Raw genomic sequence first — 285,196 nt, forward strand, 5'->3', positions numbered from 1 at the left:
ACTTCTAGTCCACCCAAAGCTTCAAACCAACTGGCAGCAGCATTTCCAATCAGGCAGTGGTGAGGGAGTCACTTGGCTTCATGGCTCATGAGCCTCTACCTGATTCATAGATTTCATAGACTTTCAGACTGGAAGGGACCCCAAAGGATCATTGAGTCCAGCCCCCAGATCCCTTCCAGATCTTCCTTCCACAACCCTTTCTTTTTTTTTTTGATGTCTTGATGTTCCACCCATCAAGTGAACCTTTGTTTTGCTGCCTGTTTACTGCTTCTGCTCATGAATTTCCTATCTTACAGCACTGCAGATTATTTTTAACTCCTTGCAATGAAGTTATATTTGTTTTTTGCTTCAATCTTAACCTGAACAACACACTCCTAGGCCCCTGGCAGATTTGTAAAGCTTCAAATTTATTTTTAATTGGAGAAAAAATGTGTGTTGTTTTATACATGATGATGCACCTCATCATCTGCCTTTCAAAATTCTAGATCCGCCCATGAGTATAAAATAGTATTTGCTGAAGACATAACACGGTTTGAGTGGGCTGTTGCATCTGTGGCTTGCCACTTGACCTCAAGATGGCGGCAAAAGGCAATTTTTTTCCTGGAGAAAAACTAGGTTACATCATAGCACCTGAGAAAGTGAATTTGGGCTCACAAAAGCTTATAATATACATGTCTGATTTAGTTAGGCCATAAGGTACAAATGTACCCTGCCTTATTTCCTTAAACTCATTGCACATGGGTACTTTTCTCCTCTTTAAAACTTTCAATCGCAGAGCAGCTCAGGTTTCTTCCCTTGTCCTCATTCCTTTGCTGTATCATTCTGCTAGAAATATTTTGATCCCAGTAGTGTAAGACAGCAGTGCTCAACCTTTTGTCTCCATGGGCCAGATGAATGGTACAGGGCCGGTATGCAAGCCAGATCAGGCCCTGTGTGCCACCACCATCCCACAGTTCTTGTAATTTGCCAAGAGGTGAGTGACAACTGCTCCCTCACCACCACATTTTCACAGCTGTGGGGAGCCCGACAGGCCGGGTGACTTGGCTTCAGGGACCAGATCTGGCTCATGGGCTGGGGGTTGAACGCCACAGGTTTAGGGGAGCGCTGTGTGGGACATCCTAAATATCACACATTAATAGTCCAAGAAGAGGGGGCACTGTTTGACCTTGTTTTTTGGATTGAAGCTGTTGAAGATATTAAGTGGTGCAGAACTGTTTGTATAACTAAGAAGTGTTGTACTTGGGTATTGGTTCTAGTGCAATGGCCAGTGAATTCAACACCCAGATTCCCACATATTAAATCAGGGGTTTTCAAAGACAGGATCTCAGCTTAAACATAGATATAGTCCTTTTCAAAGTGACAAACACAAGGAAGACAGACAAAAAAGTAGCTTGTGTTAGAAATGGAATATGTCTAACTAACCCCAATCCCTTTAGGTGGCTTAAAAAAAAGTACAAGCATTGTTTCAGCATTGGTTAGAGGGCGAACTCCAGTCAGACTCTCTGGCCCTAGCATTACCCTGACAGTTAACCAGGTTTGATATCAGTCATGGACCTGGCTGGGTGTTGACATGGTATGTGCCCATTCACGACAAGGTTTATACTGTTAGCCAGTTGTTCGCACTGTTTCTTCCTACCTTGTGCTTGTCAGAACCATGGAGTTAGATGGGGCCTCCAGGATCATCAATTTGAACCCCCTGCATATCCCCCGCAGTTCAGTGCCTACCCAGCTCCTGCCTGAAGACTTCCAAAGAAAGAGACTCTAGCACTTCCTTAGGCAGCTTGTTCTAGTGGTCTACTGCTCTTACAGAAAGGAATCTGCACTTATGAAGTGCTTCATTAACATTTGTTATTCTTCATCTTTATAGTGGCCTCTCAAATAACAAAAACTAAAATAAGCATCTTCACAGCATCTGATGAAGTATACCTTCTGCTTATGAAAGCTTAAGCTCTATATCTCTGATTTTAGGTAGTCTAGACAGTTCAAATCTACCCTGTCTTCCGCATGACTACAGACTTATACAGCTACCTATCTTTCTCTCCAGTATTTGCAGACTGCCCACATGCTCCTTTCCCCACCTTTTCTCCAAACCACTGTTCTATAACTGATTTAGACTCCACCTTTTTTTTTTTTGCAAAGTAGGCACAACACTGTACCTAAAGACTATGGCGAAAAGCCAACTGTAGATGATACAAGTTTCTCCATTTCTTCAATCTGTACAGACAGTTTGTCCAGAATCCAATCCCAGAATGTCCTATTCCAGATGCTGCTTGTATTGAGGCTGCAGTACGTGTCTCTCTTCCAGGCACTATGGAAGAGAATCACCAGGATCCACTCCTTCCTTCTAGAACTGTATGCCAGGTCTGCAGTCAAACGCACAGATCTCAGATTGGCCTCTCCAGTCATCTCTAGACTCACCAATTACTTCCCTGTCTACTGGAAGACTGTCATCTGTGTGTTGAGGGATCGCTGATAAACTGGATCACTGCTCATGTTTTCCTAAAATGTGGTGAGGTAGGTGCAGATGCAACCAGTAGATGCAGGGTCAGAAACTGAACCATGTTAACTGTAGCCAGTTAGGGGACAGGGTCTCTGACTGCATGCAAAATCAAAGTAAAAAATTGCAGTGTGACTAGAACCAGAGGGTGTCTGACCTCAACAAGGACCTGATTCTGTGGACACGTATACTGGATGTAATACAGTCAGTGGAACTGTCTGAAAGACTGGGTTGTAAGGAAGCAAGCAGTGTTAATGAGGGCCCCAAATTAGCAAAATGTAGAAGGAAGTAATACCATCCTCTGTACCTGGCAGGGAGCAGGGGATAAGGAAAGAACCAGGCTGGACACTTGTATAAGAATTTTCCACTTTGTCCCATGCAGTCTAACATAGATGTTCCAGCAGCTTTGTTGCAATTGAGGGACATTTATGGAGCTATTAGAAATCAAAGCTAACTGGGGATCTTAAACGGCTATTTTTAAAAACAGGAGAGTATACATTGGACAGCTGCAGTCTTCCCTACACACTCAGCAAGTTTCCCTCTCCCGTCATCATCACAAACAATATTCATCCTGATACCTGCTTCCATATTTCCACAATGCTTTTTCTTGTTAAGTAGCTGGCACTTAAAACAAGACATATCAAAATAACTTCTGAGAGGCTTTTAAATGAAAACCCATCCTCTGCATGAGGATGACAAGTCATGCAATTAGTCATTTGTGCTGTAGCAATAATGACATCTAGCGGCTAGAAAAGTTTATTTTGATTTCTAAAAGCAGGACTCAGGGTAGAGGTGATACCTTTTATTAGACCAACTAGGCTTCTGTTTGGATCTTGCATAGGCTGCATCTCTCTGCTTCGGTGGGTGACTGGCTGGAAGCAGCACAGGTGTGCACTGCACTGCACTGCATGTGATTGCAAAGATAGGGAGGAATCACCAGTGCAGCCTGCACACACTGAGACCGTGGTAGGATTTTCCTGGCCATGGAGGAGGGAGAGGCTTAGCTCCTGGGGGAGCTGCCAGGGACTGGCCTACAACTCATCTGGGGACAAGCCCCTCTAGACAGTCTGGGGAAGCGCCACAGGTGCTATAAGCGACACCTGGCTGCAGCAGCCCCCAGAAGATCAGCCACCAAATTGGGTTATTGCTGGAGCAGACTGGTTTCTGGTAATGTGCCTTTCTCAGCCCTCCACCTGGAGCTGCAGGGTAGGGAGATCCAGGCCTAACTAAGCACCTCTTGCATTACCCCTACAGCCCAGCTGGCTGCTAAATCCTCTCCACACCTTTGTGCAGCCAGTAGAGTGACAAAGGGCAGTAGCAGGGCTCAGAAGGAAGCTCAGGATCATGTGTGTACCCTCAAGCAGCACATTAGTCACTACAGACACAGCAAGAGCATGTGTGTGTGTGTATATATACATGCACATATATATGCACACACTCACATATATAAAATGATAGCATGGGTGGCACAGGCTGCTTCTGTGCCTGGCATGCAGCGGACCGCGAAGGGGGCAGGTAGCACAGCTGCAGATGCGGCAAAAAGCAGGGCCGGCAGGGGAAGGGGATTGGAGGGGCACACAGGTACGGGGCTGATTTATGGGATGTCTGCCAAAGAAGCTGGCCCCCACTTCACCCCGGCAACACACACAAGCGCTGACGCACTGGCACGGTTCGAGGCTGCTCTCCATTACGTTCACACGGCGGTCCTCACCTCGATTCAGCCACCTCTCTGCCCCCTCCCCAAGCTCCCGCGCCCCGTTACGTTTCGGATGCACCATCCAAGTTGGAGAAAAGTTGCTCTTTTGTCCTCAGTAAACCGCCCACGAAGATTTTACACCTGCCCTGCCTGCGTTGTGGGAGGCCTCATCCGCAGAGGCGGCTACCCCCCCATGGAGCGGCACTTGTTATAAAGCAGGTTTTCACAGTCGTCACTTCATAATCTGAATTAATAAGCTACAGACAGGCCTCCCAATCGTCCCATCAGCTCGGTCTGGGTCAGACCGAGCCCCACGGACCCAGCTTCCGAGCAGCTGCGGTAACAGGACAGTGGCCATCCGGTCCCGGAGGCGATCACGTGGCCCTGGGAAGAGCCGGGAGCTGACCGACAGCAGTAAACCGGAGAGCGAGGCTAACAGCCGAAACCCAGCAGGGCACGAAAGCTCGAGGACGGAGCAGGGAGGTGCAAATAAAGTAATAAAAAAAGAAAGAAAGAAAAGTCCCGCTACCGCTGGTCAAGCGCACGGCGCCTTTAAGGGCGGCAGCCCTGGGCGCGCCACGCTCGCGCGTGCGCGCTTGCTGGGCCGCGCCAAGCGCACGCGCGTCCGCGCACCAATCACGAACGCCCGGCGGGCTCGGTGGCGTGTCAGCTCCGCCCCGCTCCCGCCGGCTCGCGCGGCCCCGCCCCGCACGCTGTCGTGACAGGTGGGCGGGGCCGCTGACGCAGCTGGGCCTCGCGGCCGGGGTGCCGCCGCGGGGTCCCCCTGGCGGCGGAGCGGAGCGGGGCAGGTAGGCGGGGCGCGGGGCGCCGGAGCCCCCCCGGGTCGGCGGGCCGAGGCGGGCGGCAGTCCCCAGCTGCCGGCTGTGGCAAGAGCTGGGCAGCTGCAAGCGTGAGAGCCCCCGGGGGCGCCCCGGGAGTCGGGGGGGCCTCCGTGCTGGAGCCAGCCATAAGGGGACAGCCCTGCTCCCACTCCTGCTCTCTGGCCCCCGGGCCGCGGGCCGGCTGCTCACCCTCCCGGGTGTGGGAGTGACCCGCCTGCTCCCTGGGGCGGGGAGGCTGCAGCGAAGGTGACAGCTGGGGGCAGATCACACGCCGCGGGGCCGGGGGCGGAGGCACAGGTTGGTAACAAGGGTGCCAAGCATCGGCGGTGCGTAGGGGGTGCACGTGCACCCCCGTGAGCTGGCGGCGCACCCCTGAGCTTGACAGTGCCCCCCCCGCCCGTGAGATCAGTGGTGCACCCATGAGATTGCATCTCCAGCAGGTCCAGGGAGGAGATCCTCCCCCTCTGCGCGGCACCGGTCAGGCCGCAGCGGGAGTCCTGCGTCCAGGTCTGGGCGCCGCACTTCAAGAGGGATGTGGGCAGCGTGGAGAGGGGCCAGAGGAGGCCACTCGCATGGTCGCGGGGCAGCAGGGCAGGCCCCACGAGGAGAGGCGACGGGACCTGAACCTGTTCAGCCTCCACAAGAGAAGGCCGAGGGGGATCTTGTGGCCTGTTACAGACTAGTCAGGGGGGACCGGCAGGCACTGGGGGAGTCCCTGTTCCCCCGAGCACCGCCGGGAGTGACCAGGAATAACGGTCACAAGCTGGCAGAGGGTAGGTGTAGGTTAGACATCAGGAGGCGCGACTTCACGGTCAGGGCGGCTAGGGTCTGGGACCAGCTTCCAAGAGAAGTGGTGCAGGCTCCTACCCTGGGGGTGTTTAAGAGGAGGTTAGATGAACATCTTGCTTGGGGTCCTTTGACCCCAGTACTCTTTCCTGCCATGGCAGGGGGTCGGACTAGATGATCTGCTCAGGTCCCTTCCGACCCTGGAAACTATGAAACTATGAGGTTGGCAGTGTCCTCCCGTAAGCTTGACAGCGCCCCGCCCGTGAGATCAGTGGTGCACCCCGTGAGATTGGCAGTGCACCCCTGCAAAAAGCGTCGGCGGTGCCTGCGGGCAGTCCCTGAGCGGTGCTGGCCGCTGCTGATGCTGCCAATGCTGGCAGTGGTGTCTGCCGGTGGTCGCTGACCACTGCTTGGCGCTCACCGCCCCGCTCCACCGCCGACAGCATTGCGGCTGCCTGTGGGAGCTCACTGTTTCCCCCCAGCCTCTGGGGACACGCGGCATTCACGGTGCTACAGGCGATCAGAGCACACCGGACGGCACCCGCTGGCCCTCAAATGGGTCTGAGGAGCCAGTGGATGCTGCCAGGGATACTCTGCTTGGAGACGGGAACAAAGTAGGGCAAGGAAAAGTGGCCTCGGGGACCCTCCCGGCCACAGCCTCCTCGCTGGCCAGGTTTATAGCCCCCGCCGTAGCACGTGGGGTGCTGGCAAGGTGACATGGTGTCTGACCCCACAGACAGCAGTTTGTAGGAATTTTTCACAGACTTCTAGAGAAGTGGGGCTGGCAGGGACCCTCGGAGGTCGCATCTAGTCCGGCCCCAGCCCAAGGCAGGATCAGACCTGTGCAAACCATCCTGTACCATTCACCATCTGAAGTTGATGTGAGGCTGCCGTCAGCCCTGACGCCATGCAGCTCTCGCCCCCTGCCCTGCCCTGCCCTGCTGCAGGGAAAGCACTCCCCGAGTTTGCCTTTTAAAGGTGTTAAGGAAATGTCCCTTGAGCAGGACCGTAGTGAAGTCGGAGAGCGGGTGGTTCTGTGAGCAACCTGCTCCTAATGGGGAGCGTGTGTCTATATATATATATAGTTCATTCTTGTGCGCTGTTGCTGTTTGGTTTTGCCCCTGGCATTACCGTGAGGCCGTTTGGTGCATTGGATCAGGTCTACCGCGTTTTGGGAAAGGCTTGTGTCAGAGCCGTGGATACTGGTGGTTTCTTTGTGGGCGACGTTGGTAGTAGTGGCACCGGGGATGTGCTGACAGGTTCAGCGTTGTTGCCACAGCAAGGCTCTTTTCCTACTCCGTGTCTGTTGGGCAGTGCACAGTTTGCTTCTGATGATGAATTGGGCAGGGTTGGGGGGCTGTTTGAAAGCCAGAAGTGGGGGGGCTGGGAATATTTCTTAAATCCTGGGAGTACCTGGACATCCTCTTAAAGAGGCACCTGGGGGCTCCCAAAGCTGAGTCTAGCTGTTCAGCCCAGAGTTGATTGTTGCAGCCACCAGTTTAAAACATCATTTTTGTGCTTCTCTCCCTTGCAGGATGAAGACATTGTTTGAGGAGATCAAGGCATCCATTAAGAATAATAATGACCAGGACCGCTCATTCTGGAGGCCCGTGCTCCCCTGGGGAGGGGTCTTTACTATCAAAGCTGGCCGCAAAGCAGTATCTTGCACGCCACTTTATGTCGAGATACATCTGAAAAACACGTGCACTATTGATGGATTCTTGATGCTGTTGTATGTCATCCTGCGCGAAAACGAGCACTTCCCCAGGGAGCTCTCCCTTCATTTGGGCAGAGAGTTTGTAGACTGTTTTCTTTACTTAATGGACTCCTACAGTTTTACAACTGTAAAGCTGCTTTGGATTTGGGACAAGATGGAGAAACAACAGTACAAATCTGAAGTTCACAAGGCCTCGCTGGAGATCGACTTGTTTGGCAACGAGCACGACAACTTCACGAAAAACCTGGAAACGCTCATGTCCACCATTCAGGAGAGCTACTGTTCCAACTGGAGGTGTCCTACACGCGTGCAGGAAGATCAGCAGAAAACAATTAACGTCAAGTAAGTTGCTGCAGGAGCTGAGCTGTAACTCTAGGCCCTGCTGCACATTCAAATAAAGGTGGATAGAAACCAGCTGCAGAGTTGTTGCACATTTTCAGGCACTAACTTGATAGCTGATGGGCTCTTTTTATAAGCTGGAGTGGCATTCAGATCATGTGATAATTACTTGCACATGTCGCTGCTCTAAATTAGTGGCGCAGTTAGTCAGATGCACAATACCTCTGATGTGTAGCAGGGCCCTGAGATCAATACACATTTCTCTTTTCAAGGGAGCTGTGATTCACCGTGAAACAATCTGTATTATCTGCCAAAGTGCCTGTAAGGGTAGAGGTTGTGTGATACATCTGTGACTACGTTACTGCAAGTGGCGTGTGCTCTGTGCTGAGTCACGTCTCCAGAGAAGTTGCTGGAGGTGGCTTAGAGAAGAGGACCTGCGTTAAGTTTGGCTTGGCAGTCCGATCCGAGAGAAGGAAGAGGGCATCTCTAATCCCGGTCCGTACCAGGGTGGCAGAGATCAAGCTGCTTTTGATGCTGAGCCGATTCTTTGAGAGTGCTTGGCTTTGACTGGGCTCTGTTTTGCCTTAGCTTGTGGCATGAGAGATGAAAACTATTTTTTGTGATTTATTAAAAGGGTTTAGAAGTGCCTGTTCCACAAAAAAGGTGTAATAACACCTCTACTCATGTGCCCTGCTTTGTTGTCAAATCTAATGCCTGTTTTTCCCGGTAGGCTGGCTGGAATTCACCTTTTTGCAGACCTCCACCCTGCAAAAGGTTGGTTTTCTGGACAAAAAGGGTGGCAGTGTCGAAGCCAGAGGGTAATTACAGAAAGTCCCTTGGTGGCCACCTCGTCCTGAAATGAAGGGACTGTGGCACTTTGGATTATAACATTATATAATATGGATTATAACATGTCATATAACATATAACTGGCAATAAGATGTGGGGGGAGAGGGCCAGTTACAAGTTGCCCATCATTTAGGTGCCAAAACTAACACTTCCACGTGCTGGAGGTACTGTGCGGCCAAGGAACGCCCATAGCAGCGAGCTGGTTATTGAAGCCTCCACCACCTGAAGTTTCTGACCGGTTGCACTTTGTTAATTGAGAACACACGATAGCAAAGCATAAAGTTTGTCCTCATATGGTACGACTGTGTATTTAGATGGGATACGGGATACACGTGAACTTTTGGCGAAGTCACCAGAAGGCATTCCTACCACAGGAACGATTTGTTAATCAAATATATTAAGCAAAATGGCATCTCTGGGTGGTTAATGCAATAGATCGGTGAAAGAGGGTAGCAGGGTGGTTTCACCACCCGACCCCCAACGGTGTCCAGCAGGACCTGTGGGAGCGTGCTTGCCCTGTTAGGGATAGCGGCACCGTCAGCGATTCTTCCCCCACCCCTGTCTGTTGCAGCCAGGAGGTCTTTAACTTGTTTGGCTCTTCCGTGTGTTAGATACTAGCATAATGTCACAGCTGTGGCGTATTGTCCACACCGCGCAGTACGCAAGCTTCTACGACAAGTACCGGACTGCTGCTGGTTTTGGCATTGGCTTTGTGGACTCGCTCCAGATTTGTGGAGCACCGGAAGTGCCTGTGCCCAGATCTGGAGTGTTTCCAGTCCCTCTTGACCAGTCCATCATTTAAAAAAAAAAAATCTTTAAAATAGCATGCAGCTAAACTTGGCCAAGTTGCACCTTCTTTCCGTCTGGCCCTTCCCACTCCTTTCTCTGCCTCATCGGCCCTCTCCAATTGTCCTGTGCCTAAACTGCAGGGTTGCTTTCTACCTACGCTGGATTCTCTTTAGTCTCCTTCCTGGACCACTTTCCCTTGGGCAGGTTGCTCATCATTGCCAGGTAAATCTCTGGCTCTGTTACATGGTGACAGCTGTTGCAGACAGCACTAAGAATAGCAGCTAAAGCTGTGTTTTCATCTTCTTGCTTTCCCTCCACTCTTATTTTTAGGGTAAATAAAAAACACTTGGAAATAACAACAGGTTCTAGAGGTTGTTTTAGATGCAGGAGACAAACTTGTCTGTCCATGTTGTACCAGTCCGGAGTATTTAAAGCCCATGTCCAGATTAAGGAACATCTGTACTGTAAGGGTATTACCTCTGACTTAAAAAGTTTAGCTGCATGCTATTTTAAAGCTTTTTTTTTTTTTTTTAAACAATGGACTCTTCAAATGGAAATGCTGCAGCCTACAAGCTTATTACCGTTCAGGTAGACATTGCTTCCGTGGCAAAGCATGCATGCTACTCAAGAAGGCCTTTCTGATGGGATTTATGGTAGTTGTCTCACCCTTTTTTTTTTTTCAGATTCAGTGCACAAATATAATCTGATAATAGTGTGTAAAAATGCTCAAGCAGTAACAAGCCCTTGTTGATCTATATGCAAAAAAATATAATAAATAATCTGCCAGACACCAGGCCCTGCATCTATATTTGGCTCTGTAGCTTACATTATTCCTCCAGGTAAAAAAATTATTTGTGTCCTAGGATCCACTCAAAAACCAGGGAGGGAAGGGTGTGATATGAAGATGTCGTGGGTGCCTGTGGCATGGTACACAATGGAGTACAGCCTGTTGCTTTTATAATTGCACAATGAACTTCCTGAACAAATATATTTTAAAAGGGAAAAGGTGGTAACCATTAAGACGGGTGGGCAAAATATGGCCTGCGGCCTGGATCTGGACCGCCAATTGACTGGATCCGGCCCATGGCAGCACGCCCAGCGCACACGCACTCCTCCCACACCCCCCATGCACTTCCATGCACCCTGCCCCGCTTGGCTCTGGCCCCGTGATCCTAGCCTTGCTCGCCCATCCCACTTCCAAACGCAGCTCCCTGCCTGCCCAACGGCTCGGAGGGAGTTTTGGTGAGTTGTTGCAGGAAGGGGGAGGCTGGTGCTGACCCGACCCATGACAGCTCATCAAAACTCCCTACATGGCCCTTGGCCCCGAATAACTGCCCACCCCTGCATGAATAGCTGGCTGTGGTTATGTAAATGAAAGACTTGAATTTCACTAACAGAGTCCTTAGTACGGTGACCTTGTAGAGATGAGCTGTTTTGCGGGGGTGAGAAGAAAAGTTGTTCTGGAATCGAGGAAGGTGTTTTTCCACAGCTGTGAAATTCAAAGCCACTAGGTCCCTGGGCAGGAATCTGTGATCTCTCCCCTGAATCTTTCTCTTTGTGGCCTGCGCAGTTTAGTGTGCTGAGTTTGGGAATGGCTCAGGTATATGCACGTGTTGTTAAATGATTTGATATTTTGCAGTTATGGAATCAATCTGATCGAATGCTCCTGCTTATTTCAGCCCTCCGCAAGAGATCCCACATGGAGACTTGATTCAGCTGGCAGTAGATGAATTATTCTGTTCCAAGATAGAGCTGTGTGAGCAGTATGGGTAAGTAATGTGTACTGAAGTGTGTTTTGCTACCAGGCTGCTAATATGTTGGGTTGTCTGTTTTTCTTTTTGTATTTGCTCCCTGGTTAAGCAAACCCTGTCCGAGCTGAAGCTTTCTATGCTGGGGCTTAGCCCAAAGATGCTAGTGGGTCTTGTGCGCTGCAAGGGTCTTTCCCTGAAATCGCATGGGTGCCGGACGAGGAGCTGCCTTCTGTGGACATGCAGCCAGGAGAGAAACTTGCACCTATCGCTCTGTTGCTTCTGCCTACCAAGCACATTGCTGCATGCCGCTTCCGCTCATCCCCAGACATGGATGGAGATGACTGCCGAGGGAAAAGCATGGTCAGATGACTGCCGAGGGAAAAGCATGGTCAGTTGGTGAGGGCGAGTCCAGGGAAAATATTTGAGGGAAGTCTTGGATGATTGAATCTGTGGAGGAAAATCAGTTTGGGTTGGGAACAGACTAGGGTAGGGGTTTGCGACTCAAGCCGCATCCCGCCTTCCCTCCAGAAAATGCCAGCTTTTCACGTTCACTTGTTTCTTGACTACAGAAAAATACTGGAGCAATTCTTTTGAGGCAGAGAACTTGGAAAGCCCGCAGCAGATCAGGAGGTTTCTGCCCTTATGGATTCCTGTTTGAAATCTTTGGGTTTATCCTGTGAATCATGTGTAACGGTGCTAATATTGCACAGCACCGTGGCGAGAATCACTGGTCTAGAGCACTGAGAAGGGCAGTGTGGATAGTTGGGGGATGACTGAGAAGCGGTAGAAAGTGAGGGCTGCGTGTGGGATGGGCGTGGGTAGGGAGGAGCCCAGCCTGTGCTCTCAGTCATGCACCTGGGAGCAACAAGGTAGAGAGCGGGGTTCTGTGGACCTGCCTTTATGGGGGTGACTTTGATTCAAGTGATAAACTGGAGGCTTGTTATGGAGGACTAAATTCATCATAATGGTGTATCAAATGGCCTCCTACCCTGGGAAATCTTAGACATATGTTGAAGAGGTGCATCTTACACGCATCGCTGGTCACCAAGTGTCCCTTAATTCTGGCTGCTGGTGAGTGTGATTTTTGGATGACTGAAAAGACAAGTGGGACTGTTGGAGCAGGGTTTCAGACGAACATGGGGGAATGCTGGGTTAGACTCCCATTGCTATTGCAGCGACAGGTGGAGTCTAGTTGCCCTAGATGCTTTGGTAAACCCCACAACCAAAGGCTTGCTTGGTCGGAGCAGAAAGGTGCTAAGCAGACCTTGGTAATGTGCTTTAAGCAGGAGGGATGAGCACAGAGTCAGTATTTGGGGCCCTACCAGGCTGTTTCTATCAGGAGAAGCTGAAGCTATGAGGAAGGTGTTTCGATTGCACTCCTCCATTTACCAGGCATGCTTGCCAAGTCTTGTTTTCCTGAACACAGCAGGCACAACCATCAGGACAGTTTCTTCCTCCCAGTTTCCAAACCTGCCTTTCCAGCCCATTTTATGCCCCCGGGAGCTCACTCCTCTCTCTAGTCCTGCTTCTCCAGCCTTGGCTGTCTCTGACCCTGTTTTCCTCCATAAGGGCACTGAATAGGTGCTTCTAGTCGGCCAGTACGAAACATGGCTTGGCTTTACCAGATTTTTACTGGTAAATGATGAACATTGATTTCACCTCACACTTGCAGACTGACAAAAAAATATTTCCATTGTCAACGATCAAAGTTTAGAGAAAGGAGATGTGAGAAAAATGATGGCTGATGGAAAGTGTGACGACAGGGGAAGTAGCGCTATCAAACCGTGCTGACTGTAGTTTGGACTACGAGTCCCAGAAACCCCAGGGGTCTGGGAACAAAGGAAGAGGAAGTGACAAAGTGGATGAAGTAGCTACCAGTTGAGTGGAGCTGGGACTGATGGTGACTCTGCTGCTTAGCTGGCTTCAGCCCTATGGTAGTTACGTTTGTCAGGGCAGGCAGTTAAATGGCACAATCCTGAAAACTTAAATTGATAAAAATCAAAGCAAATGCTTAAAAATAAACATCAAAATTTAAAAAAAAATAAAAACTGAATTCTGCCAAGCCTAAGCATGGCTAGATGCCTGCCTGTGATTACCTGTAGGTGGAAGGCAAGTGTGACAGTGTTTAAACCTTCCAGCACAACATTATATACAAATGAGACTCAACTGCAAGACAAAACATGTCTTAAGAAGGTGTAACACTACAGTCAGACCTGCATCTGGTGTCTCACTGTCTGCCATCCTATCATAGTTTCATAGTTTCCAGGGTCGGAAGGGACCTGAGCAGATCATCAAGTCCGACCCCCTGCCATGGCAGGAAAGAGCACTGGGGTCAAACGACCCCAGCAAGGTGTACATCTAGCCTCCTCTTAAAGCCCCCAGGGTAGGAGCCAGCACCACCTCTCTTGGAAGCTGGTTCCAGACCCTAGCCGCCCTGACCGTGAAGTCGCGCCTCCTGATGTCTAGTCTGGATCTCCCCTCTGCCAGCTCGTGACCGTTATTCCTGGTCACTCCTGGCGGTGCTCGGGGGAACAGGGACTCCCCCAGTGCCTGCTGGTACCCCCTGACTAGTTTGTAACAGGCCACGAGATCCCCCTCGGCCTTCTCTTGTGGAGGCTGAACAGGTTCAGGTCCCGTCGCCTCTCCTCGTAGGGCCTGTCCTGCTGCCCCCGATCATGCGAGTGGCCTCCTCTGGACCCTCTCCATGTTGTCCACATCCCTCCTGCGGCACCCAGAACTGGACGCAGTCCTCCAGCTGCGGCCTGACCAGTGCCGCATAGAGGGGGAGGGTCACCTCCCTGGACCTGCTCGAGATGCATCTGTGGATGCACGACAAGGTGCGGTTGGCCTTCCTGACCGCGTCCCCACACTGCCGGCCCATGCTCATCTTGGAGTCCATGATGACTCCAAGATCCTTTTCTGCCTCTGCCCTGATGAGAAGGGAGTTCCCCAGCCTGTAGGTATGGTGCTGGCTCTTCTTCCCCAGGTGCAGCACCTTGCACTTGTCAATGTTGAATCCCATACTGTTCTCATCCGCCTACCCCTGTAATCTGTCTAGGTCCAATTGCAGCCTATTCCTCCCTTCTAGTGTGCCCACATCCCCCCACATCTTAGTGTCATCAGCATATATTGACTGGATTTTTCTTGCTGTGCTTGCAGGTGCAGCGGGTTGAGAGAGTTCACCCAGAGAATCTTCTGCCATGGGGCACCTCCCTTTGTTGTCTTAAATATGCAGCAGTGGAAGTCTGAAGACTTGGCGTATGTCCCGTACCACCTGGCCTTATCCGACCACAAGTAAGTGTTTCTCTCAGTTGCCTAATGAAGAAAATCACTCTTCTTAGCAGATGTGAAACTAACAGTGATCCTAAGTAATCCATAAAAGAAAGTGGGCCCATGGATTCCATATGCAGAAGGAGATTGTGGACATGGTCTTTGTTAGCTGTCAGCTACTGGTAGCTTCCAGTTTCCAAAGTCCCCTTAAACCAGGGGTGGAAAAAAACAGTCTGCAGCCCAGATCAGTCCCACTAACTGATTGGATCTGGCTCGTGGGCAGGTGCTTGTCAAGTAAATGGTAGGTCTGCGCTAAATTTCGCCAGCTGTTTTGTTTTGACACTGTTTCGACTCGTTTCAAACTAAAAACAGTGAAATTGAAATGAAATGAAGGGCTTCACAGCAGCCTTGAAACAAAATGAGGGCAGTCAAAACATTTTGAGTTTCAAAGCTGAAGCTGGGCTTGCCTGAAGGGAAACAAAAAGTAAGGAGAGAGAAGGGGGAAGGACTCCTCTGATAGTGACTGTGTCTGTTTGGCCGCTTGAGATGCTGCTGCTGCTACTGCGCTGCTTACCAGGTTATTACCTGTTGTCAGTTAAAGTGGTGGACTGGACTGAGGCTGTAGGGGGGGAGGAGGCCTCTTGGGGCACACTACTGTGTCCTGTAGAGGCCCCAGCGCCAGTGAGGGTGCATTTTAACACATGCACACAGTCACACGTCACAAGTTTTGCTTGTCAGCAGCTTGAGGTGCAGTTTCCCAGAAACCCCAGTACCTATCTCCTTGAAACCTGGCAGGCTTCATGCCCTCGGAAGGGGCTACCATCCTTGCTGTTTTCATCCAGGTCTGCCAAAAAATGACAAAGTTATAGGCAGTTTTGTGCTTCCCCATTATAGCCTATGGGCAAAATGTCAAAACAGAGGAACAGTTTTGATGAAACAAAATGGAACGGTGCTTTGGAAACTAAACGAAACAGAACTCAAAACGAAACACTGTCCTGTCAAAATGGCAAAACGGAAGTCGAAACAAAATGGTGCTGTTTCACATGGATCTGACCCATGGGCAGGCAGCGGCTTCAGCTCCAGCGGTCTCTGGGGGGCAGGCAGCCAGAGCTAATTCCAGTGTGTCAGGCGCTCATGCATGCTCGCACTCGCTCGCTTGCTCTCGCTCTCTCTCTCTCTCCCCCCCAGTAGCCACCAGTGAGGAAGCCTGAACCCGTCTGCAGCTGTAGCACTGCTAGAGCAGGTGGCTTCAGCCTTCCACACTGACCACAGCCCAGAGCTGTAGCACGCCCCTTCCTTCCCCTCCACCATGCCTGGATCCCCGACCCAGAAGCTGGGCGCCTTTGGGCAGCTGTGGATGTGGCCAGCAGCTGCTGGGTCCAGACATGGGGGGCTAAAACTGTGGGCAGGTGGACTCTGGTTGCCAGGGTGTGGGATGGGGTGTGCTAAAGCCAGGTAGGTAGAGGGTCCTACACTGAAAGGGAGGGATGGGGTGGGAGGTGAGGGGGCAGAAGACAAAGTATGTGGCCCTCAACAAGTCACCAAAACTCATTATGTGGCCCGTCAACCCAAATAATTGCCCGTCCCTGCCTTAATCTGTTTCATATCCGAAGTGGCCTTCTCTTTCAGTTGATAAATTTGCCTGAAACAGAGGCTATTTTATTACTGCAGATCTTAGCATGTTAACACAGCATTTCTTTTACTACCAGGCTAGTGGCCTGCTATGCATATTAAAATGTCTATTTGACATGAGACAAGGATTTTTATGGCGGTATCTGTTATTGGACCCCCACGCGGCAGGGATGAATAAAGGTAGACAGGGTCTTGAATGCAAGGCATTCTTCATCAGGTGAATATACATGTCTGCTTCTCTTATTCGCAGGTATTTATTGGAAGGTGCCACACTGTTTAATAAAGAGGAGCACCATTATTCTGCGGCCTTCCAGATCGACGGGTATTGGATGCACTATGATGGTCTCAGAAGTGTCAACTTAATTTTTTTAAATAAGCCCCCAGAATTTCTTCTTTTGTCATCTCTAGTTTATATTAGAGCAGCAGAGAAATAAAGGACACTTAGCCGAGTTTCACACAGTTAAATCACTGCCACCCACCAAATGGAGGTATATATTTTTATAAGTACTTGGTATCCAAGAAAAGAGTAGGACTATAGTAGTTTTGGTATTGTATTACCCAGTACTTTTGCAACAGAAAAGAATTTAAATTGGAAACACTATGCAAAATACCTGTATTTTTCTAATGTTGCTTGATTTATTTTTATACAGGTAGATTTTATGTTAAAATAAAAAAAAAGAAATCCTTCTGTGCCTTTGTCTTATTCTCAGTATTACCATAAGGGGCAGGGGAGAACTATGTGATGCAGGCCTTAATATGCATCGCTTACACGCAAGGGTAGAGAGTTGAGATTCCCCAGACAACCTTAGTTCAGGCATTTCCTAACTTCTGCATGCTGGCCTTTGCATCCTAAAACATTCCAACGTTTGAAACTGCCTCGGTTCTTAAAACAGAAAAAAATATCATGTCTATCCTCACTCATTCTTCCCATCATCAGCAGGATTGGCTTATGCTCTGAATGTAGATGACATAGCCCTGTGAGCTACGGGTGCCTTAGTGGAGTACTTAAATTTGAAAGGTTGTCTCTGAGAGAGTGTGGGGTGAGATGGGGATTTTTCTCTCAGCTTGTATAATTTGTGATGGGGCCAGAGCAGGTTTTGTTTAATGAAGGTTGATGGAGCTCCTGGGTCACACCAGGGAATGTCATTGTTTATGCTACATTTGTCCCCAGTCCTACTTGTCTGTCTCATGCTTAGGCCCTGGTTGTAGAACAGACCGTGCATGGACAGCTAGCCTGTGCCACTGCCTTTGCACTACCCCTTCAGAACTGGAGCCTTGGACTACAACACTTCCCAGGGCAAAGACTGCCTTATTCTGCACAAGTAGGTTTGGATCTGTTTTGGGGCCTCAAGCTGCTGCTTTATTGTATGCAATTGAAACTCCAGGAGTAGCCTCCTGCAGAGAAGAAGCTATGTGAGAACTTAGAGTTGGCTAACGCTTAAAGTGAAGTGGCTTACGGAGAGAGAGTATATGGCTGAGAGTTTGGAGCGCAAAGTGCCCCGATGTGTACGGGTGGAAGCATGATTGAGAATGTTTTGCCCACAGTATCTGTCAATACATTAACTAAGATGCAGAACTCTCTCTCAAACCAGGCTTTGATTTCTACTGTTTTACTGATTCTGCCCAGTTTTAACTCCTAGAGTCAGGAGGATAGAGGGGAGATGACACCTATCCTGTTCCACCAGAGAGGACTTCCTCCTGTACATCTTGTAAAGCAGGGGTGACAAAAGAATGGCCTGCAGGCTGGATTCAGCCCATAGAACTGGTTTGTGCGGGCTGCTGAGAATTTGGGAGCCTTAAGGGACATAACCATTGGGCCGGCGCTCAAATGTAGACCGACTGTGGCCCAGCTGCAGCCCTGTACCGTGTGTTGTTCCAGATGCTTTATTACAGCGTGTTAAAATGCAGGAAGGGATTTCTCTCTCTAGAGGAAATGCTAATTTTAAAGCATTTCAACTAAGATAAATACAAGCTTTAACAAGAAACGGGCAGCTTTTCAGCCCTGTGGTCTCATCTGTACGCTTGCATCGTCATGTGTTGCATGACACTAGGATACAAAAATCTTGTTTTGCGGCTGAACAAATGCATGGGGTAGTGAAAGTTATGATTAAGCGTGGTCTGAAAGCCTTAGCTGAAACACATTTTCAAAGGAGACTGAAACAACAACAGTGCACACAAAGATCAGGAGAGATTTTTCCTTTCAGGGCTGATCCAAGATGCAATTATAAATTCTTAGATGAAAGCAGGAATCACATTTCTTAGAGTAACAGATGACATGCGTGCCAGCCAATCGAGAAAATTAAAACCAGACTGCGTTTGCATTCACCATCCAGCCAAAATGTAAAAATAATTTTTTTCCTCCAGATTTATTTAGTAAAACATTTCACATTAAATGAATTACTGTTACAATAATAATAGTTACAGAGCATTATCACAATAGCCAACATGTATCGAGAGCACTAGTAAAGAACAAGAATGCACGTTCTTCAGAAGATTTTTTTCCGGTAACTCAAATGCCACTTCCGTAAACAACAAAAACAAAAACACTGTTGCTAAAAAGGTGTACACAGAAAACACTGTACATACACAAGTTACATTTATCTGATGCTCTCAGACCAAAGCACTCTGCACATGTCTGAGTACTGCACAGTACTCTGAACAATGGGTCAAAATCCCACTAAAAACTAAAATTCTCCTTGGGTTAAAGTTCAGCACAGCGCATAAGGCAAAAATACAGGAATTATCATCCAGTTCTTTGCGTTTCAATTAAGCAGAAGGAATTTAAGGCAAACTTGGAAATTTTTGCATTGTTTCATATAATGAATCGGGACTTACAGATGGCAAATTCACAAAAGCAACACTTAACTACCTCCAATAAAACAGTTAGCTATTTGTAACATCAGAAATGTATACTGGACGTCTGTCCCTTCAGAGATTCCAACTGGATTTTCTAAAGGCAAAACATTTCTTGTAGAAATGACTCAGGAAAGTTGCATATGATAATCTTATTAAATATCTTCTACAAAATTTGAGTGAAAATCCAGTAGTTTTATGCACATACAAACTTACACCTATTTTAAAGTGCTTTAAAAATTGAGTGATTAAGAAATAGAACTGGATGATAATTTAAAATTGTATGACATCTCATTTGAAGGCCTAACCTTTTAGACTGCAAGACAGACATTACAGGCTGCAATAAGTTTATTCTACTGTAAGTACTAAACTGATTGTTGTGTTCAATTTTCCTAAAACTGAGCACTTCAGTGAACAGGGAAACAAGCACCCCAAACAGAGAATGCATGTGGCATGATTTGTTAGATTACACCGTCTCTAAAGGTACACATACACCTTTCTGATTGTTCTGCATCTTACATAGATCCATTTCTCCCTAAAAAGTTCTTCATCTAGAAACAGCAAGTGTTTTTTATTAAGCATTCCTTTTTGCGTTCTTAACAGCAAGCTTGCATACTAAAAGATTGCTTATGTTAGTACCCTAAATTTAGCACAAGGCTGCATTACACTCTATGACACTGGGCCCAAGTCTATAAAACCTAATTTAATATTGCTGTTGCCTACAAGGCCGTGTCCAGATGGGCATGGATGTTTGTTTCCCTGGGGACAGGTAGCAGGTGACACACAAGCAGGTTTTGTGCCGCTGCTACCTGTCACTAAGAAATGCCTGTGTCACGCACGCTTTAGTGCATGGCCTATTACCTCAGGTAGGGTGGGGTAGGGAAGGGCTGGTGTTAGCAACTGTGCTGGCTCCAGCCATCTTACCTGGGGTCCTGGGGGAGCTGCAGCCATGGCAGGAAGTCTGGCTGGCAGCTGGAGTGTGGCTGTGGCTGGCCAGGCTCTGGTTTTGGGCGGCACACACTACTGCCACATGTACCACCCTGCTTTTTTCAGCAGGATTTCCCAGGGTCAAAAAACAACCCCATGCTGCAAGGTAGCATCATGGGGAATGCCTGCATGTGTGGTGTGTGGCATGTGTGCCACACACTACACATCTGCGCGTGTCTGGATGCAGCCACAAAGGGAATAACGTATTTCACATCTTTAATGTACTTTCAGATCGACAAATGAAAGGTGCAATATAAAGATTGAATAACCATTCACATGTCTCTGTGGAGTATGAATTGTTTTAAATTTACTGATGGCAAACCCACCTCTCTGTGCCTTGGTTTCACTTTTACTGGTACAAGCTTTGTTTGCTAATGATTCAAAGCAGACTTTTACCTCCTCATTCAGGAAGCTCTGCTGTGATCAAAAGTCTTCAAAAAAATATTCCATACTGAATTATACAGAAACAAGTCTAACACCTTTAATTCATAAGTTCATCTATTAAATAAAAAATAATTTCGGACTACTCTGAACATCCTTATCTCCTCGTGTAGGCTGGGGTAGGATATTCCTTAATTCATAAATCAATGGCATTTCTGCAAAATTGTAAATAGCAAACAAAATAGTATGTGTAAACATTCAACTTGGGTATTCACCTGAATAGGAATGAAAAGGCAATCTATTCAACAGACTAAAAAAATATTTCTGTTGTGGCCAGTTCCTAAAAACTACTTTTCCCCACACAAACATGCAACATATAGCAATGCAGCTACTTGTATCTAATAACAGATTCATAGAAATCAATGATGCTATTATTGCTATGCAACTAGAATAAATCAATGGGTCACTTAAATAAGCAGCGTAGAAAATTCTTAATTTGTCAATTTTATTTGCTTACAAGTCCTGCTGAATTCTACCGAGTCTGAAGAATATTGGCAGGATTTCATAAATTTGTGCAAACATTTGTAAAGTAGGATTAATGTTCTTATGGTTAAAGACACAGTTCTCTTGTTATTTAAATCTGAATGTTAGCTTATGGAAGAACAAGGATAACTGCAGTTTGCCTGGCTGCAATTAGTTTTACAGGAACTCAGAATAAATTAAGTATGCCCAGAAACCTCACATTATGTATTTATAAATAAATGGCTTCTTTAAAACAACTTTTTCAAGCATTATTGCACTTTCAAAAGTAATAGCCTATGGGTTTTCAGAGAGTGAGGGGAAAACAGACAGTGGATTATTATGCTGAAATGGGTGAGTGATAATCCCAGGAGCAAAAAAACTTGCCAAGTACCAGAACTGGCAAATACAAGTGTTGACACTGGCATTTCGCAATAACATGATTCCTTGCTTAAATCAGAAAAACCTTTAGTAAAACATGCTACAAGAACCTAAAATCATATTTATTCAGTCCCCTGTTTTAAACAGCACAAACCATACTTGAACCATCAGTCCAAAAATGTAACTAAATTTAGGGCTGTCACTGAAGCAGACCTCTTTAATTCTGGTTCATCACAGGAACAGATCTTCTATACGTTACACAGGATATGTGCACAGTATCAAAAACTATGCCCAGTGCTTTTCATTCAAACACCATTTATTTTAAAGGCAAGACTTGTGAGGCAGAAGTGCCCTCTTAATATTCAATCCATATTCAGAAATGTTATGAAAATAGGAACATTAAACTAGCTCTTCTGAAAAAAAGTAGCAAATGTAGAGTACATTAAGAGAGTTATTGTTGACATTTCTCATAGGCACGAATGAATCAAGCAGATAAGAAACAAAAACATTGGGGCAATCAAAATGTAATCATGCTTTATGCATACAGCACTAAATTGGTAACAGCCTTATTGTAAAATCCTACGTTAGCACCATTTTTATATCTGAACACTCTGAATAAGCAATCATATATTCTTAAAAAAATAAAAGTGATAAGGAATATGGACATAAATATAATCAGGACAAAGGAAGGAATGGATAAGTCTCTCAAATATTTACACCCATGCTGTGAACTCTGTTGTGCTATTCAAGAAAACCAAGAGACACTGTTAATGAATTAACTATTTAAAATTTTCTTTGCATTACACAATTACAAAAAAAACACAGCAGACCAGGTGAGTAATTTAGCCTAGCATTCATCTGTCCACAGCAAAAAGATGGAGGAAGGGGGTTAAAAAGTTAGTTGGTTTCTTTTTAAACAGATTCAAAAATATAATAAAAGGCATTAAATTTGCCTTGTAAATGTATTAAGTAGTCACCAATTACTATTCCCAGCCCCAAACCCATTAAGCAGGTAACAAAGGTGAGTGTACAGGCAACATTTTATGGCATTTATTATTTACAAACCTTGAGATACAGAAACAAGGCAGCCCTTTAGTTACTGTTCATAAAAAAATGTGAAGCACTGGCATTTCTCAATATGAAGACACGGCCAGACAAGTATCAAATAGTCCAGTCATACAACACACTCAAATTGCTCTCATTCCTAGCACAGTAAACTGCATGTTTCATAGTAGGAAGGAGGAAGAGGTAAAAGCTCCAAGAACAGGGAAAGGATTAGATACACAACAGATTCCCTAACCTAGCCTAGACATGTACAGTCCTCCTTTTATCAAGACTAGCTGTTTCAGGCCAGTCCCAGGATGCAGTCCATGCCCCAGTCAGCAGCAAGTCTTCCATTCATGTTGCTTTATAAAAATAACAACAACCAAGGCCAACTTTTGGAAGAATACATCCAGCGCCATTCCAATCAAGTTTCACCTTGTCCCTCCGACTCCAGAAAATGCAGCTTATGGTCTCCCCATTGATTAGCCATCTTTTCAGGCAGGTTAAGTTCCATCTTCACATTAGGTTTGCAAGAGTGTTAAGTTTTCAAAGTGCAGTCAAACCAAAATTACATCGACAATACATCATACCAGCAGAGTCCAGCCACGAATCTGAGATAGGGTCATATTTCTGTACGGTGTTCAGATAGGACGACCCTGAGTGACCTCCGACTACATACAGGTAGTTATCAATGACAGCTGCACCAACTCCTATTAAAGAGGGGGAAAAATGCAAAATTGTTAAGTACCACACTGAATGATGTTTTTGTTATTAATCAATGTGAAATGAAGTTAAAAGGACTGGACGTGAATGAAAATCTGCGTGTTGTGGCTCCTATGCTCCTTTCTCGAGTCATTCTCCCATGCAGCAAAACAACCATCTTTTCCAGCTCACCCTGTCAGGCAGGCAGGCAAACCATCTACACTAGTGCAAGCAATGTGGGCTTTAGCCCCCTTACCAACCTAGGGCCACTCTTTCCATATTTAGCTCCAGATATCAGAGGTAACAAACCATTTTTAAGATGTTGCCTTTACTCATGTTATGCAAGTTGATCACCTGCGGAATGACATTTGTTTTTACTCCCCAGCTGCTCCCCACCAATTTAAGCTGGGCCACCTGTGAATGAGGTATTATTCAAAATTCAATTGAAGTGGGAGAACTGGGTTGTTCAGGAGGCTGAGAGAGAGAGATGAGAAATACTGCACCACTGAATTCACAAAGACATTAATTAGTTCTTTCATACAGTACATTTCAGCAACATCTGACCTAATTTAAGGAAGAAGGACAATGCCCTGAAGGTCACGTCTTTTAGCTTTAAATTTTTCAAACCTGTATTAGGACAAATGAAAGTTTAGTGTCTATAAGACATGGGGATTAACCCTTGTATACTCAGTGTTTCGTACGTCCCTACCTGTTCTGGGTTCCTTCATGGATCTACACACCGTCCACTGATTTTGATGAGGGTCATATCTTTCAATGCTTGACACGTGGGACACACCATTGTGTCCACCTACTACAAAAATGAAGCCCAGCATGACGCCAACGCCAAAGTTTATTCTTTTATCAGCCATTGAAGCTACCGTGTCCCAGGAGTCTTTACTCGGATCATAACGTTCCATGCTGCAGATACAAACAAACAACTTGTAAGTCTTGGGTTTTAATGACATTTGTTTGTACCGAGGTTTTATACCACAAGAGACTTGGCTGCATTCGTCTGGGATTTCTAGCCTACTTCTGCGATGAGATAAATTTCATCTGCAACAGAGTATGAGGTTTGGGGCTCTCTCAAGGATAAGCGCTAGTATAAGTAAAATTCCCCCCCGAATTTGCCTGCCAGCAAAATATCACACAACTCTGCAGCACAATTTATCCAAGAAGCCTGTCGGGTGGAATATTCCCCCTGGCCAGTCCCAGTTTGAAAAAAGTCTAATAGAAAAAACTGTGGAGACACTGTTCTTCGGAATATTAACACAGTGGCTGAAGCCTCTGTTCACTGAACTGTAACTGGAGATAGAAACCAATCACTTCAGAATAACTTTGAAATTATTAAGCCCCAGAAGCCATGAGTCTCCCCAACAAGAGCAGCACAGATGGTCAGTGTCATTAACACACAGCCATTAATTGCTAGATGTGCAGCTCCCATAGCACTGGGGAAGGGAAAGGGGAACAGGATATTCAGATGCACGAGTGGAGGAGAGGCAAGGAATTTACTGACACATTATTCAGCTTATTCTGCCTTCCGGGGCTTATGAGCCCAGTAACCATGTCATATTCCTTATGAATAGGCAGTGAGAACAAAGGTACTCAATACAAAAAGGAATTAAAAAAAAAGAAAATAAAAAGAATGGTTTCCGTATGAGTGTGGACAAAAGGAAGGTCTGTTTAAGATATGAATGCAGGAGAAGAACAAGACTGTAAAGGCTGTTAAACATTAAACTTCTGTTATGATTTTTTTTTCCCTTAAATTTACCATCGATTTAATAGCACCCTTTCACAATACTTCAATGCTAAACGTGAGACTTACCACACTAAATGGGGAACAGAACTCACGTTTAAAGAGACTCATGCATTCACCTACTGAAAAGCATCTCCTTCCTCACACCTATGGGCCTGTTCCTTTCCTTGTGCAAAGTGCTTGTCTATGCCAGGAAATTACTACAAAGCTTAGAGTGGAATTTACAGCATAGTTGCTAGTTCATACTAATGCCCTAGGTGTATACTCTTATTCTACACCAAGAGTGACTTTGTGCTACTTAGCTTAGACCTCTTTAGAAGTCGATTAAATTAAGCCAGACAAAGACATGATTAGTGCAAAATAAAGATTTCCACAAGGAAACAGTGTAGAAGAGCTGCTGTGCAATAATCATACCAGGGTATTACTCCATGGAGAAATGCCTTGAATGAGTGGCAAACACTTTGACGACTTATTTTTCATAGCATATTAAGTCATTTTAACCAGTATCACAGTTCACATGTTTAAAAGGGAAGAGATTTGAATAACACTGCAGTAAAGTCCTTGGTCAAAACGATTTCCTTCTCAATTAGCAATCAGTCTCTCATGATTTAGCATTCTCCTCCTAAGTGACAATTTTGCTGAGGTTTGCTACTTGTGATACAAAACAAGGAAATCATCCCCAGCTACAGTATGTAGCATTTTTTAAAAATATATTGTGGAGCATTTTATTTTATACTTCATGTACAGTACAGGTACAGCAAAGAAGGAATTCTGTATTTTTAAATACCCAATGTTTTATCTAGGTGTCAAACAAAAACATTCCTCTCTCAAATGTTCTCCATCCTTACACTAATTATTCACTTATTTATACTAAGGCCCCTTCACACAGTTTGCCTTTTGAAGAGATGCATCCATTTGTTCTACCTCAGCGGTGTCAAACTCACCTGTGTTCCCAGGCCATATCTGGGCCCCAAGGACCCTTGCAGGACAGATCCGGTAGTGGTGGGGCAAGCTGTCATTCACCCTCATACACTGCCAACAAGTGTGTCCCACGGGAATCTGTAGCTGGGAATCTGGTGTCAGGCCCTGTCCCTGCTTGCCCCACCCACAAATTCCTGGCTCCTCTGGGAGCTTGGTGGGCCAGATGAAATGGCTCCACAGGCCGCATCTGGCTTGCAGGTTGTAAGTCTGACACCCCTATTCTACTGTCATTAATGAGGGAAGGCTGCTGCAAACAGACAAGTTCTACGCTGTACCCTGCAGTCCTGATCCTGTAACCAGATCCACATGGACTAAGTCTGGAAACTGAATGGCGCTCCACTGACTTCAAAGACTTGTCTTCTTTCTTATCTCTGCCTGCCTGGGACCATTGCTGAAGAAATACCACTCTCTACCTGTATCATGACTACCCTTAAACAAGAGCTTAGAGTTTACTATGAACTTATGGTTTCAGACGTGGCCAATCCACCCATGTCAAAACAATAAGATGACTGACATGCATAAAAAGTAGGTATATGCCAGAGTATGATTTTTTTTTAAACACGCACCTTCAAATTTAGTAGCAGGTGAGGCAAACTACATCATTTATTTTCTTTGAAGGGGCGCATGAGTGTGCATACAAGTCCATTTTCTTAGCTAAAATAATTCAGGAAACTGTTGCATAGAGATTCCCCAACTAAATTCTCAGGTGGATATTACAGAACAAAATTTAATGAGGCCCACTGTGGATTACCAATGATTTTGCTGAGACTGTGCACATGTGTGTGCACTATGGCTGCTGATCACAGGAATAATAATGATCACGGCTGATTTTACAAGTTGAATTCTGGTGTTCTACACACTTCTTACACACCTCAAAAGGTACTTACCTGTTCATGTGGGCAGGACCATAGCCACCAATGGCATATATCATTCCATCCAAGACAGCTGCAGCAAAACAACTTCTTGTTTTAGTCATTGGTGCAACTGGCTGCCATTCCTTAACCTTTGGAATGTATTTCTCTACTGACTGTAAATATGTCTGCCCATCATAGCCACCCAAGGCATACAGTTCTCCTGCTAGAACAACTACTCCAAGAGTACTGCGGCTCTCATTCATTCTTTCGAGAGACGTCCAGGTGTTTGTATCAGGATCCCAGCATTCCACTGAATTTTCATGTTTTCGGTAATTGATGCCTTGACACACATGGGTTGCAATCCCTCCTACCACATATACTTTCTGGTCCAAGACACATATTCCAAATTCATAGCGGGGAATGCTAAGAGGTGCTAAACCAATCCAGGAGTCATTCTGGGGAAAATACATTTCAACACTGGAGAGGAAATAAAAAACAGCAGATTAAATGAGTGCATAGCACTCTGAAACTTTACTAAATATCATCTGTCATTAAAAATAAGTATTATTTTGGTCAAGATTAACTGTTGTGTTTCTCACACAAGCCTAATGCTCTTTCCGTTTGACTGGGTCACAAGTGCTACTAATCATGTTCACCTAACTGCCAATTAGGAACACAGCCTCACTGTGTTTGACAGTAGTACACAGTCCCTGCTGCAAAATGCTTACTGTCCAAACAGAGAAGCCAGATACAGAGCAGAAAATGAATACAAAGGCAGAATGAACAGTGCAATGGTAGCATGTCATGCAAATACTACAATTTGTTGTGGAGGTTGGTTTAGTTAAGGGATATGCCAAAAGGAAAGCTCAATGGCAATGAAGGCAGGATAAAGGAGAAGAGAGTAAGAGGGGCAGATGTATATAAAACATACATGAAAGATTTGACGAGCGTGATTGTGAAACTTCCTTTTAAAAATAAACCTATTTAGAATGAAAATAGTAAAGGATGACAAACATGTTCAGGATTAATGTATTTAGGTAGTTTAAGTGTAATATTAAGCAGTCATGCTTGCTGCTAGCACTATGAAGAAATCCAGCCATCGATGTGATGGAAGTTATTGATCAAGGATCTGGAACCACAGCTCACTAAAGAGCTAAAACCACATTTTGAAAGCAGTAGGCTCTTCTGAAAATTTAGTGAGACTGTTTTCTTGTTTCAGTTGTTTCAAGTAGCTTATAGGAACATAAGAAGCGTCACACTGGGTCAGACCAATGGTTCTTCTAGCCCAGTGTCCTGCCTGAGACAGTGGCAGAAGTGGATGCTATACAGGAGGGGTGTCATCTGGCCCGATGAGTGGCATGGAGCTGATCCACAGGCCAGCTCAGGCCTACGAACCCTCCTTCTACTGCCTGATCCGGCACAGGTGGCACCCATTCAGGCCAGTCCAGGATGCTGACTCCCTGAGGCAGTGCAGCCTGGGACCCAGCTCTAGCAGGCAGCATGGGCAGCACCCCATGGAGCAGCATAGCATGGAACTAAGCCCCAGCAGGTTGCCCCGCTCACTGCCAGTCCTGGCTGCACTGCTCATGCTGCTTACTGGGGTGCATGGAGCACAGTCTGGGACCGGTCCCAGCAAGTGGTGCAGCTCAGGACCTAGCCCAAACAAGTGCTGCAAGTTCTAGGCACCCAGGGGTTGGATAATAGGGCTCTACAGGCCAAATCTGGCCCACAGACTTTATGTTTGACACGCCTGCTATACAGGGAGAATACCAAAATGGACATCTCTAGAGTGATCTATCCCCTATTCAGTATTTCAAAGCTAGTCTGGGAAACTTGGGGCCAGTTCTTGACCCGAAATAGACTTCAGTGTACTCAGGTAGGTTTCCCCAGACCTTCGTTTCCAGGACAGCTACAGAGAACAAGCATCTAGCATCCTACATCTCAGAAAGAACACAAACAAAAAGGTTCAAATCAAGAGGCTGACAAAAGATACAACAGCAAACATTCAGCTTTGCTATTCTCTGCAGGAGAAAGCATTCAGTGCTGTAGAGTGGCACAGTGGCAATTTCAATTACCTACTCCTGGATGACATTTGTCCTTACTCATCCCCTCATCATGAATAGATGTGGGAGCAGGGTAAGCTTTGTATAACATGACACAATGTTTAAAATCCTTGATTTTAAACTGCAGCAGAAGAGAGGCAAATACAAATAAAAACTCAATGAAGCATACTCCGTTACAGAACATTTACTAAATGTTCAAGTGTAACAGAAACCCATTGATTTCTACACGTATTAGAAAAGGCTTTTTTTCTTTTTCTTTTAAAGAAGTGGACATCACTGGGACTTTGCAAAACAGCCCCAGATTATTAAGAAGAGACATATGTTTGACACTGCTGCTGTAAAAGGAGAACCGGATAGCTCTAGGGCAGAGGCGAGCAATTATTTTGGGCAGAGGGCCACTTACTGAGTTTCGGCAAGCCATTGACGGCTGCATGCCAGGCAGCCCAGGGCTGATTAATATTAATTTTCTAAAATTTTCAGGGGCCCTGTGGGCCGGATAGAATGGCCTGGTGGGTCGCATCTGGCCCCCGGGCCACATTTTGCCCACCCCTGCTCTAGAGTGACCGCTTCACCATTCAACACCCTCCTTGGACTGAACAGAAAATTACTATGAAACATTTAATGTCTTAATTTTTTTAAACCAAAAACCTTACTATTCCTAGCTTTACAACTCTGTACTCTGCTGTTTTGAATTTATCATTTTGATAAAGGAAAACTAAGTTTTACCCAATCAAATCTGGCAAAATTGAGATAATCCAAATGTGAACACATGCAGGGCGTGTCTACATGTGAAAAACTCTGGTGCATACTGTGCCTACTGCTCCCAGGTGCCAGGTTTACCCATGTGCCCAGGACTCCAACGCACTGAGTTGGGTTGGAGCAGTAAAAGGCCCAATCCTTGTGGCAGCGCAGCCCTGGTCCCTCCCCTGCTGTCTGCAATGAGCCAGGCTAAGGCTTTGCAGACCTCAGTGAAGTGGCTTACAGCCTCCCCACTGCCTGCTGCAAACAGCCTTGGCTCTGGGCATGCCCCTGCCACCTGCCACAGAGCCTGAGCTACTTATAGGAGGCAGTGGGAATGCTGCAAGCTGCTGCACTGAGGTCTGCAGAGCTCTGGCCCAGCTCACTTCTGATACTGGGCGCACATGCATCTCTGGGTGGATGACAGGGAAAGGGCTGGGGTCTACGCTGCCACAACAAGGATTGGGCCCCTTATGGCTCCCGCACCACCCACCCCTGGCATGCCAACATCTTATAAGTTGAGTTTGGGGTGTTATTGGCACTCTGCCCAAAAATGTTGCTGACCCCTGATCTAAACACTTCTGCTTCAACAAAACAGCACGAGTAGTTCAGCCTAGCATAGTGTAAGACTCTTTTACGCTATTAAAAAGGGCGTGCTGTCAACCTCAAAAAAAACTATTTATCTGACTATTTTAATTCAGTGCCACAAATAATACCAAACAATAAGAGGACCAGGGAAAAGAAAAGGATTTTTCTCTACTTATACAGATTTTGTGCATCAGACAGACACACCCCTGAAAAGTGCAATAGAGATTCTGATTATTAGAGTCTATTCTCAGAGTGACGTGGAACAACCTCTCTGCTACCTAACGTGTAGCATGAAAGAGAATAAAAGGGGGAGGGAAAAGGAATTATTTGTTTGCTTCCTCAGCTTAGGACAGAAAGCCTTGCTTAATGGCTATAAGGGCTGTAGTGTTGATACAGTTGTAAGCAATCACTAAAAGATGATACTGGTATTCATGTTCCCTACCTGGCACATAGCCGAGCACACCCATCTTCCCTTAAGCTAAAAAACTATAGAGCTGGTGGCCCTGCATTATCTTCCGCACTCCTTGCCACCAGCATCCTTAGGCTCAATCTAGCTTTATGACTTGAAGCCTATTTGGTGCATACAGAATTTTTAGATTTCAGTGTCATGCCTCTAATAAGCTGTACTGACATGAGCATGACAGGATCCAGCACATCACAAGCTTTACAATACTCTCAACTCTTCTTGAATTTTCAGAGGCAACAAATGCCACTGCTCTGATCTCTGAACTATCCCACTATCAAATTAAAGTTCCTTCTCTGTAATTTGGAGGCAAAGAAGTCCTAGTGTGAAGGATTCTACTAAAGCAAGTTTTATTCTCCCCACTTAATCAAGGCTGATGCTCGAGGAGGGCAGAGAAAGCACTTCAAAGACATCCCCAAGGCCAACTTGAAAAAAAGGCAAAATTAACATCAACTTGTGGGAGACCGTTGCCCAGGGCTGCCCCAAATGGAAGAAGTCTTCTGTAAGGATCTCAGTACTTTGAAACCATACACTGACAACAGGAGTTGGAAAAGCAGAAGTGGCAGAAACAGTACGTCACTGACTGAATCAAGAACCTAAAGCCACCCACCCCACATGAAAACAGGGGCCTGAGTTGCAACAGAGTCTCTTGATCCCAGATCAACCTCGTTAGTCATCTCTGGACCCACAGATAAGACAACTATGGAAGACAATCATCTTCAGTGGCAAAGGATTCCCCAGTGATGATGATTAAGAGTCCTAAATTTAAAATTCTCCACTTAATTCTCTGAACTTGACTCCCTATTACAATATTCTCTAACCTCATTCTCAGAGGCACCAAAACTTTTTTGCCAGCAGAGCACAAGCACGAAGACTTTCAGCCTCAATGGTTTTAAGATAATAAAACCTGGAGTCTGTAGCAGAGAATACAAACCTATGTTATAATCAAGGACTTGAGTCAGTCTTATTCATACATTTCTTGTATAGAATTGTAAGTCAAAATTTTCTTCATGAGATAAAGTAGTGGGGTACAAAAGCCTGCCTCTAGGTGACAATTCTATAGTTCTGGCAACCTAGGGAGGTAACTGAAAGGAAAATAAAAGCAATATTTGTTGTGAAAACCCAGAAAAGAAATCCAGGTAAAAACAGAGTGAGAATAGTCATGTTACTAACAAATTTCATGTTTGTCTTTAGTGTGCATGTTAAAGCAGGTGCATACTAACATGGTGCTCCACCGCCGTTAATGAAGCTACACTGCTTCAGATACTAGTTTCATAGAAGTAGGGTTGTAGGGGATCTGAGCAAATCATCTAGTCTGACTCCCTGCCCTGGACAGGAATGAATACAGGGCTCTTATGACCCCTATTAAGTTTAAGCTCAGATGACCCCAGCTAAGAACTAGCTAACTAGAATTAGCTCGGGTGGGTGTCTGTTTGGTACATTGTGTAATAAAGACATAGCCTCAGTTGCACAAACACAGCAGTTCCCAACACAAAGTCTATTTTAACCCTGATCAGGAAGGTTACATTCAGGCATGCCTGCTAGCATCACTCAAACAGTTTAAATTTTTCTGCTCCTTACCTCTCCAAGCACGCAAACAGTCCAGCTTTTCCTCCTACAGCACAAAGAACTTTAGGAGCACAACGAGGCCTTGTCATCAGCACAGTCTGATGGGAAAGTCTGTGTTCAGGCATGAAATGGTATTTCAGGGCTTCATTTAGTAGATGTTTACAAGTATGGTCATCTCGAATAAGATGGTTTGCTTCATACAATCTAGTAAGAAACTTAACGCTCAGCAGTGGTAATCGGACGGAGTGTAGGAGCTGCGCTAAGTATTTCTGCCGCTCCTGCACATCATACTTGATCCAAGACTCTAGTGCATAAAAGACCGTCTCTTCTGTGACAACGTTCAAACAGTCATTGGAAACAATTTCATCCAATTCAGAATGTGTCAGCTCAAAAAACTCTTCAGTCTGACAAACATCTTCAAAGTTTTGACAAATGTATTTGTTAGCAGCCAAGTAGAGGTCATGGCAGCCATATGTCTCTGCAAAACGAGAAATCCCAATGCAATTGCCAGGATCAAGCTGGCTTTCAAGAAACGTGCAGCATTCCTTCAGTACAAGTTTGATCTGGAGAAGATTTGCAGCTGGAAGAAGCGACTCAACAGTGTCCTGCGAGATGAATACAGTTCCCGTGTACGCATACTCAACTATGGCCTGCAGTGCTGCCTCATCGATGTACTGGAACTCGACTTCAGAGTTCTCCTTCTCTGAAAGATTTCCAGTGAACATGGCTTTGAAATATGGGCTGATGCTGGCAAGCACCACTTTGTGGGCATGGATCTTGACATCGCCAACTCTCAGGATAATGTCACAGAGCTCGTGATGTTGGCGAAGAAGATTCAAGCCCTGCAAAAGCTGTTCAGAATGCAAGTGGGTTAAGTTGGCAAGCATGTAGGCTGGAGACGACTGGTCCATCTGTGACAAACAAAATTTTAAATGCATTATTAAAGCTTTTATTTTAAGGGTCTCAACTACTTACTCAATTATTTAGAACATACCAACAATTAAAAAAGTACTTTTCATAATTTATGCTGTTACTTTAATGGGTGTATTGTATTCAACTAAAGAAAATCAACCAAGACTATTTTGCTTTTGACTTCTCTTGATCTGCAAATACTTTTCTTAGGCAAGTTAAAATCAGAGACATTCTTACTAAATACTTGTTCCTTAAAAAGTATCTCTTTATAAAATCTGAAATTTGTGCCCAAAACACCTGATAATATCTTTAAAACAAAATCCTGTCTCAAAAATATTCTTGGGAATTGCAACAGTTGGAATTAAATAATGTAAAGACTGTGCTGATTTCAGAAAGTATGAACACAAGGTAACAACACACGGTACAATGTCAGCTTGATGCACAACTGCCCTAGTTTAAAGAAACCTGCTTACAACTTCCATCTGAATGCTTCAAGCTGTGGGTCAAGGAGCCATGCTGATAATGCTCTTTAATGAATTGGGAGCAGACCTTGTGGAAAAAACAATTACTACATACACTTGTCCTTGGAGGGCCATGAACTCTTCAAAACTGAAGATTCACTGTGAGGTTCAAATTTTCCTCCTTTCTTTTCAGGATTACTTTGCAGGGGAGATTAATCAATTATTTAGGTTTAGGGATGGCAATGAAGAATAAAAGTACTTGGGTATTACAAAAACAAATTGTAATAGTTTTAAAAAAGTTAAGTTGCTTGCTTTGTTCTGGAAACTTATTTCAAATTATTGTTATAGATGTATAAAAGCTCAGAAGAATAATATTATTTATGCTACAACTATGTTCTTTATAGCTACTTAAAACACAGGCACTCCAATCTCTTTTTTGAGTGGAATTCTTTTTTGTAATTATTCGTAGTATGTAGACCAGAGTCAGCTCTTTTGCATACTATTTAATTGCAGCCGAATTATTAAATTTGTGGGGGAGGGAAGTGTCAAGATCCTGGAAACTGAGACGACAGAGTTCTTTCAACAAAGGACACTGCGCCCATATGATTTATGAAATAAAAATGTATTGGCTTCTCATTTGTTTAACTGACTATAATGAACTGCACAAATTCACTTCCTGCAACCTATTATTAAAAAAAAAGTTAGATTTTGTATTCAGTTGTATTCTCTTCACCCTTTTTATATGTCCTTAACTGACACCTAATTTGCAGAGCAGTGTATCTGCAAAGTACTGGATCTGGAAGGAGACAATCACCTGCCAGAACCTAAATATAGATTATCATCATAACTGACAAAGAGGTGAAGAGTTACAAGTGCAGTAAAAATACTCTTCTATTGGAAAATACACAAGTTCATGCCTTTCCTTTTACAGCCTTGTCAGCTCTCTCTTGTCCAGAAAAAAGGAAAAATACCTTTCCCCAGACTTCTGTATACAAGATGTTAGGGATGGAAATGAGCAGCTAAACTGCTTTTCTCAGATTATTGCTTTTGAATTTGTCTTTGATTTGATTTAGTGTTTTGTTTTAATAATACAGAAGAGTGAGTGGATTCATGAAGAGCATATTGAAAGAAGAGACAGTTGTCAGAGCACAGAAACAGATCCAGCAAACACCTGTGCATGAGTATGAAACCTTCAAAATTAAATGCGTGTTTACCAGTTATAACCAAAATGGTCTCTACCACATGAACAACAGTGCACAGAAATGTGAAGTCACAGCCCATGCATAGTTTTGTCATACCATCAGTCATGAAATCTGGAAATAGGCACATTCAGCAACTTCAGAGATATGCCTCATACCTTGGATTTACCTAAGCATTACTGTTCCTATAATTTACAATATAAAGATTAACTACACGTTCCTATAAACCACATACATGAATCATTGAGTCCTAGCTCTTGTGATAACTTGGTATGATAAAAAAACTAGTGTTAGAACTAAAGCACAACAGTAGCAATAAAATTATTGTTAAAAAACTCAGGGGTTATTCTGATAAGCTAGTTCTAAACTCATTTAATATAGAAAATCACCTTTTCATGAGTGACATTATGTAATACGTCAGTAATCAAAGAAGGAGGTTTAAAACATAAGAAAAGGAAGTTCCTTTCCACACCATGTGTAATCAACTTGTGGGACCTGGTGCCACTAGATGTTGTAGAGGCTAGCGGTGCACCAATAAATTTTTTTTGGCAAATTATCAACCAGCCCTATCAGCTGATACTGATCCCAACAGTTGACATGCATCTTGGAGAGCAGCGTCTTACTGGTAAGTCTGCAGGGGGTAAAAAGCATGGGACAGATTGAGGCCCCCACAGTAAGGGAGGGAATGGGGCTGGGGCAGGTGCTGCCCAGCTGGCGTCAGGGCAGGATGTGGAACAGAGCTGCAGGCAGCTTGTCCGGGGGCGTGTGGGCAGCTCCTTGCTGCTGTTCACACCCCTGGGGGAGGCATGGGAGGCATACACCCCCCAGATTTGTGCACTGGGTGAGGGCAGGCTGCCTGCTCTGGGGTCAGGGCCTGTGCTACCCTCTTCCGGGCAGGGAGGGCTGGGCCAGGGCAGGCAGGATGGGCAGCAGCAGTACTGGGGGGGCTACAGGGTGGGTTACCGCAACCCCCAAATTCACCATAGTCCCCTCTCCCAGTGCCACTACTGCCTACCCCGAGTGTAGCCCCTACCCAGTCCCTCTGCCGGGAAGAGGCCAATGCAACCCCTGGCCCTGAGCCTGCAACAGGCATCTCCCGTCCCTCCCCTCCTCCTCAAGCCCTGCCTCACCATGGCTGGGCAGGTCCAGCTCCAGCTCCAGCTCCAGCCCCAGTCCCAGCCCCAGTCCACTCCACTCGCACCCCCGACACCTCTTCCCCCACACAGACTTACTGGCGAGATGCTGTTCTCCAAGCTGCCAGGCTGCATTCCTGGCTGTGTTCATGCTGCTGTGCACAAGCACAAAGCATTTAATTGGTGACATTAATCGGCTACATTGGCCAAAGAAAGCCAATTGCCGATAACATTGATTTTTCCTTTTATTGGTGCCAATACGATATGGACCAATACAATGGTACAGCTATAGTAGGGGCCAATGATTTAATCAGGTTCAAAAGATAATTAGATACATTCATGCAGGAATGAGGAGGGTAGGGCTGCAACCTCTAGGAAAAGGAGAAGGGTAAAAGACAGACCATCGAATCCTTCAGCCATCCAACTGAGATCAACCTTCAGCTGGATGTACTTAAGTGCTTCACTGCATTTAGCTTTACATTTCTGGAGCAACAACAATGGTAACACCCGAAACATTACTTTGCTGTCTGCTACTAATCACCATGCCAAATTACCTACACCAAAAACTGTCATCCCTCATATTACTGTTTCACTGCATACACTACTTAATTTTCTTCCAGCTCTTATACAGATCACAACACACAAAGGGGAATATGCAACAAATGAGCCACCATCTCAGGCAAGCTTCAGCTTACCTGTCACTCCCTAGAGATGCACAGCTCTGGGAAATATGCTAGAGTGATACCTACGGGGCATTCAGAAACTACAGCTGTACAAATAATAAATGTATCACCACCCTTGTGCATCTTTAGATTTGTTGGAAGCAGACTAATGACCCATTCCATGACTAGCACAGGATGTTAAAGATGTGATCGTCTTGGTCACCTCCAGGCACAGGCAACTGGTAGAGGAGGCATGCATCTCCCCCGAGATGGGCCCCCAACTCGGTACCACTCAGGACAAGGCAGTTTTTTTGCTGTGCAAGCCAGTGGTGTGTTGGAGGAGGGCACTAAGCTGCACAGAAATATAGGAAAGGATATGGGACTTTTGGGCTGCCCCTGGGTCCACCCACAAATTGTGGCCCCCCCAGACTCAGGAGGCACTAGTTACCCCTGCCTCCAGGGCTTGACTTTAAGATCATTCTTAAAAACAATGTTGAAGACCTGGCTCCAGAAAAAGGTGCTGCTCTCTGCAAGGCAGCTGTTACTAGCACAGTGATTCTCCAGCAGGCTCCTACAGCACCCTGAGGCGCCTGGAGATGCCTTCAAGGATGCGGCAGGGTGTCACATAAGTGTTAGCCTTATGTGGCGTGCAAAGATTCACAAGAGAAACCCAGAAACATCAAGTCAGAATCCAGAGTGTCCAAACCTATGTGTTCAAGCTTATACAGGCAGTCCTCAACTTACAATGTTTATAAATTGACACCCTGTTTCAACTTTATGATGTCAGGTTCAACTTTACAATGCTTGATCCGATGCCATGCTGACGAACAAGTTCGCTGTGTCGCTCATTTTCCTGGAGAATATCTGTCCAAATTTCCTTGGACACTTTCTTTAAGAAGCAGACAAGACTCCAGAAAAACCTGTGGCCAGGACTCCTGAGAAGACTCCAGCCAAGAGCCCTTCAAAAAGTTCAGCAAAGTCACCTCAAAGAAGTCCTTCCAAATCAATATGATTGTTATTTAGAATATAAATATATTAGTGTAGCTATGTTACTCATCTATAATTGATCGAACACAAAATTCTGGGTTATTTTTGGTGAAAATAGGGTATTGGGCCTTGGTTCAGGAACCAAACCTCCCATTTGTAACACTGTCTCCTATGGGAAAAATTGGTTCCAAGTTACGTTTCGACTTAAGATGCAGTTTTTGAGTCATAAGTCCGAGGACTGCCTCGGGGGTGGATCAGGAACCGGGTGCCCCATGGAGGTCAAACGGTCACAGCCCTCTGGAAAACCGTTTTAGACTAGACATAAGGAAATGCTTCTTTACCATCCAAATCTCCAGAGTCTGGACTAGACTCCCCGCTGGGAAGTGGTGCAAGCACTGACTCTGGACACCTTTCAGAAATGCTCGGATGCTCACCTGGCCGGAGTCCTCTGACCCTGCTGACGTCCTGCCACTCGGGCAGGGGGGCTGGCCCTGACACTCTTGCAAGGGCCCTCATAGCCCCAACGTCTATGAAATCGATGAAGATGGATGCAGAGAAGTGGGGAGGGAAGGTCATTTACTCCAGTGTTTCTCAACCCAAAAGTGAGACTATGCAAAGGGCTGGTGAACAAGCATTTTAAAAACAGGATCTCCTTTCAAGGAGAAAAACGTGGGGCAGCTTTCCTTTTGCAGGGGGAAGCTCTGCCAGACCCCCTCCCCACTCCTCCTCCCCTCACACTGAGGGGTCGGGAGTGAGAGGCCTGGTCCAAAACCGGATGAGAGCCGCTGCTCCAGCCCAGCCCCTGCCCGAGGGAACCCCCCTCATACAGCCCATCCCCACACGAGTCCTGACACGACCAGCCCCGCGCAGGAGGCAGAGGAAGTTCCCTTCAACCCCCCTGGGCCGGGCCGGGCCCGACCTGACTGAACCGGGCCTTGTGCAGGGATGGGGGGGCAGAGCCGTGCCCCCCGCGGGTGCCGGGTCCGGCCTCACCTGAGTCATGGGGGAGACACCAAAGCCCGCGGCGGCGGCGGCGGCAGCAGCCTCAGGCGCCTCCTGTCAGCCAGGCAGCAACAAAACAACGGCCCTGCGTCACTTCCGGCCCTGCCATCTCTTTCCCCTCCTTCCCAGCTCCCAGACGCCCCCACGTCGCACGGGAAACTACTCCTCCCAGCAGGCCTCGCGCCGAACCCGCGCCGCCATTCGGAACGGGCAAATGGTTCCGCCCTCCTCCCCCCCTGCTTTCTGATTGGCGGGGCACTGTTGGTCGCGGCCGCGCAGGCGCTAAGGCGAGGGGGGAGGGGTGGTCCCTGGAGACGGCGATGCGTTGCCCTCAGTGTCGGTGTTCCCGCCGTCGCCGCCACCTGACGGGCTCGGTGTCGGGCTCCCATGGCCGCCGCGCTCGCCCTCCGCCTCCCCTTTCCCCCGCGGGCGGGCAGCATGGAGGGCAGTGAGCGCGGCGCTGCGGGGGACGCGCTGCTGCAGCGGCTGCTGGACGGCGCCGAGGCCGGGGAGAGGCGGCGCCTGGCCGCGGGCGGGGAGGGCGACGGCGCCCGCCTCAAGTTCGGCCTGGTGCCCGCCGAGCTGCACGGCCGCCTGCTGGACCACGACGACTACCGGCAGCGCGCGCAGGCCGTGGAGGAGCTGCGGCAGGTGCTGGCCGATGCGCCGGCCTCGGCGCTGGCCGCTGTGCCCGCCACCGCCTTGCTGGGCCTCGTCAGCTTCCTCTACACGCTACTGGACGACGCCAACTTCAAGGTGGTGCTGGGTGCCCTGCAGGTCTCCCACCTGCTGGCCCAGCGCCTGGGCGCCCGGGTCGAGGCACTGCTGGGCCCGCTGGTGGCGGCGGCCGCCAAGGTACTGGGCGACAACAAGCTGGCCATCCGGCAGGAGTACCGGCGCCTGCTGCTGCGCCTCATGAAGGCAGCAGGGCCACAGCGGGTGCTGACCCTGCTGCTGCGGCCCGAGCACCTGTGCCACAAGAACTCCAAGGTGCGCGAGGAGGTGCTGAATGTCTGCATCGGGGCGCTGCTGGCCCATCCCGCCCGTGACTTCGACTTGCCGCAGCTGGCGGCCGGCTTGGCGCCCGCCCTGGTGGACGGTAAGCGCCGGGTGCGCCATGCCGCCTTGGAGGCCTTTGCCGTGCTGGCCTCAGCCATGGGGCCAGGCAATGCTGAGCTCCTCTTCAAGGTGGTGGACTCCGTGGAGCTGCAGGAGGATGGGGACGGCGTGATGCATGCTGTGCAGGCCCGGCTGGCCAGGAAGACCTTGCCCAAGCTGACGGAGCAGGGGTTCGTGGAGTATGCGGTGCCCCTGCCGTCCTCAGCCCATGGGCGGGCATCCCACTTGCCCCCCGGCGCTGACACGGATTGGTTGTTGGCAGGCAACAGGACTCAGAGTGCACACAGTTACTGTGGGGATTGTGTGAGGAGGGAGGCGGTGCCAAACTCGGGCGCGCACAGCGTGTATGCTGATCAGGGGACATGTCCCCGAAGAGTCTTAAGTGCAGGGAAAGGGAAAAACAAGCTGCCTTGGGAAAACGAGCATGCCAGCTCAGGAAACAAGGCACCTCTTGTAAAGGGTGTTGAGCAGGTAGGTGCCCTCTTTGCTCACTTAATGAGGGGGGTGGCTGTTTGTTTCTGTGAAGGGCCTGCCACATCAGGGCACAAGAAATTTAAATGGATGACATTAGCAGTAAGATGCTTTTATTTCACAGATGAGAAAACTGACCTGAGGAAGTCAAGTGTGTTGCAGAAGGTCAAGTACAGTCGATGGCAGACAGAGTGGGCAAAACTTCTGTGTCATGCCAAAAAAAAGTCAAACTTTGAATGTCTTTCTTCCAAGGGCAAAGAGTTAATATTAGGAGGAAACTTCCATTTTCCTTCTATGTGAAAAGCCTTTCTAGTGATTTATGTGTTAAACAGTATAGTTGGGAGAGAGGTTAGACAGGCTTTTATGTCTGAAAGCTAGTCTTGCCCCTCTCCCAACTGTACTGTTGATCCATTAAAAGCTGTTGCCAAAAACCCGTCTGCTTCTCACGTCCTGGACTGTGATGGTTACAGTTTCCTTCAAAGCACAGAAGCCTGTACATGTATAAGCTGTAAAAGGAATGTCTGAGATCCTCTGGTGGAAGGGAAATGGCTTTGATTCTGGCTGTGTACAGAGCTTGGGAGTACTTGCGAAGCTTTTGCTTTTGACAGAGTGATGAACTGCAGTATCATGCTAAATACTTGGGCTGGATTACTTGAATGGCATTTGGCTTGGAGTCTCCCTTAGTGGGAAAAGTTTAAGTCAAGGTTACATGTTCTTGGTAACCCCAGCCTCAGTTTGACCACTTTTCATGGAGTCATCTCTGAGGGTGAGTTTAACCCCCACAAATTACTCTTGTCCTAGATCATTTCAGCCCCTTAATCGCTTACTAGATAACATTTTCTTTACACAACAGGAATGTGGTGGGTGTTCTTGCAAACTAAGCCCTTCTGCCGAGACCTTATTAATTAAAAACCAGTTTGAGCATGGCTTGTTCTCCAAACAAATAACTCAGATTTTCTAACAAGATGAGGTTTTTTTAATTAAATAATTCTCTAAATCACAAGTCACACTTAGTTCTCAATTATGTAAGTACTGCTTCTAAGGAAGTGCAGGTATCTAAACTCTCTACTTTCTTATGGTTCTGTCCCAAGTGCATGCCCTTCTGTCATGCTCCATTTGTATAGGCAGCATATAAGCAATGCACTAGGAGTGCTGCCTGTGCTGCTGTTGCTCCACTTAATTTAGTGCCTGTTCCCTGAAGACCTTGATGTTGTAGAAAGAATGACCACAGGACTTGGCAGGGCCTTTATCACCAAACCAAGTTGATTACCTGTGAAGCATGTCTTTGCTAATGTACATGACCAATAGGTTACAAGGTGCTGGCCCTGGAGGCTTGTGGGAAGGTTCAGGTACAACATGCATATTGTGTCCCTGAGGCCAGCGTGCAGTTCCAAGTGGTTTCCGAGTTCTCCTTTTGTGCAGTGATCGCAGCAAAATCCATTTGTCGTACACATCCTGTTCTTTGTACTTGCACTGTATTACAAAGTCCTCCTACTCCCTGTGCAAAGCATCCTTCTCATTGTACATCCCACTGTTATCTCGCGTGTTTTAGACTATCCAGTACCAACCTTGTTACTTAATAAATCTGCACAACCAAATCATGTTCAGGAAATTCACATTCATATATAATTTAAATTTGTGTAAGCGGTTTGTGTATGGGGCACAGCTCCAGTGAGGACTGCACCTCCCTAATTTAAACCTCTGTACATAATGGAACCCCTGAGAACTTTAAGGAATTAGGGTCCCCCATGTGCCTGTATCTTTATATGAAGTGATTTTTAGGTCTCATAAAACTTTCAGACTGGCAGTACCAGGCACAGAAGTCCTGTGTTTATCCACAGGGCAGATATAGTTCAGATAACCACTTTGCTGATTTGCAGGTACCATGTCTGTGGATGAGAATGTCATTAACTTTTGATTTTCGTCATCATTTCTAAGATAACTAGCAATTAATGCAGATTGAGAAGATGATGGCTAATTGTCTGTGCCACTGGTAAGCCATAACATACAACTTGGTTTAGTTTACAATATAGTGATAATTTTGATTTTTTTAATGAGCGTTGTCAGTTCAAGCGACCCACCTTTCCATGACATCATAATTGGTTGCCGTGAATACAGTTCTAAAACTTTTTAAGTGTGTGTGTGTGTGTGTTCTTTCAAGAGTGGCCATATTGGATTCCTGTATGTTGATATGATTTCCAACACAGGGCTCCACTTGCAAAACAGTGGGGAAAAGTAGCCATGTTGATGGCAGTTAGACCACAGAGCTGGTAAATGTGGTCAAGAATGGTGTCAGTTCCCTATACAGTGCCACTGTTAACCTGTCTCATTTGATTTGGAGAAACAACTCAGTAGGGGAGAGAATAATTTAGTCATTTATTCCTCAATATCTATGGCCTCTCTTTGATGTGACTTTTGAAGAGGTGGCCACACGTGATCTGGACACATACCTGTAAAGGCCTCGTTGAGACTAAACTGTCTGGAAAACAACAGAAATACCAACTAGCTTTTAGAGTACTCTTACTTGGGCATGGACAAAATATGGCCCATGGGCTGGATATGAGCCACCAAGAGATTCTTTCTGGCCCATATCAGGTCCCTTGGCCTTGCACTACAGACCAGGCTGACCCATGCACCTGGCATGTGGCCAGTCCCACTGCCCCAGGCACAAAGGTGCCACCTGGCATGGAATGCAGCCTGCCCTATCCCTGGGCAAACCAGGAGCCGTAGCCCTATAGGGTGGGGGCAGCGTGGTAGCTGGACTTGGTTTCCTAGGAGCCCCCACAGTAGTAGCTTCTGGTTGCTGCTGTCATTGTTGCTGCTGCTGCTGCTTGACCTGGCCCTGCTGCCTAGGCACCCCCACATGTCCACCCAACACTGGGGATGTCAGATGGAGTGAGTGGGCAAGTGGAAGAGGTCCCCATTGAGACTGGTCTGGGACACCCGCCCCCCCCAGACAGGGCATGCTTAACTGGGCAGATGGGATTGGGCTGCGGGTGGGTGAGGAGTGACAGCTAGGGCAGGATTGTGGGATGGTGACTGGCAACGGGAGAAGCAGACTGTTAAACTAAGGAGAAGCTTCTAGCAGACCACCCTGCTTTGGCTGCTCCTTAGTTTAACAGTGTCTTGTCTTCTAAGCAGGTTCTCCCCCACCTCAGTCTCTTCCCTCTCCCTTCCTGGAAGTGATAAAACCTAGGAAAAGATATTTTTGGAAATCCAGCTAAGTGGTACTGTAATGCGCAGGGCCCTTGCAGATAAGTCAAATGACACAGCCTTTCAGGGAAATACCAGAGTAGCACAGTGAGGGTATGCCTGTACAGTTACCTGTGTGGTAACTAACTGGTGATTACTTTACTTTACTTTTCCTGTAGAATCATTAGAATCTGATTGGTTTCTATAGTTATCCAGTGTATAACATGGGTATAAAAGAGGTACCTGTCCTATCACGTTTAGGATGGACTGTAGTCTCTGCGTACTCCCACTCTGCTAGCTGGTCTGAGCAGCCCGTTAGCTCTGATTATACTCACTGTGTTGTTTCATTAAGCCTAACAGTACCGCATGCAGCAAGCCAGGGACAAAGCTGAATTGTTGAGCAGCTGGGTCCCAGGCCTGCACATCTTTTTAAACCATACAAGTCATGTATGTACAGTCAGGGGATGTCTGTGTATTGAAGTTGCAGTGGGTAACTCTTGCATGTAAATGAGGCTTACCAGAAATAACATGGTGAAAGTTTGGTGGAAAAAGTCCACCTACCTTTAGGCTTCTTCCCTAGAATTTTGTAATGTGTTTGTCAGTCTAATTATAAATTCCCATGGGTTATGGGCTCTTAGTTTCCCTGCAAGACTAGACCATTCCAAAACCGAGTAGAACTCATAAGGAAACCTTTCCCTTTTCAACAAAGCCTTTCCTTGTATATTTAACCTATCAATCCTAGTTGTGCTATCTTGTGACTCGGTGTGTTCGTTTGTTTTTTGCTTACACTCTGCATATATGAAAACTAGAGCCTGGTAAAATCTGGCAGAGGTAGCACCTATCTTAGCATGCTAAACTTTGGCACGATTTAAGATGGTTTGTTTTGGGGGTGTTTTTTAAACCACTAAATTTCTTGTCATTTCATTGTCAAAATGTCATGGTGAGCAAGAAATTAACATTCTGTCTCATGAATCTGCAGACAGACTGCTTACAGCTTTGTCAAGGATCAATTTAGTCAAATGAACAGGACTCCGTTTGCTCCCACTACCACCATTCGGTGTTCTGTGGCTAGCATGAAAATTCTTATCCAGAGAGGGGGAGCCAGCTGGACATCTGTAACTGAACCAGTTTAATTAAAATGAAATGTTTTGTGTCTTTTTTGCATTCCTAGAGCCATCTGATCCCTTCTGGAAATTCTGTCTGTTCCTTTCTCTTTCCTCAACTCCTTGACTTTATGCTGTCTGCTTTTAACTTCCCTTTTGTTGTCTTGTGCGTGGCAGTTGGCAGTAATACAGATCAGTGTTATCAGATGTACTCATCTGCCATAGGGAGAACTACATGCCCCTTTTACATTCTTATCTGAAAGATGGCCGAATAGATAGAAAAACCCTTTAACCAGAACTCCTTTTACATTAAAATAGAATTCCTCCCCCCGTAACTTTGTACTAACATGCCTGAGTACTCTTGGGAATAGGAGTCAGCATTCAAGTTGTGGTGAATTTGAAAATATCACCTCTGATCTGAGAGCAAATTAAACAGGTTTCATGTATCAGCTTCTAGTGAGGTGCCATGGTTATAGTTCAATCACTGGAGTCAAAAGTAGTAAATTCGTAACTCCACAATTACAGAATTTGTTAGAGGCATGACAGAATATGGGACCTACTGTTTTCTGTAATGTTTTATTGTTAAACATAAGACTTCAGAATTATCCTTTAGAAAAACTCCATTCAGAAACTGTACCCCTTTGAAATGTAGGAGGCTATTAACAAGGCTCCCAGCCCCACTGCTGTGTCACCAAAAGCTAGGAAGACTGCAAGAGTAGGCCTAAGGCAAAATGTGGCTGGACTTTTATGTTCATAAATTGTTTAGGCTTTTCTTAATTATAAACAGGTTCTGTAGGAGCCTGCTCTGATGTGCTGGAAATCCAGTGTGTCAGAGCACAGAAATTGATGCACTCTGGCAGCCTTCTGTGTCGCGTGTCAGCATCCCTGCACGGAAAAAATAGCAGCGGGGCACTTTAAACTAAAACACGTTTGAGCTTTAGTTCAAAGTGCCCTGCTGCCACTTGTCAGTACAGGGATGCTGATGTACGTGACACGTGGGTGCTTTTAATTAGCATGGCTTGCTTATTAAAGTGCCTGGTGCCGCATCCCAAAGCACGCTTTAAAATGCCCTGAAAGGTTAGTCTGATCCACAAGAGTGCAGAATAGATGGCTTTACTTAAACTTGTATTGTTAAATCATTCTCCAGTCCTTGGTCTGTTCTTATCCCCCATTGCTTGGTCCAGGTGAGCTCTTTGGGCAGTTACCATTTTTACTTCTTTCTGGGCTGGCACAGTGAGATCTCATTCTGTAGAGGCTTTCTTGTTACCACTGCAAAGTAATAAAATACATATATCATACACATGCTGTAGGGCATTTCCAGTTTTGATGCAAATTGGGGGACTTTTTTAGTGCAAATGCATGTATTTCTTTCAGGGCTGACTTTGTTGATTCATCTGTTTGGTGTATTTGAAGACATCTTCTGTTAACTGAAAGATGGCTGGCAATGGTGCTGTAAAATGTGACAATCTCAGGACTGTGGATACCTGAAAAGAAGAGGCTTGCACTAAATAGTTTCAAATTTTGATCTTTTTACAAAATAAAATTGACAAACTACAAAACTGAGGTCAAAACACAAGAAAACCTTTCTAGTTGTTGACCTTTATTGTGCAAATATAACATGTAATTATTAATTTAGAAACATTCCTTTGCGCTGAATTTGTTAAAAATTAACTTTGAGTCATTCAGGTACTGAAAGAACTCATGGAATCAGCTTAATGGTTACAGATCAGTGGCATCACTTTGAGAGACTGTCTAGTTACTGGTAAAGTCTACACAGGGCTTTGAAAAATGTATGATGAGTTCTGAAGTTAACTCCTGTAAGCTAGTATGAATTAATTAGTAAGTTTGTAAAGTCCTGTATAGATGGGACATTGCCTTTGGCTGGTCTAAACATAAATTGCCTGCCTTTATAACTTATAGTTTAAGTAAACTGATTTCTTTTTGTGTAGACCCTTGCATTGCTTTAAAGCTTTTTAAATTTAATTTTATTTTTTAAAAACTAGTTTTACCTTGTGTCTGTAAAGTTATAGGTCCAAGCTAAACTTTTTTTTTTTTTTTCTGAGCTGGGTTCATGCTAATAAGCACATTAGTATGTGTGGTGTATCAGTTTAATTGATATAAAAAGCACCTTTTACATTATCTATAAAACTCTGGCTATAGCTACACAGCAAAAAAAAAAAAAAGATGAGACTGTAGAACAGGCAGATGTACCTGGTACTCACTTCAGCTCAGCTGTCACAGGGGGCAACAGCAGAGATGCAGCAGTACTGGCTTCAGTATGGGCTAGCATCTGGAGTTGATAGGTAGAAGCCCCAGATGATTTATATCGTGGAGGAAGGGCTTAAAAACGGTGTGTCTAGGGGCCTAAAGCAGAGAATTGGCAGGTCTTCCAAAGCCACATGCTCTGTGGGAAGCCACCAAGGATGGCAACTGAGGCAACTGAGCTGTGTCCACTTGTTGTAGCTACTTGCGTGACATAGAGCAGGGATTAACTCTCCTGAGCTCAATTGTACAGCTAGCTTCAGAGCAGTGATGGAGCTCTGTACAAAATGGGAAACTTTTGGAAATCCCTAAATGGAGATGAGGAGACAGTTCGGAAGTATGTTATATGGTTTCTGAAGAACATCAGCAATAGCTGTTGTATTTGAAATTCTGCATTAACCATATTCCTGCATACAGCCATATACTAATCGGTTTCAAAGCACAACGGTAAGTATTATGGTTTTCTTATTTAATAAAGGATTTATGCACTCAGCTACTTAATCTCTGTCTCATTTTTCCTGACAAGTTACACTCCAAAAATCAAGAATTGGGATATGAAAGGAGTCATGATCAGGATGGAGCCATTCCATAGGACATAGGTTTTTTTTATTATCTACAGTAGTTGATTATCTGTAGTAATTGATGTCACCATCCTTCTAGGCAATCAAGTTTTCAAGATAAACACTTCAGTATGAAGTGCTGAAAACTATAATTACTGTAAGAGCAAATATTGAAAACAGAGAAATGTATGACTATATTTTAAAATTTCCAACCACTAGTGAATAAAAAAAAAAAAAACACGGTTCCCTTGCTGACGAGCAGAATCCAGCTATGGGTTGACAGTTTTCTTAATACAAAACCTTCTACTTAATTGACTTTCCAGATAATTGACTCTCTCTTTCTTCTGAAAGCAAGAGTAATGTTTGCTAAACTTGACTGCTGCTTGAGCTAGAATGTGCAGTTAAAGCCATGCTTTCCAGCTAGTCAGCTGTGTGCATTTTTAATGCTTGCGGGGCAGACTGGGTTTTTGGGGGCCTGCGTGGCTGCCTGCACGTGGCTTTGTGTGCAGCCATTTTGTTCAGCCATCCCAAATGGATCGCTGGACTGCAGCCCTGTTTCTAGCCTTGTTACTGACACAGGTCCAATCTGGCTTGGCACCTGTAATAACTTCCCTTTGGGAGCCTATGACTGCACGAGTTTACAGCAGAACAGGAACAGCAGCTGTGAAACCATTAATTTGTTCTTTCCTCAATGGCGCAAAGTATTTTGGAAAACGGTATAACTCCAGGATAGATTTAGAGGAGTAATTCCATATGGAATCTTAACTTCTCTCTCTGTAGCCCGGGGTGGTTTAGTTTCTTCCTGTCTCTGAGCCAGGAGAGCTGGTCTGTCCTGTTCACAACCTGCTCTCGCTCTCACTCTTGCTCTCTTACTGACACACCCTTGGTTTTCCCTAATTCACCCAATCGCCTCCTCTTCCTTGGCACTGTGGTGTTTTAGATCTTGGACTTGAGCCATTGGGAGATTAAATGGCTCTAACCTAGACTCCTCTAGGATTGGGATATCTATAATAATAGGCCTATTCTGTCTGTCCAGAGCACTCAGGCGCTATAATAATAACATGCTTATTCTGCAATCTGAGGCATTTCAAACAGATATGCAGGCAAGTCAGAGCTGGAATGAAGTCCTGGGGCTCCCTGCCATGGAGTGGTCAGGCTCCACTGAGTGGGGTGGAGGGAGAAGCAGTGAGGGGTCTGATCCTTCCTCCCCCCCTTCCCCCTCCCTCCTCCCCCCCCGAGCCTGCCCTGAGCTGCAGGGGGCCCTGGTGCTTCCCTCCGCTGTGGCAGTACCTGGGGGTTACCACCACAGCAGAGGGAAGCACCCATAGGATCATAGTTTCATAGTTGGTAGGGTCAGAAGGGACCTGAGCAGATCATCAAGTTGGACCCCTGCCATGGCAGCAAAGAGTACTGGGGTCAAAAGACCCCGGCAAGGTGTTCATCCAGCCTCCTTTTAAAGACCCCAAGGATAGGAGTGAGCACCACTTCTCTTGCAGGTTGGTTCCAGATCCTAGCTGCCCTGAGAGTGAAGTAGTGCCTCCTGATGTCTAGCCTGAATCTACTCTGCCAGCTTGTGACTGTTATTTGTAGTCACTCCTGGTAGTGCTCAGGAGAACAGGGACTCCCCCAGTGCCTGCTGGTACCCCCTGACTAGTTTGTTAGGCCACTAGATCCCCCTCAGTCTTCTCTTGTGGAGGCTGAACAGGTTCAGGTCCCGTCGCCTCTCCTCATAAGGCCTACCCTGCTGCCCCTGACCATGCGAGTGGCCTCCTCCGGACCCTCTCCATGTTGTCCACATCCCTCCTGAAGTGCGGCGCCCAGAACTGGACGCAGGACTCCAGCTGCGGCCTGACCAGTGCCGCATAGAGGGGGAGGATCACCTCCCTGGCCCTGCTCGAGATGCATCTGTGGATGCATGACAAGGTGCAGTTGGCCTTCCTGACCGCGTCCCCACACTGCCGGCCCATGTTCATCTTGGCATCAGTGATGACTCCAAGATCCTTTTCTGCCTCTGCACTGACGAGAAGGGAATTCCCCAGCCTGTAGGTATGGTGCTGGATCTTCTTCCCTAGGTGCAGCACCCTGTACTTGTCAGTGTTGAAACCCATCCTGAGGGTCCCCTGCAGCTTAGAGGCTGTGCAACCAACCCACCAGCAGGTCGCTCCCTGGCCATGGGAGATGCAGGCAGGCTCTGGGAGAAGAAAAATATTAAAATCAGGGCCCCCCCCCCCGTGGAGCCTGCCTGCGTAAGTTGTTCCTATGTTGTGCAGCCCCTGAACTGCAGGGGGGCCAGGTGCTTCTCATCGTGGCAGTGATGGAGCCCCAGCTTGTGGGCAGCACCCACCAGATCCAATGGTGCATGGGGCACTGGAAGCCTGGGTGTGCTCGGGGAAGCTTGGGCTTGATGGGCTTCCAGTGCCCCATGCACTGTCCCTACCATCTGGGACCACCTGCAATTAAATAGTTAAGAAGGGCGATTAAACCACTAAAAGGGGCAATTTCCTCACATGTACAAGGCCCTTAGTTATGTGTACAAGGGCCCTCTTATTTTATGACTATAAACAGGTCACAAGGTCAGACTTTTGACAAAATATGTATTTATATTCCTAAGCGTGGACACATGGACAGCCTTATGTAGCCTTTTCGAAGGTGAGAAGTTTTGATTCTGTTAAAGTATTCAGTCAAAGGATAACTTTAAATACAGGATTTTTAGAGACACTTTTGCAATAAAAATTTAATAGCAAATGTTTTGCGGGTTTCAGCTGGTTCCTTAATAAAGCCTTCAGAGGCCTTTGTCTTGGGTTTCCCTTTCTTGATGGTCCCTTTAACCGCTTTTGTAAATATAATTTCATAGCAAGTAATCTCTCAAACTTATAAAACATATCTAATGCCATATTCATAAGCAACATGCAGTTCCCAGGTTGCCACATTCCCTGAAGGGGATGCTCAGAAGAAATTGAAACATTACAGGACCTTATTCTTCCTTAATGCAAAAATCACTTTTTATGTCCGTTGCAGTTTCAAATTAGGACCCTTATATAATGCATCAGAAGTCCAGCGTGGCGTCTATAGCATTATTGATTTGTATGGTAATTGCTAGCGTTTCCTAGCTAGTGCTGGCCATGTTAATTATGTTCCTCCTCACTTCCAGTAGCACAGTTGCAGTTAAACAAGTTGTGAATACATCTGCCTTGAGGATGGACAGCAACAGCTGCTGAACATGGCACAGCAACACTTCACAGTAGTTCAGAAAAGACAGTAGTCATATATGATTTTCCTATAGGGTTATTACTCAGGCATATACTTGCAGCATTTCTCCCTCTTCCATTGCTTATCAAATTGGAAATACAGTGGTGGACTAGGTGTCTTGGTCTTTTGAGGATGGTTTTGACTGTAGATTTTCTGTGTCTAGCATCCTCTGTGAAATATTTGTCATAAATTTCATAGACACTAGGACTGGAAGGGACCTCGGAAGATCATCAAGTAGCGTCTTACTAACCTTGGGAAACATCCAGGTGCCAAAACTATAACCCTGGTTTGCAGTTTCCATTCATTCCTTACTCTCTCCATGAAAATGAGGACTGAACTCTGAGTCAGGGCTGAGGTGCATCATGTGGTAGGTAAGGACAGATTGTCCACACAGGTATCAGCCCTGCAGGAGAAGAGGTCTTCACTCTCTGGGACTGTCAGCTCTGGCTTCTGCTCATATTCCTGCTGTCTTTTTGCATGGGATACAGAAGCCAGGGTTTCCTCCCGCAGCAAGCACTAGTGGAAACTGCATAATGGGAGCTGAAGCCTTGAGAGTTCGGTTCTCTAGATCGTGTTATCTAGCAAATGCAGCAGTGAACTCAGATGTGCGCTTGGTAACATAAGCACTTCCTTACTCCTACATCTATCTTTAAATCATGCTTATAATCTGTAAGAAATCCATCTAGACACACAGCACTGAACTACCCTGGTATTCCTACAGTTACTGGCCCCACCTCTGGATTTTGCCGTGTTAGCTCGTGCTGTGCTGTACATGTTGTGCCTCCCACGTGGACAGACAGAAATGTTCAAGCTGCAGTGTCCAGCGGTGCTCTTAAGCAAACTGACATACATGGTAGAACAGGCAGGGCTAGAAAGGAATGCATGCCCTAGTAGTCTGAGAATAGGAGTGGGAACCAGGACTTCAGGGTTTGAATCCCATTTCTTATTCTGATTTTTGACAACCTTTCATTAAACCCTCTGCCTCAGCAGCTTCATTTCATAGATGAGGATTCTGTGTTTTCTTGCATGCCACACGCTACCAAATAAGGCATGCAGCTTGTTTTGGAAGGCAGAAGGTAGACAAATAGACTTTTCCCAAGTCATGATGGACTGAGATACAGAGCAAGTCCTCCTGGGAATGCAAAGCATCCAGGAAGTGTGGCATCCCGGGAGACAGTCTGGGTGAGGCAGCAGGAACTTATAGGGTGGCAGGACAGCAAACAAGGCTCAGGCCTGTACTTCTTCATGGTAAATAGTTCCTTGTATAGCTTCCTGTAAATGATAAAGTGTTGTTTCCCCACCACATGCCTCATTACGATACTACAGGCTCAGTGGCAGCTTCAGGCACAAGCTACAGTGCTCAGTCAATAGCTACTTCAAAGTCTTTAGTGCAGGGATGAGCAGTTATTTTGGGCGGGGGGCCGCTTACTGAGTTTGTGGCAAGCCATCGAGGGCCGCATGATAGGCAGCCAGGGGCAGATAAATATTAATTTTCTAATTTTCCGCAGGCTGGATAGAATGGGCTGGCAGGCCACATCTGGCCCCCAGACCGCATTTTGCCCACCCCTGCCTTAGTGGCTGTGAGGATTAACACCAGATTTCACCCCTTCTGCTTGCTGGGCCAGAGAGCAGAGCATCTCCATGCGTCTGTTTCAACAGGGTGGTAATGCATGAAATGCAAAACAAAATGAAATCTGTATTTTGTTTCTAGTTAATTAAAAATATATATTAAAGGAATATCAAAGCCATTCAAATTCAGTCGAAGAGAGTTAGTGTTTTTGCATGTGCACATGTGAGCATGCCTTAGCAGCACAAAAGCAAATAGCTCTCCTTATGAACCAATTGAAAGATGTTCCCTCCCCCCATCATTAAACAGAAATTGCTAGCTTACTTCCTATTGATGTTTCCCAGATGCGGACAAGCAGGAATTTTTCATTTTGGAGAAAGTGAGGTTTATTAGAGATTAGACTTTTTTTTTAAAATATTGAACTTAGACTTCAAAACTCAAACTTCTGTTCTGTTTCAGAGAAGTATCTCTGTTTTGCAAATCTTGAACCAAGAATGTGGCCCTAAAATGTTTTATTACCTTACCTAAGTTTTGGCAGCATTTTGGAACTGCAGAAATTAAGCTGGGTGTGACTGCTTGTTGAAGAGCTAAGACATTTTATAAAGCATTAAATATTTAATAAATCTTCTATCATTGAGAGGTACAGAACCACTCAGGTGCAGTCATCCTTTGTGTGGAGTGGTTCTGCCCCTAAATTTTCCTTCTGCTATTTCTGAAGCACCTGGGGTTGCACAGTAGAATTGGCAGATATATGCCAAGGCAAAACATGGCCTTTGCATGCCCTAGCTAAGATGGGTTAGCTTTCAACGTTCCCTATCATTTAATAAATTACTACAATATACAGTCTGTATGAAACATTTAGTAAACTTTAGAACTGGACATTGTCTCAAAGTTTTACACCGCAGCTTTTGTTGTTCACTTGTAGAAAGGCTAAACAATTTATGTAGCTCATACAAGGCATACAGTAGATCATTTTCTCCATGTCAGTGTTTTAGGTAGTGAGAATAGAGGTATTTGGTTGCAGTCTCAGATTAGTTTGAGCTCATTTATTTGATCAAACTGATATGCCTATTTAGATTTCAGTAGATAATGTGTCTGGTTTATAGCAGCTTGTCTAGGCTGCATGTTGTGGCGAAATCTTGTTATTGGACTAGAGTTACATATATTTAGTGTGATTTTTGCAAATATTTGAATTGCAATTTGTTTCAAAATTCAACTCAAGTGTGAACTGAGATTTGCAGTAAAGTTCAAATAAAGATTTTTCTAAAGGGAATATGTCATTTGAGAAAAGTATATTGGCTTATGTTAGCCCTAGATAATGAAATCCTCCACAAAGCTTGGATAGTAGGTGAAAGCAAATTTTCATATGCTATCTGCTCTGCAATATAGCACATTCCTGACAAGGTGCTGTCACTTCAAGGGCTGAATTAATAGTTTCAGTGTCTGTCTAAATGGAGACTTTGACTCTGCTGAGATTTCTGTAAGGAGGGAAATGTGGACTAGAATAATAATAAAAATGGTGAAAGGGACCTCAGGAGGTCTAGTCCTTCAGATAGGATCATCCCTGACCAAAGCATTCCAGGCAAAGGTTTGTCTAACCTGTACCCAAAAATGTCAGTGATGGAGATTCCTTAAGTTTAGGTAGTCTATTCTATTACCTCATCTACTCTCATAGTTAGAAACTTCCTTCTCATGTCTAATGGAAAGCTTCTTTGCTGTAATTAAAAACTACCACTATTTGCCCTGTACCATGTGGACATAGCTGCTGCCCTCTTTACCATCCCCCCTTTTAAGTTTGAAGACTGTTCTCACTTAGTCTTCTCTTAAACTAAAAAAATCCCAGTCTCATATGTTAACCTTTCCTCATAAGTCATGTTTTCTTGACCTCCAATCATTTTTGTTGCTCTCCTCTGGACTTTTTGCAGTTTGTCCACATCTTTCTTGAAACATAGTGCTGCATTTGTAGGGAAATGATTAGGAAAGCTAAGGCAGCAACTGAGTTTGTTAACCAAAGGGGTCAAGGACAATAAGAAGTCCTTCTTTAAGTCTGTAGGGAGCAGAAAGAAAACAAATAAAAGCGTGGGACCCCTGCTTAACACCTTGGGACAGCTGGTAACGGATACTCAGGATAAAACTGAACTCCTGAATGCCCACTTTGCTTTGGTATTTCACTGGCCAGGGGGAAAGTCAAGCAAGATAAGGATCACAGGGGGCATGGTGGGAATGATAGCCATCCCCCTGGATGCTGGGTTGGTGCAAAACCAACTAGAAAAGCTAGACATAAGTCAGCTAGACCAGATGGACTTCACCCGAGAGTGCTGAAGGAGCTGGCTGAGGTCATTGTGGACCCCCTGGCAAAACTCTTTCAGAAATTGTGGCGCACAGGAGAGGTCCCTGAGGATTGGAAGAGGGCCAACATTGTGCCCATCTTCAAGAAGGGGAAGAGGGAGGACCTGGGCAACTATAGGCCAGTCAGCCTAACCTCCATCCCAGGGAAAATCCTGGAAAAACTCATTCAAGAACCCATGTACGATGTGCTCACAGAGAGTGAACTTCTGAATGACAGCCAGCATAGCTTCGTCACGGGTAGGTCTTGTCTTACCAATCTTATCTCCTTCTACAAACAGGTCTCTTGCCAGCTGGACACGGGAGAGAAGGTCTACGTTAAAGACCTAGACTTCCAAAAGGCTTTTGATTTAGTATCCCACAATATCCTTGTGGAAAAATTGGAAGATTGCAGGCTTAACTGCTCAACAGTCGAGTGGGTGGGAAACTGTCTGCATGGTAGGACCCAGAGAGTTCTCATGAACGGGTCTGTGTCGTCTTGGTGGGAAGTGGCCTCAGGGGTCTGTGCTTGGACTGGTGCTTTTCAACATCTTTATCAATGATTTGGATGTGTGGGTGGGTGACAAGCTCACTGGCCAAGTTTGCGGAGGACACTGGGTTATGGGAGAGCATGGTCATGCCAGAAGATAGGGTGCAGATACAGGTGGACGGTACAGGCTGGAGACCTGGGTGGATTGGAACCAGATGAAGTTCAACACTCAGAAGTGTAAGGTGCTCCATCTGGGGGCAAATAATTCCCAACATACCTAAAGGCTCAGTGGAGACGATTTGACTTGCACCATGACCGAAAGGGACCTGGGGTAGTGATCGACCCTCACGTGAATATGAGCCAGCAGTGTGATGCTGTGGCCAGCAGGGCAAACAACACGCAGGCCTTCATTAACCTATGCATCTCACGCCAAGCTAAAGAAGTGATACTCCTGCTGTACTCCGCACTGGTGAGACCGCAGTTGGGGTACTGCGTCCAGTTCTGGGTGCCGCACTTCAACAAGGATGTGGAAAAACTTGAGGGTTCAGAGAAGAGCCACCTTTATGATCAGGGACTTGCAAGACAAGCCATACAAGGAGAGAGTGAGAGACTTGGGCCTCTTCAGTCTACAGAAGAGAAGGCTGAGAGGGGACTTCGTAGCAGCTTACTGCTACATCAGGGGAGTCTTCAGAAGGAGACTAGAAAGTCACCTTGCTGGGGTCACTCGACCCCAGTTGTCTTTTCCTGCCTAGTGTGGGGGGACTGGATCCGATGGTCTGCAAGGTCCTTTCCAGCTCCTAACAATCAATCTATGAACGTAAACTGGGCACGGTGCTCCAGGTGAGGTTTTACCAGTGCTGAGAACACTGGAAAGATTACTTCCTGTGACTTGCAACTATATTCCTTTTAATTACATCCCCCTGTGCTATTAACTTTCTGGCAACAGTTTTACAGTGTTGTAGGCAGCAGAATTTCTGGTATGTGGGCTGGGTATTAATCAGAAAACTTGTCTTGAATGCTTCTGTAGTTTGTACTGAAGCCAGAATTTCTGGTTGTACCATGGAGATGCCTCCTCCCGTCCCTGGCACACACAATTACATCCCTATAGCACAGTTCACAGTTAGCCCAAGGTGCTCCTGTACCAGCAGGATGTTCCCTGAGCCTCCTGTAAGTGCTTGTATGACCCCCGTTCACCCCCCAGAATGGTGTGTGGGAGTTGAAGCATGGAGGGGGTTGCTTTTTCATTTGATGTGGTCAGTACTTGAATTCATACGATCCCAAGTGCATTTCTGTGGATGCTGGGAGTTGTGAACTTGCTCTCTGTCACTCCTTTGTGCCATCACATATTCTCTCTCCTTTGTATCTTTTGAGCATGGTGAGGAGGGGGGGAAAGATTCTTCTTGGTTGGTCCTAGCCCCTACATAGGCTGCATGTGGTCTCTGGCTTTTATTGCTTTTCTGACACCACATTTTGTTCTAGTGATCCTGTGTACACCTTGTGACATGCCTGGCAGTGGTGTAGATATTATAGACCATTACTGGTTGAGGAGGAGGTTCTTAGTGCAGGTAGTTACACTGTTTCATAGTTTCATAGTTGGTAGGGTCAGAAAGGACCTGAGCAGATCACCAAGTCCGACCCGCTGCCATGGGCAGGAATGAATGCTGGGATCAGTGACCCCAGCTAGGTGATTATCTAGTCTCCTTTTGAAGACCCCCAGGGTAGGAGCGAGCACCACTTCCCTTAGAAGTTGGTTCCAGATCCTAGCTGCCCTGAGAGTGAAGTAGCGCCTCCTGATGTCTTGTTCTGTGGATCCTCAGTTTATAAAGAAAAATAAGTTGAACTTATTAATCATATGTTTACATGGTTTATTTTTTTTCATTTTCTTTTTTCTTACAGTTCTCCCCGTCCAATGATTTCCTTCATTCTCCAAAATTAAGGACTTCTCAAGGGATGCCAGTCAGTGATGGTTTATTTTTTAGCAGAAAAAGAGCTTCAAGGAATTTATTTCAGAATAGTTTTGATTTTAACTCTGAGCATTCTTCCGTTTGCGCTGGTAAGTACCATCATAGGGAATTATGTTTTCAGGAAACGGGAGACCTCTATTAGCGGTGAAGTGGGAATAAGACAATTGAAAAATCTGTTTATTTAGAACATTTCAAGGATTTTAGACCAGGTTCCCCCCCCCCACTTTTTACTAGATAGGCTCCAAATTTGCGTATTAAACACAGGTCCTTATCGGCTGAAGTCAGATGGCATAGCTCTGTTGAAGTTACTGGACCCATGTTTTGGATCTTTTTTGTTTTAATCTACATGCAAAGTTGTACTGGTTTCAGTAAATCTGTTTAACATCACAGTTTGTTAAACTAATTGGAGTTTTTGTGTAGAATAAGCCCTTGGTTGCACAGTAAGCAGTTTAATTTGGTTATTTAGGGCATGATTAATAGTAAATGTCAGTTTTTAATCAACTGGATTAAACGAGATGATTTAGGGTCACCCTGAAATTGAGTTTCTGTTTGATTTCCGGGTATAAAAAAAACTTATGCAAGAATTTCCATGCAGTTCAACAAGGAAATAGTTAGACCAGAATTCTTGCACATGGTGTAAAATACAGTTCAAACAGCAGTAAATTAAAGAACAATAGAAAAGTTTGAGCTGACTTGTGGGAACACAGAGAGAATGGTGATTATTACCATAGAAATATTTTAGCAAAGTGTCTCTTGAATAGTAACCTTTATAAATGAAACACTGCACTATAAATAGGGTACGATGGAAATGACTCTCTTTATGCATTGCGGCCTTTTAAATAAGTGTTTTATGCCAGCAGTTCAACAGCTTAGTTTTGCAGATTTTTAAATGCTACCTTTTCTGTTTTTTTTTTTTTTTTTTAAATTGGTTGTGGGTGGGTGTAGGAGTGGAAAGCGGTGGCCCGGCTGTTTGTGGTGGGAAGTTGGCTGCAAAGGGAACTTTGAGGGGTGAGATTTTCTTTTCAAAATAATGCTAAGACTTTTTAAGATCAGCTGTCCAGCAGGTTGTGTGTCCAATGTAACACCCAGCCTGTGATAGCAAGGCAGACTTGGTGGTTTGTATTTTAATAGTGAAAAGGCATGTGGGGGTCTGGGCAAGACCAGACTTGATTTGTTCTCCTTCCCTGGCAGTGAGCTGTTTATATTTAACTTTGTCTGGGGAGTAGTGACACATGTGGAATGCAAAGCTTACTAACCATTATGCTGTGAATGACATCATTGTAAGGAAGTTGACTACTTCTCTGTGTTTTTGTGGGGTTTTTCTCCCTTTTATTTTCCCATATCCGAAGAAGGGATTGTCTGTTAGTTTTTTTGACCTGCTGCAACTCTCAGTGTTGGTAGTGTGCCCTGATAGAACTACAGGCAGCTCTGCACAAAGTGCCAGCTATTATTCTAATGTGTATGCACAAAAAAGCATTATTAGGTTGCTTAGAAACCCCGGGGTGCAGCACTGGAAACGTCCAAACTTTTCACTTAGTTTTCATTAGCTAAATATTATTTTCTTTAAAGTGCATTGAATCTTTGTTCAGTATTAATATGTAATTTGATAACACCCAGAAAGCTTTTATCAAATATTTCTTTTGGTTGCCTTTTCCTTTTGAAAGGTGTTATTGCCTCTCAGGAGCCACATATATCAGGGAAAAGCGGACAACTTGGATACTCACAGATTCATGGGAAGAGTGGTAGTGTGGATTCTGATTTACAGTTTCTAGGATTAAATAATCATCGGCAAGATAAAGGTACATGGACTACAGCCAGACTCTAAATCTGTGCATATCACTTTGAAAATATCCTGTTTTCCTGTACTGGGCCTCTTTAGTAGGTAGATTGTTCTGTGCCATGAACCATGTTCTTTACTTAGAGCCACAAATTGCCAACACTTTACACAAGGTATTCTGTTGTAGAAATGGTTTGAGGTAGTCAGCTTATGGAATGTATACAGCTCGTTAATATATTGTTCCAATATTGGTGCACTAATAGTAATTTTTGGCTTCTGTGTGGTGCTCTTCATTCGTAGATGTTAAATCACTAATCCACCTTTCTTTCCTTCTTTGCACTGAGCTATATCAACATGTTATATACATATAAGACTGTACTGTAATACAGATCCCAGTAAGGCCAAGTTGGCTGTGAGGAGTAGATTGTCTAGGTGGAAGTTAATGGAAAGCTTTTTTTAATGTATATCCTTATGTTTAACTTGTTCTCCTGCGGTAGGAACTTGAAGTCATTCCTGTCTGACAGTGGACTGGTGATCCCCCTACAGTTTTTAGTAAACAGATATCTAAGCCATATTTGTGTACCATCACAGTAGGCATTAATGGCAATGTACCGGTGAAGTTTAGGACGAACAGATGTCTTTTAATGCCTAAGGACAGGTAAGGGCTGAAACACGTCAGCCGTGCAGAGCATAGCAGTTTGCCAGCTGTTCCTGTTCTGTGAACATGGCAGGGCTTGAACAATTTAGCAGAGACATAGGTAGTGAAGGGGTGAGCTGGTAGCCAGTGGGTGAAATAAAAGATGACAGTGGGGTGCAGGGCTCCTAGGCAGTGCCTGGTGGACTAGCTCAACTCTCCATCTCACTGCAGCTCTTAGAAGGATGCCGGGCACTATCCAGTCCTGCTAGAGGCTTTGTTTTCTTACCTCCATTTGGCTAGTTGCTATCTCATGGGCATGGTAATGTATACTCCTGCTGAAAAAATTTTCTATCCTGCCTCTATACCATGGCGTCTTAAGCTGCATTCTGGCCCTACTTTAGTTTCCAGGACACTACCAGACACTTCTCTGCCCTTCTTGTTGCCTCCTTCTCTGAAAACAGCTCTGGCACTAACCTCTGCAACTACTTATGGCTTTATTCAGCAGCACCAGAATACAAGTAGCCTGATTTTTGTTGGCTTCGTTTCACATTGAAAATGGCTGTATTTGTCAGTTTTAGGCAGCCTTGGAAAGTACGATCGCCAGGTAGAGACCTTGGAGATCTTGAAACTCTGTCTGACTCATCCAGGGTCTTTCTGCACTACAGACACAACTGAGGCAAGGGGCAAGTTTGTAGATGCTTTGATTCAGTTGCAACGTAATTGGTAGACTCAAAGATGTAGCTTAAGCAGGTGCCAGTTTTGACCACAACTTTTCCATTGCATGGTAAAAGAAGAGACTGGAAACAATTTCTCACTCTGTTTACTTTTCCTGTCTTCCATTTTGCAAATACCACTTTGCAAAACAAAGCACTTTTCCTTCTGGTGTTTCCAAAGGAGCTGTAGTACATAGTATTTTCCTTTTTTGATTTGAATGTATGTGTGTAAAATGTCTGCTACTGCAGATCCAGCTTATGGTGCAACAGGTCACAAAACTACATTGTATGTACTTGCCTAATTCCTAGATGCCTTTTACTTGCAACCAGCTTGATAGATGTGTTATTTTGCTGCAAGCTATTCCTATAATAGTGTATCCAGTTGTGCTGTCTTCATAATGGCACTCTGTCGAATCTAGTGTTTTGATTGCTTCTGATTTGTATGTCAAAGGAGGTGATTATCTTGGATTTGAATATGGTTATCACATTTGCAAAGAAATGCTTGATTCCTCTTTGAAAAATAGTTTTTGCAGAGTTTTTAAAAATCTAATTGTAAGATAAATTAGATAAAAGGAGAAGTGAAATAAAAATGCTGTTGGCTTTGATAGAAATGAATAAGTGCAAATAACAGCCTTTTATGTTTTTTTTATCAGTTTGTGCCAGCCTAAATTTTACCAACAAGACCCAGCGAGCTTTTTGCGGTCCTGCAGAGCGTACTTTGTCCTTTTCAGGTTCTAATGCAAAGCAAGGGACCTTCATTCTTCCATCGTATCCACTCTCATCTCCTAGAAACAGTCCAAAGCACACATCCCCTCCTAGTGATTCTCCAAAGAAGCCTCAAGAGCATGGTGTTAACTTCTCAAACTCCTGGCCTCTCAAGGGTTTTGAAGGCCTACCTAAGCCCGGTCCACAAAAGAAGCTTCTCAATCAAAAGGCAGGAGACAAAGCAGGTAAAAATGGTGCTCAGAACAAAAGTTTTGTGTTCATGTTTTCAACAAGTGGCCTCCATGAACTACAGGGAAAACTTGCATTTGTGTAGAAAAGTAGTCTCTTGCTAACCTTGGGAAATATGTCCTGGTACCAAAACTATAGCCCTGGGTGGCAATTTTCATGGAGAGAGCAAGGACTGAATGGAGATGAGGACTGAACTCTTTCTCGCCCCAGTCAGGGTTTAGGCATATTATGCTGTGTGTAAGGATAGATTGTCCATGCAATACCAGCCCTGCAGGAGATGTCTTCACCCCCTGGGGCTGTTGGCTCTGGCTTCTGCTCGCTTTCCTGCTCTCTTCTGTGTGGAATACAGGACCCAGAGTTTCCTCATGGGGCACTAGTGGAAGCTGTGTAATGGGAGAGCTACGTAGGTGAATTAGAAAAATACCCAGTTTGTCTGTACAGCTATGAGAATTACACACACACTTCTGTGGATACATTGATAGAGGTGGCTTTTGCAAATTTGGCTCATTTTGCTTGTATATAGATTTAAAAATACATTTGCATTTAGATTATTTTTTCTGCATCTTTTTTCTTCATCCGTATTCAAGGTAAGTGTACTTCTGCCTGGGAGTCCTGCATCCTGCAAACTACAAAAGAGCTGTCACAGTTGAAATAGTCTGTTATTCAGTCAAAAGGAGGCAGTGTTTTAAAGGGGAAGAAAATCTAAGTGTTAGTATTGAATGAATAAAAATGCAAGAAAACAATATTAATTTTGCTTAGTATTTTTCACCTTTATGCTTTATTTGAAACAGTTGTATTAAATAGCTAGTGCTCAGAATTTCATATCTAGTTAAAACTTGTAATGCTATTTAAAACTTGTTTAGGGCTACATACATCCCTAATAATGTGAATTGGTGCTAATTTCATCCCAGTTGAATAGCAGTCCTTGTTTTCTCTTAGTGTAAAACTTATCTATACCAGAAAGTTGCATTGATTTAATTTAAAATATTTTAAAAACTCATTTAGTTAATCTGGTCATCTACATAGATATTTTATACGTGTAACATATAAACACAAGATGTTGTTTCAAACTAAAATTGCCTGTGGTAATTCTTATGGAAAAATGAAAATTGTTGGAAGCTTAACATAGAATTTTCCTAATACTGTTAATCTTTTAAAGCAAGTTTTGCATAATTGGTGAAAAATATTTTTACACAAGGTAAAGAAGTATAGAATTTGGAAGGGAAAAAGAAGCCTCATATTATCTATAACACAAAATATAAACTAATATAACCATTATATTAATATTATTTCCCTCTACTTATAGAGTAAAAACACAATAATTCTCAAGAACACAGTGTGAATTTTATAAATTATCAAGTGAAAAATGGAAATAAAAAATCCCAAAGATCACGCACTGTATTTTAGTTTTATCCTTCGTGGCTTAATGTTTTTGATACTTTAGGGTATGCTGTTGTATGTTTGCAAGTTTTATAAAAAGAATGAAATCTTTTGAAATGGCTTTGTCAAATGTGTATTGTAAATAAGATGAGTGTTTTATTTTTTGGGGTGGTGTCTCCCCACTGTCTTTCTGAAGTTGTGATGTGTGTCTATATCTTACTTAGGGGAAACTTTGCAGGAAAAACCTTCTCCAATACAGCTGAAGCCAGCCTTAGTAAGATCATCAGCTTCACGGAGAGGCCTGAATGGGACTAAACCTGTGCCCCCAATACCTAGAGGGACAAGTCCATTGCCTGATAAAGCTGAGTTAAACACCACAGAACAGAAAAACGAAGAGACTGAGAGTATTTGGATGAGTGGAAATGACGAGAAACCTGCAGTTGATCTCTCAGAATTAAGTGTCAGTGATAAGGAATTGGACCAGGAAGAGGTTGGAATTCAGTGTGTTTTTCATATTCTAAATGGATGCTGGAACCTGTTTTATTTAACAAAAATATAGCAGGGAGAGAATGTGTGAGTGTATCTTTGTGGCTGTCATAACACAGAAGACTACGTTAAAATAATGTTGTGCATCTGATAGAAACTCACTAAAGCAATAAAAGTCAGCGTTGAATTTCATTCCATGTGTCCTTAACACATCAGTGTTATGCTCAGTTAATCAAAGGGTTTCAAATCAGCTTGTTGATTTTTTCTGTTTTTATAGTACCAGTGGATGAATTGAAGACATTTTCAGTCTCAACTCTAACTTCCTTTGCTTTTATCTATCTTGAAACATCAGCGCTGCTTTGAGTGTAATACTTGCCTCAATTTTTTTTTCAAAGGGCTAAAGTCAGCTGCTTGATTCTGTTTGACTTCTAGTTCAAACTCTATTTACCCTTAAAATTTGTTGAAAATAATTGCAAGATGGAAGAATTTTTAGAGTTATGTCTTTTATTGGACTAGCTATATAGTTAGGATAAAGTTAGACAAGCAAGACATTCTTCGTTAGGCCTCCCTTACATTTGAAAGCTTGTCTGACTTTATCCCAACAGCATAGTCAGTCCAATAAAAGATACTACCTTAAGAAACCCTTGCATCTTGCATAATTTCTGGGGCATCATGGCTACAACGTCACTCTTACCCTTTCTTGAAAATTATTATCATTGTTACAGCCAGTACACCCTTGCTATCCTGACATGCTCAGGTCTCTACAGAGTAATTAAAAATCTGAGATAAGTCATTAACTGGAGGAATTATGGTGTCACCCATGGACCCATTATCATGTTAAACCCCAGTTTAATACAACACTCGTGAAATAAGTTACTAGGCCTAATTGGCTATCCTTAGTGTGACTCTTTTGCTTTTAATGGATCTCCTGCAGGGATTGGTGCGGCCCAGGCTGTATGTAGAATAGCCATTGCTCTAAGCATGCCAATTAACAGAATGCCTCTATAAGAATAGTTTAACTCTAACACCTCTAACATTTCCCTTGTTCCACACCCTCATGACTGTGGTGTGGGATACCTGATGCTTTTATAGGACATTCATGTTAGAACTTACCCCTAGTGTCTCCATCAGTACCATGAGAAAGCAGATAAGCTGCAAGCCCTTCAGGAGGCAGGTAAGCTGCTTGAGAGGTGCAGTGATGTTCCACAGCAAGTCTGTGCTTACGGAAGTGATCTGTCTTGCTGGTCTCTGCCTCTGAGACCCACGTATAGGCAAGGATTTCATCGCTAAATCACCGTTTCAGGCACAGTCAACCTTTTGAAACGCTTGTTAGCTGTGCATACATGCAGAGAGCTAAGAAAAACTTGCACAAGCACTTAGGATGTTTCATGGCAACTGCTTGGAAACAGCATTGTAGTCCTCACTGATACAGATTCAGACCATTGCAGAGGTAGTGTATGTTGGAAGCACCAGCATTACAGATGCAATGATTTTTCCAGTCCTCCCAGCACTGTTCTATGGTGTGCTTGCCTGCTGCTCTGCTAGCTCATTGGTTATCATGTTTCAACCCCACCCCCAAATTCCATGAATATCTGAGAGCAGTCATGGTAGTACTCGAGCAGTTTCTGCTCCAGTAAGAACTATTTCTTCCTTCCTTTCCCCCGTCCCAGAGTAAATGGATGGGGTACATACTACTTAACAAAGCTGTCAGTGGTTATCTCCTCCCACTGAAATCTAGCTCTCCCTAGGGGATCAGAACTTTGCATTTAATGGAAAATTGTAATACATTTTTAATAAAAGTAATAAAGCTCCAATTTACATGAATAAACGATCATTTTTATCCAGCGGGCTTTATCTTCTGAAAACCATAGGTGCATGTATATGAACAAAGATATCATTACACTAGAAGATAAAAGTTAAAGTACCACAGCACTTAGTACAGAGATGCTGGACCTTGTATAGCAGTGAGAAATTGGCCCGTTTGCATTTCTTACCTTCAAGATCTAAAGAGAGAATAGGAAAGGGTAACTAATGTGGTGAGGTACCCCCGCAAATAAATCTTAGCTCTCTACTTGTCTTCCTGTAATATCCATCCAACTGTCCCCATCTAAAAGGTGGGGCTTTTGTTTGGAGGGAGGGAATTCTAATCCAGCTGGGTTTGGATGGGCAGCACTGGTGTTTGGTTGGAGGAAGCCTAGTGGAATTGGTGGCATTCTGATCCAGAAGTGAGTTGGAGGGCTGATTATGGGGGAAAAGGGGGAGGTAATGATTGAGGGAGCCAAGCAGAAGTATATTTTGGTGGCATGTGGAAAAGATTTCTTTGAGTTGGTCAAAGACAGTTGTGGGAGACTGGTGTTTGAGAGAAGATGTAAGAAATGGGGGGAAAAAACAGAAAGGAATGCTGTTTCTCCCACACTTTGTGGCTAATTTATCCAAGGTTACCTTGCTGTCCCCCATCCCCAAACCCTTCCTTATGATACCACCTTTCAGGGATTAAGTTTTTCACTCTGCAGTGAGGGGAGGAAAGCAGATGCAGTGCAGTGGGGCTCCAGCACATCTGGTTTGGGCAACAGCTGCCACTGGTAGACGGGACTTTTGAGGTTCACCATTATATTTCTCCAAAACATGAGTAGTTAAAGTCAGAGGTCTTTTCTACAACTTGCACATTACTACCATACGGCCATTTAGCTAGTCAACACTTACATTTATCATGTACTTGGTAAAAAGAATCAAGAATTGGTAGATGTATTTTTGTGCCTTGCAAAATATGATGTTTATGAAATATCTGAACTCTTTTGCTCTCAAACTGTATTTCTCTGTATAAAAATAATCTTTGATATGAAGATGCTGAGGGGTCTTCACCATTGGAGACATCTAAGCAGCACTTTAGTCATACTGTGAAGAAACTAAGAATGGTAGAAACATGCTTGCATTTAACAGCTTGATTCTTACCTGGTTTTCAATTCTGTTTAGATGCAGAGCTCTCTTCGGACTCTACGCAATAGCGCGGCTAAGAAGAGGGCAAAGCTAAGTGGCAGCACTTCAGATCTTGAAAGCCCTGATTCTGCCCTTAAACTTGATATGTCTGTCGACTCGCCTTCCCGCTCTTCCTCTCCAAATGTGAGCTACAGTGAAAGTGGTGTTTACAGCCAGGAATCCCTGACCTCACCTGTGTGCATAACCCCTCAGGGAAAGAGGATAACGTGAGTGCAATTTATAAATTAATTTATATGTTTATTTATACATGTAAAATCTGTGCCAGTTGTTTTAATGTCTAGATGTTATTTGTGAGTCACTTTGCCACTTAATATGCTGTACTGTGCAGGTATGGTGCAATTATATTGTTCCAATTTGTTCCTGCTTTTCCTTTTAGCTAGTGCCAGGCGCTAGCTATAGTAACTTTGTGTAGCGATGAGAGCCCTGCTGTTGCTAATAAATATTTTATAATGAATCCAACCCTGTCAGAGAGGTTAAGTGAACCATAGCCTAAACAAATGAGTAAAATAGAGGCTGACTAAGAACAAGTCTGGGGCTTTCTTATTAGAGACTGGAAGGCTAATCAGGAAGGAGTTATTGCTTAAACTGGTTTTGGGGGTGGAGAGGAGACAAAGCAATTTAACTATTTCTCATTGTCCCTAACCATGAATGATCAATGAATGCAGCATTTTCATTACAGTATTAATAACTGAGAATTGTTCTAAATTGAGAGAAACTTCATTTTTACAGCTCATATGAAGAAACAGGGTGCTGATGAGATTTATGTTGAGAATGTACAATGGTTTCATGGTTAGCCACAAGCAGTATGCATTCTTTCAGATTTTGTAAAATGAAATGGTAAAAATGTCATGGAGTTTTGTATGTACAGTATCAGCCTGCCTTTCTTTGGATACACAGTAAAGCTGCCTGCAGTTTGGACCTTTAAGAATTTAAATGCAAATAAATAGACACATAGACACACACCCTCGGGCTCGTCACGTTTTTCCTTCTGGAACGCTGACCAGGAGCATTTTGAACACGGTGGGTGTTGTAGAACGTGCCATGTCTGTTACTCACTCACTAGCACTGCACCTTATTATACTACAGCAATTGCAGATCGGGCAGGCCTCTGTCACTTAGGAGGAAATGACGTAACTAAAGCAAGAAGACTGAACCTATAAGAGACTTCATTTTTACAGCTCATATGAAGAAACAGGGTTCTGATGAGATTTATGAAACCAGCTGGGGAAACTTGGGTGGTGCATTGTATGTGAGGAAACAGGCTTCCCTTGAGTCCGGAAATTTGGCAGGAGGGGCCAGAGCAGTGGCAACATTAATTGCTGTAGCTCTGGGAGCCACAGCAATTAAAGCTGCCATTGCTCCCTCCCTTCCCCCCGTTGTAGCCAAATTTCTGGACCCATGGGGGAACTCTGCTCCCTACCCTCAGGGTGGTGTGCAGGGTTGACCCATGGCTAGACCCAGTGTACGAGGTCTGACTTGGCATACAGCTCTGAAGCCAACTGTCTCTGGAGCCATGTGCTGGGTTGGACCCAGCGTGCTGCGTCTGGGACTATGTGCTGGCTCCAGGACTGTATGCTAGATCACATGCAGCTCTGGCCCCAGTGCTGGTGCAGCTGGATTGGGTCCCGCTGTGCAGCTCCAGCCCCAGTGGAGGCCAGACTGGCAGACTGGATTGCACCACATGGTGTGACTCTGGCCCCAGCGCTGGTTGGATTGGGCCCTGTCACACGAGGTTGAGGTTGATGTGCTTCCAAGGCTCCAGGCCTGGCACATGGCCCCTCAGCCCTGGAGACCCTAGACCCAAGGTACTTACCCTTACTCTAAGGCAAGATCTTTTTTCCTTGTTGGGGACTACCCAAAATTGAGGGTGTATTATATTTGGGGGCATGTTATACATGAGAAAATATGATACTTTGAGCTTCCCTATGTATTTTAAAGAGTGTAGTTCAGATCCTAACTTTCAAGCATTGGAGGCTGGGATTGTCTTGTTATCAGTCATGTAAAAGTGCCAACTCACCCCCCTATACTTCACCGTACTCACAGAGGAATCAGTTCAGACTCTGGGAGAGGATGCTTCAGACTTGTATTACTATTCAGTTGTTGGCACTAGTCCTTATATTCAGTCAGGCTCATGACTATGTAAAGTGAGCTTGGTGTGTTCAGTGTGTTTCACAGTGCACAACCTGAACGTTTCCATCAAGTATGACAGTAATACTGGACCATCACATGTGGCAGCTTTGCTGGCGGTCTTGATGGTATAGAGTTACATTAACATGGCAAGTGAGCTCTTGTCTGGACCCTAAAGGTAGGTCCTGCAGTGAATATATATCGGCAGGGAGTAATGCAGAATCTTACAGAGCCATGGTCTGAGATTAAACTCAGTGTTTAACACTGCAGGGCTCAGTTGCAGCACCTTTAATGAGGCCTACAATCAGGAAAACAGACATTTTAGAAAAGAAGGGATAATAGATATGTACAAGTAGTTTTCTGAGGTGGACATCTGTGCAATTGCAACTGGACTGAAACCACAAACTAACTTTTCCAAGGTTGCTGGCGGACAAATACCAGTGTCTTTTGATAGCAGTGTTGCAGTGATAGTGGTCCAGAGAACATATAAGGAGAAACATTTTCTGGTAATATCTTTTATTGGACCAACCTTATTGTTGGGCGAGAACCTGAGGAAGGACAATTTATGGCTCAAAACTTGTCTAACATCTTTCCCAAATATAGTTGGCTCAATTAAAGATACTTTATCCCCAAACAAATCTTGCTTCTCACACTGGCTTTTGGTCACTGCCATCCCTTCCCTGCCTGAGAACAGTGGGTCAGCAAACTCCCAGAATATTTTTATTAATTTTAATTTGGTCCTAAAACTAGTGCTCTTTTGATTTAATGAAGAGGGGGGCCTTTGTAATGGAGGCGAGATGGTGAGCCTGTTTTCTACCACATGAATTTTTGTTCCTGTCTGTAGTGTGGACCTGTAGGTGATCAGCTGGAAGTGTATATTTTTGTGGGGAGAAAAAACAAAATGTATTAGTTTGACCTTGGTGAAAAAATGTTCTTAGGTGAGGCCACAGCCTCTGCAGAAGCATATTTATGGCAGTGATTTTCTCTTGTGGCAGGTCAGACATCTTTCCTCTACTTGGCAGCAAATCGCGACCAGCGAGGCTATCTTCAGCAAGAAATAGATGCAGTAACGTAACAGAACAAAGCCCCAGTGCAGGTATTTTATTGCATATGTAAAGATGTAGCCTATTCAGTCGAGGTGACAGAGTTGACTCTCTCCAATATTTTCATTAAAAGCTCCATTCAGTAGGATCATTTGTCTGCTTTTATTTGGTCTAACAAATGTTGTCCTAGAAAAGCCCCCCACCTTTTGTTGTATTAAAATATATTTGAGATATTGAGATTATACTGTAGCTTTTGGCAGTTATGGCTCCATTTCTTTCTGTACTCACCTAGAATATACTAAGGTTTGCTCTGAAGGTGAGGGTTTACAGTTCTCTGTAATAACATTTTGCTAGAAACCAACTAGACAGGAGTAGATAGGAAAGATGAGTCAAAAGAGCTCCCTCCATGAACGTCTTGGTAGGAAGCTTAGCCTGTATGATGCTGATTGTTCTTAATAACGCCTTTAATATGAAACTGTTTTTAAGTTGATAAGGACTGCAATACAATGCAGTAGAAAATATCTCGGTATGTTTTAATGACTGCTTCATTATTTCTGGTTAGTTGAACCAAGGCTTATTATTAATGATTCATTGCTCATTGCCTAAGATTTATTTTAAAGGCTTTCGATCAGAAGCAGCTTCTCAGGTTTCGGGCTGAGTGTTCAGTCATAGCTTCTAAATTAACATGCAGGTAAAAAATATCTTTGTGAATACAAATGTAGTAAACACTAGGCAGTTCTGTTAGTATGTGCATATCCCTGTGCATACAAACATGGCTGTTATATATATGTATTCCAAAGTTAGCTTTACCTTGTCTAAAATGCAACTTTTTAAGGTTTTTTTTTATTACAGGGATGCACCATTTATTAGTTCTCATTGAACATGTGGTATGGATTCTGTTGTGCAGGGATAACATCTCAGGATAAAGGAAATTCTAATGTGAGCATAATTGGCCAGCGTTTGAACTATGGAAATGGATCTGGTGAAAATGAAGATGATAAGCAGAGAGAAGTGTCACCCAGTGTTTTCAAAGGTCAGAACAAAGACCACCAAAGACATTGTAAACCTACAAAAGGTTAGTGAGTTTCCAACATTGCTCTCAACTGTGTGTCCTGTTTATCATAAAAAGAGCATTTTAGCTGTTTTAAAACATTTTATAAAAATAGTTCATGGCATTCAACTTGGTCCTATTTTAATTTGTTTTGTTTATTTTTTGGCAAAAACCTATTCATAGCTTTTTATGTCTCTGTTTTTAAATTAATCCATTGTTTGCTAATAATATTTAGTTTGGTAGCTTTTTATGTTTACATCCTAGTGAAGTCTTGAAAAGTTGTGTTGGTTTAGCACAAAGCAGTCATTAGAAGTGTGCCAAAACTCCTGTTTCTTGCATCATAAACAATTCTTTTTAAAGGTTTTCAGCTTCGTCCTATTTCTCTGACAGTGGAAGTTGTAAGCACGGTGCAGTGATAATGTTCTCTTTAATTATATAAGGTAAAATGAAAGTCAGTTTGAAATAACGCAGTCTTTCACCTTGTTCATTGCTTATGCAAAACTAGTTGATTGGCAGTAGTTAAAGTAAACACCACATGGCAATATTTTTTTTTACAAATATGGAATAAATCAGTCTTAACCCAAATCCTGATTGATGGGTGTGAAGTGCAAGGAAGGTTTTTGAGAGTTTGTCCAATGAAAGTATTGTTTTCTGCTCTCTTTTACCATAAAAGTTTGAGGATTTCATAGAAACATAGAAAACATAAGGCTGGAAGGGATCTGGAGGCATCATTTAGTCCAACCTCCTGCTCAGGGCAGGAAATGAGATGCAGCCTTGGTGCAAGGGCCCTCCTCTCCTCTCCTCTCCCCTCCCCTCCCCTCCAGGGAAATGTTCTAACCACTGGGCTACAGGTGCACTGTTTGGTTTGTCTACATGGCAACTCTGGTCATCACAAAAATGATGATGTGGCGATACTATAGGAGACTGAAACCTGAGCAGTTGGTTAGAGGGGAGAAAGTATTTTAGTCAGACTGTCCAAAAATGGTTTTACTCTGTTTAATCCACAGTGTCTGTTGAATACAAAGCCCTGGGTCATGGGCTGACTGTATCAGTTGTTACACCACTTGGGACAGTGGGTCTGAGGCTATAGTAATATAAATTGTAATAGCATTTTGCTAAAGACTTTGTACCCTCTGCTTGTGTGACTAAGTTATGAGAGCCCACAATAACCGGAGTCCTAAGAAGTTATGCAGAAGAACTTGGAAAGCTGGGGCTGGGTATAACTGAATTTCAAAGGGATGGAATAAGAAAATGCAAATGATGTGTCTTTTGGAGTCCTTATGCAAAAGCTTATGAATGCTTCTGAATCTCCAACTTGGGTAGCGCTAACTTGTTCCCAAGCCTGTGTGCTGATCTGCCACTATCACAGATTAACATAGCTCTATTTGCAGCCAGGAAATCTGAATGAACATATAAAATGTACATAGTTTGGCTGGTGAAAAATTGAAGTACTGGTGCATTAAATGCTGCTGTAAGCAGCAAATTAATGGTTTTCAACAAGTGCTGAATTAACACAATTGGGCTGAATTATTGAAAGTTAGGTGCCTGTAAAATGTTTCCATTAAGAAAATGAATATTTAATGTTTTTGACAGGTTATACTTAGCATACTTCATAGATTGCCTGCTTTCTGAGGATTTAATCATTCATCATGCCTTGCCATACTTCAGTAACCTGAAAGTGCCATTGTGTTTAAAAGTGATTAATCAATTCTAACAGGATCCTAAAAAAATGGAATAGTACTAATGAGTAAACTACCTGATTTAACTTAAGCTTTTTTATGTTAAATTTTTAGTATTTACAGGATCCACATCTAGTTTGCAGCAAGTTAACAACCTAGACCTCATTTCATCGAGTGGCTTATCTGAAGATTCAGTAGTAGTTGTTGGAAAAGGTATTTCACATATTACCCTCTTTCTTACATGATATATTTAACATAGAAATAAAATACATATTTTTGGAGGGTTGGAAGTACAATTGTTCATTTAAATAACTGTAATATAAAGTTTAAACAAGCCCCAGGTTTTAAATAAAAAAAAAATATAAAAACCCATTCATGTTGAAACAAGCCTTATCTTCAGTCTCCAACCTTTACTGGTCTGTAACTTGTCGTAGGCTAGATCTTTCTTTGCTTTTCCTGTCAACCTGAAGAAACTACTGTCTGTAGAAACCAAAATTTCCTGTGGCTGTGAGCAATGTGAGAGGGTTTTGTGGCAACATACTGGTTATAAGCATTGCATACACTTTAATCTCCATGATGAGAAATGATGTCTACATTATACTGCAATACTGGCATTAAACTGTGAATAAAAAGGTGAAAAAAATCACAAGGGCCAGATTCTGCCCTTGGGCAGTTATATACAAGATATGTGGATGGTCCCAGTATGTTTACTGGAGCTGTGGGGCTAGGTGCAGACATTCAGAAAGCCCAAGGCGGAATTGATTTAAGTCATAGGTTTTTCTGTAAACAGCGTCATTTAGATCAGTAGTGAACAGAGCACACGTTTACTCTTCGAAGGTGGGGGGATCATATACTGGGTTCCACCATTTTTAAACCTGACTGTGTGCACCAAACTTTTGTTCTGTTATGGGTGTAGACTGGTTTCTGCTCACTAATACTGGTAAAAGTGTAACATCTGTACCTGGCTTGTTAGTTTATCTCTAGATAGTATGTGGTAGTAACATTTAGTAGCAACATGTTTATATTCTGGAGTTTTGGGCCCTGGACAGACATAACACCCATAGTACTACAAGTGCCCTTGTAGCACTACACAGTCTCCCAGGAGCTGCAGCAGGCTCACTGACTGGCTCTCCTCCCCCAGTGGGTCAAGGGGAGCAGAACTGCAAGACCAAGACATGATTCTTGGCTGCAGAGAATGCTGCTTCATGTTTTTGCAGGGATTTCATACCACTTCAGCCAGGGGGCTTGGTAGGGGTGTGTTACATCTTTATGATTTTAAAATGCTTGGAAGTGCTGTTGAATTTGCAGTGCTGAAATGTTACATCTGTCTAGGGCCTTATTTTGCTTTAGTTTATTACTGAGCAAGTTCTGCTCTGTGAAAATGGCATTGTGAGTGAGTATACGATATGACATGGCAATACATATGATACAATATAATATGACACCATTTCAGGTGTCTTTGGAAGCCCCCTCTCTGCGCCACTAACGTACAGCCAGTCCCTGATATTGTGCGTGGAGAACAATGATGTCCACTCTCTCAAGCAAGGCATTGAGCCACCCTCAGGCATCTATGGCAGAGCCGTCCAGCAGAGCAGCACGCCTTATCTTGATATTGAAAATGAAAAAGATGTAAGTGTCAAGCAAATTTGATTTTTTTTTTTTAAGTGTCATTAATGAATGCACTTTATCGTCTCCAAATCCCGATAAATAAGTGTTTAATTATAGCTTGGTGGCTGGTGACGGAATATAGAACATTTTTGAGATTGGTAGTTCATTTCCAATGTAGGTCAGAATCTGTGAATAAAGACAAATTGGTGGTGAGCTTCTGAATGAAATGGCAAAATTTTCCTCTGACTTCATACGATTTTTTGCAAATGTTCATGTGACCAGAGTTTTGCTTGTGCTAGTATTCACAGCAAGTTTCATGTAGGCCTGAAACAGAGATTCATTTGTATGCATCCCAAAATGTCTATTAGCATTGACACTGATTTCTCCCTGAACGGAGCTGGGTGAGAAGTGGTTTTCCTGTCCATCAAAGTTTTCTGTTATTTCAAACATTATCCTTTTCTGAACCGAGATGAACCTGAGGTTTTTTAAACAGTATATGAAAAGAGAAGGGGGAAGAGAGACCCCAGAATAGTGAAAAGCCAAGCAGTTAGGTTGTTCCCTTGGGAAGCTGGAGAGGAGGGGCACACGGAAGTGCTCTGGGTTAGAATACAAGGGAGTCGCTGGGAAAGATACTTAATGGTGGGGGTCTACTACAGACCACTCAACCACGGGGAAGAGCTAGACCAGGAATTCTTAAGTCAGCTCACGGAGGTAGTTAGGTCAAAGGACGTGGTCATCGTGGGTGACTTGAACTTTCCAGACATCTGCTGGGAAGAGCATTCAGCCAGGTCTGAATGCTCACGTAGGTTCCTAGGCCAAATACAGGACCTCCATCTAACCCAGGAGGTGCACAGCCCCACCAGGGGAGATGCCTTGTTGGACCTGGTGCTGGCCACGGGTGACGACCTGGTGCGGGGGCTGCGGGGGCTCGACCCCCTGGGCAACAGCGATCATCGCCTGCTGGAATTCACCATCCAGCGCAAGGTGGCAAAGGCATGCAGCAAGGCAGTGGCCCTAGATTTCAGGAGGGCGGACTTCAGTGAGCTAAGGAGAATAGTCGGGGAAGCACTGAGGTCCCGGAGGGGAGGGGAGCCGGGTGTCCAAGGAGAGTGGTCACTTCTCAAGGAGACGATTCTCCAAGCCCAAAGGGAGGTAATCCCAACACGGATCAAAGGGGGCAGGAGGGTGCAAAAGCCCCCATGGCTCACCAAAAGCATCTGGGAACGTCTCCTAGCTAAAAGGGAGGCGTACACCCAATGGAAAGGAGGGGCCATCCCCAGGGAAGACTATATTGTGGTTGTTCGGGCCTGCAGGGGGGGATCAGGAAGGCCAAGGCAGAGATGGGACTGGGACTAGCTTCCCGGTTTAAGGACAACAAAAAGTCCTTTTTTTAAATACATAGGAGAAAAAAGAAGGTACCAGGTAACGTGGGGCCCCTGCAAGACACGCTAGGAAATTTGGTCGTCACACCAGATGACAAAGCCAACATATTTAACGACTTCTTTGCCTCCGTTTTCCTGAGCAGGGACCAGATCAGCCCCCCACTAGGCCCCTCTCAGGCCCCAGGGGAGGTGCACCTAGGCCAAGGGTCAGGGAGGATCTGGTTGGGGAACGTCTGGAGGAACTGGACGTATTTAAATCAGCGGGTCCGGACGATCTCCACCCTAGAGTACTAAGGGAATTAGCTGCGGTCATTGTGGGACCCCTGGCACAGCCGTGTGAGCACTTGTGGTGCCAGAGGACTGGAAGAGCGCCAACATGGTTTCCATCTTCAAAAAAGGGAGGAAGGAGGACCTGGGGAACTATAGGCCAGTTAGTCTTACCTTGATCCTGGGCAGGCTTTTTGAGAGAGTTATCCTGGCGCATGTCCACAAGGGGCCAGCGGGGTAGATTATGCTTAGGGGCAACCAACACGGGTTCATTAGAGGCAGGTCCTGTCAGACCAACCTGGTGGCTTTCTACGACCAGGTCACCAAATCCTTAGACGCAGGGGTAGCAGTGGACATGGTGCTGGCTCCTACCCTGGGGGTGTTTAAGACAAGGCTTGACAATCACCTTGCCTGGGTCGTTTGACCCCAGTACTCTTTCCTGCCATGGCAGGGGGTCGGACCCTTCCGACCCTACTAACTATGAAACTGTGAGACCCAGGCTCATGCCGCTGTTTCAGTGAGTGTTTAATTATGTATACAGTGGAGGGAAATGGAAGGGGCAGAGAGAGACTCAGCCCAGAAATCTCTTTGGCCTGAAGATTAGGACATTTCATAGAATCATAGAAGTTGGGTCAGAAGGGACCTTATAGCTTTTCAAGTCCAACCCCCGCCTGGGCAGGAGAAAAAACAGCTCAAATGATCCCAGCTAGGTAGGCACCAAGCCTCCTCTTAAAGACCCCCAGGGCAGGAGCCAGCACCACTTCCCTTGGAAGTTGGTTCCAGCTCCTAGCCGCCCTGACTGTGAAGTCGTTCTTGCAGATGTCTAATCTAAACCTCCTCTCCAACAACTCATGGCCGTTACTCCTTGTTATGCGGGGGGGCGCTAGGGGAAACCAGGTCTCTCCCAAACCCTTCTGGTCCCCCCTAGTGAGTTTATAGACAGTCACCAGGTTCCCCTCAGCCTTCTCTTGTGAAGGCTGAACAGGTTCAGGTCCCGCAGTCTCTTATTGTAGGGTCTGCCCTGTAGTCCTCGGATCATGCGGGTGGCCTCCTCTGGGCCCACTCCATGCTGTCCACATCCCTCCTGAAGTGGGATGCACAGAACTGGACACAGGACTCCAGCTGTGGCCTGACCAGTGCCGCATAGAGGGGGAGGATCACCTCCTTGGCCCTGCTAGAGATGCACCTGCATTTGCCAGAGATGCTGAAAACCAAGGTTCAGAAACCTGGGTCTCCTACACGTGCCCTAACCATGAGCTTTTGGCTGTTCTGGCAGAAGTATCTATTTCCATCTCTTTCCTTTTTCTTTTCTTTCACACTCTCACATTTTGACCAGAAGGGTCACCCTGGACTTGTAAGACACGTTCTAATCAAAGCCCATTTTGTCAGGAAATTCCCAGTCAGCACTCACTCTGAGCAGAGACTGTGGGCTAAATAGACATGGAGAAGGAACCGCCCTTTAATGCCTAAAATGGGTCTTGCCTGTTGCAGTTGAGGAATTTTAGCAAGGCAGTGGAGGGAATCAGCTTCTCTTTCTGAACGTACTCTAGTCAGTGGACAAAAAGAGGACTTCAGGTTTTAGGGTTTTTAATTCAGGAATTTTACAAGCCTCATGTTCCCTTTAAAACTCATCTTGTCCAAATATCAGAACCATGTGATGGTTTTACCAGGAGCTGTGTTACATTTTGTTCAGCTTCCCTAGGATTTGTCACCTGAACATTTATCTGTGTAAAATGATGGTGCATTCAAACACCGTGCCTTCAGAAATTTCAAACAACATATAAAGATTACTGAAATTTAAAAAAAAAATGGTGACAATATATCTATTTCCTTTGACTGGATGTTTGACAGCATTTGAATAGCTTTTTCTCTTTTTCTCTACAGATAACAGAGAAAATGATTTAACACACATACTTTTAAATGTAAACAGGAAAGATAGACATCTTATTTAAAAAAAATGCCACGTCATACTTTTTAAAGGTTGTTTTTCCCCCCAGAATGGATTATTTATGAGTGAATAGGAGAATTCAAATGGGCCCAAACTGCCTACTTGTTACTTAGATTGGTCAACAGTTACTCACACAATCCTTTCACTGAAATTAAAGGACTTACAGTCTGGCTCTCAATGCTGTCATAATTCAGAGACTGCCAGGTGGACTATTAGTTCTAGCCCTACTTGTAGCAGACCTTCAGGTGCTAACCTTTGAAGCCAGTATGACTGTTCACACTGTGGAAAGAGTGTGTGTACACAAGTCTCTCTCCTGAGTTAGTGTACATAGATGTCATGTGCGCTGCAGAGTAATAGTAGAAATCATATGTCCCTTGCTTAGGCAAGATCTTCTTGATGCTAAGATTCGGATGATTGCTTGTGTTACTTTGTTTGAATTAGATACAAGTGCGACTCTAATTTTTTTTCAGGTCAAAGTTGCTATGTCAAAGTCTGCCCGGGACAAGATGAGGCAGAAGAAAAAAGAAGAAAAAGAACAGAACCATAGAGAGCATCAGGAAATGAAAGAACTTGAAGAAAAGGAACAAAATCTTTGGGAGCAACTTAAATACAGTGAACCTGAGAAAATGGCATCAGAAAGTACGTGGGTTTTCTTAATGTCATGTTGTGGTGGACTTGGAAGTGTATCATAATTATGGTATAACAGCTTAGATTATTTAAAGTTATGATAGCTCAAAATTACGTAAAGTATTACTGCAGTTTTCCCCCTGCAGTTTAGGCTCCCTAATATATTTACTAGTTTGTTGTTAGGTATAAATATTGCAGGGAAGGAACAATTTCAACTGTTCTGTCAGAGTGTTTTTAAAATCTTTAGAGTCTAGGATTAAGAGATACAGTCTCTTTCCTTTTTCTGATTCTCCTATTCTGTCTGTTTCCCAGATGTAAGTTGTTATGGAGATGCGTTAATGACATCAAGAAACGAGTCTTTCTCTTTAGAAAATATTGCCTTCAGTCCTTCATTGAAAAGAACACCTAGTTTAAAGAAGACACAGTCTTCCACCTTGCTAGATTCAGGTGAGCTGTTAAAAAAGTAAGTTAAATATACCAGGCTTATTAAAATGTTGGGATGCTGACATGCTCAACAAGCCCAGAGTGTAGTCAAGAGTAGTATAATTTATTTGTAAAACTTAATTTTTAATAATATTTTCCATTAACAGAATAGCAGGAAGGGTGCGTTTACCACCACATTTTAGGTCATAGCTTCCCTTGCTTTTTATTATGAATACGGTTTAATTACAGAGCATTCATAGATAGATTCATAGATGCTAGGGTCGGAAGGGACCTCAATAGATCATCGAGTCCAACCCCCTGCATAAGCAGGAAAGAGTGCTGGGCCTACATTACCCCAGCTAGATACACATCCAACCTTCTCTTGAATACCCCCAGGGTAGGGGAGAGCACCACCTCCCTTGGGAGCCCGTTCCAGACCTTGGCCACTCGAACTGTGAAGAAGTTCCTCCTAATATCCAATCTAAATCTGCTCTCCTCTAGCTTGTGGCCATTATTTCTTGTAACCCCCGGGGGCGCCTTGGTGAATAAATACTCACCAATTCCCTTCTGTGCCCCCCTGACGAACTTATAGGCAGCCACCAGGTCGCCTCTCAACCTTCTCTTGCGGAGGCTGAAAAGGTCGAGTTTCTCTAATCTCTCCTCGTAGGGCTTGGCCTGCAGGCCCTTAACCATACGAGTGGCCCTTCTCTGGACCCTCTCCAGGTTATCCGCATCCTTCTTGAAGTGCGGCGCCCAGAATTGCACGCAGTACTCCAGCTGCGGTCTGACCAGCGCCCGATAGAGGGGAAGTATCACCTCCTTGGACCTATTTGTCATGCATCTGCTGATGCACGATAAAGTGCCATTGGCTTTTCTGATGGTTTCGTCACACTGCCGACTCATGTTCATCTTGGAGTCCACTAGGACTCCAAGATCCCTTTCCACTTCCGTGCCACCCAGCAGGTCATTTCCTAGGCTGTAGGTGTGCTGGACATTTTTCCTCCCTAGATGCAGCACTTTGCATTTCTCCTTGTTGAACTGCATTCTGTTGTTTTCTGCCCACTTGTCTAACCTGTCCAGGTCTGCTTGCAGCTGTTCCCTGCCCTCCGGCGTGTCCACTTCGCCCCATAGCTTAGTGTCATCTGCAAACTTGGACAGAGTACATTTCACCCCCTCGTCCAAGTCACTGATGAAGACATTAAAGAGTATCGGTCCAAGCACCGAGCCCTGCGGGACCCCACTGCCCACACTCTTCCAGGTCAAAACCGACCCATCCACCACAACTCTCTGGGTGCGACCCTCCAGCCAATTCTCCACCCACCGGACTGTGCAGTCATCCAAGTCACAGCCCCTTAACTTGTTCACCAGTATGGGGTGGGATACCGTGTCAAAGGCCTTCCTGAAGTCCAAGTATACGACATCCACCCCTCCTCCTGCGTCGAGGCGTTTTGTGACCTGGTCATAAAAAGAGACTAGATTGGTCAGGCACGATCTACCTGCCACGAACCCGTGCTGGTTTCCCCTCAGCATAATTTGTCCTGCCGGGCTCTCACAAATGTGAGCCTTGATGATTTTCTCAAAGATTTTGCCAAGGATGGAGGTGAGACTGACTGGCCTATAGTTACCCGGGTCCTCCTTCCTCCCCTTCTTGAAAATGGGAACCACACTGGCCCTTTTCCAGTCCTCCGGGACTTGACCCGTGCGCCACGAGCATTCAAATATTCCCGCCAGTGGCTCTGCAATGATGTCGGCCAGTGCCTTCAGTACCCTCGGATGGAGCTCATCCGGGCCTGCCGACTTAAAGGCATCCAGTTCCTCCAAGTGACCCTGCACCACCTCAGGGTCCACGCATGGAAGTCTGGTGCCTTGCTGCTGCCTCCCTACACTCCCAGTGAGAGACTTGTCATGCCTCTCACTTAGGAACACTGAGGCGAAGAACTCGTTGAGGAGTTCAGCCTTGTCCCCTCTGTCCGTCACCAATTGTTTCTGCCCATTTAGCAGGGGTCCTATTCCTCCCTGGGCCTTCCTTTTACTCCCTATATATCTAAAAAACAATTTCTTATTGTCTTTTACTTGGGTTGCCATCCTCAGCTCCATGGTAGCTTTGGCCTGTCTAACTGCCTCCCTACAAGCACGAGCAGAAGAGGTATATTCCTCTTTGGTGATCTCTCCCTGTTTCCACTTTTTATGTGCTCCCCTTTTGGCCCTTAGTCTCCCCAGGATTTCTCTGGTCAGCCAGGGAAGCCTCCTGGCCCCTTTCCCTCTTTTACCTCGCACGGGGATCGTCTCGCTTTGTGCTCGAAGGATAGCTTCCTTAAGTCACAGCCACCCTTCTTGGGCTCCCATCATTTCAAAACTACTACTCTGGAGTGCATCCTTCACTAATCGCCTGAGTAGATTAAGTTTATGAAGTACGGATCAAAAACATTTTAGTACCTTTTTCATGTCTCCATTATTTTTAGGAGAAGCAGCAAATAGGAATCCCCAAAACGTAAGCCGTTGCAAGGACACATTACGTTAGACTATAGCGTCGTTGAAATGCTGGCTCCATTGAAAACTATTGGAGAAAAAAAGCCAAAAGACATACGTGAAAATCTGCTTTCATTGAAGCTCATGGCAGGGTTTCTGTGGACTTTGATATTGCCAGGATTTCACCAGCCTTGATTTTTATAGTCACAAATCTGCTAGCAACCTGCTGGGGCACTCAGACCCTGAACATGACTTCAGACAAGTGACTAATTCCACTGAAAGCAGTAAAACATAAAGTGTGTGTGTGTGTAGTGATTCAGGACAGTGGCCTCAGATTCTGTACCTCTGAGTGCAGAATAGCTGCACATCCATCAATTCCTAGAGCGTGAGAGGTTTTGCTCATTAGTTACTGACTGTCTTTACTTAGGAGAACGGAGAAGCTGATTCAAGGCTGCAAAAGTTCTTGTTGTGTGGCAGGTCCTGGGAATATTTTTGGAAGGAGCTGTGTAGCATTGCTCAGTTTCAGTAACTTCTAGAATATCAGGTGACCATTTTTCCATAAAGTCCTCTCCCTGCTGAGGCAGACATACCTAGAGTCCTATTTTTTTTAGTTCTTACTATGCCATGATGAAGATAGCAGTTCTTTGATTCAGCAGAGATCTGCTGGTCTCAACTCCCTGATTCTCTGTGTAGCTCTGTTTCAACCCATTTACAAGTAAAAGCAGTCTGGGATTTAATCTATTGCATGCCAACAAGCAGTGGTTCTCCAGAGACCACCAAGCAAGCAAGCAGAGCTAGAATGCAGGGCCTGCAAGAGAAGGTGCTTTAGGAACCACCTGTGCTGGCTGTGCATTCACTGGAGGCAGTTTGTGACCTGTGTGTGGCAGAGTGGTGCTGGGAATCCCAAGCAGGTTGTATGCAGGCTTAGAAATTATTTGATCTGGTTTGACAATAGAACAAAACAGAAAATGTACTTGCATCTTTCCAGATGCGGTATGATATGTTACGTGTTGTGTTGTGTTGTGTTGTGCTATGGTATGCTTAATTATATATGAATTGATAAACTGGAGTAATAGCTCTTTCAACTTTAAAATGAATCATTCACTCAAGTTGAATATTTCTTTTAGCAACATTTATTTGGAGTGTTCATCATTTTTACAGCTGTATATGTAGGAACATCAAAGAGATTTCTGACAAGCTATTCATTCTTTAGACTGAAATTTTGTAGTATCTCCAAAATGTAGGAAACTAAATTGATTACATCAGAAAAGTACATAATTGATAAACAGTGCATCACTTCTGAATGTTGAAAAATTCAGAGCTATTGGTATATTGGTAATTTTCAAATTAGACTTTTAAATAAATTCAAAGAACCTTCTTAAATGAACTCATAGTTTCTTTGGATGCATATGTTAGTATCTGAAAAACCTTGCATTTCTGTATGCAACCTGCTCTTCAGAGGGAATAGCAGTATGCAGTTTCTTACAGGTACCAGAAGATGCACTTGCAAATATTGAGGGCATGCCTGAGAAGGCAGCTAAGATGAAACTCAGTCTCTTACCAGTAGCAGGTTTTCCAAATCCCAAATTAAACTACTAACCCACTTCATTAATGATCTTATAGGTGAAACATCTTCTGGACCAAAAGGACAGTATAAGGATCGGACCCCATCCGTCACTCACAGTCCAGAAATAATGGATCCATCAGAGCTGCGGCCCTTTTCAAAACCTGAAGTGGCACTGACAGAAGCTTTGCGACTTTTAGCTGATGATGATTGGTACATGTGCATATATATAATTACAAATCTGTATGCAGTTTGGGTATAAATACATGTAGCATTTGCATTCATACTTACCTTTTAACAAATTAAATGTACATTCCTCTTTGGTCAAAAGAAACGTAAAATCTGCTTAGTAATATCTATGCAGGGAAGGAAAGCCTCTTCCATCCACATTCAGGATTAATACATGACTGTTTTAAGTCTGTGCTATATGTTCTAGCTCCTGTCATGTGATGATATTAGGATTTCAGCTTTCTCTGTTTAGTGAAGGTAGTAAGTCCTAAAGGCTATAAAAAAAAAAAAAAAAAAAAAAGTAAGAAGGTGACCTGAATATACCCAGAGCAGGGTATATTCTGAGCCTGGATACAGCCTGACGAGAGGTCTGTGCTGGCACTTCCCATGCATCTCAGCAGGGTGCCCCATGATGTGGCTCCCACCAGCATAACTGTGTCACTTCTAGTGGGGCAGTGGGAAATAGGCCCAGCCTCTGCTGCTCTCGGGGCTGTTAAGGGAGGGTCTGATGTTACCACTTCTACCTGCTGGAGAAGGAAAGGTCCTCTCCCTGCTGCCATCAGTCCAAATGGAGGCAGGGCCCTGGGGATATCTGGTTATAGTGCACCCAGCCTCATGATTGCATTAATCCAGTTCAGGTGCCATCTGTCCCAGAGACTTACCACGAGACTGCCTCCAATTTAAAAACTTACTGCTCCCTTGACACTAATTTTCATTCTATGGTTGTTTCCTTAACATTCCCACTGTCGGTACTGATTCTGTGTTTGTTTGGTTTTGTGGGATAGTGTGTTTTTACTTTAACTATTTGTTTTATGTAGGGAGAAGAAAATAGAAGGACTGAACTTTGTTAGATGTTTATCTGCCTACCATGCTGATGTGCTGACTGTGAAGCTGCATGAGATGAGCCTAGCTGTGGTCCAGGAGGTTAATTTTTCATGTCAAAATTTTATACTGTTTGTTAGCTTTGAGGCAAACATTGTAATGAGGAGCACTATGTACCTCTGTTGTTCTTTTTTCAGCATGGGCCATTTTGAAAGGCTGGGCAATGCAGTTCCATAAAGCAGACCATACCTGAGATACTCAGCTCTTTGCTTCCTTTGCTAAAACTGCTAAAATTAGCATGTAACCTTACAGCATTTTGATAGAGTACATACATTGCTCTATTTCACATGATGAATCAAAATGCGAAATGTCTCTTGCTTATCCGTGATAGTTAAAATTTCCAAAAGAGAAAATAAAATTAAACTCTCCTTATTTAGTGTACTTGTTTACTAAGGTCTTTTTCTGCATTCAGGTGAAGAATTTGCGTTCAGGTGTTTCTCGGGCCGCCGTGGTCTGTTTAGGGGATTTGTTCACCTACCTGAAAAGGAGCATGGATCAAGAACTCGATAATACAGTAAAAGCTCTCTTGCACAAAGCTGGCGAATCCAACACCTTCATCAGGGAAGACGTAGATAAAGCATTGAAGGCAATGGTCAATAATGTGACTCCAGCACGGGCTCTCTGCTCTCTTATCAGCGGAGGGCAAAGGTAATTTTCCCAAAGAGCTTTTGTAACAAAGAGTTAGTGTGTTAGTAGTAAGGCAGGTTTTCTGTAGCTTTGATAACAGAGTAAGTCGAACATTTTAAAGGAAAACATTCAGTCTGACCAAATTGTACCTGTTGAGGACAAGATATTTTTTTTCTTTTTGGCATGCAGTTCAAATGTCAGGGGTTTTTTGTTATTATATAGACTGCAGACTGTAATAGTGATTGCGAGTTCTGATACATTTTATAACAGTTTTAAAAAGCTACAGTCAGTACTCTCTAATCAAAGTTCCTGGTAATATTCCTGCGGACCCTTATAATCTTGGCAAAGCCTGCATAGGTTGTCCTTATTTGCTAGCTGTTCTGGAGTCACAAACTTCCCTTTTTTCAACAGTTTCGGAAAAGTGGTTTTCTTTCACTTCCAGCCATCTTTGAACGCAGCCTTTTTTTGGTCCCTTTCACAGCGTTCACTAGCAAATTGCTTTTTGTCTCTGGACACAAATTCTAACTTCCTGCATGGTTTTGGTGTGAGTTTTCACATGATTGAGCATTGTCTTTCTTGTGTACCTCAAACAAGATTTGTCTCTAGTTCTCTTTCATGATTTAAATCCTGTCCTCTACGCCTTTCAGTTTTGGTAGAGATTTTTATACTTTCTCTACATCTTCTTTGCTAACCATTTGTTCTTTTCCATTTATATTTTCTGTTTATCTTTCACCTGAATGACATCTAAGCCTTAACATCAGTCATAAAGATCTTTATAGTTACACATAGATTTCCTTTGTTCATTCTCTGGTCTGTCTCCCTCTGAACTGGTTATACACAGATTTTTCATTCTAACATCCTCTATCAAATATCTCTGATTATTGCGCTCCTTAATTCAGATTTTAATTTTGCCCCTGGAGCTAGAAATTTTATAGTTATTCTGGATCCCAAATTCTTTTTCTTTCTATAGCTTTTCCTCCAAAGGTAGTGCATCACAATTTGCAAAACACTAACAGAATTCATCCTTCTTGTGAACTTGTTTCTGCTGTAATCCTTATTTGTGTCTTGTTACTTTTCAGTTGATGGTTGTAGTTTCCTGAATACATTTCTGGCAATATAAAATACTTAACCAGCAGTAAAAGATGTTCCGACTGCTTGTCTCCTGGCTGCTAAGCTAAAAATAAATCTGAAGCTAAGCCTTCACATTTGTCTGTCCAACCAGAAAATACAGTTTGTCCTTGTTTTTCCCTTCTTTCTTTCAGGTAAATATGTCATCTGCTATGATTGCCAAAAAAGGACCTTCTGGCATTCTCTGTCCTAATCGGGATTATTTTGAGAGTGTGGGATGGGCTTTTTTTGGTTGGTTTGTTTGTTGTTTTTTTTGCATTTTATCTTATTCATGTATTTGACTTTCAGTTTGATCTTGGCTTTGCCTTAAGGCAAATAAAACTTATACTTCAACATTAGTTTCAGAACTCTGACCACATAAAAAAGATTTCAAATTCAGATCAAATTTAAATGTACAAGTAAAATAAAGGTAACATTTGATATATAAGTAATTTTTGTGGCATGCAAAGTGCTTGTTCTAATTTAGCTCATTTTAGGGTATCCTGGTGTCACTACCACAATGCTATAGATCAATGAGAGCAGCATTTCAATCAAGAGAGAGACATGCTGAAAGACAGGTGGGCTAGTGATGAGCTGTTGCATCAGATGTGCCTGCACACTCTCATATGTTGTGGATTTAATTGTAGAGGACAGGCACAGACCCAGGGCACTAAGATTTATTCGGTACCAGTGCAGACCAGCCAAGCAGATTGTTGGCTTATCTTCCCATAATGAGCCTTTTTTTGAAAATCACAAGGCAAGTGCCGGTGTTTGGCAGAACCATTTGCTGTTCTTTCCCCCCAGTTAACCGCAGTGCTTTGCTCCTTCCCTCTAAACCTCTCAGGCCACTCTGCTATGTGACAAGCAGCTTAGTGCTACCCTGCCCAGTGTCACTCAGCTCATTGGCAGGAAGGACAGACTACCAGTTGTACTTGTCCAGAAGCACTTCTGCTCAGCCTGAACTTCCAGATAATAAGAGTTTTCCCAGCCCATTGCATCCACATTATTTTTGCTCAAATCAGCAGTATCAAATCAGCTTACTATGCTCTATCAAGCCCTACCCTGCACCCTGTCACTTTGTTGGTTTTGTTTCTCTGTATGGTCACTAAGTAGCTTGACCCAGTCTCCGTCTTTCCTCCACAACTTTGGCAGACCTACCCGAAATGACTTTAAACTAGCTAGCATGTGCACTGATAGCCACTTAGCTGTGGCAGCACAGAGCTCAGCTCAGGTAGTTACCTGAGTTTGTATCATGGTTCCCAGGGGATTCTGCAGCCTATGCTGTGCTCTGTGTTGCCATTTTATGCTGCAGTCAGGATCTGAATTCTCTTGTGTATGGGAGCCAGCCTCTCACCTTGAGCATAGTGCAGACGTATCTGGAGTTACTGCTTTCCCTGCAGTTGCCTTTAACTTTCTTCTGCACCTCCTTTATTGCTTGTGCTTAGGCCTGGTAAGGTGTATAAATGCAGTTCTTGAGAATGTATAGCTAGGTATTCAAACTGGGATTTGTGTGCAGCCTGCTGTCCCCAATATCACTGTTTTTTATCTAGGAGCTAAAATTGTTCAGATGTACAGACTTGCTTGCCCAAAAATCAGTGCGTCTTAATTTGCAAATGTAGTCCCAATTGTAGTAAGAAGTTCTGCAAACTGAGTCAGACTTTTGTGATTTATTTTCATGAATTTAGCCACTTACTACCCATGGTAGAAAAATAGACCTGAGTGCGATTTTTTTTTTTTTTTTTTTTTAGAGGCTGATAAAGATATTAACCTATACTTTTTGGTGTTTTATTTAGAATATGAATCAGCACATCATTTGTTGTCAGAGGTGGAAAATACACATTTTACATTTTATTTATAATATAATGGTTTTAATTGGTTCTCCTTTGCTTTAAAAGCAGCACTTCAGGGGCACTCAAAAATAAAACTTTCTGCCTCGATTTTCAACCTTGCAGTTGCAGTATTTTGTGCATGAAGAGGACCAGAAAGTGCAAATGACTAAACAAAAGTGATATTTATTTTTATCTTTTATTATGCATTCCTGTGTACATGTGGTATGTATTTCTGTGTACAGAGGAAATTAATTCAGCAGTAAATGCCCTATGTCTGTTTCCAGTCCGTAGTATCTTTATGTACAAAACTAGAATGCTCATCTAAAGTTCAGTAGGCCAGTAGAGCAGTTGCAGCTTGTGTGGTTTATGCATCTATGCACCCTCATTGGAAAAGGGAGGAAATATCATGATTTAGGTGTTTCTTTATCCATCTTTTTTTGCTTTTTTTCCTAGTCACTTGCACACAGCGGTGAGACGATGTACAGCCCAGCACTTATCAGATGTGGTGGAACGAATGGGACCAGGACGGATACTCTCGGGAATTAAGGATGTTACCGACAGGATTTTCCCTGCTATTGCCAAGTTTGCACAGGATGGCTCACAAGAAACAAGGTCAGTAGATAGAAGCCTAGCTTAGGTAAGTCAGTAGATGGGAGCCTAGACCATTATGCAAGAGGCAAGGATTTTGTGTGTGCGCTGTTTTATTGCACCAGCTATATAGTTGGGAGGGATACAGACAAATTTTGGGGTACCAAGGAAAAAAGCAGACACAGCCTGAGCTTAGCAGTGGATTGAACAGATCTATAAAGTTCTGTTGTTTATCTTGGGCTGTGTCTTTTTTTTTTTTTTTTGCAGACCTGAGGAAGGGTACTTTGTGTCCAAAAGCTTGTCTGTATCCCTCCCAGCCATAGAGTTGGTCCAGTAAAAGGTATCATGAACAGAATACTTGCCTCTCATATTTACTGGACCATCATGGCTACAACCTCACAATTAACCATTCCAAATAGAAACTAGACTGTTTTCATTCTTTAACTTGGTGGAATTAACCTGTTCTCACCTAAATCACTACTCTTGAGTGTAGCTGCTGTGCAGGAATAGGAGGGGTTTGAGTTGCATTAATATTAGAACAGTCTTCCCTCATTGTAAAATGTGTATTGAAAGGAACTCCTCTTGTGATAAATTAGGTACCCAGGAATGGTCCACAGTAGCCTAACACAGGGGTCAGCAACATATGGTCTGTGGAGCTGGAGGACTTTGCCTGTGCTTGTGTGCATGCTGTGGCCGGGCAGCAAGGAGTTACACTACTACTGGGCAGCTGGAAGCTGCACCTGCATTGCTGCTGCTTTGCCCAGCCCCCTCTGTTTCCTGGCTGCAGCATTGGCAGGGAGGTGAGAGATGGGGAGAAGAGGCAGCAGTGAGCTCACAGCTTTCAGCTGCCCAGTCCTGGGACAACTCCCCACCAGCTGGAAACTGTGCCAGTGTTGGGGGTCTGGGGAAGTGGTAGCAGCAGTGCAGGCACAGTTCTTAGCTGTCTGATTTCAGCATAGGCAAGGCAAAGCCCCCCACTGCTGATGCACCAGTAAAGCCACCTGGCCCATGTCGAACAACAGCCAGGTTGTTCTGGCCTGTGGCTTGTTAAAGGTTGCCAGCTACTGGCCTAATTTTTCGAGATCCAAGTATAATGGTGTGCTTCTTTGTAGGTACTATGGTCGAAAGATGCTGTTCAGTCTGATGACTCACCCAGATTTCGACAGAATGCTTGAAAAGTATGTGCCATCCAAGGATTTGCCTTACATTAAGGAGTCTGTTAGCAATCTGCGTCAAAAGGTATATGGAAAACGCTTTGATTTAATTAATGGATCAGGAAGTGATGTTAGGTCTGCTGGAAGTGCAAACAGAGGGTCTACAAAGAATGAAAAAGGAGTGGATTTGCAAAAAACACTGTGTCTTAGAGTGAATTATGCCCAAAATTAGGATGAATTAGACCTTGGAAAGGCTATCAAAAGAAATAGCAAAACACTCTTCAGCCATGTAAATCAAACAAGAAAATAGATTGGTTAGGGGAAAAGTCTGGTAACTTTCACTCCTGAAAACTTAGATCTGGATTAGAAGTTTCAGCAGATCAGGTAGTGCTGGTCTGCTGGGTTTATTTGTAACAACTTTTGAGTTGCTGCTTAATATGCACATTGGTATGGAACCGAGAGAGATGAGGAGGGAGAAATTTAAAAAAGAAATGCAGAGCTGAAGTACCAGTGTTTAAATGTCTGTGCTGCTTAGATGAATTTGGTGTTGTAAGTAGAGTAAGTTTACAGTCTAGCATCTTTGCCATGGCCTTTATGTTAATACTAGGAATAAGTGGTAATTTTATTTTGAATTGTAAAATTGGAATGCCAATAGATGAGTTACATAAATGAGAAGACACGGCGGAAACCTAATTGATAACTGCTTCTGTAGAAAAGCTGAACTGTCTGCTGCTGTTGGGAGACCAACTGTTACCCTTGTCATTAGAGAGCCAACAAAATCACAGTATGCTACTGGATCATTATTTTCATTATACGTAGGGCCTGGGAGAGATGCCTCTAGATACACCATCAGCCAAAGGAAGACGTTCTCATGCTGGCAGTGTTGGACATTCTCGGTCATCATCCACTTCCAGAGATGCTCTGAATGTCACTGAAAGGTAGAACTATTTTACTAAATCTCCTACTTGTTTAGTAGTTACGTTTCCATGAAATAGTCTCTGCAGTCTCGCTGCAGGGAGGGATTGTGGAAATGTTCATAGCAACATTTGTTAGAATCAATGAAACTTGAAAAGGTTGGTAAAACTTTATATGTCCCCAGAAACTACTTCTAGTGATGCAGCCATTATATATTAAGAACTAACTTGCTGCTTTGTGTCTTTAAAGATAATTAACTTATTGATTGCCTAAGAACCCATCCCAGTCTTATAAAAGAACAGTTGTAGTGCCTTACATTCACATATAATACTTCACTCTTTGCATACATACATTTAAAGAGGTGACTTTTGATGCGTTTGGCAGGGGAAATTAGAGTTCTCACTCTGTGGTGGACCATATCAATAAGCATATCAGTGTATATATATATTTTATAATGTTTAAACGTCATTCTAATAAAAACTAACTTCTAGTGGAAAAGTTAATATATTCACTACAAAGAGAAATAAAGCAGTATAAATAATTTGCCCGCGCAGCATGGATGCATGTGCTGAGCATGTGTAGGAGGCTCAGCTCTGGCTGGGCAGCTGGCAAGTCACAACACGGTAGCTGGACAGGAGCCCATGATCTGGATGGGGAGGACAGCTCTCTCATGTTTTGCTCCAGTAACTGAGTGCTTAGGGCACTTGCCCAGGAAGCAAGTGGCCTGGGCTGTAGTCTCCAAAGGGGATTTGAACCTGAATTGACTTCCTGTACAGTGCTGTAACCACCACACCACAGGTTAGGCATTATCCAGTCTCCAGCACGTCTTTTGAAGGTGACACTTGGGCATCCAAGATAGGGAGATTATGTGGGGCCATAAGGAAGAAAACAAGCTAGAAAAAGTGTAGCTCAGTGAGATGGGTGCTGCTCTTGAAGGGAGCAGGTCCTGGGTCTAATCCTGACCTTTGTTTCCACAGGGGCAGAAGAATCCATACTGTACTCCACCCCATCTATTTTACCAGAGACTATCGAACGTCTGGTGCAATGGCTTACTTACCAAATTTTACCCTGTAGCTTCATTCTGGGAGAGATCAGCCCAGCCATTCAGGGAGAAAAAAACCATTTATTTAAAATCCTGAAAATTCCTAAGAAACCTGAGTGTCTGAAGATGTCAGGTTACTGTTGTAGCTTCTCTGGGTGTAAGCCCAGTTGGAGTAAGCAGGTCTGCAAATTGAGTCAGAAACAAATGAAACTTGTATCGATGTGGGGGGAGTACAGTTTGAAATGCAAAGCGTGTGAAGCAAATTGCAAAGTGTGTGAAGCAAGCAATCCCAGAACTCATTTGAATCTATATAAAACTGTAACAATACAATTATTTGACATTCACTCTTGAATACCTAGTCAAGCCTACACTTCAACCTTGAGCAAATAATACATATGCAAGAAACCTTGCCATTTCAAGAAAAAATGCAGTGAATACTCTACAACAGTGGTTCTCAGTCTTTTTAGACTTGAAGCACACTTGCTGGACTCAAGGCACTCCCCCATAACTTCTGCGAATTGAGCAGCACCCCATTTCAAGATTTATTTATTACAGTGCTTACCTCCTTGCAGAAGCGCTGGGCAGTGTGGGTGGTGCTGTGGCCAGGTAGCTTACCTCCAAACATCTCCTTGTTTCCTCATACCTCCCAGCACCCTTCAAACGATCTCTTGCACCCTGTTAAGAATCACAGTTTTGTAGAGATAACTTTGCTTGTGCTGCAGTGTGCTACATGCCAAGGAGCTGCCTTACCTTTAAATCTTTGTTTACAAATTTGGGTGACAAAGGTAACTGCACTGATGTAAGAGACTTTTGTAAGGTGTTTAACTTAGTACTTTCTTGGTTGATTAAAAAATCATTACTATTTCAAAATATCAATGGGTCCTGTTAAGTGAATTTGTAGCTGGCTAACTGACAGATCTCAAAAAAGTAGTCACCAATCTGGAATCATCATTGCTAGGGGGCTTCCTCAGAGATTGGTGAATAGCATCAGATCTAGTACCATTGTGATCAGCAATCTGGAATTAAATTCAAAATTGCTGCTGATTAAATTTTTGTATGAAGTGAAGACTGGGAGAAGGGCGGCTGCTGCTGAGAACAGGTTGCTGGTTTTAAAGCAGTCAGCAGGCAGTTGTGGCAGAATGGGAGACTGTATCTAGGAAAGCACTGACTCTAGGGTGTGTCCAGATGAACGTGGGCATTCGTTTCCCTGGGGACAAGAAGCAATGGCACACTTTGGACCACTGCTGCTTGTCCCCAGGGAGCACCCATGCCTTCCATGCTCTGGTGTGCAGCAGGTTACCTGGGTGGGGTAGGGGAGGCAGGGGCCAGCACAGTTGCTGGCCCTAGCAGTCTTACCTGAGATTCTGGGGGCCTTCTGGGCCAGCAGCTGTGGCAGGAAGACGGGCCAGCAGCCAGAGTGTGGCTCTAGCTGGCCAAGATCCGGTTTTGGGTGGTGCGTGCTGCCGCCATGTGTCACCCTGCCTTTTTATGGCATGGGGTTTTTTGACCCCAGGATCTTCCCTGCCCCCACACTGCAAAGTCGTAGTGTGTGGCACTGCAGACAGGACTACAGCACCACATACCTTCCATTTATAAACGGGGGGGTAGTGAGTAGTAGCAGGAAAGTGTTTTTACCTTCATATACGTATTAATGAGACCAGTACTGAAATAATACATACAGCACCAGGATAGCAAATGTTAAAAACAGTGTTAGCAAATTGGTGAGAGCGTAGAAAAGAGCCACAAAGTGCTCTGAGGGCTAGAAGAAGTGCTTTACTGTGAGAGATTTTAAGAGCTCAGGCTGTTTGTAGTTTATTGAAGAGATTGAGAGGTGACTTGATTACAGTGTATGAGGACCTTTCCAGAGAAGAAACACCAGGCCCCCTAAAGGTTCCTTTAATCTAGTGAAAAAATAGATAATTGGGAACTGAAGCCTAATGAATTCAGTTTGGATAAAAGGCAGAAAGTTTTAACAGTTGAGAGGATTAACTGCTGGAACCAAACTATTGAGTGAAGCAGTGCATTCTTCATCTTGTATGTCTTCAAATCAGGTATGGATCCCTTCCACAAGATTTGGTTAATTGAACACAAACTACTGGGCTCAATACAGAAGAATCTGCTCCGAGGGAAACGTAATGGGATACCATATACACCATCTCTTTTCAGACTAATTTAGCCACCTCTTTTCTTTCCCAAAACCCCATTCCTCAGGAAAGGAGGAGCTTCATGTACTACATGTTTCCAGAGTTTTACTTTACTGCACCGAGAGAGGAAAATATTAAGATGCTTTTCTAGCTTATGCCTGGCTGCACCTGGCTGGTTGACTGTTGTAAGGGTCAGGCCATCACATCACAAAAGATATCTAAGTGGCTACCATACTTGTATCGCATTGTACTACCCATGTGCTCCTCCTACTCAGTGTTAAGGCAACATCAAGCAAGATCCCTTGCCTGCTTGATAGTGTGCTGATACCCAAGATCTGCATGGTGGCATAGTAGATGCACTGAGCAAAGCAGATGCCAAGCTTGGGAGAGTAGTACTGATGCAAATTGTATTCATCTCACCACCCTCAAGGGTTACAACTTGCATGTCACCTACAGGGGGATTTGCACGGACACACACTCAAAGAAGGAATGGTTACTTATTTTACAGTAAATCGGTCTTTGAGTTGTCAGTGTGGATCCCACGACCTGATCTCTTTCTTTCCTGGCAAGTCCTGAACTAGCATGAACTTTTAGCTGTGAGGGAACTGAGAGAGTCCCATCCATTCCACCCTGAGTGCCCAGGCAGAGATGAGTGAGGAGTCCCAGGACGTGTTGCATGGGGCCCAGACAGACAGTGCTATCCAAAGGAAGCCAGAGTTGCACACGTGATGCAGAGATGCACTGTTGGTAGAATCTGTGAAACCTCATTACTGTGGTATAAATGACCATTCTTTAAAAAAAAACAACCAACAAACTTTCAAATGCCCCAAAATAAACTTTGATAAGAAGTGTTTCTATTTAATATTGATATTTTTATGTTTAAGAGACTTGAATGTGTGTAGATGTAGGATTACTGTTGTAGCTTCTCTGGGTGTTCAGTGAATAACAATGATACTTTTTTTCTTTCCAACAGGGAGATTACAGAAGCCCGTGAAATTATAAGAAAACCAATTCCTCGTAACTCTCTAGAAAGTGCAGAGTATGTTACAGTCATAACAGGTTTACTGAATGCAAAAGATTTCCGTGATAGAATTAATGGCATTAAGCAACTGTTTTTGGACACCGAGAACAATCAAGACCTCATTGTTGCAAACATTATTAAGGTAATTATATATACAAAAACATTTTCTTTGAGAGGCCTGACTCTCCTTGGTAGAAAGTCTCAATAATAGTAATGTTCTGCTCTAAAGATGCTCAGTGTCACAAAACTTGGTTTGTTCTTTTATTAAGAAAATGTGACAAGCAGGAGAGTAACAGAGCAAGTGAGGAGGAGGTCAGGTATGGCTTAAAGAAGAAATAAAGATAGTATAAAAATAGTGGGAATTGACTGGGGAATAAGAGAAGCTTAAAGGTAGAGGTGGAAAAAGAATAAGGGGTTGGAAGGCCTGGGGAAGACCAGGGACATGACTGCAGAATAAATTACAGAATAAATGCGGGCCATTTTTTGATACCTATTGTTTTATTCTCATCTTAATCACAGGTCAGAGCTTTCTGTGCATTTAAAAAAAATCCTTAGTTACCAGTTTAGAATTGTTTTTTCTTCCTTCCATTATAAATTATCTGTATGTATAAGTGCTCATCTTTTATCAAATCCTGGTTTTAGGGTGCTGTAGACTCTATGAATCTAAAGCAGAGGTCACTAATTAATGGCTCATGGGAGCCATTGGATCCAGCCCTTATTGCTGGGGCAGCTTTGGCATAGAGTCTTCCTCCTTTTATGTGTTTTACATAGTTCTGAAAACCCCTATTCCCTCATGTTTGGAGGAGGAGAGGCTTATTTCTAGTTTGTATGAAGGTAATAACTATTTCCAGTGCACTGGGGAATGCAGTTTTATAGTGAAAAACAACATTACAGAATAGATTGCATTACTCAATAGAATCCCTGCAGGGCCCTGGGACATCCACTGTTTTTATCAGTGATCTCAAAGAAAAGTAATATTGATAGAATTTGCAGCTGCAATCCTAGACTGCCACAGAGGACTTGCAGATGAAACATGTTTCTCAAAATGCTACAGGAGGGAGACCACCCTACTTTTCTTGTGCTAAGTATAGTTCTGTCACAGTGAGCAGCTTGTTTAACAAATATGAGTAAAACAGAAAATGCAGTTGATTGGACTGAAAGTTACAGAAGGTTAGTGTAATTTTGTTATGTCATGTAGGATGGACTACAATAAATATGGATGTAAATAGAAGAATTGAATGAACATGCCATTTGAAAATACCAAGCATCTATTATTTGGTAAAAGGATACTGTGTCAGTGTATTGCACATCAGAGTTTGTTGTGATAAGCTGCAGAAATTGGATAACGCTGATGCGTGAGTAAATCTAACTCCTCTTTGCTTGCTTTTTCAGATCTTTGATGCTTTCAAGTCTCGCTTACATGATTCCAACAGCAAAGTAAATCAGGTGGCTCTGGAGACAATGTACAAGATGATTCCTTTGTTGAAAGACAACTTATCACCTGTTATCAATATGTTAATTCCAGCCATTGTAGACAACAACCTGAACTCCAAGAATCCAGGGATCTATGCTGCTGCCACAAATGTCATCCAGGCTCTTTGTCAACATTTAGGTAATTAACTCGCAGTGCTGACAGAAGTAATGTTTTGTCATGCGATTGGCCACCTGAAAGCACTCTACAGCCATGTCCTGACAGGAGTGCATGGTGGTAGAGCACTTTAAAACTGCCTGATTGTGTGACAAATGGACCCTCATTACATGCGGCTTCAGGTGAAGGCCCTCCAAAGCGGAACACCTTCATTAACTCCTGTCAGTGCATGCCAGAAGCAGGGCTCATGTAGTCCAGTCCTGCTCCTGATGCTGTCTTCAGGATGGGAGTTAGGGAAGGGAGGGAAGGAAGCCCTAACACCAAGTTATGGGGCAAAGTGAACACACGGGAGGGCAGGGAGCGGATACAGGCCGACCTGGACAGGTTGGATCAATGGGCAGAACGAAATAGGATGCAATTCTACAAAGACAAATACAAGGTGCTCCACCTAGGGAGGAGGAATCCTCAGCACACCTATAGGTTGGGGGAGAACCTCCTCAGCAGCTCAGCGGCTGAGAGGGATCTTGGAGTCATAGTTGACTCCAGGATGAACATGAGCTGGCAGTGTAACAAAGCTATCAACAAAGCCAGTTGCACCTTGTCATGTATTAGCAGATGCATGACCAGCAAATCGAGGGAGGTGATGCTCCCCCTCTATGCGGCATTGGTCAGGCCGCAGTTGGAGTACTGCGTCCAGTTCTGGACGCCGCACTTCAAGCAGGATGAGGAGAATCTGAACAGGGTTCGGAGGGCCACTCATATGATTACTTGCAGGACCCTATGTGGCCTACGTGCAAGACCCTATGAAGGAAGGTTGAGGGATCTGGATCTCTTCAGTCTTCATAAGTGACCTTGTAGCCACCTATATGTTTATTAAGGGAGGACAACAGAGAATTGGAGATGCGCTATTTACCAGGGCACCCCTAGGAGTAACTAGGAATAATGGGTACAAACTAGTGGAGAGTAGATTCAGGTTAGACATTAGAAAGAAATTTTTCACAGTAAGTGTGGCCGGAATCTGAAGCAGGCTGCCAAGGGAGGTGGTACTGTCACCTAACTTGGTGGTCTTCAAGAGGAGGCTAGATAGACACCTGGTTGGGGTCATCTGACCTCAGCGCTCTTTCCCGCCTGGGGCAGGGGGTCCGACATGATGATCCTTCAGGGTCCCTTCTGACTACAATCTAGGAATCTATGAAAGCTTGGTTTGGGGTTTGCCCAGCTTGTGCTGGGGGGAGGAGGGAAGGGAGGATGGATCCCCCACTCTCCAGGACCAGTGTCTGTTGGGTTTGGGGGGGGTTGCTGTAACGCACAGTGCTTGGTTCATTCTTTTATTAAGAAAACCAGACAAACAGCAGAGTAACACAGCAAGTGTGAAGGAGGTCAGGCTTAAAGAAGACAAAGTGTAAAAAAAGTGGAAATTGAGTGGGGAATAAGAGAAAATTTATTGTTTGCCAGTGCCCATTGTTTGAAGGAACCAGTCTTCATGACATGGTTTCTACCAGGCTCTTGTATTTTGCTTGGAAGGTAGGCAAGGAGAGGTTTTAGGTGAGCTCAGTAGGAATTGGTTCTGATGACTGTTAGGAAGTTTGGAAGGAAAGGACTGCTTATTTCCGATGGCATAGATTTGCACTGGTTAGGCTGTTTGCTTAGTCTAATGCAGCTAAACTAGTACAGAAATGCTGACTTAATTTGGCTTTCCTACTTCACACAGTGCCTGATTCTGCGAACTGAGGAGCACTTGTAGAAAGTAGCTGAGTGCCCATAGCAGTGTAGTAACAGCATTGAAACTTTAATATACTATTTCTGTTAAGCAGCTATCAATGTAGTTCAGCAGGTAGTAATATAGAGGTTTGCTTAAGCTACTGTGAACATTTCTGATTGCAGTTCATGTAGTGGTCAGGCCTTATGAAAAATCAGTCCCCTAACAGCTCTTCATAAAACTTCACCAGCTTAAAGTACTCCTTTGAGCTTAAAGAAAAAGAGACTCTCTGCCTTAATTAAATAAAGTTTGCATAATACATTTCAAGTTAGTATTTTTGTTAGACTGAAAAACTGAGGACTTTCTAAAGTAATTTGCTTATTTTAATGGTCTTTATCATCTTTTATTTCTTGAATTTAGATAATTCCTTGCTTCTCCAACCGTTTTGCACAAAGGCCCAGTTTTTGAATGGAAAAGCTAAACAAGACATGACCGAAAAGCTTGCTGGTAAATTTACATTTTGCTTTGCAACTTTATATTCATGTGTATTCCAGCCTGCTTGGGCAAACTGACCTCAAGATGATTGAGGTTATGTTCATATTTCAGGTTATTTAGCAAGAGCCCACCACAATAGCAACAGGATGGCATACTGCAAATCTGTTCTTTAGTCAAAAAGAGTTTGAGTATGCCTTGTGCTCCTTACACGAAGCTTAGTACTGTTAAACCAAAAATTACATGTTTGAGGTGGCTGTATATTTGCCTAAACGATAGCATAATACTTATGCTGACAGAATTAGTTTCATGTTGGATTGGGCTGTAAGTATTTGCCTAACAGAAATGGATTGTCACCTTGGTTGTAAACCTGCACCTTGGTCAGTGCAGGAACCCCCTGTGTCTGTGTCGAACAAGTTGGAGTCTTGGGACCTGCAAGAAGAGATTTGTGGGGCTCTGTCTGCTACCCCCTGGTGAAATTTTGGGGTAATCTTAATGCTCCCTCTTTTGTTATTCTCTTAATTTTTTCAGATATCGTTGTGGAGTTATACCCACGGAAACCTCATGCCGTGGAGCAGAAAGTTTTAGTTGTCCTATGGCATGTCTTAGGAAACATGACAAATAGTGGCTTTCTGCCTGGAGCTGGAGGAAATATGCGGACAGCTACAGCTAAATTAACAAGAGCACTTTTTGCACAAATGGGTCAAAGTCTGTTAATTCAGGCTGCATCTCAACCCCTGCACATCAAAAAGAGCTTGGAAGAATTTCTCGAAATGGCTACCTAAAATAAATAATGTGTATGTGTGTGCACGTATGTGTGTAAATCAGTCAATCCATAGACTGAGACAGACTGACAACTGTTTACATGAACGCAAGTGGAACAATTCTAAAGTTGCTTTTTCGCAGTGCCTGCACTTTGCACGTAGAAAACTAGAACGGCTGCTTTTTCGACAACCCGTAGAACACATCGCTGTCCTGTACCAGCACACGTATACCAAATCAGTATAACACTCATGAACTCTCTTCACTGGTGTTGCTTGCAGGCCACATGGAAGTATCTAACATGTTTAAAGAGAAGTCAATCCTGCTCATTTGCACTCTTTAGAGATTACAGCACAGCACCCTGTATGGAATGTAATAGATACAAGATTTGTAATGAATAATATACTTTTTATCGTGTAATCATGTTCTGCCATGTTTTTTCACTTAGCCTTACTTATGTAAGTTGGGGGGGAAAAACCAAAACTCTTGAGTTGTATATGGTACCAAGAACAGGGCTTTGTGTGATATTTGTGGAAGAACACGTGTTTCTTAAATCAGTCCACTTATATAATTGTGCAGTATTAGCTTGCTACTGCTGTTGTTACATGGATGTAACATTTGCTTGACAGTTGGGCATAGTCATCTGCACACTATTGTAAAATTTTAACAGGCTATAATAAAGCATGATGACCAAAATTTTTAGGAAACAAATAATTTTTACAGAAGTACCCATTTGTCTTAAAAAGAATTCCATGCTTTGAATATAACGTCCATATTTTTGTGTGAAAACACTAAGTTTTATTGTTCTGTCTGACACTTAAAATAGTGTTATCTCTCAGCCCAGCTGTGTAACTCTCAGCAACGTAGTGCCAGGTCTTCTCTAGCTTTCCTTAGAATTCCTCAGCTCTAAGTACTGTACTCATTTTAAAAAAAGAATATTATAACAATAAATGGATTTATTTCTGTAAAGGTGTGGCAGATGGCTTTTTTCCGCCCTCCTCAAACTTTCTAACTTTTTTGATGGCAAACTACTGGTGGAGAAAACCAGTTTTATCTGGAAAGCTCATGTTTGCTCAGTAAGTGTAGGGCAAGGGGGAGTTCAGCGTGAAGCAAGGGATGGTTTTGTGGGCAATAGCCTCACAGTAAGGCTAAAAACAACCAGTTTAATGCAGCACTGATGGGTCTGGGATATGACTGGCATCAGAACAGATGTGGCAGAGTCATTTACACACAAGGCTTCACTGGCAGTTAACCTGAACTAGGCACAATTGTTCCAAGGCAAAGCGTCAATTCGGGTAATTCGCAAACACTTTATGTGGGACAATGGACTGGTCTATCTGCGCAGTTTGCAGCTAGATTAAATGCTCGAATCCAAATCAGGTTGGCTGTTTTTAGCCCAAGAACATAAGAACTACGTTCACTAGTTCAGACCATAGGTCCATCTTGCCCAGTCTTCTGTCTCACAAGAGCAGAGAGTGAATGCTTAAAGGGAGAGAGAATTGGGTTTGACCAGGGCTTTTTTTCACTGTTCCTTTCTTGCTTGCAGCCTCCAGCATTGAAGGTTTAGGAAGTTGTGATTCAGAGGCGGTGCCCCTCACTCTCGTGCTCCACAGCTACTGACGCTCCTCTCCCCCAAGACATGTCCAGCCCCTCGCTTCTACTACACCTGGTGGCAATGATTTCCATGCTCATTCCATGCTGCATGAGAGAGAACTTCCTTCTGTTAGTTTTAAATTCACTAATGTCATTGTCATGGCTACTTCGTATGAGAGACGGCAAATAATAAATCCCTGTTTACTTTCTCTGGGGGAACTAGTGGGTTGAGAGAGAAAGCTCGCAAGATGGGAGTTTCCTGCCACTAATGTAGGTTTATTCAGCAGACAGTAGACTAAGCAATGCACTAGTTACATGTAAATGAGTCTTGCTCCCTGTCCTGTTGCTTAAACAGCTCTGGGATGTTCAGAGGCATATTCTAGTAGTTCAGTAACCCAGCAGTCCCTTAGTCCTTTCAGTCCAATGACCCTTTGCTCCCAAACTGCTTTATATCTTTTGTTCCCTGTGTATGCATTATTTTTGCTGCTACTCCTGGCAACTCGCAGACTACTAGTAGGATTTCTAATGAAAACCTTTCTAGTTCCTAAAAATTAGAAAACATAATGAGTTTCTTGTGGGCAGGTTCCTAAAACCTTTGAGGCACAAACACATCCCTACCTGCACCTGTTTCTGATTGCACCTTACCCCAATCCACTCTCTATCTGTTCCTCTCCCCACTCTCATTGCCAATGCTGATGCTTTGACAAAACGTGTGGCTGTTTTCTGGGTCATGACCTTCCAACACCTCACAGGAGCGGGCAGCAGGTTGTTGGTTGTAGCCGTGTTGGTCTAAGGACATGGGAGTACCAGGGTCTTCGGGTAGATGCGATGTCTTTTACTACCCCAACTAAATAGTTGGCAAAAGCTCTCAGAACAGCAGACTGTAGAAGAAGGGTGGTTGCACCCGAACGCTTGCCAAGAACTTTTTCCCAGCGACTCAGTTGGTCTAATAAAAGATATCATACCTACCCAAAGAAGCTTGCTTGCAAGATTTCAGGCATCGAGCAGAACTGCAGTGTCTCCCAATGCTTTGGGAAGGGTGTTTGGGTCCAAAAGCTTGCAAATAACTTTTCCCCAACTGTTTAGTTGGCATAATAAAAGACATCGCATTTACCTAACAATTGCCAGCGGTGTTTTATAATCCTAGCTCTGTCCTGGCCTGAGTGCAAGGCAGATCCTCCTTGCTGCCTTTCTCTGGGTCTTCCCCTGCTCTTCTGCCCCCCACCTGCGGGGACCAGGTCGCACATGGGCTGTCTGGCGTGGATGCCCTGAAAGCTTGTCAAGAGGAATGTTTCCAACTATTCGAGTTGATTTAATAAAAGATACCGGATTGACCCACAGACCTGTCTGCTGGTGTCCTTAGACCAACACCGCTACAACCTACATCCCTAGAAGTACAGCATGACACTTCCACCAAGGTTTCAACCTCACCACTGGAGGGGCTGGACATGCTTGCCTGGCTCTGGGGAACGTGGTTTTTTTGTACATGTGGTTTTCCATTTATTTTGTTGGGTAACTTTCTTTTTTTGTACATGGGGCAACACGTGTTCTCCCACTTTTTTTGGAGGGGGGGAACACACGTGTGTGGCGAGCCCCAGCCCCGCTCCCCCGCACCGCGGCCTTCGGCTGTGGCTGCGCCTGGGCCGCGCCGCACGTGACACCCACTCCACGGGTGCCGGCGCGCGCCCCCCAGCGCATGCGCTCGGGGAGACCCCTGACTGGCGCCAGCGGAAGGGGCATGCGCAGTGCGCGCCTCTGGGCCGCGCCTGCGCACTCAGCTCCCGCGGCGTCCGCGCATGCTCTGTGCGCGCTGGCGGAGGGTCTGGCTGCGCTGAGGCGCCCGCGCCAGCCCCATGTGGCAGCGTCCGACAGGTCAGCGCCGCGTCGCGGCCCGGGCCCGGGCCCGGGGGCCTTGGGCTCGGCCTCGGGCCTGGGCCTGGGCCTGGGCCTGGGCCTGGGCTTGGGCCTGGGGCGGGGGCCAACCGGGCCCGCCAGCCGCCCGGGGCCTCCTGGAGTTTGGGGGTGCCCTGGGGCCTCCTGGGAGGTCTGGGGATGTCGGGGAAGGATCCCTGTGTCTGGCGGGACCTGGGGGTGTCCCTTGGACTGGGGGTGTCAGAGGGGGTGCCCCTTGGTTTCCGGGGATGTCTAGGTGTGTCCCTGTGGGGGGGTATGGGGGTGCCTCTGGGTCAGGGGGGTGTCTCTGGGGTCTCTGCTGCATCTCCTGGATCTTGTCTCGTGGCTCTTTTGCGCGACGCTCCTGCGCTTCTCATGTCCATAAGGCTTTGGATGGCTGGAGGCACCTGTCACGGGTGGGCAGCGAGGCAGCTCCCACCCTTCGTGCCTCGAGCGTCTCTGTCACAGCGCTGAGCTGGCATCTCTTGCCAGGCGCCCACGTGCCCAGCTTGGCCCGCTCTGGTGCCGGGAGTGCGTCCTCGTTTTCCCTGGACGGTTCACAAGTGTTGTTGCCTGGCACTTTTGCCAGAGGTGGAGGGGTTGGCGTCACCCTGGTCTTACCACTGTACTCAGGTTTACTTATATATAAATATTTTGGTTAGAGATATGGAGTTAGGTGCATGTCTAAAAGAACAGTGCTTGTTTGGATGTAGTATACCGTTAAGGTTATGTAGTATTATGATTATGATATTGTTAAAAGCAGCACAGTTTTCTGCTATAGTCAGGAAGGCTGCTAGCTTATGGGTAAATCAGATGGAAGAGACCTTCAGTCTTGGGGTGAATCGGCGAAGTGGTTTGTCGCGGTTCTGGGGTACCTGCTTGTTCTATCCTCGGAGTAATGAAAGACTGGCAGCAAGGTATTACGGTCAGTTGGTTGAGACCGTATACTTTTTGTTTTCTTCCCTTATTTCTCCAAGTATTCTTGAATTAAAAATAAGCAGTAATCTATCCATTGTTCCATAAATATGTTTAAATAGGATAAATAATATATGCTAAACCACTTAATAGAGAAAAAGCTGAGCGTGACTACTGAGTGCACTCAAGTTGAAATTTAATAAAATGAGTATTATCTGGGAATCTACAACACTGCAATACATAGTCTTCTGTTCATGTCTTCAGTGTAGCAGGCAGGACAAGGTGGCATCTTTATAGGCTAACTTGGAGCTTTCTTCATCACATGCTATGAATGGACTTGCAGAGAACAGTGGTACTAAATCAAATGGAATAAATTTAAATATGAAGGCTTATTGGGAAAGGAGGAGGAAGGTGGGGGCACTGCTGAGAAAGGCGAAGGGTGGTTGAAGAGATCAAAAGGGTTAAATAAAGCAGTTAATGCACTGAGGGATTTAACGGTTAGAAAAGCTAGTCTAGGCAATGGGGTAAGAATCGAGAGTCTCTGTTGAGACCATATTTAATGCAGTCCAGTCTGGGGAAGACTTCTTGTTTCTCAATTTTTATTCATATTGGTTTTTAAAGTTTTGCTGTTTCAGAACAGCTGCTCTGAGGTCAGCGATGGCACGTCCCAGGAGGTTGAAGTATTCTGGTCTGGGCCTGTGTCCAGCCTGTCCAGTGCAGACAGCAGGGGGGCACTGCAAGCAGGTGGTGGCATATGTGGCCAGCAGTGTTTGGCCAGTAAGTCTGGGAGGGGAAGGTGTGTGTGGGGCGGAGGGCAGATCGAGACCCCCATGGTGAGGGAGGGAGTGGGGCAGGGACAGACGCTGCCTAGATGCAGGATGGAGCCTCAGGGGGCGGGTTCTGCCACTGTGTGCACCCCTGGGGGAAGCACGGGGGTGGGGGGGGCATGTGCTCCCTAGTTTTGTGCTTGGGGCAAGGGCGGGCTGTGCATTTGGGGCCAGGGGGCTGTGCCAGCCTCTCCTCAGTGTTGGGAACTGGGCCGTGGCTGAGCTCAGGGTAGGTTGAGGTGGCAGTGCTGGGAGGGGGGACATGAGGTGAGCTACAGCCACCCCAGAATTTGCTGTAGCCACCCTGTAGCCCCCCTCCCAGATCCTCCGCCCCCTGCTCTGAGCACAGCCCCGGCCCGGCCCAGCCCCCTTGCTGGGAAAAGGCCAGCTTTACCCTGTGCCCAGATCCAGGGGCCACATGCCCCCCATGCCTTCCCCAGGGGTGCACGCAACTGTGGAAGCTGTGCCGCCCCCTGCCTCTCCCCCACGCTCCCTGGACGAGCTTCCACAGCTCTGTCCTATGCCCAGCTCTGCCCTGGCTGGGCAACCCCAGCCCTACTACCTTCCTTGCTGTGGGGGCCTTGATATGCCACCCCCACACCCCTTCCCCTCACAGACCTATCGGCCAGGCACTGCTCTCCAAGCTGCTGGGAAGAATTGGCTGTGTGCATCGGTGACGTTATCGGCCACATCAACCAATTGCCGATAATGTCAATTTTCCTTTTATCGGTGCTGATACGATATGGACTGATGTATCGGTTCAGCTCTACTATTAAATCTTGGGGTGTATTGGTTTCATTTATGTCTTTGGACGCATTCAGGCAAAAGTTAACTTCGGAGGAATATTTTGGGTTCTGCTTGGAACATGTACCTGGGTGGATGGAGTTCATCACACTGCCCTCTGTATTATAGTATCTTAAGAAGGAACAAGCACTAGATGGTGGTTTGTTTGCTAGATTTCATCTCAGATGTGTTAATATTTGCACCTAGAAAGGAGTGGGGAAAAAAAGATAATGTTTCATGGATCCACAATGTTCTGAGATAAGCAGATCATTAATTCAACCAAGTATGCTGGTTCTCTGACTAACAAGCAGTGGTGTTATCAGTGGGTGGTGCACAGTTTTAGAAATTCTGATTATTTTGACAACTGAAAGCAGGAACAGAAGTTTCCTGTTTTAGTTGAAGCTTAGGCCTTTTGAAACAGCTAATAGGTAAAAATGTTACTTCCATGTGTTTTGATACTGGATATCATTTTAACTTCAGATCTGTAATTTCAGTGTATTTGGAGATGATCTTGTTTTCCTCCACCCTCATAGTTTCAAGGTTATAATTCCAGTATCTTCTAAAATGTTTTTGCCGATTCCAGCATTGCTATGTGAGCTGTCCTCCTCAGGCCTCCTGTATCTTGAGCTTACTAAGACTGCATATTCTAGGTCCAACTAGTAACAGATATTTTCCTTCGAGGGGCTGGAGGTACAGACAGCTATTAAGGTGTTCTTACTTTGTTATGGGGCAGTCAAATGTTCCCTACTGCTTGAAATGAAAGTTGCAAGGAGCCATTTTAATTATTCTGAATATTAATCAGATTATCTTCAGGATGCAGAAATCTACTTAACATTTAGTCCTGCATTTACTAAATACCTAGGGCTAGATTCGATGCCATCAAGATGCCTTTTTCTTAGTCCTCAAATCAGCAGGAGAGACCACTACAATCTATTTTCCTTCTTAGTAGCCTGTGGTCCCAGAGAACTGCAGAAGTCCAGGAAATGCGTGGGAAAAGAGGTCATGTCTTTGAAATGCTCACTAAAGAAATATGCTTCGGGTGCTGGACAAGGCAGGTACCTTCTGCAAGTACCAAGTGTGCCTCAAGTCCTTTTGGCAAAAACACATGGGAGGCCATTCTTGGCCTCAGGCCTCGGACTCTTTTTTTTCCTTGCATCCCATCACAGCCTGAGCATCCTCCAGAAAAACTAAGGCTTTTTATTTGGGCAGGCTTTTAGTTAAGTTTTAGGGAATTTGTTGTTCATACATACTGGTCTATATTCATCTTTTAAAAAATGTATCTTGTTTTTTATTGTCAGCCACCTTGAGCCTTTTCTGGGGAGGGCGGCATATACATCTGACAAATGAACGTGCACATCTTCCAGAACACAGCTATGTTGGATAGGATGTTAGAGAGAATTCAAGAGTGCTGAAGCAACTCTACCACGTGTCCTAAATGTTTTAAAGGAAGTTACTGTAATAATCTAATCTAATCATTGTTGAAGTCCAAAAGGCGCCGGTAACCTTGTGTGTCCAAGTGATTAAACTGTTGGAGATTACTTGCTCAATGCCACCTTCTAATGAGTGGTTATGCTGATGCAACCACACATCAACTCATGATACATGTGGGATTGTTCCTCTCACTGCCCCAATGAGAGTGCCTGTGATTAGCATGTTGATCACTTCTTTCTCTCTGAGCTCTGCAGGAAGATGCTCTTATGGTGTTCCTAAGCATTGCTCTGCCAGCTGATTTTTTTTTTTAACTTACAAATGTGAGCAGAGAAGTCAATTTTTCAAGTGCTTCTAAGAGGTTTCGATGACTTTAGTCCTGTACTTCCTTTTTATAACATGTACAGGTAATAAGACGGGTAATATTTTGAAGCTGACACTGTTTAATCTTGAGATTATGTCGAGTATTGTTAAAATGGAAACTGAGGCCTGACTTGTACAGGAGCCATCTGCACAGTAATGGATATGGTTATGCCTTGTGTGGAAAAACTGTTCAGCTTCTTGACCAAATGCTGCATTTCTTCCAGAAGGTTTTTACAATTATTTGCTGGGCTTTTTTTGGTGCCAGGAACTTTGATTTAGAGTTCTCCAAATACTCTGTTTTGGGGCTCTTTGTAGGATATTCCCAATGCACTTTTTTTTAAGTGAGGGTATAGTTGTGAGTACCATTAACAAAACAATACTAAAGCAGCTGTAAGTATTGTTGGTTTGTGACATTGTAATAGGAGAAGTGGCCACTAGTAAAGGGTCCTTGTGTTTCCAGTCTGCCCCCTTATTTTTACCTACACAGGATGTAATGATGTTACTTTTTTTATAATTTTTTGGGAACAGCAGAAAATACATTCAAAATGGTGACAAGGTAGGTAGGCTGTCTGTCTCTTTCTCTATGTTCACCCTGAGCTTGAAATAGCCGGAAAGTGAAACTTGCCTCGATAGAGTTGTGCTCATGTCTTATTCTGGGAAAAATGTTTTTAATTGGAGTGGTGCATGTTTGAAAATCACAGGCCTCATTCATGCAGTGCATCTAGGAGTCTTTTTTGTTCTTGTAACCATGCAGGTTTGATCGGTCTTGCCTGTTTGGCTTAGCTGCATGGAGAAAAGTCGGCTAAAGTCGTGTAGCCTGAGGATGGGGCTGCAAGGGGGGAGCCCCAGGCACAAGTTTCACATGTGAGGCGTTCAGTTCAGTGCTCATGGATGGTAGAAGAGGTGCATATGGTGCCCTTCCTGTGCACTGTGAGTGCCTGAAGTCTGCAGGGGAGGCTCGTCCTCCTGGTGCAGCTGACAGGGCATTTATGGTAGCATCCAGCCAACAGCTCGTGCGGTGGAATTTTAAGGCACGATTCCCAGTCGGCTGCAGGTCAGTAAGGCTTTAAAGACCTGGAGAATGAATCTGCTTTTTTTCTCATTCATTTTCTTTCCTTTTTCAGAACTGTCTGATTCCACACGCACGTCTGCAACATTAATAATGCCTGTGCAGGTTAAGCAACCAGAAGCTAGGCAGTACGTTGGCAAAGTTGCATTCTCAACTGTGTAATGCAGTGGTGCTCAACCTTGTTGTCCAGTGGGCCAAAAGGGCAGTGCCCGGTCCCTCTGTAGGCTGCATCCGGCTGGTGGACCCAGTCTGGCTACCAGGGCAGACACAGGGGGGCTCCATTTGGGCTTGTGCAGGGGGTAGCTTGGCCTGATATAACTGTGGCAGGGAAGGGGGCATGGCCTGGCCCTGAACCAGCTGGGAAGGAGGAAGGAGCATGACCCAGCCTTATCTGGGTGTGTGGGGTAGGGGGGTTGTGGCCCTACTCCAACCCATGGCACAGGGCTTGGGATTTTGGCAGTGTGGAGTATTAACTGCCACTGGTCCCCAACCTTTGGGGAGCTCTGTGGGCCAGATCCTAAGGCTCTGGGGGCCAGAGGCTGAGCACCCTTAATATAATGCAAATAAATCAATGGCTTTGATGCTGTTGTTGATGTCCTTACCGGTGTTTAATTCTAGTGTCTTGTAACCCCAGGTGGGACCAGAACCTCCTTGGTGTCTAAGCATACAACAGGAGACCGCTGAGCAGTTAGTTGTCTTCAATGGCACAAAGCGAGGAATTTTTTTAAAGTACAATATAACTACGATATTCCTGAGAGGATCCTCTTCTCTCACCCTCTCATACAGGAGTTATAGCTATGTTTAGTAGCTCCACAGTAGGTGACTAAAGAACTTTTCCCTTCACCACCTCTTCTTCTCAGTTCACTCCCTGCTGACATGGTGGTTTTTGGTGTCATGAGAAATCCAGTTCACTTCTCTCTCTGAGAAACAGCAGAGAGCCTTTATTGTCAGGCCCCTTCGGGGATCAGTGCTCCCTTTGTGGGGTGGGAGCACAGTTTGGTTCAGAGGCTGTCTTTGCAACCCAGTGAGCAAAGAGCTTTCTTTAATCCTGCACTTTTCCCATCTGCCTTATCCAACGGTCTCACAGAGTTTCTCTTTAGTGTCGGTATTTATACAGTTTGGGTAGAAAGCTTGGCATCTAGTCAGCCTGTCTGTTGGAGTCCTCCTGCATCCCATCACGATCACTAGCAGGGTCAGTAACCAGGACAGAAATGTTTGGCTCATGGAAGAGCCAATCTAGAAGGTCCCGTGGCCTAAAGTGAGAATATCAGCTTTCAGAGGGCAGTTAGTGCAGTGTTTTTCTGAAGCATTATGGGGAAAAAAGGCTTAGTCAGCTGTATGTTGTTACCAGACTGCGTGGAAGTACCTTCCAGGGATAATTTTACGCCTGTGAAGATATTTGCATGCTAGAAGTTATTTGCATGCAACGGCATGAGGAAGTTTCTGTTTAATCAAGAAGATATATTATCTTTTAGAAGAAAGAAACAGGGAACTTGAAAATGGGTAGTAACATACTCCAGTAGTCCTCACTGGTTGGGGCTTTTGATATGGTCTAGTCCATCTGTAGTCATCTCAATGTATTTTTGCTTACTGTGCAAGTGTATGTGGGCTCATCTGACTGATCTCTTTCCTTGCATGCCTGGTATCGGCCATGCCGGCCTTCCCATGTTTCTAGGGTGTGTTTGGGGTGCATTTTGGGCAACTCTGCTGTTCTTTCACAGTCTCAGTTACTGGTAAGCCTTGTTTGATGGTATCTTTTGTTGCACCAACGTATGGTTGGGAGAGATGCTAGACCGATGATTCTCAGTCAGGGTGCCACAGCACCTCAGGATGCTTTGAAATCCTTTCAAGGGTGCTGCAGGATGCCACACAGTGTAAGCGCTATTAGGTGTACAAACATGATTCACAAGAGAAACCTAGAGATTTCAAACAGGAGTCCGGAGTTGTGGTCTTTTTGAGTTGTTTGCAATAGAAAAACTGCTTTGTTATTTTTCGGTAGGCAAAAAGAGGTACCAGTGGGTGCCTCGAGTCTGTCCACAGATGCTTCAAGTTTAGAACGGTTGAGAATCACTGTGTTAGATGCACAAAAAGTTCTGTGACCTGAGGAAGGATATAGTGTTTCTGAAAGCTTGCTTGATATTTCTTCTGACTGTAAAGTTGGTCCAGTGGTATTGCTGAACAGATCTTGCTTCTTGCATGATCCCTGGACCATCACAGCTATACAAACATGGTAAGTCCAGACACAGGATTGGGGCGTCCTTTCCACATAGTGCTATAAACGGGCTTTCTGTCTAGATTTTTTTTCTCTCCTGCTTTATTGGATTGGTGTCTGAGCACTGGCATGTTGAAACAAAGATGTGCAGCTCTGCTTCTCCCACAGTTCAGGAGGAATGCTAGGAATAACTTTCTAGGGATGTATTTAGACTGTGCCGAGGATGGCTGTTGTGCTGCACAGAGGACTTCGGACATGGCTAACCCAGTTATCTGTGGTTAACAGTCGTAGTTAGATGGTTGAAGTTGGTACTGCCTTGCTGACGAGTGTGGTGAAAGCACAGATCAGTGGCTATGATGACTGTTTGTTGCAATGACTGTGTGATGCAAAGTAGTCCACATGCAATCCAGTTCCAAACCTGGTTTGGACTTGCCAATAGACTGCCTACCCCCCCCTCACGTTTTGGATCAAAGAAGGGAACATCACAATGTGTTGGCTCTTGGCAGCAAGATGGGGTGTGGTAAAGATTAGCCTGTGCACTAATTGCAGGTTATGGGCCCTCCTTTGCTGACTAAGGGGAAGCTCTTTTTCATCCTAGAGCGTGTTTGCTATAAAATCCTCAGCTGCTTTAATGGGTTGGATTTGGGTTGTGACTGTGGAGGAAGGGGACTTTTCAGATATAAAAGAATGCTAATGAAAACCTAGCTGTGGACGATGCCTGCAGTTCCTGTCCTGGGTGAGAGCTTTATTATTAATATTATTATTAGTCATCCCTTGTTGAGGATGATGTAGCACGCAGAAGACCCCAGCTCTTTGTTGTTTGTATTGCGAGGAGCCCCAGTCATGGGCCAGGCGCTGCTGTGTGAGACAAATGTGGACTAGAAGGACAGGCTGCAGTGTTCAGAGCTGGACCCTTATGTAAAACCAGACTGCCGATGGAGGCATGGAGATGGAAAGGAGGGTTTGAGGGCAGTTTTGTGGCTTTTGAGGGTTGCATTGCATGTACTTCTCAGCTGTGAGGGGCAGCTCAAAGACCTGAGGCACTTAAAACTGTTATTACCTGGGAGCGGATGGCATGTTTCTGACTGTAGAATGGTCTCTTGTTGGGTTTGGAGAGAGATCAGTGAGGGGTCCTTGAGATCCAGGTCTCGATCCGGGGTTGCGTGGCTGCAGCAGGGGAACAGCACTTTGCAGTGAGCACACGGCTGAGTCAGGCCACCTGGGTCTGTTGGGGTGGGCTGGGCTGGGCTTGGTAGTCGCTCTCAGCAGAAGATCAAGGGTGCAGAGTGGAAGGAAGATTGCGTCCATCCTGGAGGACTAGGAGAAAGTGTCAGTCTTGTGGGTTTTTGCTGTGGAGTAAGAATCTGTGCACAGCCTGGGCCAAACCTGCTTTGCTGTCCCAGGTCCTGGTTGATCCTGTCTCGCCATTGTCCGTGGTACGGTGCCCCAAATGTCTACAAACCCTTTTTTCTGCTAACGCTTCACTAAACATGAAGGACACTAGTGAGCACAGAAACCACTTGGCTGAGAGAATTTGTGAGAACAGACACATACAGCGTACTTGGGAGATTTTCTCAAATGGTTGAAAACAAATGGTGTCCAGTGTGACCCTGTCTGTCTCACCTTGGGATTCATCTAGGGCCAGCCAGATGTTTTGTTGCTTAGTCAAAATGCTATTTTTTCTTCTGTAGGCTTCAGTCTTCTCTGAACTGTTCCTCTCCTTGTCTTGTTAATGAAAGCCAGAGACCTGAAGGTCTGTGTGACATCTGTGGCGTTAACCTAACAAAACTGGGTGCACCTAAGGATGAAGTTTCCAGCCTCTGCATGTAGTCAGGTGTTGATTTTTATCTGACTTCTCCTTGTCATCAGAGGCAACATGGCAGCTTAGTGGCTATTTGTAATGTTTCATTTACAGGAGCAGATCCATTTTGACAATTAAGAGGAAGTTCTGTAAAAATAACTTCCTGCAGTTCATCTGGATTAAGGGGCAAGTAGTTTTTCATACTATCAGGACAATTTTAAAATTGACAGCTATGTATTATTGTGGCATCGGGCAGGTGGTAATCTTTCATCTGTGTTTCCTCAGGTTATCACTTAGCAGAGCAACACTAGCAGCAGTTATGCAGAACTTGGATCACACGGAGGACGACAGAAACTCAAGCAGTGACAATGCAGGCAACGGTACAGAGGCAGCGGGGGAGCAGCCTACGGACTTCAGTACTGAAATCATGAGTGTCACAGAGATGGAGCAGTCTCCTGATGGCTCTCCTGACGTAACGGAGGAGACCACACAAGACAGCAAAATCCCAAACGTTGCAGACTTAACGACGACGGACATAGAGGCTAACTTCCCGCCAGAGTATGAGAAGTTTTGGAAAGCAGTAGTGGAAAATCCCCAGGATTTTACAGGCTGGGTATATCTATTGCAATATGTTGAGCAGGAGGTTAGTACATCTTCCCACTGTACTTAACAGAAGATGAACTAGGCATTGAATTAGACTTCTGGTCCCTTCTAGCCTCAATTCCATGTGATCCTATGATTCCAGTCATTAAATGGGTGTTGCTCTTGAGCGTCTCTGGTCAGTCATGATTTGCCATTTCATCAGCCACCTAAGAACATAATGCAAGCGTGAAGAGGGCTAGTTCTTTGCAATGGTTTAATTGGAGAGCTTTGGAAAAGATTTGTCATGACTTGTAAAATCCTTGTAAAGATTAGCCCTGGCTGGCTCCTTACATGCATGCCCAGATCACACATAACGATTGATGTTTGTCCAGTACTTTGAAGAGGTAAAATGCTGTTGAAGTGCTAAGTATTGTTACTGGCCCTGCTGTTAATGCAAACTTTTGCTGCCAGCGCTTCCCTGTGACTCTTGGAAAGGCTGGCATTGCTGCAAATTTTTATGCTGATTTAAGACGGGCAAAACTCAACGTTTTGTTTCTGTGGCTTGTGCTGAATTAAATAGATGAGGTGTTGCCTGTAGAATCACTGAAAACGTGGAGCTCTGCTGAGACCTAGGTGAGGGTTGATGGCTTCTCTCTAGAGGCTGAGGTCCAGAGGCAGAGGTGGAGAGAAGCAGTCTTGACTGAGGGAAGATGGCAGGGACGTATGAGAATACTTGTGTGCTGGGTGTGATCAGGTCATGCCTGTAACTTAAGCCACCTGGCCCAGGCATGAGTGTTGTTGCTGGATAGATCCAAAATTGTATTAAAAAATGGTTAAGCACACTGATGTTACAGTATAGCTCTCTGTATTTTAAGTGGAATGGGTGCCTTCCCTGCAGTGAACAGCCTCAGTTCTTTAACAAACTGTAATTTGGGATCATTGAACACTTCTTTTTTTTCTGTTTCAGAACCATTTACTGGCTGCCAGGAAAGCATTTGACAATTTTTTCACACATTATCCATATTGCTATGGATACTGGAAAAAGTATGCAGACCTTGAAAAACGCCACAGCAACATTAAACAGTCTGATGAGGTACGTAGGTAGCTGGAGAAGGCTTTACCATTGGTCCTGTAAGCCAAATAATGACTGAACCACTGTGAGTCATTTGGCTGCCGGTACCTGCCCTATGTGCTCAGATTTATAGGGATTTTTTTGTTTGCACTTGTCACTTCTGTGGCATTTGTAGCTAATATGTTTTCTCTTTGTTGGCAGGTGCGTTAAACCTCTACAGTTTGTCAAGCTTTGCAGTGCAAGCCTCTGTATTACACTGCAGCTTAACAAGTAGGGCAGGGCTTTTCTGTCACTTACATTTATTTCTCATTTTCAAAACAATATATAGTTGGTTTGCTGGTCACAATTGCTACATCTTATTGCATTTTTGGTCAGACGCTGTCAATGATGCTCTAATGGGTCTGTGCCCTATGGTCTGTACCCCAAAGCCTGCCCACACAACCTGGTCAGAATGCAGGGACCGCTGCGCTTTGAAGATCAAGACTCTGCACGTGGAGATCAGAACATTGCCATGTTCTATCCAACCTCCACCCAAATGGTAATGGTAGATTATTTAAACAAAATTCCAGTAATTAGTATTTCTAAGGTTCACCGGATAACACAGTGTTGCCTCTCTATTAGGACACCATTAAATCTGTGATGTACAGTTCCCGTTCTCTTCATAGGTGTATCGCAGAGGGCTTCAGGCAATTCCTCTTAGTGTTGATCTTTGGATACATTATATAAACTTCTTAAAAGAGACGCTGGACCCTGCTGACCCTGAAACTAACACTAGTGTAAGAGGGTAAGTTGGTTGCAAAGTGCGTTGCTGGTGAAACACTGGTAGATAATTGCATAGGAATGTGTGTGGTTCTATGAAGATGTTATGATCTTCCCCTGTGAGTTGGAAGCATCCATCATTTTATGATCTCTTTTGTTTTATGTCTGATAAGACTTCCATTCATTCCTCAGAGCCTTGGGAGTAAAGTCTTTGGGAAGAAGATACCGTGAGCTTGGGGGAGATAGTAATTTTGTGTTCCACTCGTTCCCTTTATTGTGGAAATACCAGGAAAATCTCTCCAGAGCTCCTCTTTCCAGAAGTCTTAGTTTGGTTGTGTATCTGGAGAACAGTTTTGGTCAAGTGCACCTTTTGAATCTCCTCAATGTACAGTTACAAATAAAGGGATGTGGTTTTTCCTTATTTAACTGCTGTTTCCTCACCCCTTTTCCCTTCCAAACTCCCACTACGTCTTGTTAGATGATCTACTCCATCCACAAATATCAGTGAATTTATTTCACTTTTCAGAACCTATGAACATGCGGTCCTAGCTGCAGGGACAGATTTCCGCTCTGACAGACTATGGGAGATGTATATAAATTGGGAAAATGAACAGGGTAACCTAAGAGAAGTTACAGCTATCTATGATCGTATCTTGGGCATTCCAACACAACTGTACAGCCATCACTTCCAGAGGTAAGGAGAGCCTAGAGCTTTATGTAACTTTGTACTATTATTAATAAAGGTAGGTGTGCAATAATCTTTAAAATATTTTTCTGAAACTAAAAATCAAGCTCCTGTTCAGATTGAACAGAGTTCCTGCATTTAAGTAAGAATGGTTCTTCCTCTTCAAAAAACACCCCCCCCCCCCCCCAAAAGGTTTTGAGGAGGCATCTGGCATCTTTATTATAGACAAATCTGCTTATGTAGCATCTTCCTACATATAATATTAACCTGTATTTTATTCTGTATATGGTTACCATGACTTTTGTTTTTCACATGATAGTCCCTCCTTTTCTATTTAAAGAAATGCTAATAAAAATGTTGGAGACAGAACACACATTTTCAACTCTTCATTTATAATGGGCGGAGATTTAATTTTGGGGAGATCAAACAAATCTCTTGAGCTGGGTGGAGGCAGCCAGACTTCAAACTAATGAAGAGCATGCAATACAGTCAAATGAGTTTAATCATGAATTTCATGTAAAGTAGTACCGCTTGAGGCTGTAGACCTGTTGACTAAGTTGTGAAGGGCGAGTTCTTGTTCTTTGGAGAACTAAAGCAAAGTTCAAGTATTGTTGTCCAAAGAAATCCTGGAAACACAAATATTCATTAAGTCTGCTGCAACCTACTCTTCTCTCTTTTCTTTTCTTTTCTCTTCTCTGTTCTCTTCAAGAACAGTGTGGGGACTGTAGATACAAAAAGATGAGTCAAATGGGTTGATTTCCACTGTCCCTCCTCCCCCAGAAATTGTACTGTTCAACTTCTAACTCCGTGTCCTGCTACAGTATCATACTCATTGATGGGAAAAACACTCAACAAATTTTGCAACAGTTCCGTTAAGAGAAATATTGATTGATTTTACTTAGATAACTTCCATGTTTCCCTTGGATAGGGGAGACCGTACTGTATATCTTTCTTTGGGTTTTTGGTTTTCAGTCTTCCTAGTGGTTTTTGCAGGAGTTCCTTCTTAAGCACTGAGAAACTGCCTCATGCACATAGTAGGTATATATAAGTTGAGAAAAGTCACATCTCCAACACAGCTCTAGGTCCATAGAGCAGCAAGTAGCTCAGCATGTTCTTCTTAAACTTAAAGTGAGCATGTTTTTCAGGTTAGATGTGTAAAATTCACTGTTGCCGGCCCTTCCTTTTTCAGATTTAGAGAACACGTACAAAACAACTTGCCCCGAGACCTCTTAAGTTCTGAGCAGTTTATTCAGCTGCGCAGGGAACTGGCTTCTGTAAATGGTCATAATGGGGAGGCTGCACCACCTGGAGCTGACTTTCCTTCTGGAACTGAAGACATCACTGACCCTGCAAAGGTAAGTGTGCAGGAGAGGTGGAGGAGCTGCTGTGTCCGTGTTTGCAGCAACAGGATAGAAAGGGAGGGTTGAATACTCCAGATAAACAGGGTAAGAGTTGTGGCTTGTTCTCTGAACACTTTCCTTAATATTGGCCTATGCAAATTCCTGTTGCACAAAGGCATGTAAAAACTTGGAACCGGCTTGAAAGAGTTGCCCACTGGGAGCTGTGCACATCCAGAGGATTGAGTCCCATTTGGATTCAAGCCATCCCTCCGATGTAAGCAAGCAAGCCATTGGATATAATACTTCCTCAGAGCCAGTGCTGTCTTATCCTGTTTATTTGGAACAGCACTTAAAGTAGCTGTATAAGGTTATGGTTTTAATTAATGCAGGCTGCTTCCATCGTCAGGTGGTGTTCCAGCCTTTGATACTGAACACGAGCATTTGTCTGCTTTTTGTTAATTGCTTATTTAAATGTGTCTCCTAGCTAATCACTGAAATAGAAAACATGAGGCACAGAATCATTGAGATTCATCAAGAAATGTTCAATCACAACGAACACGAAGTCAGCAAGAGATGGACATTTGAAGAAGGAGTAAGTTTACGTGTGTTTAAACATTTGTCTTTTTTTTTTTTTTTTCTATGAAAGAACCGTCTTGAATGTAGGACTGGGAACGTGGATATCTGGGTGTGTGTGAGCCTGGATCTGCTTATACCTGGCTGACATTTCTGTCAGGTTCTGGCCAAATAGCTTCTCTCTGCGTCATTGTCTCTTGTGTCAAAAAAGCGATGGCTTCTACCTCTCTTGGCCATATGTGGGCATCTTTTACTAAATGTTGGTGGAAGCACTGAGTGTTGCTTTGGGAGAGGGAAGATGATATATTTCACTAAGTGTATTAGATTGGGTCTTTTTGCTTTATATTTTTTATATTTTTTAAGTTTGCTAATGCCTAAGATTTTTCTTTAAATAGCTGCAAATTAGACTGTGGTGTTCATTTCATAAAAAGGAATGGGATCCAGGAAGTTCCCACACTTGCTAGTCTTTGGTCACTCTTGGGATTATCATGAACAGGGGGAGAAGGCAATGTGTCTTTAAATGAAAGTAGCATGTGCAGAACCCTGGGCAAGATGCTGCAGGGAGTAAAACACAGGTTGGAGTAGTGGAAAAAGCTTCCTTAGACCTTTTTTGCAGGGCACACTCCAATGCATTTTTTCCTGCACCCTCTTAAAACAGGCCAAAGGCTCTGCTAACTTTAACGGTGGCCTGTAATGGCCGTACAGGCTGGAGCAGTGTTTAGCCTCTAGGAAACTTCCGACCATGAAAATCCCCTTTAGTTGCCACTCCAAGAGCATAAGTGACATGTGGCATACAGAGCTGCTGCCTTTGTGCCACCCTAGGGCAAACGCTTACTCTGGAGCCATGTAACATGGATACACAGTGCAATGTGGCTTTGCTCCAGCTGCGGACACAGAGCAGGATTTTTCCTGCAGGTTTAACTTGGCATTGTGCAGCCCATCTATATCATAAGATGCAGCTGGGATCAGAACTTGTTGTTAAACTAGGGAAACAGGAAGGTAAAAAATGCTGTGTTTGCAGTGTTGCCCCATTTAACAGTGCTGTGGCAACCTTACTTGCTGGGCCTCTCTGACTTCCTCGCTTGGCCCAGTTGATTCACTTAAAAAGAATATACATGTGAGGATGGATTTGCATTTCTCAGAAAGTTGTGTCGGTGAACCCAGACTTTAAAAGTGGGTACCTACGTAAGGTGCTTTAATCCCGATAAAAGATATCAGATTTCACCCAAAGAACCTTGTCTGCTTGTGTCTTTAGACCAACACGGCTACAACCAATACCCCTTAATCCACATTAGGTGTCTGAGTAAGTGGCCTGACTGTTCAGAAATGCTGAGTACCTTTCTAGATTAAATCAATCAGTTAAGTCCTCTTGCTCTGCAAGAGCTAGAGACCAATTGGTTCTACAGACATCAATGTAATGGGCACATGAAAGGACTGTAGCACAAAACAGAATTGCTGACAGGGAGAAAAACAGGGTTGATAAATGACAGCCATCCAGAAATGGAGCATCTGCCCTCTGAAGGGGAAGTCCTGTTTGGCCTGCTTCATTATTACTCCAGCCATCTGCCTCTCTCTTCTTATCCAAATCATAAAATGAATTGCCCCCTCGGCCCACAGCAGCATTTAGACTGGGATACCATGGGGAATGGCAGACTTTAATTAAGTTCAAATGCCCTGCTTTGCTTTATTAAGTTACTGACAACATTACTCCTTCTAATAACAGTTGGAAGGAGCTAGCGGCATGGATGTGCTTAAGGTAGTTTCAGTGCAAGAGAGAAGCTTTCAGGTGAAATCAGAGATGGAGAGAAACGGGTGCATCTGGAGTCCTGCAGGCAAAGCGAACAATGTAGTGGTTGCTCAGAGTAGTCAGGGTGTGGCAGTCATTATTTGTTCTTGCGTGGCATCCTGCCCAAATCCTTCTGCAGTCAGTTGTTTTTGGAAAGTAATAATTTTATTACTGAGATGCAATCTTGTTAGCTTGCAAAACTCAATTAAAATGTTTACTGTTGCAGCGCATGTAAGTGCTTTAATTGTTTTTCATCCGAACGGTTCCCAAAATGATTTGCGGGATTATAAATGATTAACCAATTATATCGGAGGGCTGGGTGACTACAGAAGTAAGTACTTTATATGTATGCAGCTTGGGTGGTGAAATTGGTTTTATTTACAAGTTCATTGCTGTCATGTTTGAATTGCAGATGGGGGTGGGAGGAGATGAATGGCTAACCGTGTTTGCAATGGGATTTCTTAAATCCTGGAAACATTTTTGTTGTTCCCTTGGTTGTATGAAAACTTCTTTATAAAACCTAGAATTTAATTTAGTAATGCCAACCTTTTCTTTAAAATGAATCACATCATGACAGCATTTCTTTAAAATTAATCAGACCACAAAGTTCATTCAGTCCGTTTGTTTAAATAACCTGCACAAGAATATAATTTTGAAAAGTCCAGAGGGTCATTATATGATCCAACTACCAAAAAAAAAAAAGTTTCTTGCTAAGCGTTATTTTTGCCCGTGTTGTCAGTTTACTGGTGAATTTGCATTCCCGTGTTGTGCATCCATTGCAGATAAAGCGGCCTTACTTCCATGTAAAACCTTTGGAGAAAGCTCAGCTGAAAAACTGGAAAGAGTACTTAGAATTCGAGATAGAAAATGGGACTCATGAGAGAGTTGTGGTCCTCTTTGAAAGATGTGTTATTTCTTGTGCCCTCTATGAGGACTTCTGGATTAAGGTAAGGGCAGTGGTTTCCCACTGAACTCTTTCTGATTGCAAACATTGATCTAGTGACTAACCTTTTGTACTCTTGTTGAATGTTGTTCATATATAACTATATCTGTTGCATTAGGAGATGGTCTGCTTGCAACCAGATTTGACTGCTGCATATGCCAACTTCGTTGCCTCTCTACGTCCTTCCTTACAGAAACTAGTCTAGTGGTTCAATAAAGGTGCTGAATGGGTTTAAACAAAAGAATTTTATCGTTCTGTCATGTATTTAAAGACCCCAAATAAGCTGTAAAATTATTCAATCCCTACTTTGTTTTCAAATGTAGTATGCCAAATACATGGAGAACCATAGTATTGAAGGAGTGAGGCACGTCTACAGCAGGGCCTGTACGATACACCTTCCTAAGAAACCAATGGTCCACGTGCTGTGGGCTGCCTTTGAAGAACAGCAGGGTAAGAGTCAAGTTAAATGAGAAGACTTTCTAGCAGCTCCTACCTTTACTGTTATGAGCAGTGTTTTGTTTTTTTTTGGATGTGGTAGAGCATGCATCATCCTCAGGGCCTTGCATTTCTCTTTCAGGGAATATTAACGAAGCAAGAAGAATCCTGAAAACGTTTGAAGAATGCGTTGTAGGATTAGCCATGGTTCGCCTGCGAAGAGTGAGCTTAGAACGCAGACACGGAAACATGGAAGAAGCTGAACACTTGCTCATGGAAGCTGTGAAGAACGCCAAATCAAGAAGCGAATTGTCATTTTACACCATCAAGCTTGCTCGACATCTCTTCAAAGTACAGAAGAACCTCCCAAAGGCAAGAACAGTGCTGTCGGAAGCTATTGAGAAGGACAAAGTATGTGTTCCAGAGGGCTTTGTAGACAGCCCTTTGTCTCACGTTAAATTTCCTCCTGATTTAACCAGTGCTTTAAAGCAAGGCAACAATGATGATAGGTTGTCGGTCTGTATGTAATGTGTTGTATTACTACATGGAGACACCAGTCCCTCTAAGCTGACGTTGCCACGTTTGCAGGTTTTGAATCCTACCTTTTACCCCAATCCCAACAGCGCTCCTGATTTCCCTCCTCCTTCTGAGGCATGTCCTTGTCTTTGTCCATCTCCCTTCCAAAAATAACAAGCAGCGTTTCATAGTTTCGTATCTATGTTGGTAGGGTCGGAAGGGACCTGAGCAGATCATCAAGTCCGACCCCCTGCCATGGGCAGGAAAGGATGCTGGGGCCAAACAACCCCGGCTAGGTGGCTGTCTAGCCTGCTTTTGAAGACCCCCCAGGGTAGGATTCCTAAGGAAGTTGGTTCCAGGCCCTAGCCGCCCTGACTATGAAGGAGCGCCTCCTGATGTCTAGCCTGAATCTACTCTCCATCAACTTATGGCCATTGTTCCTTGTTACTCCCAGTAGTGCTCAGGGGAACAGGGACTCTCCCATTGCCTGTTCGTCTCCCTTGGCCAGTTTATAGACGGCCACCAGATTCTGTTCTCAGCCTTCTCTCGTGGAGGCTGAACAGGTTAAGGTCTCGTAGCCTCTCCTTGTAGGGCCTGCCCTGCTGCCCTCTGACCATACGAGTGGCCTCCTCTGGACTCTCTCCATGCCGTCCACGTCTCTCCTGAAGTGCAGCACCCAGAACTGGACACAGTACTCCAGCTGCAGCCTGACCAGTGCTGCATAGAGGGGGAGGATCACCTCCCTGGACTTGCTCGAGATCCATCTATGGATGCATGACACGGTGCGGTTGGCCTTCCTGACTGCGTCTCCACACTGCCGACCCATGTTCATCTTGGAGTCTATAATGACTCCGAGATCCTTTTCTGCCTCTGCCCTGATGAGAAGGGAGTTCCCCAGCCTGTAGGTATGCTGCTGGTTCTTTCTTCCCAGGTGCAGCACCCTGCACCTGTCAGTGTTGAATCCCATCCTATTCTCATCTGCCCACCCCTGTAACCTGTAAGGGGTGTAAGAGTGCCAGCATTGTCTGTGTGTGGTTGGCAGCGTTCTTGGGATGGGATTGGTTTGTATGGGTGACTGACTCTTGGCCATGCAGCCTCTTACTGATTGCAAGCTGACACCCATTCTTGGATGTGCCGTAGCTCACAAATGAGGCAGATCTGAGATCATCTCTTCTTGAACTTGAGGAAAAGGAAGCCTATACTGGTTATGCTACAGCAGAGAATTGTAGCTTAAAACGGGGCTGTCCCAACTTCAGAATGGATGGGGGCCCCATGCTGCACACCGCACAGGTTTCCAGGATCCTCACTGTGCAAGTAGTATGAGCCATTCCCTGCCAGTGCCGTGGGGGTGAGCGCAAGTTTCATAGATTTCATAGACATTAGGGCTGGAAGGGACCTCGGGAGATCATCGAGTCCAGCCCCCTGCCCAAAGGGCAGGAAGTCAGCAGGGGTCATAGGATCCCAGCAAGATAAGCATCCAATTTATTCTTGAAGGTGTTCAATGCAGGTGCTTGAACCACCTCTGCTGGCAGACTGTTCCAGACCTTGGGGGCTCGGACAGTAAAGAAATTCTTCCTTATGTCCAGCCTGAAACGGTCTTGCAGGAGTTTATGACTGTTCGACCTCGTCATCCCTTGGGGCGCTCTGGTGAAGTTAGCATGTGATTTGTGATTGTGCCCATGGGAAATTCCTGAGTCCTCCATCACCATGCTGCCCTGCCCTAGCAACTCTGGGCTACTGCTGCAGGAGCAGCGAGGGGAGCTGGTGGCTGGGTGGGAAGCCTGTGGACTGCATTTTAACTCCTTCTGGGCTAGATACAGCCTGCGGGCCACCACTAGGCCATAAAACAGTCTGTGACTCAGAGCTCTTGAACTAGATAGAGATATCTGAGAGATGCTAGGACAAACAGTGCTGTCCAGCATTGGCCCTGCTTTGTTTTTGCACAGGAGAACACAAAGTTGTATCTCAACTTACTTGAAATGGAGTACAGTGGGGATCTCAGGCAGAACGAAGAGAACATCCTCAGCTGTTTCGATAAAGCTGTCAGCGGTGCATTGTCGATAAAAGTGAGGATTACGTTTTCTCAGCGGAAGGTGGAATTCCTTGAAGACTTTGGTTCCGACGTGAGCAAGTAAGCTTTAGCTTGCACTGTATTGGGGTCACTGAAAGAGCTGCTTATTAGGGCTGTGTGAAGCTTCAGTCACTGATTCGATTCGGAGGAGATTCAGCCCAAGTTGGTGGCCGAATCTCCAAATCTGAATGGAATCAGGAGACTCACTAATCTCTCTGAATGGAATTGGAAGCCTCTGATTCGATTTGGAGAGATTCAACCATTTGGCCATAGACACAGCTTTATATGTTGTTTTTTCCTATGGACCTCAAGGAACCAGGTGCAGCATGTGAAAGCTGAGATGCTGGGGCGGATGGAGCGTCCCATGGGAGCGTGGTGGGGGGGTCCACTCTCAGCGGCAGATCCGAAAGTGGACCAGAAGTACTTCCAGTCCACTTCCGGGTCCACTGTGGAGCACATGGGGTACTCCCCTGCCCCTCGAATCGACGACTGGTGCCTCCTGGGTCTGGCACGGCACTCCCGTGACCCATCTCCAAGCCGTAAGGGCACGGGGAGCGGGTCCCCTGTGTGCTCAGTGGCGGACCCTGAAGTGGACTGGAAGTATTTGCAGTCCATTTCTGGGTCTGCCACCGAGTGCACGGAGGCTTCCCCCATGCTCCTTTGGGACGTTCCATCCGCCCCACCATCGCAGCGTTCACAAGCTGTGCCAGGTACCTCAAAATACGTAGAAAAAACATATAAAGCTGTGTCTATGGCCGAATTGCTGATTCTCCAAATCGGCATCGAATCTTCAGTTTCAGCTGAATTGAATAGGGACAGTGATCTGAATCAGTGAATCTAATTACTGTTCCCCAAATCAGGCCAAATCTGAATCGAGTACTGCCCGCTTCACTAACCCCCTGCTGCTTATCAGTTGGGGAGAGGGTTATACTTGGCTACACTTAAGAAACTGGTGTTACTTTTAGTGCTGTAGTCAGTGCTTTGCGCTTTAAGGGATTTTCCCAGAAAATCTGTAGCATAGGCTTTTCTTTGAAAAGCAGCCGTTTTGGCTTAAAGCGTCTCGTGCTTGTTCACACCCCGCAAAACCATTGTTCTTTTGTTTGCAAGCCGTGATAAGGGATCACCTATGTGGGCTGCGTAGTGAGGAGAGCTCTTGAAAGAGGAAGAGTTTTTTTGTTTCTCTAAAAACAGTTTGACATGCTTTAATTGTAGACCTAGCCATATCTTATATTTTCAAACACGGCCTGACTTGATCTACGCTGAGACCAAGTGCTGCTGACATGTTAGAAGCTGCAGGCTTTCCAGTAATATGCTTTGCATAGGCCTTCCCTGGGGATCACCCAGTTGTGCAGCGGTGCAGCACTGAACAAAGCACTTGAGGTCATCTTCATGCTCTGTTCCATCTAAACCGTCCGGTGCTGTATATATGTTCGTGAATGTAAACCATCAACTGCCAAAGCAGAAATACAGACACGGTTGATGTTTCATAGTAAACTTAGGAACTCCTGATTTATTAATGTGATAAACTTTGTTTACAGAAAACGTTGCTGGAATTTTTTTGTAGAAAATTATAAAATGTACTTACTTGCGACTGACACAGCTGTGTCCCTTCGTTCTTATAACACAGATGCAGGAATGCATGGGTACTGTGAACTCTTTTTGAACAGTAGCCAAAACTTGGAAAACATAGAGGTTGTGATCTAGCTATTTTAATACCGTCCTGTTGTGAATGTTTCATGCCCAGGCTAAGTGTGGGGGTTGTTTGTGTTGTTTTTTTTTAGGCTTTTGGATGCCTACAGTGAACATCAAGCCCTACTAAAAGAGCAGGATTCCTTAAAAAGAAAAGCAGAAAATGGGTATGAACTATTGCTTTAAATTTGTGATACTGTTCAGTTTGGTGTACAGACAGTGTGTAATACATCTGTTTGAAAAGAGTTTGGAAACTCTTTAAGAAAATGGCCAGTGACTATCCCTTGTTCATCATTAAGGGTTTTTTAAGAGGTTAGACTGGGGGGGGGAACCCCAGCTTTAAATAATTTGGGCTGCCAGAAATGGGGATGGAGCAAAATACTAAAAGACAGATGTGTGCTTCCATCCTTAAAAGGACTTGAACTAAAATACTTAGGCTGAAGCAAGAATTAAATCAGGTAGAACTTTCCATTGACTGCTTAAAGTGAAAGCTTGTCCTTGACTGCTTGAAATAAAAGGCATGTCAGAAATTCAAGCTTGAAATTTCAGCCTGTAGCCCCATGAAGTGGTACATTAAGGCAGGGGTGGACAAGCTGTGGCATGCATGCCACAAGTGGTATGGGCAACCTGTGTGTGTGCCATGTCACAGATCTGGGAAGAAATGGGGAGTATAGCGGCAGGAAAAAGAGCAGCAGTCAAGCAGGGAGCAGAAAACAGAGGAGCTGATCAGGCAGGGAGCAGAAAGCAGAGCAAGCATTCGGGCAGGGGAGGGGGATGTGGCTATCAGAGGGTGTGGAGCTAATTCGTGGCACACCTGCTGAAAAGGTTGGCCCCTGCTGCAGTGGGGTGTGGGAGATGCTGCAGAACCATTTTATTTGTTTTGCTGCCGTTGAACAATGTCTTTATATTTAATTTTTCAGATCAGAGGAACCAGATGAGAAGAAAGCACATACAGATGATGCGACTTTGGCTTCTACGCAGATGATGGATGGAGACATGCAGGCCAATCAGATGGCATACAATTACAGTGCTTGGTACCAGGTGAGTGTGACACGGTCTGTTTTATTCCAAGTCATTTCTTTTTCTACATCTAGGTACTTGTTGGCCACGTCAGATAAAATATTACTTCTCTCATGTTTTCTCCCTGCCCTTTGTGAACATAAGAAATGCCATGCTGGGTCAAAGCACAGGTCCATCTAGTCCAGTGTCCAAAGTATGGATGCTAAGATGGATCTGGCTCTTCTCCTTCATCTTCCAGGTCTCAGAGCCCTTAGAGTTCCTCATGTTGAGGTGCACCCTTACTTACCATGTTAATACCCACCGATGGACCTGTCCTTTCTCAGTCTGTTTAGTCCCCATCTTGCCTTTGTCATGTTCCTTTGCAGAGGACTGAATACATGCAACAGACTACAGCGGTTGGCACTTGTGCAAATTGGTCCTTCTTACACAGGTCTGCTAACATTTAAACAACTGCAAGTGCAGGAAGGGTGGAGGGAAATCATTTCTTTTCATGCTGGAACTTTTACTCTGCAATGCACCCTGAATGTACAAAAGTCACCTCTGGGATGCCAAGCTCGTCCTGTTTGTCTGTTAAATTGCCCCGGCGCTTCACTTAAGAAGCGACTTGACTTACTTTGTATGGTTATTAGTTCAAGTGCACTTTGGTACAGATCCACTGTAGGCCTCCATGTGCACAAGATTGAAGTCTTTGGAATAGCCGTATCTGGGGCTGCACACTGCCCTGTGCTATCTCTTGCTTCCATAACAAGGTGTAAAGGGTTGGAAAGCTGCAGCATCCCTCAGTTCTCGTGCTGGCTGGCTCCATCTGACAGAGCCCAGCAAGGATGTGAGCAGTTAGTTTTTCTTAGCTCTGGCTACACCCTTCAGAACTCTTGGGACGTGTTCTGCCCACTTGAGGACACCACGTGTAAACCACAGTCCACTGGAGCGGGTTCTGGATGGTCAGATCCCACCCCCAGTATACAGGGCAGATCAACCACCCACCTAATGCAGACTTAGCCTTGGAGTGTCAAGCCCTGTCTGTCTTGGACTAGACAAATCCTATTAATGGATAGCAGGTGGCTCATCTGTCTTCGTGGAAGTCACGTACCAAATGTTTGGTGTGCCAGCTTTCTTAGACTAGTGGCCAATTGTAGGACACACGTGAAACTCTTGGATATTGGGGATGTCAATGACAGTTGTGGCAAGCTTTGGAATATTACTAGGTTGCAGACCCTACCAAGTGTGAGAGAAAAGTGTGTTCCTGTACAGCCTCTAATAGAGTCAGACCTTTGGAAGCATCACCAAAAACATCCAGGTGCTGCAAAGAGACTTGGTTCAGAGAACTTCACCCCAGCAGCACGTGTGGCTCTGAACTCATTTACTGGAAGACTGTCCTGAACACGGACACCAAGCTGTTGGCTGAGTGTAGAGGATGCATGAAGCCTTGCTGAGGAGAAGATTCGTTAAGCCCTGCATTGCATCCACAGCTGGCGACAAAGAGCTTTCTATTATACTGGCACCAGTGAAACTGCAGCAACAGACGGTGGTGACTCGAGCAATAGAATCCGTGATGGCAGCATAACCACTCGTGGGGTTGAAGGACTCTGGACTCATCAAATGACCTGGGCAACACAACACTCGGTCAGGGCATGTACTTCAGTGTTGACGTGTCATGTGTTTAGAGGAAATCTCTTCCCCATCAACAGGACATGACTGCTTACCTCATGTGAGCGAGGGAATGAGTCTTTCTTGAGTTGCTTGGTGAGACCATAGATTGAACAAGTGGTTCTCCTTACTGGGACAGGCACTATCAGGCAATCCAGCCATATCCTAATGCACTGGTGTCCTGTGGGGATTGGAGGCAGTGTCCTTTGTATACTTCCAGGAGCAGAGTCTCTTCCTTTTTCTAGGAAGAGGAGATTGTGCTCTCTAGAGGCATTGCTGATGCCGGGTCAGGTAGATCTCCCAAGTCTGGGAGCAGAGCAGCAACAGGATTCTCCTTGCCTCTGAATGAGCCATCAGTGGTGGGAGTGGAGACCTCCCCGCTGGATGACTGCGTCGTTCTGTTAAGTGAAGGCCAAATGGTACGGCACACGGCTTCTGCTCTTCCAGCCACCGTAGCACCTGAGGAGAGGCGGTAACAAGTACAGCAGATGAGGTATGAATAGTCTTATGCCCATAACATCTGAGGCTTCTTGGTTGTCTTAGAATCGTAGGAATCAGAGCTGGAAGAGACTTCCAGAGGTCATCTAGTGCAGGATCTTGCACGAGGCAGGCTCATCTACATAATTACAAGGCACGTTGCAAGCCACCAGAAGCACCCTTACTGGCCACAGGTAAAGCAGGGGGACAAGGGCTGTTAGTGTCCGCTGCTGCAAGGGCGGTTAAAATGCACTCAAGCCATGGCCCATGCTACAGAGGAGGGCAAAACCCCCATGGCCTGTCCCAGTCTGACCACAGGGTAGAATTCCTTCCTGGTCTCAGAAGAAGCTCAGTTTGTGGAGGAGAAATCCTACTTCTCTGCTTCCTCTCCCTGAGTCTTCCTGGATAAATACAACTTCCTTATTGGGATGGACGGATTTTACCAGGCTTCTGCACCAGACCGAGGATGAGCTCAAGGTGGATGATTTTGTGTCTTGAGACTACTCTGTAAGTATCTGTGGGCAATTCAGTTACTGCCTGCTCCATGGCTAAGCAGTGATAGTGCTCAGGGCCGTACAAGGAATTCCCAAGGATGTATTAGTCTGAGGTGTAGTCATCCTCGGACCATCAGAAGTGCTGTATCAGCATGTACCCTTCAAAATGCCCTGCTGTTCCACCAGCTACAGCACTGGATGGGGGGGTAGCAATTGGGACCCATAGCTTCCCTTCTCTTGCTCCCCTCCCTTGGGGGACCTTCTCATCCTGATGGCTGCAAACATGAGTGGTCATAAAGCAGTCGGTATTGGCATCCTGGGGGAGAGGCTTCTACTCCAGGGGGTTCCTTTATTTCAAGGAAACCAGGAGTCTCGAAGGTGTCTTCCTCCTCTCCTAGATGGTACGTGAATGGCAGCCACTTTGGTCTGCTTCAGGAGCATGCCATGAGACCCGCATGGCAGTGTTGCAGAGCAACCCACTGACCTCATCAGACCTTCTGCCCTTGGCTTCGGGGCCGCTAGGGATATGCCTGAGATCTTTGATTAGGATTGTCCTGACCTCCCCCCAGTAACCATAGCCCAGGTCCCCTGCCAGCACGCCTTCTGTGTTTGACAGGCTGTGGGAGGGGACCAAGGGAGGGCCAGGATAACTGTCCTTCAAGGTGCTTCAGACACACGGTAAGGTGCACATACAGCCCCATAGACGCAGCCATTCGGAAGACTCTGGTTTTGTGCAAATACAAGGGCATGTTCAGTGGGACCCACAAGGGCCATGTGAAAGAAACAGTTGCTGTTGCATTCACAGCTGTTCATTCTGGAGTTGTTGAATGTTAATATAGCAACTCGCCAAATATCCTGTGTTGCTGACTCACCCCACGTTGTCTTGTTTTTCCAGTACAACTACCAGAACGCATGGACTTACGGACAATATTATCCCCCCCCTCCCACCTGATTAGAAGAGCGACTGGAGTTCACTGTGGAACTGCAGCAAAGACGGACTATAAAAATATATTTTTTTAAATTTGGGATGTGAAGAGAACTGTTGTCAGACCTGCCCTTCAGTCTTTGCATGTGAAACAAACCGGTGTTCACAGGGTGTACGTGAAGCAAGACGTGCGTGTTGGTAAATGGTAGTTGAGCTCTCTGTACACAGCTGGTTTACCATAAACGCAGTTTTATTTCCCACGTTAACTTATGGAGAAATGACCTGGAGAACTTGGTTTTGGTTTCAGTTTTTGCTTGTGTTGGTTCTGTAGGTATCATCTCCTTCAGATGACCACCTGTTTTAAGCAGATGAGGGCACACCAGAGCTAGGCAGGGGCTGGAGGGGTCCCAACTGTAAGCAAGGCCACCCCTTTCCTGCTTTTCTCCCTGACCAAAAATTGATCTCATCCGCTTCGCCTGTGAAGGTTTTTCCTGTAACTTGGTGATGGAGCCCAGAGCCGTGTCTGTCCGCATTGTCATGATCACACAACTCTACTGACAGTGTTTGCAAGCTGTCACATGCATTTTATATTTTAATGGGGGGCTGGGGGGGTCACACTATAAATAGAGCACAGAATGACGTTGCAGCCTTTTTTTTTTTTTTTAAAGAAAGGCACCAGAACGATCGTGTGTTTTGGGGTGAGTTTTTTGTATTTCCAATTTTCATGTATGTTGTGAGCAGACTCTTTATTTTGATCAAAATGATCGTTCTTTTTGTAATAAAACCAGGGAATTGTCCGCAAATTCATCTCCAAGCTCTGTGGGTTTTCTTCATAGGCCAGCAACACTGTGACGGTAACAATTCAGCAAGCATTTTGTTGTTAAACCCCCACAAGAATAAAAACCCCAGATCATACTCATGCCATTAGCCATGCACCTATTGTCCAGGTAACTTTTATTCGCAACCTTTGGCTTAAAGCAGTTAAAAAATGAGCGTTAGCTGACTTAAGATCACAGAAGCACCAAGATTGAGGCAGCAAAGGTGAATCTGTAGTGTTCAAAGACCAGCACTGAAGGAGGAGATGACTGCTACTTTGGAAGTCGAGTGTGCACAGACAGCTGTGGCAGGGCTCTCCATTTGCTCAGTGTTGGTGGTGTTCAGACAGACTGTATATATGCTGCTTGCTGACTGTGCTGGATCCCATGTTCCTTTATAGGATTTCCTATGAAAGCCAGTCTGCGAGACCGGGAGGATTGACAGTAGGGTTGGGGAACCACCTACAGCATGTGCCTTTGTGCTGTTTCAGCTAACGAGCTGTCTTCTGCTTGGGAGAAGGCATCCTAGAGCAGAGGGGTGAGTATACTGCTTCAGTGCTGCCTGCAATGACAGGGGCACAAAGGGAAGCAGCTGGGCTGCTCTGCTTCCTGGACTTATCTGGCACATGGGATCCAACTGTCCTTCCCTTAGGCAGTGGTAGTGGTTAAGGCTCCCAGGGTCCAAACAGCTCAACACTCAAACCCATGTAGCTTGCCAGGCTCAATGAGAAGGAACTAGCCCAGCTGTATCCATGTTACAGTGCTTGAAAAATAGACATACGGTTCCCCCACCCTCCCTAATAGCTTTTTGTTGCGCTCAGTGACCATGTGAAGGTTGCGTCACCTTTAAACTGAACACAAGCCAGAAAATGATGCGACCTGTTCAATGAAACTGCCCATCCTTCAGACAGCTTTGTAACATCTCTGATAACTTGTTTGTACATCAGATAGAAACATCCCTTTCCAACCAGCAGTTTGGTCACCTGTTACCCCCTCTGGGGCACACTGACATAAGGAACAAAGCTGGGCTGAAAAACCCGTTGGGGCACTAGGGGGTCAACAGACCACCACACAGGTCCCTTTCTGAATGGCTCAGGCCTATAAACCTCCCTGAGCACAATTAGAAACAGGGAAGGGTTTCCCCACTTGTTCAAGCACCTCTACGGTGCTGCAGCTGTCTTCCTAGAACATGTCTGTGAGTAAAACATACAAGGTATGAGCGTGAGGTGGCCCCTGCCCTGAGGGGCTTCAAGTGCTATAAAAAGGTAGGCAAACCATCGGGTTTATAAATGGGAACTTGGGCATGGACAGTAAGCGTTTCCTCTTGCAAGTGGAACTGGACATCCTTCACTTGCTGGCAGTTGTACAAAGGGGCTGGGGCCTGTTACCCAGGGTTTGGCTCAAGCCCTCGAATAGAACCGTTATACAGAAGAGGCAGCTGCAGTAGACCTTTACCTACCATCCAGCTGTGTTCAGTGGAAACAAATCAGTCTACCAGACTCCAGGGAGGTCACACAACTGCTTTAGACCTCCTTGAAGAGGGAACTGGCAGTACTGAAACTGCTGGACAACTGCTCATTTGGAGAACCCATGTCAGGGGCTGGTGGATGAAGTGGTAGCAAACAACTCAAACTTTTACGCTCCAGGACTGGACCCCCCTGCATCTCTTAACACCCCCTTAATATATTATGGGACAGCTGATCCAACCGCATCTCTGCTTACCTCTGCTTTTAGGCTCCAAGAGCTGCCCCCCTTGCATCTCTTTCCTGACCTGATGAAATTCCAGTGCCATTCCCCACCTCCACCAGGCTCAGCTAGACCCTGAGCAACTCCTGGGTTCTTAGCTGGAGATTGCTTGCTCTCTGTCACTGCGTCTCCATCTCCGGTTTTGCAGTCTGGTTTAGCCGTGAAAAAACAGCTACGCTACAGCACAGCCCAGCCCTGTTCTGGAGACGTCCAACTGCTACAGCAGATGCAGTGATGTGTTCACCTGCAGTTTGCCATCCTCTAAGCTAGAGCAGAGCTGGGGCTCCAAAGATGGGCAGAAACAGCCCCCCTGTGTGGGTTTGAGGAGGGAAAATGCTGACAGTGAGAGCTGTTCCCTTCCTCTACCCCTCTGGTTGGAGCAGATGCTTTAGATTGGACTTACGCAGCATTTGCTTCTTCCACAGCAGCAGCTTTTCCAGGGGAGCTACTGTAGCATCACAGCACAAGAAAAATCAGCTCAATCATGTGCACGGGGCAATGGAGTTTTCTTTAGTGGTGTTTACTGAACAGCCATTGGGACAAACCGGCTGCTTTCAATAGGCAAGGCCACAGCTGTCACTAGCTCCTGAAGTTGCCAGGGCAGATCCACCCCTGTCAGCCAACTCCCGCATAGATGAGGTCACTGCAGCCAAAGGAAGGCATCAGTGTTCGCCTCAGTCGATATCCACCAGCTCAACTTCAAAGAAGAGCTTTGCGTTCGGCGGGATCCTGTTGCTTGAGTTAAGGAGAGGTTTGCAGTGTCTGCGAGGTACAAGCTGCCACCATCTAGCTCAGGGATGGGCAATTATTTCAGGTGGAGGGCTGCTTACTGAGTTTTGGCAAGCCGTCGACAGGCAGCCAGGGGCAGATAAATATTAATTTTCTACATTTTTTTTAGCGGGCCTGCAGGCCCGATAAAATTGCTCGGCAGGCCGCATGCCGCATTTTGCCCACCCGTGATCTAGCTGATGATCTTCAAGCATGCCCATTTTCAAGAATGTGCCATGTCAGTGGCCTCGGGCAAGGACCAAGCTCTCCCTCCCCACACTGTTCAGCACCTATTGGTTACATCTGCAACCTGGTGGCGATCATGTGAAACACTCAGGGCTCATTTAGTGGCACTGCTCAAAACAGCAGGTACCTCTGCAGACCCCCTCCCTGCTGTTTGGAAGTGTATTGATGCAGGTGGCTGGATGGAGATAGGCTATTCCCTGGGGTCACAGGGCTAGAAACAGGAATTGCCCAATAAAGTGGATCAGCCATGCCACAATGCATCATGGAAGAACTGATCCACTTCACTGGGCCAACTAAGTCTCCACTTATCTCAGCCATTGACGGTACAGGACAAGGAGTGACGTGGTCTTCCTGCTTTCCCTGCTCAGCCACAGCCATCCTTCAGGATCAGGGAGTGGGGCTCTTCCTCACTCAGCCTGACTCACTCTTGAGATCACAGGGAATGAGAACCCCAACTTCCCGCCTGTGGAGAAGCACTGAGATTCCCTGGGTGCTCCTCTGGAAGCAGAGGAAGTGGGCAGGTGGTCTAAGCACTGCAAGATCCCTCATGCCCCCAGGGCACCTGCTGGGGGGCAGGGTGGGCTGGAGAGCGAGCAGCTCAGGCTGCTCTACTCTTCCCCTACTGTCTGCACCTTTGAGCAGCAGTCTATTCTGCCTATTGTACCACTGAGTTTTCCCTGCCATGGCCTGGTGGGGTAGTGACAACTAATAGCTCACCATCTATACCATGATAAAAACTTATGGTGGCACAAAAGATCAGGTAACATCCATTTCTACCACTGTCATACGCCTCTGAGGATGGTCAGGCATGAGAACAGGCTGCCTAGCAGCTGTGGAGTCTACATCTCTGTCCAACCTCCTCTTGAAAACTTCCAGACACTTGGCTGGGATGAGGTTGGACTAAATGTGTCCTGCTCTTGCCAATTCTTCCTCTCCCTCCTAGAGGAAAAGTCAGCACAAGCTTTGAGATTTCATCTGTCTGCTATATTTGCAGGGCTCCAAGGAAAGGCCAAATAAAAGCAAGGACAGGTGCTCGACTCTCTGGCCCTGTGTTGTTGATGAAGCAAAGGCCCATGAGATGGAGGGATTCCCATTTGCTGCTCCCTGCAGCCTCAGTCCACCAGGAGATAAGGTCTCACCGCTCCCTCTACCCCACAAGCTACTTAAGACAGTGGCAGCAAAGACTTCTCCTCTCATGTCCTCTTCCCATTATATGACTTTACTTCCAAGCCTCACTTGTTCTTTGGATAGATCCACGTGCTTGTTGCAGAGGAAAACGCAACATGCCAACTATGAGTGGGGGAAGGAGTCTAGACAGCCACTGAAAGCAGGTGGTCCTCACCTCAGCATAGCTCCAGGCCACATGGAGCAGGGGCAGAGTCCACTCCTCAGCCTCACTAGGCCCCCACAAGATCACAGCTAGGAACCTAACCCTCTTGCAGCCACTGCCACATCGGCAGCAGCTTTCGGCAGCTATCTAGGCCAACTGCCCACACAGATGTGAGATGCAAAACACTAAGCCATCCCACACAGATGCCCATCCAGCCCCTGCCTGAACACTCCCAGTGGAGGAGGTTCCCCAAGCAGCTTGTTTTACTCCCCTGCTGGTCTAACAGCAAAGCAGCTAGTTTATCCCAGAGTTTGTATTTGCTGCTCAACAGATACATACCTCTTAGGTGAGGGTATAAAAGCAGTCTCTGGACATGAGGGGGGAACAAAAAGAGCAGGGGGGTGTCTTAATACACTAGAAAACAAGGTATTCACAGCTTCTGGCTTAAGGAGTTTCATCTACAATGAGAGTGCCATGTGACCCTGCACACCCTACTGGACAGTGATCTCTCCCTCCTCTAAGGGACATTAAGACACCCTGCATGTCTTCAAAAGCTGGAACACGATCTCTCAAAGGATACTTGCCATCAGGCAGCCCCTTCTTGCCATAGGCCCATTCAGGTTCGATTTCTAGCTGAGCCTTCTCCCCTTTACTCATGGTCAGGAGGGCTTCATCCCACTGCAAGAGAAAAATCACCATAAAGAGGGAATTTGCACAATTTTCAATGGTAGAAATACTGAGCCCCAGTGCATCCATCAGCTTGTCCCAAGCAACAGTGTTTCCGATCTCCTGTTCTACCATCTTTTGCAGTGGGGGACACAGCTGTTGTTCAACACCTGACCAACAGCTGGCTTTTGATTTGCTCCCATGGATTAGGACTGGGAGCCCCTATTTGTGCAGGGCAGAGCAAAGGACTCCCAAGTTCCCTGGGTCCAGAAACTGGAAAGTGGAAGCACTGCTTACTGCCCTGCCCCAGGTTAGCTGATGTGCAAGCTGTCATTGGACTGCACTTGTTCTGGGGTAGAGATGAGCAGTCCTCCCCAGCTGGGCTCAAGCGAGAGGGCTAATTTTATCTTAGTACCAAGCCTTGGTGGCAGCGTATCAGCATTCACAATGAACAGGCGGCAGTCGTGTCTCTGAGCTGTTTAAGGCACATGGCAACAACCCAAGCATGGAAGCATTACATCCAGCCCTAAGCATGTCCCAGGAGGCCAAGCGTTTCCCAGCAGCACTGGGCAGAAAGCCAGGAACATTTTGGGCTTCCCACCCCTCCAGGCGGGGTCAATGCAGCAAGTGCACCAAAGCCACTCAACCCTGGTTTGACGGTAGTTGTTGGAGCTGTGCTTACAAGGGCTGACAGCCTGCTCACAGCTCCTTGGGGGCACCCACCCCATCCCTGACCCCAGGCTTTCTGAAGGCTCAGTATACGGGGAGACAGGCTAAGGGCCTGGCCCACCCTCTCAGGGCCTGCACAGCTGAAAGTTACACTGAGGCCTCACAACAGCAAGGCCAACTCCAGCATCCCCATTTCATCCATCCACCTCCAGCCTGTGATAGATGAAACAGAACTGCAACAGTTTACCTCACTTCCTTCAGGAACAAACAACATGCTTCTGTGTCACTCATCACAGGGTGGCTTATCTGCATGTCCTAGCCACACAGTCCTGATTGGCAAGACTCTCTGCCCTTTAAACTGGGAAACTGTGCATTTGTCCATGGCCGTCGTCCCCAAGCTAATGCTTAACCTGCCTAGTACTTGGCTACCCAGTCTCAGGCAGCCTCTGCCTGCACTAGCTGTCTTCTGGCAGCCTGGGGCTGCATGCTTATGCTGGAGGAGTTCCAGACTCAAGGGCTTGTTAAAAACAGCCAGATATTCTGGGGCCTGAAGTGAAGCTCAAAAACTCCACGTCAATGGACACCTTCTCTCTGGTAACAGGACTGGCAGCCAGAGTCCAGAGACTCCCAGGATACTGGGATGGGTAGATGAGATCCACACTCATCTACTTCCTATGGATCTGGCAGGGCCAGGGAGTGACGCGAGACAAAGAGGCTGTGCAGGGAGGGGGGGGATTATTTTGCCTGACATGTCAGGTTTCTGGGGTATAGCCAGTGCTGCAGTTTGTGCTGGGATCCCAGTCAAGGATCACATCTGCTATGCGAGGCACCATACAAAACAAGTGGGACTATACATTCCCTGAAAATCCTGCCGTCCAATACCTGTGCCTGCCAAAGGGGAGGAGCTGACTCTGGGGAGATGGATGGGGGCATCTGTGCAAACACATGCAGCAGACTGCCGACAGCAGACCTTTTGGCTTGGGCAGCTGCTCTGGATTCTTTGGGGAAGATCACAACAGCTGCATCAGAGACTAACCCACAGACCGAAGGATCTGTCAAACTGACAGATGCTGCAGGACGCTTAGCGATGTACTTACGCCTCTGATGACTTTTCCGACACCGACTTTAAAGCTTAAAGGTTTGGCTCCTTTTTTCTTCTTTGAGCCTGAAAGAGAGTTTGATTTTATTGACCTGGTCTTAGCATTACGCTGTCAAACACACTGCGCCATTCAGCCGGTTCTATCTGATGAGACCCGCTGCTAAAGTCATACTGCAGAGAAACACAGACAGCACCAGGGTGCTTGAAGCACGGGGAGATATGTAAATTGTGTGCATCTTGGTCATTTTATCATTCAGCAAATAGGGCAAATCCAGCACTGATGCAAGCAGTAGTTTCACTGAAATGCTGGAAGATGCACCGATGGTGGGACTATGTCAACCATACCGCTGCGTTTACTGATGTCACGTACAGGATGGATGTTTCTGTGGCACAGAAAACATGCTGGTTCCTAAAATGTTCATTTTCAGTGTCTGGAGCAGTAATGCTGACTGTTAAGCAAGCTAAGGTGAAGTGTGCATCGTTCGGCAATTACAGCCTCACTGTTTCTTTTGACAACGCTACAAGCACTGCTGGAAGTCGCAGGTTTCTGGCACATTTTCCCACACAGCCCTGTCCTTCTCTTATGCCTAACCCCCAACACAGCCTCAACATTTAATAGTGAGGTATCAGACCCTGAACCACGTGGGGCAGTGAAAAAGCTACTTTAAGCCAAGAAGGCAAAACAGCTTTCTGAATGATAAGCCTTGCTCTCTGCCCTGCTGCAGGGCCATAGAGCTGACTAAATCCAGACATCATGTTACCCATGGCTTGAAGAATGCCAAATTCATGCTCTAGCAAGAGGCAGGAGGGATTGCTTTACTCAAGTGAGAGACCTGAAGGAGCCCTGCTGCTTTCTCCTGAAGGGGCAGATCCCATGAATCAAGAGCAAGATCTCCCCAGCCTGTCTGAACAAGGAATAGGGGGAAAGGGGTATTTCTCACGGCCCCAACCAGTCAAACTTTTAAGCATAAATTGTTCCAGACATTTTGGTGACTGGCGGTCTAGCTAATTTCTTCCGTGTACTGCTGTTCAAACCCTCTGACTGTACAAAAGCTTATGATCCCTGGGTTCTTACTTGTTTGAATATTGGTATCGAAGACGGTGCCATCCTGTAATTTCCCTGTATACCAGCAATGAACGACATCTCCTTTTTTTGGAAAGTTGGTTTTATCCCCCTTTTTCAGGACGGACTTTGTGTACTTTGGTGGGCCCTAAATTAAGATAGAAAAAATGTTCACTGCCTGGAAAAGCTTGACCAATTGCTAGAAACCGAGTGCAAGCCCCTCAGTGAGTTGCGCACAGATCCAGCGCTGAATGAGCAGATGCTCATAAATGAATGCAGTATGCACAGTGCTTTGGTGTGCTTACGGAAAGAAAGGATTTAATGCAGACTGTGCCAATGCTGCTGAAGTCTCTGGAATGAGATCAGTACAAGGCTATTTACTCAAAACACACAAGGAGGTTGGTTTAAGAGCTGAGTCACTGTCAAGACTGGATTTTTTAAAATCAGAAAACAGCCTTCAAGAGACTCACACACACACACGACAGCCAGCAAAAAACCCCCCCCAAAACTTTGCAACAGCAACATCTGGAGGAAAAGCAAAGGCATTTGATTTCTCTTCAGACACAGTCGATTTCTTTTCAGGAACATGCACGTATTCAGATAACTCTTAGCACTGCTGAAGGTAATCACTGAGCATTTGACCCTCGCAGGTACCCAAGCTCAGTTAATGACGATTTCAAAAACAGAAATGGTTTTCACCTCACTGCTACGTTGTAGATGGCTTCCTGCTGGAATAGGACTAATAAGATTGCAGTGCTAGTTAAAATGAAGCTATTTGACAGCACATGTTAACAGGAGACTTCTGTATTTTATAGGCAACAGCAGATTTCTAAAGAACTAGTTTATTGATCTTAATTTCAGCCTGAGCTACAGTTATACTTCAGACTGTTTAATGCATTAGCAGCACCCCAAAGCCCCGCTTCCTCCTTCAGTCTGTGCTTTCTATTGCCAATAACAAATAGTGGTCAGAAACCAAGAAATGCGAACTGTCTACACAAACCTCATCGACAATTTCTTCAGGTCTCGTTTCTTTGGCCTTGCCTTCAGTGACCGTGACGTTCTTTACCTTTTCAGTCGCTTGATCTGCAATCTCTGTGCCTTTAAAGCGCTGTGAGGAAAGCATATACCATTATTTGCTATAGCAGAAGGATAGGACGTCTTTCAGAAGGCTGACAAATGAGGTACTATAAAGCTTTTCTATATTAAAGAACTGGCTACACAGGGATCCGTTTCTCCTCCAAGAAGTCAGTGGTCTACCACTGCTGCGGCATAAGTAACCGGGGGGGCCGAAGCCCCATAGCACAAACTATTGACGCATCGCCTGCAAGAGCTGCGAACCCCGGCAGCGCTCCTACGCGATCCCATCCTGCATGCACTTGGGGGTGTGCAGCCCTCATGCACCAACATATGCTGCTCCAACAAGGAGGTAAGTGAAATACACCAAAAATAATTAAAAAACCTGAATTATTTTTGAATAACCTCGAAGCTTCACCTGGCAGAGAAGGGATCGGTCACCCAGGGCACAACCGATTCCACCCATCAGGGCTGTAGATGGATTGAGGTACCAAAGTGACACTCTCTTCCACCCTGCTCGAGCCTCGGAAGAAGCCTCGAATGCTGCGGGGGGCTGAACCCTGGCCCTGCTCTCTGCTTGTGGACAGGGGCTGGGCCCTGGCCGCCGGGCACTCACCTGCGTTTCAAAGAGCTGGTTGTAGGCCGCGACCAGCTGGTCCTTGTTGGCCGTCTTGGCCACATTCTTGATTTGCCCCAGCAGCTTGTGCTCTGCAAGGAACTAGAAACAAGGGAGGGGGAAATGTCAGCACAGCCCGTGGGGCTGTCATAGTGCGATGGGGCCCATTGCAGCCTCACAGACCCCCCCCCAACGGTGCAGACTAACAGAACCTGGGGCATGGGCCCCCCCAGCACCACCCAGTCACGTGACCCTCCCCCGCTGCCTGGCAGGACAGTCACGTGACCAGCCCCCAGCCCACGTGACCCCCCGGCCCCCACCGCCTGCGCCGCGTGCTCCTGCAGGAACTTGATGACGTCCTTCTTGGGCAGCGCCTCGCTCCGCAGCTCCTCGGCGCTCCACGGTCGCGGCGGCTCTGCCGCCGCCATCTTGCCGGGCGCGCAGACAAGACGAGGCTCGCGCCAGAGGGGCCGGGGGAAGCCATTGGCTGGAGGGTGGGGCCGGAGGACGGCGCGCGATGCCATTGGTCGGGGGGCGGCAGTTAAAGGGGTGGGCGGGACGCCATTGGCGAGTCGGCGGGGTGGAAGAGGTTATTGATGGATGGGCGGGGCTGGTGGGACGGTCACGGTTGGCTGGTGGGCAAGGCGGAAAGTGCCGTTGGTGGGCGGGCGGCGCCCGAAGAGTCGTGAGGGCCAGCGGATGCCATTGGCTGGGGGGCGGGGCTAAGGGGGACAGCGGGATCCCATTGGCCAGCGGGCGGCTGTGAAGGAGACAAGCTAGCCGGCATTGGCTGGGCGGGGGGGGATTTGGTATTATTGGCTGCTCTTCGTTGTCTACCAAGTCGGCTCTCGAGGGAACGACACTTCCCAGCATGCCTCCGTACGCCGGCGGAACTTAGCCCGCAAAAGGCCTCCATTTCCCAGCATGCCTCAACGTCCGGTTTCCTGATCCCGGACTCCGTTTTTCGGCCCGGAAGCTCCCCTCAGGACGGTCTCCTTTTCCCGGCGTGCGCTGCGCGGCGGGGTGTTCAAGCACCGGCGGCCCCGCGATGGCTGCAGCATGACGGGCGGGCGGCAGCGGACGCTGTTCCAGGCCTGGGGCGCCCGTGCACCTTCTCGGGCCCCCGCGGAGGCGGCCTCGGACGACGACGATGCGGTGCTGCTGGTGGCGGCGCACGAGGCTGAGGCCGGGGCCGAGGCCGAGGCCGGGGCGGGTGGGTTCTGCCGGGCCTCGGGGGCGCTGTGGATCTACCCCACCAACCTGCCGGTGCGCGGCTACCAGGAGCGGCTGGCGCGGGCGGCGCTGGAGGCCAACACGCTAGTGGTGCTGCCCACTGGGCTTGGCAAGACCTTCGTGGCCGCCGTGGTCATGTACAACTTCTACCGCTGGTTCCCGTCGGGCAAGGTGCTCTTCCTGGCGCCCACGAAGCCTCTGGTGGCGCAGCAGATGGACGCCTGCACCCGCCTCATGGGCCTGCCACGCTCCCACATGGCCGAGATGACAGGTGCGGCCGTCCCCTCAAAAGCGGGGTGGCCTGGCTCGTCCCAGCTGAAACCTTGCTCAACCCAAAAGTCCATCACGGCTGGAGAAATGCTGCAGCACTTTTTCCTCCGTGCTTTTTCGGCACAGGGTTGTCCCCGCGGAGGCAACATGTAGTTAACCTCCTGCTTTTGTTTCCAGTGGGCGGATCTTGGCTTTACTCTGGCTGTATGGAAATGGGAGATGACTCCCTAGCTCGCTCCTGCGGGCGTACGGCAGGGGGCATCCGAACCCTGAGCAGCCTGGCTGGGGTCTGCACAAAGGATGCCTGCCATCAGTTTAGCTAGTTTCACCAGGAGACTGGACACATTCCTGGAGGAAAGGGGCATCAGGAGCTGTTAAGCATGGGAGTGCGAGGCACGGCCTCTGCATCAGAACTTCCTAGGCCCTGAATGCTGGAGGCTGCAAGTGGGAGAGGAACAAGTCCCTGGTCAGACCCAGTTCTGTCTCTTGGTCAGCGTCTAGTCTCTGCCCTTGTGAGATGCAGGAGACTGGGCAAGATAGGCGAGTTAATAAATGGCAGTTCTTACCCTGCCCCGGGTCCTGTCTCCAGTGCGGTTCAAGCTCAGCAGAATCAGCTCCACAGACCCTTTCCAACCCCCAGCACAAACCCCTTATGCTTTTGGGCTTGAGAGCCTTTGTCTGCCAAGTGGATCCACTGCCTTTGGCCCCTTGATGCACGTGTCATTGCCTCCCAGCCTGTGCAGCACTAGCTGTAGGGAACACACCAGTCCCTCAGGCAGTTTGTTTTCCATCAAGCAAACTTCAGCTGCTAAAAAGTTTTTTGTCCAAATCCTTTGCGCTCTCTGAACATTACCAAACACTACCAGTCATGCTTGCTTCCCCGTCCCTCAGCTTTCTCAGCTCCCAGCGAGACCCTCCCTCTTAGCAGAATGTTCCACAGCCCAATAACCTTAGCAGGGCTGGTTGCCCCTTTTTAAGGGGATAGACTACCCTGATTTACCTGCCCTTTCAAAAAGGCTCAGATAAAATAAACAAGCAACCATAGATAGTGCTGAGCCTATCATTAAGCACGTAGATGACTGGGGAAGATACCACCTCTTGGCTTTTTTTGAAGGGCTGCTGCCTGTTATGGAGGTGTGGGTTTTGCCCCCCTTAGGGCCACGAGTGCTGAAGGAGGGGCCAGGCTGTTGTGCTGAGGCTTAAGGAATTTTGTTTTAGAAGCTGAAATTTGGTTGAAAACGCACTGCCTGAGGAACTTGCAACAGGACTAACTGGACTGTGAAGGACAGGATAAAGGGTTCACCTATACGTGGATATAAATGCACACAAATATATTGTAGTTAGTGCTGCAGAGATGTGGGGGCTTAGTGACACAACTTCTTGGCATCAGGAGGCCAGGAAGAGTGACTGGTTCATTTGGTAGACAATAACTTTAAAGCAAAAGGTGAACCAGTTGTGCTGTGCTTGCAAGGTGGCTGGCAATGGTTCTTGATGCAAGTTTCGCTGAGCTCTGCACTTCTGCAGGAGCAAGGCTCTCCTCTCTGGTTTAGTAGGAGGAAACTCAAAGTGGTGTCAAAGTTTATAGAAGTTGCAATGCAGATTAGGCTTCTGCTGACCATTCTCTCTTGGCTGGTACAATTTAGGAGGCAGCCCATTGTTTTAAGCACAGGGACTAATATTGGTTACACTAAATGGATTCTTGAGTCACTGAAGAAGATGTATTCTCTTGTTGAAATATTTACTGTTGTTTGTTTTTTTTTTTGTTTTAGGTGGTACTCAGGTTCCCAACAGAAAGGAAATCTGGGACAGTAAAAGAGTCTTTTTCCTTACTCCTCAAATAATGGTAAATGATCTTTCTCGTGGAATCTGTCCTGCTGGAGAAATTAAGTGTCTGGTTATTGATGAAGCTCACAGAGCTCTTGGAAACTATGCCTACTGTCAGGTAATGGGGGAGTAATGAGCTTCCCAATCTATAAATCACTTCTTTATGTATAAGTGTGGGCAGTAGAAGTAAAAGAAAAAAATCAGATGTCATTGATAGGTTGCTCTGATTTTCCTTAAATCAGTGTCTTGGAAAGAAATCAGCAAGAATCTATATTTTGTGCTAACAGTATATTAATATAAAGGACAGGTTTATTTATATACAATTATAAAGACAACTTGCATGCTGCTGAGCAATCAGTCTATATTAAAACTTGAAATGCTGCGATGCACGTTTAGTAGGGAAGGGTTAGAACTATCGAGAATGTAGTATTTAAAACTTGGATCTTAAGAAAATAAGATGAGTGAGGTTCATTTAAAGCAGTGGTTTTCAACCTGTGGTCCGTGGACCCCTGGGGGTCCTCTGACTGTCTAAGGGGTCTGCAAAAGATGACTATAATTAATCAAAAGTCTGTGAATATGCCCATTTACAATTTAAAGGGGTCTGTACCTCCATTAGAGATTTCCAGAGGGGTCTGCAATTGTATTTGAAATTTTTTAGGAGTCTTTAACAAAAAAGGTTGAAAACCACTGATCTGAATAGTTGGGTTAATTCTGCGGGTTGTGTTCATATTTGTAAGCTTTGTGAGCTTGGTCTCCACTGGTATCAGCATGGTATGTTTCACAGTTGGTAAGGTCGGAAGGTCAAGTCTGACCCCCTGCCATGGCCGGAAAATGTACTGGGGTCAAATGACCCCAGCAAGGTGTACATCTAGCCTCCTCTTAAAGATCCCCAGGGTAGGAGCAAGCATCACTTTGCTTGGAAGTTGGTTTCAGATCCCAGCCACCTTGATCGTGAAGTCGCGCCTCCTGATGTCTAATCTGAATCTACCCTCTGCCAGCTTGTGACCGTTATTTCTAGTCACTCCTGGGTGTGCTCGGGGGAACAGGGACTCCTCCAGTGCCTGCTGGTCCCCTCTGACTAGTTTGTAACAGGCCACCAGATCCCCCTCAGCCTTCTCTTTTGGAGGCTGAACAGGTTCAGGTCCCATAGCCTCTGCTTATAGGGCCTGCCCTGCTGCCCCCTGATCATGTGAGTGGCCTCCTCTGGACCCTGTCCATGTTGTCCACATCCCTCCTGAAGTGCATCGCCCAGAACTGGACACAGGACTCCAGCTGCGGCCTGACCAGCGTCACATAGAGGGGGAGGATCACCTCCTTGGACCTGCTTGAGATGCATCTGTGCATGTACGACAAGGTACGGTTGACCTTCCTAACCTCGTCCCCACACTGCCGGCCCATGTTCATCTTGGCATCAATAATGACTCCAAGCTCCTTTTCCTCCTCTGCCCTGACAAGAAAGGAGTTCCCCAGCCTGTAGGTATGCTGCTGGTTCTTCCTCCTCAGGTGTAGCACCTCGCACTTGTCTGTGTTGAATCCCATCCTGTTCTCATCCGCCCACCCCTGTAACTTGTCTAGGTCTGATTGCAGCCTATTCCTCCCTTCTAGCATGCCCACATCCCCCCACATCTTAGTGTCGTCAGCAAATTTGAACAGGGTGCTATTTACCCCCTTGTCCAAGTCACTGATGAAGATATTGAACAGCGCAGGCCCGAGAACCGAGCCCTGGGGGACCCCACTGCCCACGTTCCCCCAGGTCGAAAATGACCCATCCACCACCACTCTGCGTGCGGCCCTCCAGCCAGTTGGCGACCCATTTGACTGTGTGGGTGTCTACACCACAGCCCCCAGTTTCTTAATGAGAACGGGGTGAGAGACAGTGTCAAAAGCCTTCCGGAAGTCCAGGAAGATTATATCCACTGCTATCCCTGCATCTAATGATGTGGTGATCTGATCGTAAAAGGCCACCAGGTTGGTCTGACAGGACCTGCCGCTAATGAACCCGTGTTGGTTGCCCCTGAGCATAAACCCCACCCTTCCCCGGCTCCTCATGGACATGCGCCAGGATAACTCTCTCCAAAAGCTTACCCAGGATTGAGGTAAGTCTAACTGGCCTATAGTTTCCCGGGTCCTCCTTCCTCCCTTTTTTGAATATGGAAATCACGCTGGCCCTCTTCCAGTCCTCTGGCACCACACCAGAGCACCACGAGTGCTCGTATAGCCATGCCAGGGGTCCCGCAATGACTTCAGCTTATTCCCTCAGCACTCTGTGGTGGAGATCGTCAGAACCAGCTGATTTAAATACGTCCAGTCCCTCCAGGAGTTACCTGACTAGATCCTTACTGGCCCGAGGCCTGGGTGCGCCCCCTGGAGCTTGATGAGGTCCCGGTGGGGGCGCTGATTTGGTCCCTGCTCAGGAAAATGTATCAGCAGGGAATTTAAAAATGTAAGGTGAGGACCCCATGGGCTGCACCCAGCTTACAAATTGGGTATTTCTGGAACAGCCATTTCTGAAACTTAGCCAAATTGAGTCCAAGAGAAATTGATGTTCTCTCTCCAGACACGATTCAAGATTGTCTTGAACAGTTAAAATGTCTTGATGAATTCTTTGCCTTATGCCAGGAGAATTTTTTCAAAGAGCTTACCCGGGATTGAGGTAAGACTAACTGGCCTGTAATTTCCCGGGTCCTCTTTTTTTCCCTTTTTGAAGATAGGGACCACATTGGCCCTCTTCCAGTCCTCCGGCACCTCGCCAGAGCACCACGAGTGCTCATAGAGCCGTGCCAGGGGTCCCGCAATGACCTCAGCCAGTTCCTGTAGAACCCTAGGGTGAAGATCGTCCGGACCAGCGGACTTGAACACGTCTAGCCTCTCCAGAATTACCCTAACTAACTCCTCGCTAACCCTTGGCCCAGGCGTGTCACTCTCGGGGCCCGAGGGGGGCCCAGCAGGGAGGTGGCTGAACTGGTCCCTACTTAGGAAGACAGAGGCAAAGAAATCGTTAAATATGTTAGCTTTGTCATCTGGCGTGATGACTAAGTTGCCCATCGTGTCCTGCAGGGGCCCCACATTACCCGGGACCCTCTTTTTACCCCCTATGTATTTGAAGAAGGACTAAGTCACTGAGCGTATTTTGGATGCTGAGAAGTTAGTAATGAGCTCATGCACTTCTAAGTGTCTCCTTAAATTAGATTTTTTTCCTAGGAAAACTGATAAACATTTGGTTTGTCAAATTTGGGACATACAAAAAAAATTCTTATAGCTTAAATCTTTGTAAGGCTTAAGCCAGGCAGAATTTTTGGTAATTTTTTCATTCTGGGACAAGAGGACAAAATATTTTACCTTCTGTAAAGACTCAAAGGTAAAATGCATCTTAACAAGATGATTAGAGTGAGATAGTTAGCCAGGTTAAGCAGAAGACTGGGTAGGGTTGTACCTTAGAGATGAACTGGTTCAGAGAGGCATGAACATCTTTATAGCATTTGCTGAAGTAGACAGGAGCCTCTGAAAGCTCATGTCTCTGAACGAGTTAATCTGTAACAGGGGTTTCAAAGCTATGGCCCTTAGTGCTGCCCATGGGTCTTGGACCTGCCCCAGGTGCTGCACATGGTGCGTATCAGCTCAGGCCCTAGGGGCCGCATAAGGCAGGTATGGACCGGGTTGGTGCATGCTATGTGCAGGGCTGATCTGGGCCTCATCTGGCCCATAGACCAGCCCTGCACCACTCATCCTGTCCAGTGGGCCTGATAAGTTTGATATTTCTGGTTTATAAGGCCCCTAGTACACCTCACATATATTGTGCAATTAACTGGTTAATCATGCAATACATTTAGACTAGCCGCATAAGCAAAAGAATCAGCATATAATAAAAATGACTGTTCTGCTATAAAATAGAGCCAACCAACTATAAAGTTAGTGCCTGAAAATGTGCAACTCCATAGCTAGTTTCTGTCCAGCTTTAATTTGAATCTGTAGCAGGGCCCTGAAATGCCACCCTGACCTGCATTTTGCTGCACCTTTGCATAGAAAGCCCTCCTATTTCACTGAAATGTTCTGAGGTATCTTAGTAATGGCAAAGTGACAGCAGCGGGTCTCGGTTTCACTTGATAAATCCTTTTGCCATGGAGCTGACCAACTATTGCTTCTCTCACTTTATTTTTCCCTATTCCTTTCCTGTTCTGCTTTGGAAAGATTACCAACCTCTTAACACATGTAAGCATTTCCCCTGTCCTCTCCTATCTTTGTTCACTTATTCTTTGTATCCTTTTAAACTTCTATTTGATATTCTTAGCCATTTTTTTCATGTCACTTGTATTGGTTCATACTCTCTTCCTGCACTTGGGGGATGGGGAATTTACATGTTGGTTAGGGTGCAGGAGTTGACATTGACAGCTCAAGAGCCTGGCCACACTTACTCCCTTTCTGTGGCTGAGCTGAAAAGTATAGGAGAGGAGGTGCTTGGACTGTCAGATGGCTGTGACTTCGCAGCCGTGTTTGTGAACTGAGCCTTTGACTGGCTTTAGGAGCTGATAGAAATGCAGAGCGAGAGTTTGACTAGTTTCTAAGGAACATAGTGCTGCTCTCCCAATTGCCATAGATAAAGCTGTGCAGTGAGAGGCTGATATGTGGATTTATGCAGCACTTCCATTTGGCCTCTCTTTTTTGCCCTGTCATTGTCTGCTGTGGTATCCCCAGTTCAACTTTGTAACCCTCAGCTGGGAAATGCTGGCTTTCAAATTTGCCTTTTGGCTAGCATGGTGTAAATCCACATGCTGAATTTTGCAGCAAGTGTACTGAATGCAAGTAAAAGTGTCTTGATGTCTAAATTATTCAATGTTGTTACTAGGTTAGATACAATTATGTGGGGAACAAGTTGTTGAAATCTTGCATTGTATTTGACATTTCCATATGTGAACTGTTGTAATGAAAACCTTGCTCTTTGAAATATTAATTTACATCTTGTTTTTGTCAGGTTGTAAAGGAACTAAAAAAATATACCAATCAGTTTCGAGTCTTAGCTCTTAGTGCCACACCAGGGAGTGACACAAAGGTGAGTCAAATACTTGTTTAGTGGACTGAGGACTAACAAAGAGGCTTCTATAGAAACTGTTTTTAGTGTTGTCTCTTGGAAAGAAATTAGAAATAATCTATACTTTGTGCTAACAGAATAATTAGAATCATAGAAAATAAAGGTTGGAAGGGACCTCGGGCAGTTGCATCTAATCCAGCCCGCTGCTCAAAATAGGACCAGCCCCAACTGTATCATTGCAGCCAAAGCTTTGTCTGTCCAGGTCTTAAACCTCCAAGGATGGAGTTTCCACAGCCTCTCTGTGTAACCTGTTCCAATGTTTTACCACCCTCATAGTGAGAAAATTCTTCTTGATATCTAATCTAAATTTCTCTTGCTGCAAGTTGAGACTGTTGCTCCTTGTTCTGTCATCTGCCACCACTAAGAACAGTCCAACTCCATCCTCTTTGGAGACCCCTCTGCAGGTAGTTGAAGGCTGCTATTAATTGCCCCCAGTCTTCTCTTGACTAAATAAGCCCAGTTCCCTCAGCCTTTCCTTACAGGCCATGTGCCCCAGCCCCTGAACCATTTTCATTGCCCTCTGCTGGACTCTGTCCAGATTGTCCACATCCTTTCTGTAGTGCAGGGCTCAAAACTGGACTCCAGATGTGGCCTTACCAGTGCAGAACAGAATCACTCCCCTTGATATGCTGGCAGCGCTTCTATCAATGCAGCCCTTGGCAGTGAGGGCATGCTGTTGGCCCGTATTCAGCTTATTGTCCACTGTGACCTCCAGGTTCTTTTCTGCAGAGCTGCTGCCCAGTCAGTCAGCCCCCAGCCTGTCCCAGTGCATGGGATGGTTCTGTCATAAGTGCAGGACTTTGTACTTCTTATTGATACTCATGAGATTTCTTTTGCTCTAATCCAGTTTGTCTAGGTCACTCTGAATTCTTTGTTATCAGGTGTGTTTAGTGATTAGCACAGTTGCACTCAGCTTCTGCTAGTCTCCTTAAAATATTCCAAAGAAACCCAAGACTGCTTTGTGATTCACAGGATACATGTTTGTGAGGCATTGACAGAATAATTCTTCGTTACCAAGTTTGTTGATATTCTTGCATACCTGGCACCAAGAAGTGTTCATTTGTCACAAAGCATCCTGGGTCTATTGTTAAGTTATATAATTTAGCTTAAGGACAAGCACCTTAAGTATTTTGCTTAAGCTTAGTACTGTTTAACTTGGCTTAGTACAAATTTTATCTTTTGAAAAATACAAGGCAAGTAGGTCTGGCACTGCACAACTAAAAACATTTAGGCTATGTCTATATTAAAAGCACAACATGGGTGTTACTGTAACTCTGAAGCATCCTCAGGTGAGGATGCAGCTACCCCAACAATGCTGTGCTTTCTATTGACATGGTAAAATTTCCATGCCAATAGAAAGAGACCATGCTTTTCTTCACACCTGACCCATGTAGTTATTCCAGCAGCTGTACACACAGCCTTACTATGTTGATATCCCTAATAAAGCATGCTGCATTTTATAAAACCCAGGCAAACAGGAATGAGAAAATTTAAGAAATAAAAAGCACTGCTGTTTGCCAGGAGAAATTAGTTTCAAGGATTTCTTGAAGTGGTTTAACATGCAGATTGAGTCATCTTACTTCTTTGGATTGTAAAAGCACTTTCCAATTATGTTAATAATACTAAACTATAATTGAAATCCTAGGATCCTTCACTAGAATAATTCAGAGAAATTCCTCATATATTTAATCTGAGAAAACACTGAGAGGGAGGTCAGGGCTTGCCTAACATTTATCATTGCAACAATAGGTTCAGGTGAGGGCTGCAACTTTTTACCGGTTTGGAACAGTATTGTACAGAAACAGTCAGTTTCTTTGAATTAATTTCCAGAGAAACAAGGTATCTGTATTCCCAATCTTGCTCAATTTCCATGTCTAGACTGTATGTATATATTGGTCTATTTGGTTGGAGGAGTTGGAAGAACTGAGTGCTTTGACAGCTGGTACAAAGTCTTTAATAATTTGCTATAATCATTTGAAAAATATTTTGAATGCACACGTAGGAAATTTGTAAGGTAATACCAAACCGTGTGGAATTGCAGACACTAGAGGGTAAGGCTAGGATTTGGAATAATGTTGATAAACTGGACACATGGTCTGAAATTAACTGAAAAAAACTCAATAAGGACAGGTACAGAGCCCTGGACTTAGGACAGAACAATCATATTCGCAAATAGAAACTGGGGAATGACTGGCTAGAATGCAGTACTGCAAAAAAAAAGTGACCTGGTGGTTAAAGTGGACTATAAGCTGAATAGTGAATACTGTGCCCCTGTTTGGGGGTTGGGAGAGGAGAGGGGAGAGTCTCTTGTCAAATCAAAGAAAGTGATCCTTCTACTCTGTTTGGCACTGTTGAGGCCTCACCTGGAGTACTGGGTCTGGTTTTGGGCACCACATCTCAAGAAAGAATTCTCTTGTGTCCACAGGAGCCAATACAAGGAGCAATGGTTTTAAGTGGTGGCAAGGGAAATGAGGTTGGAATTTAGGAATAACTTTCTCACTTGAACAAGTTACCTAGTAAGGTGGTACAATCTCCATCTTCAGAGGTTTTTAAGAGCAGGTTGGGCAGACTTGTGTTTAGGATGGTTTATACAACGATGATCCTGCCTTGACAAGGGGATTGGACTGGATGTGACCTCCTGAAGTCCCTTCTAGCCCTAATTTACTATAATTCTTAATGAACTTTTTTTAAAAGTAAAAATTCAAAATCTAGTATTTCTCAGAAGTGTGCGATTTTTTCTTATCTCTATTTCAGTTGTTGAACTGCTTATACTAGTGGTTTTTAAACCTGTGATCTGCGGACTCTTGGGAGTCCTCAGATTGTCTAAGCCAGGGGTGGGGAGCCCTCCAGCACAGGTGCCAGAGTGTGGCATGCACAGACATTTTGCTTGACACGTGCACCTTGGGGCAGACTGCAGGGAAGGGGCTGGGGCTGCGCTGTCACAAGGATCAGACCGTGACTCCCCTGCCATCCACCTCTAGCATGCTAAAATCTTACAGATCGAGGTTGTGGGTGTTTTTGGCCTTATGCCCCAAAACATTGCTGACCCCTGGTCTTAAGCGGTTTGAAAAAGGTGACTACGATCAATCAAAAGTATGTGAATACCCACACTTACAATTCAAAGGTGTCCACACCTCCATTTGAAGTTTCCAATGGGATCCTCATTTCCATTTTAAATTTATTTTTAGGGGTCCACAACTGAAAAACATTGAAAATCACTGACTTGTATAATATGAAAGGCATGTTCTGACTATTTTCAGTGGCTGATGGTCTATCGAGATCATGCTTCCCAGCTAAAATAGAGATAGTTGGAAAAGTACCATCTGTAGGTCTTTGCTAGTCTAAATAGTTTCCCCAGTTCTGTCTAGGATTCTAGTTTTCACATATCCTTGATTTTTCAATATGGGAGTGACTTGAAGAAAAATACATCATGTAAGGCACTCTTTTCTTGTGATTTCTTCCTAGGCTGTGCAGCAAGTTATTTCCAACCTATTGATTGCACAAATAGAGATATATTCTGAAGATTCCCCAGATATTCGTCCTTACTCTCATGTGCGACAAATAGAAAAAATTGTTGTTCCACTTGGTGAAGAGCTAGCAGAATTTCAGAGTGCTTACATCCGGGTGAGTTGTCAGTTTTGCTATTAAATGGATAATATTATTATGGAAATAATAAAGGTGGTAACCTTATAAAAAAAATTTGTTAAAAAGCCTCTTTATTCACACTTCTGACTTTTAGCTTATAATCAATTTTATGCAGCAAAACAGAATGGGTAGTTTCACTTTTGTTAATACTGATTTGCTTTGTGTTGCTTCGTGTTTGACTTTACAGTGATATAGAATAATATTTAAAATAAAAAGCTTTGATTGCAGTTAAAATATAAGATAGAGAATGTTGTTCCATGTAAGAGATCCTTGCGTAAACTAGGTTTGTGGTCTAAACTGGCAGCTTAAAAATTGGCTGGTACATGGCATTAATGATGTCAGCTGCACTGATTGTTACCAGTGATGTTGCTGCGGTTCCACAAAAGTTATCGCTTTATTGTTGAATCAGACGCTTTTTTTCATGTTTGAAAAAGTTACATTTCTACAAAGGGGTGTTGTAAGTGGACCAGATTTCTCTTAAATACTTCTTACCTGAGAAGTTATTTTTTCCACCAGTAAGGAATATGCCAAATACATACCAGGTTAGTGGTGAGCTGAAGTGTTACCACTTGGTCACACAGTCAGTTTTTCCTGAGTTGAGGTTCTAGTAGATGGAGGACTCCACAGAAGCCATTATAAGTGTACTTGAGAAAAGAATAGTTCAGATGTAGTCTGCACATCACCAGGAAACTGACTTTTTTCTAGCTGCAGAGCCCCAGATAGAAGCATCCGTCTTTCTGCTTTTGTCATGACATCATTGCATCCAAAATCAACCAAGTCATTATGTATGTTGCTCATGAATTTCCAGCATATGCCACACTGGGGCTGAATTGATTGTAATTAGTGCAAAAAAACTGTTAAAAATTAGACTGTTCCTACTAGTGGAAAGGTTTCACATGTCAGTTGAACCTGTTTTGTCAATGAAGTTTTGGTCATGCTTGTGATTTCTCCTGACATGGTATAAATTGGAAAGAGCAGACTTATGTGATTTCTGCAGCTTGGTGCAGTCAAACTTTTTGGCACACATGCATTTCCAGTAAAAACACATGTTGTGGTTTAAGAATAGCAGGTTGTATAATAGCATAGGAAAATGCACCGTCTCTGTGCGCTACGGCACATTCATAGCCAGATGATGTGACCTAAATCCACTGGATTTACACTAATTAAAATCAAGGTAGGTGTGGTCCAGTGGCTCTCAAACTGGGGGTGCCACAAGTCCCTGTTAGGACTGCTGTGACACAGATGCTGCTGCCACTGTGGCAGCCAGGTAAAACTGCCCAGCATGCATTCTTGCTGCATTAGAGCTTTGATTAGCCTCAAACAGGCAGGGGCTGGGCTGCTGTAGCCTTCCTAGTCCAGTCACTCCCATGCTTCTCCTGGAAACAGAGGCACATGGGACAGTTCCAACTGCCTGCCTCTATCCTTGGGGCTGGGAGGGATAATTCAGCATGAGGCACTTCCCACTTTAGGCTTATCATAGCCCAAATGGAGCAGGAATGCATGTACGTGCCACAGCCCTTCCAGGTTGGCTTTGCAGCAGGCACACAAGGCAGTTTTATTTGGAAGCAACAGAACTGGGTTGAGAAGCATGGAGATGCTCAGAAGCAGCATTGACGGTGGTTTTCAACTGGGGCTACGTCTACATTCAAAAAAAAAAAAAAAGTGATCAAGGGATGCCCTGTCCCTGAGCCAGAGAGCCCCTGGTGTGCTCAGTGTGCTTCCAGCCAGGGGTAGCAGCTTGCTCAATATAAGCAGGTGATGATCTGCTTGTTCACTACCTGGTGGCTGGCTGCCATAATAGCACCTGCTACCACAGGCAGCTACCATAGAATTGCTGGGTCCATCCTTTTTTTGCATCTCTCTCTCACATGGGTGTACAAAACCAGTATAGATTACGTCAGTGTAAATATGTAGTCTGTCCAGCCTCCTATTTGTGCTGACCCTTTAATAGAGTGAATTTGTATGCCAATACTGAAAGGTTGGACCCAGATACACTCCATACACAATAAAATCTTAGCTTTATTTTTGAAAACTGTAACAATAAACAAGATACAAATTTCAGTGAAAATGAAATACAGCATAAAACAACACAGCAGCCATTCAACAAAGCTGGGAAAATCCCACTGTACTTATGGAATTGATATAAATATAACTACACAGTTGTACATATTTTTATACAATAAGAAGGGCCCAGAATGTCACAATAACCAAATCAAACTTTTTAGGCACTAATATTTGTTTGGGAAATGCATAGTAGGCAGGACAACATTTTTTTAAGGCTGCATTATTCAAACTACTTAGATTTCAGGTGAATTATGTCTAGTTGCAGCTACTTTTAGGTATAGTGTATCAGCTATTTAAATATCAAATTAAATATTCATTATTTAATGGCTTGAAGTATTGCAGCTAAAAGAGCAATACAATAAAATGCCTAATCAGTTGAGAGAAGCTAAGTAGCAGGGTTGGAAAATGAATTTTCTCGTTTGGCAGAGGTTCAGGCTGCCTTGGATGTTGATGCATGTATTTGTTGTGGTAACATTTCGTAACTTTTGTCAATGTGCTTATATATAGACTGCTTTGTAAATCTGTGCAATACATGAGAAAACATGGTTCATAGCATCCCTTACTGTAAAAGTAGTAAAATGAGCAGTCTTCAGTGGTCATAGGCTGTATCTTCAAATCTAGGATTGATTAATTCTCAACAGTATAAACAATTTAATACAGGTAAAAATAAATACTAACTTGATACAATGATCCTTTATTTTTGCACAAAATAACATTAAACACTTCCACTGTTGTTGTCATTATTAACGGTATATCACTAACTTTAACTGGGAAATAGATGGGAAGCAACAACAGTTTCTACAACTGGATGCAAAGTAATACTGAATTGCTCTTCAAGCTATGAGGCAGTAATCAGTAAAAAAAAAATTAGCACATGGTGAGATTTGTGATAGGCTATTTCCCCATTACCTCCACTTATTAGGCATTGTCTTTACTCTCCCTTGGGTATCCTCTGCAGCCACAAGAGGGAGCCTTGATTACTCTCTTGACCATGCTTGCCAAAACAGTTCAAGCCTGAAAATGCAAATCTAGTATATTTTATGGCATGGAAAGTACCATGATTTTAAAGACAATTATGACATTTACATATTTGGGAGAAAAGGAATACTTGGCTTGGTAGCTGCCACCATTTTATTTAAATTTAACAGTATGTGCTTTGAATTGAATTTCCATATCTTTGACATATGGAATGGGCTTTGAGAATTGATTTTCCATATCTTTTAATTGCAAAGATTCTTTCACACCTACTTTGTCAAAAAGCTCTACTTTGAAAGCAATACACTCCATGATGCAGATGGTAGTCGCACATCAATATTGGCCTATTTGCTGATTAGAAGTACTGAAACACCGGCTAAAAATATTTTGAAAATTATTTTTGTTCATGCAGGTAGCTGCTTGACTACATTACCTGTTTGCAACTGTACAGTAAGAAAACTGTCACTGAGTTTCAGAATATTTCTGTGTATGTTAACTCCTGTGAACAATATATTTCAACTTCTGTAAAATATTTCATTTGGCATTTTAAAATACTACTTTGAGTTATTAAAAATTTAAATCGGATGCAGGAGGAAGAACTTGGTTATTATAGGTCTGTCAAAAATTTGTTTTTCATTAGACAATGAAAAAATCTGCATTGTGCTGAATACCAGGGAATGAGAGTCTTAACCTGATTTAGGAGAAAATTTCCAATGGCTGTCTATACATCTAATCACAAATAACATCACTTTTACTCATGTGGTGCAATAAGAAAATAATACATTAACTTTGAATAATTTATGCTATATATTGTCATGACCAAAAATCACAACATATGTGTTTGAGTTGATCTAAATCTTGTACCAGATAAAATTTAGTTATGAAAATTATTTACAATTTTATAGTACTTTACTACATTTCTTATTCAGTAAAGCTGAGTTTAGCCCATAAAATCTAGATTTCTTTGGATGCACTAGGAAGTGAAATTCCTAAACAAAATATATTTCCAAGCTCAAAATTCTCTTATGATAATTATATTCCAGAATGTATTAAGATGTTCATTTTTACGGTACTATGATAGTAGTAGTATTAAACTATAAACTTAAATATTTTCTGTAAGGTTGGGGGGGGAAAACCCTTTCAGCTGCAGAATTAAAATTGACCTAATTAATTTTTTTTTAATAGGCAATAAATAATGCTAGTAATCCTTAATACAGTAATTCTTGTCATTCTACATTTATGGTTTTAATTTTGTAGTTAGAATGGATTCTTATTTTAACACCAGCCTTCTAAATTAATCAACGTGCAACTTAGATTGGCTCTGAAGTTCATGTTGCTTTATGTTTAGAAAATGGAATATTTGACTAGCAGCAATGCTTGCCTTCTGTCTGCTAATGGCACATTCAGTCAAATGAACAGTAATAATGGAGTTAAGAAAAAGACTTGTTGTCAAGCCTTGAATGAGTAATAGGACAGTCCTCACATCCCACACTCTTTCTAAGGTGAAAAATACTTTGGATAAATGCCTTTTGAGATGAGTAGGAAGAATCTGTTCTTGATGGTGGAATTCTCAAAACTAATCAGTGTTGTCAGAATTGCATTAGTTAATTTTCCCTTCCTATTTAGGACACTCCAGAGATACAATAATGCAAAAGCTATTATAGTAAATGTTCAACAGCAGGTTTTGCTGTTAAAAAATATATTAACTTGTGAACTATTCTGTCTTGTGATTTGAGTTCAGCTTGTCTGAAAAACAGCAGGGATCAATTCTGAAAAGTGTTGAAAAATTGTGTATAACTGTAAAATGTTAAATATTTAATAGGAAATTGTGCTTAAGAAATTCTTTCAAAATTGGCAGCAAGTTTCAGGTGTTAACCATTACCACCTGAAGAAGTAAGTTAAATAACTGTCATGGTAATTTGATGGAATGAGACATATTTTAGAAAAATAGTCATATAAATATGTGAATAATTATCCACAGTTTTCATTAACTCTTTCATGTGATTCACTTGCAAGCTTAAATAAAAACTGAAGTTGGATAATGGGTAGGCATCAGCAGTGGGAAGCTATGGTCTTTGTAGGAACCATATTTCATTGTGTCTCACCACTGCCGCTGGGTTGGTGTATCCCGCAATGATGAATGTGTCCTCCAGACATAGCTCAGGACTTTCCAGAAGTTCTTCCAGCAAGTTTATTTCTCTCATGATAGACATTTCATTGATGACCCCTTGGAAGCTCCTGTATCAATCAAGTTTAAATTGAAGTCTACTCTATAATAGATGTATTCCTTGGAGACCCCCTAATTCCAGAAGCTTATCTCCCTTTCCCAGTTCTGTGGTGATTCTTAGATGATACCACTCCTGATCTGTAGGTTCTGGCTGCTATAGTTTTGCTTAAATTAATATTTAGACTTGTCAGCTGTAATGTCTCCCATTGTACTACCATATGAGAGAAACTGGATGAGGAGTGGAATATAACTGCTACTAATTTACTTTAAAAAAAAAAAAAAGTCAAGTACCTTGTAACCTCAGCCCCAAACTGTAGAATGTGAAATGGATATTTTCCAAATACCTAAGTATCTAAAACAGAAGTATTTAACACAGACATTGAGCCCTGAGGTCCACTTATTAGGTTTTAGTATTTGAATTGAAATATGTGGCTAGAATGGAACTTGTGCCACTTATGCTTTTATTTGAACAAGATTAAAATGTTTCTTACCTACTGTACACAATAGTAGGAGGCCACTCTTCAATGACTATGTTGGGATCCGACGGCTGAGGTGGTTGCCCCTGCAATTGTTCAGGCAAGTAGTATGCTACTGTCACAGAACGTGTGATCTCAGATCGATATTCATTTGTGTGCACTATAGTCACAATAGGTATAGTTAAGCCAAGGTACAGACCTGAAGAGAAATATATGACCATTATGTTGGAGAACTGAAGGTTGAACTCTTGTATTCTATATGCGTGAATTTTTAACCTGTGCTAAATAAACTAAACTCACTTTTTAATGAATCAAAGCATCATGCAACAGGCAAGGTCCTTTAGCAGAATGGAATTCAGTAGGCTTTAAAAATGGCAGCATGGTATGGATGGTTGGAGGCTGTCGGTATCATCCTGTGCTTTGAAATGCAGTACCAATGTCAAACCCTGTGTTCTGAGAGCTGCCCTCCCCTTAAAGCTGAACACTTGGCTCTTACCAAGTTTAATTTGGCAAGTTTGCACGTATCTTACATGCTTGGGTTTTTTGTGTTTTTAACCCAGCCGCATGCAAAATTTTGTATATCTAGGAACAAGAAATGCAGGTCATTCCTACAGAATGGGGACTGCACCTTGGAAAGTAGTGGCTTAGGAAAGGATTTACTGGTTTGAGTTACTGAGCAGCTCGCCGTGTGTTCCAAATACCATGCTGTGGGAGAAGAAAGAGGGGTAGTGCAACCTTTGAAAGTATGAATGCAGGAATAGTGAGAGAAATAGATGATGTTACTTCTGTATGAAGCACTGAGATGGGTACTGTAATACTGTAGACTGTTCTGATTTTTTTTAGAAATTTGGAGAAAGTTTGGGAAAGAGCCCAGAAAAATTATTTTAGGGTTGGAGATGATGCCTCAGTGGGAGAAGCTTGGTGCCAAATCTGCTTAGCTTTTCAGGGGAAAAAGAGAGACAAAGGACTTGATTGCAGCACAGGAGTAACTTCCCAGAAAAGTGAGTACTGAAGGGCATTTTAATCTAGTGGAGAGAGAGGCATAACAAGAACTGAAGTCTCAGAGTTGAAACTAAACAAATTCAAACAGGAAATTAGTGTTCATCTTGAGATTGGATGGCCCGTCTGGAAGATGCACTTTAAGCAAATAAGTAATTGGTATCAGTATAGATGTACCTACGTGGAATTTAATGGTTGGACTTGATGATCCAATATTTTTTTTGGGCCTTGCACTCTTAATTGTCTTCAAACACTCTATGAACTCTGTTCTATTAATTAGAAACATCTATTTGATAATTTCTGTATTAAATAGAAATAATACCAGATACCCATTTAAAATTGTTTTAAAAGTATTTTTTTTAGTTTTGGCAAATTTCGAAGTGCCAGGCAGTGTACAAAAACAGGCAGTCCAGCCTCAAACAGCATGTCATTGATAAGGTGTTGCAGAATCACTTGACTGTGGTGGTGGTAGTCTGATCTGTTTGACTATTTTGACTGGATTGGTGGTCTAGCTGGGAACTGAATGATCTCTGGAGAGTTGTGTATTTAGAAGCGATTGGCGTAGATCATCTTAAAATTCATGGGAAGGGCTGCTTTCTTATTCTGATGCAGAAGAGTTACCCGCAGTTACCTGAAGAGTTCTGCTCACAAATGTATTTCATAAGCTTCATAAATCCCAGGCATATACTCTGTTCATACTGTTCTTCTTTCATTGTAATACAAGCCCATTTGGCTTTTCCATACTGACGTTTTTCGTAAAGCAGCTCTCCATGCTGCAAACAAAGCCAGACAATGAACTGATATTTTAGTTTGACATTAAGCTACAGGAAAGGTAGTTTATCAGCCGAAAGCACCGGTGTTTTCTTTTAAGTCAAATGGTTTGCTCACCTTGCAAGGAAAACAGCAAATCCGTATAAGGGCAGAACAGTGAAAAGAACAACTAGTGACTTGCATTAAGCTGCATCTTGCGAGATATGTAAAAATGTGACAGTTTTACTGCTGAGTCTGTCTTGGTCATAACTGATTTTTTTTAACGGATGTTTTGAGGTTCTAGTGGCCTTTATAGTATCCTATTAAATAGATGCTCATTAAAAAAAACCACTGCCCTGCTTGTGTACAGAATGAGACTGGAGTCCCATGGAAAGGTAGTTTGTGGTCATGTTATTTGTTACTGTCTCATAATATATGAGGGGTGTGAATTAAGTTTAAATGGGAAACCTTAATTCTGGAATTTCCAAACCAGCTGCTTAACTTTGCAACTCTAATGTTTATGTTTTGCAAGTTTCCCTAGTTTGTTTTTTCCCAAAACCAGTTGCATTATCTTCAAACTCATATGAGTGATTCATAGATTCAAAGAAGTAGAGAATATCACAGGCCTTGTTAACCTGTTGAAACGGTTGTAATGAATTGTGTGCAGTGAACAGTTATTCTTTTGCTGTTTTTAATATTTTTAAGGCATTTAACAGATCACCAACCTGAGTAGGTATTTTAATTGGCTACCCAGCAGGCCTTCTGTTTTCCTTTAGTTTTGTCTTGTGTCATTTTTCTTCATCCATTAACTCTCTTAAATAATTATCCATCTTGTTTTGTGCTCCAAGCCTTAATATGATGTGTAGTTCTCCTTCTCAGTGTATAGTGTAGATTGCCATTTCCTTTTTCTTTTACAGGCAGAAATGGATTAGATCCATGGCTGGACTAGATCCAGCCAAGAATTGGATCTGGCCCACGGTGCTGGGGATTTGTGGCATAGGGTGTCACCTGATGTGTGTCACCAATCCCCTCTGCAGTACTCCAGCCCACCCTGCTTTCTGCCCAGGGCTGTTCTCTTGTGAGGATGTAGAGGGGATTGGCAGTCTGCCATTCTGACAGGGTGCCATCCCCTGCTTTAAACTGTAAAAGCTGTCAAAATTTACATTTGGGATAGCAGATGAAGATGCTTTATTCTTTGAGATCAGCTTCAATATTACATGGTTCACTAGCTGGAGTTCATTAGCTTGAAATAGGACAGTGACTTTCTGCCTGTTTCTGCTTCACTGTTACTAGTTCTTACAAGACAGTTTGGAACCCAGATCTTTATTGGTTCTGCTGCTCAAATGTTTTCACTCTTTGGTGTTGTCAGTGCTGGCATAGAAGTTGTGGGGAAAATTTTATGGAAAATAAGTTACTTTTTTAACTGCTTTCTATATGAAGGTGCTTAAGACACAGCTGTAGTTGCTGCAGTATAACACTAGATGACAAGGTCTTGATGGATCTAAAGAGGTTGCCTGTGTTTGTTTAAATTAGAACCTGAATTTCTTAAATTTATCTTCTACACATGGCTCGTGGAAGTGGTTATGAGTATCCTTTCATACTAGATATGACAGGTATAGACAGACAGGCACAAGTATTTGTTAACCCTTCCTTTTTGGAAAGGGGAGAACCTTTCTGACTCTCACAAATATGAATTGAAAGAGGATCAAAGTGCCCAACCACTGTGAGAAGGGCTTGTGTTTTCAAAATGCCAGGCTGAGAAACCACATCATTAAGGCTCATTAAAACCACGAGTCAGAAGATCTGGCTACTAAAGTTACAATAGGAGTTTGGAGCATATTTTCCTTTTACTTGTTTTTGAAAGAGATTATTCATAATTCTGAATTCACAGCGGGGGGGAAAAGAACGCTGAGCTTGGACCTTGGTGTATAAAGCCAATGTGACTTTCAATCAGTTTGAAAAAGGCAATGTGGAAAATATGCTTTCAGATTTTTCTTGTAATTTATATAGACTTTTGGCCATGGATGCAGGGTGTTCACATGCAAAGTTTGTTTTTAGATTTACCTAATGTACGTTCTGCATATATTGACACCACTCACTTGTGTGCTCTCCTCTCTTTTTTTAACTTTTTGGGGAGTGTTGGGGGCAGTCTTGTTTCCTCAAGATTTCAGTTACTTCTTTTGTCTTGCAGTACATAAGCAGCTTAACTTTTCTGTTTGTGTACTCACTTCAGATATTCAAATATATAAGCTACTAAAGTACCAGTAAAGAAGCATGTTACCTTTTCTTTGTGCTGGATCAATGTAAACGGGACATGCTCTCTCTGTTGAGGGTGGTTGTTTCTGGTAAGTTGCTGGATTGGCTCTGCCATATCTGCAATGAGATGATCATAAAATCATAGATAATGAGGGTTGAAGGGACCTCAGGAGGTCACATCTAGTCCAACCGCCTGCTCAAAGCAGGACCAGCCCCAACTGCGTCATCCCGGCCAAGGCTTTGTCTACCTGGGTCTTAAAAACCTCCAAGATGGGGATTCCCCCACCTCTCTGGGTGACCTGGACCAGTATTTTACTCTCCTCTTCACGAGAGAGTTTCTCCTAATATCCAACCTAAACTTTCCTTGCTGCAAGTTGAGACCATTGTTCCTTGTTCTGTCATCTGCCACCACTGAGAAGAGTCTAGCTCCATCCTCTTTCAAACAACTCTTCAGGGAATTGAAGACTGCTATTAAATCCCCCTTTTCTGCAGACTAACAGCCCCAGCTCCCTCAGCCTCTCCTCACAAGTCATGTGTCCCAGCCTCCTAACCATTTTCATTGCCCTATGCTGGACTCTCCAATTTGTCCAATTTCTGTAGTGGGGGGCCCAAAACTGGACACAGGGCTCCAGATGTGGCCTTACCAGTGCTGAACAGAGGGGAATAATCACTTCCCTTAATCTGCTTGCAGTGCTCCTAACAGTGCAGCCCAGAATGCTGTTAGCCTTCTTGGCAACAAGGGCACACTGTTGGCTCACCTTCAACTTCTTGTCCATTGTGACCCCCAGGTCCTTTTCTGCAGAGCTGCTGCCCAGCCTGCACTGGTGCTTGGGATTGTTTTGTCCTACATGCAGGACTTTGCACTTGTCCTTATTGAACCTCATGAGATTTCTTTTGGCCCAGTCCTCCAGTTTGTCTAGGTCTGTCTTAATCCTAGCTCTACTCTCCAGCATATCTACGACTTCTCCCAACTTAGTATTATCTTCAGACTTGCTGAGGGTGCACTCCATCCCATCTTCCAGGTTATTGGTGTAGGCATTGAACAAAACCAGCCCCTGGACCAACCCCTGGGGCACTCCCACTTGATATTGACTGCTAAATAGCCATCTGAGCCTGATAATACAGCCAGTTTTCTATCTACCTTACAGTCAATTCATCCAGCCCATACTTCCTTAGCTTGTGAGAACGCTGTGGGAGGCCGTATCAAAAGCCTGGCTAAAATTAAGCTATACCACATCCACTGGTCTCCTTGCATCCGTAGACCCAGTCATATTATCATAGAAGGCAATCAGGTTGGTCAGGCATGACTTGCCCTTGGTGAGTCTATGCTGACTGCTCCTAATTACCACCTTTTCCTCTAAGTACTTCGAGATGGATTCCTTGGGGATCTGCTGCATCGTTTTTCCAGGGACTGAGGTGAGGCTGACTGGCCTGTAGTCCCTTGGATCCTCCTTCTTCCCTTTCTTAATGGGCACTATATTTGCCCTTTTGCAATCATCCAGGACTTCTGCCAGTCACAAGTTTTTTTTCCCAAAAATTATGCCCAGCAGCTCTACAGTCATAGATTTCATAGACATCAGGGCTGGAAGGGACCTCGGGAGATCATCAAGTCCAGCCCCCCTGCCCAAAGGGCAGGAAGTCAGCTGGGGTCATAGGATCCCAGCAAGATAAGCATCCAATTTACTCTTGAAGGTGTTCAGTGTAGGTGCTTGAACCACCTCCGCTGGCAGACTGTTCCAGACCTTGGGGGCTCGGACAGGAAAGAAATTCTTCCTTATGTCCAGCCTGAAACGGTCTTGCAGGAGTTTGTGACCGTTCGACCTTGTCATCCCTTGGGGCGCTCTGGTGAACAAAGGTTCCCCCAGATCCTGGTGGTCACCCCTGATAAACTTATAGGTGGCCATCAGATCACCCCTGAGCCTACGCTTTTCCAGGCTAAAGAGTCCCGTGGCTCTCAGCCTATCATCGTAAGATCTGTTTTCCTGACCTCTGATCATGCGCGTGGCTCTCCTCTGGACTCTCTCAAGCTTCTCCACATCCTTTTTGAATTGTGGAGCCCAAAACTGGACGCAGTACTCCAGCTGTGGCCTCACCAAGGCCGAGTACAAGGGGAGAATGACGTCCCGGGATTTGCTCGAGAAGCATCTATGGATGCAAGCCAGCGTTTTGGATGCTTTACTAGCCGCAGCATCGCATTGCAGGCTCATGTTCATCTTGTGGTCAATGATGACCCCCAAGTCTCTTTCTTCTGTAGTGCTAACCAACGTAGCACTGCCGAGCCTATAAGGGTGCTGCAGGTTTTTCCTCCCAAGGTGGAGAACCTTGCATTTTTCGGTGTTAAACACCATGAGGTTCTTGTCCGCCCATTTGCTGAGCTTGTCCAGGTCAGCCTGGATCACCCGCCTATCTTCTAGCGTGGATGCTTTGCCCCAAAGTTTGGTGTCATCGGTGAACTTGGCCAGTCCACTCCTGACTCCAATGTCCACATCAGCCAAGTCCCTCAGCACCTTTGGGTGCATCACATCTGGCCCTGTGAACTTGTACACATCCAACTTTTCAAAACACATGTTTCTCTCACTTTACGCAGGTTCTGTATGTGCAAATTCACTCTTATACAATGACCCTTTTTATATCAAAAATTCATTATATGCGAGGTAAGTTTGCTCTTTTGTGATAGGTGTGGTGGAATCCTGCAGTCAGCTGTTTTGTGCGGTGCATTGTGGGAGTGACGTGCACCAAAATATAGTCTCCCGTGTGGATCTGTGTTCCTCGCTCATTGTCTGTGAGACGTGTTTCTGTAGTTGCCATCCCCATTATGGCCTCTAAGCATCCCGCTAGCTTATCTCCTACCCCTCTCCCTGGTTCATCAGTGAAACTCAAGAAAACTTCACTAACACTGGGGACAAAAGTGCTCCCTTTGATCTGCATTGGGATTACCTCCCTTTGGGCTTGGAGGATCATCTCCTCAAGGAGTGACCACTGTCCTTGGACACCTGGCTCCCCTGCCCTCTGGGACTTCAGTGCTTCCCTGACTATTCTCCTTAGCTCATTGAAGTTTGCCCTCCTGAAATCTAGGATGCAGTTCAACAAAGACAAGTACAAGGTGCTGCACCCAGGGAGTGGGAATCACCAGCATGTTTACAGGCTGGGGGATGACCTCAGCCGAACAGCGGCAGAAAGATCTTGGAGTCATTGTTTTCTCCAAGATGAATATGGGTCGTCAATGTGACAAAGTAATTAGCAGAGCTGACCACGCATTAGTAGGTGCATCACGATACTCCCCCTCCATGTGGTGCACTGGTCATGCTGCAGCTAGAGTACTGCATCCAATTTTGAGTGCCGCAATTCAAGAAGGATGCGGACAACCTTGAGAGGGTCCAGAGGAGGGCTACTCATACGTTTAGAGACCTGCAGGGAAAGTCCTCTGAGGAAAGGCTGAGGATCCTGGATGTTTTCAGCCTCCACAAGAGAAGGCTGAAGAGTGATCTTGTGGCAGTATACAAATTCACCGGGGGGGCAGCAGGGAGTAGGAGATGCTCTGTTTACCAGAGCACCCTTTGGAATAGCCAGCAGCAACGGCCACAAGCTGATGGAGAGTAGATTTAGGTTGGAGGCAAAGATCTTGTTGAAGAGTTCTGCCTTCTCTCGCGCGTCTGTCACCAACTGCCCTGCCCTGCCCTGCCCTGCCCCCCTGCCCCGTGGGGGTCCAGTGTTACCCCGAGACTTCTTCTTGCTACCTATATACTTTTTGTTATCCTTAATCCCAGAAGCTAATCTAAGCTCCAGTGCTGCTTTAGCCTTCCTCACCAAATCCCTACAAGCTCGGGTCAAGGAGGTGTACTCCTCCATAGTTGTTTGTCCAAGTTTACACTTGTAAGCTTTCTTTTTGTGTGTTAGCTCACTGAAGAGTTCCCTGCTAAGCCAGTCTGCCATACTTACTAGTCTTCCTCTTCATCGGGATGGCTTGTTCCTGCGTGTTCAGTAAGGCTTCATTAAAATACAACCAAGTCTCCTGGACTTTTTTTCCCCTTAGATGGGCCTCCCAAGGTATCCTGCCCATGAGTTCCCTTTGTGAGTTGAAGTCTGTTTTTCTCAAGTCCAGGTCCTCCCTCTGCTTCTCTCCGTCCTTTCTTTTCCTCAGAACTCAGTCCACATTGGTTGTGTGGGCTGTGGCCATGCCTAGGAGGCTTTTGCTCGCCTGCTTCATAGCGCCTGGCCATCTGACTCTGAAGGAATGAGCTGCAATTTATCCACAGGATAAAAGGGGGAAGGGGTCACCATCTGTCATTTGCCTCATGATAACTACTCCTGCCACACGCTCTTGCCCCATGGTTAATTTTATACTTGTAGCCCTGCTAAGCTACTGTGCTTTAGCTGTTGTTTGCTATGGGTAAGAGCATGTGTGTGGGCAGCTGTGGAGCAGGTGACACGAGATAGTCCCACTGTCTTCTGCTCCTGGTGAATTGTTGAATTGTCCCTACCTCAAAATACAACGCATTTGAAGAAACCCTTGAAGAGAGAACAGTATTTTTTAACGTGTCCCCTCCGAATCGGTCTTTCCTTCAGTTCTGGCTTCTGGAGTTGTACTGCTAGAGATTTCCTGTTGGTGAAGGACCTGAGCGTGGGCTGTGGCTGCCCCATTCTTGTCTTTTGTTACCGGGGGCACGGAGGAATTTCTGGTGCTGTTGTGGCCTGATCAGACACTGCTATTCAAAAGAGCTATGCAGTGAGGGGAGGCACGTGCATGGCAGGAACGGGAACTGGCTGACACATCCTTAAGAGCCATAGTTACTGGAAAGGAAGTGACCATTTGATTTTCAGTATGTGGATTCTTATTAGTAAGAGTTAGTTATGTTGCAGACCACAATTTTAAATGCCTGTAGTAAAACTAGCTGTTCTCAGTCTTTTCAGTAGTTTCCTTGCATGCTATTCAGTGAAGTTAATGCATGCCTTAAGATGTGTTTTCATGTGTGACTTGCATTTGTCATCTTCACTGATGGGAACTCTGTTACTGAAAATGTTTAATATTAATTCGCTAAGATTCACCTTTGTTTTGAACCTCAAGTTTTGTTAATTAAAATATCAAATCGTACTTGCCATCTGAGGCTGATTTACAATGTGTTAGTTGGCAGTAAAGCTTAATATTAAAGCAGATGGATTTCAAAGCTAAATTATAGCTATGCATGTTATGCCATACTGAATAATTACAGTACCCTCAATTGACTGTCTTGTGAGTGTAGGAAGGAAACTTAATTAGGATAAGGCTTTCAATATATTGGAAGTGGCCTCTAGAAAAAGGTTGAAGGAGACATTCTTTGTAAGCCCTATTTTTTCACTCCTTTCAAATGTTTGTTTTTTAAAGTGAAAGAGTGAGTGGTTAAAAAACCCCCAAACAATTCCTTGTTTTTCATTGAAATGTAGCATGTTTCATTGGCAGTGGCAGCAATCCCTTATGGTCAAGGTTGATCACTCCCACGGGTGAAGCAAAGGGTTGTAAATGAGTCCGTTGATGGCTACGAAGGTTGATCCTAGAGCTGCGGGCCCTCTGGCAAATCCCACAGGTGGTGGTTAAAGGGAGGGCTGGACCACAGATTACTCTTTCTTGTTTTCTTTCCTTCCTTCCTTCCATTTCTATCATTTTTCTGCCTCGAGGGCGAGACGGTTTTTCTCACAAGGCGTCACCATGTAGCCCTGTCTTGGGCTAGTTTTTCCCAATTTGTGGTGTCAGTGCCACACTTAATATTCTCATTTAGGGTGTCCTTGAAACATTTCCTATGGCCTCTGCATGTCCTTTTGTCCTTGACTTAGTAGGGAGTATAGCAGTTGCTTTGGTAAGTGTACATCAGATGTGCACACAACGCCCCCTCCACCACAGCTGATGTTGAATAATCAGCGCTTCCATACTGGTGGTGTTGGTGTCGGTAAGGACACTGGCATTTGTGTGATGAATGATCCTCCCACTTTATGCCAAGGATCTTTCAGAGATAGCACTGGCAATGGTGTTCCTGGCTTTTTAGGTGGTCCCTAGGTCACCCAAGCTTCACAGCTGCAGAGAAGAGTTGGGATTACCACAGCCTTATATAGTAGGAGTTTTGTTCGAGCTGGGAGCTAAAATAAAATTTTTAGAAAGTAAGCTAAGCCACTCCAGTTAGGGAACGATGAATTTACATGGATGTTGCTAAAATCAACAACCTTGCTTTTAAATATTTACACTTGTATTGGATGCGTTATTCTATGACAACTACTGTACAATATATCTAACAGTATGATTTACCTGGCATTATAGAAGAAGCAAGTCTTTAGAGGTACTTCAGTCAAAGAGTGTAGTGAGCGGATGCATCTGACAGCACTTGGTTTAGCATAGTTGGTATTACTAGCACGTACATTCATGAGATTTTTAGTGTCATAATGCATCTAATCAAAACTCATTTGAGGCTTTGTTAGGGAAGGGGCAGGAGGATGTCCATGCATATGCAGACCTAGGTAGGATTCATGAGTAGGAACCTTAAATAGTTTAGACCTTGGATGCTGCATCTTAGGATGAGCATGCTGCTTTTTATATTGTAATTGCATAAGTACCTTAGCTATTTTTTCTTAAATTTAGCAACCTGATGCTTCATAGGTGATCTTGATAAGTTTGGTTTGGGGACTTTTTAAAACTTAATGGGTAGTCTTTTTGTTGCTTCATTCTGACTTCCATCTCAGATGTATACTATATAAAGTTTCCTGCTTTTCAAAATAACTGCTAGCAAAGGAATTGTGTTTCAGAGGAAAGAAAGACTTAAGACCTTTCTTCATATAGTTCTAATCAATGTATTTCCTTCATCTTTGTATCTGTTCAGCTTTTGGCATAGCTCACTGGGTGCAGACTGGGCTGACTTGGGATCCAGCTACTGTTGACAGTAGTAAAGAATCTGCCACATAATGAAGACGTAACTTTATTTTAATAAATGGTATCCCTCTGATGTTACTTGTCTCCCATTGCTTTAGAGATGCTGCCAGGTCCTTCTTTGGCTTATTCTGCCTGTCTTTCTACAGTTTTAATGATAGTCTATCTTCTTTGGTGCATTTTTCATTTAGAGTCTCTGGAGAATCTGGACGTTCAAGTGTTTCTTAAATTCCAAATGCACAAACACTTTCTGTCATCTAAAGGCATCCTCATATCTTAAATGTTGCTTGTGGTCTGGTACAAAAGCATGTTCACTCCTACGCAGCATCGCAAAATCTTCTTTGTTGCTTTCAGATTGAGGGTGTACATGCAGTGTCAAGTAATAGGCAACAAAAGTAGTATTTTCGGAGTAATGGGTTGCTGTCTTGTATTTGTCCAGAGGAGCAGAATTTATCAGATTCAGTTGACTGCATCCAACAGGAAGCTTACTTCTGGACCATTTAATTTGGAGATCATGTTTTCTATGGAAATCCTTTTCATTCATTATTAATTTAAACATATTGAGGTCCATGTAAATACACACATGGCTATTAATGGGCTCCAAAGCCACGTAGGTGCTCGAGGTGGGGAAAAGGTGTGATGATCATGTTGAACTGGTACTCTACTTCAGAAAGCAGTCTTTCTGGAATGAAATGTTCATTTATCCCCAGAGGTAAACAATGCAGCAGCTTTACTCCCAGGTCTATAGACTACTGAGCCAATGTAAGTTTTCCAGCTTTTTCTGTAACGCTTTATTGCAATTTGGAATCTGAGGAGCTCCTGTTTTACCTGTACTGGGCTTTTTAGAAGGACAGATCCCTGCATTTTCTCTACCTCTGAGTTATGAGCATTTAAAGGGCATTAAATCTGGCATCATGACAGCTGACAATGGACAAGAATCAGTCACTTCCTTTGAACTTGGAAAGAAGAACTGAATAAAAAAGGGGGAAACTGCAGTATTCCTGAAACCTTGTGCTCTTCAAAATACAGCTATTAGAAACTTCTGCAGCCTGCCCTGCGCTTGACTTCAACTAAAGCATGTAAGGAAACAGTATTTATCTGCACACATGGATTGTATTCCTGATTCATCCTTTAACTAAGGCCAGATGCTTTCCCTGTCTTCCCTAGAATGGGAAAGATACCAAACAGCAAATTATACACCAGCTAATTTGGAGAACCTTTGAAAAAATAGCTGTATATGTGCTAAGTGCTTTGGGAAGCAGTGTATGAAAAATCAGGGGAGTCTGCAAGGATCATTCTTTCAAAACTTCAGTACAAATCTGTGGTTAAGAATTCAGTCAGGAATTATCATTGGTCCCTTTTATGTTTCATAGATTTCATAGACATTAGGGCTGGAAGGGACCTTGGGAGATCATCGAGTCCAGCCCCCTGCCCAAAGGGCAGGAAGTCAGCTGGGATCCCAGCAAGATAAGCATCCAATTTACTCTTGAAGGTGTTCAATGTAGGTGCTTGAACCACCTCCGCTGGCAGACTGTTCCAGACCTTGGGGGCTCGGACAGTAAAGAAATTCTTCCTTATGTCCAGCCTGAAGCGGTCTTGCAGGAGTTTGTGACCGTTCGACCTCGTCATCCCTTGGGGCGCTCTGGTGAACCGACGTTCCCCCAGATCCTGGTGGTCACCCCTGATAAACTTATAGGTGGCCATCAGATCACCCCTGAGCTACGCTTTTCCAGGCTAAAGAGTCCCACGGCTCTCAGCCTGTCATCGTAAGGTCTGTTTTCCTGACCTCTGATCATGCGCGTGGCTCTCCTCTGGACTCTCTCAAGCTTCTCCACATCCTTTTTGAATTGTGGAGCCCAAAACTGGACGCAGGACTCCAGCTGCGGCCTCACCAAGGCCGAGTACAAGGGGAGAATGACATCCCGGGATTTGCTCGAGAAGCATCTATGGATGCACGCCAGCATTTTGGTCGCTTTACTAGCCGCAGCATCGCATTGCAGGCTCATGTTCATCTTGTGGTCAATGATGACCTCCAAGTCTCTTTCTTCTGTAGTGCTAACCAACGTAGCACTGCCGAGCCTATAAGGGTGCTGCAGGTTTTTCCTCCCAAGGTGGAGAACCTTGCATTTATTGGTGTTAAACACCATGAGGTTCTCGTCTGCCCATTTGCTGAGCTTGTCCAGGTCAGCCTGGATCACCCGCCTATCTTCTGGCGTGGATACTTTGCCCCAAAGTTTGGTGTCATCGGCAAACTTGGCCAGTCCACTCCTGACTCCAATGTCCACATCGTTAATGAAGATGTTGAACAGGATGGGTCCCAGGACAGAGCCTTGAGGGACCCCACTGGTCACAGGGCACCATGATGAGTGACTGCCATCAATCACAACCCTCTGGGTCCGACCACGAAGCCAATTTCCCAGCCAGCGGATCGTGGTGGAGCCAAGGCCACAACTGGGCAGTTTGGCCAAGAGGTGATCATGGGATACCAGATCAAAAGCTTTTTTGAAGTCAAGATATATGACATCAACCTCTTCTCCCTTGTCCAGGTGATAGGTCACCTGGTCATAGAAGGAAATGAGATTGGTCAAACAAGACCCACCCGCAATAAACCCGTGCTGGCTGTCCCTTAGGATGTTAGCCTGGGCCAGTCCCTCAAGGATGGCCTCCTTAATAAACTTTTCCAAGATCTCCCCCAGGATAGAAGTCAGGCTAATGGGCCTGTAGTTAGCCGGATCCACTCTCCTCCCTTTCTTGAAGATCGGCACCACACTGGCCTTCTTCCAGTCTTCGGGCACTACACCAGAGCGCCAGGAGTTTTCAAAGACCCGTGCCAGGGGCTGGGCTATGATGCTGGGCTATGTTAACTAAGCCTTATTGTGAAAAGGTCTAATTTCTAAACTTTATGGCAAAAATGTCCCTTCTATATTTTATTCCAAACAGTGGGTCACTCTTACTAAAAACTGCACATTTCAGATTCCAGTATTTTAGGACATTGGCTGATGGCCATGGGGGGACATGAAAAGTGTGTGAAGAATTGAAGAGTAAATGTTTTCGCTCGATCTGAGCCTTCAAGAGGCCTACTAAATGGTGAAGAACGTCAAGAGGGATTTATTATTTACTCTCTCGCAACATAAGAACTAGGGGTCACAAAATGAAGCTAGTTGTTAGAAAGTTTAAAACTAACAAAAGGCTGTCCTTTTTCACCTAGCATAGCATCCAAATGTGGAACTTATTGCCACCAGATGAGGTGGAAGCTGGCAGTTTAGCTGGATTCAAAAAGGGTTGGACACATTGTTGGAGGAAAGGGGCATTGGTAGCTATTGAGCAGGTGGGTGAGGGGCACGGCCTCTGAATCAGAATTTTAAACAGTAAAGGCTGCGAGGGAGAGGGGAATGGTGGAAGAAAAATCCCTGCTCAGACCCAGGTCCTTTTCAGCATCCAGCCGCCCTCTCCCTCTGCGTCGTACAGGATACAGGGCAAGACATACTTATGAACTGACCTGTATATGGCAGCTCTTACATTCTTGAATCAAGTGAAAAGTAAGTGGAAAACATTAAAATAAACCTGTCAGATCTTCTGCATTTGGGCAGAGTCAACAGTTTGGCCTTTTCTGGTTTGCTGAACTTGGTCTTCCTTGGTTTTGTGCCTGCCTCTGCTGTTCTTTGTGAGGATTAAGCCTCTCTGGAGGGGGGGCACCTTTAAAAGAGACTCCTAGGGACGGGCTCAGTTGCTGAGACTCTTAACAGAATCCGCCCATCTTAGGGACAGCTCGCGTTCCTGGCACTAGCCCCTGGTGCTCAGCACCCCTATGCCAGAGCCTTTTCCCCATGGGGGTACTGCAGGGGCTCAGACTTCTGGCTGCAGCTCTCCCAGGGGCCCTGGATGGCTCAGATCTGACCCGAGGCTAGTGGCAGCCTCCCCCAGCCCCAGTCACCGGCCTGGCTCAGCCCCCAGCTGCTACCCCGCGCCCCGGCTCTTACCGTGGGGCACATCCACACGGTGCCCCCTGCCCACGCTCTGCCAGTAGTGGAGCAGCCGGTCCTGCTCCATGTCATTCTCGGGGCCGTCGGCGGTGCTAGAGCTGTCACCCTCCTCATCTAGCCTCTCCAGGTCTTCCAGTGTGAGCAGCGCCGGGGGCCCCAGCTCACTCACCACACCGCTCAGCTGACAGCCGCCCGCCTCCTCCCCCTGCTGCTGCTGCATCCTGGCTGCCTTGTGCTGTGCTCCTGCTGCTGTTTTATGGAGCCCCTGCCTTGCCCTTGCTTACATGCATCCTGGGCTTATTCCAAAGGGCTTCCCCGCCTCCGATGGGGCGGAGTTGAACTGGAGGGTTAGAGATGGGGCCTGGCATGCTGGGAACGACTGGAGGTGCTGGATGAACTGGGGGATGCCACCTTCCCCCAATCTCCTAGGTGCCCAGCTCCTGCCCTCTTCCCCTGCTTGCAGCTTCCCCTGGCCAGGAGGCTGCTGCTTTTCCATAAGTGTCGTGGCAAGCTGGAGTGCCCAGGCTGCTGATCCCTGCTCTGCCCTGCCCAGCCCCTGTTTCTGGGAAGGGGTGGGAAGGAACTGCTGGTGATTCAGGGTGAGGACAACACAAAGGCTGGAGTTAACAAAAGAAAGTTTCAGCCCAGCCTCAAGCCTTGCCAGCTAGCAAAGGTGGTGGGGGTTATTAAGAGGCAAGGATTTCTGTTGTCGGGGAGATCTTTTATTGGAGCAACTGTGGATCTAGTGTAAAGTTAGACAAGTCTTCCTGGGGTCTCTGATCACAGGGAGCCAGGCACAGCATAGTGAAAAGCAGTAGAGGAAAGGGGGTGAGAGAGATTCCCAGGGGAAGCAGGCATACAATTAGCAGAAGAAAAGAAGCTGATTGCTGACTAATAAAGAGATTTTAGGATGGGTAAACAACTGGCTGAAAGGGAGAAGGCAAGGGGTAGTACTGAAAGGAGAGACGTCAGACTGGCAGGCTGTGAGTGGCATTCCTTACAGATTAGTCTTGGCACCGGTCTTCTTTAATAAATAGTACCATTAATGCAGAGAGTGGAAGCTTACTGATGAAATGTGCTGGTGACAAAGCTTAGCCTCGGCATGAGCTAGATACAAAACTAGGAAGCATCCTGCACACAGGAGGATCAGGTTGTTATGCAAAAAAGAACTGTATGACTTGAGGACTGAAATAAAGGACGGAAAAATAGGACTAGGATAAAAGTACAAGGTCAGTAGTGCAAGGTGTTAAGTACAAGAGGATTAGTAGCAAGTATTTCTGTGGGAACTTGCGGGTTGATTAGTTGGAAACATGATGAGGAGGAGAGACATGGTCATTCTAATTGAGAAGTATTTACTGCCTTCATATAACACACTACTAAAACCCTGTTTGCAAGCTGCATGCTATTTAAGTCAGCCATTTTGAAACAGAATGATCTTAAATGTGTTGAAAAGGGTAACTAAGGACAATTGGGAAATAGCCTGCCTACCTAATGAGTGTGTGTATATATATTTTTAAAGAGGGTACAGTTAATCTTAAGTGATTAGTTCCTCAAACCAGCCAATCATTCCTTGCTCCAAAATAAATGTTATCTAGACTGACTGCTTTACAGACAAGCTATTAAATGAAAATTTTTAGATTTACTTCTGCTGTTTAAAAAAAAAAAAAAAAAAAAATTAACTGCATGGAACTTGGTAGCAAGCAGTTAAATAATCAGTCTTCAGACAAGTTTGTTGTTTCCAGCTGTTACATCCAGAAATAATCCTACAACCTTTACCATCTTCAGGAGGATTTCCTGATTTAACACTTTGAGGTCTGCCCAACAAAGCCTACAGAGATTTATTCCTCTGATGAAACTCCAACTGAATGTATTTGCTCGCATCCCATATATACGCTTTTCCCAAAAAGTCAGGGGTGCCTATACACATGCTCCGATGCATTCGAATTAGAATGCGTTGAAGCAGACCCGATGAATCAGTTCTGCTCCACATTGTAATTTGAGCACTCTAGCATTGCTGCAGTGTCATGCGTGTAAATCCCTGTGAGTTTAAAAAGGCCACTGGGGTGCTTTAACGAAAGCTCCTCGAATGAGCTTTAGTTAAAGTATCCTGCGGCCATTTTTAAACGCACAGGGGCTTAATGCATGTGACACTGCAGTGTTTCAATTCGAGTGGCTCTCCAGGAGCTGCTCTAATTAAAACACTCATCCCCAACCCTGAGCATGAGTATAGGCACCCCAGAAGCTTTCCAAAATTGGGGTGCATGTCTTAAGTAGGGAAGCTGATTTTCTTCTCTGGAATAGACGTATGGAGATGCTATTCTGCAATGGCTGCTGCTTCTCTCTGGGCCAGCAAACAGTAGGTTTGACCCAGCTCACACAGTCTCTGTTAATTTGCTATATAACACTTTTAAAACTATATAACATGACAGTTTTTGCCTTAGGCAGCCAGCGAGCTAGCTGAGTCAGTGAGTGAGCTGCTTCATATAGCACTCTTGACCAAAACTGTGGAGACCTCTTTTTTTCTGCATCCAACTTTCTAATTTAATTTCTACCTTCTGCCTTCCAAAAGCAAGGTGGGCTGCTTATTATGGGCATGCGGTATGCAAGACAATACACAGTCTTTCTTTACTCTTTCAAACTGCACTTCCTGTTGATGATACCTTGGGACTTGCAGCTGGAGTTGGAAAATCTCTGCAGAGGAGTTTAAGTTACGATTAATATTTCTTTCCCAGCTTTGGCTATTATGACCCTACAGGAAGCTTGTAAGTAGGAGAAGGAGCTACAGTAATACAGACCCTGTGAACTTTCAACAGCAGGTTAGCTGAACTGATGGTAAATATTATGAACATTGTACACAAGATATTGGGCTCTTGTCAAATTAAGGCCAAGGCATCTATAAAGAAACTGTGTGATGATGATGTAGAGTGCTATGTTGTTTTTAATAGTAGTTGCCAAGTGAGATCACCATCTGGAAGTCACATGCTTAGAGAAAATCTGATTTACTCCATTAATTTAAAGCTTGTACACAGCAAAGTGTGTGTGGGGGGGAGCCCTGACTCCCTTGGCAAAGAAAAGCGGGATTTAAATGAATTAGTCCATGTCACTTCCCTTATTCTGCTGAAGTGGAACAGAGGTATACATAATGAGTAGCTCTGCCCAGAAGACCCTTATAAGAAACTTAAACTGGTAATGGGGAACGTTGTAGTTGGATTTAATAGGGTTGCAGGTGGGCATTTGGCAAAACAACAAATGCCCGCCTGTAACCCTATTTATTATTCTGAAACTAATCTAATCACCAAATAATTTCTATTGCAAAGAGAATCCTATCTTACAAAACTGTCAGCATAAGAAGGTCAATCACAATCTATTTTTATCTGTTACCTGGGCAGATGGCTGTTCATTAAGCTAATGTACTCATACACAAACAAATGGTGGTTTTGTAATGGAATAATATTTCTCATCTTTAAAATTTCACATGCTTTTTGTTTTTTCCTGCAGGTATTAGAAACATTTGCTGACCGCTTGATTAGAATTAAGGTTTTGGCACAGTGTGCTATTCCCAGTCTTACAAAATACCAGATAATTCTAGCAAGAAACCAATTCAGGAAAAAACTGCCATCACGAAATATGGTAAAAGTTATTTTTTATTATAATTATGTTGACTGAGTTCATTGCCCTGTGGTAAATAAAACTCCCAAACCAAAGGTTCTTACTATTTTACAAACTATACCTAGAAATCGTCATTGAAATGCAGGTCTAGGATAAATGTGCTAACTTGTTTCTCAACTGTTGCAACTACCACAGTTTTTTTTTTTAAGGGGGGGGGGAGTGAAGAATAGTTTATCTTGTTGACTGTATAAAAAATTGAAAAAGATGTAACTGCTCAATTTATATATAGACCTCAAAATGGAACAAATGCCCCTACTTTCTGTAAATTGTCATGGGGCTTTTAGTGATCACGGGTTCTTTGGCCTTTGTTTAAAGTATTACCCAGGAAGAGGTAAGTTACACTAAGAAGTACAGTCCATTTATGGTTCTACCCAAACTTGTAAGTAATAGCTTGTATCTGAATATTTTTGGGTGTCTTAAAAGGAACAACAGAAGTCAGTTTACAGTAATCAGATAACTTTCTAAAGTTGAGATTTGTAGCTAGGGTAGATGTGAAGGAAATCTTGCATACTGCTAAGTTTACCAAACAGTACAACAAATAAGTCCCAGAGGCTGGGCTGTAGATGAGGCAAAATGGTTAACGTTTCCCAAAGGTTAACTAATGCAGTATCATAAATTTTGAAAATATTTTTTACTGAATGTTCCCAGTTGGATACTTTACCATAATTCCTGTATGACTCTTAGAGGAAAAAGTTACCTTTATTGATCACTAAAAACTTATTAGTTTCTGAGGTTTCTAATAAACAGATCACCTGTTGAGCACTGTTTCCTTCCACAGTTTCGTTTTTAGGAAGTTTAATCTGGTTCTTGGCACAAAAGATTGCAATATGATTCTAGCTGCTCATTGACCCTTTTAATCTAGCGTGTTTTTTATTTCTCAGGGGATACAGCCAGGCACAATTGAAGGAGATTTTGCTCTTTGCATTACTTTGTATCATGGTTATGAGTTATTGCGACAAATGGGCACACGGTCGTTATATATGTTTCTCTGTGGAATTATGGATGGATCAAAAGGTGAAGTATCTTCACAGATGTATTTCTCTTTGTTTCCCAGTTTGTGTTCCCATTTAACTTAGTGTCATGTTTACTACCCAGTTTTAGAACTAACTAGGATGATTTACCAATTATATTTCCAACCAATGTGTTGCATTTTCATTGCTGCTTGTGTTTGGATGAAAATAGCCTGAAAATATCCACTTAGCCTTTCAGAATAATTGGTAGACAAAAAAGTAGTCTAATGAGGAAAGCAAATATGTGCACATATGTATGACTAGGTCAGAGGAAGGTGGGAAAGATGCAGTCCCAAATAAGAAGCAGGAGCAAACTTGAACCAGAATCCTGGTCTCCCCCTCAGAGATCAGTACCCTGTACCCAACATTGTTTCTGCACCTTACCTCAAGTCTCCCCCTTTCCAGGGGAATGCCCCCATCAGCATCCTGCTCTCTTGTTTTCTAACACTGACCCCATGGACCTCCTGTCTCTGTGCACATGGGCACATCATTAGCCTGGTGCTTGTGTCACTCCCCGGGAAGGCAGGATATGTGGGTTTGAAGGGCTTGATGTTAAGGAGGGCATTTAACTCAGATCTCGTGCTTCCTGGGTAAATCTTTAAACACTTGGCTACTATGGAAGAACTGGGTGGCAGCACGCAGCCCAAAAGAGGTACCACATCTAGTGTAAAGTCTGTAGTTAGCGGTAAATGTAATGTTTGTCAGCCAATGAGACTGCACTTTTGTTTTAGAAAAATAACTGAAGTACACACCACAAAGGTGATTGTAAATCAGTTATTTAAATGAAGGCTTTGCACTTGACAATTTAAATCAGTGCGCCCTGCTAGTTGGAGAACCTGAATGGGCTTTGGTGTGAGGGAGGCCCTGGGCTACTGGGCTCTGCCAAGATGGCAGCACTTTTGGGTGGCAGTAACAGAACTTAAGGTGCTCAGGGATTTTCCTGGTGAAAACTTAACTTCTAGTGATGTGGGTCAAATTCGTGGACAGAGGCACCTAAATTCAAGGTAAGTATTTATGTGGGCCTGGGCCTAAGTGACTCACTGGGGTTGAACACTGTGTTTTGTGATGGACCAAGGACCTGTACCCCAAGTCCAAGGCCTAATACTTTAACTACTGCACCACCCTTTCTTTGCCTGTCTTCTGTTTGGGTCCAGCTGGCATTTTCTGTCAGCTCGTATGCCTCCAAAGTGTTCTTGCGTTGTTAAATCTACCTGTACTTGGTCATGAGGACAGTGACAGTCCATTGTTTGAAATCATTGGTGTCACTCCTAGGATAAAGAGCAGATGACAGTTGCTACCCGTGAAAAATCCATCTTTATAATAGCGCTCTGGGGGATCAAACACCCCCTGACCCGATAAAAAAGGGAGGAGGGAATATCCACTATTTTGATGTCCCCGTGTTAGATATCAGGGCATTCTTTTATTGTCTGCATCTAAATGTATTTGTCTGCAGGCAGGCTACTTAACAGTGTAACTTGGGGCAGAATTTATTTTGGCTACATCTGTGGCCTCCCAAAAATTGGTTAACAAAGGTGTAGTCATCCTTAACTTGAGCAGCTTCTGTATCTGACCATTTAATGTGGAAGGAGAAGGTAATAAGGGAGTTCCTTTCTTCCTCCTCTATGTATGGGGATATTTTTGGATGCTGGGCTGTGACATTTTCCTTATTCTCTAGCCTTTTTTCACAGTTTGTGGTGCCTCTAGCAAGCAAAAGCTTCACATCAGGTTTCTGGATTTGAAAGCTATTAGTTCATGTGGCAAAGCTTTTTGTGTGATCAGGACCAAAGCCTTGTTTGCCTGCGGAAGGGAAAGAGTCTTTAAATTGTTTTCATCCAGTGGCACAAGGGTCTCAGATTTCAGTCCAATTACATGTGCTATATGATGTTAAATCCTGACTATGTCCCTTTGCTACCAAGGAGAATGCTCACTTTCTGCAGGTCTGTGTCGTGTTTAGATAAGATTCAGTGTCCTGGACAGATGCCTTTTTCTTGAGCAGGACTTAGAAATTTTATTTACATGTTTCCTCTGATTCTTTTGGTTCAGGAGATTTGTGTGGAGGCCATTTGGCACAATAACAGTTCGGCTGCTAGTATAAGTAGGCTAAACCTCCTTTTTCAGTATTTTTATGAAACAATACTGAGGATTTTCTTGTTTAGCTACTAGAGTATAGAGTTTTTGTTAAATAGTTTCCCTTGAATGAGCGCTGAAAGCATCTTCAGATAATGGATAATTTCTTAAGGCAGACTAGCTGAAGTTAGGACTCCTTTGTTAGTAATATTTTTCAGTTTGTTTAACAAGAGTTAGTTATGTTTAAATTTTGGAGAGCACGTTACAACAGAGATTAATGTTTGGTAGGCAATCTTATCTTAATCTTAGCTGTTTCTGAAACTTGGTTTCATACTTCAGTTAAGGAGCTGTTACTTTCCAATGAAGTCTGCATGCCAAAAATCATGTTTTTTCTATATTCAGTCTCTGGAGTGAATGTGTTTGTTTTTTATCTGTTTAAAAAGACAAGGTGCGTACAAGGAATGAACTTAGCCGGAACGAGGACTTTATGAATCTGTATCAGCAACTTGAGAACATGTTTGCAAACACAGCTCTGACTTCAGCAAATGGAAGTCTCTACAATTGCAGAACAGGTCATTGTTTACTTTTTTAAAATCAGCACAACTGCTTTATTACATTCATTTTTTCCTGAAAGCTATTTTTTCCCATGAAAACTAATACAGTGAAACAATGTACTGTTCAGTTCTGGATGATCCATAGATACTGTAAAATACCAGCACAATTATTTAAAGTGCTGTTTTGCTTAGTTTTCCATTTCGGGGTAAAGTTAGGATTTTGTTTGTTCTATTTTAGCAGTTCCATCTGCCTTCATTTCACATTTTTCTGTCTCTGAACCTTTGAATTGGAATTAGAATTTACTGTTTAAAATATTGTTGGCTGGTTTGTTGATTTGACCCCAAAAGAAGTAAAACCTGGCTTTGACAAGCATCTGCATCAGTAATGAGTTTGCTTGGGTATAGATGTTAGATGGCTATGATGATTGGAATGAGAATGCTGGGAATGACTATATCTCAGATGTGGAGGGGAGAAATGTGAATGGGAGAAGACATAGTACACAGAGCTTTTATCTATGACTGATAACACAGTGAATAAGAACCTTTTTTTTCTTGTTTAAACACTGCACTTGGTTTGCAGGACCTGAAAATAAAAGAAAATTCATCTACAGTCATCCCAAATTAAAGAAATTAGAAGAAGTTGTTGTAGAACACTTCAAAGCCTGGAAGGGGAATTCAGGTAGGTCACATTTTGGACCCTCTCTAGAACTTATGTCTGTGAATATAAACCAATGGCTTTTTTGGTTATTAAATCCCTGATGGATTGAAGTTGGGATATTTTGGAATTTGGATGTTGGGATTATATTGGAAAAATGTATGCCTAAAAAGTAAGTTGCTATCATGCATGGGAATCTTATTCAGTTAGCTGTCTATGATTTGAATTTGAGTTTAAAATAAAGTGTTATGTTACTCTAACCACTTGTCCCAGGATTCAGTGGCCTCAGAATGTGCTGTAGAATCTGTTTCTCACTGCGTGTCTGAGGCCCCTGCCGCACATTACACTTAACACATGACTAAACTGTTAATCACAGCTTCAGTTGTAACCCTGCTACATGTTCAGTCAATTAGTGGTGTGACAAAGGAGAAATAAGATGCAAAGTTCTTCCACAAAATATGTGTAAAAACTTTGTGGCTCATTTCTATCAATCCTATCATGCCATGTCAGCTGTTCCGGGCTCCCAGTCCGGGTCTCATGTGCATCCCTGAGCTTGGAAGGCCACAGCTGATGCAGGCTTCCAGCTGCAGGAGCATGAGTCCCCATTGGTGGGAGTCCTATCTGCTGACTAGGCTCCCAGCTGTGGGGGCACTCATCCCTGTAGCTGGAAGCCTGTGTCAGCTGCAGACTCCAAGCTGCAGGGACACCTGGAGCACCGCTGGAGTGGGAACCCATGTCAGTTGACAGAGCTTGACCAGGAATTCTTGGGTCAGCTCACAGAGGTAGTGAAGGCTAAGGATGTGGTAGTCGTGGGGGACCTGAATTTCCCAGACATCTGCTGGGAAGAGCAGTCAGCCAGGTCTGAATGCTTACGTAGGTTCTTGGCCAGGGTGCAGGACCTCTATCTAACCCAGGAGGTGCACAGCCCTACCAGGGGAGACGCCTTGTTGGACCTGGTGCTGGCCACGGGTGACGACCTGGTGAGGGGGCTGTGGGTGCTCGACCACCTGGGCGACAGCGATCATCGCCTGCTGGGATTCACCATCCAGCGCAAGGTGGCACAGGCATGCAGTAAGGCAGTGGCCCTAGATTTTAGGAGGGCAGACTTCAACGAGCTAAGGAGGATAGTTGGAGAAGCGCTGAGGTCCCGGAGGGGAGGGGAGCCAGGTGTCCAAGCAGAGTGGTCGCTTCTTAAGGAGACGATCCTCCAAGCCCAAAGGAAGGTAATCCCAATGAGGATCAAAGGGAGCAGGAGAGCACACAAGCCTCCGTGGCTCACCAAAAGCATCCGGGAACGTCTCCTTGCTAAAAAGGAGGCCTACACCCAATGGAAAGAAGGGATCATCACCAGGGAGGACTATTCTGTAGTTGCTTGGGGATGTAGGGGGGCAGTTAGGAAGGCCAAGGCAGAGATGGAACTGGGACTAGCTTCCCAGATTAAGGACAATAAGAAGTCCTTTTTTAATACGTAGGGGGTAAAAAGAAGGTCCCGGGTAATGTGGGGCCCTTGCAGGACGCCATGGGAAACTTGGTCGTCACACCAGACAGCAAAGCTAACATGTTTAATGATTCTTTGCCTCCATCTTCCTAAGTAGGGACCAGAACAGCCACCTCCCTGCTGGGCCCCCTCGGGCCCCGGGGGAGGCACACCTGGGCCACGGGTTAGCGAGTATTTAGTTAGGGAGCTTCTGGAGGGGTTGGATGTATTCAAGTCAGCTGGCCCGGATGATCTCCACCCTAGAGTACTAAAGGAACTGGCCGAGGTCACTGCAAGTCCCCTGGCACGGCTTTACGAGCACTCATGGTGCTCTGGTGAGGTGCCGGAGGACTGGAAGAGGGCCAACGTGGTCCCCATCTTCAAAAAAGGCAGGAAGGAGGACCCGGGAAACTATAGGCCGGTTAGTCTTACCTCGGTCCTAGGCAAGCTGTTTGAGAAAATTATGCTGGCACACATCCAGGAGGGGCCAGCAGGGGACTGCATGTTTAGGGGCAACCAGCACGGGTTCATCAGTGGCAGGTCCTGTCAGACCAACCTGGTGGCCTTTTACGATCAGATCGCCAGATCGTTAGACGCAGGGGTAGCAGCGGATATAATTTTCCTGGACTTCCGGAAGGCTTTTGACACTGTCTCTCACCCTGTTCTCATTAAGAAACTGGGGGGCTGTGGTGTAGACATCCACACAGTCAAATGGGTCGCCAACTGGCTGGTGGGCCGCACCAAGAGGGTGGTAGTGGATGGGTCCTTCTCAACCTGGAAGGACGTGGGCAGTGGGGGTCCGCAGGGCTTGGTCCTCGGGCCCGCGCTGTTCAGCATCTTCATCACTGATTTGGACGAGAGGGTAAAAAGTACCCTGTTCAGATTTGCTGATGACACTAAGATGTGGGGGGACGTGGGCACACTGGAAGGATGCAACAGGCTACAATCAGACCTAGACAGGTTACAAGGGTGGGCGGATGAGAATAGGATGGGATTCAAAACAGACAAGTGCAAGGTGATGCACCTTGGGAGGAACAACCAGCGCCATACCTACAGGTTGGGGAACTTCCCCTCTTGCCAGCACGGAGGCGGAAAAGGATCTGGGGGTCATCATCGACTCCAAGATGAGCATGGGCCGGCAGTGTGGGGACGCGGTCAGGAAGGCCAACCACACCTTGTCCTGCATCCACAGATACATCTTGAGCAGGTCCAGGGAGGTGATCCTCCCCCTCTGTGCGGCACTGGTCAGGCCGCAGCTGGAGGACTGCATCCAGTTCTGGGCGCTGCACTGCAGGAGGGATGTGGACAGCATGGAGAGGGTCCAGAGGAGGCCACTTGCATGATCCGGGGCAGCAGGGCAGGCCCTATGAGGAGAGACTGAGGGATCTGAACCTGTTCAGCCTCAGCAAGAGAAGGCCGAGGGGGGATCTTGTGGCCTGTTATAAACTAGTCAGGGGGGATCAGCAGGCATTGGGGGAGTCATTGTTCCCCCGAGCACCGCCAGGAGTGACCAGGAATAACGGTCACAAGCTGGCAGAGGGTAGGTTTAGGTTAGATATCAGGAGGCGCGACTTCACGGTCAGGGCGGCTAGGGTCTGGAACCAGCTTCCAAGAGAAGTGGTGCAGGCTCCTACCCTGGGGGTGTTTAAGAGGAGGTTAGATGAACATCTTGCTGGGGTCATTTGACCCCACTACTCTTTCCTGCCATGGCAGGGGGTCAGACTAGATGATCTGCTCGGGTCCCTTCCGACCCTAGAAACTATGAAACTATGACTCCTGGAACACCCCTGTGGCTGGAAACCCATATCAGCTGTGGGCTCCCAGCAGCAGGGATTCATGGTGTGCCCCTACAACTAGGAGCCCCTTCAGCTGTGAGGGCTCCCAGCTGCAGGATCTTGCTACTTGCTGGTGCAGGAGAAGCCTGGGGTTGTGATCCCAGGGACCCCCTGTACTAGCAATAAGGCTTGGTGGGATCTGATACAGTCATGCCTCCTACCATGCAGGTGTAGCACAGAAGGAAGCACAATTGTGTGGATTGTGCATCAGATCCCACACGCATTTACCTGAGTGTCATTTGATGCTGTGTTTTCTTTAAAATGAAAATCTTGCCGATGATGGTTAGGAAATGTTTTAAAATGTGAATCGTTGCTGTCTTTTTCTATAGCTTGTACGTATTCAGTAACAATGACAATTGCTTTGTGTTGCAGTTGCTTTGTGTTGTAACTAATCTGTACGTATGTCTGTCTTTTCTGTTTCTTTGTCACATTTTAAATTGGTTTATCCAAGTATTTTTTTAAAGTTAATTTTGCATTTGGATGGGCAAGCTGATTGGTTTTAATTAAGTGCAGGGTTTGTTTCACGGCCAGGGAGAGGGAATTGAGAAAGCTATTTGCCTGGAAATATAAGTTTATAGGTGGAAAGAAATCTTACTCTTCCGTATGGAATTTAAAGATACGACAGATAAGATTCAGTAAAAAGGTGAAAGTCAACTAGCATATGCAATGTGTATATTTGTGTGAAGTAAGGCAGACACTTTTGTTAGAACATAATTGATGCTTAAGAGAAAATAGCACTTAGATAAAGGTTTTGACCACATAAAGTTAATTATAAAAGTGACTGTTTTTAAAAAGTGATTGTTTTTTCTGGTCTTAATTTGAGGATTCCTCAGAATAATCACAGTTTGCAGCATAAAGAAATTATGAAACCGAACGGTCTCTTTTTTTTCAGGACTTTGTACTGATTTTGTAAACGTAAGTTAAACATTTGAAAATGAAAACACAGCTTCTTAGCATTGGAATTGTGAACAAGAGCAATTGCAGGAATCCTGGAATTAAGGATTGCAAATCACCCTCCCAAAAAACCCCAAAAACAAATAAACCCCCAAAAGATGGATGGATGGATATTTTTGTCTACAAATACGGAATTTATCAGGGAAGGGAACTGTCTACCATGTCATCTCACACTGAGAAGAAGGACTGTTTCTAATTTGTTTGGGGTTTTTAAACCTGAAAAATGCAGTGCAGATTTATACTAGAGAAATATTTACTAAGAAACCTTATACTCGTGTGTGTGTACACTCTTGCACCTATCTAAAATCAGGATGAAATTTTTGTGGTAGTAAATTATAGTGTTTTTACTTTTATAGAACTTTCTAACTTTGTAGCTTTGAATTTGTGACAAAAGAAGAATTCTTTGTCAGTAAAGCACAAATTCATCCTTTTCCCATTTTACATAAAAATGCTTTGTGCTTAGCACAGTAATACATAAAATAATATCTGTAGAATTGAAGTAACAGTGGAGTTTTGAGAGAAATTTTACTTTAGCTAATTTATTGCTAATTATTACTTAATATTTTGGATGACTGTGTACTCTGGCTTTTAATGAGATGTGGTTAAATGAGGGGTAGAGGAATTCTCACTTGTCACTTTTTTCTTAATCTCATGCTCATTTGAGTTCCTGTGCTTGGATTCTTGCTTAGGCACCTAAAACAAATGTGGTGGATGCAATGTGTATGTTAGAAACCAAAATGCAAAGCATTTGCATGTGATCTTCCTGTCCTTATTGAAGCGGACAGGGATTGTGCAAATAAGATGCATGGAATGATTTGTCCCTGCATCTTATTTTTTTAAACATATTGTTTGTGTATAAAGTGCTTTTTAGCTGTGCTTATTTTTGTGTCTAACAGACCAAAGCATATCTGAAAGCAAACCTACTGATACCAGAGTTATGATCTTCTCCTCGTTTCGAGACAGTGTCCAAGAAATTGCAGAAATGCTTTCCCAGCATCAGCCGGCTGTTAGAGTCATGACCTTTCTTGGTCACTCGACAGGAAAGAACACAAAGGGCTTCACACACAAGGAACAACTTGAGGTAAAGAGGTCATTGGGTTTATTTTAGATTTAGAATATAGGGCATATGACATGATAATGTAACATGCACTGTAAAGACTGTGAGTTTCCAAGTTTTATTGTAAACTAGCCAATCGCCCGTCATGAATGACAGAGCGTTTCAGGGAGCACTTACATGCCCCCACTACTTGGTGTTTGGGGCTGGCCATGTAAACCAGGTCCGGGCAATTTTTTTGGGCAGAGGGCCACTTGCCCAGTTTTGGGAAGCTGTCGAAGGCTGCACGGGTAGCTCTGCCTCTTAGCAGGTTCCCCTCCCCCTGGTTGCCATCTTGTGACTGGAAGTCCCACCCCCTAACCCCTGACCTTTGCTACCAAAAGTCTATCCCTTTGCCCCCGGAAGTACTCCTTTCAGCAAGGGGTTGTGCCCTCTTGTAACCAGGAAAGTACCAAATTATATTTTAAAAAGGAAACATCTATGGCATTAATTAATTTGATTTCAAAAAATATTTTGTCCCAATTTACATGCGTTTGTGCAGTGTACATAGAGATGATTGCACAACAGCTTAAAATGAAGTTTTACTCATGTATATTGTGGGGGGTAGGTATAAGTTTATGGGGGACTGTGGGGTGAGGGAGCATGTGGGCTGTAGGTGGGTATGGGGTTTGTGGGGGATATGTAGGGGGGAAGGGGCCTGGGCTGTGTGAGGGGGTGTAGATGTGGGGGTCTGCATGTATGGTGGTACAAAGGGAGTGTGGGTGCATGTGTATGGTGAGGGGGGGGTGTGGGACTCATCCTATGATCACGAACACATGAACAAACACCCCTCCCTACCGGTGGCTCTGTGCTACCCACTCCTGCAATGAAGCCGGGTCACGTGGTACAGACAGGGTCACAGGCAGGGAGTGCAATTGCTGGGGTTGGGGTAGGCTGGGCTGCTCAGTCCTGCTAGTGTCCCTGTCTCCTATCAGCTTTGACAGCAGCTGGGGCAAGTCAATACAGTTTTAAAGCCTGAGGGCTCCCTCCACCTCCAGCTCCCTGTCCGAGGGAGCGAGGCCCGTACATTCAATTGCCGCCTACCCTCTCGTTGGCCCCCAGGATTACAGACAGACATACGGAAGTACTACGCCTTCTATTATATTAGAATTATTAGAAATTGGTAGAATAAAGAGCAGTTTTCTGAGGTAATCCTAATGGGGGAAAAAAACATATATGTAGAAAACATGTTCCATATTTAAAAAAAACAAACAAAACCAAAACACAAAACCCCACAAAACTCTCGCAAGAACCAAATCAGCCATGAGAGCTGCATGTACACACCATGGGGGTTTCATTCGGTTTAGTTCTCTCTAAATTGAAACAGTAGGCTTTTAAAAACACCACTTCCATTTAGGGAGAATTAAACCAAACTAAACTCCTGTGGAGTGTACATAAGGTTGGGGGCCTGATCCTTACCTGCCTCTTTGGTGGCAGGGGTGGGAGGAGGGAAACTGCCAATGGGCTGAGCAGTACCTGAGCTGTGTGGGGGCCTGCCTGGCAGCACCTGGGTTGGGCAGTGCTGCAGCTGTGGAGGGAAGAACTGCTCCCCTCCCGCCCGCAGCGACAGAGGGAAGCACACCGGGCCCCCATACAACTCAGGCAGGCAGGCTCCAGGGTGGGGAAAAACAAATCCGGCTCCCCTTCAGTGGAGCCTGCCTGCACGGGCTGCCACCAGGTCCCACAGCCCTTGAGCTGCACGGGGCTTGCCAAGTCCTGATTGCATCGGCTTCCAGCACCCCATGCACTGTTGCATTTTTTTAGGTAGCAAACTAAAACCCCTTGGAGGTGTTTTATCTTGCTACGTACCAAAGTACCAAAGCAAAATATGCCACTGAGCGTGCAAACAGCAACACTTAAAGTGGAATATGCTGGTGAACGTGCAAACAGCAATGCCATTAAAGCTATGCAAAAAGGCATTTAAGCCACTTTAAAGGCCAATTTTGTGGCGTGTACAAAGGCCCATTTAAAAAAATTGAAACATACTTGTGACAAACTGAGCACAGTTCTAATTGGTGTCATGTTGCCCCCCCTTGAATGAACAAAAGATGTAAGATCCCCCATTCTGGTTTATTACAATAACAAAAATACATAATTATGAAAATAAGGGCTTAATTTTGGTAGTGGTAGAGTGAGCTAAAGTTTTCTATGCTTTGTGCTTTATCTTTTGTATTAAAGGGTATAATACTGGTAGCACCTACATATTGCATTTGGTCACCAGCTTAGAATGTAATGCTTGACTATTTCAGAGAGATTGCTTTTTTCTTTAATAGCTTTTAAGCCAGTTGAAACCAATTTTATCACCTAACTGGAATACAAAAAGATACGAAGAGTGCACGTAGAACTCTAATGGAGATTGTTAAATATTTTAATTTTGTTTTAATTTTCATTTAGGTGGTAAGACGTTTTCGTGAAGGGGGCTACAATACACTGGTTTCTACGTGTGTAGGAGAAGAAGGTTTAGATATTGGAGAAGTGGATCTTGTAATCTGTTTTGATGCTCAGAATAGTCCAATTCGTCTTGTGCAGCGAATGGGTCGAACTGGGCGCAAGCGGCAAGGTAGAATTGTTGTCATCCTGGCGGAAGGCCGTGAAGAACGAGTAAGTTAAGCAGTCTCTTGTAATGAATTCTTCAGGGCTTTTCAACCTTGTCAGTCATTCTCACAAAACAGTCAAGTGCAAATTGACTGAAAATTGTGGCAGTACCAACCTTTCTGGTGAGCAGAATAATTTTAAAATCCCCATTGTGGCTATTTAAATATTATTTAATACTTAAGCTAAACTTCTTAATGTGACACAAGAACCTGCATATCCACTTCAAGAATTGCTTGAAATATGGAAAAATAATAGTACATGCTAACCTAAGGAGCAGAGTCCTGTCTTGGCATTGTCCTTCAAAGTCTTTAGAACATGCAGATACCAGCAGCTTGTATAGATGGGTCATAAGGTTGCAATTTGTTCATGGTCAACTACTTGAAGTAATTACTTGACTAATGGGTGGCAGAGCTAGGAGTAAATTCCTAACCATAGGGGGCCTAGAAACATCCACATGATTTGTTGGCACCTGTGGGTACAGGACAGACAAGGACCTTTGTGCCATGAATGCTTAGTGTGAGTTTTGAAGACGACTGTTCAAGTGGAAATCTGCTGCCATTAAATGCTTCAACCTTTCTGAACTAAGTCTCGCTTCATACTATTTTATTTACTCCAATCCAGGGTGTGATTTATGTCTCTGGTGTTAGATATTCAATAAGGACAAATGCAAAGTCCTGCACTTAGGACAGGACAATCCCATGCACCGATGCAGGCTGAGGGCTGACTGGCTGGGCAGCAGCTCTGCAGAAAAGGACCTGGGGGGACAGCAGTGTGCCCTTGTTGCCAAGAAGGCTAACGGCATACTGGGCTACATTAGTAGGACTGCTGCCAGCAGATTGAGGGAAGTGATTCTTCCCCTTTCTTCAGCACTGGTGAAGCAACACCTTGAGTCTTGTGTCCAGGTTTGGGTCCCCCACTACAGAAAGGATGTGGACAAATTGGAGAGTCCAGCGCAGGGCAACAAAAATAGGGAGCTGGGGGACATGACTAAATTTCATAGATTTCATAGACATTAGGGCTGGAAGGGACCTCGGGAGATCATCGAGTCCAGCCCCCTGCCCAAAGGGCAGGAAGTCAGCTGGGGTCATAGGATCCCAGCAAGATAAGCATCCAATTTACTCTTGAAGGTGTTCAGTGTAGGTGCTTGAACCACCTCCACTGGCAGACTGTTCCAGACCTTGGGGGCTCGGACAGTAAAGAAATTCTTCCTTATGTCCAGCCTGAAACGGTCTTGCAGGAGTTTGTGACCGTTCGACTTCGTCATCCCTTGGGGTGCTCTGGTGAACAGACGTTCCCCCAGATCCTGGTGGTCACCCCTGATAAACTTATAGGTGGCCATCAGATCACCCCTGAGCCTACGCTTTTCCAGGCTAAAGAGTCCCACGGCTCTCAGCCTGTCATCGTAAGATCTGTTTTCCTGACCTCTGATCATGCGCGTGGCTCTCCTCTGGACTCTCTCAAGCTTCTCCACATCCTTTTTGAATTGTGGAGCCCAAAACTGGACGCAGGACTCCAGCTGCGGCCTCACCAAGGCCGAGTACAAGGGGAGAATGATGTCCCAGGATTTGCTCGAGAAGCATCTATGGATGCAAGCCAGCGTTTTGGTCGCTTTACTAGCCGCAGCATCGCATTGCAGGTTCATGTTCATCTTGTGGTCAATGATGACCCCCAAGTCTCTTTCTTCTGTAGTGCTAACCAACATAGCACTGCCGAGCCTATAAGGGTGCTGCAGGTTTTTCCTCCCAAGGTGGAGAACCTTGCATTTATCGGTGTTAAACACCATGAGGTTCTCGTCTGCCCATTTGCTGAGCTTGTCCAGGTCAGCCTGGATCACCCGCCTATCTTCTGGCGTGGATGCTTTGCCCCAAAGTTTGGTGTCATCGGCGAACTTGGCCAGTCCACTCCTGACTCCAGTGTCCACATCGTTAATGAAGATGTTGAACAGGATGGGTCCCAGGACAGAGCCTTGAGGGACCCCACTGGTCACAGGGCACCACGATGAGTGACTGCCATCAATCACAACCCTCTGGGTCCGACCACGAAGCCGATTTCCCGGCCAGCGGATCGTGGTGGAGCCAAGGCCACAACCGGCCAGTTTGGCCAAGAGGTGATCATGGGATACCAGATCAAAAGCTTTTTTGAAGTCAAGATATATGACATCAATCTCTTCTCCCTTGTCCAGGTGATAGGTCACCTGGTCATAGAAGGAAATGAGATTGGTCAAACAAGACCTACCCGCAACAAACCCGTGCTGGCTATCCCTTAGGATGTTAGCCTGGGCCAGTCCATCAAGGATGGCCTCCTTAATAAACTTTTCTAAGATCTTCCCCAGGATAGAAGTCAGGCTAATGGGCCTGTAGTTAGCCGGATCCACTCTCCTCCCTTTCTTGAAGATGGGCACCACATTGGCCTTCTTCCAGTCTTCGGGCACTACACCAGAACGCCAGGAGCTCTCGAAGATCCGTGCCAGGGGCTGGGCTATGACGCTCGCCAGCTCCTTGAGTACCCTTGAAGGTATCCAGCTTCTCAAGGTGTTCCTTCACGAGGTCAGCATTTATGGAGGGTAGGGGATCCCCCTCACCCAGATCTCCCTGTCCCATAGCAGGCATGGGCGTCCCATGGGACTGATGAAAGACTGAGACAAAGTACCTATTTAATAGGTTGGCTTTTTCCTGGGCGTCAGTTGTCAGTTGCCCCATCTGGTTTAGCAGGGGTCCAACATTGCCCTTGCTTTTCCTCCAGCTCCCCACATATCTGAAAAAGGACTTTTTGTTGTCCTTGATGCCTGAAGCTAGTTGGAGTTCAGTTGCAGCCTTGGCTTTCCTGGTTTGGTCCCTGCAGGACCGGACCAGCGTGGAGTAATCCTGCTTGGAGGTGAATCCCGTCCTCCATCCTTTGTAGGCTTTCCTTTTTAGCCGCAGGAGGTCCGCTAGGTCTCTGGAGAGCCAGGGGGGCTGCTGTGCCTTCTTGCTGCCTTTCCTCCGTGTTGGAATAGATTTAGCTTGTGCATTGAGGATCGCTTCCTTGAGAAGCAACCACTCTTCTTGAACTCCCATCTCCCTGGGGTCACGGTCCCTGAGGGCCTGACCGACTAGCCTCTTGAGCTTGTCAAAGTCGGCTTTTCTGAAGTCAAGGACTTCTGTGTTGCTGACTGACTTGCCAGCTTTACAGCAGATGGTGAAGGTGATCAGCTCGTGGTCGCTGTCACCCAGCTTCCCATCAATCGCGAGGTTGCCGATTAGGTCGTCCCCCGTAGCCAGTACCAGGTCAAGCAGCGCTTTGCCTCTCGTTGGCCCATAGACTTCTTGAGTCAGGTAGAGGTCATCCACGCACGAGAGAAAGCTTTGCGCCCGCTCAGATTTTGCTGAGTGATCTTCCCACGAGATGTCCGGGTAATTGAAGTCACCCATGACAACCAAGGTCCTGGAACAAGCGGCCTCAGTCAGTTCCCGGGCGAACTCCTGGTCAAGCTCGGGACTTTGAGTGGGAGGTCTGTAGTAGACTCCCACCGTTGTGTCCCCTGTGCCGAATTCCCCACAAATTTTTACCCAGAGGGTCTCTAGCTGTCCATGCCGGTCGCCAACATCAGCTTGCAGGGACATGTAGCTTTCCTTCCCATAGATAGCTACACCCCCGCCCCTTTTGTCAACACGATCCCCCCTGTACAGGGTATAGCCCTCTATACCCGTGGTCCAGTCATGGGTGGAGTCCCACCAGGTCTCCATTATCCCAATGACATCATATTTCTTTGCACTGAGCAGGAGGACGAGCTCCTCCTGCTTGTTGCCCAGGCTCCTGGCATTAGTGTACAGGCAGGCAAGTGTGCCCTTGGGGGCTCTTGCCTTGCCCACAGATTGTGCCAGGGCTGGGGCAGGGGTGGGCTCCCTTAAGTGCCCCCTTAAGTGCCTTGGTCTGCTGGCTTTGCAAGGGCTGTTCAGCGGGCCAGCAGGGGCAGTAGTCCCCCATCCCCCAGCGGGGGATGAGAATCATCCTAAAGAGGAGAGGCTGAGGGAGCTGGGCTTATTTAGTCTGCAGAAGAGAAGACTGGGGGGGGATTGAATAGCAGCCTTCACCTCCCTGTGGGGGGTTGCAAAGAGGATGGAGTTGGACTGGTCTCAGTGGGGGCAGATGACAGGACAAGGAGCAATGGGCTCGACCTGCAGCAGGGGAAGTTTACGTTAGATATTAGGAAGAATATTCTCACCAGGTGGGTAGTAAAACATTGGAACAGATTACCCAGAGAGGTTATGGACTCTCCATCCTTGGACATGTTTAAAACCCAGGTAGACAAAACCTTGGCTGGGATGATCTAGTTGGGGCTGGTCCTGCTTTGAGCTTTGGGGTTGGACTAGATGTGACCTCCTCAGAGCTTTTCACACCCTCATTTTCTGTGATTCTGTGATTCTATAATCACATGTTAAAGGTATGATTCTCATTTAGGATGATTCTGTGTCATCCTATTAAAAAGAAGCTTCTCATGAGGTATTTGAAAAGAAACACCTTCCTTCTTAGTCGCTATTCTGCTGTCCAACAAAGTGCCCAATTTATACTGGCACTTTAAAGTTTTTTGAGAAAGTTTTTACTGTGGGTCAGCTCTGCTAGCGCCAGCTGTAGTTAGCTCTGTGGTAGACAGGACCCTGGGTGGCAGCTGGCACTTGTTATTTTTAGCTTTGTCAGAGCAGGCATATGCCATCCGTTAATTAAAACGATTGGCTGCTAACAAGTTCTGTACGTTTTATACCTTCTCAGGTTGCACCAGTATTAGCAAATACTGGTAACTTTTTTCAGAGAAAAGACTAGTATGGACAGAAATCGTCATGGCCTACTGTTTTTGTGAAAATTAACAAAGCAGCTAGTGATTTTTGGATGTCTCAGTTCCTGAATAACTAAAACGGTTTCTTTAGTGTCTTATCTGAGTGTGTGCTCCCATGTGGTACAACCAGTAGCAAAATATGTAAGAGTTATTTCTCATATTATTACTTGTGAATTAATTTAAACTATATAGACTCAAGAATGATTTTATTATAACTGGTTGAGAATTTTTCATTTAACTTCTTCTCCTCCCCTCTCCCTCCCTCCTATGGAAAACAGTTTTTGCAGAACTGGACATTTCCATATGAAAAATCCACTGCTGAAATCTCTGTTTTGATTTTCAGTGTTGGAAAAATGAAACAAAACATTCCTGTTTCAAGTAGTGGCCTGAATGGAAAGGCTCATCTTGATCCAAGCAAATCAAAGCTTCAGATTTCACCTTGCCAGTCTGTGCCTTTAATTTGGCACAGTGACTCTGAGTCTGTGTCATGTTGCAGATGGGGCTCCCCGGCTGAACAGTATTTCCCATGACACACCCTGGTTTTCCACCTGGGTGAGCTGCAAGGGTGTGTGATGCAAGTCATATGAGAGGTGTAATGTGGAGAGGGAGCCCAGCCCACAGAGGAGAATGGAGGCATAGGGCACTGCGGTAGCTCAGGGCTTCACACTTGAATGTTGAACCAAGTAGAACTCTATATTTGTTTTTGGTTCAACAAAACCAAAATGAAATATCAGAACACTTTGTTACCAAATTTAATCGTTTAGCTTTCTGTTCCAGGAGATACGTCAGTATATTTTATGACTCACTTTGGTACAAAAATAATGTTGGAATTTCTGTGGTTTAAGGTAAACCCTTCATAATTCTGTATTTCTTGGAGACTCAGTACAACAATGATAAAAAGTACTTGAAACATACTTAAATGTTTTCTTAACTGTAATGAAAGCATGAGGTAAAACCCTGGTTAAAAAAAAAAAAGGCTCATCCTCTGTTTTACAGACTTACAATCAGAGCCAATCTAATAAAAGGAGCATTTACAAAGCCATTTCAGAAAATAAAATGCTACAGTTCTACCAGCAAAGCCCACGTATGATTCCCGAAGACATAAATCCAGAGATGCATAAAATGTTTATCACTCCTGCAGCTGATGAACCAGACAGCTTAAGACCACTTTCCAAAGGGAGAAGATCCAGCTCGCTCCTGCATAAAACATCGTTCCCTTCCATTAGCACTGGTAAGATAATGATTTCTTTGTACCCCATTGTGTTCATTCATAGCATGCAATGAAGTAGGTTGTCACTTACGGAAGCTCATGCCTGTCTGAGCTAGTTAGTCTCTAAGGTGCCACATTGCCCTGCCTTCTGTTTGACTTCAGGCTAACTACCTCTCTTTGTATTCCTTGTGTAAGGCAATGTCTTGACTGTATTGTGGTTCTGATGGATACGAAACTGATCGTTCTTAAGAGTTATGGACTTCCAATAAAAGTATCACTCTTAATCCTAGTGTAGCCTTTATTCTTAACTTTTTAGATTTGAGATTGTGATGAAACTACTGGCTTAAATATAGGCTTCTGTTCCTTAAACATCATTGACTCATAGTTGGCCCCTTACAGTTATATGGTACTAGTTAGCCACTTGTTCTACCTTCTTTGACACAATTTCCCAGGTATTTGTTGCATCTTAGAAAAATATTATCACAAAATGTTCTTGCATCTTTATTAGGTTCTTTAACTTGAACAGGAATTGTTCTCATAGTTGATAAAGCAATATAAAAATTGGAGGAACAACTGAATCTGTAAATTTAAGATCTTGATGTAGATGGAATGTTCCCTGTGTTTCGATCCTTTTCCTTCATTCGGAGGGGTGGTGGGACTTGGGTTTGACCAGCTAGGATTTTTTGTTGCTTTCTTACTCTTTTGGTTGGTAAATGTAGGGAACCTACAAAGCAGATGGGAATAACCGACAATCTCCCAACATAGTACAGAAGTTAAAGATGTTGCAGTCAGCTGTGTAGTTTGGTTCTGTCACTGGTGATTGGGTTCTGCTAAAGGCCTTTGAAGTAAACACAGTACAGCCCCTTTCCTACCCTTCCTTTCCGCTCTGTACAAGCATTGGTAAATTCATCTCTGAAAGCTGCTTTGCACATTCCAGTGGCATACAATTTAAAGGAAAGCTTCAGTGAATTACGGTGCAATAAACAGGTTTTGTCAAATGAAGTTGATCAGCTGTGCTGGGATGTGTCCTGGCACAGCTGATGAGCTTTTATGGGCGAAACAGATGTTGCCCATTGTCCTGTAGGGTCCAGGCCCAGCTGCTCCCAGGAGTAGCTGGGGCCTGATCCTGCAGAACAACAATCAGGATGCCTGTCTGCAAAAGGGAAGCCTGGGTTTCCCCATTTATAGACACACACCTAGGGAATCCCAAAAGGGGGAGGAATCTGCAGGCTGCAGATCATGGCTCTGCCCCAGCTTCAGACCAGGCTGTCACCACTGCAGCGAGCCAGGGCAGAGACATTATTTGCAGCCTGCATGCTCCAGGCTGAGATATGCAGGATGCAGATTGCAGCTCTGCCCCCAGTTCCTTGCAGCGGTGACAGCATGGTCCCGAGCTGGGGCAGAGTTGCGATCTGCTGTCTGTGCGCCGATGCCAAAAGCTTGCAGGCTGCATGCAGATCACAGTTCTACCCTGGCTCTGACCAAGCTGCCTGCGCTGCCCTGCTGTTGTGCCCTGCCAGCATGTACTTCCACAACTGAAGTACAGTGTGTTCACAGTGATCTGCCAGTTGCTGAAGATCAGTATAATTGACTACTTGTCCAACAAGCAGATGTCAGAGAAGTGTGAATTGCTTGCACTGAATGCTTGTTTTGCAGCCTCAGCTAGAGTCCTGTCTATAGATTTGTGAGAAAGCAAGTGGCTGTCTGATTTTTAGGAATTATAAAATAAATCTCAAAAGGTAGCTAGTTGCCCTTGCTTTAAATCATGTGCTTATTTCAGTGCTGTCCCCCTCAGAAATATTAATAGGTTTTCAGTAAAGATTAAGCTGGAGAGTTTGTTCCTAATTACTGAGTTCTTTGTTGAGTTTCTGTTGCTTTATGGAAAATCACAGAGTTAGAGAAAGCCTTTTCCATTCCACTGCCAGTGCAGTGTTGGTCCTCAGGATGATAATGTCTAGGTCAGGGGTGGGCAATTATTTCAGGCAGAGGGCTGCTTACTGAGTTTTGGCAAGCCATCGAGGGCTGCATGACAGGCAGCCAGGGGCGGATGAATATTAATTTTCTATATTTTTTATGGGCTCTGCGAGCTGGATAGAATGGCCTGGTGGGCCGCATCCAGCCCACAGAATGCATTTTGCCCACCTCTCGTCTAGGTTCTCACCTGGGGTGCTACGAGAACCCTTCCGGGTAATGCAGGTGCTATTGTTGGTGGAGGACAGGTAAAACTGCTCAGTGTGCAAGGCTGTAGCATACATATGCTCCTCCTGTCCTCCTGCATTAAGGAGAGCTGGTTTGGGCTGCAGCTCTTCCTGGTGTTGACCCTGGCTCCACGGTCCTCCTGGCCAAGTCTGAAACAGGCGTGCAGGACAGTTCTACCTGCCCACATACCTGCTTTTTAGAGATGCTGTCCAGAGTTGGACTGGGAAGGGCTGGAACATGAGCTTGCTCTTCTGTGTCTTTGAAGAGCTCTGATGGAGGAGGAGCAGCATGCACATGGGCCACAGCCCTTCCTAGTCAGCTGTGCAGCAGGTCTGTGGGGCAGTATCACTCAGCTGATGAGCACTGAAGCAAGTGGAGCACAGTAGTTCTCAACTGGGGGTGCCTCCACATTCAGAAAAGTACCTCCACCCTGTGTTGTCTGGGGTTCTGACTCTGAAAAGGTTGAGAACCACTGGTCATGTCTGGTGTTAAGATCCAAATGCTTGATAGGCTTGTAATTTACAGACATAGAAAACTGCATTTGCACAGAAATAGGTGAATCACAGAATCATTTGGACTAATCTTTTTCTTTTCATAGTCGGATATGATTATGGACAAATGTGCTGTTATAGTGAGGAGGGGGTGCTGCTGCTCAGGAGCTTTTTTTTCATCTGGAATCAAAATTGGGGCAGTTTTAGTTTGCTTGTATCACTGCAGGATTATGCACATATAACAGTTAGAATATAACAGCTGATGTTTTCCTTCCCTTTGGAAATCTGGTATCTTATTGTTGAAAGAGTTTCTGTTTTTAATCTCTCTTTAATTTGATTCTGTTGCTAATAGCTATAACCTCTGATAACAGGCAAAGCTTGTCTGCTTTGTTTGGTGTTTATTCTCTGCCCACTAAAGTGGTGTAATCTCTGTCCATCTCATCCCATGATGAAACCTAATCTCTAACTTGGTGGATGGAAGAAACAGTGGTGGTCTTCAGTTTAACAATGGAAATGTAGATTGTGTAGCAGGAAGAATTTTTTTCATCGTGTAGATGGTTAACTTGGATTCTGTCAATAACCAAAGCGCACATTCAGTTTTTCCTCCTAAATAAATCCAGTTAGTCCTTTAATAGTATTTTCTCTTCTATGAATTTTCTTTATGTCCATATCTCTGTTACCTACCTAAAATTACAAGGTATATTATAAATGTATATATAATAGGGTTTATTGTATGATTGAAGCACCAGACTGGGACTTGGGGTCTGATTTCTGGTGCCTGTCTCTTCAGAGGCTTCCTTTGTGATGTTAAGTAGTTTGTTAATGTACGTTTGTTCTCTCACTTGTAAAATGAGGGTCTTTTTTTTTCACCTCTGTTATTTATGTCAATTATTTAATTAAGTCTGCTAACTTTAGGCAAAAAAGTGTTTTAAGAAATACCTTATCTTCAGAAGCTCAGTAAAACTTCCTTAAAGCTGTTTAAAGTTTAAAACCTAAGTGGTGGCACATGTAGAAATGTTGCCTCCATGTGCAAAACTGAACAGGACACGTTTTTAAACGGTGTTGTTTCTCGATGCTGGAACCTTTAACAAGGTTCTAAGTTAAAAGTCCAAAAGTAAAAATAGTTATTTTTAATTTCTAATCCTTGAGTTTAAAAAAAAATTGTAGTGAGGAAGATTTTCTTTCTAGCTATTTGCCAAAAAATGGAGGAAATGGAAATTCATAGAGTTACTGAATTCAGGCAAATTCTGTGACCCAAAAACTTGTCTGATTTTATCATTAGGCACCGTGTACAAGTTGCTGGAGACAGTGCTACTGACAAGATAGTCCTCACTTTGAGAGAGTAATATCCTGGGAGAGGTCAGGTTTCAGGTCAGCCTGGAGTTGCTGTGATCAAGTACTTGCCCTTATTTCATATATGAAAGTGGGCTTTCAGAGGAAATTAAAAACAGCAATAGCTTTTCTAGATTTGTCATCTGCTTATGATACAGTTTTGGTATAAGGGCTGTTTGCTGCTGCTATCAACTATATTGCAACATTGCCAGGCAATTCAGTTTATTAAAACAGTGTGTCTTGGACATTTATTAAAAAAAAAAAAAATGGAAGTCTCTCTCTCAAAAAAAAAAAAAAATCTAAAAAAGATGGAGAATTATTTTCATTGTAAGTGTTTAAAGCCTAATTTTGCTAAGACAGTAGCATCAGCTTTTCCCCTCTGCAGTCTGAAAGCTAAGATGGCATTGGAAACATGCCAGTGAAGTCTATTTATTTTATTAGATTTGTATACCACCCTTCCCAAAAAAGGCTCCAAGTGGCTTACATACCCTACAGTATCCTGGTGTACCTCGTGACAGAAGACTCTTTTCCCATCAGGATATGAGGCAGATGAACAATTTGTATTGGAGGATAAGATGGCTGGCATTAGCTGGGATTTTGACCCTAAAGCTCTTCCAAAAATGGCATTGGCTTTGGTCTATTATTTTATGACCAAACACTCTGCACCAGTATGGGGAAGATGGCATATACTTATTCATCCTACTGATACCCAGCTTTATGCTGTTCTGTATATTTGAAATCAACTCCCCTTCTACAATTGCCAATATTCTCATGCTGGCTTTCATTGAGAAATGTCAAGTTAGAATAAAAAAAGTTCTGTGTTTCCTATTCAGAAGATCTTTGAACATCTACATCTAGTTGGTGTCAAGCCACTCAGAAGAAATAAAATGCATCAGTGATTCTAGTGCCAGGTGTCCTGGTTTTTCTCTTCCGTGGAAGACTAAAGGTGGTCATTAAACCAGTCAGGACATTACTTGAAAGATGCGCATGCCCGATGCACAAATAGCAACTTAATGTCATATCAAATTTCAAACAGTTCATGATAAGTGACGACTCAATATTTTCTTTTTTGAGGGATAACTTCATTTTTCATTTCTTAAAGCTTTATTTCTGAAGCATTTCTGAATGCCTATCAAAACTTAGTCCTGAACTATAATTGTTATAGTAGTCTCAATATGAGAGGGAGACTCTTTTGAAAGGCCTCTTTACTTTTTTACATAAGTTTGGTTCCAGTCTCAAGTACTCTGTTTTTCTGCGTTCATACATGAATTTCAGTAATCCTCTGCCATGTGGCTTTGTATTAAAATAATGATCTTACATAACATATAGGTTTTAAGTTATTATTTAGCTATAAATGTCTCTGTGTTTATAAATACATGTATGTTTCCATGGGAAATGATCTTCTCATTGATCATTTCAGAGTACTTGGCGATACATAGTATGCACTTAATTTTATTCTGATGACATCTGTCTTTGTTACAAATGAATCCCTTAAAAATAGAAACTGTAGCCATCTTTTGCCATTTTTTAGATTAAAAACCATATTTTACAAATACATTTTGAAAGCTACCTAGAATCATAGCAAAGTAGGTCTGGAAGTGACCTCAAGGTTATCTGAACTAACCCCCAAATTATACTTGTGCATGCTATTGTTCCATGTGCAGGACTTTGCATTTGTCTTTACTGAATTCATTTTAATTAATTTTAGATCACTCTTCCAATGTACTAAGGTCATTCTGAATCTGGGCCCCACTCTGTTGAATGCCTGCAGCTCGACCCAATTTGGTATTGTCTGCAGGTTTGCTATGTGTGCACTCAATCAGTCTTTCAAACCATTAACGAAGATATGAAAAAAAATTGCCGGACCCAGGGCTGGTCTATGGGGAATTCCACTTGAGTCCTCCTTCCAACTAGACATTGAGCTAATGACAACTACTCTTTTGAGCATGATAATCTAACCACTTATGTTTCCACTTTACAGTACTTTAATCTATATTATGTTTCCTTATCTTATCAATGAGAATATCATAGGATACTGTGTCAAAAGTGTGGCTAAAATTGGGTTTTATCGTGTTTACTGCCCTCCCCCCATCGTCAAAGCAGGTCAAATACAATTTTCTTGAGCATTCTTTGTATGGGTCCTTTGTATGAATTTCAGACTTCTCCAATTTATCAAGGTCAGTATGAATACTGGTCCTGTCTTCTAGGGTCTTCCCTTTTCTTTCAGAACAGATTACATTCATTCTTAATAGAGTTCTTAACTGAGCTCAGACTGAGCTTTATTTTGGCCCTCTTTCTTCTCTTTTTATACAGCAACGTATTTAAAAAGTTTGTAGCAAGTGAGAGTATTCCTTTTGCACAATAGTTTTCAAGTTATCCTAAATTTCATATAGGATAAGCAGCACTGGAATGTAGCAGTGTTAATTTTAAATACATTTCTGGTATTGGAGCAATTCATTTATTCACTCCCCAAATCCACTATGAGTTTGTGTCACCTTTGCAAGTTCATTTCCTAATGGTGTATCATGTCTCTAGACCTTGGACTGACTTAGGAAGTAGTGAGGTTAGGTCTGACTCTTTTCAAAACAGAGTATGTATGCGACAGGAATCCAGTGGATGGGTATTAAGATTGAGAGAAATAGATGGGGGGGATCTTGGGACCAGTGAGTCTTAAAGTGGATCTTGAAGGAAGTGGTAATGTACATCTTTATTCTGAGAGACATTTGCTTGGTTGGTAGCTTCTCTTAACTACCTTAAGGTGATTTCTGTTATGGATATAGAATAGCGAGGCTTATAAATAGCAAGGGAGAGACCATCAGAAAGTGCTATAGATCTAGTTATTAGGGCTTAGCAAAGCTTTGGTCCCTGATTCGATTTGGTGGAGATTCGGTGGATGAATCTCCAAATCCGAATTGAATCAGGAGACCCTTTAGTATCCTAATCGAATCGGAATACTCCGAATTGATTTAGAAATATTCGGCAATTCAGACATAGACACAGCTTTAAATGTTTTTTCTACATACCTCAAGGTACCAGGCGGCTCGTCAACACTGATGCTGGGGTGGATGGAGCATCCCACGTGAGCATGGGGGACTCCCCAGCATGCTCAGTAGCAGACCCAGAAGTAGACCAGAAGCACTTCTGGTCCACTGCCGGGGAGCATGCTGGGAGCCCCCCTTCACCCTCCCGGCTCAGTGACTGGTGCTTCCTGAGTCTGGGGGGGCACCCGGGATCTCCCCATGGCCGATCGCCAAGCTGGGGGAGGTGCAGTGGACCCAGAAGTGGACCAGAGCCACTTCCGGGTTTGTCACTGAGCACGCAGGGGGGTCTCCCCACGCTTCTGTGGGACTCTCCATCCACCCCACCGTTGCAGCATTCACAAGCTGTGCCTGTACCTCATGGTATGCAGAAAAAACATTTAAAACTGTGTCCATGACTGAATTGCTGATTCTTCAAATCGGCATCCAGTCTTCAGATTTGGATTTGGCCGAACCGAACTGGGGACAGTGATCTGAATCAATGAATCTAATCACTGTCCCTAATTTGGGCTAAATCTGAATTGAATATGGCTCATTTCGCACACCCCTACTAGGTATTTTGCACTTTCTAAAGGTATCTCCTTGTTATTTTTATATAATTGCAGTTTCTGAAGATCTCTGCTTACTGTTTGTTAGCTTTTCTAATCTGTCCCTCTGTCTCTGAATTATTATTTAATTTTCAATACTCTCCTTAGTCTCTCAGCAATATGTTCTAGCATGAGGACATACCTTCCCTATGTGGTGATTGCTATCACTATGGGGTTCATAAGTGTTTTAATAAAAATTACATGCGTGGCTCTTCACCACCTCCACCCAGCAATCAGCAGCTGCCCCAGAAACCTTGGCCAGTGAATCTGTAATCCTAACAGATGGTAGGCTCTCTTCACTTCTGCTTCTAACAACAGATTCTTCTGCAGATCCATTTTGTTTGCATCAGTGAACTTGTGTTGCCCTGATAGGTATCGTAGGAGGGCCTAATTATTACGTACATCTGTGTGTGTGTGTGTTTCCATCCTCCTTGTTAAATGCGTCTTATTTTTCCTAAAATTTTTCTTTTTAACTTGTTTGCAGGCACAAAGCAAGCAGAATTGCATGAAAACTGGTTTTTGACATCTGAAGAATATGAAGTATGGAACAGATTATACAGACTAAAGGAAAGTGATGGACTGAAAGAACCAGTCTTGCCTCGTGTTCACTTTGAGACTTTAGAAAATCTGGAAGAAGCGGCTGTAAGTTCAACATTAATGCAATGACCTCTGTGGTCATGGAAGACTTAGTTGGAAAATACCAGTAGGAATTGTTGCTATTGATTTTTCTGTAAACTTTTTTCCCTTGGTATGAGAAATTGGAATCTGATCATTTTAGTATAAAAATAGGGGTGATATTGTAAAGAAAAAATGGAACCTCTTTGGTATAGTGGTAGAAGTTTACAAAATGTTACTTCATATGTTTCCCTGACTCTTTCTCTCCATATATTTAAGAACATTTCAAAGGAATTCTTTGTTAGAGAAAATAATATATGACTTCATGGATTATACAGCTAAAAACAGTCATTGTGAGCTAATCTAGCTAACAAGCCAAGGGACTTCTTTAACTCAAAACAGAAATAATTCAGATATATTTTTCAGAAGAAGATATTAATACAGCAGTGCTCAACCTATCCAGCCTTCTTCTTTGGATGAGTGGTGCAGGAATGGTTCATGGGCTAGATCCTGCACAGAGTCAGTCTGGGGGTATGACCCCCATCTGCTAGATCTTGTGCGCAGGACCATGGGAGCCGCAAAGGCTGGATGACCACGAGTTCAGAAATTTGTGGTCAGGGAGCAGTGGTAACATCAATTGTTAAAGCTCTGGGGGCTATTAAAACAGCTAGTTTCCCTACCACCAAATTTCTGGGCCCATGGGAAACGCTATGGACTGGATGACGTTGCTGTACAGGCCTGATATAGTTTGCCAGCCATAGACTGAACGTGTACTAATATCATCCTTAAAACTTCTAAATGTCTGATTGAATTTCTTAAATGATGGATTATAAGAAAGCATCAGATATTAGTTTAAGAATGTTCTGTTCCTTCAGTGATAGTGTAGATTGTAATTTTCAAAAGAGTTCAGTGTGTGAGGTATTTCTAATATCTTGGAGACTAGTTCTTATAAACTGACTTATTTATAGAATTAAGTTATGTTTTTGGTAGTCATCAAAATGTTAGAAAATCTAATCGTGTATTTATGATTTTTTGTAGCACTTTTAAGAGTTCCATATGCTAGTTTTCCTTTGAGCATATCACTAATGATAGTCTGTTTTATGAGTATTGTTAAAAACCATTTGTGTACAAAACTATAAAAGAAGTTAGTGAAAGACTCAGGCTCGCTCTTCTTTTTGATGTAAAAGAGTAAATAACTGCATTTGACATGACTGTTCTTTGTGCAAGAGAAAACAGTAATATTTAAGGGCGCTTTTACACATGCTCCGGGGGTGGGAGGCGCAGTGCTTTACTTAGAATGGTTCCGTGAGCCACTCTAATTAAAGTGCTGCTGTGTCTCCTGTATCAGGATCCCCATGCTTAAAAATGGTGATGGGGGCACTTGAACTAAAGCTCGTTCGACGAGCTTTAGTTCAAGTGCCCCTACTGCTGTTTTTAAGCGCAGGGACGCTGATAATGCATGAGATGCTGGAGCGCAGTAATTGCCTCACTTCAGCAGACTTGATTAATCAAGTCCGCTCCAATGCGGTGGAATTGTGTGTAAGTGCTCCAAGTGTTTCTTTAATATACTGGCAAAATAACACAAAGTGCTTTGTGTTCAGAATAAAATCAAAGTTTTTCTCTTTAAACCAGACAAGCTTAATAGGTATGGTAAATTATGGCATTAGTCAGGATATTTAACAAGTATCATTTCTATAGAAAAATGAGATTCCAAATATTAATGTTGCTAAATGATTCCTTGACTGATATCTTCATGCTGCAATTTATTTGACTTCAGGAATCTGGAGTGGAAGGAGCTCGTGAGCTTTCCTTGTCTGAGTGGAGACTCTGGCAGAATCGTCCTTTTCCTACACACGTGGTTGACCATTCAAATCGCTGCCACCATTTTATTAGTGTTATGGAAATGATAGAAGTGATGAGGCATGAAGAGGTAGGCACTTTGAGTATGTGTTTGCTTGTGTGTGAAAGCATACATAATAATCTAGTGTTGTGCGCACAGAGCTTACAGTGTGAATTAAAAACAAGCCGGAATCTTATCGGGGAATAAGGCACAACGCCGCATTTATTGTAACATAAAACATACAACATAAAAAGAATAAAGAACAGTAAGGTTATTTGCTTCACTCATTCCTATGCATACTCCATCCATCCATCCATCCAAAAGGGACAAGTGTGCACGCACACACACAGAAGTTAGACAGTCCTGCAAAGGTTAAGGTGTTACCAAGTTCCAAAGTTGCTCAAGGTCAGTCTGGTGGCCTGCCAGGCTGACCAAGAGAGTTGGAGTCAGGTCTTGTTGGACGTGCCCAAAACTCCTCCTTGCAGGTGGAAAAAGACCCAAAGCCTTGTCTTCGTGTTCATTCTTTATAGTAATAGCTGTCCATACGAGCCTATGGATTCCGCTGAGTCGGACGCAACGGCCATCCTTCTTGTCCTGTTGGCAGGCTGGGATTAGTAGGTCGTGATTTTCTGGCTTTGTGGTCTGCAATCTTCAGGGGCTGTCGCTTGCAGTCTTCAGCCATCAGGATGGAGCATGATTTAGTGTTTGGTAATCCTTCATTGCTGACTCGACATGGCTATAGCTGTTAACCATTAAACCACAGAAAGCTATTTTTACCTGTTGCAAGAGTGTAGCAGGGCACTAGGGTGCCTGCTACTGAATGGTAGTGAATGGGCTAAGCTGCCACTCAGCAGGGCAGGAGGTGAGAGTTACCATGGTAACAGAGTGGGTCAGCTGACCACCAGGGGGCAGGGTCTGGCCTTTATAAACAGAGAAGGCTAAGGCCAGAGCCAGTTCCCTCCTGGCAGCCGCAGGAGCAGGAGCTTGGCGGGAGAGCTGATCAGACAGATTCCAGGGTTACAGCCTGGCTGCCCTGACTGGCCACATGATGAGATGGGGTCTGGTGAAGAGCTGAGTGAGTGCGGACTTTGGGTTACAAGCCAGGAGGCTTCTTGTGTTTGTGTTATAGATGTTTGGCTCATGGTTTAGTTATGGTTATACCGGAGGACCGGGTGAGGCTATAGGGGAGTGGGGAGGCCTCACGGGGGCTTCCCAGTAGTTTGGGGGTTCCTGGTGCCCATTAGGGGCACAGCGAGCGGTGTCAGGGTGGCACGGCATTTGGTGCCACAGTGGGCACGGTGGGAGAGCGCCGGAGAAGCGCTCGGCATGTGGGGTTGGGACCCCAGCCCGCAAGGGTAGTTGCCCAGTAGGGCGCACGACCTGGAGGAAGGGTCAGGCACGGCTACAGGCCACCTGAGCCCCGAGTGTGAGAGGCGCGGTGCAGCGTGGAAAGTGCGGCATAGGCCCCGAGAGGGCGAGGGAGCGCGAGAGGCGTAGTATAGGCTTGAGAGGGCGAGAAGCGCGGCATAGGCCCTGAGAGGGCGAGGGAGCGTGGGAAGCGCGGCATAAGAGTGAGAAGCACGACACAGGCCTCAGAGGGGGTGAGAAGTGCGGGAAGCGCGGTACAGGCCCAGAAGGCGCGCGGCACAAGCGCGAGAGGAGCGGCATAGGCCCAGAGGGGGTGAGAGACCCCAGAGAGGACGAGGAGCGTGGGAAGCGCAAGACAGGGCCCAGCGGGGGGCATTGCCGGGTGCATGACCAGCCCAGAGGCGCCGGTAAAGGGGCGGAGGTTGCGCAGCAAGCCCGGAGGCGCCGGAAAGGGGCACCAGCAAGGAGCCCCGGAGCCAGGGGGCAGTGAGGAGCCCCGGAGTTAGGCGGGGGGTAGTGAGGAGCTCAGAGTGAGGAGGGGCGACGAGGAGCCCTGAGAGGGAGAAAGGATGGCAAGGGGCCCCGAAGGCAGACAATGGGCCGTGGCATAATAACATGGCCCAGGACAGATTACACCAGCACCATCGGCGAGGCTTGGGCTGCAGTGCAGGGGAGGAAAAGGAGCCGCCGACAGTGCCCCCCGTCATTGGGATGCACCCGAATGGGCAGCTTCCTGCTAATTCCAATTATCCATCGTTTATAAATAAGATCAAGGCGAGAGTAGGCGGGTGGTCGGCCCATTACAGGGGGGTGGAGCCGCGTGTCCAGAGAGGCTCCGAAAGTGGCACCCCGTCACAAAGAGGAATGTCTTTCTGTACATTGTCACATATATTATTCACTTTCATTACCTCTTTCCACACAATCCAGACATCCACACACACCAGACATATCACAAACCCTTACACAAACGTTCTCCTTCTACTAAATATGAGTTCTAAAGTCACGAGTCAAATACGCCTAAAATCATAAGACCAATATGTCAAATACACGTATGCTAAGCAATAAAAAGTTTAAAATAGATGGTTAATTCCAAGCACTAATAATGACTGATCAATTTATAAAAAGTAAATCATAACAAGATTAACTTTATCTTAATGATTAAATCTTTTCCTTATATAAAAAGAGAAATAACAAAATAAACAGTCAAAACAATGATCGCCAATAACAAGATAAGCAATTAAAGCAATTATAGTCACTGCAATATTACACTACTATGTTTGGAAAGTTGTACCCCTAATAAGTTATGGTGCTTTAATATTATCTTGATCAGTTTTGAGGAAGAGAGATCTAAAACAACTTGCATATCCCCTACGTGCGTGTCTGTAGTGTTTTTAAGAAGGAATAATGTAGCCATTCATAAAAAGAAACAACATAAGCATAGCACGGGTATCATGCAATGGATTACATATTGTGTATACTCTTTTTTTAAAGAACTTCCTTTATTTGAACTGTTATTTTGAAATGCTTCTGCTGCACTATTACACTTCAATAAGCACGTTTTCCTGTGAAACTTTGACAGATCGTTCTAGTTTTAAGTGTTTTTTTTAATTCAGGTGTCATTTTTCAGAGCAAATATACCCCCAGAAGAGACACTTACATTACCATATCTTCTTGCATACCACGTGCTCCCAAATCAGAAGTGCACCTTGTTTTAGGAAGATACAATGAAAAAAAAAAAAAAAGAACAAAAAAAGAACACAAAAAGATTTTTCTAGAGTTGAGGCTGAATCCTGACAATCTGTGCTGAGGCAGCCGCTCCAGTTTGAGGCAAAAGTTCAGCTAAAAGCTACTGCCGATTTGGCAGTGATTATGAAAGCATTGAAACTAAGTACAGTGCTCTGGATGGCACTCCACCACTCCAGGCTGGGAGAGGAGGACAGGCCCTGGAAGCCATTGCAGGGTCCCTATGCTTCAATTCTGGTGCAGAAAATAGCTCCCTGTCTAAGACATGTACCCTAGTTTTGGAGGGCTGATTTCAGGGAAAAGATGTGTGAGTGTATTATTGCAGGAACATAAAAATATCAAAAGTACCTGCATTTCTCATTTATTTGGTAAAGGCATACCTGATGGACTTACTTTTCACATGCTTGCCTAAGCCACAATTGACATACACCACAAAAAGTTCTGCTTCATCTTCAAAAAATAAAGCAGCCAAAGGTCCATCCCTAGCCTAGCAGCATGGCTAGGGCTTTGTCTGTAGCCACTGGTGCACAACAACTTGGGGTTATGGTTGATCACAGGATGAACATGAGCTGTCGGTGCAACGCTGTAGTCAACAGAGTTAATAGCATACTGGGATGTGTTAGCTGATGTGTCCTGTGCAGGGCTAAAGACATGATGCTTCCTCTCTGATTGGCACTGGGGAGACCCCAGCTGGAGTACTGTGGCCCATTCTGGGTGCAGCACTTCAAAAAAGACATGGAGAAGGTTGGATGTAAGGAAGAACTTCTTTACGGTAAGGGTGACCAGAATCTGGAATAGACTTCCCAAGGAGGCAGTGCAGTCCCCAACCTTGGAAGTCTTCAAGAGAAGACTGGGATCATTTGATCTTGGCAGTATTGCTGCTCAAAGCAGGGGGGTTGGACTTGGTGATCTTTTGAGGTCCCTTCCAGCCTTTCATTTCTATGATTCTACAAGGGAGCAACACATCGAGCTAGCATCGTGTTCATCTGCCTTTGACTCCACAGCCTGAATAACCACATACTTGTTACAGCTGGGAAAACTGGGCAGGACCTTTGACTTGATGCTGGAATGAAGCTTGCACTTGCATCTTTACATGTGTAGCAAGATACATTACTGTTCTGGCAGTGTGCCTCTGTACTTAAACAGACTTGAAATTAAAATATAAATAGAGAGCCACATGCTCTGTTTGTTCCTAAAAGATAAGGAGTAAGTTGAGTATTCAAGGATGAAGGTAAGCTGAGAAGTTGATTTCCATAGGTTAACGTTTACAACTAGCATCTTCTTATTTATAATCAAATGTCAAAGTGAGTGAGAATTTGTAAGAGGTGTGTCAGTGCAAGATTTTGTTGGACATTATACTGTATTTTTTTACAGTGTAGCGCCAACGTAAACAATACTAATTTGCATTTTTCTAGGTCATCAGAATCTGTTGCTAAGCTGCCAGTTTCCTGAACAACAGTGTTAATCAATGGGGAAGAATAGGGACATTGTAGTTGTATTTCTTGTTAGGAAAATGTATTGATGGTGAGCTGACAATAGGCTTTTAGAGGTAGATTAATCTTCTCTGCTTCAGCTTGGAACAATAAAACTCTTGAGCCCTTCTAGAGTGTGGGCTCTCAAGTTGGGGTCATGAATTTATTTCCAAATTGGAGAGGACTCTAAAGGTCATTCTAATATACAGAACTCTTCAAAACAGCTTTTGCCACATGTCTGGGAAGTCACTGCCTTCAGGCTTCCTTACCAACTCTGATTGACTCTGTAAGCACAGGAGATAGGGGGGGATTACAGAATGATACTGTAAGACCCCTTCCTTAAGTGTACTTCTAAGAAAGGAACAGTTGTTCATGATTACCTGTCTTGGAGGGATCATGCATGCTTAAAGATTCATACTCTTAAAATCCCCTTGTGAGGCCCTGTTTTGCCAGTATTACTGTGTAAAATCAGGGATACGTCAGGTATTTGCAAAAGTGGATCTTGCTTTGGCAAAGCTAACTTGACTGTTGAGCACACCCTAAACAAAAGAAGGACTAATAGAAATAATGCTATAGATGAACTGAACATGGATAGAGTAACCTTGGCTCTCACAGTTTTCTAGTTGTGGCATTCCCTATCTTGCAAGAATTGATATTTTATTGTGAAATTAAATGCAAAAAAATAGCTGTGAACCAAAAAATCTGGAGGCAATTAGCTTGACTGCAGTAATATTTAAAATTTTATTTGAACCAGCAAATATGCTTTGGCTTGCTGTTAATCTCCTAGCTAACATCCTGACATTGTATCAGGATACAGTCATATAATCACATGCCTAAATGTTTGCAAGATCCAGGCCTTGAAATACAAGCAGAGGGCACTGGTCTAAATGTTCACCTGGAGGCTTTTATTATACAAGCTCAGAGTGAAAATTTCAAATAAGGACTTTACTGTAGAAAAGATGAACGGTTTTAAAACCCGATTGAAGCGCTAAACCTCAGTGGGGACTCCTCTGCTAAGATTCATGTTTTTTGTACACTTTATGATTAGGTGCATGTCAGATGGTAGGAAAATAAGGGTTTCTACAATTGTTGATTTTAAAAACATTAAGGAATTTTATTGTAATAACCCGAGAATTCTCCTCAGTTTAAATGTTTACATTGTAACAAGGTGAGCATGGATTCATAGATTGTAAGGCCAGAAGGGACCTCGGAAGATCATCAGGTCTGGCCCCCTGCACCAAGCAGGAAAGACAACTGGGGCCAGGTGACCCAAGCGAGGTGACTGTCCAGTCTGCTCTTGAAGATATACAGGGTAGGCGATTGCACTACCTCTGGAGGGAGCTTATTACATAGTCTGGACATCCTAGTGGTGAAGAAGTTTTTCCTAATGTTGAGCCTGAAACAGTCTTCTGGGAGTTTGTGGCCATTAGTCCTGGTTATCCCCAAGGGTACCCTGGTGAACTGTTGTTCACCGAGCCCTTGATGTACGCCCCGATGTAGTGATAAGCTGCTATCAAGTCCCCCCTCAGCCTTCTCTTTTTTATGTTGAAGAGTCCCAGGTCCCTCAGCCTTTCCTCGTATGGCTTGCTGTGCAAGTCTCTGATCATACAGGTGGCTCTTCTCTGAACTCTCTTGAGCTTTACCACGTCCTTGTTGAAGTGCAGTGCCCAGAACTAGATGCAGTACTCCAACTGTGGTCTTACCGATGCCAAGTAAAGCGGAAGAATCACTTCCCTAGTTTTGCTAGAGATGCATTGATTGATGCATGCCAGGGTAGTATTAACCCTGCTGGGTACAGTGTCGCACTCCCGGCTCATGTTCATACTGTGGTCTGTTATTACCCCCAGGTCCTGTTCATTTGTGGTGCTGGTCAGCTTGCCTGTAGGTGTGTAGGGGTTTTTTGTCCATGGCTGGAGCACTTTACATTTTTCGACATTGAACTTCATTTGATTCCGATCCACCCAAATTGCCGGCCTGTCTAGGTCGGCCTGTATCTGCAGCCTATCTTCAAGCGTGACCACATTCCCCCATAACTTGGTGATGTCCATGAACTTGGCCAGTGTGCTCTTCACCCCTGCATCCAAATCACTGATAAAGATGCTGAAAAGTACTGGACTAAGCAGTGACCTCATCAGGACACCGGCCTATAGTTTCCCGGGTCCTCCTTCCTCCCTTTTTTGAAGATGGAAGTTGGTTCTCTTGCATAATGTCAGTTGAGTGATGGCAATTTATCTGGGTAGAAATGAAAGTTCATGTTACAGGGGAGTCCATAGACTCCTCTGTGAAATCCTGTGAAATGTGAACTTTCATTTCTACCCAGGAGAACTTTGACGATCTTTTCTCCAATGCCTGATGAAGGGTGTTTGTGCCAAAAGCTTGCAATTAAAGAAATATTTTTGCAAAAATCTTGTTGGTCTAATAAAAGAGAGAGTCTCTACTACAAATCCTGATTTCCTTTCCCTTTAGACCTGGATACCTGGCATTTTATCTGGCATTTTTGGACATCCTTAACATACTGGTGACACAACATGAAGCAGTACATCTGTTTATTTCTAATATTTGAGCTGGCTACTGTTGTAGCTTATGACCTGCTCTTGAATACATGTGACTTGTAGTACTTGTGTAGGTTAGAAATGAAGATGATTAGGTTTGTATCATTTGTAGCCATATAAAGGAGCACTGAAGTTTAGGAAAGGTGGAAAGGATTTGGGATCCAGCAATACCTTTGCTATTCATGTTCTGTTTAAAATATTATCTCATGGTCTCCTGGGCCTCCCCCATCTGTTTGTGTCCATCACTTGCCTCTTGTCTTGGACTTCAACGTCTTTGGAGTTGGGACCCTTTTTGTTTGTACAGTCTGTAGCACAAGAACCTACTGGTTCCATGATTAGTGCTTCTGGGTTGTACAGGACTGCAAATAATGAATGAATTACTTTTAATACAGCACCATTTTTATCATACCTGAATAGTTCTAAAATATATTATTTCAGCAGTGATGAAAGCAATAGCACTATTTTGTGAAGAATACTTGGAAATTTTCTGCTGCTCTTTTAGGTCTACCTTACAGAGAGAAAATCATTGCAGGCACCAGTTCGGGCATTCAAGCAAGCAAGCTATAAAATGATCTTTCTACTGAAATAATTCAAACTCATGAAAATCTTTTAATAAAACCTTTCACACATTAATTGTGATCTTCAGTTCAACGACCACATTTATTACACTAGTAATCATAGCTGACTAGTTTATTACACTAGTAATCATAACATGAGATTATATTTTACTAGTACATCTTCTTTTCTTGAGAGATCTTTTCTTGTATGCTTTTTTATTAAACAGATACTAGCACAAAAATATTAGAAAATACAATTTTTCACATCAAAAAGGTACCCAACTTGCTTTAAAATGAACAGCACCATCTTTCTTTGAGTGAGCTGATATACGCGCAGGCTACATCTGGCATGCGGGTGGGATCTGACACCCCAGTCCTAGATTTGTATACTCTGAAGCCAGAAGGAATGATTGTGATCATAATCTGCCAACTTACATGCAATAGCTGTAGGACTTCCTTGAAGCCATTCCTGTTTTAACTAGGGCACATGTTTTGGAAGACTATCTAATGACCCTTGGTCAGTTGTTCCAATGGCTAAGTGCCCTTATGTTCAAAATTCATCTTATTTCTAGTCCAGAACATGAGTATTTTCATCTTCCAGGCATTGTTATAACTTTGTCTACTAGACACATTTTAATTCTCCAAATAGGTACTTAGAAATTGATCAAGTCATCCCTTCACTTTTTTTTTGTGAGGCAAAAAAGATTGAGCTCTGCCTTTCTCACTGTAGGGAACGTTTTCCAGGCCTATAATATTTTTCCATGGGCCAGATCCAGCTGGTGGGCTGTATATTTGACACTCTTTTGTTAGGCCATCTACTAAACTAACTCCAGCTTCCTAGTGTAGAGTCTCCCCCATCTTCAATATAGAGCCTGGATTTTTTCATAGAGAAGTCAGGCTGGAAGGGACCTCCAGAGGTCTTCTAGTCCAACCCCATGTCTGAGACAGGATCATCCCTATGTAAGCTATCCTATACAAATCCATAATCTAAATTCTCAGTAAAACTACTATCAACCCTTTTGTTCTGTACATACATGACTTTATAATTCAGCCATGTTAAAATACATGTTTGTGATCGTGCCTAGCTTACCAAGTGGTCCAACTCCCTCTATATCCACGATCAATTCTCTTCTTTTGCAAGCCACTTAACTCGGTGGCCTTCACTTTTGCCTAATTTCTGGAACTGGAGTTATTCACTCAGGCATTCTGGAAAAGGGATGGTTGTGCTTTCTTTGAGCTCCTGGCCCTTCATTTTCTTCTCTGATCAGTGCACTTGCTTTGGATTAGATCAGTTCCAAGTTCTTGTTGCTAAAGGCTCCAGTCCTTTTCTCCTATTTTTGGGGACTGTATTTCTTCAAAGGAAGAAACTCTCAAATAGGAATTTATTCTGAGGTCATGTAATAATTCAGTCATCTTTTTTCCTTTCAGGGATCCTTCTCACAGGAGCTGTTTCCTTTTTAAAACTATGGCCAAGAATATGCTGCCATTTTACCAGAAAAAGGGTTTTATTCCCAACCATGCAGAAGAAGTGAATCTGCACTTAGTTAAAAATAGAGTAAGTCTGTGTGGAATGCTTGATAGTTGAGGATACATAAATATCTTATTTTCTCTCGTACAGTATGCACCCTTTTTCTAAAATCCAGCTGCTGGAAACTGCCAGGTGCATTATATGTGAGCAGTTCCTTCTGCGTACATTTTATTCTGGAGTTTTGACTTGAGAAAGTGTACTGTTTGAGGAAAATAACATCACATGCTTGAATTGAAAACATCCTCCCATCTTTTAAAACTGGCTAGGGTCACTCTGAAATGATATTTGAGATGTGTCTGCTGGTGGATATGCAAAAGACGATGCATTTGGTGAACAAGTAAATAGTAACAGCTCTCCTTCATGGTATCTGTGTAGATCACCATCATGAGATGTGCTTGAACAATTTTTTCCTCCTTAAACTGTTCTTCTCTCATGAGCATTGCTGGTACCAAGTGCGAGGAGATGTGTAGAAGGTTTCAGATGGGCCATCGGCATTTTAATCACAGGTTTGGCTACTTAGAGCCCTTGTATTCCAGACTAGCCCTGAAGAGGGTGAGGACAGGGACTGAAATGGCTTTAAGACTGATGGAACAGTTGAGGGGAAAATGCCTATAAACCATTATTATGAAGAAAAGTCACCTGTTGGTGAAATTGAGAGTTCTCTGTTTAGTTGGTTGCTGATATAAAATCTGCTTAGGAAATGCAGATGATTATTCTTTGCAGATCCCGGTAAGAACATTGTTTTTAATTTTGGTGGTGGTTTAAAAAAAAGAAAGAAAGAAACCCTAGGTCAGAATTTTCAACCAGGGTTTTTTAAATGCTGGTTTAGGAGCTGAACCTGAGGCAGCCTTTCCTCTTGAAAACTGGCTTTAAAATACAAACATTTTTCTGTCCCACTGTAAAAATATTTAAGGGTAGCAAAACTTTGGTCTCTGTATTGTGCAGCTTTATGGAAGTATCCATGTGAACTGGTTTGTTGTTACTTGATCTTAAAGCTCTGCTTTGTTTCTCATCAGGGGGACTGCAGCTATGAACTGGAACTCCAGCCTTACTTACAGATGGAAGATGTTATGTGCTCAGATGTTCAAAAGAGTAAAAGCCTTTCTACCAGCAACTCTATACTTGCTCAGAAGGCACATGCATCCAGAAAAAGCGTGGTGCATGCATCCAAAACAAAGCCTTTTCCACCTAGCATAACTGAGATGGATCCTGAATGCATTTCCCTGTTTAAAACCACCAATTGCAAGAGGACAAAAAGAACTTCAGTGTTTCACTTGGAAGAGTCTGCAGGAACAAATACCATTTTAGATTCCTTTACAATGGGAGAAGACCCTGGTGTTGAACATACTGATCAGAAAACTCTACCAAATGAGGAAATGGGAAAGGTGACACTTGACTTAAATGGATTTATTGCCTCAAATGATTTTGGTGAAAATATTACTAGCCGTGAAAGTGAGGGAATACTGGAACACAAATCTGAAGATAGAGCCTGTAATGTACTGGAGAGAAACTGTGTAGATTCTGGTTATGGTAACATCACACATGACGAGTCATCTCTTTCACCTGACTTATTTTACCTACCTGAAGCAGAGTTGGATTCATGTTCACTCATGACTCCCTCCGAGGATCCTTCATGGATAAAGGCAATGCTAGCCAATGTACAAAGGCTTTTATCGCAGTCTCCTCCCCCTTTGAATACACTTGATGATTTTGAAAGATGGGAAGAAACTAGAGAAGATGAATTCTGTTGTTTTCAGAAAGGTATTTCTCACGCTCCCACAGAGAGAGTGCAAAACAACACTGCAGAAGTCCAAAGTTCATTTCTGTCCCCTGAGAGAATCTCTGAATTAAAAACACCCCTTAAGTTACGTTCCTCCAGGAATAATTCTCCTTCAGAAAACAACTGCTTTTCTGAGGCTTGTATTAATAAAACAATTGATAAGCTTAGTTGGGCTGACATCTTTGATGGTGACAAAGATGTGCACATACAAGTGCTGAAGGAAGATCTGACAAAGAGCCCTTCAGATGAACCTTTGGGTGAAGGGTATGAAGAGAACGCTGAGAATCAGAAAAATGTGCCCTCTGTCCATGAGGAGAGCATAAACTTGTTTGAAGATGAAGACATTTTTGAGGCACACTTTTCTCCCAACTTTCAGCTGTTAGAGGCATCAGAGTTGTGTGACCAAGTTACTAAGCCAGTTGCTGCACAAGGCTCTGAATGGCATATGCCAGATGAGTGCCATCTGGGTGGTGATACAAACCCTAGGGAATCACTGTCAAGTTGTAGAACTGAAAATTTGGAAGTGTCCAAAGATTTTTTAAGCAAACAGTTTCTGGACAATGAAGATCTGTATAACTATTCTCAGGAGTTATTCTCTGTTAACTTTGACCTAGGATTTTCTGTTCAAGAGTCTGAAGATGAACTTTTAGCGGAAGCAGACATGAATGCTAGTATTCAAAACCCAGATGAGGTCTCAGACAGTCACACAGACGTCAAACCTATTGAAGATGAAAATGAGTTATTAAGTGGTAACTCGGGGCTTCTGTCTCTGCCAAAATCAAAGGATGAAAGCTGTGGTAGAACAAACTTTTCTGCACCACAAGATCAGGGCAGTGGTTCAGCCAAAATGACCAAAAACTGTGTCCCTGTGGCTTCATCTTTGAATTCAACACCTAAAAAGGCATTTGTATCATCTGACTCTTTAGTTTTGACATCATCTATCCCAACAGGTAGAAGAGTTGTGGGGGTGAGAGACCCCAAAAGAATACCTGCAAATGCTTTTTCTAGAGTTGGGCAGGAAATTCCACTAAAGCAGGGTACAAATAAAGTAAATATTAGATGTGTTAAACTCTTCCCAAATTCAGCCTTTGCTACACCAAATCTACCGGATCTCCCCTTTGGAAAGGCGAAGAACCCAGAGCCTATGAAACTGCCCATTTCTGGTGCATTTCCAGCAGAAGGTAAGTTTCATTGTAAAGTTCATTTAGAGATTGGTCGTCTTGAAGGGGAGAGAAGGAGGAGTTTAATACTCAGCTTGTCCAGCCCTTTCCAGTCCAGTCTTTCATCAGTGCTCAGTTATGTGGCGTCAGCCTCAATGGGAGGATCACAACCCCAAGGTTTCTACAGGTAGGTGAGTGGTGGTCTGAAAGGAGCCACAATACAGAAAAGACTGAGGAGCACCGCAGTTTTGTACATAGTCAAGCATCAGACTGTGTTTGTGGTAGAACAAACTTGTGGTGCTCGGGTCAGGTGCCAGATGACTGGAAGAAGCTAACGTGGTCCCCATCTTCAAAACAGGGAAGAGAGAGGACTCAGGCAACTATAGGCCTGTCAGTCTTACCTCTGTCCTTGGGAAGCTCTTTGAGAAGATCCTCAAGGAGCACATCTGTGATGGGCCAGCTTCAGGGGTGATGCTCAAGGGCAATCAGCACAGTTTCATTAGGGGCAGGTCATGTCAGACCAACCTGATTGCCTTTTATGATCAGGTCACAAAGGCAATGGATGCAGGTGTCGCTGTGGACGTAGTCTTTCTAGACTTCAGCAAGGCCTTTGACACCGTCTCCCACCCCATCCTCATTAAAAAACTAGGCGACTGTGGCACTGATGCCTACACAGTCAGATGGACTGCAGATTGGCTGAAGGGTCGTACTCAGAGGGTGGTGGTGGATGGGTCATATTCGACCTAGGGGGAAGTGGGCAGCGGAGTCCCCCAGGGCTCGGTCCTCGGGCCTGCGCTGTTCAATTTCTTCATCAGCGATTTGGACGACGGGGTGAAAAGCACCCTGTTTAAATTCACTGATGATACCAAAATTTGGGGAGAGGTGAGCACGCTAGTAGGGAGGGAAAGATTGCAGCAAGATCTGGATAAGTTGTAGGAGTGGGCTAACAAAAACAGGATGCATTTCAGTACTGACAAGTGCAGGGTGCTGCACGTGGGCAGTAGAAACCAGCAGCACACTTATAAGATGGGAAACTCCCTTCTTGAGAGCACAGAGGCAGAAAGGGATCTTGGAATCATTATTGACTCCAAGATGAACATGGGCCGACAATGCGAGGTCACGGTTGGCAGGGCTAACCAGACCTTGTCGTGCATCCACAGATGCATCTCAAGTAGAGCCAGGGAGGTGATCCTCCTCCTCTATGCGACACTAGTCAGGCCACAGCTGGAGCACTGCGTCCAGTTCTGTGCGCCCCATGTCAGGAGGAATGTGGACAACATGGAGAGGGTCCAGAGGAGGCCACCTGCATGATCTGGGGACAACAGGGCAGCCCCTACAATGAAAGACTGCGGCACCTGAACCTGTTCAGCCTTCACAAGAGAAGGCTGAGGGGGGACCTGGTGACTGTCTATAAACTCACTAGGGGGGACCAGAAGGGTTTGGGAGAGACCTTGTTTCCTCTAGTGCCCCCCGGCATAACAAGGAACAATGGACACAAGTTGTTGGAGAGGAGGTTTAGATTAGATATCTGTAAGAATGACTTCACAGTCAGGGCAGCTAGGAGCTGGAACCAACTTCCAAGGGAAGTGGTGCTGGCTCCTGCCCTGGGGGTCTTTATGAAGAGGCTTGATGCCTACCTGACTGGACTCATTTGAGTCCAGTTTTTGGTTTTTTTGGGTTTTTTTTCTCCCACCCAGGCAGGGGGTCGGACTTGAAGATCTACAAGTTCCCTTCCGACCCTACTTCTATGATTCTATGATCAGCTGGTAAATTTGTAGCATAGTTAACAAGCGAGGGACCTATTCAAGCACATCAGTTTCTGGCTGAAATGTATGAATATAAATACAGCTTTTTCTGCTCTGTTAAACCCCTAAAACCTGAGTACAGATGTTGATGTGACCATGTGAGATGTACATTGTGGCCTGCAGCTGCCTTTAAAACCTGTCTTTTAATCCTCTCAGTATCTTGCTTGTAATCAGCCTGGTCTGTTCCAGTGTAGTCCCTAACTCCATGCCTTCACAATTCTGTTGCTGGTCTATGTGGGACTCTGCCTGCATCTTCAGTCAGTGAATTCTCCGATATCTACTTCTGCCAGAAGTCCGGGCTCCTTCCAGAACCTGATTTGCGACACCGTAGAAGCTTCTTGCACTATGTCTGTCTCTTCAGTCTTCAGGATGCTCGATTAAGCACCTTTAATAAACATCTAAGCTCTGGAGATGAAAAACAAATGTAGTGGAATAAAACAGAAAATAGCAAATGAGGTTTCTTATTCAGCAGCTTTTCTTGTAATGGAAAATAATCCAAATAATTTCAGGTTTGAACATTTTGCTTTGGAAGAATGAATTGTTATTACTTATTAGTGCTTTGTCCACTAAAGAGTTAAACCAGTGATCACCTTGCGCTCTGCACAAAAAAACAAGCTTGCATATTGCAGCCACAGCAAATACCAGGCAGTCTTAGCCCGCTTGAGTGGAAATTGGAGCTAAGATGGAACATCTCTTGAAATCCCTCTAGTTGGCTCCACTTGCAATTTAAAGAGCTTGTTCAAGATGATTTCTCTTTATCAAAGATCAGGAGGTGTAAGGGTCACAAAAACAGTTTTATGTAGGCTTGGGTATTTGACCAGTCAAATAAAGTTTGGTCAATTGACTGGTCAAATATTGTCAATTGACTGCATATTTCTTTGACCAGTCAAATACCAACTCTAAGTTTTATGTCTTGGGCTGTAAGGAGAATATGCAGTCTATCAGAAAACATCACACAGAACATAATTCAGTGCAACTCTTTAGAAAACAAATGCAGAAACAGCTGTGGATTTGATAAGAATCATTTCAATCATTTTTCTTTTGTTTTAGTGCAACCAAATGAAAGATCTGATGATAAAGGCAGAGCAAAAAAGTTGTAACATTTTTGCTGTTAATTTGGGAGTGTTACTTTCAGTTCCTTTTTTGTTTCTGGTTTCTTTCTCTTAATTTTCATTTTCAGTACAATTTGGGTAATCACTTCAATTCACACAATCAAAAGGAGGTCAGACTTTCGCATTTCAGTGGGATACTTTTTTGACTAACAAGGGAGCAATTTTCACCACATACATCGATAAATAGCATCTTTTTGAACCACTTTTAAAGACATGCTGATTTTGATAGTCAGAGCTATATTGTATTACGGAGAATATTTTCTTAGGACTGTTATCTGTTCTTTGCCTCTCCATAGGAAGCAGCAGTGAAAGTGAAGAAGAGATTGTTTTTCAACGGAAAAACAAGAAAAAAGGAAATGTTTTGAACTCTCCTGATGTGAGTCTTAAAATATATATTATCATACCCAAATTAAAATTTTCTGCACTCTGTAATTACATTTGCACCTTTTTCTCTATACCTAGGTTATGAGTAACAGCGATTTGGAATCACCAATTTGTGCTGTCAAAAAACGTAGGCATGCACTTAACATAGTAAGTAAATGCTTGAACAATATAGGAAGGAAGTTAATAAATGTAATTTGTGTGAATTTTTAATTCATCTAATGCTTTCCTCATTGCCAAGGAATCTTTCTTGTTCTTTAGGAAAACCTACCGTCTTCTAGTTTACTTTAGAGGATACAACCTCACTAATGGAAAATATTTACAGTTCAGCAAAATAAAGTTGGCAGTGCATTTTAACATGCAGCACTCCTCAGGACTGCAGCCACTTCTTGCAAATGAGCCTCTTTTATCATTTGTAATTTAAATCTAATCTTTAGCCTCTTTAATCCTAGGTTAATTTGATATCAGTGATGATCTTTAGTTCAGAGAGTCCATCTTTTCAGATGGCTCAGGAAACTTCTTATAAAATGTTTAAGAGGCTGGTAAGGAGGTTGCCAGCCTATTTTACAGCCTGCGTGCTAGGGAGTGTCTTCCCTTACACCCTGCTAGAATTGTCCAGTGTGACCTCCATGTCACTCAGACAACTCTTGCATTTGGGATTAACAGCGTTCACACCCTCTGCAGTGGAGCATTGCCAGCCCACCTCCACATCGCCTGCCCTTTTGGAATGATAGGCAAATGCATGGAAGATAAGTCCACTGGGGGCTATTCAGCGCAACAGTTAGGGATATGACCTACCACAAATGGCTGGCAGAGCATTTGAATGGAGCACCCTACATATACCCCACTTCTTATACTCTTCTTGTAGAGAAGGGGGCCCAAACTGGCACGTGCCAGAAATGGCAAGCGCAGCTGCTGTGTTTGGTGCATGAACCCCAGATGCTGAGTTAAAGGTGGTGCTGGTGATGGCAGTTGGGAATGGGGTGGGAGTAAGGGATTGGAGCTGCCTCGAGGGATGGGCCCTGCTAGGAGCTGCAGCACTACACGCCACTAAGTATAGTGTTGCCACATCCCGGTGGGAATAGCAGTGACTAATTATTAGATTGGCACTATCTCGTCCTTGCACTTAACTTGAGGCACACTTTCCAAAAAGGTTGGCTACCACTGCACTAGAGCATCTGTTGTTCAGCAGCAGGCCTCCTTGTTATGCAAGGTGCAGTAGGGCTAGGCCCACAAAGACAGTGCTAACCTTCCCTCACTTAGAGAAGGCACTAGAAGCATAGCAATAGATTCTTTGGGACAACAAAAGGGAAAACAGGGTGTCGCACAGGACGCTGGGCTTGACAGACCTTTGGTCTGACCCAGTAATACAATTTTTACGTTTTTGTATAGAGTCCTAAGGGAGGCAGGGCTGAGCACATGGCTGGCTTGGCCCATGGGGGTGCCACAGCACCCGGAGCAGGTGGCACTGGGTCTGAGGGGTCACCGTTGGCCCTCACACAATGAGTGCGGCCCCAGGGCATTTCTGAAGCAGCTACAGCCTGGTAGGCTGCTGTTGCAGCCTTAATACTCTCCCCAGGATCCCTGCTGTGCCACTGCACAGTGAAGACATAAGGGGCCAGGGCCATTCCTGCCAGAGCTCATTAAATTAGAAGTATGTGCCATTGGTTAACCATTTAGCTGCTGTAATTAGAGGAGGTTAAACAGATAATTTTTAAAAATATATTTACATCCTGACCCTTCATAGATTCAGGGTAAAACTCACCTAGGGAAGTGGAAACTTGAATTGTTGATCTCTTCTGTATTCGATAAATATTTTTACTACCTGAGCAACAGCCTCTTAAATGCAGCAGACTACTATGATCCTAGAGAACATTCTTGAATGTTAACATTTTATCCTTTTAATTACAAAATATCATATTTCAGATGGGCAGGTGTATACCCATTACCAGACTACAGTTGCCTAGATTGTTGTTAACTTATTTTAAAAACAGATTTAGTTAAATTGGTTCATGCTCCTATTTTGGGTATACTTTATAATGGTTTAGCCATTGTATTTGCAAACCAACTGGAGATTAGGAATTCTGCATGCTGTGATTTAACAGTATGTTTGCCTAAAACACGCAGCAAATTGTTAACTGAAATGACCCTGGGTTTTTAGATATTGCCTAAAATGTTCATGTAATAGATTATTTTGGCTTGCTCTTGGGCAAAATCAAATGATCTGGAAGTTTAGTCAGCACTGGAATCTACTAACAAAGACTTACTCATTTTAATTGCCAAAAAGCTAAATTATTCATGCTGACATTTGAGAATCATCTCATCAGGGCCATTCTTTGGTGGAAAGCTTATAGCCTTTAGTCCTGGTGTGTTTAATTTCTACCATCTGACTTTTCATCCTTGTAGGTTTTATTTAAGATGAATTTACCAGTATATGTAGAAACAAACTATATGTTTGTGATGTTGAGTGCTGAGCCCCTTTCTCCTCGTAACATATGAGTCTTTCAACTGCTGAGCCCCCAACATTTCATAGATTTCATAGACATTTGGGCTGGAAGGGACCCTGGAGGATCATCGAGTCCAGGCCCCTGCCCCAGGGGCAGGAAGTCAGCAGGGATCATAGGATCCCAGCAAGATAAGCATCCGAATGTGTCTTGGAGGCGTTCATAGTGGGTGCTTGAACCGCCTCCAGCGGCAGTCTGTTTCAAACCTTGGGGGCTTGGACAGTGAAGGAGTTCTTTCTTATGTCCAGCCTGAAACGGTCACAGTGGAGTTTGTGACCGTTCGATCTTGTCATGCCTTGGATTGCATTTTTGCATTACTTTTGACTTGGTCTTTTTCTCAGATGATATGAGGTTTCTTGTCCCATTCTTGTCCCATTCTCAAAACTCGAGTGGCTTCCATGCTTTATAGAAGGATTAGTATTAATGTTTGTTTTGTTGGAATTTACTAATCAGATCTCACTTTAATAAAAGATACTGAAAAATGAGTGGGGTAATTATGAATGGTCTTCATGGCATATATTTTTCTATTACTTAAGTGTTTGTAACATGCTCTAGTCAGACCTCTCTAGTGATGAAGGAATGGATTTTCATGAGAAATCGGTCGGAACTATGGATTTCAACTTGAGGAGCTGTAACAAGAAACAGTTAAAAGGTGTGAAAAGGAAAAAGACTGAAAACAACCATATGTTTAAGGTATGAATTTTATGTGATTCTGTTCATATGCTTTTTATAGGTTTTTAAATGGTAGCTTAGCTTACATTATTTCAGATGTATATATTGAGGTGCAACAATGCACAACTTACTGATCAGAAATGCCTTTGAGACTAACAACAGTTCAGTACATTTTGTCTGGTTTTAATGTAAATATTCCTTTGTCTTCTATACACAAACATAATGATGCGTCATTTAGGAGAAACCTGGTAGTGAAACTAACCAGATACTAGTTAATGTCCAAATGAATGTAATGCAAAATTAAATCAGTAGTAAAAATGGTGAATGTTAATGCATGTTTTCTAAATTGGCTAATTTTAAAACGAGTCGGCATAGAGAAATTGCTTTTAAGGATTTGTCTTGCACCCTTAACTGAGATGAATGAGTGCCATAGACTCTTTAATAAATATTCCTAGTGGTCAGAATTACAATATGATCAGGGAGTCTCACTGTATGACTGAATTAAACTATGCATCATTTGACAAAGAGTTGGACAAATACTCGTTTCTCAGTCGTGGGTTGGCAGTGCTGACTTCAGTTCACTTTTGCAGGTGGGGTCTCAGACCCCAGGTCATTTTCAGCAGAAGTCATGAGTGCACTGACACCGTGATATTCTGAAACAAAACGCCAAAATTGGCAGCTAGTGTAAAGGACACAAGGCATATATTAAAGGATGACAGTAAGCCACGGACCAAGCATGTAGATAGAGGATTGCAAAAGTATTAGTTCCACATGGCCCAGCCGGATTTTTTTTAAAATGTTTAATTCCAAATCGCACACATAGAAAGTTTATAAATAATAGTAGTGATATCAGTGTTTGTTATCTTATTTTCTATCTTAATTCAGTCCTGGAAAGCTATTCAGAGGAAGTGAGATTATTCACATAAGACCTCTACCTCCCTGGGAGATGGGAAGGGGGGGGATGTGGTACAATGCAGAGATACCTCTACCACCTCCAGATGAATTCTGTGTCTACACAGCACAGTGCAGTGACACTAGCTTGGGTCCAAGAATCAGGATTTTTGAAATGAGGCCACACAAATTAGATGGATGGAGCAGTACTCTAAATCAAGCAAAAGTCCAGGGGGTTGTAGTAGATAACCCTTCCAGCTCAGTGAACCTGGCTGTACACAGTCCAGTTGTAAAGTTTAGAGAAATGAGAATATCATCTCTTTACTGTTTTGATGACTCGCTGGTATGATAACAAACAGCCCTCCTTTCATCTTGGTTTACATCAGTCTAACTTCATCTGCAACACACTGACTGAACTTTTTCAGAGATCTCTTCCTTGAGATGCATTTTCGTTTGTTTGAAGCTTGAAATTTGTGTCCGTCTGAGAACCAAGGCTGTTCTGAATCTCTGAACTGATTTTAAGAAAAGAGCTTATCTATATTGTCAATTACTGTCTTCGCTCTGAATTCTGGAACTGTAAATGAACGGCCTGTTGGGATTTCTTTAGAACGCAGCCAGACAATTTTTAGATGAGGAAGCTGAGCTTTCCCAAGAAGATGCAGAGGATGTGTCATCTGATGAGAGCGTTGACTCAGAGAACGATCCGAACTCCTCACTCAATCAGTTCCTTGATGATGAAGCAGAAATTACGCAGGTTTTAAATGGTATATTAACAAAATCGCTCTTTGCTTCTACTCAAAATATTGTTTTGGGGTTTTTTATCTGGGTTTTCTCACTGAGATCTGACTTTGCCGGTAACTTTTGTAGATGCACTCTGTTATGGAATCTGTTGCAGAAAAAGGACCAAGTATTTCCAAGCGATGAAAGTAACAAGTGTGAAAAAAGACAGCGCATCGTGTCCAGTTGTTGAACATGGGAACAAGGAAGAAAGGAGGGGACAGTAGAGTGGGAGAAGAAAAGTAGATATCCTAGTGGGAGGAAGAGAAGGCTCTAACTGCCAGAAGAGTTTTGCTCTATGGCTCCTCTTGCTGGGTTTGGGTTGGAGGGGATGGGGTGTGGGGAAACTGTTCTCAGCTGGATACAGCTGAAACAGTGTTGCCGTGAGTTGCTCCCTCTCCCTCTGCTTTCAGCTTCTGGAAGTAGTTCTCTTTTTCCTCATCCTGAAGTCATCAAACTGACTTTGACCCCAGGCTCTGGGACCTTGTTTGCCTGTGGCTGCTGGAGCCAGGTGCCTGTCTCCCATTTGGTGGAGGAGCATAAAAGGAAAGTTGATGCAACTTGCTTTTTGGGCAGAGTAACCAGAGTAGTCTGGGCTCCCTGCTCCAGATTGTCCTTAATCTTGTTCCTGCCTTTCTGGTTCTCTTGGGCTCTAGCCTGATTTTTAACTTTGGCAGGGGGAAAAGATTTTTCCCACATGATGAAACTGGAAAACTGCTGTGAGCTGGTTCTTCCCTTCCCAGAGGCCTGTCTTTGAGAGCGCAAGGAGGGCAATGCATTCATGCTGACTTTGGTTTATGTTCCGTGAGGGCCATTGGTGCCAGTTGATATCTGCATTAGAGAAATCCTGCTGCGGTAGTATGGAGGGGTCATTCCAGCTGAGTAGTAATTTTAAATAAACTTGGGGTCTCACCTGAACCACACTGATATTTTCCTTGGAGTTCCTGTCCTTCCTGGGCATATCTGGGATGTGACATCTTCATGCGAGTTTGAATGGAAACCTCTGTTTCATGTAGGACAGGTGCTGGGAATTTTTTGTTGAAGTAGAGCTGTGTACTGATGTTAAATAAGTGGGTGCTTTGATTCTAGAAGGCTGTTTGTCTGGAGGGAGGGCTGGAGGGTAGCATAATGGATTCACCCTCACCTTGGGCATCTCTCAAACCAAAGGGAATCCTGCATTGCAGGCCTGAGTTACAGAATGCTATGCTGGATTTCAGTAACTTCATCCCTATTTTCAGAATGACTCATAAGGAGCAAATGGCTATGTCCATTTGGGAAGAGAGGCTCATAGGGGAAAAGAGAGCTAGAGCAGTGGTGCAAGTTGGGAGCCAAATCCATTAAATAGCAAACTCATAATGGAGGAGGAGAATGGATCTATCCAGTCCTGCACCATGCCAATGTTTGGGGAGATATTATGAGGAAGTTTTGTGTTTTCCTCTAGCATGGAGAAGCTGAAGTCTGCTTTACAATGGGATGTTCCTTTGGTGACATCTTGAAAGGAAATGTATATTTTTACCAATGGAAAATGACTGTCATTAAACTTAATAAAATGTGACTTCTCTCCTTCTCTCTTTCTGATTCAGACTCTGAGATGCAACAAGTTTACTTGAAATCTGTGCGGAGTCCAGCTCTTGGCAGTAGGTACAAGATGGTGCATAAAGGATGCAGCAATATGGCAGTTTTCTCACAGGTATAAAGCACAATGAACACATTCCTCCTGATGTGTAATGCATTTAAACTTGAAAGAGAAACTTCAGTTTCCTATGGGCATGATTGCAACCCCTTTGCCTGAACAGTGAGTCCTAGCTTTGGGCGGTTACCTTCAGATGAAGAACAAGTAATCAATACAATGATCGCTGGCAGAGGCACATGCTTCTGTTGTTTTTCCATACTTTTTGTGGAGAGAGAATTTAACAACTAACTTGGGGTCAAAGTGTTTGTCATTATTTCATCCTCTCCCTTACTGAGAAATGGAAAGTAGACAAGTCCCATCAATTAGGGCTAAGGGTTTCTTTTCTACTTTTATATAGGTTATTTTACCGCCCACATCCCCCAGGTGTTAGACTGTTTTTGCATCTGTCCAGCCTCCTCTTGAAGATTTCCAAGGCTGGGGACTTGGGATGACCTCTGTTTCAGGTTCTGGTCACCCTCACCATAAAGAAGCTCTTCCTTGCATCCAACCTGGAACCATTCTCTAACAGTTTATGACCATAGCTCCTTGTCCTCCCCTGGGGTGCCCTAGTGAACAGTTTTTCTCCCAGCTCCTGATATTCACCCCGTACATACTTATAGATAGCCACCAAGTCCCTAGGCTGAACACTCCCAGATCCCTTAGTCTTTCCTCATAAGGTTTGTCATCCTGGCCCTTGATCATTCTTGTGGCCCTTCTCTGCACCCTTGCAAGATTCTCCACATCTTTTTCAAAGTGCAGCACCCAGAACTGGGCACAGTACTCCAGCTGCGGTCTCAGCAGCACCGAGTAGAGAGGACGTATCACTTCCTTAGCCTTGCTCATGTCACATCAGTTAATGCATCCCAGTGTGCTGTCAGCTCTGACTACAGCATCGCACTGGAGGCTTGTGTTCATCCTGTGATCAACCAGAACCCCGAGGTCCCTTTCAGCCATCAGGGCATCTCCTTCTAACCTATATTCATGTTGTTGGTTACTTCTCCCTAGATGAAGCACTCTGCATTTATCCTTACTGAACTAAATCCAGTTCTGCTTCACCCACCTTTCCAGCTCCCCACCACTGCATGCACCCCTGGGGGAGGCATGGGGGGACATGTGCCCCCTGGATTTGTGCATGGGGCAAAGGTGGTCTGCCTACTGCAGGGTTGGGGCCAGGAGCTGTGCCAGCCTCTTCCTGGTGGGGGCTGGGCCAGGGCTGTGCTTGGGGTGGGCAGTGCTGGCACTGAGAGGGGGTGCTGTATAATGGCTATGGCGAATTTTGGGGTGGCTGTAGCCCACCCTGTAGCCCCTCCCTCCTCCCAGGGCCAATGCCATCTACCCCACACCCACCTCTGTCCACCCTGAGCGTAGCCCTGGTCCAGCCCCCACTGGGAAGAGCCAGGCACAGCCTCCAGCCCCAAGCCCACAGCAGGTAGCCCGCCCTCGTCTCATGCACAAAACCAGGAGCACGTGCCCTTGGTGCTTCTCCCAGGGGTGTATGCAGTGGCAGGAGCTGCCCTGCCCCCCTGCCCATGTCCCCTGTCCCCTAGATGAGCCACCCATGGTGCCACCTGCCCTGGATGGGCAGTACCCAGCCCTGCCCCAGCTTCACTTCCTCCCTCACCATGGGGGCCTCAGTCTGCCCCCCCACATCTTCTACCCCCCAGAGACTTAGCAACCAGACACTGCTCTCCAAGCTGCCGGGCTGCATTCCTGGCCATGTGCATGCTGTGGCTGCGCGTATGCACGTGGCGTTTATCAGTGTTGTTGGCTACACCGGCCAAAAAAGCCAATTGCCAATAATGTCAATTTTCCTTTTGTCAGTGCCAATCCAATATGGGCCGATATATCGGTGCACCTCTAGTTCTGAACTCTCTTACGTTATGGAATTTGCTTTTGTGTTGCCTACACCTGTGGGCATTGAAGTGTGAGTTATGGATTATTCTATTTTGAAAGCAAAATGTGAAATTACAGGAAAAATGATCATGGCAGCAGTGTTACACGTGTTGGGAAACTTGTGTGGTGCATGTGGTAAAAGATGGGGCCTGCGTTTCATGCAAAAACTTGGGAACGTATTATGTGGGGGCCAGGACTGTTTCCTAGAATCTACAACTAAAAATAGATGACAACTGCTTTTCTGTACTGAAACAATTTGAAACTGTTTGTCAGCTGCATATAGTGAAAAATGAAATTTGGCTAGCCTGCTTACAGTGCAGTTTTAGAACTATTAATCTTAATTTTTCATGCTACATTTCATCAGCATTTGCCATACTTCTGGGTTTTGCTGGTTTCCCTGCTCCCACCCTCTTGTTTTGGGGTGTTTTCAAGCTGTCTTCAGAGGCATTTGGTGTTGGATGCAGCCAAGTTTGAGGACGTTGGGGTGTGTCAGTACTTCTGCCTCATGTTCCAGGTTAGACTGTCTTGCCCCTCTGTTCAGGGCCAGACCAGTCGCCATATCTGGGGTGAAGAGGGAATTTTACTCCGTCATCAGAGTGGTATGGACTGAGGGGTTGCCTTCCTCTGTAGCAGGGGGCCTGGGCTCTACCCAAGATCTCGAGTGTGTATTGAAAACATTTCAGAGAAGCAGAACGTTGGCTGCTGTGGTTCCCCTGCTTTCCCTGTGGCAGGTTTGGGTGTTAGGTCTTTGAGTCAAGGTTGAGGGGAGTCTTATGTAATGAGTTTAGATTAGGGTTGTATAGGATGGTTTGAATAAGGATGATCCTGCTTCGGGCAGTGCCTGGGCTAGAAGACCCCTGGAGGTCCCTTCCAGCCCCACTTCCCTATGATTCTCTGATCAGTATTTGCATTAAATGATTTCCCCCGCTAATGGGCCTGGTGGTGCAGTCCTTGCACATACACATTTCCCATTATATCTAAGGGAAGTACTTGCATGTCGGACTGCCAGATCTGTCCCTCAATTAAAGTAACTCAAAGTTGGGTAGTGTGTTTTACACTCAAGTTGGTATGAATCGAGCACGTGTACATGCTTCCCCATCACTTTTATATGGGGCGCCAAGTCTAAAGTGATATTATGTCGTGTTTTCATGCATGTTGCTTTTTCTTTCCAGATTCCTGAGCAAGACGAGACTTATTTAGAAGACAGTTTTTGTGTTGAAAAGGAGGAGGAAGATGAAGAGACCTACAGAAAAAGTGACTCTGGCGAGGAGGAAGTGTGTGTCAATTTTGATTTTCTAAAAGATGAGGAATGTGTCAATGGAAGGAAACAATACCTCACTCGCCGCAGAAGGAAGCTAAATCAGGACAGGACAGAAAACTACTGTGCCCTTCCCTTGGCAAAGAAGAAAACCTCACGAATTATTATACCTGATGACTCAAGTGAAGAAGAAACAAATCTCAGTAACGCGAGGGCTGTGGAAGCAGACCCTGTCCGGACAGAGCAGGAAAATGCTCACCTAGGCAGGCCATTGCCTCCAGGCTCCTCTTTGCACTTTATGGTTGCTGCTAGAGACGTCCCTGCTTGTCAGTCCCTGGACAATAGAGCTCAGAGACTCCTCGACTTAAAGGCTGCAGTGTCTGAAGAGCTGGACTTTCAGCCAGGGAGCCGGGGCAGAGCCAGACCTTCACTGACTCCCACTGATTCCCTGAAGGGGAAGGGGAACCTTCAGCCTCAGCTTGAGGTATGTGCTGTTTCCAGGGCCTTTCCCTCGTGACAGTTGCATAAACGGCTTGATGCAGTTGGGTCCTGATCCTGACGGGGTGGCTTTGAGTGCTGCTGCCAATACCAAACGAGAGCTGGTCCTCTAGCTGGGGACTCACTGTAATTTGGGTTTCAAGGGATTTCAGGCTCCATAAACCTGTGATTTGGCTGGAAATAACTTGAAACCGCAGGGGAGAAGGAGAGTGGGGAAAAACTTAACCCTTCCCCCCCCAAAAAAACAACTACCCCCGCAAAAAACCGCAAAGAAAACAAAAACCAAAAAAACCCCAACAAAAACCCCTTACCTGAAGCATGGAGGCAGAATGCAGCAGTGCCCTGGAAACACTGTGGAAGCCCTACATTTTTCCAGGGGCAGCCAATCAGGTTGCTTGATTCCTTGCTTTGACAGGGAGTTTAAAAGCCCTGCCCAAAGTGGAGCAGGTAAGTACCCCTAGCTCTAGGAGCTGAAGGCATAGGCATGCTAGGTGCCTGCCCCCACTGCAGGGGCTCCCCCTCACCTGGCACAGCTTTCCCAAGCCCTGCTTTGCTTTGCACTGCTTTGCTGTTTAATAAAGGTTATTTATTATGGGTTCATTAAGAAATGTAAGTACTGAGCTATACTTAAGTTGCTGTTTAATAAAAGGTGAGCTTTACTTTCTGAAAACAGCTGGAGAACAGCCTGTGTGCTGCTGTTCGATGGTAATCCACCCCATGGCGTGCTCCCTCAACCAGTTAGAGGTATTGGAAAGCCTGCCCTGCAAAATGCCTGAAATTGGCTCTGGCAGGCCTGCAGGGAGCCCGTTTTCCCCCCTGCTGGAGCCTGAATTAGTGGTCCCTATCTCTGATGCCTTTTGAGGAGTAGACAGGGGGCCTGTGCCATAGCCTACAGCAGAGCCTGGGTTAGGCTTCTGGCCCCTGTGAAGAGGAGGGCTTGCAGCCCAGCTGAGGGCTGCCACAGCCACAGCAAGCGGCTGCCCAGGACTGCTGAGGTGCCTCCGTTTGCTGCAGCCTCTACTTCCACCTGCACTGCTTCACCAGTCAGTCATGCAGGACTGCTAATGAGCTTCAGCTGATTGGAGATGTGGTCCCCTTGGGAGCTGAAGCCACAGCAAACAGCTGAGAGGCTTGTCTTTAATTCAGCAACCCACTATGACCTCAGTGTGTGGTGAACCACGTGGATACGAACAGTCCAGGATCTACTTGTGCAAGTAAAATGGATGTGTCCCCTCTTTCCTTGTTAAGTTGAGTCTTTCTAGGTACTAGCATAACCTTGAGGGGGCCAGTGTCTGAGTCATGTCAGGAATGGACAAAATGCTGGTGATTTCATAGTGTTCTTAGTTATTGAGTATCTTGGACATATTTCAGAAAACAGGGAACATCAGGGAGCACAGGGTGTGTGTGTGTAGGACTTCCCATAAAATGTGTACATGCTGCTCCAAAGTAAGGACCTGTGTGGCCCCAATCCTTATTTAGGCACATAAATAGAAATGAAGGCAATCTCCTTCAGTTACTGTTAACTTCATTGGCATTTGTGGTGCTGAGCATGTCTGGAATTCAAAGCATTACCTGAGCTTCTCAATACTGATTTGGGAAATCAGCCTACGGCAGGCGGGCTTGAGATGCTGATCTTGTTATTTAAATTTCTGTCATGCCAAAGAACTATGCCTGAGACATGATAGCTTGTTCTCCTTAAAAGACTCTCCTAAATGATTTCTGAGGGAAGGCTGGGTCGATGTGAAGCAAATGCGTTGCTGCTAGGCTGTTGCATCTCAAAGGTATATTTTGATTGAGTGCCTCACTTTTGTTGCATGTTGCTGTTACCATGCTGCCATGTTGTGCTTTTCAACATTTGCAGGTAGAGCATTCTTCAAACAACTTCCGCACAAACACTTTTGATGCAGGCCAGTCCACTTCCAAAGGAAAGTCCTCGGCTGCCATGCCTGCTTCATCCAAGCTTCTGGAAACAGAAGCTCCACTCTGCATTTTGGTAGACAGTCGCGAGATCTCCTCCGGATCAGAAATAATTTCTTCCCTGAAGGCAGTTCATGAGATAAAGGTGCAGGTTTGCTCTCTCAGCGGCTGTGATTACATTGTCAGCAACCGGCTGGTAGTGGAGAGGAAATTCGTGTCGGAACTGTTGAACAACATGAACAGAAGTAAACTGATACAGCGGATTCAGCATTTGCAGAGCATGTTTGAGAGGATATGTGTGATTGTGGAAAAGGACAGGATTAAAGCAGGTCAGTATTCATTATGCTACTGTGTCCAGCACATGGACATGGGGAGCCTTTGGATTCAAGACAAATAGTTGCTAGAGAGAGGGGGAGAGTACAAGAGGAAGAGAGCTATACTTAAGGATTTCACAATGTTTTATAAAGTAAGAAGATTGGTTACGGTGATATATATTTTAATTATTCTTAACAGTGCTTGTTGCTATGGTGGCAAAAGCAAGCAAGCAAAATGCCACCAACCAACATGTGTTTAGTTGGATTTTTTTTAAAAATAGTTATAAAAGAAAACTACAGTGTCCCTCTGCAACAGCCAGTGCAGCCTTCTATCAGAGAGGATCGATTGGATGTATCATATTGACTTGGAAACCATGCAGAGCTTTCCCCCCAAATTAGCCTTACAAATTTGGCGGGTTTCATGAGTGGGAAAGCTGATTTTCTGCCCAGAATAGAAGCACCCCACTTTGAGTCCTCTGCTGCCCAAAGTTTAAAACCAACTGCCTGGCTGCAGCAGTGGCATTTCTATTCAGGCAGCTGAGGGAGTCAGTTGACTTCATGGCTCATTGCTCTTCACTCCACAGTTATTAACAACCGTCTCTCCATTTTAATAGTCTTGATGTCCCCTAGCCAAGCTAACGACTAAGCTGTCTGGCAGCTAGTGCTGGTCTGTTCTCTTACTTCCCAGCCCTGGAGCCTGTTTTTAGCTTTTACAAATTTGTAGAGCTGGCTGTAGAGACCAGTTACAGTTCAGTGCAGCTGCACAGTTGCAGTGCTGGCTGAGCAGGCAAGAGAGGGGAAGCTGGTGGCTGATCAGGCTCTGTTCCTACTCTATGCAGCCACATCTCTGGGAAATCTCGTTTTCTTCATTTTGCCCTCCCCAAAGCAAAGTGTGTGTGGTCTTTGGGGTACAGGAGCACGTATCAGGGTATTTTAGACTTACGGCTTGTTTACAGGAACACATGAGCTATGTTTTTTAATCCCAGTAGATATTACTCTCTCTTTGCCATCTTACCAGCTGCGTTAATTGTCTGCTCCCACCTTTTATTGACTACTTGTCTCTTGTTCATCACATACATTCAGACAGCTGCTCCTTACCTGATGTAATCTCACTTCAGCCCTTTGTCCCTCTGGTCATCCCAGTCCTTTCAGGTAGCTGCACCCTCCCACCGCTGCTTAGTTTTGCATGTTCAGGTTACCAGCCTCTCATGTAGCTCTTGTGTGAGCTTTGGTCTCGCATCCTAAAATCCCCGTCTTTCAAGAAAACAGCCTTCTCACCAGTGATCTCTCCCAGCTGCTTGCATTGGGCAGTTTTTCCTCCTCTCCTGACGCTGAATTTCCTGGACTGGGAAAGAATCCTTACTCTGGTTGTACAATAATTGGTGATGGGTGGTGATCATTACCGATGTTTTTTTCTTCTCAGCAATTAGGAGTTAAAGAAAAAGTGTCTTTGCAAACAAACTCTCAGCTCTTCTGTTCAATATGCAGGAGAGGCCTTGCGCCAGTTCCACAGGACCAAGCACTACGACGGCATGCTGTCTGCCTTTGTCCGGGCAGGAATCAGGATCCTCTTCAGCTCCTGCCAAGAGGAAACCGCCAAGTTGCTGAAAGACCTGGCTCTGGTGGAGCGAAGGAAGAACGCAGCCATCGCTGTGCCGGCCGAGGTGAGCAGTCCCAAGCAGGACGCTCTCCGGTTCTACCTGAGCATCCCCAACATCAGTCACTTGACTGCACTGAACATGTGCCACCGCTTTGGGTCTGTGAAGACGATGGCCAACAGGTGAGGTGGGGCAGGTGGCACCGTGCATCTCGCATCCCTGATTGCTGAGGGGCTGTGCTGGCTGGGGCTTTCATGTCTCTGCCTTGCCTCTGTCTCTCAAGATCTCTCCAGGATGGGGTCAGGCAGGCAACTCAATGTGCTGTCCCCTGCGCCAAGGTGCTTCTCCTCCCTTTCTGCCCTTGGGCTCCATGCTCCTCCCTGCATCCCTCGGGGTGTAACCTGGACCTGCTAGGCCTCTGCTCTGCCTCTATAGCTTCTGTTCAGCTTTGGCCTTGCTTGGCCTGATAAGGCCACGCTCCCTGTAACCCTGGGGAGAAGGCAATGAAAGGTTCCCTGGCATTTCTGGTACCCTCCTTGTATTGCAGTCCTGCAGCTTTGTCTATCTAGCATCTTCCCTGGATCCCATGTGACACTTCCCTGTCATGGGCTGGCATCCAGAGAGCTGTGTTTGAGATCCCCTTTGCACTGACCTTGCAGCTCACCGAGGGACATCGCTGCCAGTGCCCAGGTCAGCCAGCAGAAGGCTGAGGAGATCTACCGCTACATCCGCTATGGCTTTGACCCGCAGATGCTGCCCGAAAACCTTAACACTACTGGGAAAAGCAGTATATCAACGGCAAAGTGCTGACCCACCCTGTGGACATGCCTTCTAAATAATGCACTTTATTCTGTTTGGTTTACTGTAAAATGTGTAAATAAATCCTTGCCCCAAAGCGTGTATGTAGGGGAGAGTGGGGCTCCCTGCGCCTGACTAAACCAGATGGTTGCTGCAGTGAGAGCTGTGGGCTGGGAGCAGAACATTGGGGCCAGGATGCTGCTTGCACTGGCTGGGGGGGAGCGAGCTTGGGGCTCTCCACAGTACAGAAGAGTGCTGCTGGGACTGGGCCGCAGGGGGGCATCAGGCAGTCTGGGACGGCTGCCTCAGGAGTCGCATGCACGTTGAAGGAGTGAGTGGCAGGGCCGAAAGGAGCCATGCTCAGCCCCCAGCATGGGGGAGGGGGCGTTCCTCCATGTCCCTGCAGGGCAGGTGCTCATTTCTTCAGCTCAGGTGCCTGCCAGGGCCAACGGGCTGCTTAGCTAGGGCTGTGTGAAGCTTCAGTTGCTGGTTCCATTCGGAGGAGATTCAGCCCAATTAAAATGTCCAAATCAATTTGAAGCCTCTGAATTGATTTAGAAGATTCAGGCGGTCCCGGCTTGCTGCAGGTCAGTTGGGGGGGCGGGAGGAAGGTACCACGGGGGGACCCTTGCCAGGCTCCATCTCCTGCCTACTCCTCCAGGCCACCTGACTGCCACCCACTCTCCCAGCCCTGTCAATGGCTGCCCTGCATGACCCCAGCATCCCAGCACTTTAAAAAAAACAAACAACCCCTCCACACTCACCAGCTGCTGCAATGGTCTTTGGGGGCTCGGGGAAGAGCCACCCCATGCAGCACAGGATGTTGGGGATTGCTCCCCTGCCTGGCAGGATCTGGTAAGTGCAGGGCTTTTTTTTTTTAAGAGCTGGGATGCTGGGGTGGGCCAGGCTGGGCAGCCATTGTCGGGGTTGGGGGGGTGAGGCCTGTTCAATTTGGAGATTCAGCCAGATTGATTCAGGACAGTGCTTCAAATCACTGTCCCCCGAATCGGACGAATCTGAAGCAAATACTAGCTGCTTTGCACAGGCCTAGGGCATGTGTGCGTACGTACCCCCTGGCCCCACATGTGACAGTCTTACTGCTGTTCCACCAGCTCGGGGGCTGGCCCTGCGCAGGCACCAGGCTACCCTGGTGCTGATAGCATTGGATGTCGCTGCTGAACGTGGTTCATAACCTGTGCTGGGGTGGTGTGCAGGTTGTGCAGAAGGGAAACAAGTAGCCAGTTGGCAAGGCCCTGCAAACAGGGCAGGGCTGCCACAGGGCGAGAGGCTGAGCCCTTGAGGTCGAAGTGGGCTGTGCTGCCCCACCCCTCCCTCCTCTTCTGGAGGGCATTGCAGCCCATGCCCCAAGCACCAGGCTTCAGGCTGGGGAGACCTAGGAGGCAGAGGCAGAGTCTGACTTGGACCTGAGGACACATGTGGGTCTAAGTGCTTGCTCCAGCAACTGTTTCTGCTGCTTATACAGCACTAGCTGCAGGAAGAGCACCCGCAGTTTGGTACGTTGCAGCCCTGAGGTCGGGGCGATGCATCAGGCAGGAGAGGTGGATTCAAGTGTGCTGGAGCACAGTGCTTTTGACCCTACACCTCAGGGAGTCAGCCTAGGATTCGGCTGAACTGGTTTTTAAAGCATGGAGGGCGCAGAGCTTCTGCTTGCTTTACTTGCCTTTGCAGGCACTGAGGGCCGGCGGGGTGGCTGAGACAAGCCTGGCATGCAGCTGCCATCTGGTGGAGAGCTGCACAGCGACGGCTGCTCCGGGGGGATGTTCCCTTTCTTGTGCTAACCCGAGAGCTGGGGAAGACAGGGCTGCTTTGCTCAGCTTTTCCACAGCAGCCACAGGTGATTGCCTGAGAGTAAATGTAGCCAGACCGTCTCGGGGTGATATTTTCTGACTCCCCATTGCCAAGCATGAGCTGGTCAGCTGTTCCCCACCCCTATGCCCTGGGGTTCATCTTGTGCAGAGAGACAGACCAGTGCTAAGACATGGGGAAAGTGGGGCTGGGGAAGGCCTCTTGTGCTTGCCCAGTGATCCACCGGAGCACCTCCTCTTGCTGCCCCCTCATAACCAGCAGCCACAGCAAACCCAGGAAGAAGCCCAACAATGCCAGACCCTAGATAGAGAGCAGAAGTGACATGGGAGCCCCACTGCCTCGGTGACTGCAAGGGCAAGGAGTGAATTAGGAAGTCATGACCAGCTGAAGCTTCTTCTCTGGGCACATATACAGGGTCCAGCCGCCCAGGGTGGAAGCACTGTACTAGGGCCCTACCCCAGGATGGGTGCGGCAAGTGGCCTGCACCCCTCTAAGCTCCCATCTCAGGTGTGTTCACCGGCACAGGATAGGTGCAGCCAAGGCTCATGCCGGTGAGTAGTGCAGAGCAGGAGTATCCTGGCTCTGCTACTCCCCTGCTGTTCTTCAACCTGCAGCCAGACCCGTATGCTTCCTTTGGAAGCAGAGCAGTCTGAGACAGCTCCGCTACCCCACGTGCAGGGGTGCACCTGTGCTGAACACATGCCACACAAGCTCACCCTTTACATGAGCTGCCATGCAGCAGACCTAGTGCTGGAGGGCCTACTTGGAGCTCTGCAATCCACTGGGGAGCTCGGTACTCACCTGGAGTCATGACCTAAAGTGCAACCAGCTGTGCTGCTTCCACGATGCACTCTTTATCTTCCTGCTTACAACTGCCAGAGCTGTTCTGTCTTTTGCAGATAGGGGAAGAGGCAGGAAGTCCTGCACCAAGCCCCTAGGGAAGGAAAACCAGCCCTGTTCTCTGCAGCTTGTGTAGGAAGTCTGAACAGGTCTGCTCCAGGCACTAAATGCAGTCAGTGGCTGGAGACAGGGATGCAGACCAGAACCCTAGCAGCACTTCCCACATCTACCAGTGATTCCTCTTTGGGCAAGTCCTAGACTCCTTTGGTATTTTCTTCATTCACTTGGTGATTTGCAGAGCAGGTTGGTTAGTGCATGCACTAGGTGGACATGATTACCTTCATCTCCCTACCTGTTTTCTGGGAAAGGAAACTGGATTCCACTGCTGCAATAGCTCCAGCCCCATTGCAGTGACTTGGGAGCAAATGTTGAGGGGCCACACGTTCAACCCCTTGGTCTGGGAGTCAGTGCAGGCTGAACATAGGCACCAAGTGCTGGGAATGCAGGGCCAGCTTTAGGCACTTTTCCCCATTTGGGGCTCTAAACCCTCCCCCCACTTCTCTGCACGAGGTGGGTCCCCTTTGTACAACAGCTGCTGCTCGAGCCTTTGCTCACTCTGCAGGACCGGGGGAATTCAGATCTTGCAGAGGCCGTGCCACATACCAGGCGCTGTCCTTGGACCATAGCATGTCACCTCCATGAGCATACTGGGAAAGCGGGACATTCTGTGAGCATATGGAGCATTCAGTCACCCTCAGCCTTAAGAGCTGATGGGGAAAATGCAGGTAGGGAGACAGCCTGATGTCACTTGAGAACAGCATGACAAAAGTCTTGTAAGCAAGAACAGAAGGTCTGCGACTCCACACCACAGCCGGGGGTGAGAGAAGGGAGGGTGAACTAGGGAATGGAACCGCCTTGTGCTACATACGTGATGGGGAGCTTCAGAGGGCGAGTTAATGGTACAGGGACTGCCTGAGGAGGCAGTGGCAAGGCTGTCCTTCACCTCTGCTCAGCCTCAGCCTCTGGAACTGAGCTGGAGCATTGCCCCATCGTTGTGTGACCCAGGTCTGGGTTTCACATAACCAGTGGCTTTCGCACAGGAGCCCAAGCTCCTTCCACCCCAGGCGATGGCCATTAACATCTAGCAGCCAACTGCACCCCTCTGAGGGGGGCACAACACCACCCCTGCCAGGAGCACTGATGCATTAAAAATACAATGCAATGACCTCAGCCAGAACTTGCAGCCCATGCACATTCTGGCTGGGCCCTTTGCTGCAGGAGGCAGAAGATGAGCTCTCCTGGCCTCTCAGCCCTAGAGGAAACAGAACATGGCCTGTGACATTAGGGGCAGGCAAAGGCTGAGCAGGGAGGAGGGCTGCCTTGAAGACTTACCCCATCAATCACTGGCAATCCCTTGGTTTGAGGATGATTTCTACCGTGGCTCATTGACGGGTCTCAAGATGACTCAAAAGTGCAATCCTTGAGCCCTAGACCTGTCTGCAGCTGTTGCAGGTCTTTCTGCAGGGTTTCATAGGTGGTAGGGATGGAAGGGACCTGAGCAGATCATCAAGTCTGACCCCCTGCCATGGCAGCAAGGAGTACTGGGGTCAAATGACTGGGGCAAGGGGTTCATCCAGCCTCCTCTTAAAGACCCCCAGGGTAGGAGCCAGCACCACTTCTGCAACCAACTTCCAAGAGATCCTACCTGCTCTGGCAGTGAAGTCACACCTCCTGCTGTCTAGTCTGAATCTCCCCTCTGCCAGCTTGTGACTGTTATTCCTGGTCACTCCTGGCGGTGCGAGGGAACAGGGACTCCCCAGTGCCTGCTGGTCCCCTCTGACTAGTTTGTAAATTGTCACTAGATTCCCCTCGGCCTTCTCTTGTGGAGACTGAACAGGTTCAGGTCCCATCGCCTCTCCTCATAGGGCCTGCCCTGCTGCTCCTGACCATGCGAGTGGCCTCCTCTGGACCCTCTCCATGCTGTCCACATCCCTCCTGCAGTGCGGCGCCCAGAACTGGACGCAGTACTCCAGCTGCAGCCTGACCAGTGCCGCAGAGGGGGAGGATCACCTCCCTGGCCCTGCTCGAGATGCATCTGTGGATGCAGGACAAGGTGCGGTTGGCCTTCCTGACAGTGTCCCCATACTGCTGGCCCATGTTCATCTTGGCATCAGTAATGACGCCAAGATCCTTTTCCGCCTCTGCCCTGACGAGAGGGGAGTTCCCCAGCCTGTAGGGATGGTGCTAGCTCTTCCTCCTCAGGTGCAGCACCCTGCACTTGTCAGGTAGCAGGCTGAAGGCCAGTGTTCCTCTCCTTTCCCTTCCTCTGCTCTCTCTTCTCTACTTCCAGGGCAAGACACTTTACCTTGAACCAGGCTGCCACTTGATTGTGGTGGCAGCACCACTGGAGTTGGTTGGCAGCCGGCTTCTCCCAACTCGATGCTGGCATGTTTTCTTGAGGCCTGCCTTCAACGCGTCATCGTAGCATTTCCCGTGGCCACCATGAGATCTCAGGCCATTACTAAGCTGGGAGTTGAGCACTTGTTTTGGGAGCTGTGCGTCAGGCATTTGCACAGGCTGTCCAGTCCAGTGAAGTTGGTGCTTGAGGATCACTGACTTCAGCAAGGATGCTGGTGCTTGTGCAGTGATCTTCCCATGTGATGTGGAGGATTTTCTGGAGGCATCATTGGTGATTTCTCTCCAGGCTCACGACACCCACCTGAACCAGCTGGGCAGCAGCAGTGGGCAAAGACATTTGCTGTCAGTTGCTGCGTACCTGAAGGAGAAGGTTTTCCTTGTATCCAAGAAGCCACAGACAGGCTACATGTGCCCTGAACTCCTGGCTGCTGCCAGAAACACCTAACATTTAAAAATCATAAATCACACCCTCTCAGACAAATGTGACAGATCTACAATATTAGCACCTAGAAATTAAATGGCTTTCACACCAGCGATTTCATACTATTGACTGCAGTAATGAAAATAACCATGCCAACAGCTATCAACACTTAAAAGTGCCCAGAAAGGAAATTTAATAAAATACGGCTGTTCTAAATTACACAAGTTAAAACGTAATCCCATTTTAATTACCAGGATGGCAGTGCTGTAGGTTTATTGTACAGTAACGTTTTTAAAACATTATTTCAGGTTAAAAGGAAACAATTGAAACCAAGTCATCAGTATTTTCATACCTTTTAAACACAAGGAAAAGATGGGAGGGGGAGGAGCCTGCTTGAAAAGAGAGCACAACAGCATCCTTTATACCGAAGGCCCAAGCATTAGTCTTCCTGAACAGATATGGAATAAGACCAGAATGCACTTGACCAGAGGCCAGATTGTCGGGCCCTAGCATTTCAGCATGTACAGGGTAATCTAGTTGAGAGGCCGCAACCCACGGTGTCGAGTGCGGGCTGTCCATGGCCTTCAGCGATGGGAATGCTTCTGGCAGGCTCTCTCCCCAGGCCTCTGGGGACACCAACAGTGGCGTGGGGGGTCCTAGCGCCCGCCCTCAGTTCTGACCTGGGGCGTTTTCTGGCTCACTGCTGAAAGCAATTGCCTCCTCCTGGTTTAGAGCCCCGGTTCTGAGGGCTGGCTGAAGCCTTTAGAACACGTTGCCCCCGAGCTCAGAGCGACAGTCGCTACTGAGCTACTCAATCAGTGGATGGTCAAGTAGAGAAGTAGGAGTCTTCCTGCTCTTCCTCGTCCGAAGGCTCTGGTGCACCCGCTGCGAACAGCCCAGCATGCTCTGCCCCTGCAAGCAGGTAAGAGCACTTGGTCACCATACACATGTGGAACTGGGCTGGCCAAGCCAGAAAAGCACACGCACAAGCAAGTGGGCCTGTGGTCAACCACCCAGGAGCATTCTCCATGCAGCCAGAGTGCTCTGCACTTCAGACAGGCCTGGCACAGGGATGAGAAGAAAGAGCTCACCTTGGTTCAAGGCGATGGTTCTGCGAGAGCGTGGAATAGCGCACACAGTTCCAGCCTGGCACGGACAAGAGGAAAGAGTTGATGCACAAGGCAGCCGTTCATGTCTATTTCTGCAGCATCGTTATTTGGAGGACATGTGAAAATGCAGCCTTGACAAGATGAAGGAACTAAAAATTGTCTTGTTGCTGAAGGACTGCATTGCTACACACTGAATGAGCTGCAGGGTCTAATCCCTCCTACCAAACTAACAGCATGGCATTTGTGCACCTGGGTTCTCAAAGGGTCACTGGGGTTAGAGCACTGTAGAGCAAACGCATTGGGCAGTGATAACCAGGAGCTGCTGAAACCTTAGAGGAAGAGAATGATCCATTCTCCCCATCTAATTACAGATCACTGACTGCAATGACTTCTTGTTGCTCGATCTGTAAGCACCTGACTAATAAATAGCCTCAGTTTTTCTCCATTCAAGCATGGCAGGGAATGGCTGTTTCTGCCTGAAACTTACTCTTTTTCCAACACAGTTTAGAAGCTTTTAATCAGAAGTGGTCTCCCATCCTACTCAGCAGGAAGACAGTGCACAGGAAGCTACCGCTACAGGTTTCACATTAGCATTCCTCATCTCTCAGTTTAATTGAAAAAAAACAAAACCATTACCGATTTCTTCTTGATGTTGCCCCAAGTGGCCGCGCTGCCTTTCTTCTTCTGCATCCTGAACACATGCTTATCATAATCCTTCCTGTAAACAAAGTCAGTCAGCGTTACTGGGGGGGCCTAGTCTGGGGATACTAGTTCGGGCAGTTATAACTAATACACAACAGTCAGTGCACCAGGCAGAAAACCAACAGAGCTGTTCTAGGACGAGCTGATGGAGTAACAAACCCCAAGCCTCTCCAGAAGCCATCACAACCCCTGCAGCTGTGCACTCCTTGCTGAACTGGCCCTCCCTTTGACTTCCAGTCACGGACTACGGCTGAGAGCCGTCACAAACAGGCAGCGTCTTCCTTTATGAGCATAAATATGCTTCCTCCCAGTTACCAAACCAGTCACGGACAAGCTCAGTTCTGGATGTATTCCTCCCCTCTGAAGTGAAGCCTCTTCCATCAGCCACAGCAGCAGGAAGTCCAGCCTCCTGAAGCTGCTGAGTGTCCTCAATGACCATGAGCCAGGTTTACATTAGCAGCTGTCAGACACGGAAAAAGTCCTTGTGCAAATCGTGCAGATGCAGTTTTACCCACAGAAATGCCGCCTGGCCATATAAGCTACATCTCAACTGGGAGGGAATAGCTATAAGCTGCATCTTGACTGGTGCTGGAATAACTATACTGGTATGGAAAGCACTGCTGCTGCATGCCTTCATGGGCATTTTGAAGAACTTGGGGTGTGGAAAGACTGGGGCACATTTGTACAGCGCTGAAGTGCTCCGAACTGGATCAAGATTAAATGAATACCCTTAGAGCAGCAGTTCTCACTCTTTATTTAATAAAGATTTATTACTAGCACCAGCAGTACCCAACTCAACGTGAAGCTCAAGCGCTAATCCATTCTCAGACTGAAAGGCTACAGTCAATGACTCCTTTTCTGGATGCTTGTTTTCCAGTTCAAACAGCACAATTTCGTTAAACATCTCTCCATCCAAATCAAAGTTCACGGGAACGCAGGGTTTACCAGGCAGGTTCCCAACCAGCACATCACCAGTATCACACTCGCAAGAAATAGATGCTTCCAAGGAAGGCAACAAACCAAGGGAGACAGATTAACTACTACTCCATCCGGACGACTTTGAACTATAACTAGCTATTGGGCCCTTTTAGAATCTTCTCATGTTTCCAGTTTCATTTAAATCCCCAGAATTCACGCTTCATACTTCCTGGCCATTAGCTCTGTGGCACATGAAAGCCAGTGGCTGCCTCACCTTTCCAGCACTTACGCTGTGCATCTCATATTCCAACTACATTTCAGTCTGCTTGTCAAGTTTTATTAACAGCCTATTCCTCTGTTCACTTTGCATTTGTGAGCCCGATAACAAGAAGTCTTCTGCACCATCTTTAAGGACTTACAGTTGCGTACCAAGTTTTTAAAGAGTCTGTCACAAGAGGACAGCAGTCGAAATGGTAAAAGCAAAACTTTAGACTGGTGTAGCTACAAAAGCAATTTATACGAGAGAGGTGGAGACAGAAGTGGCAAGAAAACAAGCATCTGAAACTGCTTCTTAATATAAAACTAAAACTTTTCTCTAGGGCAAGATGCATATAAAACTACCCAAAGGCACTGTATTTTATAGCTCTTACCTGTTGATTGATCCCAGCATACTAGGACTGATGTGCTCACACTGAGGTGTTTTCACCGAGGGGAAGATGGATGAGACAGGTGAGACTGGATTGCTGTCCATGAGCTCAAAGACATCATCATCTTGGCTTTCCCAGAAAGCTGGTAACTGCAAAACCACATCAGCACCAATGACCTTGCACTTCTAACTCCTCTGCATCCCCACCTCCCCCACCAGAGCCCCCCATGCCAGATTTCCGGTCCTGCAGTGAGCCCCACAGGCCAGGAGACACCCCTGCATTAAAACCATACACATTTTAAATCTCAACTATAAAAGCTTAATAAAATACCTAAATGAGGAGGAAAATACTGAATAAGGGCCTTCACCTGCAAGCTCCACCCCCCCAGCTATTGATTAAACCTAACTCTTTTTCCCCCCCCAAAAGGTTGGGGGGGGGAGGGGCAAAAAGGGTGATGTGCTTGTTATTTTATATTAGAAATTCAGGTCTTGGAAGACAATGGGAAAGCAGAGAATTAAACGTTTACAACTTCAAAATATCAACATGGAAATGGGATTACATAAAGTTTGGGCCACAGTGAACCAGAATTTTTTCTGGCAAACTGAACGTTGCTTTGTTCCACGTGTAGGCAAGAGCAGAACCAACAAACAGTTTATTTGCTACTGCAAACAAGGCCTCTGGATTGCTAACATCTATTTAATCCAAATGCAGGGTAAAAAAAAAAAACTTAGGGAGAAAACATATTTGTTATATTTTCCACCTCTGCGTAAAATCTCCCAGTCTGTATCAAGAGTCCCGGTCCGCATTCAAATCTTCCAGCAAAACCACACAAGGCTCCACTCAGCAGACCCAAAACTGAAGGAGATTTTATCTTTGAGAGAGGGCACATACAAACTTTTCAAGATCTTGATGCACATAAAGCAATGAGAACCGGACAGCAATGTCACCATCAATATATTCCCGCTGCTGTTTGTAATGTGCTCCGACTCCTGCCAGAAGGCAGATTTCTTAAAATACAGCATTCAGTTCCTTTGAAAGCAGATTTACCTCTAGTCTTCTATTCTGAAAGGGTGATGTAGTGAAAATATCATCATGGTTGTCTTTTGGCAGCTGATCCAGGAAGTCTCTCATCTGTTGCTTCCTTTTAAGAGTTCCCGCTTTAGCCGTTACCATTACTGGCTGCTTCTTTTGTTCATCTACCAGCACACATGACATTTATTTAGAGGCAGCAGTCAGAGTGTGGGCCCGTGGATTCTTACTACTGTTACAAAGGTAAGTCAGCCAAACATTTTCATGTTCTATTTTAGAAACGACATCTTTGCTTCCACATATGAAATCAACCCTGACAGAATTAAGTCAGTCAAGCTGCTATTTCCCTGACAAATTCCACAAAAGAATTAGATAACCAAGGACAGGCCCCAAAGGATTAGTTGCACTGAAAATAGAGGATGCTTTTTCTAGTTTTACTACTAATATGTTTGCTCATGGTTTGTCATGTCTTTTGCCTAAAATTACATGCCAATACATATCAAGTACTTTTAAGCAGACCATGTTTAAAACACAGGCAGGATCTTACTAAGAGGCCAGATTTGAACCATAGTTCTGGAATTAAATTTTGTATGATGGGATAGGAATGAACATGGGTATAGGAATGAACCTGGACATCCTTTGTAACAGCTGCTCTTGGTTAAGGTCAGGAGCGGGGTGGGCAATGAAGTGTGGGCATAGGAACTTGCCTTTTCTGTGCTTTCACCAGCCCTTTCCTACAGCCAGGTAACATGGAAGGGAAAGCTATGACTGAAGGGCAGAAGGGACAAAGGAGCCTGGGGATGTACACCCCAAGTGAAGGTTGGCACAGATCAGAATACAGGAGCTGGGAAAGTGAAGAACTGGAGATTAGATGAGAAGCCTGGGAAGTGGCAGGACTGGGACATGGGATATTGGAGTGGATGGGCTCAAATTATTGGGGGAAAGAGGTACAGGTTTGTGCCTAGTGTACAGTCCCCTCCACAGCCTGGTGTGGACACCAAGTCTCACCCTGCCAGCTTTAGTAACAATCATCACTGAAACCCAGTGGAAACAGATTCTCTTCCCTTCCATCACTTGTCTTACAGGATGCCAACGTACTGCTATCATCAGGTGGCGGCAGTTCATGTGGGGGATGTAAAGGGTCATACCTGACTGCAAAACACTCTTCATCTTCTACAACTAATAAGGAAGAGGCCTAAGGACAGCTGCCGTACAATCCCTCCTAGAGCAATGCCAAGGGGCAAAAACAGTATGCCATCACGATAGACTGTACCCTAATGCAGTGGTTTTCAACCTGTGGTTCCATGGGGATCTGCAGGCTGTCTAAGGGGTGCATGAAAGCTGACTGATCAATCAAGGGTATGTGAATACGCACACTTAAAATTCAAAGGGGCCCACACCTCCATTTGACATTTTTAGGGGTCCACAAATGAACACATACAAAAAATAATAAATAAAAAAGTGCTGCCCTAATGCATACTTATGTGGGGGTTGAACGTAGATAATACACAGGACCATCCTGACTTAAAAAAAAAGTCCTTGATATTGCAACCCTGATCATGATTTTTGAATGGAGTTTTGAGTAAAATACTCCACTGCAATATCACCACTGTTTAAATCCATTCACACAGGATGGATTAAAAACCCCAAAAGGGCTGAAAGCCAGAAAAATGATTCAGCAGGAAGGCCAGTACCTTTCTCTTCTTTTTTTCCTGAAGCAGTCGTCTTTCCGACACGCGTCTTGGAACTCTTCATCTGATGCTCTTCCATATATTTCTGCTGGCATTCTTCAGCGGATCGAGTACCGAGACTCATTGCTACATCCAACCAAAAGCCCTTTCTATGTTTTGGAAAAGAACCAACCGCACTGCAAACGGTACAAAAGATGTGATAATCTTGAGATTGAAGTAAAATGTTCAACAGTGGGGGGGTGGGGGTTGGGGTGTTAAACAAACAAACAACAATAAAAAAAACAAAACAAAAAAACTCTGAACTGCCAGATTGAATCCACTTATTTAAAGAGATTCTTGGGTTAAAAGGAATGCAGAGTAATCCCTCACCAAACTCAGGGAGAAAGTCATTTTGTGCCACGCATAGAAATCTGGATTCCTTTGACATTTGACCTAAAGTAGCTCCAGTTCATCACCGTGCTTACTCACAGAAATGCCCAACCTGGGTCAGCTGGTGGTTTAATTAATGTGTGGTGGCAATGAGTACTACCAGTCAGCATGCAGAATGTAAAAACAGTGTTCCTTCCTTTTATTGTGGTTGAATATCCCAAGAGAGCTCACTTGCTCAGCCCACTTATTTGTGTGTACACCTCTCTTTTGTGCCAGATTGCTTGCCTCCATCCTAAGCTAAACCATCCTAACCTTTTCAATCATTTCTTTTGTGAAAGTGTATCGCATTTTTGAAAGTAACCACCCTACAGTCAACCGTTTCCTCAAAGATCTTATTTTGGGTTTCTTCCATAACAGGTTTTCTTTTTTGCGGCTCCTTTAGGAGGCCTCCCCATGAAAAACTGACCCAATTTCAATTTTGTTAATTTTTAAACTAGTAGCATTTTCTTCTCTACTTTGGGTATTTCTCCATAATAACATCCTTTGCACCCAAATTCACCATTTAATTTGCGTCAGGTAAAAGACTAAAAAAAGTCAAATCTACGAGAGAACAGAATGCAAGAAAAAATAAATATTAAAATAACATTTAATATTTACTCAAGCTAGCACATCTGACTCTCCGCTGACTACATCAACCAGTGATGGTAGGGTAAATTGAAACACTCAAGGCAGTTACATTGCCCACAAATCCAGCATTACAGATCATAATTACTTGCCTCCTTAGCTTCTGTAATTCCTTCTCAGTCCAGTCTTCAGTTATACCTGGAAAAGGGCCCAAAGAATTCAGTACCTTTCCTTTGCTAAATTCCTTTAACTTCACTGGGGAAGGCTTTGCACCACTGGAAACCTTACTATCAGTTTTTTTGGCAGATGCTTTTCTTTTCTTCTCTTTTATATAACATTCTTCATTGCTTTCTTCCGTTTCTGATTCAGACACATACACAGGAATTCTTTTTCCCTTTCCTAGAGCTCTTTTTGACCTCACGTGCAGAGGGGCACTGCCAGACCCAGCAGCAGGCACGTGCCTGCCGAGCGACTTAGAACAGGATCCACTTTCTTCAGACAGATCAAACGTTTGCTGACCATTGTGGGAAGAACTAGCTGCAGAACCTTTTACTACTATTTGCTCAGAAGATGATTTCTTCATTTCATTATGTGAACTTCTTAAGTCAGAGGAAGATTTATAATTGTGAGATTCTCTTTCCAAAACAGGTTTCACTTTTCTTTTGATAGACACTGAGGTATCTTCACTGGATTCATCCCCACTGTCACCTGAGGGTTCTTCAGCAGACTGTTCTCGGAGGCGTTGTTTTGTTGATCTAAGAGGATACCTGCAAGTCTGTAGAGCTTGGTTTGGATTTGTTCTGTGATTTCTGGTATTCTTTTCAAATGTCATCCCCTTCCTCTCTGTTGGTTTTCCTGAAGTCCTGAAATTATATCTTAAATCGTCTAACTTCTTACCATTCAAGGGAGTCAACATCACAACAGTCTTTGCCTTAATTTTCTTAAGGTCAACTGCAGAGTCAGTTCCATCCAGATTTGAAATAAGGCGGCTGTGGCCTTTCTTATCACTAGACGCAGCTTCTTTTTGGGAATCTGCCTTCCTCTCGCTGTCTTTTCCTAAGGGAAAAAAAGAAGTTATACACGTTTGTTATACTTTCATGTATACCAAGACAAGTCCTTCTCGTGCTGTGTGTACACCAACTGCAACTTCCAGCACTGGCTACATCTAACCCCACACACAGTTGTTAAAGAGGTAGATGCCCCCTTCCCCTCACATAAACGGAAGCAGAGGGAAACTAAGTAGAGAGCTCCCTAGCAGGCAACGTCACAAGAGCTTGTCTATCAAGACAATATGAGAATGGAGTTCCTGATGTTTGTTCATCTGATCGTGCTGGGCTAAGCAGCGAATGTTTGAGCAGCCTGCTTCTCTGCAGACATACAGAAGCCACCCCAAAACCAGTGGGAATTAGAGTTGCACTAATGTTACACTAACTCCCATTCTGTACTGCCCCCTCCGTGCAAAAGAAAGGCACGGCACAGGCAGATGGGAGTTACCTTATTGGGGAACCTCTTCCAGGGCGCTTAGGACTCCTTTCCCCCACCACAGTGTTCAGAGGCTGTGAGCCCAACTCATACCAGGCAGGAAGACTAGTTTAAATTCCTAGCAACCCTGGCAAAGTTTCCTGGCTCCCTGTCCCTGTCACAGATTCTACTTCGTGAGGGTACAACAGAAGTGTCATTCTGCCCTCTTGCATATAGTCCTGCTTATCAAGGCAATGTTAGGGAGCCCAGTCTTCTCAAAGCCACGAGGGAAACAAAGGCTACATTTATACACGCAAGGTAGCAGTCTGCTAGACAGGGCACTTTTGTATGCTGAGATGCAAGGGGGTAGGGAAAAGAGCCACTAGCTCCACTTCACATTTTATGCATGTGGGTATAAGTTAGTTTTTGATTTATGTGGTGCAAAAACCCTTCTACTAAAATGAGCAGCGCAAGCAGGCCCCGCAACGGACAGGGCTCTTCATGCAAAAGAGACTTACGCAAGTTGGATGCACCCAGCTCAGACTACAGAAGGAGTTAGAATAAGAACTACAAGAACCTTGAAGGTTTCAACATGTAAATGCTGCACAGATACAAAAACACAAGCTAGTCAACAGGAAATGCTGAATTTGAATCTATATATGCTATTAAGCCACAAGTTTCATAGATGTTAGGGGCTGGAAGGGACCCCAGATCATCGAGTCCAGCCCCCTCGCACTTGTATTTACTTTGGCGCAAAGCAAAAAACATTTTCCTTGTTGCATGACTGGATCTTCTATATGTTTCTGTTACTCGAAAGGATTTTTACCTGCTTTCTTTTCAAATTAGCTTGGAGTTTAGTGCCTTATTCCCCAAAATGCCTTATAATAAAGCTTTAAGAAGTTTGATGAGCCGATATACCTTGTCCTCTATTTATGCAGTCAGCTTACTTTCTGCAGTTCACTTTAGGTTTAAAATTGGATAAGTTGTTGCTTTAATTATGAGTTATACAAAAGTCACTGGTCAAGATAGCTTAAACATTTTCAACATCGATATACAACACTGCTCAGTTTTGTAACTGATCCACCTTCTTAGATCAACTTCCTCCCTCAGCTTGAAATGATAGTTCACTGAACCTCGTGCCCTTACCCATTTTTTGGCTTTTAGTTTTTCCTTCATCAGTCTTTCTTGCATCTTTCCTGTTCTTCTTCAGAGACCTGGAAATGGTTCTCTCTCGGGATACTTCACTATAGTCCTTGAAAAATAAGACAATAAATATACACTTCTGCTAGAGATTATACTTGTAAATGTATTGAAACAAGTACTGAGCAACCCATAAGTTCTTCTGGACTGTTCTCTTAGGGTTGGGGGATTTAAAAAAAAAGAAGTTGTTAACATAACATGTCACCAAATTGTAGCAGAGTGACAACTGTGGAGCATAAATCCCGAGTCAAGTGTGGGACCACATGATGAGAGCAAAACATTCATTTTTATATAAATAAATTTGCTAAGATTACAAATCTCCCTTTCATTAAACTTAAAGACTGGATTTTAGCTGCCTTACTAGTGGTGATGTGGACATCAGTTTGGGAGACACTTTCTTAGTAGTTTCATACAATTACAAAAAAAGGAAAAAAAAAAGGGAAAAACACTATTTTTGTTGTTGTATGAAGCTACTACAAAAGTATCTAGTAAGGCAGCTAAAACCCAGTCTTCTTTAAGTTGCACGATGCTTTTTTAAAACCAACTAAAGCTAAAGAACTAAGGGCATGTCTATGTATTTGCTTTAATGCTCAGTAGCCTATTCTACTGCGCATTGAAGTGGTGTGTAAAAAACTGCTAATACACTAATGCGCAGTAGAATAGGCTGCTGTGCATTTAACGTCATCTAAAAAAAGCATGCGCAGTTGCTACTGCACATTAGCCTAATGAGGCACTAAATAAATGCGCATTCTGGAGGTACTAAATTTTGTGCGCATTAGAAAAAGCACATTAATGCATGTGTAGACGCACCTATTTTATCCCAATACTTTTGCAAATCCATACACAAAGAGAAGAAATAAACAGCACAGATTAAACAAATGGGAGGCCCACTGCACAGACAAGAGCTTCTTCCCTTAATTTGATCCTAATGTTATTTTTAAATTTAAAAATCAACCCTGCAGGTGCAAGGGAAGATGTTGAATCAGCATTTTGAGGATGCTTTTGACAGCATAATGTGGGAGCAAACTCCAGTTTGACTTATTTGTTCTCCTGTTGACACTAAGAAAAGGAAGTGCATTTATTCCTCCCTTATAGTTGGAACAGGACAAAAAGTACTGAGTTTTAAGACCCAACTGTCCTTTAAAAAAAATTATTATTATTATTTTTTTTTGGTAAAAAGAAAATCTGACCCTAAGGGTGCCTGTAGACATGTGGGACGCCTGCTCCGACGTGCTGTAATTACAGTGAATCAGAGCAGACTCAATCAAGTCTACTGGACTATGCTAATTAGCACACTCCAGTAGCCTTTGCATCTCAGGTATTTAGTGTGCCTATGCTGCAAAATGCCAGTGGGGATACTTTAACTAAAGCTCATTCAACAAGCTTTAGTTAAAAGCACCCCCACCACCATTTTGAAGTGCAGGATGCTGAATACACGAGATGCTGAAGGAGCTTTAGTTAGAGTGGCTCCTGAGAGCTGCTCTAATGAAAGGATCCCTGCCCCTGGAGCACATGTAAAAGATGCTGTATATGCCGTACCACTGTAAATCAGTGGAGGTGCCAAAACATCTGGCTCATGAAGCTGCGTCATCATGTCAGATACTCCCCACAGGGCCTGAAACTTGGGGAGATGAATGTTGGCAGTGTTAATTGCTGCAGCTCCGAGAGCAGCAATTCATGTTGCCTCTGCTTGTCCCACCAGAAAAACTTGTGGTACGCAGCCACACACAAACCTACTTTGGTTAGTTTATAGGGTACAAAAATCTACCCTGCCTTCTACTTGAAGTCAGATTAATATTGCTAATTATGTCTGTGAAGAGTCCTGGGGCTGGATCCAGAGCATAGGGCTACAAATTGGGTGACAAGAGCATTAAAATGCCATGGGTCCCAGAGCTGCAGCAGCCAACACTCATCCCACTGCCAAGTTCAGTCCTGCGGGCCAAATGACACCCCCAGGCTTTGGATCCATCCCCTGGACCAGTTCAGAGTTTGACATCCCTGTAATACAGCAAGTGTGGCACAGCATGGAAATGAATTTGAGGCAAGGCCTTAACCACAGAAATATTTTTATCCAAAATTGGTCTCTTGAAGTAACCCACAGTACAAAAGAGTTCTGTATTAAAGAGATCAATCTTTGATTTCGTTTAGATGATCATAAAACAGCCTTCAAGTAACAGCACATATGAGAGTCCTACCAGCAAGTAGTTTGTTCCACCTCCTTCTATAGTCACATTTAGCGTCCGATCAATAACCTCTCGTTCTCCACACCAGTAATGCAATGGTGGTTTAAGGCGCCGGCCGCTACGGCTGAAACTTCCATGCGAGTCTCCTTGCACAGAAGTGCTTCCAGGTGTCATAGCTATGAAAAACAAAACAAACCAAACAAGCCTGTCTTCAGCAGGAAATAAAAAACACAATATAAATAACTGCATTTTTTTTTTTTAAAAACAAGGAATGGTAGAGGCAGAGACCGACGATAAAAGTTCAAAACACTGCCTTTTAAGCTGATTTGCATGAAAAAATAGCACTTAAACCACTAGCCCCATTTTAAAAATGCTTAGGTCAAAGATTCTCATCAGGGTATTATAATACTTTCCCCCCTAGCAACCAAGTTGATACCGTGAAGTCTTGAATGTTTTAACCTGACTCAGAGGTTAATTGGTAATACTCTTCCCTCCTGTATGAATTTTTGTAAGTGGAAGGATACAAAGAAATGGAGAAGGTCTGAACCTACCCACAGATACCCAATCAACTGCAGGGAAACATTGTGAGAGCGTAAGTGTGCAGATGACACCAAAAAGAAGAGGAGGAATGGTGGTTCATATAAGAGGGAAAGCTCTTGACAAAGAAGATATTGCTGCATACTGAACCTGGGGAAGTACTGCATGAAGTATTAAAACTGGGAAGGAGAGCAATTATGATAGCCATGCTCTTAGGCTAGGACGATCAGCTTGTATTAAGAGGCAAAATAGAGGTACCAAAATAAAACACATTGACATTCCCTAGCTTCAACAGCAAACCTGAAATGCCATGACTGTTCACTTTGCACCTGGAAACTTGTCTAACAACTCTTTTATTGGACCAACTGTATAGATGGAAGAGGTCACCAACAACCTTTGCGCACAACCTTTGATTTCAAACACAAGCAAACACAAAACTACACCTGTAAGACAAGGCTGGCCTTAAGGGAGATTGAGGAAATATTTAAATAGAAAAGGTACAATGGCCACAATCCAGAGGAACTGAAACCAAATCTGTGTGGACTAGATTTATATGCCAACAAGGAAAATAAATAAATAAATAAGGACTTGCAATGCAGTATCATGCACATAAAATGATACTAAGTATGCACGTAGACTGTTTATCTCTTGGAGGCCAAATACAGACTAGCTTATTCCAAATATATTTCCTCCCCACTCCCAAAAGAATGGATGGTGCTTTCATTTATACTGTTAATTATTGTAATATATATACACACATTAGATTAAAAAAAAAAAATATCATGGAATATGCGAGTCACCTGCTCAACAAAGAACAAGAGCTACTAATACTGCTAATGTTATCCAGGTTGTAGCCACATTGGCACAGAGTCCTGATTGCCTTAATACTGCTAAAAGAGAACAAATCTCTTGTCACAGTCTTCACAAAAAACAACCAGACAACTAGCAAAATTAATATAAAAACAAAGAAAGGGGACCCATATCTCAAGTAAAGAGTACATCAGGAAGCATTTGACAAATCTGAAGGAATTTAAGTTAGCGGAACTTGGAAGTCACCCTCAGGAACTGAAGCAATAGTTGAAGAACAATCAGGGCCACTGTCAAGTGTCTACAAACTCGTGGATGGAAAGCAAAATCCCAAAGGGCTGGAGGAGAGTAACATCATTCCCATTTTAAAACAAAGGAGGAGGCGTACCCAGAGAAGCAGAGACTGGTGACCCCAACTCAGTGCCTGGGAACTTACTAGCACAAATTTAAAAAGTCAATGTATAAACATCTGGAAGGAGGAGGAGATCACTAGCAGCAAACACCGATTTATTAATAATGAAGCATGTCAAACCAAATGATTTTCTCCTTCAGTAAGGCTTACTGGTTCAGTGGCCAGGTTAGTAAAGTGTGAGCCAGTGCTGCATGCCATTCTTTTGGGGGAGCTAGAGAAACACAGCTCAAGTTACCAGTGGATGGACATGAAAGCAGTTGGACAACTGCAAGCAGAGACTAACCAATGTTAGACTTGCAGGAGGCCTCACATGAATTTTCTTGGGGTCCGTGTGATTTACCACGTTTGTTAGTGATGGACAGAGAATATACCAACATGAGAAGTGGAAGGTGTTGGAAACATTTTAGAAGATTGAATTAAAATTCAAAACGGACCTTAAATTGGAGAACCAGACTACAGGCAATAAAGTGAAATTTAAAGGCAAAGAGATGGTGCTGCAGAAAGGTACAAATATGAGTGGGGGGATAACTAGACTGGCAGTAGCCTTGACAAGAAGAATGTGGGGCTATGGTGGATCTCACAAGTCAGCAATGTGATATCAAAAAGAGCACATGCAATTCTGGATTGTACAGAGAAGCATTGCATGCTAGGCGCAAAAGGCAATGCTATCACTCTACCTGGTGCTAGGTAGGCCTCCGCTGGCATGCAGTGGCTGGTTTGCAACACTGCATTTCCTGAAGGATGTTGAGGAAGGAGAGGATCCAGAGGTGAGCAATAGAGCTCAGGGGTTGGAATGCAAGCTCTATCAGGAAAGAGAAGGAACTAGGAATGCTTAGTCTGAAGTAAAAGGAGATGGATCGGGAGACATGATAGTAGCTTTCAAGTACCTGAAAGGCTGCCATAAAGAAGATAGAGAAACACTGTTTTTCTGCGCCACAAGTAGAACATAAGGCAAATAGGTTCATCTGCAGCAAAGCAGATTTAGACCAAAGTATCAGAAACCCCCACCCCTGAACTGTGAAAGACAAGAGGCAAGTAAAAACAAGCTGCCCAGGGAAGCTGCAAAGTCCCGATGACAGAAGGTTTCTCAAAGTGGTGGCCAGACAGACATCCACCTGGGATGGCTTATTTGCAGGGTGCCACAGCGGCCAACTCCCAAGCAATTCTCATGAACAAGCAATGTCTTCCACAAAGTAGCTCATCACAATTGAAAAATAACCAGCATAGGCACTCTAAAAACCCCCCAAGAAATCTGATGAGTTACTTAACTCAAATGGTTAAATACCTTGTCAGTTTGGACAAGAAAAAAGGAGTAAAAATTACTCAACTGTTTTCATCGCTCTTCGATGCTACTTCATAAGTGGCGTTTTTAGTCCTAGGCTCCTCTACATCACCCGGTTCATCTTTTGTAACTTCCAAGTCATCCATTTCAACTGAGTCAGATACTTTATTCCCATCTTCACCAGTACCTTTTGCTTCTTGTCTTTTCCTAGTTATTCAAAGTTTACATAGGGAAAAACTGGCTAAATAATTGAAGTCTGTAATAGTTTAGTATTGGTCAGTTGTACCTGAAGTATGCCTACAACATTCAGACAGTGAATTAACAGGCAAGGTGCTTGTGCATTTCTCCCTGCCATGTCCCCACCCTCGGTACAGCTAAGAGTGCAGCCATGTTCACCCTAGATGCACTGTACATAAGCCAGGGCAGCGTGCAGCTTCCTTTACTCTGGGGCAGTTCATATGCTGGTTTGCAACTCCACAGTCGAACAGACACACCAGTACAAAACAGCCATCCTTCCAGGGCAGACAAAACTTCTTCCCTCTAATAATTTGGCGACTAGAATTTATCTGGGATCTTCATCCCAAACTCGGCTACCTTAGTTTGTTATGTGCCACCCTTCGTTTCCCAGAAACCTTAAGAAGTTTCCTAAAAACTTTTAAAACACTTGCATGGTTTGTGGGGGTTGGCTTCTTCAGTTTAGGAGGATGACAGAAAGGTTTGGTAGATCTATCTTTAAATAAATCACCTTACTTTTAAAATGCTGCTGGCATGCTTTTTGCATACTTATCTTTACTGAACTTCAAATGTATTCAGGCACAATTCTTAAAAGCATGAACTCACTGTACAATATTAAATCAGCACAACAACAACAGCCCCCCAAACAAATTACCTCCTTAGTTCCTCAAGTAATTCCTCAACATATACTTTCCATCTGAGAGGAAATCCAAGTGAGAACTTCTTGGCAAACTGGTATGGAATTCCTGTTTGAAACAAACAGAGCAGTACCGTTACCAATGGATGGTGCATAGCATTGTAGTATAACAAGGGCTAGTACCGTACTTTCCACTTCTTTCCCTTCCAAGGTAAAAATGCAGTTCAGTGGGCTAAGGGGGAGCAGGATATTCGCATACTTAAGGAGCCCGTGCTGTGCGCAGTAAGCTCTGCCTACAGAAATACCGTGAGTGACCCACTGACCCTTTAAGACAGGGGCTGGTGACATACACCTGCAAGTCAAACCCAGCTGTAGAACTGGGGCAGGGATGAGCGGAATCATGGCAACAGGAGGCTTTGCCCAAGTCTGCACCAGCGCCAAGGCTGGGCAGCACCTGTGCTTCAACTGAGGGAGCATGGGTGCAGCTCTCCACTGCCTGGCTCCAGCAGTAGCAGGGACATCAGTCTCCACCACTGATGTGCTGCCAAAGTCCCCCAGCCTGCCTGGACTGGAGCAGGCTTGTTCTGGCCCATGGCTTGGACAGGTTGCTGACCACTGCTCTAACAAACACTAGGGCTGTGTGAAGCTCCGGTAGTCAATTCAATTTGGAGATTTGGCCCAATTTGGGGACCAAATCTGAATTGAATCGTGAGACCAATTAAAAGCTTTGAATTGATTCAGAAAAGCTTCGGAAAAAGATTTGGCCGCTTCGAAGATTCAGCCAGACTAAAACAGGCAGCCTGCAGCTGGTAAGTCAGTTGGGGTTGGGAAGGGGCATGGGGTTGGGACAAGCTGGGGGCTATGCCCTTCTGCTGCTTGGAGCAAGCTTCGCCTGCATCACGTGCCACCCTCCCTGCACCAGCTGGGTAAGCAGCAGCAGGACCACCAGGGCAGAGGCAGGCACAGCTGAAGGAGCTGTGGGAGAAGCCCCCAGGCTCATCCCCCGCACAGCCCAGCCTCCCAGCACTGTAAAAAGAGAGCCCTGCACTCGCTGACTCTGGCAACAGCCATCGAGGCCTGAGGGGTCTAGGCAGAGCCCCACAATGCAGCGCGGGGCAGTGGGGTGCAGCAGGGATTTAGCACTGTTTGGCACCTACCCCATGGTGCTGGTGCGGTGTGGCTCAGCAGGGCGCTGCACGCGGTCTGGGAGCTGGAGCCCGGCACCACTCAGCCCCAGCTCCCAGACAGTGTGCAGGGCCCTGCTGAGACATGCTGTACCTGCGGGACAGTGCCAGGTGGGCAAGGAGGGCAATCCTTGTTGTTTGCCACTGTGTGGAGGGGCTCTGCCACAAGCCCTCAGAGGCCCCGATGGCCACTGCCAGAGCCAGTGAGTGCAGGACTTTTTTTCCCCCCGCCCTCTCTTTTTAAAGTGCCGAGAGGCTGGGCCTCTCCCCAGCCAATCCAAATCACCAAGTCAGTGCCAAATCTTCCAAAGCCGATTCAGCTGAATCCATTTGGGACAGTGATCCAAATCTCCAGATCGAATCACTGTCCTCCGAATCAGCTGAATCCAAGTCTGAATTGAATACTTCCCTATTTGCACAGGCCTAATAAACACAATCTCTGAAAGAAGTGTAGAGTTGGAAAATAACTATGTAAAAGCTAACAAAGTCTTTTTATTAAGGCAGTAAAATAAAAAAAAAAAAAGGCATCTGAACACTGAATGTTTTAGCAACAGGTTTTCATGAAGTGTAGTACAGTGCACGTCACATAAAAAGCAGTATTATACCATATTTCTCCCGCTGCTGTCTCCAAGACAGACGCAAGGTAGACCTGTAGCCACTAATTTCAGTGACTGACTTGAATTCAATAACTGACAAGACATTACTTGGAATACTCACTGCTGGACACCAAAATGGACAAAAGAGTAAGTTTAATTTAAAGCTCAGACCTGTGTAGCTAGTTTAGTTTAACTCTGGATCTAGTATTCAGAACTCGGTGAAAAGTTTGGGACAGAATGCCATCTTGTCTCACAATAAGCCTAGTTCTTAAGTGTTGCCCAAATAGATCTGTTACTAGCTATAAGTGCCGGATAAACTTGAAAACAGACATTCTTTTCTTGAATATCAATTTTCATCACAATCAAGACCAGATCTTTGCAGTTTCTTCATGTTTTTACGCAAGGACAAAAAGGCACATTTGCCATAACTTCTTCCAGATATTTCAAAACTACCAAATTTTGCAGGATTGATCACATATTTCCATTGGCTTAACAATGTATGTTTAAAAAAGGTAAACTCATGAAAAGCTGATGGCTCTATAATAAAATCTTGGTTTTCAAGCTCATGTTTCATAATATTTTGCTAGCAATTAACTACTTAAAAAGGTGAACTGCAAATAAAGAAACCTGGACTGCTTTTAGCAGAACATACACTTTATTTTAATGACGGGTCCCAGGGTCATTTAATACTTGTGATATGTCACCAGAAATGACTGGCCCAAGTCATAAGAAGAAAATCTTGCAAACCAGCAATATTAAAGAAAAAGAAAAGGACATACCCATTGGCCAGCTCCATGCTCCAGCAAGATTACATCACAATTGTTAACATCAGTGGAGCAGATGCCAATAAGGATGGATCACAAAACGATCTAAAAAGCTGATGGCAAAAGTAAATTTTTCAGTGTTTTACAATATGTTTGGAATGTCCAACTGAGCCCAATTGGCAGGACAGGGGTGGGATACTATGTACTGCTGAAGTTAATATAATCATTTAGTTTGCAGTTCACCTTCAAAGTAAGCTAAGCTTTTATTTGCATTTCTCTGCATTTCTCTCTTGTGCACAGTTTCTAAGTTGCTTCCTTACCTTCTGTCCGCAATGAATTGCAATTTAGTTTTCCTTCTAATAAATAGATGTTGCCAGATGACGTTTTAACTTGGTTCCAGCCTATGCGTTCCACAATGGCATTACTATGCCAGCACAGGTCATTCATGTCTCTAAAGGAAAGAAGAAATACAGAAAAGAAATAAATGGCTTGTTTTTATTATGGAAAACAATTCACAGAAGAGTCCTAAGCTCCAAGAGTGGAAATGCCAAAATTCACGAGACTAGCTATGTTAGCACTGTAATGCTCTGGAAAAGGGAATGAATTCTGAAGTGTCAAGATCTGTAACTAATACAAAGTTGCATCCTGCATCAACACTCTGAAACAAACTGAGCTTTTCCAAACACCCCTTTCAAGAGATAAGGAACTGAAAGTCAAGCAACCAAAAAAAAAAAGCTGGAAACATTGAGAGACTTCCAGTATTTTCCAAGAGAAGACATTAAAGACTGGTAACATTATTCAAGTATGCAAAACAAAGAACAGGACAGAGATAGAATAAGCAGGTGAAACATGGAATTACAAAGCAATGAATTGCAGATGAAGGAAAAAACCCTAAATAAACATAATTGTACGTTGTGAGTTATTTTAATAAAACTTATGTACCTCATTGTTGTAAGATATTCCTGAATACAACAGACCGCTTAGAGCGATTTAAAAAACCCCCCAACATATTAGACATCGGCCATGCAAGCACAGGTGAGAACATGGCTATAAGATAAGGGATAAAAACCAAAATCTGTACAGGTAGGAAGATTAAAAAAAAAAAAGGTACCCTTTACTATTTCCAGAGTCAACCCTGAATTAGGAGGAACAACAGATATACAAGGAGGACCTGTAATCTTTGAAATACCTTTATCAGTGTTGCCCTAAGGCCTCTCTTTCCTCCATACTACTAGACAGAAGAAAACAACTAGCATTTGCTGAATGAAACGAAGGCTCAGGGCCAAGCCCCCACCAGGTGAGGAGCTGGGTTTCTTAAGAGTCCCAAGCACTGGGGCCTTCTTCCATTTTCTTTGAGGAGGAATGTACTTGAGTGACTGTGGGACCACAGTCAGCAGCAGCCCTATAGAGCTGTTAGGCAAGGACAGGTCTGTTTTTAGTGCTCCCAGGCAAATGATTCTTTAACTCCACTATTTGCTATCCTAAGTAGAGATGATATATTTGTATAGAGGTTATACAGATCAGATAAGCTGTTATATTTTACACTGGAGTGGAAAAAGAAGAATAAACATCACTTACCTCCGATTTCCTTCAACACATATGGCTGTATTATTGTTGATTGCCTTGAGCTTCCAATTACTTAGGCAGATTTGTGACTGCATATTTGAAAAAGAAAGAAACACATCATTATGCAGTTGTTTGAAGAATATTTTGAGGTTTTTAACCATTAATTTTCATTAAATGCTTTTTTCTTAATGTTAAAACAAACAAACACACACAAACCCAAAGAAAAGTTCCTGCTTATCTTAGCACCATCTTGAAAAGCAGAATTCCTGGAAGCCGTGGTCCATAAGCCATGGCTCACAGGCAACATGCTGACCCTCCCATGTTTTTCATAGCCATAAGGAACAGAACAGTTAAAACAGAAGGTGACAAGGACAGCAAATGCCCACAGCATGTTTCTTACCTTTTCTCCTTGCCTACCTGCACTCCCTTATTGTTGGGATAATCCTGTTATTGCCACGTAAAAATCACTTAACATGTTTCCACTTTTACTGTTAAAACTTGGAAGAAACATGAGTAAAATTTACAGGTGTATGCTACACAATCCTCAGACCTATTAGAATCCTCCCTAATCTTGGGAGCTGCTTATTGCTTCTGAAGAGTAATGAAATATATATCACTTATTAAGATAACTGTCCTGGAAAATGTTTAACAACATTTTACTTAAATACTTTTCTACAGCTACAATGATTTTATCATTGCTTAAATCTCATCTCGGGGAAGATTTCTTCACTGAAAGAGCAAGACAGCAGAACAAGCTGCCGAGGGAAGCTGTGGAATCTCTTTTGGAGGTTTTCAAGAAGTTGAATAGACAACGTCCAAGATGCTTTAGGAGTAACACATCTTGTACCTGCGGAGGTTTGGATGAGGTGAGCTCCTTTCCAATTCTATGATTTTACATCTTTTCTTTAGTTTCTTCCTCCATTTAAATGGACTGAAGAGCTTTTGCCTTTTTAAAAGCATTACACTTTAGCTGTGATCCACTAAAGCATAGATCTGCAGTCAAAATTCAACACAGAATTGAATACTTTGGGTAGAGACAGCCACTACCTGACGGTAGTATTTCCCCATGACCATGTCTATAAAGTCTGACAGCCTCACATCTTTTCTGAGGTTTTTCCTTTGCATCTAATTATGTTTGACTATTAATAGACAACTATTCCCAGTGTTTCCTTTATTCTAAATCACAGGAAAATAGGGCTTGAAGGGATCTCATGAGGTCATCTAGTCCACATCATGCTCAGGGCTGGATCATCCAACTAAACTATTCAAGTCTGTACAATTTGCTCTTGACAGTTTCTAGGAATGGAGGTTTTACAGCTTCTCTACTCAGCCTGTTCCAATGCTCGATCACCCACAGAGCCAGAAAATTTCTCCTAACTTCCAACCTGTTTCCTTGGCTGCAGTTTGAGGTCATCGCTCCTAGTTCTGTTTCCTAGGCTCGTCTCTGTAGCCTTATTTCCATCCCTTCTATCACCCTTCAGGTATCTGAAGACTGTGATCAAATCCCCCCCCCTTCAGTCTTTTCTTTTCCAGACTAGTCCTACTTTTACCTGTTCCTCACAGGTCATACAGCCCAGGCCTTAAATCATCATTCCTGCTCCCCACTGCACTCCTTTCAATCTCTCCATATTTCTTGAGATGTGGGGCCCACAACTGGCCAGTTTTGATCCTAGCACAGATTTAGATGGTTTTCAAGCAAGAAAAAGTTCCAATATTTTTCCCTATTTTTCTTTCTACCACCATTTTAAAAATGGTGCTTCTTTTATGCTTTAATCACAACTAAACATAGCAGGCCCAATATCTGCAGTCCACAGTACTGACAGCCTGCAGCTTTCCCACAGTGGGAACATGCAAAGCTTACCAACCTTACAGCCACCTGGTCTAAGCAGCCTTCAGGTAAGAGTTCAAGTTCTCCTGAAATTAGAACAAATCTGTTTGGGTGAAATCTTAGCCCCACTGAGAGCAAGGAAGACAGACATCCATTTAAAAGATGCTAAACTGATTATGGAACTTTAACCTCAGTTAAACACTGATTACTCAAACAACTGTGACAATATGCCAAATTAGCTTTCAACCTAAGCTTATAAAAGCCCAACACTAAGAGTCTGTAAACAGTTGCATCTCAACTTAAAACAAAACAAAAAATTATACCCTACTAGTCATCCCATAACAACGGACAATGTTTTAGAGTTTATAAAAACCAAGCTTGATTTTTTTCTAACTTTCTAAAAGGAAAAAAATATAGTAAAAGCTGAAAAAGGTGGGTTTCTTTATTCTTAAGTGATCATTTGGCTAAAACATTTGTCCAATTCACCTCAGTTTTCCATCACCCTTGTACCTCCCTCTTGGAGGCAGCAGAGAATGCATCTAGGAAAGATTTTAGCCACAAGCAGAGAAGCTAAGAGCTGAACAGGCCACAAATTCCTCTTGACCCCAACGTGGTCTCAAAAGAGAATGAAAAGCACAGGGTCTTGCCAACGTACAGAAGACTGGGCTATTCCTTGTTCTATTTTAACTGTTTTGTGAAGAAAAGCTTATGCAAAGAAGCATAAAAATCTGAAACGCTTCTCTTTTCCTGGCTTTAATACTGCACACTATCATCCAACTCAGGTGGGCAGAAAAAAAAAAAAAAAAAAAAAAAAAAGCCTTCCCCTCCTTAACAGGAAGGTGCAATCCAACATAAGACACATTTTAAATGCTGAAACTTATTTCTTGCCAACTGCCTTTTTTTTTACCGCCCCCCCATTAATTATGGCAAATCTCAGGTCAGACTTAGCATATAAAATACCTCCACAGAACAAGCTGACCCACCTCTTTTTTCGTATTGCCATCATTTGGATCAGTCTGAACCTCATTTGAGGCAATAATACCGTCTCCTTCTTTGGGTTTTTGCTTTCTTGGTATATGAACAGTTGGAGAAGAAAACATAATATTACAGAAGCACTGTGTGGGCTTCTGACAACCAGTCTCCAGTGTCTTTTCTACTCCTTGACCAGTCTCCTGGTTCTTGAGTTCCAATATTCTTCTTTCTTGCTCAAATGTTTTTTTACCACTACAGTTTTCTTTTAACTGATTTCCAGCTTTAGCAGGGGTTGAAATTATTTTTGTCGTATTCATCACTATAGTTTGAGACAGCTCATCATCAGCATCGATCGATTCCACAAGAAAATCATCATCCTGGTTGTTGTTGTTTATCATGCACGCTCCATTGAAGTTACTGGGTGGTTTGACAAACCCAGATTGGACTAATGGCTTGTTCACGACTGTTGAAGGAGGAACGTTTCGGTTAACTTGGTTTGAAGACGTAGGATCTGTCCATTGGGGGAAAACAAAAAACAAAACAGAAAATAAAGCAATAAGGGAAAGCAATGGACGGTTTCAAGACTAGTTGTATAGATGCATGTTTACAACAAGTCTGATTCTGTTCCTACACAAGTTTCGTTGCAGCAGAGACCAAAAGCCACTTTCATCAGTTGACACTGAAGCCAACTCTCCAGAACTACTAACTCAGCTACTACCAGGACCAAGTAGTGCTTTAATTTCATGCTTGGACAAGGCTCCACCACTCAATACACAAACTCCAGCTAACACCTGTACTTACTAACACCTTATCAAGCTACTGCTACAATGCGGCTGACCAAGAAGAAACTAGCACAGAAATATCAGATACTTGTACACAAGATTAAAGAGGAACACTAAGAATTTTTCTACTGCCCAAGTAAGGGAAACATTACAGAGACATAACATGGATGAAGTTTGATTATTATTGCCAGAAAGGAGAAGTTAACTGGTGAAGAAACAAAAACCAACTGCTTGAATAACTATAACCTGAGATTTAAGTAAGAAGACTTCCCATCTTATAAAAATCTGTGGTTCGCAACCAGTACTCTGTTCACCAGTGAACGGAGGACCTGCCTTAAGGGCAAATACAAAGTGAAGTGAGGGAGACCATCCCATGTGTTCCTGTAGTGACAGGCAGTGTGTCCCCTGGAGATGCTATGCTGCTCTACACACCAGGAAGCTCTACTGACAGACAGAGCAAGTTAGACAAATCAAACTAATATGCAGTAGAACAGGGCTGTCCAATTAGCAGCCTGGAAGGGGTTAAATTGCAGTGCTCTAGGCTCAAACCTGGTCCTGCAGCCCAGGCTCCCTTCCCTGCCCCAGGGACAGGGCAGTGAGGCATGGCATAGCCTTCAATGGCCCAGTGGGCTTAAGTGACATAGTTCAGCAGGGGAGCTCACAGCCTGCAGGCTAAGGGTGAGCTGGGGCAGCTGGGTGTGTAGTGCAGTGTTAGTGTCACTTAGAGGCTAAATCCTATGGTGTCTACCATGGGTGGCCTAGAAGTACAGGCAGGTAGGCGACACCTTTAGCCAAGCAAGCAGTTTGTTGGATGTAACTAATCAACAAACTTCATTATCAGCCACACTTTATACCAGATGACTCCAACACTTCTGGACTCAAAATGAAGGACTGGTACAAACCCAATAAGTAACTACTGGACCTATTTTTAGTACTCAGTTCTACTGAGAAAGCTGTATATGAGAGAAGAATTTCAGCTGGGAAAAAACTTCTTTTCCCATTTTCAGCTGTTTCCACTAGAAGTAGGTGCGGAAGGGAACAGAAGATACCACATTCTTGCAAACCATATGAAATAGCCCCCACAAAGAAACTGCCCGCAACACAGAACTCTACTACCAACAGTCCCAGAAAAAGTACCTTCTTGCAGTCGCTGCTGCACTTTTTGTTTCAAGCGTAAGAAAAATTTTTGAGGCGATTCCACTGCAAGAGGATCCGATGCCAGAGAATCAACACTTCTGTGTCGTGCCACCTTGGTGCAATGCAATACTGAAAGAAAAAACAAATCTGCTTTGATTAGGAAAGTGAAGACTTGTGCAATACTAAATTAGTTTAGTCATTTTTCAGTCAAACAATGTATACTTCATAAGACATTATAGGAGCCATTAAAAATACAGAATCATTTTTACAGTTTCTGTATAGCCATTCCTAGGGTATTTCTAGGAATCATTCATCTTGTATTAAATACTGCTCCAGGTAAATTAAATTTTAGCAGCAAAGTTCATGTCCCAGTTCTCTGATCCCCATTTTCTAAATTTAAACCAGATTTGGCTCACTTCCAGCTGTCCATCCACTCTGTGATATTATCATCAGAGAGGGGGGATATATGAAAGGAGAATTATAGTATCTAATTATCAGGAGGTCCTCTTAAATTTTTCCCTAAATCAGGAGGGGCAGGCAGCCTGACCCTCACATCTTGCTTCCCTACCACTTGCCCCTCCCCTCCACACCTGGATCCCTGCAGTCCTTCCCTCTAGCTATCTCCCAACCCTTGTTGCTGCCCCATCCCCCAGCCCCATACCTCCTCATCTGCCCCATACCCGAACCCACATTTTTGATTGGCAGTAGGGTAGGTCAAGGAACAGGGTAGCATTATGGGTCTGAGGATGGAGAAGCAGCAAGTGCTGCTGCTACAACCCCAATGCATGCTACTGCTACCACATCCTTGACTTATGTGTCCTCAACCCTCACTGCTCCGCCACCTGATCCTGACCCCGGCCCCTACCTACACTCACTGGATTGCTGCCAACTCTGTGGCTGGTGCAGCAGCAGCTCTGGCCCCAGCCAATAATCGGGGCTGGGGCAGAGCTGTAGTGCCGGCACTCCATCAAGACAAGGTGGTTTTCCACTCTGATAACGGAAGGGAAACGACTTTCTGTTGGATTCAAGTAAATACAGTATACATCTGTTGTTTACCCAGATCTCACACTCAGGTGTAACCCAAGGAAAATAAAACATGGATTTGACTGGATATAAATTGTCTGTGCACTAGGCACCCCACAAAATCCAAGATTTTCTTTAGCAGAGGATCTTTTACCTTGTTTTCCTGGGTAGATCCGATTTCCAATGGGAGTCAGGATCATATCGTTGTTGTTTTTCATCTCTACCAGTTTTCCCTTGGACGCCATCGGCTGCTTATTTTCACAAGATGCCTTGGCTTTCATTCTTTGGAAGGCTCTCACTGGAGACTCATACACCACGGCCTCGCGCAGCTTACCTTGCAGCAAGCCCTCGCGCTCTAGCAACAGCACCCGCTGCTGCTGACACAACGCCGCCTGCATAGCAGGCACGTCCGAACCTGCCTTTATTTCACTGAGGTCGAGAGACTCCACGCCAGCCCCGTTGGTCAAGAGTGTGGACTGCAAGACACCTTTGGCCTTCTCAGATGCTCCCGCTTGCCTCTGTTTCACGCCTGAGGAAGTCGAGGGAACAGCCATGTCTTTGCCAGCCGCCGCTTGAAATTTAACCAGATCTTTCAGGGGCGTGAGCGTCCCGGACGGGACGCTGCTCATGAAAACAGCCTGCAGAGGCAGACCCGCCCCAGCCCCAAAGGCAGCTTGAGAAGCCCCCATATTTTTGAGGGGTGTAGCCATCATCATGCCGGCAGCTACGGGGGCAAGAGGCAGGGGTGCTCAAAGGGGGCTCCTCAGTGCATCTGGCCTGGAGGCGACTCTGCGGAGGACACGCCAGAGCTGGAAGAAAAATATGGGGAGACGGAGATGAGCAGTGGGGGGGATGTGTGAAGGTTGTTGGAGGGGAGGAGGTGTGGAGAGACTACGCGGGGATGTGTGAGGGTGTGTGGACGGTTTGGGGGGACTTGGGGATGTGTGAGGGGACATGGGGCAGAGGGGTGTGCGGGGGTGTGTGAGGGGACATGGGGCAGAGGGGTGTGCGGGGGGGTGTGTGCAGTTTGGGGGGACGTGGGGGTGTGTGAGGGGACATGGGGCAGAGGGGTGTGTGCAGTTTGGGGGGACGTGGGGGTGTGCGAGGGGACGTGGGGGCGGAGGGGCGTGTGAGCTGGGGGCGAATGCGAGGACAGACACGTGCGCGGAACGGGGCGGAAGCGGCCGTGCGCGCGGGGCCCTTGTCTCGGGGCCGCCGAAGTCCCGTGCCCATGGTGACAGGTCCCGCCAAGCCCCCCCCCCCGCACCCGCACCCCGTCACTCACCGACGCTGCGCAACGCTTTTCGAGAGCGCACCGCGACCGTTGGAAGGTTTGAGTTCCACCGCTCCGCGCGCTGATTGGCTGGGAGGAGGCATAACGTCACCTCCAGGAGAGGCGGTACAGCTACCATTTTAGAGTCTGGCAGGGCGCGGCAGTCACGTGACGCGCAGATCTATCTGCTCCTGCCCGCGCGCTGACCCCTCCCCCGCGCCGGGACGGGGGTGGGGCCGCTGCGCATGCTCCGCCAGCCCGGGTGGGGGCGGCCCCGTCAAGCCCGCACTCCTGGAGTCGGGGGGTTGCGGCGCGGGGGCGGGGCTCGGTGTAGGCGCTGCGGTGGTGTGCGGTGGGTCCACCCACGTCACCGTCGATGACATTGGTTGTTAATACGTTCACGTGTTTAAATGTAGCTGGGACATTGTCTTAATATGTTTGCTTGTTTAAATACAGATATCGAGCACTTCTGAATGTATTAACTGAAACCTTTGATTACGTTGTAAACATTGTCTTGTCTATACTGTCATTTTCATGTGTTTCTTTCTTTTAATATCTTGTATCTTACATATAAATGAAAAACGTGGATTTTTTTATAGACAAAAAATCGGGATTTTTTAAATGGGTTTAAAAAAATGTGGAGGTTTTTAATATATACAAAAAAACCCTTGGAGGTTTTTTATAGCTTAAAAACAGGAGTTCTTTCATAGATCAAATAGATTAAAAAAAATTTGGAGGTTTTTTAAATAGCTTAAAAATGGATTTTTTTATAGAGTTAAAAAAACTTGGAGAGATTTTTTTTTTTATATAGATTAAAAACGGAGATTTTTTTATAGATTAAAAGAAACCTTGGAGGTTATTTTAAAAAATTTTTTATAGATAAAAAAACTTGGAGAGAGTTTTTTTTATAGATCAAAAATGAAGATTTTTTAATGTTTATTAAAAAAAACCCTTGGAGGTATTTTTTTAATAGATTAAAAGAACTAGGAAAGATTTTTCTTTTATAGATTTAAAAAAAGCTTGGATTAAATATGTTTTCAAAGCTCAGTGTTTTGCTGGGGGGGCCGGTGCCCCGGGTATCTCCATCACACCGGGGATGCCAGTCAGGTTTGTTACAAAGCTGTTTGTGCGTCCGGCCTATGCAGCAACACAAAACAGCCGCGTTTTCTTTCTTTTGAACGGCTTAATTTTTCGAGCAGGGCCGTCTGGAGCCACCTAGACGAGCGTGATGGCTTTTCAAGCATAACTGAGAAACTCGACCGAGAATTCGGCAGACGCAGGGACAGGACGGGACGGTCGGACGAGCGACCTGCAGCATCGTCGTGCTTCCCGTGTTTTCCGGAGGGCGCAAACTTCCTGCTTTTGTTCTTTAAAAATTATTTCCCCCTGCGCTTTCAGTTTTGATGTCTCTTAGGAGGCAGCGAATAAAGCAATCTTGAATTTTTAAGAGAATCTTTTCCCTTTTAGCAGGCTCTTTATCTTCACGGCAATCGACGATGCACTTTTTTTGGATCTATCAGCCGGCATGGAAAGGGGAAATATTCACGTTCAAGGAGAAAAAGAGCTTTTGCAAGTATACGGACGAGTTGGAAGTAAGCAGGGGCGACTGAAATACCACCGCTGCTGACGCTTGTGCTCCCTAAATGAGTGCATGGCCTATGCCTGCTTTGTAACCATTAACCAAACTTAATTTCAAATAGTAAAAATTGGAATAAAAAAATCCTCCCATCTCTACAAGGAAAATTAAACAAAAAAGCATCCTGGGAAGTTGGGTGTGTTGATGCCAAAGTGCCCCTCCTGCTCTCGCTTGCCGAGCAATGACAGCCAAAGAAAGCCTGCAGAATTGGCTGAGCACTGTGTATTGGCATTATCCCTTTCTAGTCTAGACAAAATACTGCCAGGAGGTAACATATATCTATAGGTTGATTTTTCTGTAGCAATAAGTGCTTCCTGCTACCAGTGACTTCAGTGGAGTTGCAGGTGCTCCGACCTCTGGTAATTAGGCCAGGAGTTTCTTTTCAATATATGGGGTAACAGGCTGGGTGGAGGGCCCTGACATGTTGTTGCGTAGATAATGAGAAGGCTCAAAGGGCATTTTGTTCACCATTTAAAGCGGACTAAAGTCATCACTTAATACACGTGGCTGACTTTAGAGCGCTTTTAAAGTGGCAGAAATCGCCTTATTTAAAGGTGGGTGTACGTGTTTTAAATGCAAGGCGAAGTGCAGTAGTGTGTCAATGCCTCCTTTGCCTTCATTGCATGCGCATGTAATGGGGGCTTTCTAAGTGGTAATTATTAATTGCTACCACCCGGTGTAGCTAGCGGGCTCTACAGCCAGCAGCCTCCTATCAGCACGGTTCAAATCATTCTTTGCGTGATTGGAAAAAAAAGCCCAAAATAAAAATAATCATCTTTGTGTAGGTGTTATGTATTTATTCACAACATACCATTGGGTGGGGAAAAGAGGGTGTAAAAGGGGGAAATGGGGAGCCAATCTCCCCACGCCAATGTGTGCACTACTTTCCAAACTGCCCCCCTCTCCTGCCCTGTTGCCTAATCTCTGTCGAGTCCCTGCACGGTGGGAGACCGCATCCCGTGGTGCGCACACAAAAACCGGTGCTGCTGCCACCCGTGGAGGCAGACCTGGCTGGGGCTGTCACCCCGCCTATGCTCCATGCCCCCCCTCCCCAGGTCCCTGAGACCCCCCACAGTCCTCCCAGGGTGCCATGCAAGCTGTGGGGAGTGGGCAATGCACCTGCCCTCCCCCTCACAGCACTGCAGGGAGACCTGACACCCCAAGGTGGGGAGAGCTCCCCCAGGCAGCATGGGTGACAAGTAGGAAGGGCACTGCCACCACCCCCAGATCTGTGCAAGGCTAGCACCGTGCTCCATGCTGTTGCCACCCCCCCCGGGGGCACAGCTGGGGCTCACTGGGGCTGGTGTCCAGGCTTGGAGCTCAGCACCTACATTGAACACCTTCAAGAGCAAATTGGATGCTTATCTTGCTGGGATCCTGTGACCCCGGCTGACTTCCTGCCCTTTGGGCGGGGGGCTGGACTCGATGATCTCCCGAGGTCCCTTCCAGCCCTAATGTTTATGAAAAAGTCTATGAAAAAAGCTCATCCACGCTGCCTATTTCCTCCATTCCCAACACCCTCACATGCATTGCACTGCTGGAGGCAGCCCCTGGCAGTACGTGGAAGCAGCCAGTGGCCGCCAAGGCCTCCCGGGGCAGAGCTGGGGCTTGAGCTTCTGCCTCCGCTCCACTGTCTGCCGGCCCCCGAGACCCGCAGCAGTAATCCCCGGGGTCTCGTAAAATGAACAGATAAAATTCGGTGGTAGTGAATCATCGCCTCTCTCTGGCCAGACCCCTTGGATGTGGACTGACCAAATAAAACGGACTTCCACCTGCAGTTTCAGTGAACAGACCATGTCGCTTTTCTGAGAAGACAACTGATGAGGTGACAGCGGCGGTAAGAAACCGTGGATCTTTTCTACAGAATCCCTCCTTAATCCTTTAACTGGGGCGTGCATTTTAATTCATCCTGCGGATGGAAATATTTTGTCATTTAAGTATTCTGGCCTGTTGCAGGATGTTTGTGAGATGATCGTAGACTCGTAGGGAAGAAGGGCTGGAAGGGGCCTCCAAAAGTCATCGGGGCCAACCCCGTGCCCGAGGCAGGACCCTCCCTGCCACCCAGGAGGCCAGACTAGAAGACCTAGTGCTCCTTTTTGCCCTGGGTGTCTATGCCACCATCAGCAGAGGAAAAGGAAGTGGAGATGCAGTTAGCAGAGTTCAGTGTGCGTGTCTTCAGGGAGGAAGGCTGATGCCAGCTTCAGCAGCTTTCCAGGAATCGATCCACTTTGAAGAAACATCTTTGTAGGGTTCAGGTATCCAAGCAAGAGTAGCTACTGGGACTTTGTTCCTTGTGAGAATCATCTAGCCAGGATTTCTGATGTATTTGCTCTTCTGCTTTCCTCTTCTAAACAGGAGAGAGAAACTTAGAGGAGAATTTGCAGGTGAGCAACCGGGGCATGGCATGTGAAAAGGCAGGGCAGGTGCAGGAGTTGGGTGGAGAGAGACGGCTTGCTCTGCGGGCATGTGGCAATGAAAGGGAGCCCACTACAAGGAGCCATTATAAATCCCTGCCCGCATCCTCCAGCAACCGATAATCCTGGACTTCTCCAATGGCTTCACCAGCCTGCACGTGCCTGTCATTTGAACAGGGATCATTTGGTAAGGTAACTCAGCCGGTAGCATTAAGAGGGTAGTAGAAAGGAAGGCAGCAGGGAAGGGAAACGCCATTAGAGAACCGCATCTTGTTAATCTGCACAAAATGAACATGCAGAGCGATTTACTTAAACACACCCAAAGAGCATGTCAGCATAAAATGCGCTGGGGGAAAGGAGCCTCGCGAGACTCTTCAGCCACTATCCTGCACCTCTTCAATCGCACAACGCATGCAAGCTGGAGTTGTAGCCATTGCTCATAATCTCTCATGTCACCTGCCTCTCCCTGAATGCCTTTCAGCTGGCCTGGCTGGTTCCTAGTGATCCTCCAGCACTTGCTCCCACCCCTTCCTGCCCCTGTACTTTTAGGCCAGGATCCCATGAGCTTGCTTTCTTTCTCAGGTAAGAGGAGAGTCTGAAAATGCACTGATTATTTTCTTTTTGGTAAGGGAGAAATGCTTTTCTTTTCAGCACTTTAGGAAACTGTAGAAGGCAAATGAGAGGCAGGAAAAGGGTAAAAAAAATGTAATCTGTTTGGTAGTGACTGCTGAATATTTTGAATTTTTCTTTAAAAACAGAGTTTGGTTTTTTGGGGTTTTCTTGGGGTTTTTGAGGTTTTTTGTTTGCTCCTTCATCAGAAATGCTGGACCAACACCCACTCAAACCCCCTGCTTTGCAAAGTCTCCCTAACTTGGTGCACTAGGGATCTCCACTCATGGCTCTGAATACAGCTTCACTCTGAACATTTGGTTTGTTTGTGAAAGCGCCAATACTTTTGATTTGGGGGGTAGAGGGGGGCATGGGTTTTTTTTTTTCCTTAAAGACTTCTTTTAAAAAGAATTTTTTTTTTGGTTGGATGCCAATAACCATTCCTCTTCAGCCATAAGATTAAGTGACTTGCCATAATGACGTGTGTTCAAGGGTGTGAGACGGATGCATTCCACCCTTGGATGCTGTCTTGCCTTGGGAAAGCTCCTGAGCCTCCATACAGCCCATATTTATCCCTCCTGCAATGTTTGAGTTAGGCTGCCACGTGTTGTACACTCTTGAAATACGTTTCTGTTGGGACTTAAAAGAAGCGTCTCTTAAAATTAAGCGTCTCTCATTGCATGTTATTCAACTCGGTTAGATTTACCATCTGATTATTAAACAAATAATAAAACAAAGAAGTCACCCATGCCCTCAGGGTTTGCGTACTAATTCCCATAGAAATTCTTGGTAACTGAATAATTTCCCAGCTCTGTCTTTAAGTGTAACTCTCTTCTGGAGCCGTTTCCCCTGTAGTTATGTAGATAAGATTAATCTAATTGCGCATCAGTCTAGTTAATCACTGCAGAGTGTACTGGTATTACTGCAGTATCTCTTTTCTCTGTGTTCATAAAACATGTGGGTTGCCACTTTAGGGGCAATACCAATTGGTGTTCCCATCTGCAAGACTCCCTCTCAGAATCCGTTTTACACTTTCAGTGTCTGAGTTATGTTGTTTCTGCTGCATTTAGACCCCCAAATAAGTCTTAGTCAGTGGGACAGAAGTAAAAATGTATTTATAAAAACTTCTAAAAAACCTTCCTGCTTGGCTTCAACATCCAAAAAGACAGGCTCTACTTTAAATCCAGCCATACCTTTTTAACTTCCTTTCTGAATCCTGCCAACTAGGATCCTTAATCCTTTATTGCTTATTTCCCCGTCTCCCCTGGAGCAGAGTCTGTATTGCAGTGGGTGCCACTGGATGTTTCATACGGCATGCACACCGGGGGCTAGAACAAAGCTTGCATAAGCATTCCTACTTCTAGCACTTCCTACTCCTGAATACTTGACTTTGCAATTGTACTGACATCCTTTTCATGTAGTTTTGGATGCAACGCATAGCTATTTACAGCACCGACAAAACACATTGGCTCATACGTGCGTTTACACAGCGCTCGTTTGAGCGTGAAGGTCTGGTACACCCACCTGTGGCAATGGGCTCAGGGAAGCAGAGCTCTTGGTGGAGCTGCCCTTGCATCTCTCTCTGTGTGGTCCCCATAGTCCAACTCATTCCTGATGTAACTCTGTCGGCTTTGTGCATTTTCCAGCAGTTAGTCGGCAGAAGGCAGCGTCCAGGGGGTCTGCATAGGCAGGCGAGTCATTGAAGTAGAGTTGACTCTCTCCGTTTACGTGGTGCTTGAGCACGCCGATCTTGTAAAGAAGAGAAAACCATTTGCTGTCCTCTCAAGATACATCGTGCTTTTGTTGTCTAAGTAGGACTGGAGGATAAAACCACACCAACCATCACTAGCGTGAGGACAGGTGTCACTCACTCACCATGGTTACTGCTGGAAACACCGGCGGAGATGATCAGGTACCTTCCTCCTACAGAAAAATCTAATGCCCGTGCCATATGCTGTCTTTCACAACACCACACCACACCACACCTGGTTGATCAGACTATTTTAAAGTGTGTTACAGTCCTCTGGTGTATGAACACTTTTTCCACGCGGAGTTATGGGAAATGCCTCGGAAGAGAAATGTCACTTCTGCAGAAGTGACAGGAAACAGGCTTAAGCCATTCACGCTGGAGCAGGCCACCAAATAATCTATGTCGAAGCACCTGGAAGAGAACAAAGTGATCGGGAATAGGCAGCGTGGCTGGTTCAAGACTCAGTCATGGTGGACCAACCCGATTTCCTTCCATGACATGCTGACGGGCTCTCTGGCTTGGGGGAGAGAAGTGGGGGTGATATACCTTGACTTCAGTAAGCTTTTAATACTGGATCACAATTAAGTATAATTTTAAATCAAAGTGCACGTAGAGATTTTTTTTTTATCCTGGTCCTTCCCATGATATGTGCAATGTTACTTACTATTTAAGGTCCCTTTTAGAAATCCCAGCTGGGATGTGAAATTATCTGGGGGATGCAGTCGTAACCTAGAACGAGTGAAGTTCTTGGCTGAGACTTTTGGAAGTGACTGGTGACCTGTTTTTTTACAGTGCTTCTGTTTTCAGACATCCCCACGGGGACACCTCTGGACCCATTACAGTTTTCAAAAAATTACACAGCATCTACCTGTGTACAAACGGTGTCAAGTTGAACCGAAGTCATTAATCATTCTGAAAATGTTGTCCCTGGTATTTTATTAGATGCATGCTAGTGCCTTTTATATCGCTGTTCGGGTTTTTCTTTTTCTCTCAAAGCAGAGATTCTGCCTCTTAATGTTGTACGAATAACCCTGTGTATCGTTGCCATGTATGTTCCAGAAAGTCGTCTAAGAGTGGAGAGAGGATGCACTGCTACCTTATTTAGGAATGAAAGGTCCTGGTTTTATGCTTAAATTTCCAGTTATCAGCCTTTTTAGTGCCCACTAACAAATGATTGGTTTGATATATCTGGACTTTCAGATAGACAGTAGCTGACCGAGCTAGCTAACTTGAGGAAATGGATCACAATTAAGTATAATTTTAAATCAAAGTGCACGTAGAGATTTTTTTTTTTTGTCCTGGTCCTTCCCATGATATGTGCAATGTATTACTATAAGCGCAACCTTGCACACACTTGTGCTTTAGTAGAAGACAAGTTTAGTGTATGAAGCAAAAACCATGTTTTAGTTTTTCCAACATCCACTGTTTAAAGCCTTCCTCTATCCCAAAGCTCAGCTTTACATGCCAGCCTTGAGGCATCCTGGTTATAACCCATTTCACAGCATTTCCTCTACTAGCTCCCTGCCATCCACACGCTCACATTTAGAGACATTGGGGACTTGGATGGGACTTGGCTGGCATTAGATGAATACTGAAGGAGCTGCCAGAAATTTGACAGAATTAAGCCTTTTGTGTTAGTTGGTTTTAAGGTGGCTGGTAGGCGTTTTAATCTTTTGTTCTTTGCATGCCTGGGAAGGCTTGGGTTTGTATTGATTTTTCTTTTAAATGGTTACTGGCAAGACAGAAGAGAGGTTATGTTTTTCCGGATGTTTCTGTTGGTGGATACGTGTTTGTGCTCTCTGAAAAAGAAAGTTTCCCATTTGAAATGCATTTGCCTTGACTGTTTTCATTCAAACCTGGCTGGAAAAAAATCAGTCCAGATCGCCTACGACTACAGACGCCTACTGTGGTCTTCTGGCTCTTTGTGTCATGGTTGCCTCTTCCAGTTGACAAATCCCAGTTTAAGTCGTTGCCTATACTTGGGATTGCGCAGGGGCCCCAGAGTGGGGCATCTGTCCCCACCACGCTGGTGTAACTTAACTTTGGTGTTCAAAACTGATGTGAACTAGACTGGTGCTTATGTGTCCTGGGTCCAGGTCCCAAGCTGGCTCCTCTCTGCCGCCCACCCGACATTGGCCGTAATTCTCTATCTGCTTCTTTTCGGACGATAGAGGCTCTCCCAGTTAGAAAGCACTTGTTTAGGGCTGTGGAGTTGTGGCCGGAGCTGCCCCTTTCTCTTTGTTTCTTCCAGGACTGGGAAGAGCTGAGGGCAGGCAGTGAGCTAGCAGCCAGCTGTAGGAGGAGAACAAGTAGCCGAAACCTGGAGACCCTTGCAGGAAAGCAAGTAATTGGGAGCGAGGGTCTGGCTAGGGCAGTGGGAATCAGCCGCGGTGCTGGGAGACCCCCTCAGCTGTGCCATGGTGTTGGGATTGCTGCCACCACTACACCTGATACACAGAGGCTGTGTAGGGCTGTGAGCCATGCATGCTTTCCTGCCTCGTCACAGGTCTCCGGTAACCCTAAAGCAGGCAGGAGAGCCAGACTGAGAGCGGCTGGGGCAGCCCAACAGCGGTTCTCAACTGGGGGGCTGCCAAATTCCCAAAAGTTGCGGGGTGTGCTCTGCGTATGAAAGGTTGGAGACCTGCTGGGCAAGAGAATAGCAGGCCTGGTCTGTTGTTCCTTTCCTGCAAGGTCACGTGGAGCAGCGGTGGCCTTAGGGTTGTTGGGGCCCTGGGCAAGAGAGTCACTTGGAGTCCCTTAGAGGCTTAATTTTGATGACCCGGAAGCAAGTCGGACATTTTCAATTTCACTTTGCCCTATCCACGAAACTGCAACGAAAGCATCTGAATACAATATTGCTAATACAAATATTCAGTGGAATTTATTTTTATAAAGTGTGGGGCCCCAGGCAGTGGCCCGGTTTGCCCTCCCCTACGGAGGGAGAAGGGTGGCCTGGTAACTCACCCAGGAAAGGCGGCACTTCATAATTGGTGATCGTTACTAACCCTTTGCCCCTGTCCCTGCTTGTTGATGGTACTGCTGTGCACAAGCATAGAGGAGACCCCTTAGACCATCCAGTGCACCCCCGAGAGCTCAGGGTTGCTGGTTGTGTTGATGTTCATCTAAGGATGTGGGCAGACCAGGTTCTTTGGGTAGATGTGAGATCTTTTATTAGACCAACTTAAATATTTGGGGAAAAAAATGGTCTTTGCCAGCTTCCGGGCACAAATGGCCTTCTTCAGGCATTTGGTATTACCTCCCTATGCATGAAGAAGGCTGTTTGTGCTCAGAAGCTGGCAAAGACCATTTTTTTGCAACTATTTAGTTGCTCTAATAACAGATATTGCATCTACCCAATGAACCTGGTTCGTCTCTGATGCCTCTGATTTGACGAGCATGTTGCAGTCCCTGCTGGAAGGGTGTAAGTCTTCAAGCCCCTGCTGAAGGGGCTGCCTCAAGCTTGCACTTGTGCTGAGTGCTTTAGCTTTATTTTTGTTACCTCCAGTCCTGAGCCCCAATGCGATCTGTTTTTTTGTTTTTTAAATCTCCGGCGATGTTGTTTGGACCAACAGCATAACCTGCTCAGCTTGGCTGAAACAAAGTGTTGTCGAGACGTTGGCATTACGCAGAACGCGACTGATGGAAGGAACGGTCCTGCTGTCACCAGACTACATGTCAGGGTTCCTCTTTGCATAGGGGTCTTCCCCATGCCTGGGGTCTTCCCCGTGTTTGCAGAGCCCTCAGCCTAGTGCTGCCTGGAGCCCCTGGGTTGCCAGACTGCTGCTAACAAGAAATCAAGAACTTTCTGCCAAGTTCTGCTGCAATTTCACGTGGGCGAGAGCGGCGGTGGAAATAAACTTGTAACCTTCCCCATAACTAAATAGCTCTTCACTGCAGCAGATGGTCTATGAACGCGAAGAGCTGGCACGTCATCCGTGAGCCTGTAACTCTGCCAAGCCTGAGCAAATACTGGCTTCCTATATTAAAATTTTGGAGTCTCTGATGCCCATTGATAAAACGCTCTACTTTTGTTTGTTCAATGGATGACTGCATCCCAAGCGAACGTTTTTATTTTGCTGGCAAGTCACGACAATAGGATCTTTCTCTTATCCCTGGCCAGCGGCTCTGGAGGAGGGAAGGGGGCGGTATAAAGAGGGGACATTGTGACGGGGTATTTAAGAATAATTAATTGAAACAGAAGGTGAGAGGGACTTGGCGTCAAATAAATCTCAAGGCAGTGAAATCAAATGTGGTAACTGTGGAAGGATCGGGATGGCTAGGAGTTGCACTAGTCAAAACGCACAGACATGGGGCACCTTGCTGCTAGACTGTTGGCATCGTAAACATGGAGTATTACGTTGTGACTCGGTACATGGTAGCGCTTCACCTCTTCCCATGAGTATCTAGGTTTCTCGATTTTTAGTGTTTTATGAGGTTTTTTTTGTTTTTGGTCAAAGGTCTGTTGAGATGCCAAGTGAGCTATATCAAATGTGTTTCCTTCCTCCTATGTTTTACTGGCCTGTTCTAATTGATTAATAAGGATTGATTTCCACCCCCCCCCCCACCTTTGCAGGAACCATTTGGTTAGTCTCCATTATACCATGACCACTGGAGTAATTTGTATTTCTGATTTTAATCACTTTACAGACCAGCCAGCCTCGCATATAAATATAAAGTAATTTCCAGCATCACCTCTAACACTTTCCTTAGCCACAGGCACACAATCTGTTGCTTTCCACCAGGTCTGAATCACGCTCCTCTCTACTGATCTGTAAAGATGTGGCTTGCCCTAGCGTTAAAACTGGGTTAGCTTCACCTGGCATTAAGGTATGTAACAGTTTCTAGTATAGGAAGGCTTAGGTGAAGTTGGAGACTTTGCAAACCTTGTGTTGGCAAGCTCGCTCTCCAGAGAGGCCTTGGCGCAGCATCCGTTTGCGCTTGGTTCAGGTTTGGAAAGTGTGTCCTTTCCCCCTGCCCCCACCTCCCATCCTGAAGGACTAGGACCTTGCTGAGTATAAGCTTTGCTTTTGCAGACTGTGCTGAAACTTGTAACACGCTCCAGACTTGCACTGGACTCCACATTCAAGCATCACCGCTCCAGAAAGAGTCGGGGGCAGGACGACCCAGGAAAGTGGGGGTGGGATGGTTCACCCCTCCCACCCATTTCTGCTCAGCCACCACATCAAAACGAAAAGTGCTCGAGGCACGACTGGAATACAGATAACGGGTGGTAGTGACGGAAAACCCGGCTGCCCTCGAGTCCCGTTCGGTGCGCGGTGAGAGCCAGTGTAATTGCATCTGCTTCCCGGGTGCAATGAAAGTAACGCCTGACGGGGCACATGCCTCTCAACCCCCACCCTTCCCCGGTAATCTTCCTTTAGGGAGCGAGTTACCAGTGTGCAAAAACTATTGATGGCACAGTCTGGGCTCTTGAGCTATTGAAAAGGGCAGATTAATCAAACCGAGGTGTGCCGATGAGTGGCTCTGTCGCCAGTTTGTAATTTCTAGTAATCAATGTAATTTCTGCTGTCTGCATCTGAGCAAACGGGGGAAGTGCACTTAGGCATCGCCAGGTGATGGGATAATCATACCCTCTGGGCATCAGCCTCGTGTCCTGTGATGTGCGAGAGAGGCAAAGTTAAGTACGAGGGAGATGGTGGTGCTCTCGGCGGCCCCCGGATGTCATTCCTTCTGCTCTTGCTGGCATACTTGTCTGGGGAGCAGCTCTCCCCGGGGCGGCCTCTCATCGTTGCACTCATGCACGCATCACTAGGGACCGGCTTCAAGCGTGGCAAGACGAAGGGTTTTTTGCAGCCTGCTCACAGCACCCAGAGCCAATTTTGCAGGCATTTTGCGGCGGCCCTGCCCCTCGGTGCTGATTGGTGGGGCGGCCATCTTGTCTGCTGCCCCACCAGCTGCCACCTTCCCCTCCTGGCAGTGAAGACCGCTGGCTCTCATTGGAGAACCAGAATGCTATTGTTATGAAAGGGGTGGTTTGTTTTGGGGTTGGTTTTATTTATTTTTTTAATTGATTTTTCTGGATTTCACAAACAATCCACGAAACTGCAAATTAAGTAGGTCCCTGCTGCTCATTGCACTCATGCGTTGATCGCATGCGTTGCAGACCCAGGGGAGGAGACGGAGAAGACTCCCACACAAGGACGCGAGGACGACCCTGCTGAGGGGGGTATCTGCACTACAGGAGTGTGGCGGTAGTGCATGTAGGCACACCTGAGCTAGCTTGGGTACTGGTAACAGTGAGGGCATAGGGGTATGGGCTTCAACTGCCAAGGAAGTACCCCTGCTGCCAGATGGACTCGGACAGCTAATGCTGAAGCCCTGTCCCCTTTTACCATGCAGAGACCCTTGACCCTGTGAACGAACGCTTCTAAGGATGAAGACAGGACAAGGAGCGATGGGCTCAAGTTGAAGCAAGGGAAGTTGAGGTTGGATGTGAGGAAGACTTTTTTCTTGTTCGGTGTTTTACTTCCCTCCTCATAAGTTACCCGGAGAGGTGGTGGCAGCTCCATCTTCGGAGGTTTTGAAGACCTGGCTAGACAAATCTCTGGCTGGGATGAAGTAGATGGGACTGGTCCTGCCTGGACTAGATGTGACCCCCTGGGGTGCCTCCAACCCTCATTGTCTATGAATCTATTTGACCAGGCACTGCAAACGGCTGCCGGTGCTGGAGGCTTGCTTGTGCCATAGCCGTGTGGAAATTACTGTGCCAGGCAGAGGTGCCTGCCGGCACTCAATGCCGCACTGCAGCCTCATAGGCACCATATCCATTAGCCAGTGCCCAGTCCCACGTGGGCACAGCTACGCTGCTTCTAATGTGGGGTACAGCAGCCTGCTTGAGGGCACTGCTCCTGGGCACGGCGCGCTTGCTACAGAGGCATGCCCTGTGCAACTGGTGTGGGCAGCAGAAGCTGTGCGTAGGGATGATGTGCTCTGCAAAGGGCCTCGGTGCGTGCTTGCAGTTCGACTGCAGCAATAGGGTCACCGCTCCTGGAGTGTTTATACACGGACCCCGCTGCACCTCCCCGCTTCATTTCAGTTGTCCGAGTGACCAGGGACTCGCGGTGGCCAGTTCTGGGCTGTGGAACAACTTTCCCCTTTGGTATCCACAAATCTGTTGACCTTTAAAAATCAAATTCATGAGACGAGCTAAGCGTTCTGCCCACGTGGCTCACGCTTGCCCTGTCATGATCTCCAGCGTCTCCTCGGCACGTGGACTTGCACTTGCCCAGTTCCACATAGTAGCTTCGCATTGGGAGGCACCATTAAATAGGGTCCCCTGCAAATGGGGACCCGAGTCCTTCCATCTGTGATGAGCTGCAGATTAAAATGCAGCGTCTGGGCTCCCTGCACCATCTCCCCGTGGCCTCGTCTCTCCTGCCTTGCGCACAACAGCAAGAAAGATTACTCTGCGCACGATTTCAAGAAAGCTGGTAGAAACACTCGACAGATGTGCTGCTCTCGAATAAGTGGAAGTGCTAGTGCAAAGCTCTGAGTGTTATCGGTCACTAGGCAGACACCATAACAGTGCTGCACAGGTAGTGCCATGCAGCAGCCGCTTCATGGTTACTTATCCAGCGTATAAGAGTTTTTTACTTTTCTTTTGCTTAATGCTACATTCATTTTCATTCATTTTTTCAGAGGTGTGTGTGGGGGGGGAAGGGCTTGGAGCTGTAAATGTATTGGAATTGATTTTCTTTACTATGAAAGATAGCTGCTTATGTATGTCTCCATTCCTTATTCCTGGACATTGCAGCGCGCAATTCCTTCGTCATGTCTGCATGTAGGTAAACGGCTTGTTCTCCATCATGGGTGAACCCTCACGAAAGGAGCATAATATCTGGAGCTTGTTTCGGCTGTCATTAGGTGGTGTCTGTGTCAGGACCCTTGTGATGCTTAAAGCAGTTCGTTTCTCTGGAGGCCACCAAAATCACAGACACACACTCATTAGATGGCACAAAAGGTGTATTTGCAAATAGGGTCAGAGCAGAGTCAAAAACTCCGATTACTCTGAACCCACCAGGGAATTTTGCAGGCTGTATTTATCTTTTTCCTCCTGGGCATGTGTGCAGAAACAGGAACTCTTACAGCTACTTCCGTTTCATACAAGCATACATGTGGTTACATCACTACATGCATCGCATGTATAGTATAATTAACTACTTAAGTATGCAGGGCGGAGAGGTAAATATGCATCAGCTAATTAAGCATGCTCAGAGACTACTATAGGTCACCAAGAGTTCAAACCCCCCCCCCCCTTTCAAGGACACAGTCAGTTGAATTCCAGCTTCTGTAATCTGTATGAGAAAGGCTAGGGAGAAGCTGGGGGAGAGTCTGCGATTTAGTATAAGAAAAGCTGTGGCAAGGAACAAAGTCCTTGGCAGTGTTTCTTTCGTATCAGGTGCAAGATGCAAGCTGTGCGTTTCTAACAATACTCCATTTCTAACACTTGGGTCCCTTCCTACTCTTGCATGTTCGAAGAAAGCAGGGCAACGGTGCTAATTGAAATCTGTGTGCGTGTGTCTGTGCTGCAGCCGCTGGTTTGTGATTAGCTTCTGTTGTGAAGGGCTGACTACAGAAATCTTGGACGTGTGTGAGCCCAAGTGTATGTCCCTTTTTCAATGTGTGCGAAAAACTCTGTAGTTGTCCAAGACCTCAATGCACGCGAGCCCGGCGATCGCCCTGTTTCACAGCACAGGAACACCAGTGCTCCCAACCCTCCTCTTGAGATGCCTGTGGAGTTTGATCCTTTTCCAGTGCTCCAGCTGATGTCGGCATGAGCTTGAAATCGCTGAGCTCTCTCTCCTCGTGCTCCGGCATCAATGACTACGCGGTGAACTTACAGACGAGATACCCAGCTATGGCAGCTCCTAAGGCACGAATGTCTCGACCTCGTTCGACCTGCCTGGCAGCCTTTGAATCCCTTTGTTTGCATTTCCAGGTCTCAGCGTGTTGCACGCTGCCTGGCAAATCAAAGATTTGGGCAAAATCAGTTTCTCCCCCAAGTCTGTTGTCTGAAGCTGATGTTTAGCCTTGTTCAGGTCAAGGTTATTGGCTCTCACTATTCCCGGCTCTCCCATCGGTTGTTCCTGGTACTCCAAGGCCGCACTGCCCTCCGCTGTCATGTCTTCAACACGCGTTTCTCCCCTGCTGCATTTTCTGGCCCTATGGTCCACCACCCTTTTAGACTGGAGGCACCCTTCAAACAGTTCAGAATTTAGTTTTTGTTTTTTTTTTTAATGGGGTGCTGATGATGTAAATCTAGCATGCATATGCTAATAGACACACATTTAATCTATTATTCATTACTGTGATATAATTATAATTATTGTATTCAAGCTGCTGGTACAGAGCGCTCCCTTAGGTCTGCCTGACCTGTGCATGTTGCTCCCAGCACAGCAGCGGACTCCCCATGCATGGCTCCAGGTCACTGGTGGGGACTGGGAACTACTGGGGCAAGCTCTTCCCTTTGTTTGGCAGGGCAGTCCCCTCCAGAAGTGCAGCCGGGGGGCTGTAAGGGGCAGAGTCTGGCAGGCAGAAGGTGGCAAGCGGCACATGCAGCGTGTGGGGAGTGCTGAGGGGTGCAAGGAGCAGGGGTGGGCCCGGGAAGGGACAGGCCGAGGGGGGGCCGTGGCGCGGTCAGTGCCACCATCGCCGTGGTTAGTCGGGCCTGAGCCACGTGCCTCCTGCTGAGCCAGACCGGGGAGCAGCATGTGCCTGGTCCGACCCTGCTCGAGGTCTCCTGGAAGCAGAGGTGCACGGGCGCCTGCAGAGAGACTGCTGTCACCAGCGCGCACGCCTTGGTTTTCAGGACACGTCGGACCAGGCCCAGGGGGGTGCAGCAGAAACGGCGCACCTGCCTGCATGATGTGAATCGCCTGCAATTCTTCTTTCCCCCCTGTATGAAAGGGTCCCCCCAGCACGGGGCTGGTTGTGCTCTTGCTGTTGCTACTCTTCTCTTCGGGTCTCTCGGGTCCTGTCGTAACAGGCTTGAAGCCACGCTCCTCATGCCCCATATTTGTATTTTCATTAATCCATCTTCTCAATCCCCCATTTTTGTGCTTAGCAACACTAAAAAACCCCACACCTTCCACGCTTCCCACGTGCATTTTTTTTTATTGCTGTCTCGACATCGTAGCCGGGGCCTGCCTCTTCCTTTTAGTCACGCTGCTCACCATGTCGAGTCCTGCTTCCCATGTTTCTCTCCTCGGCCAGTTAAATGTCTGTGAATTTCTTTTCTCCCTTCCTGATTTAGATGGCATTCGCAGCCATATGCTCTATGCCTTCCTCTAGGGTTTTTTATTTGTGTCTTGTTTGCTCTGCTGCTTGGCATACACATATTGTCTATTTTAGCATCAGGTCCATCTCCCTTGGCAACTGTTCACAGACATTTTTGGCGCTGCGTTCCAGGACAATCTGGTTTTTAATAAGAGTCTTTTCAGATGCCGTATTCATAGGGATGACTTTTTTTAGTTCTAAATTTGTGACACTCCTCGACTCTTTCCTCTTCGTCCTCTATTTTCATTTTGAACATTCATCTTCCATTAGTCCCATTTTTCCCCCCTCCATTAGACACACAGTCGGCTTCAACGCTTTTTCATGATTTCTCTTCATCTCGCTCCACTTTATTCATGAATGCCTTGTATACTGCTGGTGTTTGTGTGCCTGCCACCAAGAGCAGAGCTATTGTTTGCTCCCCCTCCAGTTAATTTACCCCTGTGGATGCCATACACAGTTCAAGTTGTTGCCTGCCTCTTTTCCAGGCAGCCTCAGCATTTCCCCTGCTTTTCAGGCCCAGTGCAGGATTCGAGTGCGATGACGCAGGCTCTGTAGCAGCCGTTTTAAATGCTGCTTTCCTCGCTGGCTCATTAGTGCACTTCTACTCCTGGTGCCATGTTCGCTGCTTCTTGATGGGCAAGTCCAGTTTCAAGACAAACTGTTTTATGAATTAAAGCCATGTATGGAAGTCTTGTTGTGGGCTAAGACTGGTCTGTTATCCAAACTGAGATGGATTTAAATGGCATTGTGCAGTGGAGGGTGCACGCCTGGTCAATGCATTGCAGACAGGATGCCCTACAAGGGTCTTGTAGTTGGGTTCCAGTGGGAGGATCTCTGCTACACACCGCAGGGCTCGGTCCTCGGGCCCGCACTGTTCAACATCCTCATCAGTGACTTGGACGAGGGGGTAAAATGCACCTGTTCAAATTTACTGATGACACTAAGATGTGGTGGGGACGTGGGCACACTGGAAGGGAGAAATAGGCTACAGTCAGACCTGGACAGGTCACAGGGGTGGGCGGATGAGAACAGGATGGGATTCAATGCTGACAAGTGCAAGGTGCTGCACCTGGGGAGGAACAACCGGCACCATACCCACAGGCCGGGGAGCTCCCCTCTTATCAGCACGGAGGCAGAAAAGGATCTTGGGGTCATCATTAACTCCAAGATGAACATGGGCCGGCAGTGTGGGGACGCGGTCAGGAAGGCCAGCCGCACCTTGTCCTGCATCCACAGATGCACCTCAGGTAGGGCCAAGGAGGTGATCCTCCCCCTCTGTGCGGCACTGGTCAGGCCGCAGCTGGAGTACTGCGTCCAGTTCTGGGCACCGCGCTTCAGGAGGGATGTGGACAGCATGGAGAGGGTCCAGAGGAGGCCACTCGCATGGTCAGGGGTCAGCAGGGCAGGCCCTACGAGGAGAGGCGACGGGACCTGAACCTGTTCAGCCTCCGCAAGAGAAGGCCGAGGGGGATCTCGTGGCCTGTTACAAACTAGTCAGGGGGGACCAGCAGGCACTGGGGGAGTCCCTGTTCCCCCGAGCACCGCCAGGAGTGACCAGGAATAACGGTCACAAGCTGGCAGAGGGTAGGTTTAGGTTAGACATTCAGGAGGCGCGACTTCACGGTCAGGGCGGCTAGGGTCTGGAACCAGCTTCCAAAAGAAGTGGTGCAGGCTCCTGCCCTGGGGGGCTTTAAGAGGAGGCTAGATGAACACCTTGCCGGGGTTGTTTCACCCCAGTACTCTTTCCTGCCATGGCAGGGGGTCAGACTTGATGATCTGCTCAGGTCCCTTCCGACCTGACCGACCGTGAAACTATAACTTTATAGTTTGAGAAGTCTGGGGTGGAGGATACTTGCCAGTTGTAGCACCACATATGGTGTTTGAACGACTGAGTGTTGCTCGATCAAGAGGATTTGGAAATAATTTGGCTAACTTGACCTGGTATATGAAAAAATTCCCCCTCCCCCGATGTTTGTTTGGAAGTAAAGTTGCGAACTTCTTATTTGTCGTGTGCTGTACTGTGTGACCTTGCATTGGCTTGTGCTGCTTGATTAGCCATTGGAGATGTCAGTAGGAGTCGAGGGGAAGGTCTTTGAGTTGTGTGTATAAGGAGGCAGGTTGAATGTGCAGATGGTTACCCCCCCCCACCAGAGCCAAGGGGCAGGGGGCGAAAAGGAGACCTCACTGGAAGGTGAAGGGCAGATGCCAAGCATCTTTTGCAGGACTAAGTGAAGGAACAGTGAGATGTAGGAGGAGAGCCAGGGGGTCGCACAAGAAGAGGGCGACGAGATTGCCCGAAGAGCACAGTCCATCGTCGGAGGCAGCTTGACTGGTCTCGAAGGGGGAGCGCCGGTTCTGAGCTTGGAATAGGAGGCCGCCCTCAGGGGTTTGGCGCGGGCAGGGGCAGTGGCGCGCGACGCCGGGAGCACTGACCGGGAAGGGTGCAGCGTGCCGTTGGAGGGGGGCGCGGGGAGAGTAAGGGACATCTGGGTTGGAGGGAGCAGGCAATTAAGGAGATAAGCAAAGGCCGGTCTCAGTGGGCTTGAGGGAGGCTCGTGCCGTCCCCTGAAGAAACAGGTACTCACCTGATCCATGGAGCAAGAGACGAGGAGAAGCCTTGGGACTGCTGTGGGATCAGGATGTGCCCAGGAAAACCATCCTGTACAGAACAGCAGGTGGTGTTTTTTTTTTTTTTTTCTCCAATGGAAAAAGAAACCCCTTCCCCGTTGGGCCTCGCAGTATTATGGCCATTAACGAAAAGTCTCCTACCCTGGACTATGACCCAGATTTGTTTTGTGCCTTCAGAACCTATTAAATGATCTAGCTGTATTTATTAGCATCCTACCCAGCTACAGCATTAAGCTGTGGCCAACAAATGAATATGGATCAGCATTTTTTTTTTTAAAAGAAAAACTTTTAAAGAATCGCTGCCAGTGTTCAAACATTATCAATCATCTTTTATTCAGCAGGTTGTTTGTCTTTAAATAGCAAAAGGAGATGTTTTATAACGTGGGCTGCAGTCCAGCTGTATTTAATTTGTTTTAATGAGTTTGAATAATGTATCAAAAAAGCCAATCTTTCTCTCACTGGCCTTTATAATAACTTTTTGCGAATTCAAGATATTGAAAAATACCCACTCTAAACAAGCCAAAACA

At 45.1% G+C, this 285,196-nt stretch overlaps 8 protein-coding genes and 1 non-coding gene across 18 annotated transcripts; 5 read left to right on the forward strand and 4 right to left on the reverse strand.

Annotated features, from left to right (window-relative positions):
- The first annotated feature begins 4,885 nt into the window (after window positions 1-4,885).
- On the forward strand, window positions 4,886-16,829 carry DORIP1 (dopamine receptor interacting protein 1). 3 transcript variants are annotated; one of them, XM_090035024.1, is made up of 5 exons: window positions 4,886-5,002; window positions 7,356-7,880; window positions 11,195-11,284; window positions 14,426-14,560; window positions 16,419-16,829. In XM_090035024.1, the coding sequence occupies exons 2-5, from the start codon at window positions 7,357-7,359 to the stop codon at window positions 16,600-16,602; spliced, it is 933 nt and encodes a 310-aa protein (XP_089891150.1). In that variant the 5' UTR covers window positions 4,886-5,002; window position 7,356; the 3' UTR covers window positions 16,603-16,829. The 3 variants fall into 3 exon arrangements, with proteins under 3 accessions (XP_089891150.1, XP_089891151.1, XP_089891152.1); XM_090035025.1 differs by lacking the exon at window positions 4,886-5,002 and adding an exon at window positions 5,025-5,332; XM_090035026.1 differs by lacking the exon at window positions 4,886-5,002 and adding an exon at window positions 5,025-5,281.
- A 1,680-nt stretch (window positions 16,830-18,509) lies between these two features.
- Window positions 18,510-38,513, reverse strand: KLHL28 (kelch like family member 28). Its single transcript, XM_090034415.1, has 5 exons — window positions 38,392-38,513; window positions 32,057-32,955; window positions 26,657-27,100; window positions 23,745-23,953; window positions 18,510-23,043 (listed from the first exon to the last, which is right to left on the reverse strand). Exons 1-5 carry the CDS (start codon window positions 38,398-38,400, stop codon window positions 22,880-22,882), a joined length of 1,725 nt encoding a protein of 574 aa, XP_089890541.1. The 5' UTR covers window positions 38,401-38,513; the 3' UTR covers window positions 18,510-22,879.
- A 182-nt stretch (window positions 38,514-38,695) lies between these two features.
- TOGARAM1 (TOG array regulator of axonemal microtubules 1) lies at window positions 38,696-98,881 on the forward strand. 3 transcript variants are annotated; one of them, XM_090034416.1, is made up of 22 exons: window positions 38,696-39,990; window positions 56,635-56,791; window positions 58,367-58,501; window positions 60,483-60,779; window positions 62,388-62,653; window positions 65,623-65,852; window positions 68,769-68,869; window positions 69,724-69,891; window positions 71,661-71,759; window positions 73,000-73,175; window positions 77,222-77,390; window positions 77,691-77,825; window positions 81,894-82,047; window positions 82,881-82,986; window positions 83,357-83,592; window positions 86,961-87,119; window positions 88,208-88,334; window positions 89,069-89,187; window positions 93,324-93,513; window positions 94,764-94,983; window positions 97,079-97,165; window positions 97,682-98,881. In XM_090034416.1, exons 1-22 carry the CDS (start codon window positions 38,788-38,790, stop codon window positions 97,933-97,935), a joined length of 4,788 nt encoding a protein of 1,595 aa, XP_089890542.1. In that variant the 5' UTR covers window positions 38,696-38,787; the 3' UTR covers window positions 97,936-98,881. The 3 variants fall into 3 exon arrangements, with proteins under 3 accessions (XP_089890542.1, XP_089890543.1, XP_089890544.1); XM_090034417.1 differs by having other exon boundaries at window positions 60,561-60,779; XM_090034418.1 differs by lacking the exon at window positions 58,367-58,501 and having other exon boundaries at window positions 60,561-60,779.
- Window positions 98,882-101,292: 2,411 nt separating this feature from the next.
- Window positions 101,293-128,617, forward strand: PRPF39 (pre-mRNA processing factor 39). Of its 6 annotated transcripts, XM_090034420.1 has the most exons (15): window positions 101,310-101,377; window positions 110,911-110,982; window positions 111,082-111,439; window positions 112,346-112,471; window positions 113,116-113,234; window positions 113,736-113,903; window positions 115,084-115,249; window positions 115,719-115,826; window positions 118,376-118,540; window positions 118,860-118,986; window positions 119,114-119,382; window positions 121,434-121,618; window positions 123,340-123,414; window positions 124,168-124,288; window positions 127,781-128,617. In XM_090034420.1, the coding sequence occupies exons 3-15, from the start codon at window positions 111,116-111,118 to the stop codon at window positions 127,835-127,837; spliced, it is 2,010 nt and encodes a 669-aa protein (XP_089890546.1). In that variant the 5' UTR covers window positions 101,310-101,377; window positions 110,911-110,982; window positions 111,082-111,115; the 3' UTR covers window positions 127,838-128,617. The 6 variants fall into 6 exon arrangements, with proteins under 6 accessions (XP_089890545.1, XP_089890546.1, XP_089890548.1 ...); XM_090034419.1 differs by lacking the exon at window positions 110,911-110,982 and having other exon boundaries at window positions 101,293-101,377; XM_090034422.1 differs by lacking the exons at window positions 101,310-101,377; window positions 110,911-110,982 and adding an exon at window positions 112,826-112,988 and having other exon boundaries at window positions 111,417-111,439; window positions 112,346-112,720.
- On the forward strand, window positions 119,463-119,550 carry LOC149872414 (small nucleolar RNA SNORD127). The gene has a single exon (XR_016440926.1). It is a non-coding gene; the product is annotated as a small nucleolar RNA SNORD127 (small nucleolar RNA).
- Window positions 128,618-130,875: 2,258 nt separating the features above from the next.
- FKBP3 (FKBP prolyl isomerase 3) lies at window positions 130,876-138,386 on the reverse strand. Its single transcript, XM_090034426.1, has 7 exons — window positions 138,223-138,386; window positions 137,903-138,004; window positions 137,213-137,320; window positions 136,225-136,360; window positions 135,148-135,215; window positions 133,296-133,393; window positions 130,876-131,100 (listed from the first exon to the last, which is right to left on the reverse strand). The coding sequence occupies exons 1-7, from the start codon at window positions 138,328-138,330 to the stop codon at window positions 131,046-131,048; spliced, it is 675 nt and encodes a 224-aa protein (XP_089890552.1). The 5' UTR covers window positions 138,331-138,386; the 3' UTR covers window positions 130,876-131,045.
- A 339-nt stretch (window positions 138,387-138,725) lies between these two features.
- On the forward strand, window positions 138,726-233,369 carry FANCM (FA complementation group M). The gene is made up of 23 exons (XM_090034428.1): window positions 138,726-139,406; window positions 141,175-141,347; window positions 146,199-146,276; window positions 149,781-149,939; window positions 174,078-174,209; window positions 175,130-175,262; window positions 177,769-177,897; window positions 178,460-178,558; window positions 183,697-183,881; window positions 186,288-186,494; window positions 192,298-192,532; window positions 200,643-200,800; window positions 202,551-202,703; window positions 212,850-214,794; window positions 217,987-218,066; window positions 218,153-218,221; window positions 221,131-221,268; window positions 222,746-222,902; window positions 224,499-224,605; window positions 227,653-228,222; window positions 230,098-230,482; window positions 231,956-232,247; window positions 232,725-233,369. Exons 1-23 carry the CDS (start codon window positions 138,962-138,964, stop codon window positions 232,873-232,875), a joined length of 6,180 nt encoding a protein of 2,059 aa, XP_089890554.1. The 5' UTR covers window positions 138,726-138,961; the 3' UTR covers window positions 232,876-233,369.
- Window positions 151,973-171,107, reverse strand: LOC149872417 (heme-binding protein 1-like). The gene is made up of 5 exons (XM_090034427.1): window positions 170,577-171,107; window positions 159,733-159,824; window positions 157,333-157,474; window positions 155,718-155,901; window positions 151,973-155,237 (listed from the first exon to the last, which is right to left on the reverse strand). Exons 1-5 carry the CDS (start codon window positions 170,797-170,799, stop codon window positions 155,066-155,068), a joined length of 813 nt encoding a protein of 270 aa, XP_089890553.1. The 5' UTR covers window positions 170,800-171,107; the 3' UTR covers window positions 151,973-155,065.
- A 5,169-nt stretch (window positions 233,370-238,538) lies between the features above and the next one.
- MIS18BP1 (MIS18 binding protein 1) lies at window positions 238,539-265,702 on the reverse strand. Its single transcript, XM_090034429.1, has 17 exons — window positions 265,349-265,702; window positions 264,218-264,872; window positions 263,041-263,169; window positions 261,133-261,632; window positions 258,334-258,410; window positions 257,076-257,206; window positions 254,230-254,320; window positions 253,387-253,547; window positions 250,315-250,478; window positions 248,066-248,171; window positions 245,611-246,514; window positions 244,469-244,641; window positions 242,793-242,941; window positions 241,749-241,894; window positions 240,115-240,196; window positions 239,461-239,515; window positions 238,539-239,281 (listed from the first exon to the last, which is right to left on the reverse strand). Exons 2-17 carry the CDS (start codon window positions 264,777-264,779, stop codon window positions 239,196-239,198), a joined length of 3,516 nt encoding a protein of 1,171 aa, XP_089890555.1. The 5' UTR covers window positions 264,780-264,872; window positions 265,349-265,702; the 3' UTR covers window positions 238,539-239,195.
- Between the last annotated feature and the right edge of the window lie 19,494 nt (window positions 265,703-285,196).

The sequence above is a fragment of the Crocodylus siamensis genome, chromosome 2 (assembly GCF_052110815.1).
Source record: "Crocodylus siamensis isolate JL-2025a chromosome 2, ASM5211081v1, whole genome shotgun sequence".
NCBI lineage: Eukaryota > Metazoa > Chordata > Crocodylia > Crocodylidae > Crocodylus > Crocodylus siamensis.

Bases quoted from the DNA above. Each gene is read 5' to 3' on its own strand.
- LOC149872417 (XM_090034427.1), bottom strand. From the start codon at position 170,799: ATGCAGCAGCAGCAGGGGGAGGAGGCGGGCGGCTGTCAGCTGAGCGGT. The intron at 157,475-159,732 runs GTAACATGCTTC...CTTTGTTTGCAG, and splicing joins TGATCCAGCACAAAGAAAAG to CATGGAGAGCTGCTTTACGA. The intron at 155,902-157,332 runs GTAACTGCGGGT...ATTTCTCTTCAG, and splicing joins TTGTGAGCAGAACTCTTCAG to GTCTGTACCTTGGCTTAACT.
- PRPF39 (XM_090034419.1), top strand. From the start codon at position 111,116: ATGCAGAACTTGGATCACACGGAGGACGACAGAAACTCAAGCAGTGAC. The intron at 111,440-112,345 runs GTTAGTACATCT...TTTCTGTTTCAG, and splicing joins TGCAATATGTTGAGCAGGAG to AACCATTTACTGGCTGCCAG. The intron at 118,541-118,859 runs GTAAGGGCAGTG...TTTCAAATGTAG, and splicing joins ATGAGGACTTCTGGATTAAG to TATGCCAAATACATGGAGAA.
- TOGARAM1 (XM_090034416.1), top strand. From the start codon at position 38,788: ATGGCCGCCGCGCTCGCCCTCCGCCTCCCCTTTCCCCCGCGGGCGGGC. The intron at 56,792-58,366 runs GTAAGTACCATC...TCCTTTTGAAAG, and splicing joins GCATTCTTCCGTTTGCGCTG to GTGTTATTGCCTCTCAGGAG. The intron at 65,853-68,768 runs GTGAGTGCAATT...CTCTTGTGGCAG, and splicing joins CCTCAGGGAAAGAGGATAAC to GTCAGACATCTTTCCTCTAC.
- DORIP1 (XM_090035024.1), top strand. From the start codon at position 7,357: ATGAAGACATTGTTTGAGGAGATCAAGGCATCCATTAAGAATAATAAT. The intron at 7,881-11,194 runs GTAAGTTGCTGC...TGCTTATTTCAG, and splicing joins CAGAAAACAATTAACGTCAA to CCCTCCGCAAGAGATCCCAC. The intron at 14,561-16,418 runs GTAAGTGTTTCT...TCTTATTCGCAG, and splicing joins CTGGCCTTATCCGACCACAA to GTATTTATTGGAAGGTGCCA.
- KLHL28 (XM_090034415.1), bottom strand. The intron at 27,101-32,056 runs GTAAGGAGCAGA...TTTCCTCTCCAG, and splicing joins CTGTTTGCGTGCTTGGAGAG to TGTTGAAATGTATTTTCCCC. The intron at 23,044-23,744 runs GTAGGGACGTAC...CCTCTTTAATAG, and splicing joins CATGAAGGAACCCAGAACAG to GAGTTGGTGCAGCTGTCATT.
- FKBP3 (XM_090034426.1), bottom strand. From the start codon at position 138,330: ATGGCGGCGGCAGAGCCGCCGCGACCGTGGAGCGCCGAGGAGCTGCGG. The intron at 135,216-136,224 runs GTAAGAACCCAG...ACTCTCTTTCAG, and splicing joins CGATACCAATATTCAAACAA to GCTCAAAGAAGAAAAAAGGA. The intron at 133,394-135,147 runs GTAAGTACATCG...TTTCTCTTGCAG, and splicing joins TCGGAAAAGTCATCAGAGGC to TGGGATGAAGCCCTCCTGAC.
- MIS18BP1 (XM_090034429.1), bottom strand. From the start codon at position 264,779: ATGATGATGGCTACACCCCTCAAAAATATGGGGGCTTCTCAAGCTGCC. The intron at 246,515-248,065 runs GTAAGGGCACGA...TTTTTCCCTTAG, and splicing joins AACTAAAAGCCAAAAAATGG to GAAAAGACAGCGAGAGGAAG. The intron at 240,197-241,748 runs GTAAGAGCTATA...CTTTGTTTACAG, and splicing joins ATGCTGGGATCAATCAACAG to GAAGGATTATGATAAGCATG.
- FANCM (XM_090034428.1), top strand. From the start codon at position 138,962: ATGACGGGCGGGCGGCAGCGGACGCTGTTCCAGGCCTGGGGCGCCCGT. The intron at 139,407-141,174 runs GTGCGGCCGTCC...TTTTTGTTTTAG, and splicing joins CCACATGGCCGAGATGACAG to GTGGTACTCAGGTTCCCAAC. The intron at 214,795-217,986 runs GTAAGTTTCATT...GCCTCTCCATAG, and splicing joins TGGTGCATTTCCAGCAGAAG to GAAGCAGCAGTGAAAGTGAA.